We start from the raw sequence: 288,358 nt of genomic DNA on the forward strand, positions 1-288,358 counted from the left end.
TGCCACATATACTGACTGAAACATGATTATGGACACTGAGAACTATGAGGACAACCATCCAAGCATGGCATGTGTCCTATAGCATGCATGTATCATGTCATCTGGCCACAACTCCAACACATGTGGGTGGGCGATGCATGTCTGTTAGTTACACCACACCATTTATATTACAACAACATAATGCATGTGTAAGATTGTGAGGGCAAGGCAGGAGTGACCTTGTTCAAAAACCTTGATGTAGGGGGAATTAATTGACAAATATTCCATTGACAGTTCAAATCACATACCTTCAGCACACAGTAAATTAACATGAGATGACCTGTGTCAGGATGTGTATCAGTGTGCTACATACCTTGTAGAAATTTGTCTCCAATAGTTGACATCACACTATTGGCAACCTGGCAGGAAGCTCAGCTCAGGTGATCCACATTGTCACATATGTCACAAAGTACTGCTGTTCAGGTCACTGGATTGTGTAAACGATTTCCTGTGTAAACATGCTAATACCCACACAATAGACATGATGGAGAGGGAGCTGTAGAATATGACAAGATTTATTGAAACACATACTAAAGCCTAAGTACCCACTAACTATAATACTTAACTATCTACCTACCTACCCTAACCTACCTACCTACCCTAACCTATCCTACCTTATAACTACAACTATCTTAGCTTAGCCTAACCTATTGTAAATATCAGACACCATGACTGAACATCAACCCCCATCCCTCTTAAATTACATCCATTGAGAACGACAACAGTGACTAAAGCTATCCAATGACTAACTATACATTTAAGCTTGATATATATGTATATATATATATATATATATATATATATATATATATATGTATATATATATTTATTTATTTTTAAATATTTTTTTCTTCTTATTTTACACATGGAACATTGACCTGAAACATAACCCCCCAACACCCACTATTACTCTGATGCACACCAACTCCACCCCTCTAATAATATACAACTATGGCCTGAAAATACCCACACTAAACTAACTAACCTATTCTAACTATCTAATGAAACCCCAAATACTAAAAAAAACTATTCGAACAAGGGGAAGAAAAAACTGTCACAATCACTGATCTTCAAGATCATTTTCTCCTCTTCTTGTCCTGTATGTACTTCACAATAGCCAACCTTATGTTCAAGCCGAGCAATGCTGTCTTTTTGATCAGCCAGTTCTGTACTTGTGTCCTGTATTTATGGTGGCTCCATATGGTGCTTCCCTGGCTGTGGTCCTTCACATGGTGGCTATACAGCAGGTGGCACAGGAACCAAGAAGGGTCCTGCTCCTTATGGTCCTCCTACATCTGTCGTTGCTCACCTGCCTGCTGGTGGGGTGGAAGAACTGACATTTTTGCTTCCTTGTCCCTCTAGTGAGAATGTCTTCCGCGTCCCTGGACACTTTTCGCGGTCACAGAGGGCCTTCTTTTTTAAGTACCCCTTGTGGACTTGCCTCATGTGGCGATAACGTTCAGCCCTTCTTGCAAAATGCCTTTTTTCAACAGGGATCATGTTGTCAGCTGCCTGAAAAATAGAGAGTTAGGTACGCTACTGACTGGTAGGCAAAAGACAAACAGACCTGCAGTGAAAACAGCAACTGCAAAGCTCTGACATTGATGTCCACATTGAAACGATAGGTTCTTATGGGCAGGGTATTGACAATTTGTCCCATCTTCAATCTTCCTAGAAATGGAACTTGTACAGGGTTTCTCACCTAATAACTGTGGACCAATAGAAAATCTCTGTCCTTTATCATCTCCTAAGAACCATGACACCATTGACAATTATTATCATACACAGCATCCATGTGACCATGCATTGTCATTCTCATCATGTACAATAGCTCTTCTTTGAGCCTCATTCATGCAACATAGACCCATGCTCTTATTGCATATACAAATTCCATCTGAGCAAAGAGCACTACCAACAGGTAGGCTCACAGCAGTTAGTGCCTGCTATGGCAGGGTTTGTGTCTGACCACTTGCTACTTGGAAAAAGTCTGTGACACTTATATTAGATTGATGGGAAAACCAGTCACACATGTCACCCAGGGGAGGGTGACACATTACAAATACAAACACATCTCTGTACAAGGTTGCTTGTGCCATAACTGAAGGAAGAATAAAAAATGTTGACTCTATTGGCCTAACGTGTGCCATGATGCATGGTGCACTGTATTGTAAATACTGCACACCCATGATGTCGTTAGGTGGGGCAGGGGTGACGCAAGAAAACGGGCACATCAGTGTTGATGCACCAGTTTCCTGTAAATCTGCCCCTTACTACATTGGTCTAAAACATAATAATTGCATGTAGCACAACAGCACTCTGCGCCACCATCTCATATGTGGGTGTACACATGTCAAAGATCTATTCTGCACTTGAAATATGGGTCAGCACTCACTAATTCTGAACACCGTGTGAAGCTGTTTGGCTCACATCGTGAACACTTACATGTCCATCACCTGCAGAGAATGTATGACAAGATGGAATCTGGCCTGACAGGGTTGCATTGACAACCCTCCATCCACACACAGGGTAAGATATCTGAGGATCAAATGTGTTGCTAATGGAGTGAGTAACGACACTGAGAATAGGGTATGACCATCATTCTGGGAGAGATGTGAGTAGTACTGATTTGTTAGATCCTGCCCACTAAGCACCATCATCTGGGTAGTAATCAAAGAATAAAAATATCTCACCATGTACAGAGTTGACATGTGCCACGTGGGGCACACAGTGCAGTCACATATTTAGCAAACAACTTATGAACATTGTCCAAATATATGTCTTATCCTCACAAACATGCACATTTACCAACATTCTACACTGCTCTTGGGACTCTTATACCATGACAAAAATGTGCAAGTCTCTACTGGTCCATGTTGACAACAGTGCATTGTGTACTAGGGATTCACATCTCAAACACATGTGCAACAAATCAGTCCACAGCCATGTTTTGCATATAAGGACTGTTATGGCATACATGCAATTGTTCAAGACCATCACAGATGACCATGCCACATCTAACACTATACTCTCACCACAGGAGATGTTAATTATTTCGACACATACTAGCAAAATCGGGGTCAGCAAAAGAGGAGACTTCTCTGATGCTATAGTGAGGGGGACCACCTGCAAGGGTAAGCATGAGATATTGCATTGTGGATATTGATCACTTAACAGCATAGATGCACATTTCACATCACACAGATTTACATGAAGTACTTTGGATAAAGATAACCCCAAAAAAGGCTAAATGAGATGTCTTTGTGACATGAATTTCAGAGGCCAACTTGACATTTTAGTATGTGTGTAGGGACGATCGTACATGTCTCAGCCACATTGTACACAGTTTTGCAAAGGTGTCATCAATGCATCGTTTAGCAAACATTGAGAATGGTCATGTCACCTAGCTCATACGTGACTCAAGAGACACACTCAGGCATGTTTACTCAACTCCTGCATCACTTACATCATCACATGTACATGGCTATGCAACATATGAAATCTATCAATCCCTTAGTGGTCATAGACATATCTTCCAGTAAACATTTTCTATACTTCCATGACAAAGTTGTGCCAATATTTCTACACATCACCTCAGTGTCAAAGAGATCCAATATACTATAATGGGGATAAGGTAAGTGATGAGCTTTTTTCCAACAGCATCTTGCTTCACTGGCCTTTCCATGGTTGCATATGTACAAATTTGACCCTATCCACTAGGCAACCCTGTTGCATAAGCCAAACAGACATGCAGTAGAATTCACACAGCTGGGATAACCCACAAAGTCCTCCTACTCACCCATTGTTACGCCAACCTCACCTCCGAGGCAGTCCAACAGGCCACCCTCACGTGTTTTCAGGTCTGCCCATCAAAGTTTCAACTTCCGGGCAGTCCTCTCCACCTGACATATCCAGTTCATATAGGCCAGAACCTTACCCCAACACAGCTTTCTGGCCTTGGTGCGGTAGCCCTGGATCACCCTTTCAACCCTGGGCCACCATGTGGGGGAGCTAGTGCAGAAGCAACCATATGAATCCCCCTAGCTCCAAAATGATGGGACCACTCCTTCCCTGACATTCTACCCTCTCACAGGACTTTAGACACCCAAAAACTATGCAAACACCTCCCTAACCCCAACGGACCCATCTACTAAACTTCCCCTAATATATCACCCCACAATACAATGACCACACAGTAAACAAAAAAACTTACTACACACCAAATGGACACAGAGAACATACACTCCAAATGCACTTCAAACTGCACTTCAAACATTTCCACAAAAATGCACTTCAAACATCTTCATAAAACAATCACAACTTCCCTCCTCACTCCACATGCACTTCAAACTGCAGTTCAAACATCTCTAAAAAACAATCACAACCTCCCTCCCAGACAGACAAAAAGACTGTGAGTAGAAAAAGACGCTAAGTTGACAGGTGCTGTTTGGCATCATGCCAGATCTATTACATCATTTTCTGTGCACATGTTTTTTGGACGCAACGCTCAAATGTGTCATTTTCACATGATGTAACAACATCAAAACACTAGGTACTACATATGCATTGCATGGTATGTGTCAAACTTTTCACGTGCAACATGTGTACAAAAACACCCATATGACCAATGTGTTGCTTTTTAGATAGAAATGTGTGTAATGTGTGTTTGCAGATGTTCTGTGTTATGTAGTACACAGGTTCACATTTTCCATGCCTCGTGCATTGATGACCTTCGTATGTACATGCGTATGGCACATACTGCTCTGTACATCTGTAGTGAATCCTAGTTTTTTTTAATGGGATAACAGGAGTTAGCTTATCCTTTGGCTTGCAGACTTGTGCCCCCCGTCACCTTGTGACCTTTAACCTACCTAGCTTGCTCTGTCTTAGAGCATTTATTGAATTAATTATTTTAAGATGGCTGCCTTGTTTACAGTTAGGCCATTTTTTTAGGTTTATGTTATCAGTGCCACCGTGCTAAGGCGTCAAATCAAGCGACAAAGACAAACAATCTGTAGGTGTTCACATTAGGTGCTTTCCCTCTAAACGCTTTTGAGGGAATTATTTATATTAATTACCGTTCCAACCATACTGTGTTGTCTATTGTTTGGGAACACCCTACGTCAGGGGTCCAAGTAGATCTGTATAAATACACCTCATTTAAACAGATAATCAGAGGGATTCCGACCAGATACCATTGCTGCTATCGATGTTGTACGTCGCCTTGACGCTGACCCAGACTTCGTGTTCCTAAGGAGTCTGAGCTAGAGACCTCATTCCAAGGTAACAAGGTTAGGGGTCTCTTCTCAGGAACATGGCTTTGGCAGATTAGGTTTAACATACCCAGCTCTCCTTTAGGTAGGAGGTTAGGCCCATCAGAATAGGGTAATAGGACATATTCTACACTCTGGGCCTGATTCTAACTTTGGAGGACGGTGTTAAACCGTCCCAAAAGTGGCGGATATACCACCTACCGTATTACGAGTCCATTATATCCTATGGAACTCGTAATACGGTAGGTGGTATATCCGCCACTTTTGGGACGGTTTAACACCGTCCTCCAAAGTTAGAATCAGGCCCTCTGTGTCTTTCTATGTTACTCCAAGATGGTGGGGGTCTTTATAGTCATGCCTCTTGTTTTTAAAATTCTGTCTCTTGCACTGTTGATTATCCGAATCATTGCAGCCCATGCTATTTACTGCAGATTGCAGATTGTGTTGAATAAAAACTATTGAAACCTTACTGCATCGTTGTTATTGCCTGTGTTTGGTTGAGGCATGATGTATCTGTGAGAAAGGGGTAATTTCCGTTTAACCACGACACTCCCTGAGATGTCATACTCTTGAGTCCAGGCGTAAAGGCTGCTACAAATCACCTTTAACTGTTTGAGTTTTTGGTGAGGTACTGGTAGTGAGGGGGAAGGGTTGGGACTACAGTTAGTCATAGTCACCTACAAACATCAGTACTGTCATGCTTAAACCAGCAGTCTTGCCTAGAGCAAGAGTCCAACTACGACATTGCACCACCAACGATGGTGCTTAGGCAATAATTTACGGGCACCCCAACTATCACTGTCTCACAGACAACAGGTACCCTAAGTACCATTATACGGAGACATCCATGGTCTTTGGGAAGATCCTCCTGAGCTTAGCAGGGAACACCTAACTAGGCTGTAGGTTGTTCGAGCTTGAATTCATTAAAAGGACTATACTCTCCATTTGGTGTTCTATCTCTTTTTCCTATCCTTTTCAAATATGGCAAATGCCATAGAAATTCCTGAGAATGTTAGACAAGCATTAACATTGCATTTAGTAGCACATGGGGTTACAAAAGAGGGTGGGGATGTCACTGTCATAGTAGAAGCTAATGAAGCTTACCAAACAGAAATATTTTACTCTTGGGTGACCTTTCCGGAGGAAGACCGCAGAATAGTCACATTTCACACATATAAAATTTCTAATGTACCTCAACAGTACCAAGCATACCAGTATCATGAAGTACCGCTCACTTCTCAAGAGCAGTAGAACTGGTTTGAAGGCACCCTACCACATGTAATACAATGCGTCCTTTAGGTAATGATGGACCAACATTGCCCATGTTTGCCACTTACACACATCACCCAGGAATACAAACTATGCAAGCAGCAGATCTGCAAAATTTATACAATGAGATAGTAACACTCTACAGGCGGCTTGTTCAGTTCGTAATGAGGACTTTGAACACTAGACCAGCGCGTCCAGCACCACCAGCACCTGCTGGATACCAATTGGCTACTGGGATTAATCCACAAACAGTGCATACTAATATAGGTAAAGTACCCACAGAACGGGAGAAAATACCATACTGGATAGCCCAGAAAACAAATCAGCTGGAAGCTGTGTTTCCCCATACAGTACCACAGGAGAAACATAGAATTCTCACAAGGTGCTTGCCCTTTCGGATGGTTCCCTCGGTGGATGACTGCGCCACATAGGGTACAGTCTTCGCTGCAATATATACTATCACACATGGTATCCCGACACTTGCCAATTTACCGAAAATGTTGAAACAAATACAGAATGAGCATGGGGCAGCACCTGCCCTAGATTTGGGGATGAAATTAATGCGTAACATCGAGGCAGTTCCCTCAATAATACTCAGTAACATTAAAGGGGAAGCGGTAGTACTGGCTATACACCAACATCTTAGAGAAACTCCACATTTGGAAAAGGAGAGACAGCTACCGAAAATTATTTCCGATACCTATACTAGTATAGGACGGGATAGTCTGGGAGTCAAGCCAAAGAAACTATAAGTACAGGGTACCACCCCTAAGGAAGGTACAAAACAGACGCAGGAGGGTTCTAAAAAGCGATGGGATAAGCCAAGAGAATTTAAAGATAGACAAAAGCAGAAGCAGACTCTCCACATCCGTTATACCGCAATCATGTAGGCTGGGACAAGGACTCTCCATCTCATGCAATACCTATCAGGTCTACACCCCATCATCAGACAAAATATCCTGTTAAACATGAAGCAAAAGCTCCGGTGAGGGAGATCCTCACTAAGTTAGAGTATCAGGGAGTAATTGAGGCCTGTGCCTCTGCAATGAATAACCTGTTGTTTCTGGTTGCGAAGCCAGACCATTCCTATAGAATAGTCTTAGATTACAGACATTTAAACAGCCACACACGTACATATGCTATACAAAATTCACATAGCACAGCACTAATAAACAATATAGTGCACAAAAAATATAAAACAACGTTGGATATATTGAACAGGTTTTTCTGCCATCATTTAGCGGAAGAAAGACGGACTTAAATGCTTTCTCATGTGGCTCACAAAAACACTTTTGCCGTTTACCCAGGGCTATAAGAACAGCCCAGAGCTGTTCTCAGACTGAGTAACATCAATATTATATGAAATTGATCCCAAGGCATTATCCTATGTGGAATTTTTTTTTATCTCACAGACGATGATCTCAACATTCAGCTTGTTAGGGTTGATCGAATAATATTGGGGTTTGCAGAGGTCGGTTATAAATTAAACTTTAAGAAAAGTAGGATTGCCTTTCTCAGTGTATTGTTGCTGGGATATGAGTTATCGAATGAGGGGAAGAGCCTGGCCCCACTCTTTCTTGAGAAGTGTGCACAACTGCACCCACCCAACACTCTAAATAAACTGCAGTCTCTACCCACAAAGTCCTCCTAGTCACCCACTGTTACGCCAACCTCACCTCCGAGGCAGTCCAACAGGCCATCCTCACGTCTTTTCAGGTCTGCCCATCAAAGTTTCAACTTCCGGGCAGTCCTCTCCACCTGACATATCCAGTTCATATAGGCCAGAACCTTACCCCAACACAGCTTTCTGGCCTTGGTGCGGTAGCCCTGGATCACCCTTTCAACCCTGGGCCACCATGTGGGGGAGCTAGTGCAGGATCAACCATATGAATCCCCCTAGCTCCAATATGATGGGACCACTCCTTCCCTGACATTCTACCCTCCCACAGGACTTTAGACACCCAAAAACTATGCAAACACCTCCCTAACCCCAACGGACCCATCTACTAAACTTCCCCTAATATATCACCCCACAATACAATGACCACACAGTAAACAAAAAAACTTACTACACACCAAATGGACACAGAGAACATACCCTCCAAATGCACTTCAAACTGCACTTCAAACATTTCCACAAAACTGCACTTCAAACATCTTCATAAAACAATCACAACTTCCCTCCTCACTCCAAATGCACTCCAAACATCTCTAAAAAATAATCACAACCTCCCTCCCAGACAGACAAAAAGACTGTGAGTAGAAAAAGACGCTAAGTTGACAGTTGCTGTTTGGCATCATGCCAGATCTATTACATCATTTTCTGTGCACATGTTTTGTGGACGCAACGCTCAAATGTGTCATTTTCACATGATGTAACAACATCAAAACACTAGGTACTACATATGCATTGCATGGTATGTGTCAAATTTTTCACTGCAACATGTGTACAAAAACACCCATATGACCAATGTGTTGCTTTTTAGATAGAAATGTGTGTAATGTGTGTTTGCAGATGTTCTGTGTTATGTAGTACACAGGTTCACATTTTCCATGCCTCGTGCATTGATGACCTTCGTATGTACATGCGTATGGCACATACTGCTCTGTACATGTGTAGTGAATCCTAGTTTGTTTTAATGGGATAACAGGAGTTAGCTTATCCTTTGGCTTGCAGACTTGTGTCCCCCGTCACCTTGTGGCTTTTAACCTACCTAGCTTGCTCTGTCTTAGAGCATTTATTGAATTAATTATTTTAAGATGGCTGCCTTGTTTATAGTTAGGCCATTTTTTTAGGTTTATGTTATCAGTGCCACCGTGCTAAGGCGTCAAATCAAGCGACAAAGACAAACAATCTGTAGGTGTTCACATTAGGTGCTTTCCCTCTTCACGCTTTTGAGGGAATTATTTATATTAATTACCATTCCAACCATGCTGTGTTGTCTATTGTTTGGGAACACCCTACGTCAGGGGTCCAAGTAGATCTATATAAATACACCTAATTTAAACAGATAATCAGAGGGATTCCGACCAGATACCATTGCTGCTATCAATGTTGTATGTCCCCTTGACGCTGACCCGGACTTCGTGTTCCTAAGGAGTCTGAGCTAGAGACCTCATTCCAAGGTAACAAGATTAGGGGTCTCTTCTCAGGAACATGGCTTTGGCAGATTAGGTTTAACATACCCAGCTCTCCTTTAGGTAGGAGGTTAGGCACATCAGAATAGGGTAATAGGACATATTCTACACTCTGTGTCTTTCTATGTTACTCCAAGATGGTGGGGGTCTTTATAGTCATGCCTCTTGTTTTTAAAATTCTGTCTCTTGCACTGTTGATTATCCGAATCATTGCAGCCCATGTTATTTACTGCAGATTGCAGATTGTGTTGAATAAAAACTATTGAAACCTTACTGCATCGTTGGTATTGCCTGTGTTTGGTTGAGACATGATGCATCTGTGAGAAAGGGGTAATTTCCGTTTAACCACGACACTCCCTGAGATGTCATACTCTTGAGTCGATGCGTAAAGGCAGCTACAAATCACCTTTAACTGTTTGAGTTTTTGGTGAGGTACTGGTAGTGAGCCGGAAGGGTTGGGACTACAGTTAGTCATAGTCACCTACAAACATCAGTACTGTCATGCTTAAACCAGCAGTCTTGCCTAGAGCAAGAGTCCAACTACGACATGGCACCACCAACGATGGTGCTTAGGCAATAATTTACGGGCACCCCAACTATCACTGTCTCACAGACAACAGGTACCCTAAGTACCATTATACGGAGACATCCATGGTCTTTGGGAAGATCCTCCTGAGCTTAGCAGGGAACACCTAACTAGGCAGTAGGTTGTTCGAGCTTGAATTCATAAAAAGGACTATACTCTCCATTTGGTGTTACATCTCCTTTTCCTATCCTTTTCAAATATGGCAAATGCCATAGAAATTCCTGAGAATGTTAGACAAGCATTAACATTGCATTTAGTAGCACATGGGGTTACAAAAGAGGGTGGGGATGTCACTGTCATAGTAGAAGCTAATGAAGCTTACCAAACAGAAATATTTTACTCTTGGGTGACCTTTCCGGAGGAAGACCGCAGACTAGTCACATTTCACACATATAAAATTGCTAATGTACCTCAACAGTACCAAGCATACCAGTATCATGAAGTACCGCTCACTTCTCAAGAGCAGTAGAACTGGTTTGAAGGCACCCTACCACATGTAATACAATGCGTCCTTTAGGTAATGATGGACCAACATTGCCCATGTTTGCCACTTACACACATCACCCAGGAATACAAACTATGCAAGCAGCAGATCTGCAAAATTGATGCAATGAGATAGTAACACTCTACATGCGGCTTGTTCAGTTCGTAATGAGGACTTTGAACACTAGACCAGCGCGTCCAGCACCACCAGCACCTGCTGGATACCAATTGGCTACTGGGATTAATCCACAAACATTGCATACTAATATACGTAAAGTACCCACAGAACGGAAAAAAATACCATACTGGATAGCCCAGAAAACAAATCAGCTGGAAGCTGTGTTTCCCCATACAGTACCACAGGAGAAAGATAGAATTATCACAAGGTGCTTGCCCTTTCGGATGGTTCCCTCAGTGGATGACTGCGCCACATGGGGTACAGTCTTCGCTGCAATCTATACTATCACACATGGTATCCAGACACTTGCCAATTTATCGAAAGTGTTGAAACAAATACAGAATGAGCATGGGGCAGCACCTGCCCTAGATTTGGGGATGAAATTAATGCGTAACATCGAGGCAGTTCCCTCAATAATACTCAGTAACATTAAAGGGGAAGCGGTAGTACTGGCTATACACCAACGTCTTAGAGAAACTCCACATTTGGAAAAGGAGAGACAGCTACCGAAAATTATTTCCAATACCTATACTAGTATAGGACGGGATAGTCTGGGAGCCAAGCCAAAGAAGCTATAAGTAGAGGGTACCACCCCTAAGGAAGGTACAAAACAGACGCAGGAGGGTTCTAAAAAGCGATGGGATAAGCCAAGAGAATTTAAAGATAGACAAAAGCAGAAGCAGACGCTCCACATTCGTTATACCGCAATCATGTAGGCTGGGACAAGGACTCTCCATCTCATGTAATACCTATCAGGTCTACACCCCATCATCAGACAAAATATCCTGTTAAACATGAAGCAAAAGCTCCGGGGAGGGAGATCCTCACTAAGCTAGAGTATCAGGGAGTAATTGAGGCCTGTGCCTCTGCAATGAACAACCTGTTGTTTCTGGTTGCGAAGCCAGACCACTCCTATAGAATAGTCTTAGATTACAGACATTTAAACAGCCACACACGTACATATGCTATACAACATTCACATAGCACAGCACTAATGAACAATATAGTGCACAAAAAATATAAAACAACGTTGGATATATCGAACAGGTTTTTCTGCCATCATTTAGCGGAAGAAAGACGGACTTAAATGCTTTCTCATGTGGCTCACAAAAACACTTTTGCCATTTACCCAGGGCTATAAGAACAGCCCAGAGCTGTTCTCAGCCTGAGTAACATCAATATTATATGAAATTGATCCCAAGGCATTATCCTATGTGGAAAACATTTATCTCACAGACGATGACCTCAACATTCAGCTTGTTAGGGTTGATCGAATAATATTGGGGTTTGCAGAGGTCGGTTATAAATTAAACTTTAAGAAAAGTAGGATTGCCTTTCTCAGTGTATTGTTGCTGGGATATGAGTTATCGAATGAGGGGAAGAGCCTGGCCCCACTCTTTCTTGAGAAGTGTGCACAACTGCACCCACCCAACACTCTAAATAAACTGCAGTCTCTACCCACAAAGTCCTCCTAGTCACCCACTGTTACGCCAACCTCACCTCCGAGGCAGTCCAACAGGCCATCCTCACGTCTTTTCAGGTCTGCCCATCAAAGTTTCAACTTCCGGGCAGTCCTCTCCACCTGACATATCCAGTTCATATAGGCCAGAACCTTACCCCAACACAGCTTTCTGGCCTTGGTGCGGTAGCCCTGGATCACCCTTTCAACCCTGGGCCACCATGTGGGGGAGCTAGTGCAGGATCAACCATATGAATCCCCCTAGCTCCAATATGATGGGTCCCCTCCTTCCCTGACATTCTACCCTCCCACAGGACTTTAGACACCCAAAAACTATGCAAACACCTCCCTAACCCCAACGGACCCATCTACTAAACTTCCCCTAATATATCACCGCACAATACAATGACCACACAGTAAACAAAAAAACTTACTACACACCAAATGGACACAGAGAACATACACTCCAAATGCACTTCAAACTGCACTTCAAACATTTCCACAAAACTGCACTTCAAACATCTTCATAAAACAATCACAACTTCCCTCCTCACTCCAAATGCACTCCAAACATCTCTAAAAAACAATCACAACCTCCCTCCCAGACAGACAAAAAGACTGTGAGTAGAAAAAGACGCTAAGTTGACAGTTGCTGTTTGGCATCATGCCAGATCTATTACATCATTTTCTGTGCACATGTTTTTTGGACGCAACGCTCAAATGTGTCATTTTCACATGATGTAACAACATCAAAACACTAGGTACTACATATGCATTGCATGGTATGTGTCAAATTTTTCACTGCAACATGTGTTCAAAAACACCCATATGACCAATGTGTTGCTTTTTAGATAGAAATGTGTGTAATGTGTGTTTGCAGATGTTCTGTGTTATGTAGTACACAGGTTCACATTTTCCATGCCTCGTGCATTGATGACCTTCGTATGTACATGCGTATGGCACATACTGCTCTGTACATGTGTAGTGAATCCTAGTTTGTTTTAATGGGATAACAGGAGTTAGCTTATCCTTTGGCTTGCAGACTTGTGCCCCCCGTCATCTTGTGGCTTTTAACCTACCTAGCTTGCTCTGTCTTAGAGCATTTATTGAATTAATTATTTTAAGATGGCTGCCTTGTTTATAGTTAGGCCATTTTTTTAGGTTTATGTTATCAGTGCCACCGTGCTAAGGCGTCAAATCAAGCGACAAAGACAAACAATCTGTAGGTGTTCACATTAGGTGCTTTCCCTCTTCACGCTTTTGAGGGAATTATTTATATTAATTACCGTTCCAACCATGCTGTGTTGTCTATTGTTTGGGAACACCCTACGTCAGGGGTCCAAGTAGATCTGTATAAATACACCTAATTTAAACAGATAATCAGAGGGATTCCGACCAGATACCATTGCTGCTATCAATGTTGTATGTCCCCTTGACGCTGACCCGGACTTCGTGTTCCTAAGGAGTCTGAGCTAGAGACCTCATTCCAAGGTAACAAGATTAGGGGTCTCTTCTCAGGAACATGGCTTTGGCAGATTAGGATTAACATACGCAGCTCTCCTTTAGGTAGGAGGTTAGGCCCATCAGAATAGGGTAATAGGACATATTCTACACTCTGTGTCTTTCTATGTTACTCCAAGATGGTGGGGGCTTTATAGTCATGCCTCTTGTTTTTAAAATTCTGTCTCTTGCACTGTTGATTATCCGAATCATTGCAGCCCATGCTATTTACTGCAGATTGCAGATTGTGTTGAATAAAAACTATTGAAACCTTACTGCATCGTTGGTATTGCCTGTGTTTGGTTGAGACATGATGCATCTGTGAGAAAGGGGTCATTTCCGTTTAACCACGACACTCCCTGAGATGTCATACTCTTGAGTCGATGCGTAAAGGCAGCTACAAATCACCTTTAACTGTTTGAGTTTTTGGTGAGGTACTGGTAGGGAGCCGGAAGGGTTGGGACTACAGTTAGTCATAGTCACCTACAAACATCAGTACTGTCATGCTTAAACCAGCAGTCTTGCCTAGAGCAAGAGTCCAACTACGACATGGCACCACCAACGATGGTGCTTAGGCAATAATTTACGGGCACCCCAACTATCACTGTCTCACAGACAACAGGTACCCTAAGTACCATTATACGGAGACATCCATAGTCTTTGGGAAGATCCTCCTGAGCTTAGCAGGGAACACCTAACTAGGCTGTAGGTTGTTCGAGCTTGAATTCATAAAAAGGACTATACTCTCCATTTGGTGTTACATCTCTTTTTCCTATCCTTTTCAAATATGGCAAATGCCATAGAAATTCCTGAGAATGTTAGACAAGCATTAACATTGCATTTAGTAGCACATGGGGTTACAAAAGAGGGTGGGGATGTCACTGTCATAGTAGAAGCTAATGAAGCTTACCAAACAGAAATATTTTACTCTTGGGTGACCTTTCCGGAGGAAGACCGCAGAATAGTCACATTTCACACATATAAAATTGCTAATGTACCTCAACAGTACCAAGCATACCAGTATCATGAAGTACTGCTCACTTCTCAAGAGCAGTAGAACTGGTTTGAAGGCACCCTACCACATGTAATACAATGCGTCCTTTAGGTAATGATGGACCAACATTGCCCATGTTTGCCACTTACACACATCATCCAGGAATACAAACTATGCAAGCAGCAGATCTGCAAAATTTATACAATGAGATAGTAATACTCTACAGGCGGCTTGTTCAGTTCGTAATGAGGACTTTGAACACTAGACCAGCGCGTTCAGCACCACCAGCACCTGCTGGATACCAATTGGCTACTGGGATTAATCCACAAACAGTGCATACTAATATAGGTAAAGTACCCACAGAACGGGAGAAAATACCATACTGGATAGCCCAGAAAACAAATCAGCTGGAAGCTGTGTTTCCCCATACAGTACCAGAGGAGAAACATAGAATTCTCACAAGGTGCTTGCCCTTTCGGATGGTTCCCTTCGTGGATGACTGCGCCAAATGGGGTACAGTCTTCGCTGCAATCTATACTATCACACATGGTATCCCGACACTTGCCAATTTACCGAAAGTGTTGAAACAAATACAGAATGAGCATAGGCAGCACCTGCCCTAGATTTGGGGATGAAATTAATGCATAACATCGAGGCAGTTCCCTCAATAATACTCAGTAACATTAAAGGGGAAGCGGTAGTACTTGCTATACACCAACGTCTTAGAGAAACTCCACATTTGGAAAAGGAGAGACAGCTACCGAAAATTATTTCCGATACCTATACTAGTATAGGACGGGATAGTCTGGGAGCCAAGCCAAAGAAGCTATAAGTACAGGGTACCACCCCTAAGGAAGGTACAAAACAGACGCAGGAGGGTTCTAAAAAGCGATGGGATAAGCCAAGAGAATTTAAAGATAGACAAAAGCAGAAGCAGACTCTCCACATCCGTTATACCGCAATCATGTAGGCTGGGACAAGGACTCTCCATCTCATGTAATACCTATCAGGTCTACACCCCATCATCAGACAAAATATCCTGTTAAACATGAAGCAAAAGCTCCGGGGAGGGAGATCCTCACTAAGCTAGAGTATCAGGGAGCAATTGAGGCCTGTGCCTCTGCAATGAATAATCTGTTATTTCCGGTTGCGAAGCCAGACCATTCCTATAGAATAGTCTTAGATTACAGACATTTAAACAGCCACACACGTACATATGCTATACAAAATTCACATAGCACAGCACTAATGAACAATATAGTGCACAAAAAATATAAAACAACGTTGGATATATCGAACAGGTTTTTCTGCCATCATTTAGCGGAAGAAAGACTGACTTAAATGCTTTCTCATGTGGCTCACAAAAACACTTTTGCCGTTTACCCAGGGCTATAAGAACAGCCCAGAGCTGTTCTCAGCCTGAGTAACATCAATATTATATGATATTGATCCCAAGGCATTATCCTATGTGGAAAACATTTATCTCACAGACGATGACCTCAACATTCAGCTTGTTAGGGTTGATCGAATAATATTGGGGTTTGCAGTTTTCGGTTATAAATTAAACTTTAAGAAAAGTAGGATTGCCTTTCTCAGTGTATTGTTGCTGGGATATGAGTTATCCAATGAGGGGAAGAGCCTGGCCCCACTCTTTCTTGAGAAGTGTGCACAACTGCACCCACCCAACACTCTAAATAAACTGCAGTCTCTACTTGGTTTATATAATTTTGGCAGAACATACTTTCCTGACTATGCGCAACTTATCAAGATACTTTGGCCCTCATTACAGCACCCACAAACCCTTCCTACCAGAAATTTGAAACCACGCCAGAGACACTACCTAAAACAGCACCAGCATCCACAGACACACAACACCATCACTTACACAACATCCATGCACCTCAAACAACACACACCAACTCACCCCCTCACACATCACAACAGACACCACCTCACGCATCACCCACACCACATCATGGCACTTCAATGACACCCCAGGTTCTCTGAGGAGGAGCTCAGGGTCATGGTGGAGGAAATTGTCCGGAAAGAGCCTCAGCTATTCGGATCACAGGTGCAGCAGACCTCCATTGCAAGGAAGATGGAGCTATGGCACAGAATTGTCGACAGGGTCAACACAGTGGGACAGCATCCAAGAACTAGGGATGAGATCAGAAAGAGGTGGGGAAAGGTGCGTTCCGTGGTCTCCAGATACCAGATTGCTGTACAGAGGATTGGCGGTGGACCCCCACCTCCTCCCCCACAACTAACAACATGGGAGGAGCAAGTCTTTGCAATACTGCATCCTGAGGGCCTCGCAGGAGTAGCAGGAGGACTAGATTCTGGTAAGGCAAATCTTTACTACTATATCCCCCCCACCCTCCCTGCATGCAACACATACTCCCACCCTTATTCTCACACCCATCACCCCAACAACCCACAGATACCCCACCAACACAACCCACACATCCCAAAACCAAGCCCTGCATGTGACACCAATGCATGGGCTCCCATCACCCAAGCATGTCCACTACAGAGACTCACTAATGCCCCAAAATCACCAATCACACAAGGACCAAGCCAATAATGCAAGAATTGGAGTACAGGGTCAACCACCCATTGCACATGATGGCACACATACATACAATAATTATGCATTTACACCCCAACAGGACCCCTACCCAACGTCACAGGACAGGAGGTGCCAGACATATCCATTCGCCCCACAGAAGAGGCCCACAGTGATGACAGCAGCTCTGCACAACTGGATCAAGATGACCAGCCTGGCCCATCTGGGACCTCAGGACAGTCGGTTCCCCTGACACTGTCACAAGCCACCACAGAACCTCCCCCCTCAGGAAACACCACCACAGCACCCACCCAGCGGGCCCATCCCTCTGTCCCCAGGACACGTCAATCAGCAGTGTGTCCACCACTACAGGGAACCCAGGCAAACCCACCAACCCAAGAAAATCAGGGACCTGGGGGCAGTGGCAGGGGGGACACGGTTCAGGGGACAGAGGCACAGGATAACAAGGAAGCTGGGAGGACTGCTGTGCGACAGGGGGAGGACAGGCCCAGGGAACCCACTCTCCACGAGGCACTCTCCAACATCAGGGGAGTTTACCATCATTCCCAGGAGACAATGGCAACGGTACTTACCAAGTTTCAGGAGACCCAGCAGCTGCATGAGCAACACTACCTTGGGATCAGGGAGGACTTGAAGTCCATTAACACCACCCTGGTCACCATTGCAAGGGTGCTGGCAGACCTCGCCAACACCAGGAGGGACACAGTGGCACAACAAGGGGCCCCTGACACTAGCCTGGACAATGAACAGCCCTCCACCTCCGCCGGCGCTAGTGGACAGGAGGCACCGCCACAGGAACAACAGGACACCAGCACCCCACCCCCTGCAGATGGAGAACCACCCTGCAAACGGTCCCTGAGATACAGGAACAAGACAGAGAACATTGCCAAGCCCCCCACCAGGAAATGAGACCCCCCTGAATGTCACCCTTCTGTCCCACTATGTCACCCTGTTCATCCTTAAACTGCCATTGCTCCACTTCAAATGCCCCTTTGGACAATGCACCTGTGAATCAAATATACTGGACTCTGCCATGGACATTCCTCCACCATCCCCCCAGCCCATTTTACACCCCCCTCCACTTATTAGCACAGGAATAAACACAATTCAATCACAAAATAATCTGGAGTCAGTCTGTGCTTTCATAAATGTGTAATTACAATAACTATTGAATATAGCAATGTCAATTTACTTGTTCACATACCAATGTAACACAGCTGTAGGCCTGCAGTAAACATAGCAGAGGGCATAAAGTTGGACCCAAATCTGTGAAATGGAAAGTCAAAGTGACAAGTCAGGGTCCATACACTAAATGAAAATGACACACTTATGTTAGGTCCAACGATAGAATGAGATGTGGAAAGCAGTGGCATCTTCTTACCTGTGTCTCACTGGAAGTATTGCCTGATGATGTTGTTTCGGTTGTCAATATCCTTTTCTTCTCCCTCCTCTTCTTCACTGTCCACAGGCTCCACAGCTGCCACAAGACCACCCTCTGGCCCATCCTCCTGCAGAAAAGGCACCTGGCGTCGCAAAGCCAGGTTGTGCAGCATACAGCAGGCCACGATTATCTGGCACAGCTTCTTCGGTGAGTAGTAGAGAGATCCACCTGTCAGATGGAGGTACCGGAATCTGGCCTTCAGGAGGCCGAAGGTGTGTGCGATCACCCTCCTAGTTCGCTCATGTGCCTCATTGTAGCATTCCTCTGCCCTTGACCTGGGATTCCTCATTGGGGTCAGTAGCCATGACAGGTTGGGGTAACCAGAGTCACCTGCAAATGTCGAGGGACAGCTGTTAGACACACACTAACCCTTAGGGACAACCCCAGACCCAGATACCTATGTCAACTGTATTGGGACCTTGACGTCACCTATTAGCCACACACAGTACCTCTGGAGTTGGCCCATCACATAAGGGATGCTGCTATTCCTCAAAATGTAAGTGTCATGCACAGAGCCAGGATACTTGGCATTGACATGGGAGATATACTGGTCTGCCAAACACACCATCTGCACATTCATCGAATTATAGCTCTTACGGTTTCTGTACATCGGTTCATTTCTGCGGGGGGTACAAATGCCACATGTGTCCCATCAATGGCACCAATGATCTTGGGGATATGTCCCAGGGCACAGAAGTCACCTTTCACAGTGGGCAAATCCTCCACCTGAGGGAAAATGATGTAGCTGCGCATGTGTTTCAGCAGGGCAGATAACACTCTGGACAACACGTTAGAGAACATTGGCTGGGACATCCCTGATGCCATGGCCACTGTTGTTTGAAAAGACCCACTGGCCAGGAAATGGAGTACAGACAGGACCTGCACTAGAGGGGGTATTCCTGTGGGATGGCGGATAGCTGACATCAGGTCCGGCTCCAACTGGGCACACAGTTCCTGGATTGTTGCACGATCAAGTCTGTATGTGACCATGATGTGTCTCTCTTCCATTGTTGACAGGTCCACCAGGAGTCTGTACATCGGAGGATGCCCCCCTCTCATGACCTGCCCCAGCGGACGTGCCCTATGGAGGAGAACAGCGAGCAGAGAGTCATCCAACACTGAGGTATCACAATTTCTTATTTTCAGAAATGTAATTAATCTGCAATGTACCAGTATCTGTCTATATTCCCGGCCTACATAGGTGTGACACAGTTAACATCCATCCCATGTGGCCTCCTGAAATGGCGGCTCCCTGACCTGTAAGGTGGGACAAGGGGATATGAGGTAACTGCGCTGGCGTTCTACACCGTCGCAGTGGGGGGTCGAAGACCGCGGCGCAATTCTGCATTGGTTAACATTGGTCCCTATGGGTCCCAGCAGCCAACAACGATGTACGCCGGCTGTGTTCACTCACTTGATACCTGACCTTCAACAAGAGAGGACCTACACTGCAAGTGCTGCTGTGACCTCAGTCTGGAAGCGACAATGGCTCATGTGTCTGGGGAAAGGGCCCCTGCCTTCACTTCGGAGGAGTTGGAGAAACTAGTGGATGGCGTCCTCCCCCAGTACACGCAACTGTGCAGTCCTCCAGACAAACAGGTGAGTACACTGTGAGTATGCTGCATGGGCAATGCCTGTTTTGAGTGGTGTGGATGGAAGATACGGGGGCTGAGGCCTGCATTTGCGGATGGGGAGTGTATGTGCATCAGGGCAAGGGTTGGAACTGGGGGGCAATGAGTATGACGGTCGAGAAGGGTAGCTAATTTCCTTTTCCCCCTGTACCATTCCTCTAGGTCAGCGCCCACCAGAAGAAGGGTATTTGGCGTGCCATTGCTAAGGACGTCCAGACCCTGGGGGTTAATGAAGCAGAAAAAGAAAGGCTAACAAGCATTCATATGTCATGTAACAAAATCGTAGAAGGCAATGTGATTTTAGCAAAGAAAAATAAAGTGTGTAGAAAAATGTGCCCACGAAGTAGTTCGCCATTTAGTATAAACGAGCTGGATTAATCATGAATAATAAAAAATGTGGTAATCCGTCATAATTGCAGATGTTTTTTATGATTTTCTCGTTAAAACTGTTATATGCTTAGCTTAAATTTAGCAGAGGCTTTGGCCTAGTTGCCTGGTCTCAATTTTAACTGCGTAGTTTTCACTTGTATTAACAAAGACATTTCTTTTAACTTTAAAACTGTATTTTTCCAGTAGAATGACTAATACACTTATCTCAAGGTTTCGTGCTAGGCAAGTTTCATCCCCTTTGAAGCAAGGTCAATTTCTGCAGCTGCAGACAATAAAGACACTGATACAGAAATAATTGGCAAACTTTGTTGCTACTTGTGTTCCAAAACTCCAAGGACACCTTATGCATAAATGAGTACTAAGAGAAAGACACTATTCATTGGTCAAAGAGAAACCACCCCATGGACCCTCCAATGGAAGACCCTGAAGAATTTGGAACGTTTTCTTACTTAAACTCACCGGACAAAGAGAAGCCAGCCATTTTCTTTGATGCCATTTTGAAGCCAGATTCAAGATGCCATTTTAAATGACACTTTGATGCTTTTTCTCTATCCCAGAGAGAGAGACTTTAAAGAATTCTCAACCTAGAGACTTTAACTTTAACTTTACCCCGTCTTGTCCATACGATAACTTTTGCCCCATTTTCCTTGCTGCTGCAAGGAAAACTTGACTTAAACTTTGCCCCTTTGAAATCTGCCCCATGCTGATCGAACTGGTACCTGAAGGACGAAGACTTACCTTGAATGCAGATTGTATTTGGTAATTATGAAAGGATAAATGTATTATTGTATTGTATTTTCCTTCTTAGGTACCAACTGCTTATTTTGACAGAGCCTAAGCTAGAAGTTTTCTAAATGTATGTTGATTAAATTCTTTTGCATGAAGCCCCACATGCCAATGCTAATCAGAGGTTAGTTGATGTATTCACTTGATGCACCATGCTGAATTGAAATCTTGTTATGCTGACCAATGTATGCTATTAGTCAAATTCAGTTACTTTTATTAGTGATTTGCATTGCTATAACCAAGTGCTTTATAATCCAGATTTTGCGTAGATTGCATTTCTTCCGTCGTTATGGACAGCTAGTAATGTTCGTATACGTATATCATTTGATTTTGAGACTTACTTATATTGTATTAGCTTTGTTAATATAGAGAAATAAACTCATTAACCTTTAATAAACAGGTGTAGTTATTCATGACTGAAAGGTCATGGTGTGTCTAATTACTGATTTTCTGTTTAATTAAGTTGTTGTTTGACCACTAATTGAGTATTGGTTATTGATTATAAATGGTTATTGATTATTGAATTGAGGGATCCGACAATTCTTTGGATGAGGAGAGCTCAACCCGGTCAAAAGGTTCACCGACCGCCGGCGTGTCCAAGTATAAGTAATTTATAAGGACTGGATGCGCTATCAGGGTCTACCACAGATGGAGCACCCACTGCCGTAATGGGAGGACCTGTGCAGCTGGAGCAAGAAGACGGCAGAGGCCCAGCTGGGGATGGCCTCCCAACATGGGAGGGGTGCACATCGCACCATGACGCCCCTGATGTTCCGGATCCTGACAGTTGCCTATCCGGAGTTGGATGGGCACTTGAGGGCATCATAGCAGCCACAAAGGGGTGAGTACACTCTCATTCAGCTGACTCATCGCGCATTACAAGGTGGCTGGGTGGGGGAGGTGGGCAGTGGGTCGCCTCTGCCAGGGCTAAGTTGGTAGGCAAGGTCCCTTGTGAGGCAGGCTATGTGGCACCCCAACCCCACCAGTGGTAAGAGCCATCTACATCTAGTCAGGCTCCTGGGACTTCCAGGTGTGCAGCAATTGGTCTTAGGCCTCATACCCCATGGTCAGCTGAAATGTCTAAGAACTGTTAGCGCATGGCGTAGTGCAGAGGGCTGCTCCATGTGTGTTGTGTCCGCCAACAGTAGTGGTGTTGCATGCACTGAAAATGTCTTTCTTCTGTCTTTCCCCCACTTTTTGTGGTCTCCCTGTTCTTGTGTGCCATATCATCATCAGGCGGAAGAGCATTGGCACCGGAGCAGGAGGGACCTGCAACCCACTTGGCCCTAGAGGGCGAAACAACGGAGTCTGAAGCCACCAGTGGGACAGAGGGCGAGGAGAGCTCCACGGCGGGGACAGGAGGAGACAGCAATGACAGCGACTCCTCCTCTGATGGGAGCTCCCTTGCGGTAGCGGGCATCTCTGTGCCCACCGCGTCAACAGGTACAGCCGCCACCCCCCCTACCAGCACCGCCCTCCCAGCATCCCTCAGCGTGTGTCCCGTGCCTGCTCACTCAGGAGGGTGGGCATCTCCTACGCCCCAGGCACCTCAGGCCCTGCCCCAGTCAGCCCTGCTGCCCTCAGTGAGGAGGCTATTGACCTCCTGAGATCCCTCATTGTTGGGCAATCTACCATTGTGAATGCCATCCAGGGTGTAGGGAGGCATTTGCAACAAACAAATGCATACCTGGAGGGCATTCATTCTGGGTAGGCAGCCCAACATAGAGCATTTCAAGCTCTGGCCTCAGCACTGATGGCAGCCATTGTCCCTGTGTCCAGCCTCCCCCCTCCAACTTCCTCCACCCAGACCCAATCCCCTGTACCTTAGCCTATCCCAAGCTCACCATCAGACCAGCATGCACACTCATTAGCACGCAAGGGTGGCTCAGGCAAACATAAGCACCACACATCCCACAGGTCCCTCACACAAGCACCATCCCCATGCAGACACAGCAACATCCACTGCATCCACTGTGTCCCCGTCCTCCACGTCCTCCTCCTCCCTCTATGTCTTGTCTCCACTTACACCTGCATGCACTACGGGCCAGATGTATCAAAGCTTTTTGCATTCGCAAACGGTGCGAATGCCCATTTGTGAATGCAAAAAGCCATTTCAGAATGTACCAAAAGCATTCTGAAAGCAATTTTAAGGAATCGCTAAAATAGCGATTCCTTAAAATTGAGACCCTTTTTAGAGAGTCACAAGTTACGACTCTCTGAATAAGAAATCGCAAATAAGGATTCCTTATTTGCAATTTCTAAAGAACATGTACGAAGCAATTCCTTAATGTGAATTGGGCATTCAGGAATCGCTATTTACCACCAAGTTGAACTTGGTGGTAACCATGTGCAAATTTTAAAAATGCATTTAAAATGCATTTTTAAAATGTACATGTAACGCACACATGCCCTTTTGGCATGTGTGCACCTTACATGTCCGAAAACACCTTTTGGGGTGCAGCAGAGGGGGTCTTAGGCGCCCAGCACCCTGGGGTTTTGCATTTACAAAATTAAGAATTCCAGTTAAGAAATCGCAATTTTGGAAATGCAAAACATTCGCAAATATGGGCCAACAGGCCCGTATGTGTGAATGGGGCCTGTATCGCAATTTGCGATTCGGTTATTGCATTTGCGATTTTTAAGAACTCGCTATTACCGCATCACAAATGTGATACATTGCATTTTGCGAGTCAGAAATAGCGATTTCTTAAAAATCGCTATTTCCGACTTGCAAAAGGCATTCTTGATACATCTGGCCCTACATCCTCAGCCACTGCCTCCATCACCACACACCACTCACGTGCACTCACCACCCCCACTACAATGCACATATCCCCAGTGTCCTCTCCCAGTGTGTCTGTGAGCCCTCCTCCCAAAGTACACAAACGCAGGCACACACCCACCCAACAGCCATCCACCTCACAACAGCCTCCGGCCCATGCACCTTCACCCAAATTCAGCAGACGTACACCTCCTACAACCACTACCTCTACCTCCACACCCAAACCCCCTTCATCTTTCCGTCCCAGTTTTTCCAAGAAACTCTTCCTGGCTAACATTGAGCTCTTCCCTACACCTCCCCCCCTTCCTTCCCCTAGGACCAGGCTTTCAAGGTCCCAGCCCAGCACCTCAGCCACCAAATCCCCAGGCACAGTGGTGCCAGCAACAGCGGGGTCATGGAGTGCGGCACCCATCAGGGCTGACAGTGTGCCACGTACTGAGGGCAAGGACATTCTGCCACCTGCCAAGGTGAAAAAGGTGCCCACATCCCGGATGGAGAAGCCGAAAGTACCAGCCACCAAGGGCTCAGCAAAAACCAAAGGGAGAGTGGCAAGACAACTGCGGCACCATCAAAGCAGTGTAAGGGACAAAAGCTGAAGAGCAGGTCAGGAGCGGGCATGGTGGCACCAACTGAGGGACCAGTGACACACTTTCCGTCCACAACCACGCCCACCTGTACGGCGGCGAACACCACTAGCTGCCCCACCACCACAACCGCCACCACAACCGCCACCTTCACTGTCACCTGCACTGCACCCGGCACGTCTACAGCCTCAGCGACAGTCCCCAGCATCTTCCCCAGTGGGCAGCAGTCTGAGGCTGCAGAAAGCGTCCTGCTATGTCCCTCTGCAGGTGCTGACCCATGCACCGCCTCCAGCACTGCCACAAGCACCGCCGTCAGCACCACCGCAAGCACGCCGCGACAGACACCGTCGCAAGCACCATCATCTGCACCGCCCCCGGCACGTCTACAGCCTCAGCGACAGTCCCCAGCAACATCCCTAGTGGGCAGCCGTCCGAGGCTGCAGGAAACGTCCTGCTGTGTCCCTCTGCAGGTGCTGACCCATGCACCACCGCCAGCACCGCCACAAGCACCGCCGCGACAGACACTGCCGCAAGCACCGCCACCGGCCCCGCAGCGTCCTCCGATATAGGCACCATCCGCTGACATGGCTACCATACCCAATGCTCAGTCGCCTGAGGCTGGAGGAAAGTTCCTGGATCGTGGGCGGCTTCCATGAGGCATTTCTTCCATCACTGTTTACACCTGCAGGTGGAAGGCGCATACGCAGCAGTGTATCATGCTACCTGAACCTCGCAAATCTCGTGGCACACACACCCCGGTGAGGGAATTGTACCGGCCACACTGCATGTGGAGCACTCTGAGCACCATGCCCCCTCGAGAACCAGTGGAGAGATACAACCACTACCTCAGTCCTTGGCAGGATGAAGCACTCTGGGCACCAGGGCCCCTCCAGAACCAGTGGAAAAAGGCATCCACTGCCTCAGTCCTTGGCAGGATGAAGCACTCTGGGCACCATGCCCCTCCAGAACCAGTGGAGAGATACATCCACTACCTCAGTCCTTGGCAGAATGAAGCACTCTACGCACCAGGCCCCCTCCAGAACCAATGGAGAAAGGCATCCAATACCTCAGTCCTTGGCAGGATAAAGCACTCTGGGCACCAGGCCCCCTCCAGAACCAGTGGAGAATGGCATCCACTAACTCAGTCACTGGCAGGATGAAGCACTCTGGACACCATGCCCCCTCCAGAACCAGTGGAGAGATACATCCACTACCTCAGTCCTTGGCAGGATGAAGCACTCTGGGCACCAGGCCCCCTCCAGAACCAGTGGAGAATGACATACACTTGAGAGACTGTAGCTTTGCACTCCCCAGGATAAAGCAGTGGGCAACTCACCCACTGGAGAGACTTGAGGGACTGTGGCTTTGCGCTCCCCAGGATAAAGCAGTGGGCAAACCTCCCACTGGAGAGATTTGAGAGACTGTGGCTTTGCACTCCCCAGGATAAAGCAGTGGGCAAACCACCCACTGGAGAGACTTGAGAGACTTGAGAGACTGTGGCTTTGCACTCCCCAGGATAAAGCAGTGGGCAAACCACCCACTGGAGATACTTGAGAGACTGTGGCTTTGCACTCCCCAGGATAAAGCAGTGGGCAACCAAGGCACTGGAGAGACTTGAGAGACTGTGGCTTTGCACTCCCCAGGATACATCAGTGGGCATAGAGCTCCCTCGTGCAGCAGTGGCGTTGTGCATTCATCAGGCTGAGGGCCCCCCCTCCCCTGAGGTGCCTGTATATTTTTGACTGATGCCCCAGCAGTGTTCTCTCCGTTTCCAGTCAGGTATCATGTATGGGCCTCGCCCATGCATTTTGGGCCCAGTGGTCCACGGACAATGATTAGTTCACTCTCCGGACATGTGTAGTTGGTGTACATAGTTGTACATACTGAATTTTGGCTTTTGAATACTGGATTTTTCTTGATTGCAATGGTTACACTAATTTCCTTTTGTCCTTGCGTTCTTCCAGGGTGTGGGGGGTGAATATGTAATGTTGCTGCATGTATTTGTGTGTCTGTTGTTGTGTGTGAGGGTGAGGGTGGGGGGGTTGAGTGTTGCATGTGTGTGTGTCACTCTCTTTCCTCCCCCCTCCCTTGTGTTGTAGGTGCAGTACTCACCGTGGTCGCTGCCGCTCGTACTCCTGGTAGAAAAGGGGGTAAACCAACATGGGTAACACATGAAGATCGGGCTCCATGGCGTCCTGGTTCCTCGTTGGATGTCGAGAGGTGAGAGTTTTCCCTTCTGTGTACTGTTTCCGCTGTGCTTTTGATAGCATTCGTTCCACCCCAGAAAAGGTGGCGGATAGGCCTCTTGTAATAGGGTGGGCGGTACTTTGTCTCCCGCCTGTCTGTTGGCGGTGACCGCCGCGCTGTCTGTTTCTACCGCCGTGGTGGTCAGAGTGTTAAATTGGCTGTCTATGTTGCCGGTATTCCTGTGGATTTGTTTTGTTACTGTTTTCCTTTTGCTCATAAATGGTCATTACATTCCTGAATGCTTCTCTGCAGAGCTTGTGGATGAAGTCTTAACTCCATATCATTCCTCACACAAGGTCCGCAGAGACTTTTCCCCAGTGAACATTTCAGCTGTACCCATTTCTGATGGGATTCTATGGGACAAAGTTCCATTTGAGAAATACGGGCCTACTGAGGTTATCCAAATTCCGTATGTATTTAAAATATCTATGACAGATGTTATTACACCCAGTGTTACATCTGATGATTGGGATGTCCAGACAGTTGATTCTATGTTAACTGAGATGAAGGACTATTCAGTATTCGAAAGTGATGATGTGTATGTAAATACAGTGAATTATGGGGACATGTTCTGCTATAATAATTGGGGACATTACTACCTGCACTGTGCAACTAGACATGGACCTGTACTCAACTACACACAGTGGGAACATTGTTCGACACCACCAGTGGGAAGCCCGAAAAGTTGTTTAGATAAGTTTACTTATTTTTCTGGGCATGACACGAAAAATTCGGAGTCATTTATTTTCATATTACCTCCTTCAAGAATTAGGAACATTTTGCTAACAGACACAAAACTGATTTATTCACATTCCTTTGTTTCCCATCTTGCTGTTGAAGGTTACGATCACTGCAAGAACACTATTGATTTAAAGAGTGTATGGGGAACACACCAGGGTAGGGAACCTTTATTTAGAGCATGCCTGATTCCTGTGCAAATGATCTTTTTAAATTACACGATTCAACCGACTTCCTGCCTAGGGTTAGCAAAAATAAAAAATAGGAACACGCCCAGTATTCCCACACCAACCAAGTTTAATGATTGGCAATTCTTCCTGAATAGCACGGAGGAAGAACTAGATGCAAAGATTCAGGCTAGTACTTATAATTCTTCACTTTCCAGTCCCGGTGGGTGGTTAATTTGGCCAGTAGACACCAATGGCTGTCAGGCTCGTTTTTTTAATTCCTCGGGGGGTTTCAAGATTAGCCGGCCAGATCCTCGCTTTATCTCAGGTCAACAAACAGGGATAGTTATTACATACAGTGTGAGTAAACTGTGCCAACAAGGGGTACAGTCTAACACGTTAGCCGCCATTAAAGAGCGCCTTAACACACTTTCTGAAGATATAGACTTGCAGGACTTTTTGTTAGGTCCTAGGAAACAGCGCTCTAAAAGATTCATCTATGGTATGTATAACGAGATATGGAAACTTTCTCAGATACAAGCTGCTGTGCATTTAAGGCAAATAGGTAAGGAAAACATAGAAAAGGCTTTAGCAGTTGTCGATACTGCCATGAACGCTCTGTCCAACAGAATTTATTCACTAACAAACATAGGCCCTCATTAAAACCCTGGTGGTTGGTGTTAAAGCGGTGGTTATACCGCCAACAGACTGGTGGTAAAAAAAAATGGGATCACGATTATGGCAGAAACCGCCAACACATACAGCCACTTTAACACTCCGACCGCCACAGTGGCAGCAATAAACACCGCAGCGGTAACCGCCAACAGACAGGTGGAGGTCAATGTACCGCACACCCCATCACAACCCGCCCATCCGCCAGATTTTCCGGGGCTGTACCAACGCCATCAAAAGTTCAGCGGAAACAGTACTTGGAAGGGAAACCACTCACCTCTTGACACTCAACGAAGAACCAGGACGCCATGGAGCCTGAGCTGCTGGTCCTCCCCATGCTGATCTACCTCCTCATCTACCAGGAGTACGAATGACTGCGGCGACGACCACAGTGAGTACTGCACCTAGTACACAGGGGAGGGGGGGAAGAGAGTGACACACACACACAACACCCCCACCCCCACCCTCACCCACAACACCATTCACACAAACACATACATCAACATTACATTTACACCCCGTAACCCCCTGGAAGAACGCAAGGATAAAAGGAATAGAGTCAAATCAGTGATATTTTAGAAATAGTCAAATATACGTAAACATTTTAAAAACCGTATTTACAAAAATATACAATATGTACATAGGCGGTACATTGTCCACTCAAAATTTCCGTGGGCCACTGGGCCAAAACTCATAGGCCAAGCCCACACTTGACTCCTGCCTCAATACGGAGAGAACACTTCAGGGGCATCAGGTCGAAAACACACAGACACCTCAGGGGGGCGGGGAAGGGGGGCACCTCAGCTGGATGATGGTAAAACGCTGCTGCTCCTGGAGGGGGCTCCATGCCCACAGTGATGTCCTGGGGAGTGCAGGGCCACAGTCTCTCGAGTGGGTGGGTTACCAAGCCCCATTCTCTCTAGTGGGTGGTTTGCCCACTGCTTGGTCCTGGGGAGTCCAAAGCCACAGTCTCTCAGGTGGGTGGTTTGCCCACTGCTTGGTTCTGGGTAGTGCAAAGCCACAGTCTCTCAAGTGGGTGGTTTGTCCACTGCTTGGTCCTGGGGAGTGCAAAGCCACAGTCTCTCAAGTGGATGCATATCTCCACTGGTTCTGGAGAGGGCTTTGTGCCCAGTGTGCTTCATCCTGCCAAGGATAGGGTGAGAGGATGCCTTCTTCCACTTGCTCTGGAGGGGGCTTTGTGCCCAGTGTGCTTCATCCTGCCAAGTGGCAGGTAAATGGCTGTGAAATAACGTGGATGTTATTTCACTCAGGCTGCAGTGGCTGGCCTGTGTAAGAATTGTCAGAGCTCCCTATGGGTGGCAAAAGAAATGCTGCAGCCCATAGGGATCTCCTGGAACCCCAATACCCTGGGTATCTCAGTACCATATACAAGGGAATTATATGAGTGTACCAGTATGCCAATGTGAATTGGTAAATTTAGTCTCTAGCCTGTTAGTGACAAATTTGGAAAGCAGAGAGAGCATAACCACTGAGGTTCTGGTTAGCAGAGCCTCAGTGAGACAGTTAGGCATCACACAGGGAACACATACAGGGCACATACTTATGAGCACTGGGGCCCTGGCTGACAGGGTCCCAGTGACACATAGACTAAAGCAACATATATACAGTGAAATATGGGGGTAACATGCCAGGCAAGATGGTTCTTTACTACACGACCCCCCCTATCAGCACCGACCTCCCAGCAGCCCCTCAGCCTGTTTCCCGTGCCTGCTCACCCAGGAGGGTGGGCATCTCCTTCGCCCCAGGCACCTCAGGCCCTGCTGCCCTCAGTGAGGAGGCTATTGACCTCCTGAGATCCCTCACTGTTGGGCAGTCAACCATACTGAATGCCATTCAGGGTGTCGAGAGACATTGGCAACAAACAAATGTATACCTGGAGGGCATTCACTCGGGCGTGGTGGCCAACAGAGAGCATTTCAGGCTCTGGCCTCAGCGCTGATGGCAGCCCTTGTACCTGTCTCTAGCCTCTCCCCTCCAACTTCCTCTACCCAGACCCAATCCCCTCAATCCCAGCCTATCCCAAGCACACCTTCAGACTAGCATTCACCAAAAGCAACACACAAAAGTAGCTCAGGCAAACACAAGCACCCCACTTCATCTCACAGGCACTCACACAAGCACCATCCCCATGCAGACACACCAACATCCACTGCCTCCACAGTGTCCCCTTCCTCCTCATTGTCCACCTCCCTCCCAGTTGCATGCACTACAACCTCCATCACAAGCACGTCCATCACAACACACCCCTCATGGGCGGTCACTACCCCCACATCCATGCACATGTCCCCTGTGTCCTCTTCCAGTGTGTCTGTGACCCCTACTCCCAAAGTACACAAACGCAAGCACCCACCCAACAGCCATCTACCTCACAACAGCATCCCGCCCATGCACCTGCACCCAAACACAGCAGACAGACATCTACACCCACTCCCAAACCATCTCCCTCTTCCCACCCCAGTGTGTCTAAGAAGCTTTTCCTGGCAAACATTGATCTCTTCCCTACCCCTCTCCCCTCCGTCCTTCCCCTCTGGCCAGGGTTTCCAAAACCCAGGCCAGCACCTCGGCCACCAAGTCGATGTTCGCTGTGGTACCTGCAACTCACAGAGGCTCAAAGGGGGCACCCGTCATCCCAGCCAGTGTGCCACCAACCCTTGCAAAGGAAAAAAACATTTTGCCACCTGCCAAGGTGAAGAGTGGGACAGCATGCAGCAAGGGCAAGGAGCACGAACCACCCAGCAAGGCCTCCTCAAAAACTCCAGCTGCCAGAGCCAAGGTCATACCACCATTTGCCAAGGTGAGGAAGGGGCAGAAAACACCAGGCAAGGCACTTCAGCTGTCAGAGGCTGCAGGTGAAGGCCTGGTGGCTACCAGCACAATAACCAGCCCTGCCACCTGCACCACGGCCAGCACCTCCAGCAGCCCTGCCGCTAGCACCACCACCTGCACTGCCACCTGCACCGCCGCTAGCACCACTATTGTCAGCAGCAGCAGCCCCAGTGGGCAGCCGTCTGAGGCTGCAGGAGAAGGACTGAAGCCTCCCACCACCACTGACAGCACCCCCACCGTCACCGGCGCTACCACCAGTTTTCAGCCTTAGCCGCCACAGGATGGAGTCTAGCCCTGCCTCCATGGACTATCAAGCAACCTGTTCCCTGCAAATCTCATGCCTCAGACACCCAGGTGAGGGACTGTGAACTGCCACATCTCAAGTGTTGCATCACTGGGCAGGAGGCCCCCTCCAGAACCAGTGGAGATATGCATCCACTCACCCTATCCTTGGCAGGATGAAGCACACTGGGCACAAGGCCACCTCCAGAACCAGTGGAGAAAGGCATCCACTCACCCTATCCTTGGCAGGATGAAGCACACTGGGTACAAGGCCCCCTCCAGAACTAGTGGAGATATGCATCCACTCACCCTATCCTTGGCAGGATGAAGCACACGGACACAAGGCCCCCTCCAGAACTAGTGTTGAAAGGCATCCACTCACCCTATCCTTGGCAGGATGAAGCACACTGGGAACAAGGCCCCCTCCAGGACCAGTGGAAGAAGCCATCCACTTGGAAAACTGTGGCCTTGCACTCCCCAGGACCAAGTAGTGGGCAAACCACCTACTAGAGAGACTGTGGCTTTGCACTCCCCAGGACCAAGCAGTGGGCAAACCACCCACTTGAAAGACTTGTGAGACTATGGCCTTGCACTCCCCAGGACCAAGCAGTGGGCATGGAGCCCCCTCGAGGAGCAGTGGCGTTATTCCATCTTCCGGCTGAGATACCCTCCCTTCCCTATCCACCTGATGTGCCTGTGTGTTTTCGACCTGATGCCCCTGCAGCGTTCTCTCCATATCGAGGCAGGAGTCAAGTGTGGGCTTGGCCCATGATTTTTTGCCGAGTGGGCCACAGACATTTTGAATGGACAATGTACCGTCTTATGTACATATTGGATATTTTTGTATATACTGTTTTTCTATTTATTACGTACATCTGCCTATTTCTAAAATATCAATGTCCTTTTGTCCTTGCATTCTTCCAGGGAGTTACGGGGTACAAATGTAATGTTGATGCATGTGTTTGTGTGTATGGTGTTGTGGGTGTGGGTGGGGGTGGGGGTTTTCCTTGTTGCTTGTGTGTGTCACTCTCTTTTTCCTCCCCTGTGTACTACGTGCAGTACTCACCATGGTCGTCGCCACCGCCTTTCGTATTTCTGGTAGATGAGGAAGTAGACCAGCATGGGCAGGACCTGCAGCTCGGGCTCCATGGCGTCCTGGCTCTTCGTTGAGTGTCGAGAGGTGAGTGGTTTCCCATTCCAAGTCCTGTTTCCGCCGTGCTTTTGATGGTGTTTGTCCCGCCCCAGAAAAGCTGGCAGATTGGCAGGTTGTGATGGGGTGGGCGGTACATTGTCTTCCGCCTGTCTGTTGGCGGTTACCGCTGCGGTGTTTGTTGCTACTGCCGTGGCGGTCAGAGTGTTAAAGTGGCTGTCTGTGTTGGCTGTTTCCGCCGTGGTCATGATCCTATTTTTTTTACCGCCGGCCTGTTGGTGGTATTACCACCACTTTAACACCGACCGCCAGGATTGTAATGAGGGCCTCTATGTCTTTCTATGTTACTGCAAGATGGTGGGGGTCTTTATAAACATGACTCTTGTTTTTACAATTCTGTCTCTTGCACTGTTCATTATCCTAATAATTGCTGCCCATGCTATTTACCGTAGATTGCAGATTGTGCTGAATAAAAGCTGTGTTTGGTTGAGACATGATGTATCTGTGAGAAAGGGGTAATCTCCGTTTAACCATGGCACTCCCTGAGATGTCATACTCTTGAGTCCATGCGTAAAGGCTGCCGCAAATCACCTTTAACTGTTTGGGTTTTTGGTGAGGTACTGCTGGTGAGCCGGAAGGGTTGGGGCTACAGTTGCGACTTGTTGTAGGATAGGCATAGTCACCTACAAACATAAGTACTTTCATCCTTAAACCAGCAGTCTTGCCTAGAGCAAGAGTCCAACTACGACACATGTGTACAATGTCAGTGTCAGCTGATAAGGGGGTGATGATACATGTCTTACAAGGATATGTACATGTTAAGGCTACATTTTGTGTTGTCATTGTACATATGAACTACAGATATTTGATTCATGTTCTGGCATCTGGCATGTTGTCATCAGTTTACACTGTCCATTACACATCCATGGATGACATGTACATAGCATGGTATGTGATTGTTACATCAACATCTAAAATTGTGGAGTGTGGTCTGGCCACGAGTGCAATGGCCACTTGCTGAATGAGCTCCGCGTGCTGGAGAACTAGGAAGGGACGGTGGCTATACTGAGGGTGTGGGGAAGACTCCCATTTCTTCCCCCCAATGTGCCCTCAAGTTGGTGGATGTGTTCTGGCTGCTCGCACAAGCCAGAGAGGTGCCCGACAGGGCTAGAAGTTCCCAGTGAAGGCCACCTCTGCCCTTGGCCCAAGAATCCATGCATAGTCTCTGGCTACCTTTGTCACCCACAGAGGAGGCTTGCGGCAGCCTACATTGCCACCGGCCATTGTGAGACTGTCAATACCCACTGACTACTGACCCCTAATTGGGCAAAACATAAGAAAGGTCGAGGGGTGTGAGGGGAAGGTGTCCAGCTCCCCTCTGCTCCTCTCTGCAAACCTTGGCATGCCAGGAACATGGCCATCGACACGGGCTCCATCACAGTTGCAGTGGCATGACTGGGCTGGAGGAGAGACAGCCGCTCAACGCATACTGCCTATGCCCCAGATGGTGAGTGGAGCTGTGGTGGCCCAGTCAGACTGTCCCATCAAAAGTGCCTCCACGCACCTAGCATTATGGACCCATGCAACCGATCTGGAGGGGCTGGTGCCTGCAGCCCTCTGGGTGCCTTGCGTGCCTGCCATGTGTATACGGCTGGTAACCCCCACCACCAGGATTGTGCTTTCCCCTCTTTGACTGGCAATGGGCGCCCTGTACCCTACAGGCCCTGAGGGTGCCCCCCTAGGACACAACAGGGGTCTTGTGGAATGCTGTGGAGAACCAACCTCAGAAGGACCATCCTGTTGCCCACGGACCACTCTGCGGGTGGGCTAGAACTTGTCCTTCCCTACTGGCCATCACTGTGGCCCTCCTCTAAGGTCCCCATCATGCCCGCACTCCAGAGATGTTAGACAGCTTGGAGGAGGGGAGATGCGTTTGGCGGCACCTCTTCCGTACTCTGGTTCTGTAGCCTGCATGGACCAGAAGGTATTAGGCAGTCTGCTTTCTTCTACCTCAGCATCCCAGAGTGCCCCTGAATGACTGAGGGCACACCCCTCCTTTCCCACCTGCTGATCTTCAGCGACGACCTGGGTGCCACGACCAATGAGAAACCTCTGCCCATCCAGGCATTGGGAATGCAACCTACTGCTTCGGGTATTGGGAATGCAACCTACTGCTTCGGGTGTCCTCAAGCGAGGATATCACTTACTTCCTTACATCCAGTTAGGCCGGGGACCTCACCACAAGGACGACTGCTCCACTTGGCTGAGCCTCTGAAACAGACTGACCCATCACTGTCCCCAAGTGCCACGAGAGGTAATAGTCAGCTCAGTCTTTGGTCAAACACTGGCACACCTGGACGTTGGGGGCCCCTAAGCCCCTGCACGGATTGCACAGACATTAGCGCATATCCTCTACTGCACTCCAGTAGGTGGGCGACCCACTGACCAAACGCATCCCCTAATCAGCCCGCAGTCCCTTCTCCATCAGGAACGGGAACTTGACCTCATTATGTCTGAGGATAAACTCAATGGTAAAGCAGCTCGCAAATTATTCTTTTCCGAAGCACTAGCCCACAACAAACCATGGTCCTCATCTCAATCAATATCGGTTCCTTAAGTTCCAGCCACCCACGCTGCAGCCCAGCAGGATGCAACAATGGAGCGTATCATGCAGGAAATCACATCAGTGGGCAAATACCTGGAAGGCATGGATAGCAGGATCTCAGAGCTGGCAGGAGATTCTTGCTCCATCTGTGCTAACATTGCTAGCTTTCATGACAAACTAACTAGCCTGGACCACCACTTCTCCCTAGTAGAGGACAAGCTCAATGCGGCGTCACCCATCGACCAAGAACTGCAATACCTTGGGGATAAACTGATGAACCTTGAGGACAGAAGCCAAATGGATGATGTGCATTTCTTTGGGTTTCCTGAGTGGGCGGAGGGTAAAGATGTTAGGGCCTTTCTCAGAGATGTCCTCCCAACTCTTACTTGCCTCATGTTCTCTCCCCCACTGGAACTTCAACAGGTGTATAGGATGGGGCTCTCTCACTAAGATCCTCGAGGAAGACCACTTCTCATCATAGCCTGCTTCCTCAGACATGAGCAAGTGTGGCAATTGCTGACGGCAGCCCGCTCCGACGGTCCTGATGACTATGAGGGCCATACCCTGCAGATGGCTCCTGATTTTTCCCAGGACACAAATGAGAAACGGAAAGCCTTCCTGTCCCTACGCCCACAGCTCGGAAAGTTAGACATCAAATTTGGTCTCTTTGAGCCGGCCCAGATGTGGCTAATCAAGGATGGCCGATTCTGAGATTTTCTTGAACCTCTGGAGCTCCGCCACTATTTGCATGACCTTCTTACTCAGCCGATGTAGCCCCCAACTGCTACAGGGGGCACCCCCTGCAGCCCCTGCCCAGAATAGCCAATGGAACACTGGTGGACACCAGAAGAGAGGCAGGCTTCTGGATAAACTGTATAGACTCCAAGAAGGCAGGGAGATGGCTCTGCAAGCAGTTGTGATACTCTCAGGATCTGGGCAGAGACAGTACAGATCCCTGCAGAAACTTTCTCTTACAGAGGACAGAATTCGCTCCCTCGCCCGCATGGTCATGTCTGCCTCACCAGATCTGACTTTGGTGGTCTACTCTGATGAAGTGCCTGATAGCTGAGTATAGCACTTCTGCGGGCACTGTCGACTGTGTACTGTGTCTGTCCACCCACACCTATTGGGTTACCCGGGCGCCTCCTCCCAGGGGGACGCACATGGGACTACTGCATGTTGCTTTCCGTCCTCCTCACTTGAGGTCAGGGCTCGGATGCAGGCGCACCGGCACTTGTTGGGCTGTTTGTCCCCTAGGCCACCTCTCACTCCTGACCATCCAATGGCAACACTACCACCTGGAACTTGCATGTCGTTCTATGAGCTTGATTGTTCGGACTGTTATACTGTTTTGCTTAATTGCCTCTGTTTCCCCATTGATGTCCTGGCTATTCTTGTATTCTTGCAGTGAGGGGTACTGTGTTGTTCTGCCTCACTGCGTGTGGGCTCCACAGGGGTTTGCATGACTTATGTTTGCCCTAAATGCACCCGCTACACACCCACTATGGCATTGCCATGTATCCTGTAGCCCGTCCCTCTTGATACATACTTCAGCTGCCCACACCAGGCCTAGCGGGATCAGCCATCCCTGACCTCCCTGCAATGCCCCCTCCCCTCTTCTGGTTACACCTCACATCCGCTCTCCACTTGACCCTCCCTCCTCATCCTCTCCTACAGCCTGGGAACATGGCATGACCCACACCACTGCATCCCCTGAGCATGGTCTCCATTGTTTCCACCTCAACGTGTTCCCTGACACCCGTGGCCCAAGTCCCCACTGCAGTATCCTACCCCCTTTCCCCGCAACCACTATGGTTTCATGTTCATGTTTTCCTTTCGCTGCCCGTCTCCTCCCTCCCCATGTGTGCGGTCCTCCGGTGCACGAGCAGTGCAAGCTTAGAAACCCATTGCCTCTGAGTCAATCTTTCACTCTCCCTCCCCTGTTTGTGTCCTCTTTTTTTTCACCATTCTCCCTGCTACCTCTCCCTCTCCATCTGTCCTTGTCTTAACCTGTCTTAACCGACAGTAGGTGCATGCACCCCCCTTTCCTTTCTGACCGAGGGTCCCCTCTTCGTAGCCCTCACCTATCTCCCTTTCCCCTCCTTTAATTTCTTCTCTTCTACCTAGCCACTTGGTGACCTCCACCACGCCTATCTCATCAACCGTGCAATGTCTCAACCAGGTTCTACGACTCTGTCCACATTGTCCACAATCTCTTGGAATGTTAATGGCCTCACACAATACATTAAACAGAAAAAGATCCTGGCCTATCTTCAAACCCAGAGGGTGGATGTTGCTCTTTAATAGGAAACCTTTCACATGCTGAATCCAAGAAACTGTGACACGATTGGGTGTGTCGGGTGGTACATAGCAGTTGTCCGGTAACTCAGGTTCTGGACTCTGGTCAGTCCAGTAAGCTCAGGGTCGCAGTCCTAATACCTCGATCATTGCCCCTTACTATCCTCAAAACGTGGAAGGACCGAAACACCCGCCATGTCCTCACTAAAGTCAAGATCGGTGAACATGTTTTGTGTCTAGGCTCTGTTTATGGTGGAGAATAAGCTGTCCTTCTTTCTCCAGTTCCACCACCTCCTCACCGAAATTGGGACCACACATTTTCTCCTAGGGGGTGATTGGAACCTGGCCCAAGACCCGGTTCCTAACCTTACTGGCCTCTTGGATCACTGTAACACAGCTGATAGAGACCTGGTGGCTGACGTGCTGTCGGACCACGACGTTACGGACCACTGGCGCCTCACCCACCCTAAAGATCAGGAATACACTTTCACCCTACCTAGTCCGGGACTCTTGCATCTTAGTGGACGCACTTTCAGATCACTCCCTCGTCCTCCTCACCCTGTCCTTGGGGCTTCCACGCCTGTGACAGAAACTGTGGCCCTTACAGATCTTCTGCTACCGCACCCCTCAAGGTAAAGCACAATTGCGATCCCACGTTACTACTTACCTAGATAATAATAAAGGCTCGGTCTCCTTATGGCAGGGTCTAATGAGCTGCGGCCAAGGCCACAATCCGGGGCCAGCTAATGTGGGACACAGCAATTGCTAACGCCCAAAAGTGTACCCAACAGGTAGCCCCGGAGAGTGCAATATCAACCCTAGCAAGCCAATACTCTACCACCCCCACCCCCGTTCTACTCCGTTGCATTGATAGGGCTAAGATGGAGCTCAATGCCCTCTTTAAACCTCAGGCAGAGTACGCCCTTCAAAAAATAAAGGGTCCCCATTATGAACATGGGGAGAAGGTGGGCCGCGTTCTGGCCGCACATGTAAGACAGAAAAAGGCATTTCTAGCCATACCAGCCATTCAGTCTTCTACTGGGGACATCCTTACATTTCCCCAGGATATTGGCAATGAATTTGCAGCCTTTTATAGGTCCCTCTATACTCCAGAAACTATTGAAGACCCCCCACGCCTTTCAGCTTTCCTCTCAAACGTCCCTCTACCCTGACTTAATGCGGATGGCAGGAGTCTGCTGGAGGGTGAAATCATTAAGTATGAGATCTCCCAAGCTATCTCCAAATGCTCTTACCATAAGGCACCTGGTGAAAACGGATTCCCTGCTGAATTTTACAAGTGGGTGGGGAAGGAGGTCGTTATCTCCCAGCACAAGGCTTTCTGGGACGCAGAGACTACTGGCACCTTAGACTCCATCTATAATAAAGCAACCACTACCATCCTCCCCAGACTATGGAAGGACTCTATGCTCTGCAGCAGTAACTGGCCCATGTCTCTCCTGAACGGGAATCTTAAAATCCCGGCCACAGTACTAGCAACCCTCCTACGCAAGTTCATTCCATCCATCATACATCACATGCGGGTGGGATTTGTGCCTGGCCGATCGTCTTGAAACCATCTTCACACTTTAGCACATACTCTGTTGTTGACAAGGGATTTACAGGGCAAAGCCCTGGCTTTATCCCTGGATGCTGAGAAAGAGTTCAACAGAATCAAGTGTTGGTACCTCTTCGAGGTCCTGCGACGTTTTGATTTAGGAAACAATTTCATAGTGAATGTCCGCTGGCTCTATGATTCCGCCATGGCACAGGTTAACGGTGGCAGCTTTGTGACCATTTTCCCATCAAACGTTGAATGCGACATGGTAGCCTGTTATAGCCATTCCTGTTCCTATTAGCAATGGAACCGCTGACCGCAGCTATCTGCAATACCACAGCAATATAGGGGGCCCCCTTTCTGGGTGGCACGTCTACCTTCTACCCATATGTGTCAACACCAGGATAGTGCGCGCTCTGCGGGCAGATTAATGCAGAATGACAAACCTTATGCAATGAAATAATTCATGCATTGTGTGCTGATATTGCATACTAACGTTTTGCATTACAGGTATTTATCTTGAAATGTCTTTATCCTGAAATGTCTTTAATATTGTTTGCAATGTATTGTTCATGTTCAAGCCTTTCCTGCAACCTGGCTCGGTGTGGCAGGTGGGCGGGGCTTGGGTCTATTTAAGGAATCCAGCCCAGATCCACGTGCTCACTATTCAGAGGTTTCGGTGCAGAGCAGCAGCATTTTCCAGAGCTCCTGTTCCGGAGGCCTGCTTGGATATTTCCTGGCCCTGTCCTCATTATCTTGCTGATCTTCAAGCAGGGCGGTAAGGCGGAGTTCGGACAGACCTCGACTCCGTTTTTTAGAAACATTTGAGTTTTTGGCTTTGTGATTTTACTGTGTGTGCGGTTTAATCTTGGCACTCATCATTTTGAGGCATTTGGATCTTGATGGTTGAATCGGCCACAGTGAGCGCGATTCATTCTTGGCAATTAACCCTTGTGGTTCAGATCGGCAGAGTGCGTGATCATTCCAGGTACTTGAGTCTTGATGCGCAGTCTGGCAATAAGGTGCGCAATTACTTCTCGGCAATTGAATCTTGTAATGTAGATTAAACAGAGGGTGATTTTTCTAGACAGAACAAGTTGAGTCAGTTTGCCAATGCTACAGTATCATTCATGAATCATATAGCAGTTACTTCTTTGGGAACGAATGTACTTTTTTTCTCGTGTTGTGACGTAATTGCTATTTTACAATTACCTTGAGAAAGTTAAATGTTCAGAGTACATGATTATAAAAAGGTCATGGTATTGAAAAGTTCTTAATCTCTCATGTTATTAGAGCATAAAGAGTTAAAGCAAAGTTTATGAAGATTAATGTGAATGACCTTGCTATTGTGTTCTTAACTCTTGCTTCCACAGGTCTCCTTCCCCGCTGTTCCCAACCTAAACCCCATCCCCTGCTTGGCCATTCTTTAACTCTATTCTATAACGGCTAGTAGAGTTTGGAGCTGCCAAGAGGTGGACATATTGGGAACAGGCACAAACCCCGAGGATCCGGTCTCGCTGACAGAATAGTGAGCCCACAAATTTTTTATCCTCCTGGTTTGTGCTAAGTTTCCAATATGGCCACATTGGACGAGTTACTTAAGGTAATTATGCAGCTTCAAGTGGATGTAGTCGAATCTAATAACATAGCAACTAATCTAGCAGAAAGGGTGGATCAGTTAGAAGACAGAGTGGGAAAGAGGGAGCAAAGTCCTTTGGGTACGGGTAGGTTTAATCCTACTCCTCAAAGTTCAGGACGGAATCCTCCAACTAACATATCACTCACAGTTCCCAGACCCATTCCTTTGGCTCCTCCAGAAAGGTTTTCAGGAGATCCTCAGAAAGTACAATCTTTTTTGACTCAAGTAGAATTGCACTTCACCTGTAGACCAAACACCTTCCCTGATTCCGAATCCAGGGTGGCCTTCTTGATTTCTTATTTGACTGGAGACGCGCCCACCTGGGCAATCCCTATTGTGTGTCGAGATAACCCTTTGCTGTATAACTGGAGAGACTTTGTCCGAGGATTTGAAAGTGTCTTTGACCGAAGAACAGTTACTCTGTCCGCAGATAGAGAACTGTTAGAATTTCGACAAGGAAATAAAGATCTTGTCTCTTACTAGGCTAACTTTAATTGACTCATAGCAGAAACGGCCTTGCCGGAGGAAAAGAGATCGGCCCTGTTCTATCAAGGGCTCAAAGATGACTTAAAAGGCATTCTTGCACAAATTGACCCTCAACCCACGGAGTGTCAAGATCTGATAAATCTTGTTTTAAGGTTAGACCATCGTCTTGCAGAACGATGAGGAACACGTAAAAAGACTGAGAAAAGTTCCTGGCGTGTTCATGAGCATAGAGACTCACAGATTCATGGAGACCACAATCATGAACCAATGGAAATAGAAACTATCAGGCCGCCCTTAACAAAAGAAGAGAAAGATCTACGTAGAAAGTCTGTATTGCGGTCGAAAGGGCCATTTCGCTAAAGAATGTCCAGTAAAACCAACAAGTAAACAAACCCCTACAAAGAAAGTTGTAGCAAATACACAGGCCAATCAGGAAAACTACAACACCCAAGATGTAAGGAAGGGTTGCTCTTGGGTGTAACCGTGGACCCTTCACAAGATGCTATAAAGGTTTTACTTGAGTCAAGACATTTAAAATTAGACCAATAAGTACTGGTGAAACAAAAGACTTATCTAAAGAAAGCCTTAGTAGATTCCTGGGCTACTGGTAATTTTATTGATGCACAATTGATAAAAAAATGGGGGATCCCATGTAAGAAGAAGAAAACACCAGAAACAATAGAAGCTGTAGATGGAAAACTCCTAGCTGGAGGTCCGGTGACTCTACAGACCTTTCCTTTGTCCGTGATCTGCAAAGGGGGAAATCAAGACACCAAACATGTAGCGAAAATAATCTTTGATGTAATCCATGCTCCTCAGTATGGAATTATTCTAGGAATGCCGTGGCTAAGTTACCATAATCCTTTATTAAACTGGCAAGAAAGGAAAATCACGTTTTCTTCATTTTGGTGTAAAGAAAAATGTCTCCGAACATCAAGTGTTATAGATTCCCACAAATCCCACATAGCCACAGCCACTGAAAAAGATATAAAGCTGCCTTTGCAGTACTCATCGTTCCTTGATGTTTTTGATGAAAACGAAGCAGGAACCTTGCCACCGCATAGGCCTTATGACTGTCAAATTTATCTGACTCCTGGTGCTATACTCCCTAGTTGTCATGTGTATGCCCTGTCTGAACATGAAAATCAATATTTAAGGAACTATTTATACCAATTTCTATCTAATGGATTTATCCGTCCTTCCAAGTTTCCTACAGCATCTCCTCTTTCTTTTGTTTCCAAAGCTAATGGGGATCTTAGAACTTGTATAGATTATAGAGGCTTAAACAAAATCACAATAAATAGTAAATACCCATTACCATTGATCCCTGTTTTGTTGGATCAAGTTAAAAAAGCCTAAATTTACACCAAGTTAGTCCTAAGAGTAGCTTACCACCTAGTCAGGATGAGAGAAGGCGACGAGTGGAAAACCGCCTTTAAAACTAGATATGGTCCATTTGAATACACAGTCATGCCCTTTGGACTTTGTAATGCTCCAGCAGCATTCTTGTTCTTTCTGAATGATGTCCTTAGAGAATATCTAGATCTATTTGCAACAGTTTATATTGATGATATTCTAATCTATTCTGATAATGAAGTCGAACATGTACAACATGTCTAAAAGATTCTCACAGCCCTTCGGAAACATCATTAATTTAGCAAATTGAGCAAATGTGAATTTCATGTTACCACCGTATATGGCCAATCCCAAAAACCGTTCAAGATGTTCAGTGCTTCCTTGGTTTTGTTAATTTCTATCGTAGGTTCATAAACCACTTCTCACAGACAGTGGCACCAATCATCAAGTTACAACGAAAGAAAGAACCATTTGTATGATGTCCAGAAGCCAACAAAGCTTTTTCAATCTTAAAGGAAGCCTTCTCCACCGCCCCAGTCTTGACTCACCCAGATACTGAACGTCCATTCATAGTAGAAGCAGATGCTTCAGAAGTGGCAATTGGTGCAGTGTTCTCACAACGCAACAAAGATACTGGTCAGCTACACCCTGTAGCTTACATGTCCCAAAAACTAAACGAAGCGGAACAAAATTATGTCATTGCTGAGAAAGAACTTCTAGCGATCCGTGATGCCTTTAAAGAGTGGAGACACTATTTGCTAGGCACCAGATACACTATCACAGTATACACAGATCATCGTAATCTCCAGTTCATGAGTTCAGTTAGACTTTTGACTCCTCCACAATTACGATGGATGCTATTTTTTGCCGAGTTTGATTTTGTGGTAACCTTTTGCCCCGGCAAAGATAATCGCATAGCAGATGCCTTGTCCAGACAAGACTCTACCATGTTACCCACAATCCAGCCCCCACGAACTATCATTGCTCCAGACAAAATCCTTTGTATCCTCAAAACTGAAGATCTTTTTGAAAATATTCATAATTCTTTCACCATCGAAAAATGGCAGAAATGGGCACATGCAAACCCCAAAAGATCAATCAAACAAGGCCTACCTTTTCATGATGCATGTTTATTTGTTCCTACTGGCACGTTGCACAAATTAGTGTTTCATTGGTTGCATGTTATACCTATGGCAGGTCATCCAGGTATTCCTAAGACACTTCAACGAATCCAACGATATTTTTGGTGGCCTAATTTGACAAAGGACATCAAGCAAATGGTAACTAACTGTGAAGTTTGTGCCTGTACCAAGGCAAGTCATTCAAAACCGAGAGGACTGTTACATCCTCTCCCAACTCCGCTTCGACCTTGGGAACACATATCAATAGATTTTATTACAGGACTTCCAGTTGTTCAAAGTCACTCAGTAATTCTTGTAGTGGTAGATAGACTCACAAAATATGCACATTTCATTGCTTGCAGCAAATTGCCTACCTCCAGTGAATTGGCAACCAACAATACTTTTAAATCGAGTGGTCAGTTATCATGGATTACCAAAAATAATTATTTCCGATCGAGGTTCACAATTTGCCTCTAACTTCTAGAAAACATGGTGCAAAACACTACAAGTGACATCTACATTATCTAGCAGTCACCATCCTCAAACAGATGGCCAAACTGAGAGACTCAATGAAACATTGAAATTATATTTGCATGCTTACGCTGAAAAAGCACTTCATTCTTGGGTATCAATGTTTTAGTTAGCTGAACTGGCCTACAATAAATCGTATCATACTTCTACTGGAGCGATGCCCTTTTTTGGTCTATTTGGTTATCATCCAGATACTTTACCAATCACAATTCCACAAGAAAGTTCACTAACACCAACATTGTCAGAAACAATACAACAACTCCATAAAATCTAGAAACAAATCCAACAACATCTGAACAAAGCAAAACAAAAGTAAAAAAAATATTATGTCAAAAATCATTGTGAGGGACCACAATATAAACCAGGAGATAAAGGGGGTCATTACAACCCTGGCGGACAGTGTTAAAGCGGCGGTAATACTGCAAACAGGCCGGCGGAGAAAAAAAGGGAATTATGACCGTGGCGGAAACCGCCAACATAGACAGCCACTTTAACACTCCAACCGCCACGGCGGTACAGACAAACAGCGCGGCGGTCACCGCCAACAGACAGGCGGAAGACAAAGTACCGCCCACAGTATTACAACAGGCCAATCCGCCACCTTTTCCAGGGCGGATTCACTGTGGATAAAAACAAGGCGGAAACAGCCATTTCAATGGGAAAATGCTCACCTTCACACACTCCACGAGGAAGGAGGGCACCATGGAGCCGGAACTCCATATACTCCCTGCAATAGTGTTCCTGCTTCTCTACGAACATCAGCAATGGTGGCGCCGAAGACAACGGTGAGTACTGCACCTACGACATGGGGGAGGGGGAGGCAAAAGTCAGGGACACACACATGCAACACCCCCACCCCCACCCCGACCCTCGCACACTACAACAGACACACCAATGCATTTCCAAACATCACAGTAACAACCCCCTGCCCCCCGGAAGAATACAAAGACAAAAGGAAATGAGTACAACCATTGTAATGTAGCACAATACAGTAAGCTAATATATACAGAAATATATACAAATGCCAAAAATATACCTCACGATCAGTAGTGCAGGTATGCACCATCTAATGTCCGTGGACCACTGGGCCCAAAATGCATGGGCGAGGCCCACACACGATACCTGTCCTGAAACGGAGAGAACACTGCAGGGGCATCAGATAGAAATACAACAGGCACCTCAGGGGGAAGGGAAGGGGGGCACCTCAGCCAGATGACAGCACCACACCAGATCCACGACGGGGCTCAATGCCCATTGATGTATCCTGGGGAGTGCAAAGCCACAGTCTCTCAAGTCTCTACAGTGGATGGGTTCCCCACTGTACCATCGTGGGGAGTGCAAAGCCACAGTCTCACAAGTCTCTACAGTGGGTGGTTTGCCCACTGTACCATCCTGGGGAGTGCAAAGCCACAGTCTCACAAGTCTCTCCAGTGGGTGGTTTGCCCACTGTACCATCCTGGGGAGTGCAAAGCCACAGTCTCTCAAGTCTCTCCAGTGGGTGGTTTGCCCACTGTACCATCCTGGGGAGTGCAAAGGCACAGTCTCACAAGTCTCTCCAGTGGGTGGTTTGCCCACTGTACCATCCTGGGGAGTGCAAAGCCACAGTCTCACAAGTCTCTGCAGTGGGTTGTTTGCCCACTGTACCATCCTGGGGAGTGCAAAGCCACAGTCTCTCAAGTCTCTGCAGTGGGTGGTTTGCTCACTGTACCATCCTGGGGAGTGCAAAGCCACAGTCTCCCAAGTCTCTCCAGTGGGTGGTTTGCCCACTGTACCATCCTGGGCAGTGCAAAGTCACAGTCTCTCAAGTCTCTGCAGTGGGTGGTTTGCCCACTGTACCATCCTGGGGAGTGCAAAGCCACAGTCTCACAAGTCTCTCCAGTGGGTGGTTTGCCCACTGTACCATCCTGGGGAGTGCAAAGTCACAGTCTCTCAAGTCTCTGCAGTGGGTGGTTTGCCCACTGTACCATCCTGGGGAGTGCAAAGCCACAGTCTCACAAGTCTCTGCAGTGGGTGGTTTGCCCACTGTACCATCCTGGGGAGTGCAAAGCCACAGTCTCTCAAGTCTCTGCAGTGGGTGGTTTGCCCACTGTACCATCCTGGGGAGTGCAAAGCCACAGTCTCTCAAGTCTCTGCAGTGGGTGGTTTGCCCACTGTACCATCCTGGGGAGTGCAAAGCCACAGTCTCTCAAGTGGATGCCTTTCTCCACTGGTTCTGGAGGGGGACTGGTGCCCAGAGTGCTTCATCCTGTTAAGGACTCAGGTAGTGGATGCTGCTCTCCACTGGTTCTGGAGGGGGACTGGTGCCCAGAGTGCATCACTCTCCCCGTGACGGTCCCAGTTCTGTCACTGCCCCTGTCGCACATGGGCTAGCGATGCTTGAGTTGGCAGTGCTTGCCCTGTTCAGCGGTGCTTGCCATGGCGGTCTTTGCCCTGTTCAGCGGTGCTTGCCCTGTTCAGCAGTGCTTGACTTTGCAGTTTCTGACCTGTTCAGCGGTGCTTGCCCTGTTCAGCGGTGCTTGCCATGGCGGTCTTTGCCCTGTTCAGCGATCCTTGCCCTATTCAGCGGTGCTTGCCATGGCGGTCTTTGCCCTGTTCAGCGGTCCTTGCCCTGTTCAGCGGTGCTTGCCCTGTTCAGCGGTGCTTGACTTTGCAGTTTCTGACCTGTTCAGCGGTGCTTGCCCTGTTCAGCGGTGCTTGACTTTGCAGTTTCTGACCTGTTCAGCGGTGCTTGACTTTGCAGTTTCTAACCTGTTCAGCGGTGCTTGCCCTGTTCAGCGGTGCTTGCCATGGCGGTCTTTGCCCTGTTCAGCGGTCCTTGCCCTGTTCAGCTGTGCTTGCCCTGTTCAGCGGTGCTTGACTTTGCTGTCTCTGACCTGTGCAGCGGTGTGTGCCATGGCGGTCCCTCATTGCCCAGTGGGGCTGTGGCTGCCGGGGCCCTCCTGGGCACTGACTCTGGCGGTGGTCTCTTAACCAGTGACGATTGTGCTGCCCTCCTGGGCACTGACTCTGGTGGTGGTCTCCTGACCGGTGACGATTGTGCTGCCCTCCTGGGCACTGATTCTGGCGGTGGTCTCCTGACCGGTGACAATTGTGCTGCCCTCCTGGGCACTGACTCTGGCGGTGATCTCCTGACCAGTGACGATGAGGCTGGCGGTGGCGTCCTCGGCAGTGGGGATGATGGCGGTCTTCTCCACCGTGCTGCTCTTCCCAGACTTTGGCGCTTTCTTCTGCCCCTTCCCCACCTTGGGAGGAGTCACAGCTGACTCGACACTCCCCCCGGGACCCTTGTGAGCGGCTTTGCCAGCAGGAGTCTTCACCCTCTCCCGTCGGGCACTCTCCAACTTCTGGTGCTTCACAGGAAGGGGACTGGCTGTGCTTTGGCTCCGTGTCACACTGGCTGCCCTGGTGCCCGGTGCACTCCACATACCTCTAACAGGCACCACTGGTACCAGACTTTTTTTGGCTGAGGTGCTACTACGGGACCTTTGAATTGGAGGGGGGTGGTAGGAAAGAGGTCAACGTTGCTCAGGAAAAGTTTCTGACGAACACTGGGACGGGTGGCTGGAGTGGGTCTGGGAGTGGAGGAAGAAGAGGCAGTTGTAGGAGGTGTAACTTTTGATGATTTGGGTGCAGGTGTATGTTCTGGAGGCTGTCGTGAGGTGGATGAATGTTGGGTGTGTGTGTGCCCGCATTTGTGTACTTTGGGAGGAGACGTCACAGACACACTTGGAGAGGACACAGGGGACGTGTAAATGGTAGTGGGGGTGGTGAGTGCAGGTGAGCGGGGTGTGGTGCTGGGTGTTCTGATTCAAGTCCTAGTGGCTGTAGTGGTAGTGCATGCAGGTGAGAGTGTAGACGACATTGGGAAGGAGGAGGGAGACGATGAGGAGGGGGACACAGTGGACACAGTGGAGGCAGTGGATGTTGCTGTGTCTGTATGTGGGTGATGCTTGTGTGAGTGCCTGTGGATGTGTGGTGCCTATGTTTGCCTGAGCTGCCCTTGTGTGTTGAAGTGTGTGCAGGCTGGTCTGATGGTGTGCTTGGGATAGGCTGAGGTACAGGGGATTGGGTCTGGGTGGAGGAAGTTGGAGGGGGGAGGCTAGACACAGGGACAATGGCTGCCATCAGTGCTGAGGCCAGATATTGCAGTGTTCGATGATGGGCAACCTGACCAGAATGAATGCCCTCCAGGAATGCATTAGTGTGGTGCAACTCCCTCTCTACACCCTGGATGGCATTCACAATGGTAGACAGCCCAACAGTGAGTGACCTGAGGAGGTCAATGGCCTCCTCAGTGAGGGCAGCAGAGGTGACAGGGGCAGTAGCTGAGGTGCCTGGGGTGGAGGTGATGCCCACCCTCCTGGGTGAGCGGGCACGGGGCGAAGGCTGAAGGGCTGTTGGGAGGGCGGTGCTGGTAGGGGGGGGTGGCGGCTGTACCTGTTGAAGTGGGGGGCACAGATGGTGCCACCACCACAAGGGAGCTCCCATTGGAGGACGAGTCCGTGTCTCTGTTTGCTGATCCGGTGACCGGCGTGAAGCTCCCCTCACCCTCCGTCCCACTGGTGTACTCAGAGTCCGTGGTGTGGCCCTCCATGGCCATGTGGGATGCAGCCCCCTCGTGCTCCGGTGCCAATGTACCTCCGCCTGATGATGCTGATGCACAAAAGAACAGGGAGAGCACAAAAAGGGGGTGGGAAACAGAAGAAAGACAGGTTGAGTGCATGGCTTACCGCTACCGTTGGCGGACAATACAGACACAGCAGCCACCTGCACTACTCCGCTCTCTTGGCCTCTACAGATGCAGTTCCTGGGATATGGTCTACATGGCTATGCTGGACATACACATAGATGACACAGGGGCATGTATACCTGTACTTGGCACTCTACAGAGGTGGGGTGGAGTGGCACATGGCCTGCATTGCGGAGGTGCCTAGCCTACGGAACTCGCCCTGGCCTAGGGAAACCCACCGCCCTCCTCCCCCACCCAAACCCCTCCACTGCGCACAAAGTCAGCAGAATGAGAGTGTACTCACCCCCTTGTGTCTGCTGTGATGCCCTCATGTGCCCATCCAACTCAGGGTAGGCCACCGCCAGGATCCGGAACATCAGGGGGGTCATGGTGCGACGGGCACCCCTCCCACGTTGGGAGGCCATCCCCAGCTGAGCCTCCGCCATCTTCTTGCTCCAGCAGCGAATGTCCTCCCATCTTTTACAGCAGTGGGTGCTCCGTCTCTGGTGGACCCCCAGGGTTCGGACGTCCTTGGCGATGGCACGCCAAATATCCTTCTTCTGGTGGGCGCTGACCTACATGACATGTACAGGGGAAGAAGAGAAGTTATTACCAACTGCACCGTCGAAGTGAGTGGCCCACATCCCTGCCCTTGCCATGTGGCACATACATTCACACTCCTTCATGGTCGCAGAACTCCGCCCCCTTCCTTCTTACATCCAGCCATCTCCACCCAGGCATAGCCCATACAACTTGCAACCTATGTACTCACCTATTGGTCTGGAGGACCGTAGAGTAGCGTGCACTGGGGGAGGACCCCGTCCACGAGCTTCTCCAACTCCTGTGCAGTGAAGGCAGGGGCCCTTTCCCCAGACACACGTGCCATTGTCTCTTCCAGACCGAGGTCACGGCAGCACTTGCACTGTAGGTCCTCTCCTGTCGAAGATCAGGTATCGAGTGATTGAACAGATAGAAAATGGCAGTCACGTCCGCGGCGGTGACGTCCGCGGCGGTGCGTATCATGACCGCCGGCGCACTTCGTCATTGGCTCCTGGGACCCATAGGGTCCAATGTTAACCAATGCAGCATTGCGCCGCGGTCTACGACCGCCTACGGCGACAGTGTACAATGCCAGCGCAGTTACCTCACATCACATTGTCCCACTTTAGAGGTCAGGCATCCGCCATTTCAGGGGCCCACATGGCTTCAATTTCAACTGCGTCACGCATACCGAGGCCTGGACTCAACACACATACATACAACTTTTTGGAATTTGTTTCGTGTTTTGTGTAGCTGTGGGTACATACCTCTGAATTTCTTGACTCTGTGGTCGCTTTTGTCCTTCCTAGGCACCCTCAGCTGGGACATGTGAGGAGATGGTGGAATCCTCCGGTGTACCGAACGCTGGTGGACCTGTTGACAATGGAGGAGCGACATTTAATCATCACCTACAGGTTTGACCGTGCGACAATCCAGGAACGGTGTACCCAGTTGGAGCCAGACCTTATGTCACCAATCCGCCATCCCACAGGAATACCCCCTCAAGTGCAGGTGCTATCAGTGCTCCATTTCCTAGCAAGTGGGTCATTTCAAACAACAGTGGCCGTGGCATCAGGGATGTCCCAGCCTATGTTTTCCAGCGTGTTGTCCAGAGTGTTCGCTGCCCTGCTGAAACACATGAGGAGCTACATCGTTTTCCCTCAGGTGCAGGATGTGGCTACAGTTAAAGGTGACTTCTATGCCCTTGGACGTATCCCCAACATCATAGGTGCCATTGATGGGACCCATGTAGCTCTGGTCCCCCCCCACAGGAGTGAACAGATGTACAGGAACCGGAAGAGTTATCATTCATGAATGTACAGATGGTATGTTTGGCAGACCAGTACATCTTGCAGGTAAATGCTATGTTCCCTGGCTCTGTGCATGACGCCTACATCCTGTGGAATAGCAGCATCCCTTATGTGATGTGTCAACTCCAGAGGCACCGGGTGTGGCTATTAGGGGACTCTGGTTACCCCAACCTGTCATGGCTACTGACCCCAGTGAGGAATCCAAGGACCAGGGCAGGGGAACGCTACAATGAGGCCCATGGGCGGACTAGGAGGGTGATTGAACGCACCTTCGACCTCCTGAAGGCCAGGTTCAGGTGCCTCCATATGACAGGTGGTTCCCTATTCTACTCACCAAGGAAGGTGTGCCGGATCATCATCGCCTGCTCTATGCTTCACAATCTTGCTTTGCGACGCCAGGTGCCTTTTCTGCAGGAGGATGGGCCAGATGACGGTGTTGTGGCAGCTGTGGAGCCTGTCGACAGTGATGAGGAGGAAGCAGAGGAAGAAGACATTGACAACAGGGACTCAGTCATACAGCAATATTTTCAGTGACACACAGGTGAGAACACTTTCTTTACTAATACTTTTACTTTCACACTTCTACCTCTATCCTGTCTGTCAATTTCAAGCAGAGTTGTACATTTCCATTACGGTTTCACCAGGTGTGGTTACCAACATGTGTCATCTGCTTGCATCCTTCATGGACTTGTGATGTGTGACATAGGTATGTTGACATTACTATTGTGAACGGATTTTGTCATTGTTATAGCTAATACACATTTTCAAAATCACAGACTGACTCCAGATTGTTTTGTGGTTCAAGGGTGTTTATTGAAGTGCTAATTATTGGAGGGGGTGGTAAAATGGTGATGGGTGATGGTGGAGGAATGTCCATGGCAGAGTCCAGTCTATAAGTCTCACAGGTGCACTGCCCATATGGGCATAGGAAGTGGAGCTGGGACAGTTCCAATCTGGACAGGGTTACAAAGTGGGATGACAATCAGGGTGGTCTCATTTCTTGGCGGGGGTCTTGCAATCGTGCTCTGTCCTGTTCCTGGATCTCAGCGACCGCTTGCGGGGTGGTTCTCCTTCTGCAGGGAGTGGGGTGCTGGTGTGGTGGTCCTGTGGCGGGGCGTCCTGTCCACTAGCGCCGGCGGAGGTGGTGGGCAGTTCATCGTCCAGGCTAGTGTCAGGGGGCCCTTGGAGTGCCACGGTGTCCCTCATGGTGTTCTGTATGTCCTTCAGCATCCCTACTATGGAGCCCAGGGCGGAGCTGATGGTTCTGAGTTCCTCCCTGAAGCCCAAATACTGTTCCTCCTGCAGGCGCTGGGCCTCCTGAAACTTGGCCAGGACCGTAGCCATCGTCTCCTGGGAGAGGTGGTATGCTCCCATGATGGAGGAGAGGGCCTCGTGGAGAGTGGGTTCCCTTGGCCTGTCCGCCACCTGTCGCACAGCTGCCCTCCCAGTTCCCCTGTGTTCCTGTGCCTCCGTCCCCTGGACCATGTGCCCACTACCACTGCCCCAGGTCCCTGTTGTTGTTGGGGTGGTGGGTTATCCTGGGTTCCCTGTAGTGGTGGACACACAGCTAATTTACGTGTCCTGGGTATGGAGGTATGGGCCCGCTGGGTGGGTGCTGTGCTGGTGTTTCCAGAGGGTGGAAGGTCAGTGTTGGGCTGTGCCTGTGCAAGGGGAACCGACTGTCCCGAGGCCCACGATGGTCCAGGCTGGTCATCTGGATCCAGTTGGCCAGAGCTGCTGTCATCACTGTGGGCCTCTTCTGTGGGTGGGGTAGAGATGTCTGGACCCTCCTGTCTGGTGACGTTACGTAGTAGTCCTGCAGGGATATAAAAGCATGATTATTGCATCTGTGTGTGTCATGGTGTGCAATGGGTGGGTGAGCGTGTACCCCAGTGCTAGCATTCCTGTGTGGGGGCTTGTGTGATGATGGTTAGGGGTTAGGGGTTGTTATGGGTATGTGCAGTGGGCATGCTTTAGTGATGGGTGTCCATGCTTTGTTGTGTCATGCAGGGCTTGGTGTTGGGATGGGTGGTGTGTGTTATTAGAACATTAGTGAGGAGTTGGAGTGATAGGGGATGGTGGGGGTGTGTGATAGCATGCAGGTAGGGTGTGGGATATGATAGTTAAGATTTGACTTACCAGTGTCCATTCCTCCACCGACTCCTCTGAGGCCCTCAGGATGCATGATGGTCAAGACCTGCTCCTCCCATGTTGTTAGTTGTGGGGGAGGAGGTGGGGGTCCGCCGCCAGTCCGCTGAACCACAGTGTTGTGCCTGGATACCACGGAACGCACCTTCCCCCGTAGGTCGTTCCACCTCTTCCTGATGTCCTCCCGATTTCTTGGGCGCTGTCCCACTGTGTGACCCTGTCCACGATTCTTCGCCATAGCTCCATATTCCTAGCTATAGAGGTGTGCTGCACCTGTGATCCAAATAGCTGTGGCTATACCCGTCTGATTTCATCCACCATGACCCTGAGCTCCTCCTCCGAAAACCTGGGGTGTCTTTGGCGTGCCATTGGGTGGTGTAGGTGCTGTGTGGGGTGGTGTATGTGGTGATGAGTGTGGTGATGTGTAGTGGTGTGTGGTGTTTTGTGCGTGGATATTGTGCGGGTGATGGTGTCGTGTGCCTCTGTGTGGTGGGGTTGTCTATTGCTGTGCTCTCTCTCTGGCCTTCGTCTCTAATTTTTGGTGGTAGGGGTTTGTGGGTGATGTGGGTGTGTGTTTTATATTGTGTTGGGTGTGTGGGAGTGTTGTTTGTATGTGTATCAGGTGTGTGTATTTTGAATTGTCTAATATGGCGGTGTTTTTGGAGATGTGTGTGTATTTTGAGTACGGCGGTGTGTACCGCCAATGGAATACCGCAATTGAAAGACCGCTACGTGGATTCGTGGGTCGTAATAGCATGGGCGTGTTTCTGTTGACGTGACGGTGGAGGATTTGTTTTCGCCAGTTTATCACTGACCTTTGGTGTGGCGGACTTGTGTGGGTGTCTGAATTTCGGCGGATTCCGAGATGTGTGTCATAATAGCTGTGGCAGAATTCTGCGGCGGTATGTTGGCGGTCTTTTGCACGGTGGTAAGCAGCTTTTACCGCCAATGTTGTAATGACCCCCAAAGTGTGACTTTCCACACGCCACATTGATTTCAAGAAAAGACACACGTTTAATCCCAAATATATAGGTCCTTACACAGTTCTTCAACAGATCAATCTAGTAACCTACAAACTACAGTTCGCAAGATCACTACGTATTCATCCAGTGTTTCATACTTCTCTCCTGAAAAGAGCTGTTCAGAAAACTCGTTCTCGACCAACCCCAGTACTGGTACAAGGAGAACTGGAATACGAAGTAAAACAGGTTCTGGATTCAAAATTTAGAGGTCGTACTCTCTGGAATCTACTACCTTGGAAAGGGTACGGTCCAGAGAACGACTCAAGGGTCTCAGGATCTGACATTCATGTCCCACGACTAGTGCTGCGCTTTCACCACCTAAACCCAGAGAAGCCAGGCCCTAGACCCCGTTCGGGAGGGGGGAGTACTGTCAACACCAGGACAGTGCGCGCTCTACACGCAGCCGAATGCAGAATGACAAACCTTATGCAATGTAATAATTCATGCATATTGCATACTAACTTTTTGCATTACAGGTATTTATCTTGAAATGTCTTTATCCTGAAATGTTTTTAATATTGTTTGCAATGTATTGTTCATGTTCAAGCCTTTCCTGCAACCTGGCTGGGTGTGGTTGGGTGTGGCAGGTGGGCGAGGCTTGGGTCTATTTAAGGAAACTAGCCCAGCTCCACATGCTCACTATTCAGAGGTCCCGGTGCAGAGCAGCAGCATTTTTCAGAGCTCCTGTTCCTGAGGCCTACTTGGACATTCCCTGGCCCTGTCCTCATTATCTTGCTGATCTTCAAGCAGAGCGGTAAGGCGGAGTTCTGGATAGACCTCGACTCCGGTTTCTGGAAACATTTGAGTTTTTGGCTTTGTGATTTTACAGTGTATGCGGTTTACTTTTGGCACTTAACCCTTGCAGTTTGGATCGGCAGAGTGCGCGATCATTTTGAGGCATTTGGATCTTGATGGTTGAATCGGCAACAGTGAGCACAATTCAATAATGGCAATTAACCCTTGCAGTTCGGATCGGCACAGTGCGCGATCATTTTCAAGCATTTGCATCTTGATAGTTGAATCGGCAACAGTGTGCACAATTCATTGTTGGCTACTAACCCTTGCAGTTCACATCTGCAGAGTGCGCGATCATTTCCAGGCATTTGAATCTTGATGGTTGAATCAGCAGCAGTGTGCCCGATTCATTCTTGGCAATTAACCCTTGCAGTTCCGATCAGGCAGAGCCCGCAATCATTCCAGGTACTTGAGTCTTGATGCGCAGTCTGGCAATAAGGTGCGCAATTACTTCTGGGCAATTGAATCTTGTAATGTAGATTAAACAGAGTGTGTTCTTTCTGGACAGAACAAGTTGAGTCAGTTTGCCAATGCTACAGTATCATTCATGAATCATATAGCAGTTACTTCTTTGGGAACAAATGTACTTATTGACTCTTGTTGTGATGTAATTGCTATTTTAGAATTACCTTGAGAAAGTTAAATGTTCAGAGTATATGATTATAAAAAGGTCCTGGTATTGAAACGTTCTTGATCTCTCATGTTATTAGAGCATAAAGAGTTAAAGCAAAATTCATGAAGATTAATGTGAATGACCTTGCTATTCTGTTCTTAACTCTTGCTTCCACAGATCTCCTTTCCTGCTGCTCCCACCTAAACCCCATCCCCCGCCTGGCCATTCTTTAACTCTGTGCTATAACGGCTAGTAAAATTTCGAGCTGCCATGAGGTGGACATTTTGGGAACAGGCGCAAACCCTGAGGATCCGGCCTCGCTGACAATATGAGGACGACATCCAACCCACACTCATAAACTTCCCAAACTCCATTCTGAGCCTGCGAGGTGTCCTCAATGCCTTCGCTGCCCTCAATGGGTATAAGGTAAACTGGGATAAGAGTGAGGTGCTGCCTCTGTCTTGTATTACCACCAAGACAGTCATAGCGGACCTGCTGGTTCGCTTAAGTATCTGGGGAGTTACATCAACAGAGGACTGAACCACATGACTTCAGATAATCTCAACCCATGGCTCACGTACACCCAACTGCATTTCGCCAAATGGTCCCCTGGGGCCCAGACGGTCCCCTTGGTGCCATTGCCCGCTTCATGTATATCTTAGGGATGCTTCCCATGCTGGTTCACCTCTCTATTTTACGCTTCATTGACAGGGCTATACATTCCTTTGTTTGGGGATCTTCCCGAACCTGCTGACCATAGCCAAACTGCTTGCCAATCGTTCTTGTAGTGGCCTCGGTCTGCTTTTGGTAGAGATGTACACAATATCGCTACAGCTTTCACAACTCGCACTTATGCTCCTTGGGACGAGTGACCCATCGCATTGGGTCTGCATGGAACAAACCTTACTACACGTTCCTCAGGGATCAACCCCACTCCATGGGGACGGGAAAAGTGGTGCACAACCTGTCAATCCCATGATACAAGCAATGGTGAAATCCTTGAGGTGTGACCACACTATGCTTGGAGTGGATGCCCATTATTAGGACTACACTCCCCAATGTGGTAACACCAAGCAATAGATTGGGGACATGATGCTACAATGGAGGGTTTTGCAAGCATCAGGCATTACCGACCTAGGCCAGGCGATAGCCGACAGAGAAACCTTTTGCCACACTCTGTGACAAATATAATCTCTCCTCGCAACAAGTCTGGAGATACGCCCAGCTACGGCACTGCCTTATCCCTGTCTTTGGTCCCTACAGTACTCGCCAATAGACTGTCATCTTCAAACCTGGGGCCACTGTTGTGGGGTTAAGTCAGGACTAAACACCCTTATGATCCACCAACTCTATTCCTTGCCTCTTCTCCACAATCTCTGCCTCTTCTGGCGATTAAAGTTACAGGTGGAAATAGACCAGGAAGACTGTGCAGACCTTTTAGAAGCCCGGGACCAGGGGACATGGAAAGTGCAGATGAAATGTTGCTTTTTTAAGATGCTCCACAACTGGTATTGGATGCCTGTCAAGCTACAGACGGCAGGAATCTTACATCATGCACGCTTTTGGCACTGTCCACACCCCTGCTGTGACCTTCTGCATATCCTATGTGATCACCCCTCCATTGTGCCCTATTGGGGTTGCGGTTGGGTGTACATTGCAGAAAACCCTACCCTTTCCTGACTCCGCTCCTTCACCTGCTTATTTTTCTCCATGACTCTGCCAGCGCCCCCAGAACTCACTTTCACACACAGCACTCGCCATAGCCATACTCTGCATTCTCAGACACTAGCACTCCTTGATACCTCTCTCACATGATGAATGAGTCTCAGCCATGTACCAAACGGCGTCTTTCGAACGTGTAATTTACAACCTGCAGGACAAAACTGACATATTTCTTCAGATCTGGGCACTTTTTCTCCGAGATGGAGTGGATTGTCAATGAATCTCCTTCCCAGGCATTATCGCTTGCCCCCGCATCACCCACTGTCTATTTCCCCTCCCCTCAATCCCCTCGGTCACATACTCTTGCACGTACTGCTCGTCCCCGACAGCCTTTCAGCTCCTCCTAACGAATGTCACTCTTCCTCTCAATCCTCCACGACCCCTATTCACTTTAACCCTGCATATCGTATCTCAGCTTTTGCCTTTACTTTCCCTACCATACCCCGTATCATGTCCCTGATGTCGTGGATTTTCTCTTCCCATTTCCCCCGCTGCATTTGGCCTCTTCTCTGTTAGGACTGGACTTCCCCCTGATGCAGTTGGGCACCTTCCTCTATTGTAGAGCACCATGATAGCCAGTCCCATTCCTTGCTCATCGTACTTGGCATCCATGTTGCTATCTTGATTTGGCAGACCGGACGCCTCTGCTCTACGATGTCCATAATTCCCCATCCCTGTGAGATTACATAATGGTCCCACTTCTTACCCCCTCCCCACCCAAGTCACACCTTACCCGTCCTGTTAGCAACGTAATGCCTAACCACATGGGGTGACCAAGTGAACCCCCATTTTCTTTCTTCCCAGCCTCACTGTACCTCCAGGTCAGGACAACCATGGCCTGAATTTGCCACTCATCTGGGCTGAGCCGTCCACTGTCCACCCTCCCTCAATTGGCCCATCTCAGCATCACACCACATGGCAACTCCCCTCCCCTGCAGTAGGGCCCCCACCCTTTGGTATACTAGGCTTTAAGACTCATTTCTGTCTACTTTGTTCCCCTTTAAATGCAATGTTATGGGTGTTTCATAGCTCATTGTTATGCTTATATTCTCTTTGCCCATGTAGTATGCTGTATTCCCCTCTTCCCTTCTTCTTGTGATTTTCTCTAATAAAAGAATTGCAAAACAAAAAAAAAATGTAGAATTGTGAACATCCCACATATCTTGTCCAACATCCTAAAGTGCTGAGGGCATGCCATCATGCAAGGTTGTGGGTGGGTAGGTAGGTTCATTGAGTGCTGCAGACATGTTTTGTTATGTGATGGGCGTAAAATTTCAATGGTGTTTTGTATAATGACATGACATGCATGTGAATGACAATTGGTCTCTGTGTATCTTTATGTTCTGCAATCTACATTTGTATGTTCTGGGTGTAAAATGTTACAATCCATTAATTGAATGATGGGTCAATGCAGTTCTTCTGTGCAGTACCTTTGCTCTTAATCGTATAGTGCATGTTGTCCAATCTTGAGACATCTCTCCTGTACCTAGGTGTGCAGAGTGGTTTGACCATACACCAAGTTAGTTGCTGCATCTTTGCGTTTATGCATGTACAACTTAGTGATACACACAATGCAGGGAGCAACAAGGGAGTCCAATTAGGTAGTAATGTGTGTAAAGGTTCCTTACACCTCAACTTTGACAGTGGCCTTTTTCCTCATGTGTCATTTCACTGACTTAGTTTTGACACAAACTCTGTATGGCAGGGCTGTTGTCAGACAAGGAGTGCAGGGTAGACATCAGTGCACAATGCTGTGTAGTGACACAAATTCATTACCTACACTCCCCGGCCCTATTATGTACTAGGGACTTACAGGTCAATTGGTGTCAGCCATATCCATTATCTCCGGGGACTCAGTGGTCAATCGGTGCTAGCCATGCCCTATAATATACTAGGGACTTACAGGGCACTGTGATATGTTATTTGCATGCCTTCGATCTGTGCTGTAATACTTCATTAATAGACATTAGGACAGGTTAATGTGTTGCACGATGTAGTAAAAAGAGTGTCAGTGCCAACAGGCCTCACTCATACTTTTTAGTGATGGGCTATCACACTGGCAGACTTCGTTACAGTGGGAGTGCAATGTAAAGATGCATACACATTTTGTAAGCTTGTGTGTGGGCTCACATGGCTTGAGTGGTGATTTGTAGACTCAATATGACGTTCTGTGATACTTCCCAGATGTTGCAGGTACCTTGTGTAGTGTAGGTGTCCGTTGTCACTTGGCTGCCATTGTTTGCGCCTTTTAAATTAGCTCCTCATCTTCCTCATTCACACTATCAAGTCCTTCATGCATGTTACAATATTTGCTTGACACAGAACTTGCTCATAAAATTTGGTTTACATTCAGGTCTATCACTGTTGTGGCATTTTCATTGTATGCATAATTGGTGGCTGCCCCCCACACATTTACAGGCTCCAGCCACAACACCTGTGCAGTCTGTGAGTGGCATCCACAAAGTGGCTGGGCCATTTGAGTAGAGGAGTGTTTCATACATCTTTCGAAATGTGTGGGTTTCACAAGTGTACTCCGACACAGCTGCATCCAACATCATTTGTCAGATGCACAATGAGTGTGGATTGCATGTATGATCAGTTCTGACAGATATGAATGCAACATGCCTGTGCTAATATATCTGTGTCCTGTGTTATACCTGCATTTGAACTTGGATTGGAAACATGAAATCTCATACATTTACATACATGCAAGATGACAACTAACTTGGGTGTGAAAGGGCTAGACATGGAGGTGCTGTGTACTTTGTATTTCATTCACTATTTGTCACACATGTGGTTGCCACTGAGGGGTGTGTTGGTAGTTGTAACATGTGATAGTATCTGTCAGAATTTCATTTTTCACATAGCTCACATTGACCCACTGATGCTGGTACTGCCTACTGCTGCCCTACCTTTGCCTAACCTATGGAAGGCATTAATCACTTGGATCTTACTTTTTCTACTGCTGTCATGTTTTATACTGACAGATTGTGTGGTATGAATGTTGCTAGTTGATAACTATGTTCAAAAGGTAGTGCATACATTTCACTTGCTCATTCCTTCTTCAGTACAGTTGGTGTGTATGTTGGGACTTCTAGATGTGTGAGTCCTTGTCTACCAACCTTTGTGGTGTACTCATAGTTTAAGATTTGTGGATGCTTTACTGTTGCATACTCATGTCTAAAATTACTCCAAGACATTTGTGAAGAAAAGTGATTTAATTACAGCAATGGTGTAGTGTGGCAATATGTTGTCAGTATTCAAGAAAAAATGATTTTGCAGTAATACTGCCCTTCTGTGTGCCCCAGCAGCAGTATTAAGTAGTCCGCTTTCATGTGGTAGGGCATCATTGTCCTCATCCGCCTCCCTGGGGACCTCCACCTTTTCCTCCAAGGGTACATTGGTCCTCACACATATATTGTGCAATACGGCACACCCAACTATGAATTTGCACAACAGTGGTGGTCAGTGCAACAGTTTGCCTCCAAATAAATCAAGGCATCTGAAGCTACCCTTTAGTATGCCAAATGCCCGCTCCCCCATGTTCATGGTCTTTTCGTGTGCCTCACTATAGGCCTTCTCAGAGTCCGTTTGTGGGTTGGCAAATGGGGTCATTACCCATGGTTGGATGTCATGTACCTGGTCTACTGCCATGAAAGAGGAGAGACAGTGTTAGGGTTCCCTTTGTGTTTCATTTGTACTAGTGGTTTGGCACAGTTTTGGAGCATGATGTAGGGGTTCAGACTTACTTAACACGTTTGCATACATGATTATATTGGTGTGAAAATGGTACTCCTTCCAATTAAGTGTGCAGCTGCAGGAGCATGAGGATTGTGTTATTTGAAGGGCATTACAGTTCATCCATGAAGGATGTGTTTGATGTAAATGTATGTTGATGAATTTAGTTGCAACAAGTGACCTCCCAAAGAGCCATGTTGTGTGAGTTTGATCACTTTGTGTGTGTTCTGTGCCATGAGACAGGTGTTGTGCCCTGTGTGTAGCGTGTAGACCACACAACCCTTTGGGGATGGTACTCTTCTCCTGCCCAAATGGCTATTTTCCATATTTTCCGACTCACATGTGTGTGTGTCGGCATCATGCAAAGTGTGGCATAGTAGCTTGGGATGTATTGGCATGTTTGTGGATTTTTGGGCAGCCTCTTTGTCACAGGATGTGACAGAACCTGCCTTGCAGCCCCACCCTAGACCACTGGGACATATCAGCAGTGTGCCATGACTACTTGATATGGAGCATTGCAGTCCTCAGGCACTGTGTTGACACATGTTCAGCTGCTAATTTGTGACATGGGCACCCTGGAACCTTGATACTATGATGCAAGGGTTATTGCTTATGTGTATGATTGTTTCCTTTTCTGGACATGACATATCAATGTTGTATATTTACTATTTCTCTGTGTGCTGTAGACTGCTGTACACATTGGGAGATGATACACAATTGAAGTGTGGAGTGTCTCTCCCGTTTTCACCCCTATGGTGGGCTTAATTTGTGGTGCTGCCTCAGGTGTGCATATTGCTGTATATGTGTGCCAATGCCAATATGCTATAAATCATGTGGGGGCACACCCATATCATGACCCAATGTAAGGCCCTTCCACACTCAGGGGTGCATGTGATACAGCTTTGTTGACACAGCTGCTTAAAGAGCTAAATAAGTTTTCTGACCACCAACCTATGAATGCAGAACAGGCACGGCTATACAGGAGCATCATTGTAAATGCCACTCAAGTGGCACTAGGAGCTTGTACAATTGTCCTTATGTGTTGCTGATGTGTATTGGAAGTTTGCTGTCATGAATGTTACATGTGTTTTGCTGATTGTTTATAAATGTGTCCCTATCCATGTGTGGGGAATGTTGTGTGTTATAGGTGTTAAGTGATAGCTCTTTGCTTACCTACTAGCAGGCCATTTCCATATTGTCCATCCTGGAAGTGTTGGTTGATGGTGGAATGCTGGAAGATATAGGCATCATGCACCAGTGCTTAATTTGTAAATAAAAACGTGCCGGTGCTCAAAGCCCTCCTCTTAAACACACGGGTGCTGCAATTAAATGTGGGAACTCAGAATACTTAGGCAGCATAATCCTGAAGCCATCTTGGACCTCTTCAATCCATTTAAAGCCACTCTCTGCCCCTTCAGCTCACTCTTGTAGCTTTCTGCTAACTCCCATTGAGACGCTTTTTCGTTTTTCTCTTCCTCCGTCTTTCCCATACTTGTCTTTAGCTCACAGCTAATGCTTGGGGCAGAAGAATAAGCACCGGCCCTCAAAAAGAAGTGCTGATGCTCAGCACCAGAAACAACAATCACAAATTAAGCACTGTCATGCACACTTCCAGGATACTTTACCAGCACATTGGTGAATAGACCCATTTGGTCCACAATGGCCTACACGTTTATTGAATGCATGTGCCTCCTGTTCCTGTACAGGTATTGAGTTTCTGCAGGAGGTGCAAGTAGCACATGCATGCAGTCCATGGGACCCAGCACATGTGGGAAGCTGGCAACTGAATAAAATCCCTGTTTGACCTCCTGCTTCAGTTGCTGGGTGTTGGGGAACAGGATATGGTGGGGATTGAGGCAGATGATAGCATCCAACACACTTGGCAGTAGGGCTGAGAAGGAGGGCTGGGATAATCCACCCATTTCTGCCACAGTTGACTGGAGAGTGCCAGAGGCCAGCATGTGCAGCACTGCCAGGATCATGGTCATGGGTGGTATGTTGGTTGACCTATGCATCCTTGATGTGATTGCTGGTGCTATGTCATGAAGTAGGACCTCAATGGACTGTGGCTTCAGTCGTTAGTATCTGATGACAGTTTCCTCTCTTGGGCCAAGGATGGATATCCGTTGTAGATAAATTCACTCTCTCCTCCTGTGCTGCCTTTGTGGTTGGTGTAGTGGTGATGGAGGGTCCTGCTGTGAGGCTGGCAGTGCTTGGCACCATCGCTGTCTTCTTCTCCTCGTGCTTAGCTCGAGCAGTAACAGGTCCATTTTTCTCTGGTGGTTGCCAGGGTGCCGAATGTATGTTTTCCTTTAATACCTGTGACTTTGCACCATTTTAATGTCAGGTCTGAGCAGGCGTTATATTTTTGGTGCTAATAGGCATTAGTGGTGTCTTTCCGATCCATGCACAATTTTACGACATGCTTGTGAATATGGCGCTAGGTGGCTAGCGCCATTTTTTAGTAGGGAATGCCTACCCAGCATATGATTTTTGTTAAAAGGCAAAGGATTAGGCGGCACTACTGAAAAATGGCGCAAGGTCCAGGAAAGTGGTGCTAGACAGATCTACCTTCACTTTGTAAATATGACACAAATGTTTGGCTGCTGTTGTGACAGAAATTGTGGTGCTACAGTGGCGCTAAAACATTGTAAATCTGAGTTTTAGTACGAAAATGGCCAACAGTGCACAAATATTGGGAACATGTTCTGTTTATCCACTTCCAAATTACTGAATGGGAATTGATTTGGGACACTTTATACTGTTAGGCTACACGAGACAAGGCAGATATGAGGTACATGACTCTTGCTCTACTGTCAGCTAAATGTTGAAGTGCAGTGACATGGTTCAAGAGGTACCCATCCCAATAGCTTTTTGACATCCAAGCCCAGAAACATATTGGCCTTCATTACGACTTCGGCAGTCTTTTGAAAAGACCACCAAAGCCACGGGCGCCAACATACCACCAGTGCTGACGGTATGTTTGGTGCCTTATTATGACATTTCCACTGGGCCAGCGGACGGAAACAGCATTTCCACCCGCTGGCCCAGCGGAAAAGTCACTACAACATTGAAGTCAAGTTGTAATCAAGCTGGTGGCAATGCTGAGGTACGTCGGAATGCAGCAGCACCCATCGCACATTCCACTGCACGTAATTCGGGTAGTGGAATGCGCGATGAAGCTGTGCATGGGGGCCCCTGCAGTGCCCATGCCCAGTGCATGGGCCCTGCAGGGGCCCCCAGGGTCCTCCCCAAGCCTCACATACTGCCAGCCTTTTCATGTCAGTGTTTACCGCTGTAGCGGGTTCTTTATCCCGAGTCGAAAGGATATTGGAAGAAGGCGACAGACTCAGGTTTTTTTTAGGATTAGTGCTTTTATTTCTATCTGCTCGGATGGGACACTAGCTCGTGTCACAAACTTTGGTGTTGTCAGAGTCCAGAAACTAATATGAATCCCTTTTCTTTCAGGGCCGAGAGTTCCAGGAATGGCCTGGTCCGGTGTGGAGAGAGACCTTGTTCCCCTGACGCTCAGTGGGACCGGATTCCCCAAAATAAAGAAGAAAGAAAAATAAGGCATAGGTAAGTGGGGAATATACTTTATATCTTGTTTCTTTTACGGTTAGTAGGAAGTGAGGGACGAGATATTGTGGGGGGGGGGCTGAGGTAGGTGCAGCTATGTCTCTTAATTCCTTATAGTGCCCTCTTGGTGACCCCTTTACTCTTAGCTTTTCTTGTTGTTTCTGGGTTAGGTCGTGGTTGTAGTTATAGGCAGGGTCCAGGGTCCCATTTATACTACCTCCCCCTCTTTGCAGGACCTTAACTCCCTCTCCTTGCCGTCCTTCCGCCCAGTCAGCCACCCGTAGCCCCAATTCCACCCTTGGTACGCTCGTACCTGGTTGGGCCACGCCCCTCCAGGGACGAGGCCGGCTTATAGACAGTCTCCCGACTTGTCTTCTGCAGGGGCGGGAGGCGCCCTGGGTGCTCCGTTCTTCGCGCGTCCTTCTCCTCTCGCGGCGGGGTTTTCCTCCGGACTCAGTGGGTTGCTGCGTTCGGAGATGCTCCTCGTGGTGTCGGCGTCCCTCTCTTTCCTTCGTTCCCTTCCTTGTCCGTCTTCCTGCTTTCGTATTTCTTCCTGACGGATGACGTTAGACGTCATCACGTCAGGAGTTCCTGGGATGCCCCCGGGTTTTCCGTCTGCGGCCGTCTTCTCTGACCAAGCCGCGGCGTCCGGAGGCGCCCGGCTACACATCCCCTCACACGAAGGGGGCTGTTCGAGCCCCGCAAGACCCGGGAACCGGGATAAATAGTCAGCCTGACCCATAAGGTCACCAGGGAGTTGACAAACCTGGAAGGAGAAAGGTTGGAGTTCTATGAACCATCTTAATATTCGATTATTGGTATCCTTATACCTTGAGAGCCAGGTAAGTGGTGCATGATCTGTATATAACAGGAAAGGTCAGCCCAAGAGGTAATATTGGAGGCTTTCGATCGCCCATTTAATGGCAAGACACTCCCGCTCTATAATGGGATACCTTTGTTCCCTGGGAAGTAACTTACGACTAATGAAGACAACGGGGTGGCTTATTCCGTCTTCGTCTTTTTGAAAAAGAACGGCACCTACTCCGACGTCGGAGGCATCCGTTTGGAGATGAAAGGGACTATCAAAATCAGGGCATCTTAAAATCGGTTGAGTGGTGAGACACCTTTGTAAAGTACTGTAACTATGTAGTTGGATCGGGTTTAGGATCGTGATTTTGTTGGGTTGCCCTTTCCTTAATAGGTCTGTCAAGGGGGCCGCCAAACTGGAGTAGTGAGGAATAAACCTTCGATAGTACCCCACTAGTCCTAAAAAGGAACGAACCACCTTCTTCGTGGTGGGAGCCTTGGTGTGTAGGATGGCTTCGATTTTATTCATTTGTGGACGTAGTATGCCTTTACCAATGTGATATCCCAGGTAGGAGATCTCGTTAAAAACTAGTCGGCTCTTGGCGGGATTGGCCGTTAGTCCAGCCTTCCTTAAAGCCGAGAAGATTCTGTCGAGGTGGACCAAATGATCTTCCCAGGTCTCACTGAAGATAACGATGTCATCCAGATAGGCTGCCGCGTATCTGTTATGAGGTCGTAATATGGTATCAATGAGACGTTGGAAGGTTGCAGGGGCGCCGTGTAACCCAAAAGGAAGTACCTTAAAGTGATATAACCCTGAGGGAGTAGCGAAAGCCGTTTTTCCCCTATCACCGGGGGCCAGCGGAATCTGCCAATACCCTTTTGTCAAGTCGAGGGTGGACATGTATTTTGCTTTTCCTAACCTTTCCAATAATTCGTCTATCCTTGGGAGAGGATATGTGTCAAACTGGGATATGGAATTGACTTGTCTAAAGTCAATACAAAAGCGTACGGACCCATCAGGCTTGGGTACCAATACCACTGGTGAACACCAGGGGCTTTGGGAAGGCTCTATGATGTCTAGCTCTAACATTTTTTCTATTTCGTTTTCTACGAGGATTTTCCTAGCTTCAGGGATACGATAAGGCCTTAACCGTACTGTTTTCCCTGGGGGTGTGATGATTTGATGGTATACCAATCGGGTCCTACCGGGCATCGATGAGAACACCCGGAGATGGTTATAGAGGAGTTTGCCTAACTGTCTATTTTGTTGAAAAGAGAGGTCTGTATTTATGACAGGAATTTCCCTTTCGCCAGGTGGATCAGTGGGACACCATCCTATCTCCAATTCCTTAACGGTGTTAACTAGACATCCTGGCCTTGGTTCGGTCGGAGGTTCTTCCCATCGTTTTAACAAATTAACATGGAAGAACTGTGACCTATTAGGATTATCGTTGAGCTGAATTTTGTAGGTTACGGGTGTTACTATGCCTGTTATAAGGTATGGTACCTGCCATTTTGCTAACAATTTGTTATCTGAACTGGGGAGAAGTATTAATACTTTATCTCCTATGGCAAAAGACCTTAATTGGGTATTCCGATCATAATTCCTTTTCTGTTTGTCCTGGGCCCTCTCCATGTGTTCCCTAACGCTTTCCCATACTGTGTGTAGGTGAGTTTTTAAGTCTCGGGCATAGTTTAGAAGGGTCTTTTCTCCTTCTTCCTCTTCCCACATTTCCGCGGCCATGTCTAGTAGGGTCCTGGGTTGTCGCCCAAATAACAACTCAAAAGGACTATGGCCTGTAGATGCTTGTTCGTGGGTGCTGATTGCGTATAAGACTAAGGGAAGTTTTCTATCCCAGTCCTTACCTGTCTCTGAGATGGATTTTTTTAGTAGTGTCTTTAGGGTGCGGTTATATCTCTCCACCAAACCATCGGTTTGTGGATGATAGACCGACGTCCGCAATTGTTTAATCCCTAATAATTGACATATTTGTGTCATCAAGTTGGACATGAATTGGGTGCCTTGATCTGTTAAGATCTCCAGAGGAAACCCGATTCGGGAAAAGAACCCAATCATGGCGTGGGCGACACTCTTGGTGTTAATACTAGAGAGGGGAATAGCCTCAGGATATCTAGTGGCGTAGTCCACTAATACCAATATATAACGATAACCTCTGGACGAGGGCAAAAGGGGGCCAACCAGGTCCATCCCTATTCTGGAGAAGGGAACATCAATGATGGGAAGAGGTTGCAAAGGGGCCTTTCTCCGTGAGCCTGGATCAATCAATTGGCATTTTGGACATTGTTGACAGAACCTCCTAATCTGTGAAAAAACCCCGGCCAATAAAACTTCCTCAACAAATATTCTTCTGTTTTCTCCCTTCCATAATGGCCACCCCCTGGCTGGCTGTGCGCTAAGTGTAGGACTTGTTGTCTGTAAGGTTCGGGAACTATCAACTGCTTTTTTTCTTCTTGGTTCTGATTAGTGACTCGATATAATAGATCCTTAATTACAGTGAACGAGGGACCCTTGTCCTGTGGGGTCCGTGGTCGTGCGCTTCCCCAGGCATGAATTAGACTGGGGTCTTCTCTTTGGGAGGTCCGGAAGGGGGGAAGAGTAGTGAGGGCAAGAACCTCTGTAATTACCCTTGCGGGACTGGGGTTGTCTGAGTTGTAGGTTTTCTTGATCCTTCTTTTCTCCTTCCGGGAGAGTTTGGGTCGCACCGTCGGAGGTGACAGAGGAATGGTGGAAAAAGGAGCATCTTTCCACCAGGTATTCGGTTCTTCGACCGGGCGAACACTCTCCAAGAGTTTAGAAAACTCCGAAAAGTCAGTCCCTATAATGGCTTCTTCAACCAGCTGTTCTACTAACCCCACCCTTATGGGGTTTTCTTTTCCTTCCCAGATGAGGGTTGTCCAGATCAGTGGGTATTCTCTGGTTTCTCCGTGAATACAGCAGATTGATACCGTAAGTCCTGACGTGTGGAGAGTCTTATTGAATAAATCAGCCCTGACTACTGACTGGCTACACCCTGAGTCAAGAAGGGCCACCGTGGGTTTCCCATTGATAAGCAGTGTCTTTTTGTAAGGGGTTGCCCTTCTCCCAGTGTAAAAGACCCTTCCCCTCGTGACCCCTATTTCCATGGGTTCCGGTTTCTCTGTTTTCAGGGGGCAACCGCGAGCGATGTGACCCCATTCTCCGCAGCTAAAACACTGAGGTTGTTGTATGTATGGCCTTTCAAGACCCCGTGGTTTCCCTATTTCCTCATTGACTCTTCGGCCCCCTGATGAAGATATCCCAGAACCTTGACGCAGGGGACTAGGCGTGGATCGAGGGGTTGTGACTTTGAATTCGAGGGAGCGATGAAAAGCACAGGCTAGCTCGATGGTGGTATTGGTATCCGGGTTTGGATGTTGCTTGATCCAGTTAAGCGTAGAAGGCGGTAGAGCGTCTAGGTACTGTTCTAAGAGCACAATCTCAATAATGTCTTCCCGATTAGTCCCTATGGGGCCCAACCATTTGAGACCCAGATCTTTAATCCTAAAGTATAGAGCCCGGGGATTTTCGGAGGGTCCCCATTTAGATTTTCAAAATCGGACACGATAATGTTCAGAGTCAAATCCCACCCGTTCCAAGATGCTCTTTTTAATATCCATATATGGGGTTGTTCTCCCGGGGTTTACCGCCTGATAAGCGGCTTGGAGTGTTCCCGTTAATAAGGGGGCGATATATTGGCCCCAGCGCTCCGGTGGCCAGGTAGCGGAAGTGGCAACTCGTTCAAAATTGGTGAAAAAGGCATCGGGGTCTTCGCCTTCTTGATATCGTTGTAGGACTGAACTAGGCACATTTGGGTGCACACGAGTAGCGGCTATTGTATCAGTGAGATTTTTAATGGCGGTTTCATGAACCAACTGGTTGTTGGCCATTATAGTAGCCTGGCTTTTAAGTGCATTTTGTAGTGCCTCTCTTTCCAACTTAGCCTCTTTTTGTTGCTCTTCCCACACTAATTGTAGGTGTCTTTGTCCTGAGGCCAACTGTTGCATCATATCAGACATGCTACACTGTCCCTCCATTTTCTGGAAGCCCTTGTCGCCAATTCCAATATCCCACTTCTGACACCACTGTAGCGGGTTCTTTATCCCGAGTCGAAAGGATATTGGAAGAAGGCGACAGACTCAGGTTTTTTTTAGGATTAGTGCTTTTATTTCTATCTGCTCGGATGGGACACTAGCTCGTGTCACAAACTTTGGTGTTGTCAGAGTCCAGAAACTAATATGAATCCCTTTTCTTTCAGGGCCGAGAGTTCCGGGAATGGCCTGGTCCGGTGTGGAGAGAGACCTTGTTCCCCCGACGCTCAGTGGGACCGGATTCCCCAAAATAAAGAAGAAAGAAAAATAAGGCATAGGTAAGTGGGGAATATACTTTATATCTTGTTTCTTTTACGGTTAGTAGGAAGTGAGGGACGAGGTATTGTGGGGGGGGGGGCTGAGGTAGGTGCAGCTATGTCTCTTAATTCCTTATAGTGCCCTCTTGGTGACCCCTTTACTCTTAGCTTTTCTTGTTGTTTCTGGGTTAGGTCGTGGTTGTAGTTATAGGCAGGGTCCAGGGTCCCATTTATACTACCTCCCCCTCTTTGCAGGACCTTAACTCCCTCTCCTTGCCGTCCTTCCGCCCAGTCAGCCACCCGTAGCCCCAATTCCACCCTTGGTACGCTCGTACCTGGTTGGGCCACGCCCCTCCAGGGACGCGGCCGGCTTATAGACAGTCTCCCGACTTGTCTTCTGCAGGGGCGGGAGGCGCCCTGGGTGCTCCGTTCTTCGCGCGTCCTTCTCCTCTCGCGGCGGGGTTTTCCTCCGGACTCAGTGGGTTGCTGCGTTCGGAGGTGCTCCTCGTGGTGTCGGCGTCCCTCTCTTTCCTTCGTTCCCTTCCTTGTCCGTCTTCCTGCTTTCGTATTTCTTCCTGACGGATGACGTTAGACGTCATCACGTCAGGAGTTCCTGGGATGCCCCCGGGTTTTCCGTCGGCGGCCGTCTTCTCTGACCAAGCCGCGGCGTCCGGAGGCGCCCGGCTACAACCACCATGGACAGGCTGGCAGATGGGGACTCGTAATCCCCAGGGCAGCGCTGCTTGCAGCGGTGCCCTGGCGAATTCCAACCACTGGGACCGCTAGGATGCAGGCTGCAGGCAGCCTGGAGGTATCAGCGGTATTACTGTTGTGGGTCCGCCACAGTCATAATGTGGTGGTAAATACCGCCAGCCGATTGGCAGTACGACCGCCACATTATCGCCACCTGCTGAGGTCATAATGATCCGCATTGTGCCCACTGAGAACCCACTTGGCAGAAATGCTTTACAATGATCCCCGAGAAGAGATTGACCAGTCCACAAGGTGACCAACTCAGGATCTTAGACTATTTACTCACTTTTGCACAGATGGTTTCCAGAATTAGGTATTGGGAAAAAATGCTATGTAAAATACACTGAAAGACCACCATTCTTATCGCCACACTAGTAACTTGTCATGAAGTACTGCAAGCCCGTACATAGGCAGGTGAAGTGTTGATTACAGACTCAAGATGTAATAGGACATTTTCCAAAGGAGGAGATGTGTTTGTGTCACCATTTGTTGGGGGTTACTAAGTTGGTAATGTCAGATAGTTGGAAGCTGATACAACATCTTCATATGTTATTTATCTTCTGTATTGTTTATATGCAATATATAAATAATAAAAACATGACAACCCCTGATAAATATTCAGGGCTGGATACAGCAGAATTAGTTCTGCTTCACCAACCCATGATATCTGGTTTCCCCCACTCTTGCTAGGGCCATCCGTGGCTTAATGGGACAACATCCTGCATAATAACAGCAGTTATCATCACATTGGTGGAATGAAGAGTATCAACCCCAGGTGTAATTCCAACCTTGTACTAAAGGTATTGTGACATTCATAGTATGATGATACCCAAACATTAGACAATGCTAACACTGACAATAAAGTGTTAATCCATGCATATTGTGGACCTTCATTGCCCGTTCCTGGCCAAATGCATGGCCCTCATACAAATATGACAACTCTTAGCATATTGTGGTCGCCTATTGAACTATGGTGCCTCTACCGTCGCATAAGGTCAAGCCCTGGAAGTATTTTGGTAATTATTGATATATTGTGGTCACCTATGATTTCACTAAGTTCACAAATGAGGTAATGACCCTGCTTAACATGGTAATTCTTGCCATATCATTTTTATCAATGTCATTCTGAAATGTAATTCATCCCTGACATTATGCTACCAGACATTTTTGGCATATGATGTGTACTTCTGGAATTTGATGTTAATACATAAACATGGTAAGGGTGAATCTTCATCTGATTGAATGGTTTGAACTCTAAACAACTTCTTCTAAAACTGACACACCACCCTACTGACCACGTATCCCTATAAGTCCGAAACAGGCTAAGATCTTTGAAGAACGATTAAGAGGTCCTTTCTTGCTGATTTATTATAGCAGCCAACTGTTTGAAAATGAATAAAGTTACATCTCTCATAATACTGCCCTCCTGGGCCGGAGTTAGAAACAAAAAGAAAGGCAACCCCAATACATAAATAGAGGCTCTACCAAATTATTTGCCACTTTTCTTGCTGCTAACATAGGTAAATATTTTACTGAAAGATTATTTTTTAGATTGCATGTATTTAAGAATGCTTCCTTGCTCTATCTCTTGCAGAGAAAGTGTGGTAATTTAACTTTCTGCATTCTGTTCTGTGTATGGAAGATGTTTCAGTTATGCTTTTGGGCTTGGAGAGCAGCATTCAGTCTCTTACTGACCTGCAGGGAAAATGCTTTTTCTAAATAAACATGGAATATTAATAGAGTTGCAATTTATGGAAAATAATTTAAATAAGATAGATCGGGGTGCTGACGCAGATAAGGATAAATTATTTAATAGAAACCTATGTGATTTCTTTGCTTGCTCCTGCCTCCGGAAAATCATTATAGTGTTCTGAAAACATGTGACTTCTGACATTGAACCTTCAGTTGTCAAAGTTGTAATGGATACATTGACCCAGAATGTTAGTGATAGCAGGTTGCAGCCCCAACAGCCAAGCCTAGCATCTGCTGGGGTTGTTCCTGTCAATAGGGTGTAAAATTTGGCAAAATAAAATATGAAATTTCAATATAGGGTGTCCTCTGAGAAATTTTCGAACCCTGATGATTAATTTAATTGAGGTGGTTCAAATTACCGTTTGTTAATGACCAGGGTTCTTGGATTTCTTGGATTTCATCCTGTAATTCATAACTGGCAAATAAGTTGAGTAAACAATCATTTGAGCAATCATTGATCCTTCTGATCATGATCCTGATGATTTCTATTTTGGTAGGGACAGTACACATTATGATGATGATAATATGGATTGTGATGACTCTAAAAACATTAGACTTCAGCAGAAAACCCCAAATATTATGCTAGAGGTTCTCCATGTTTTCTATCTGGATCTTATTCAGCACTCAAACTCTTTTCAGTAGAACCCACTGGTGCTTAATGTGAACCATTGTTTGCCAGTAGTCTTCACTGGCACCTAATTCTCAGAACCAGCACTGTTTGCAGCCCACCACATGGTGCCACTGTTTCTATGTTTGAGGTGAGCACAATTGTAGAGTGCTTAATAATTCAATATACCTTAAAAATGAATAAGACTAGCTGTCCAGGCCATTCTTATAGCTTTGGCTTGCCTGAAACATGATCCCTCACAGGGTTTTGACAAGGCCTGGGCTTCATGCTAAGACACACTTCTGGACATACTGAGGCCACTTACAAAACGTCTGTGCTTAGTGGAACAAAACAAGGTTGCATGGGAGCTGTTGGACCCTGAAAAGATTTCCATTTGGGTCCAGATATCTATATGTGTTAAGGAATGCTAATTTGGCACTATCCTTTGACAGAAGGAAATGCCTCTTAATAAGAATAGACCGGAGGCAAGGTGAATTAGGGTGAATTAGCAGGGTTAGACATGGGCCCAGATAACCAGGGTTTTGTGTTTGGGGTTGATTTATTAAAGAGATTGGTAAGTACATTTAAGCTCTGTCAAGTTTCAACCTGGTCAAAAAGTGTGGGCAATGGAGCCTGTACAGCACAGGACCCTACAATGCCACTGGTCTGGGCCTTGTGAGAAGAAAGAGATAAAGGGGTAGGTCACCTACCTGGTTGATCTCAAGACCCCCAGGAACCTCTAAATGATCCTGCATATTAACCACCTCAACCCCGCTATGAGAGGTCTTAAGTCACTATGCTCATGGAGACAGCTGATGGGATCGAAGAGGAGAGTGAACTTCTCCCTGACCTTTCTTTCAAAGATCAGGATGGGTCATTGAAAGGTGTCACCCTCTCCCCTACACCAGCCTCAGAATAGCAGAGGAACTGTCACCAGCTGCTGGGGCAGTTTGCTTCTTTGTTCTTGTTCTCCCTAACTCCTGGGCTGAAACATTTGTGTACCCATGATACTGATACTGGGTCCAGTATGCCTAGGAGAACACAATTTAAAGGATATCTGGTAAGGTGAGAGCTAGCATCAAGGAGGAAGTATCCAAGATGCTTGAGTTGGGGTGGCTTAGTACTACAATACTCCTTGGTCCAGGCCAGTGTTGCTGGTACCCAAAGTTGCTCCGCCAGGCGCCGCCCAGAGCTCAGGTTCTTAGTGGACTATAAGGGGCTCAGATCATTCACAAAGATTAATGCTCACTCCCATCCCCCAAGCTGATGTGCTTGTATATAGGTTGGGAGATGCCAAGTTCCTCAGTACTTTGGACTGGTTGAATGAGTAGCACAAGGAAAAAACCCTACTTTCTAAAAGGTACATTTTCTGAATTGTGACTTAAAATCCAATTTTCCCACTAAAGGAGATTTTAAATTACAATTCTTCTAAGGCTAAACATTACATTTCTACTTTTTCCCAGTCAAACGTTAGAACATAATAAATGTAATAAGATAACCCAACGTTATCCTGTAGGAGTGCTTACAGTACTGAAAAATGAACTTAGGACTTTCACTACCAGGACATGTTAAACTTACAACCAAATGTCCCTCTTTTCAAATACAATGCACCCTGCCCTATTGTCTATTTAGAGCCTCTCTTGGGGGTGACTCACATACAATAAGAAAGGAAGATTTATGCCTGGAAAAATATTTAATTTACCAGGGTGAACTGGCAGTTTACAACTGTGTTAAAGGCGGCTGCAATGGTAGGCCTAATGCATGTTTAAAGTGCTACTTTATTGGGAGTGACAATTCAGACCCTCTGGTAGCACATATTTTATGTAGTACCATACAATATCAACTTAAGAGTAAATTAAATGTTCCAATCACATGTAGGCCAATTTAACCATTTTTAAGGAGGAGAGCACAAGCACTTTAGCGCTGGTTAGCTGTGGTGAAGTGGACAGAGTCCTAATGCCAACAAAAACAAATTCTGAAAACAGGAGTGAAGGCAAACAGTTTGGAGGTGACCCTGAAGAGAGGGTTAAGTTTGCCCTCTGCTAAATTAGTCTTGTTAGTATGTTCACTTTCTTTTAAGAGAGTGTCTGAAATAAAGTGTTAGTATCAGTACAACACATGATTCTCCATCTGGCACTAATTCCACTGCCAGTCAAACTGTGCTTCTAATGTTGTGGAGTTTCCTTCCTTCGCCTTACTCTCTAGGTTATGCATGTTTTGTTGCACTTAAATATATATACATTTATGTTACAAGGGATCCGAAAAAAATCTTCAACTTAGTTGTTGATTTCTTTTCGTAAGCCTTATTTCCATTACCCTTAGTCCTTCGGTAAAGTGATGTTTTTAGCTGTGATAGATATGAACCAATTCTGTCAGGTGTTCTACAGCCTCCAAAGCTTTTTGGGCTGCTGCCAGGTAGGAAGACATCCTCAGGTCGACTGATTGGTCCAAGGTTTCCTAATTTAAACTATTTTTGTAGTAGATAGGCTATGAACATGCATAATACAGCCAAGATTTGCCTAAATTCTGAGTGGAGCAGAATGCTGATTGTTTAAAGTGACGGAGGCAAATATTTTCATGCTGCTTGACTGAGAGCTCTCCCAAACTAAGGCCCATACTTGCACTTTTTTAGTGCTGCATTAGCGCCTCGTTTTGTGCAAAAATGGCGCAAACTTACAAAATAATTGTAAAATGACGAAAATGCGGCGCTAAAAAAGTATAAATAAGGGCCTAAGAATGTTAAACTTTTAGTGTATTTTTTCTCAACCCTAGTGTCAACTGTCCCAGCAGCGCGCTGAGATATGGGACAACTCCCCAGGAAAAGTTAATCTTGTTGACTAATCTTCAATTTTTTCATTAGAGATTGTAAGAAGGATGAAATTCTTCTGCACATATTCGTATTTCTGTTGTTATTCCAACTTTTTTGTTATTTTACACAGACTATATTTTTATCATAAAGTAAAGAGACAATTCATTTGATAACGCCTCTATTTATGTACTTGGGTTGCCATTCTTTGAGTTTGGGGTTCCTGCCTAGAAGGTCATATTATGGGAGATGTAGATTGTTTTACTTTCAGGTAGTTGGCTACTCTACTAAACAAGCAGAGAAAGACAGCATCATATATGCTTCCATGTTTATAGTAAAATCAAGATTCTCCCTTACTAAGCAGTTAGGAGAAACAGCATTTTTTTAAACAATTACTGTAACCAGGCATTGTTTTGTCTTCTCTTTTGTTTCCTTTTTTTCTAACGTTTCGTGAAGTAAGTGAAACTAAAAAAATCTCTAGGGAGGGGTAGGTTTGCTTGGCACACCATAAAAGGACTGTCGTAGTACACGAGTACTTTGTCATATTGTTTAGACCATTGCTCTAAAAGGTTTGCTCTAAAATACATTGTCATCGGTTTAAAAAACATGTACTGATCTTAAGAGGAAGAACCCTCCCTCCCCAATATCCACTCCAGGAACCTTTGCTCACTCGCTTCACTTGCTAACTCAGTTGGTGAAATTAGGGGTGAGTGCCTATTTCCATCACACCTGTTTCAAATTCAAAACTGTCCATTAAAAAAGTCACTGCGTGGCCACACTACTGGAAAACTCCACGAAGTTTTGCAAAGGCATCTTTACCCTACAGGCCTGAATGAAGCCACTTATGATACTCTCCAGATGCATAACAGCCTGCACTTACTGGTTCAACATTTTGCACTTCGGATTGCACATCCAGCGCTTCTCGCACATGAAGCATACTAATCTAAGTTTAAGAGAATAAAGAAGACATGCCTTCTGCTTTATGCATATGTAGGCAATGTGTCAGCCCTGGTTTTCTCGTCCTCTTGTCTCTCACACAAAGACACAATTCAGTGCTGATCTTGGCCTCCTTTCATTGCTTGTCTTCCTTCCTTTCCTACAGACAAGATAGGCAAGCCAGGTCTAGGGCCCTTGTTCCCAGCGGATACAGAAGAAACTCTTGTAGGTTCACTCACTTTCAAGGCTTATTAATCATACCGGCATGCCTTAGCCAGAAGAACTGTCAACGTGAAAACACGCTTGCTTCCTGCTTAAAAACTGTTTATGCAAACTATCACAATCCGTAGCATTCCTTCCCAATGCAAAGCACTCTGAGACGGCAACAGGTTGCAAGAATACATACCACACATATATATACTAAGGGAATACTATGTATATGTAAAGGTGACAGCAGTGACCGGCTTACTTTGGTAGTCGAAACGCGTGGGTGGTTTGCATCGTGATTATAACTGCTGAATCGCTATGGTTTTGTGCAAGTAAATTCAGAACCTAATATAAGGTCCCTATGAGATTTGTTTTTTTCAGCGAAAAAAATAAAAACTAAAAATATGTATATATATATATATATATATATATATATATATATAATTCACCAAAAGTATTCACTGCACTCCATGAAGTTTCAATAGTGCCTATTTATTGATGCCAAAATAACAACCACCAACGCGTTTCAACTCCAACGGGAGTCTTGTTCACCTGTGACTGGCACCGGCAGTGGAGTGCACCACCCAGCAACCTTTAGACCATTTTTGTTTTGAATACATATATATATATATATGCCCCCACCCTACAATAGCCCATTGACAAATCGAGAAGTGGTTACGTTTGAGCGGATGGTTTCCTTGTGCTTAGAAATCTGGGAAATTGGGGTGCATAAGTCCTGCTGTTCTTAAGCAAGAGAGACAATATTGTCCTAAGTTACCTTTTCCCTTGCTTCAATGCGATTCCGTTTTTATTTTTGGGCTTTGCAGACACCGGTGCCTTATGTTCATAATGGTCGAACGGGCGCTGGGCATGAATGAAAGTGCAAGCAAATAGCTCTATAGATGGTGGACGTGAGTCATGTCTGTAAAGAGGTTATCCACCCAATAGTTACACATTCTGAACAAATCAAATTAAGTAGCCGCATGCTTCAATTTGCTTGTTAAATTGTTGAAGATGTCTTACGTCACCACAAAAAAAACATTTTCCATGCAAATCAGCTGCCCACACTAAGCAGGAAGTCATTCACATTTTTATAAGAGCTGATACTTGTAGACAGGTGATGAAAGGCATTCTATGTGTGATGTATGGGTCAGCTGTCCTTACGAATTCCCAACTGGCTTTATGCCTAGAATACCTTTGACACAAACACTTTTCTTAATTTCCGCTGCCTTCCTTCTGTTGTGATTCCCCAATTTCATCAGAGGTAGGATGGCTAGGATATGCAACGCCAGCCAATATCATACTCCTGCTAGAAGTGACAAGCTGACTCACAGTTTAACAAACAGAGATTGGCGTATTATTGCTGCATTCCTACAAACTGAAAAAAGATAAACTGGGATGCGATCCAAGTAATTACCAGCGATTAATTCAAGATATCTACTCATCACTTTTTTTGTATTCCTCATTCCTGCTTACAGACTAGAGCATCTCCAGGTAACACATGCCCCAAAGGAAGCATGACTGAAAATGATCACAACTATATTTTTTGTAATTACCAGGACATGCAGTAACTTAAAAGGACAAAAGTCTTCCTATAACTGGTCATCTACAGCTCCATGTCTTAACCATATTTACGAATGTAGGGTCAGATATACTATCATACTGGTGCCAAAAAAAGTGGTTGCAAATTGGGTACCAACTATTTGAGACCAGGATTGATTTTCCATAGCAGTTTATATATTAGGTCACCTCCCAAAATCACCAATCTCCGGAGATGACAGAATACGTGCCTACTGAATTTCAATTAGACAGGCTCCAATTTTCTACCCTCTGGGATCCCTTCTGGCTTTGCATATTAGTTACCAGTTCCTTTAATGTGTCCTTACCTGGCGAACGGTTAGCGAGAGGAATTACATTCACAAACCATTGATAGATTGCATACAAAATCAGCATTTGGAAGGAATGCTCATTTTATACCTTAGCCAAATTATTAAGATTCTGAATGGGTTTTAAAACCCATTTTACCAGCTGCAAAAACTATTTGGGATTATAAAATGCGTTTTGTAGTTACAAACTCTGATTTTGTGAGATGACTGAAGTGTTATAAGATGGCATAGTTGACATCTGCTTTTCTTCTGACAGTCTTTTATAAATTGCGCTTCACGTTTTAACTCCCAGTCAACATAATTTCTTCAGTCTTCTTGATCAAATCACTGGGGCACACTGGTTCCCGTTATCCTTAGGTGGCAGTCCTTTCCCAAGTGAAGAGCACAATCTGACAATATTTTAGAACTATGGCTTATTCACCCGTCCACTTTTCAGCAGGGGAATCCTACCTCATAGTCTGTGCTCTTTTAAAATACGCTCATTCTCTCTCAGCCATTTTGTAAGGTGTTGGCAAAATACAACCACATACACGCATGCAACGCTAATTAGGCGATAAGGCTTTAGCCCATCCCCTCATCTGCCGTAGCCCGGGCTGTGAAGTGGATAGGCAGTTCTTGAATTGTACTGGGCAGGGGCTCACGTCTCAAACTCGGCCTCCTCCAAAGTACTTCACATCTCTTCAACAGACCATTTATTCGTTCACAAGTCCTGTGTCACAAGTCCTGTGTCCTCCCACTTCTGCCCCCACTCATGTTAGGCATTGTTGTTGCCACAGTAGGAACACGGTTTTAACCCCTTTGCTGCCAGGCCTTTTCCCCCTCCTGTGCCAGGCCTTATTTTGGCTATTTGGGGCAGTTCGCGCTTAGGCCCTCATAACCTTTTTCCACATAAGCTAGCTAAGCCAAATTTGCGTGCATTTTTTCCAACATCCTAGGGATTCTAGAGGTACCCAGACTTTGTGGGTTCCCCTGAAGGAGGCCAAGAAATTAGTTATTACACAGACCAAGGCACTCGTAAATAGATTTATAACTATGGAGTCAATAATTAATAATTCTCAAATTCGTAACTCAATAATCCAATTCAAATGGGACATGCAAGTGAACAGAATTCCGATGGAGTCCTTTGACTGAAGAAATAATCTTTAATGAACCACAGAACAGCCAACACGTGTTTCGTCATGGGAGTGAGTGCTCCCCGTGACTTCCTCAAGGCTGCAAAGAATATAAAAAATAAAAGATATACACATAATATACAGACAATAATCAGTACATACATTAGACATGACATCCAGATTTTTTGTATCAACATTACAGAACAAGAAGGAGAACCTGTGATTATATAATTCTCATATTACAAAGGAGGCTAAAATTCTGAATGTACAACTAGATGTGTTGATATAATGTTAGAGTAAACCCAAAAAATATGCCCCATCTAGTTTGGAGATAAAAGGGAGGAACCAAGGCACAACCCGCGAGGAGAATAGAGAATAGAAATAATACTGGATAGAAAGAATACCAAAAGGACTAAAAAATCGGACCCACAACCGACCCTAAGTAAAACGAAGCACAATACTGCATAGTGCACTCCATAAATAAGAATTGTGTCACCACGCAAACACAATATGTGCAAAAAAATCACAAAGCAAAACCACAGTGACCCAAGGTAAAGCAAAACATACCTCAAATGGGTATAGCACGGGAACCCTTAGTATCCCGGAATTTATGACCAAATAAATAGATCCAAATCTGTTGGCACAATAAATTGTTTGTCAATAACAGAGCAACAAAGGGAAAAACGTGAAATAATAAATAAGATTATTAAACACCCTGTGGAGTCCACACAAAGTTAAACACAGAACACCTACCGATAGTTGACCACGTGTGTGTAGGTCCATACAGAGCGAAGGTGTGTAACTAACACCTAGGACAATGAAGTTGACAAAAGTTTAAACGTTGATAATGTGTGCCCTGTAGTAACATCCAAAACATCTCCCTGCGCTGTCAGCGTGTAAAGCGATCTGAAGCCCCCACTCACCTCTAGTACCCGGAATAACTATCAGTATAGAACGGAGCCTGAGTACATAGCTCCGAACAGCGAGTGGCGAACCATACGTTGGTCCGCCATCTTTTTTAAAAAAACAGGGTGACTCCAATCTATTCCGGCGAGAAGAGAATATTCCTGACGTGCGTTCAAACATCTCGAACGCAAATGAAATGTTTAAAGAAAAAAACGGGCGCCATCTTTGAAAAGGAAACAAGACTCTGTTCGCATCCAAATTATTTAGTACTTTCCAGAATAACACAACCAAATTATAAATATAAAAAAGTAGCAATATGACTTACTTAGGAGCGCTTTCCTTCCCTTAATGTTTCTTCCCATTAAGTATATTGTACAGGCCAAGAAAGTAGCCAAAATACAGTGAAAATTTAGTTTTTTTTTTCAAAAAAATTGTAAAAAGGGGCTGCAGAAGAAGGCTTGTGTTTTTTCCCTGAAAATGGCATCAACAAAGGGTTTACGGTGCTAAAATCCTAAAATCACCAGCTTCCCAGCTTTCAGGAACAGGCAGACTTAAATCAGAAAACCAATTTTTTCAACACAATTTTGGCATTTTACTGGGACATATCCCATTTTTACGATTTTTTGTGCTTTCAGCCTCCTTCTAGTCAGTGACAGAAATCGGTGTGAAACCAATGCTGGATCCCAGAAACCTAAACATTTCTGAAAAGTAGACAAACGTCTGAATTCAGCAAGGGGTAATTTGTGTAGATTCTACAAGGGTTTCCTACAGAAAATAACAACTGAAAAAAAAATATATTGAAATTGAGGATAAAAAAACAGCACTTTTTCTCTACGTTTTACTCTGTAGTTTTTTCATGTCAGATTTTTGACAATATACAGTTACATCTGCTGGACTCTTCTGGTTGCGGGGATATATAGGGCTTGTAGGTTCGTCAAAAACCCTAGGTACCCAGAGCCAATAAATGAGCTGCACCCTGCAGTGGGTTTTCATTCTATACTAGGTATACAGCAATTCATTTGCTGAAATATAAAGAGTGAAAAATAGCTATCAAGAAAACCTTTGTATTTCCAAATGGGCACAAGATAAGGTGTCGAGGAGCAGTGGTTATTTGCAAATCTCTGAATTCCGGGGGGCCCATACTAGCATGTGAATTACAGGGCATTTCTCAAATAGATGTCTTTTTTACACAATCTCTTATATTTGGAAGGAAACAATGTAGAGAAAGACAAGGGGCAATAACACTTCTTTTGCTATTCTATGTTCCCCCAAGTCTCCTGATAAAAATGATACCTCACTTGTGTGGGTAGGCCTAGAGCCCGCGACAAGAAATGCCCCAAAACACAACGTGGGCACATCCCATTTTTTGGCAGAAAACAGAGGTGTTTTTAGCAAAGTGCCTACCTGTAGATTTTGGCCTCTAGCTCAGCCGGCACCTAGGGAAACCTACCAAACATGTGCATTTTTTAAAACTAGAGACCTAGGGAATTCAAGATGGGGTGACATGTGGGGCTCTGACCAGGTTCTGTTACCCAGAATCCTTTGCAAACCCCAAAATTTGGCTAAAAAAACAAATTTTCCTCACATTTCGGTGACAGAAAGTTCTAGAATCTGAGAGGAGCCACAAATTTCCTCCCACCCAGCATTCCCCCAAGTCTCCAGATAAAAATGATACCTCAGTTGTGTGGGTAGGCCAAGCGCCCGTGACAGGAAACGCCCCAAAACACAACGTGGACACATCCCATTTTTTGACAGAAAACAGAGGTGTTTTTAGCAAAGTGCCTCCCTGTAGATTTTGGCCTCTAGCTCAGCCGGCACCTAGGGAAACCTACCAAACCTGTGCATTTTTGAAAACTAGAGACCTAGGGAAATCCAAGATAGGGGTGACTTGTGGGGCTCTGACCAGGTTCTGTTACCCAGAATCCTTTGCAAACCTCACAATTTGGCTAAAAAAACACATTTTCCTCACATTTCGGTGACAAAAAGTTCTGTAATCTGAGAGGAGCCACAAATTTCCTCCCACCCAGCATTCCCCCAAGTCCCCCGATAAAAATGATACCTCACTTGTGTGGGTGGGCCAGGTGTCTGCAACAGAATAAGGCCAAAAACTTAGATGGGATAGCACAGTGAGTTGATAAGGACATATTCGTCTTTTATACATCTTTAGGCTGACTCTGCTTTGGGGACCCACACAAGTGAGGTGTCATTTTACTTGGGAGACTGAGGGGAATGCTGGGGAGTAGGAATTTTGTGCTGGAGCGTTGATCATACAAATGAAAGTCAGGAAAATGTGCTTTTTTAAGCACATTTTGAGGTTTGAAGAGGAGTCTGGGTAAGAAAATGTTGGGGGATCCACGCAAGCCACACCTCCCTGGACTCCTTGGGGTGTCTAGTTTAAAAAAATGTCTGGGTTTGGTATGTTTCCCTAGATGAAGGCCACACCCAGGACCAAAAACGTAGGTGCCCCCTAACCCCCAAACACAGGTAGTTTTGTAATATATCATTTTGATGTGTCCACATACGTCTGCGATGTGCCAAACACTAAAATTGTGAAAAGAAACACACTTAGGTTATGTGAAAAAGACCCCTCACCCACCAACCAAGTTGGTGGCATGCTTCATCATCGGGGTCCCACCTGAGACACCTAGCGTGTCTCAAGTGTGCTGCAATGCCTGATTACAGCGGAGCAGGTTTTGTCATTTGTACCACACATACTGGTTGGATTTGGCACGAGGGTGAGTGATTGTTCAGTAGGTCAAATTTTATTAACAAAAGATTTCACAAAAGTGGAATGCACCGGTAATAACTGAAAGGCCAAAAAACTGAACCAATGACTCACAGCTCGTGAGCTGTTAAGCCATGGCAAGGCACCAACCGTTTTACAGTCCATTCACACACCTTTCATACATGACATGCACAAGACCATTCACGCCACCAGCCACGGGCCCAGCACATTACAACACTCGCATCGACAGACTGCACCAGTCAAGGGCCCATCACTTTCATACGCCCACATGCCTGATACAGCAATCACACCAGCTGATGAGTGTGTGGACTGGTGTTTGGCTGGCACCGCTAGCCAAGCGCCACCCCACCCATACCGCCAGCCAAGCCCCACCCCAAGCACACCGCCAGGCAAGCGCCACCCCAAGCACACCGCCAGCCAAGCGCCACCCCACCCATACCGCCAGCCAAGCGCCACCCCAAGCACACCGCCAGCCAAGCACCACCCCAAGCACACCGCCAGCCAAGCGCCACCCCACCCATACCGCCACCCAAGCGCCACCCCAAGCACTCCACCAGCCAAGCGCCACCCCAAGCACACCGCCAGCCAAGCGCCACCCCACCCATACTGCCAGCCAAGCGCCACCCCACGCACACCACCATCACTGTTGTTTTGTTTATAAACATCAAAGAAACCAATAACTACTTATAAAATAAGTACAAAACTACAAACACAAAAGCTCTAACTAAATACATGACAGTAATGCCAACCGTGAAACCGAACATATGAAAATATAAAATAGGCAGTTTACGCTCACGGTATTTCCCAAAAGTTTTTCCTTGTGTGGTAACTTCTAAAACAACTGGGCACACACAGCCCAGGCTTTGAAGGGCATTCAGGGCAGTACATCCGGCTCTCTCTCCGGATTGATCTCCAGGCACATACTCTACATTTCTTTGTGGGCAAGTCTTTTTTGGCAGTGGGAGAAATGTGATCTGGAAAGTGTCGATCTTTCAATCTAGCCACATCCTCCACCACTTCTACTCTAGGAACTGTTGCCCGTTCCACCACAATAAGGCTCTCTATCACTGACTCCTGAAATTTAACAAATGTCATCCTTGACTCAGGTGAACAATCCTTGAACACAATAAAAGCATTAAAAGTTGCCAAATGAAATAAATGTAGGGCCAACTTTTTATACCACACGTAAGACTTACAAAGAGCAGTGTAAGGTTCCAACCTCTGATCTACTCTATCAACCACCCAGGTGCCTATTGTAGTCCAAAATGCACGCAGGTTTGCGCTCTTCCGCAACCTGACCCCAAACAGTCACAGGGGAAGTACTCCCATCATGGATGGTAGATAGCATGTACACATCCCTCCTGTCTGAAAATTTCAGAGCTAGCAGCTCATTATTCCGCAAAGCACTGTACTGTCCCCTCTCAAGTTTTTTACAGACATGCTCCCTTGGATAGCCTTTCTGCTTAGAACGGATTGTGCCACAAGCAACAGTGTCCACTCTAAACAACTCCTTGAACAACTGCACTGCAGTGTAGAAATTATCTACGTACAAATGGTGACCTTTGTTAAACAGTCGTCTACCAAGTACCCACACAATTTTTTCGCAAACTCCAAAAGTGGCCGGACAACCAGGAGGGTCAATACTGGAATCCCTACCAGTGTAGACCCGGAAATTATACACATATCCTATACTGCTTTCTGACAGCATATACAATTTAATCCCATACCGTGCCCTTTTACTAGGAATGTACTGCTTAAAAACTAAACACCCCTTGAAAAGGACCAAAGACTCGTCCACACTTATCTCTTTGCCTGGAACATAGACCTCTGAAAACTGATCTACAAAATGATCAAGGACAAGTCAAATCTTAAAAAAACGGTCACAGTCAGGGTGATCTTGTGGCAAGGGTAAAGCATTGTCTACAAAATGCAGCATACGAAGAAGAAGCAAATACCGATTACGTGTCATAGTTGCAGGAAATATAGCCGTTGCCATCAAGGGACTAGTAGACCAATAAGAAGCCAGTGACGGCTTCCTGATCAATCCCATCAAAAATGTCAAACCTAAAAACTTTTTCAGCTCTTCCAGATATGTGGGAACCCACTGAGTAGCTCTAGACTGAGGCTTAAGTCTGGCAGAGTTGCCCCGCAAATATTGCTCTGCATACAAATAGGTCTGCTCCACAATCTCTTCCAAAAATACATCGTCCATAAACAAGTGAAAGAAATGGACAGGCAAAAAGTTTTCCTTATTGACTCTACACCCTGGGAGACCAGTAAATGCAGGTAACTGTGGCTGCTCTTTGTTTGGAGCAATCCAGGTGTCAGGTCTTCCAATGGGAAACCCTTCAGCCCCAGGCTGCTGCACTGTTGGCACATCAATGTCCTCCTCTACAACAGGCCCTTCATCTGCACTGAGAGTAGCCTCCGGACAGAAAACTCACTGCCAGAATCTCTCACTTCCTCCTCTGCCTCAGATGCAGAGTCAGTCTTGTAATCATGGTCTGAAGACGACTCAAAGAGCATGCCAACAACCTGCTGAGCGGTCACTCTGGGGCTAGCTATGATCCTCACTAACAACAAATGGATTGCCAACAACAACTAGCACTAAAATAAGTAATAAACAAAGTGCAGCTTTATCACAAAGAGTTATGTACTAAAAAACTATACCACTCATTTGCCTGAAAAAGCTACTCACCAGCAACTACTCTGCACAGACACAGCAGTCACCAATGATATCACACTAAAAAAAAAAAAAAAAAGCAAATTAGACATATGACAACACAAATAACATTGTGCTCAAATCTAAGGACAATTTCACACACAATACTGCATTTAGTACACCACCTACAAACATTCCATTCAGGCATGTCAACAATACTCCTTTGGAGTAAATTGCTTTCACTTACCTAAAACATGCAACTATGGAAACCGCAGGACAACTACTGCCAAAACCACAAGGATCCACAGCAAAGGAAGCAAAAGCTTTGAACTAGAACAAAAAGAGGAAATAAACTGTTATAATCACAAATACAAATACTTCACCAGTTGACAAACACTCCACCACCAAGAACTTAGAAATTGTCCCTGGTGCCTAAGTGGCTTCTGCCCCACTAGGAGGCAGATGGGCCTAAAAAAAAATAGGCTGATCTGCCTCCAAGGTGGGCAGAAATGCCCATCACTAACGTGCCCCCTTTGGGGCGACCCTTGCCAAAGGTGCCGCCGCCCCCCCCACACAAAACACACACAGGATCCCTGGTGCCTAAGTGGATTCTTTCCCCCTTGGGGCAGATGGACGTAAACAAATTGGCCGATCTGCCCCCAAGGAGGGCAAAAATGGGCAACAGCTCTGTGCCCACTCTAGGGGGTGACCCTTGCCAAAGGGGGCAAACGGGAGGCACCCCCAGCACTAAACAAAAAAAGGGGAACCAAAAGAAAAAATGCCTGCTGTATTGGTGATTTCTGCCCTCCTTGGGGGCAGTTGGGCCTACAAAAATAGGCCCCTCTGCCCCCAAGGGGGGCAGAGATAGCCAATGCAAAATTTCCCCCCTTTTGGGGGGCGACCCTTGCCCAAGGGGTGCCCCCAAACACACAAAACACACACACACCTAACAATCCCTGGCGCCTAGTGGGTTTCGACCCCCCCAGGGGCCAGATCGGCCAAAAACATGGCCTATCTAGCCCCGGGGGGGGCGGCGAAACATATAAAAAAATTATAAGGGGTCGCTGCCCTACAACAAAGAAAATAATTTCCCTGGTGTCTAGTGGTTTTTGCCTCCGCCCCCACCGGGGACAGATCTGCCAAAATTTCGGCCGATCTGCCCCCAGGGGGTGCCGGAAAAGGAAATAAATGCCCCCCAATGGGAGTGACCCTTGCTCTCAAAAATTCGGCCGATCTGCCCCCAGGGGGTGCCGGAAAAGGAAATAAATGCCCCCCAATGGGAGTGACCCTTGCTCCCAAACAATATGCAGAAAAAAAAAACATCCCTGGTGTCTAGTGGTTTTTTGACACCCCCCCCCCCCCCCAGGGACAGATCAGCCGAAAATTCGGCCGATCTGCCCCCGGGGGGGGGGCCAAAAAAGGAAAGAAATGCCCCCGAATGGGAGCGACCCTTGCCCAAGGGGTCACCCCCCAAAACTACCTACAAAAGGTAATCCCTTGTGCCTAGTGGGGATTCCTGCTCCAGGATCGCCGGCCCCGCCCGCGATCCTGAAGCAGGAATCCACTGAAAATAGGCACCGGGGGAAAGGAAAAACCCTTTCCTTTTCCCAGTGTCTGTTTTCCCCCACCCCCCAAAGAGGGAAGGACCCACCTGCAGTCCTGCTCCCTCAACGCGCTGGAAGCAAATGGCTTCCAGCGCGTCCCTCGTGATGTCATCGGATTGCCGAGGGAGGGGTCGGGGGTGGAAGGGGAAGGGCTTCCCCTTCCATCCACGACCGGGGGGTGTGGGTGGGGGGCTCATGGGGCTAGCGATACCCCAGTTCCCGGGTGCAGGACGAGGTGATCTCGTCCAAGGCACCCGGGAACCCGTGCCTTGGATGAGATCACCTCGTCCAAGGCACCGTAGGGGTTAATGAACAATACAGAAGTGGGCAAGCAGCACATTTAAAGGGAGTGGTTTCACTCTAAGCTCCAAAACAGGAACTGAGTCCATAATTAAAAAATGTGCTACAGACTCACATTTCAAAAGGTATATTTCTTTAACTTGGAAGCGTTTCACTTCAGTGGACTAAAATTCATATCTTCATTGACTGACATTTGCCACAGTTCCATAGTTTGTAAAGGTAAACTTTGAAGCATTCTTTCTGCAATGACAATGCTACTCAATCAATCAATCAATCAATCAGTGCTTCTATAGAGTGGCTAAAGAACTTTAGGGTCTGAAGGCGCTGTTGGGGGAGTGCTGCCTAATCGAACAGCCAGGTCTTGAGGTCCTTCCTGAACTGCTTCAGTGATTTGGTCTGTATGAGTTTGAGCGGTAGCGTGTTCCAAGTCCAGGCTGCGAGGTAGGAGAAGGATCTTGCTCCTGCTGTGCTTTTTCGGATCTTGGGAATGGCTGAGAGGGCGAGCTGAGAAGAACGGAGTTCTCTGTTGGGTATGTAGAAAGTGAGCCGGTGGTTGAGGAAGGCCGCTTCTATGTTGTATAGTGCCTTTTAGGTGTGTATCAGAAGTTTGTGGGTGATGCCCTTGTTGACTGGGATCCAGTGTCGGTCTCTGAGGCAGGAGAAGATGTGGCTGTGTTGGGGGATGTCCAGGATGAGCATGGCTGCTGCATTCTGGATTCTTTGTAGTCTTGATTGCAGTTTCTTGGTGATGCCAGCATAGTGTGTTGCTGTAGTCCAGTTTGCTACCTACAACTGCGTGGGTGACTGTCTTCCTCATCTCGGTGGGGATACATTTGAAGAACTTTCAAAGGAGTCAAAGGGTGTGAAAGCATGGTTGCTAGACGGAGTTGACTTGGCTGGCCATGGACAGAGAGGAGTTCAGGATGATGCCCAGATTGTGTGCGTGGTCTGTGGGAGCGGGGGCATTTCCGAGTGCAGTAGACCATCAGGAGTCATTCCAGGCAGAGTGGGTAGAGCCAATTATGAAGATCTCTGTCTTGTCTGAGTTGAGCTTGAGGCAGCTGACATCCATCCAGGTGGTGACTGCTCTCATCCCGTTGTGGAAGTTTCTCTTGGTCTTTACTAGGTTTTCAGTCAGGGAGAGGATCAATTGAGTGCCGTCGGTGTAGGGACAATGTTTAGACCATATTGTCTGTTGATCTTGGCGAGCTGGGCCATATGGATGTTAAAGCGTGTCGGGCTGAGTGATGGTCCTTGGAGAATGCCGCAGCATGTTTCCTTGGGTTCCAGTGTGGACGGTGGTAGTGTGATACTCTGTGCTCTTCCGGTGAGGAAGGATTTGATTTCAGTGCTTGGTTGCAGATGCAGGTGTCATGGAGTCTAGCGCAGAGGGTGGAGTGGGAGATGGTGTTGAATATGGTGGAGAGGTCAAGGAGGTTGGGTGTGGCTGTGTCTCCATGGTCTAGTATGTCAAGCATGTCGTCAGTGGCTGCTAGAAGTTCTGTTTCGGTGCTGTGGTTGCTTCTGAATCTTGATTGGGATAAGTCTAGGATCTGATGAGTCTCGAGGAATTCGGTGAGTTGCTAGTTGATGGCCTTTTCTGTTACTTTGGCTAGGAAAGGGAGCAGAGAGATGGGTTTGTAATTCTTCCACTTCCTTGGGTCAGCTGTAGGTTTCTTTAGTAGCGGGTTGATCTCGGCATGCTTCCAGTCAGATGGGAAGGTGGCGGTCTCAAAGGATCGGTTAATTGACCAACAGAGCTCCAGTGCAATGGTGGCACTAGACAGCTGAAGATGTGATGTGGGCATAGATCCAAGGGTGCACCTGAGTGGATAGAGTTCATGAGTTTTGGGGTTTTCTCTGCGGTGATTGGGCCCAAGAGTTCAAGATGTGTTGTGGCACAGGCTCTGTGGTGGTGTTTTTTTGGTTCTTAAAGTCTTCGTAAATGTCCTGGAATTTCCAGAGGAAGAAGGTGGCGAGGTTGTCTTAGAGATAGGGGGATGGATGAGGTATCTGTCACAGGGTTTGTGAACGCTTTGATGATGGTGAAGCGCTCCTAAGTGTTGTGAGTGCTGGTGCTGAGGCATTCTTGGATGCAGCTTTCTTGGTGGCTCTGATGTTCTAGTGGTACATGGTGACTGTGATCATGAAGGCTATGCAGTCTTCGTTGATTTGCTGCTGCTTCATTTCTGTTCCATTTGCCTGCATGAGCATTTGGATTTTTGTAGGTCTGTGGTAAACTATCTAGGTGTTTTGCTTTATTGGATTTCTGTGGGTTTCCTGAGGGGAGCTACGCTGGTAGCACATTCCGATATTGAGCGGTGTAGATTACATGCACATTCATTCGCATATGCTGCATCCGGTAGGGGGGAGTGGATCTGCCGGGGGCCATAGTCACGTACAGTGTTTTTCGGGGATGCACTTGTGATCGGTCCAATGGTGCTTGGAGGTGTGGGAGTTGTTGATGCTGTTCTCTGCTGAGAAGATGGGGTCAAGGGTGGGTCTGGCTTTGTGGATGGGGTCTTGACAAGTTGTTTGAGGCCGAGTGTTGTGAGTCTAAGAGGCTAGTGGTGTTGGGGTCATCGTGGATATCAAAGTGGAAGTTGAAGTCGCAGAGAAGGATGTAGTCAGTGGAGGTGAGTGCTTGGAGGCGATGAGGTCGGTGATGGTTTCGCTGAATTGAGATCGGGGTACGGGTGGTCTGTAGACAAGTGTGCCATGGAGGGAGGAGTTGGGGTTGGTCTGGATCTGGATGTATAGATGTTCACGGGTTGGCTGATTCTGTGACTTGGTGATTGTCAGGCAGAGGGTGCTCTTGTAGACTATGGTGATGCCTCCTCCTGGACGATTGGCTTTGTCCTTGTTAATGATTTTGTAGTTGTATGGGGTAGCCGTGATAATGTCCGGGGCCGAGGGGGAGGTGATCCAGGTCTCCATTAGGAAGTCGACATCCGGAGCGGTCGAGTTGAGGAGGTCCCAGACTTCTACTGTGTGCTTGACGAGGGAGCATGTGTTGAGGAGTCTTGGAGCTGGACCGGGTGGTGGTCGGTGGAGGGGGCAGGAGCATGTGAGGCATGAGAAGGGTCCATGGGTGTTCCTCAAGTCGGCTTGGTGGCAGGCTGAGGATCTTCTTGGGCTGCGGGTTTGTAGGAGCTTGGAGTTAAATCAGTGGATGGATCGAGACCTAGAGTCCAAGGCACTGGATGCAGTCCAGGCATGGTCGGGTGCAGAATGGCTTTCCTTTTGCACACCCTTGGTGTGCCAGAGGAGCGCCTGCTGCAGGAGTCTACTGCGCGGCCACCCTCAAGAGGGGAAAGGAAGTGAAGAGTCTAGATCGTTGGGAGGCGGCCGGTCGGTAAAAGCGTTTCACGCATGGGGTGGGGCCGCAGAGGAAGCAGCGGCAGGGAGGGAAGCATGGGAAGGGGAAGGCGCAAAATGCACAAAATGCAAAAAAGCGGCAAATAAAAGTGAAAAAAGAAAATAGTGAAAACAAAGAAAGCAGAAAGACAAAAAGACTGGAAACAGACAGAAGCAGATGGCCACTAGGGCACCAGGGATGAGGCGCAGTCAGTAGCCTGCGGGTGGAGGTGGGCCTCAATCTCCGAGCAGGCAGGCTCTTGAGAGGATCAGTCGCAGTAGGTGGAGGTAGGTAGGAGGAATGACAAACGCTGACCAGAAATGTCAATGGAGTCCCCCTCACTATGCAGATGCCACTATTAAGAAGGGGTGGGAGGGTCTGGACAGCTGAGAGGCAGGAGGTCAGGAAAAGTGCTTCATGGGCGTGGGTGGGGTCGCAGGGGCAGCAGCGGCAGGGAGGGAAGCACGGGAAGGGTAAGGCGCACAACGTGCAAAATGCAAAAAATCTGCAAAGAAAAGAGTGAAAACAGAGAAAGCATAAAGACAGGAAGCAGACAGAAGTAGATGGGCACTAGGCAACCAGGGGTAAGGCGCAGGCGGGCCTCAATCTCAGAGCCTGCAAGCTCTTGAGTGGATCGGTCACAGCAAGTGGAGCAATGTAGGAGGGAGTGACAAACACTGACCAGAAAGGTCAGTGGAGTCACCTCTCACTACGCAGCAATCTCCCTTACGAAGGGAAGGGGGGTAGGAGGGTTCTTTACAGCTGGGGGCCAAGAGGGTGGGAAAAACGATTCACGGGTGGGGTTGGGGCAGGGCCGCAGGTCACCAGTGGCAGAGAGGGACGCGTGGGAAGGGGAAAGTGCAAAACACCCAAAATGCAAAAAAGTGGCAAAGAAAAGAGGGAAAGCTGAGAAAGCAGAAAGACAGGAAGCAGACAGAAGCAGATGGCCACTAGCCCATCAGGGCTGAGGCACAGGCGGAAGCCTGCCGCTGGGGGCGGGCCTCAATCTCAGAGCCGACAGGCTCTTGAGAGGATCGTTCACAGCAGGTGGAGCTATGTAGAAGCAAGCGACAAATGCTAACCAGGAAGCTCAGTGGAGTAGCAGGGCCACTGGAATTACGAGATTCAGCTTTTTAAAAAAAAATATTATTGGATTTGCCAAATTTGCCATATAACTCTTTGTCTGCTGCATAATTAATAGATTTTAACAAAAGAAAATTGTTTCTAGCTCAAATAGATAAAAAGTGGACTGAAAACATGGCAAGATGTGTTCCTGTTCTGTGAAAGGCCCTTTGCAATTGTCAGAATTGAGTAGCTTATTACTGTATCTACATGTTAAAACTGTACTAATAAGGTGAAACCTTTCGGAGACAGTATTATTATGTGTAAAAATAACAACATAATGAGGTGATACTATCAGAAAATGTGGTACATTCTTGCTGCATAATTTGGTCCTTCTCTGCCAAATAATTCCTGTGGCCCTGCCTAGTATTGGCTACATTCACCACAGGCACAGCTCTTGATTTAGGGAGTGAGGTCAACTGTGATTGTTCCTATGGCAAGGTCGGCTGCCTGTCTGTGATCCTGTTTGGTGCCACACTTCAGGAGAGACTGCACCCAACCTCTTCAGACTGGCGGATCACTCTCTGCAGTCTTCTTTCTCCTGGTAGGCCTTCCACACAAAAGTCTGGCAGTTTCTGGACAGTCATACCTCATGCGGCTTGACAGGCTCTTTCACTGTCTCAGCAGGCAAGCTGGCTTCCAGGCACCTCAGTAAGGGGTACAGCTCTTCCAGCAAGTGAAGCTCCCAGGTGATGTACACTCTCTTCTGGGAAACTGACTGGCACACAGACATCACTTCTGTTTGTTGTACTGCAGACCTCAAAGTAGGCTGCAGAATAATCCCTTCTTTGGTGAAAGGACTTAGAACTGATAAGGAATGTGGACTCTCTCCATGCAATCTCAAAACAGGTTTCCAGTGATTTTTCTGTAAAGTGTCCTCTCTAGGCTGTTCTCCAGACAGAGGGTCTGATTTAAATCTTAGTGGAGGGGTTACTCTGTCGTATCAGGGACTGATATCCCATCTGCTGAAATCCAAATACCATGGAAAACAATGGTATTTAGATTTTGGCAGATGGGATATCCTTCACCGTTGCGATGGAGTAACCCCCTGCAGAGATCCAAATCAGGCCCAGAGTCTTTGCGTGGAGTGATGCTCCTCGCAGATGGGTAGTCTCCAACCTGGAGTATTCACAACAGGGGCCCAAAAAGGTGTAAAGTTTCTGCAACTGGCTTTTACCAGGCCCACTGAACAGTGATCTCGATGAAAGATCTCTCTCACCCTGAACAACCGAGACAAGAGTTCTACTCAGACCACCTACGAAATGGCAGTACCACAGGAAAACTAATCAGCCGCTCCACCAGCAGAAAAATTAAAAAATTAGACCCACAGGCCTGCATTACTTTGGCTTAGTCATAAACGTATTGCATGTACTACATAAACCACACACACAAAATGTTAGTACTAGGATCTAAGTTACACATTTATGCAAAACTTTACACATGTGGGGCAAGCAACAAAGATGGAAGTTCTGGTCCGACTGTGGATTCACAAAACACTGTATGCAGCCACTACCACTGCACTTGCTAAACCCATGAGAGAAGCAGAAGTCCACTGTCAGCATAATAAAGGCAAACTTGATGCACCAATCAAGGTCACAGGACAATTCCAGGACTACATTTGTTTCAGGTACAAGTGTAGGACTCTGCCCATATTATAGTATCATGAGCCTACAGCCAAAATCAAGAACTGGGAAATAAGATATTAACAGGCAAGTACTCAGAACATGGCAACATGACTGCACACCTTGCAGGGAACATTCCCAGTCCAACAGCATGTTCAGGCAATATTACATGTTTCCTAAATTACAAAAGCTTATTTTATTGTCCTATGACTACATACATGTCTAGTTGTCTCCTGTAAATATGCTATTTTGCGGATACTAAACAAGTGCATATTTGCGACCCATTGTATAATCATTGTTGTAAATAGATATTATTTCCAATATTTGCCCATCCCTACACAGTGCACACATGCAGGAATACCCACTCCTCACCCTCTAAATGTGGAGTAACTTAGTTACTTTCTTCACAAGACCTATGATGAGGCAGCAAGGAAAGCTAACTAAATTTAACAATATATATTACCTGGTGGCTGTCTTGCCCTGTGCCCAGGAGAGCTTACCATCAGCTTGAAGAGCTGAGAGAAGCCACAAGCCCTTAATATGGGGCAGAAGATTTGAATAGAGCGAGCTGTTGAGGGGCCTTCAGACCTGATAAGAGACCTCAACGAGACAAACAACAGCCCATCAGAAGATTTCAGGGGAAAAGGGTTCCCCTGCCTTACTGCCGAAAGAGGTAGTACATTAGGACATCCTGATTCCTTGACAGTACAGCTGAAGACCTCCTCATGACTGGCCCATGCTGCCTGTTGGGCACACCAGCATTCCGTCCCACCTGCCAGTTTGACTCTTTTTGCATCCCTTCCCACTGCTCAACCACAATTTCTGAAGCTCAGTACAGCTCACCAGATGACAAAAAATAAAACCATCTAGAGTCACTCACTCTTAATCTCATCAAGGCTTCATGGTTCCTTCATCAATGTTGCAAATTCCTTTGGGCCAGCAGAATTTCCTGCAGACTCATGTCCTTGTGACTTTCTCTGCAGCCAGTCATTCAGAACAGTCAACAACTCATTGAATGTATGTATTTCTCTAACTCTAATTGCCTTACATAAAAGCGTCCCTAAACCAAAAGGCTTTGAGCCAAGAGATCCTTTGCTGGCTAATTCTGTTTGTATTCAGAAAGATAGAGCAATTGAAAGACCTGCGTCAAAATACATGCCTACATTCAAAGAAATAAACCTACTTTAAGATTCTCAAAACAGATTATAGTATTGCTGAGGGACAGAAGAAGCAGTGTTTTTCACTTAGGATGATTTTAAAACTACAGTAGATTAAAAATGTAGTACCGGCACCCTATTACTTGAACTCTCCCTTGCCTTTGATACTGCTCACCATTCCAAGCTTCTACAGAGACTTGACAACATCAGATTGCAGGACAAACAACTGAAACAGATTGTATCTTTTCTATAAGACAGATCATCATCTGCAGTTCTCCCTTCATGTCAGCTCCATTCAATTCACAACTAATGTACCAAACATCTTTACCCCCTCTTTAACTTTTGCTTTAGCTCTTTATTGCACCCCATCTATTCCTTCAATCTCAAGTAAATAAATAAAAAAATCATAATTTTGAAAACTCATCTGTCTTTGACTCACACTCAATCAGACAATGTCTCAAATCGTCAAATAATGGAAGATATCTAAGCACGGTAAAATAAACACGTCACAAATTGAAATATCCATATGCAGTAAATGGATCTAACACCACCCAACAACAATATAGCCTCAGCAGCAAGTAGACTGGCCACAAAACAACTGAGCCCAAGTGAGGAATCTAGTGATAAATATGTACTCCAGTTAGTCAATAATAATATGATTGTCTTTGTCCAATATGTTTAAACTGCAGTTTGACACCCCTTTCCCTCATATTGTCTACAAAGAAATCTCTGCCTGCATTGCTTGAAATTATTGTCCTGCCACACTAACTTGGAGAGTTAGCTCCCTCTGAAAGTCAGGTTTTGTTGCTCCCCTGCCTATGTAACTATAATATCTGCTTTTTCATCCTTGCAAATCCCAGTACAGCAGGAAATACATCCTTACCACCAGCCATGGCATAAGCTCCCATAGCTAGACATTCTTCTAATTATATTTTGGCTTCCGTCCATTCTCCTCAACTACTGCACATCATAGGAGGATCCAATAAGGTACCTTGAATGGCAACGTTAGATACCTCATCCTGTTGCTATGACAGGGTAAGCACTTAAAAAACACATACATTTGGGGTACATACAAATGCGTACATGATCCCTCATTCTCACAACCCTACCAGAACACAGAGACTAGGGTAGATACATCTTTGTCTTTTTCCACCACCCTTAGCAGTGTAATGTGTTTCAGACTGTCCTTGGGTGTAGATCAACAATAGGTATGGTAATAGTAAGTGCAGATAATTGGTGATTGGCATGAACTTGAATTTCATAATTGGTTCAGCATTCAGCAATAAAGCTTAACTCCCCTGTTAATTTTAATACATTTGCAATTGATATTGTGCTACATTGAACCATCTACATTATGTAGATTATGTCCCTAAGGAAGAGAAATGTCTTGAGCTCAGGTAATCAGTGACCAAAGGTAACACAGTTGAGAACCAAATTTGACCTGTTGCTTGAATGAGAATTTACCTTAAAAAACAAAAGACAAGAGGCCTCTGGCAACACAGGAAAGGTTCATTTATCTAAACATTACACCCGGGAAAGCAGTTACAGAACCGGGGTCTGAAGACTGTCTCTCGATGTACATCACTTTGGTTTGGGTTTTTATACATTTCTCCAAGTTCCATAAAGCAATAAAAAACATTCCTTTCTTGATAAAAAAATGTGAACAGTTGTCATGGAGTCATAAATACAGTTCCGGATAATTAATGCTGGTGGGCTATGCCCTTGTATGGACACAATGTGGGCCAGTGAGTTTGTGTCCAGATGTGGGCCTGAGGGATGCGTGGCTGCTGCGTGTGCTGTGTGTGCTGTGTTCTGATTGGCTGTTTTCCTAAGTACATGTGGCATCTAACTTTATGCTGTCCATGTTTTTATGGAGCCAATCTCTAGAAACCACTGTGTGTAGCTGCACCTATCTGTGGGATCTGATCTAAGACTTCCTGTTTCCCCATTTGTCTGCTGCCTAAGTGTTACCCCTCCTGTGACCTGTCAGTCAGTAATCTCAGGTCCAGGTCTCAGAGCCTGCCTGGCCACGTACCTACGTGCTGGAGTTGACAGAGAGTTCATGATGGCGGAATCTAATAAGAGTGATGCAACTTCGTGAATATGACTGTTTCATTGTGTGCCTCAAAATCGGTTATTCCAATGTTAGCATTCCCCCCTCTAACTGAATTTTCAACTACCCCATCAAACGCATACGTCATGACAGTCTCATTGACTGGAGCTTGTTGCCCCTCTTGTCTGGCTACTTGTATCCTATCCAATTTGAGGACTGTGTTTTTACAGCAGGAAACCCCCACTTGCAGGAAAAAACACAAAAATAGTAACACAATGAAAGTAGGCAACAATGACATGCACAGACTGGTCAATCACCAGGGAAGCCAGGAGAACCACTTTGTAAACCACTCCTGCTCAGGGGCACCTCACTCTTCATGCATGTCTTTCTGTAGTCAGTGCAATGCCTGAATAGCAAGACTCAGAGTTTCATTGTCCATGCCATTGTCAGGTGTGAATGTACAGCAAGATGCACCAATCTTCTCACAGACCCCACCCTCTATTGCGATCATCAAGTCCAACATGTACGTATGTTGCATCACCATGAGACGGATGACTCTCAGTTCTTTCTTGATTGCATTAAGGTCATTCTCAGTACTGTTTATCATTTTGAGCATTTCCCAGCTGGTTATTTGCAACCACCGAACATTTGCTTTTGTTTGCAAGGTGAAGAAGGGTATACAACCTCCCGCTGATACTTGGGCATCGGGTAAGTTCCTCTGACATACCCTTTGTTAGAAATGGGGTCTCTGGTTGGCAGTCAGTTTGCACTCTGTCCAAGCAGAGACCCTCACTCTAGACAGGGCAATGGAGATACACACCTAGGATAACCCCTGCTCACCCCCTTGGTAGCTTGGCACAAGCAGTCAAGTTTATCTTAGAGGCAATGTGTAAAGTATTTGTACCAACACACACAGTAATACAGTAAAAACACTACAAAATGGACACACCACCAGGTTAGAAAGATAGGCAATATTTATCTAACAAGACCAACACTACAAAAATCCAACATACACAAGGCAAGATATGAATTTTCAAAAGAATAAGAGTCTTACTCCATAGAAAACAATGGAAGCGCTGATTTTACACAAAGTACCTAGTTTGCACCAAAAACAAAGCTGCACGGGCAAGCATGCATCGGAAAAGTCAGCAATGCATCGATTCCTTACTCGCAACTGAGGCGTGCATAGTTTTTTCTCCGGTCGGATAGGTGATGCATCATTTTTCTCCTTCACAAGAAAGCGATGTGTCAATTTCCGGAAAGGGCACATATGATCCGCACAGGTTCAAGATGACGTTGATGCCCAGTGATGATGCATGAGAAAACCGGTCGCACAGTGTTAGAAAAATGTGCTGCCTGGGGGTTTGTCTCGTTATCAGCAGCCACAAGTGGGTGTTGCATTGTTTCTCCAGCTGCCATGCATCAATCTCCCAGCCGTAATGCAGGTGGAGATTTGATTCTTGCCATGAATCGGGTGGTGTGTTGTTTTTCAGCCGCGTTGCAGGTGGTGCAACAAAAATGTCCCTGCTCGGTGCTCTGTGCGTGGATTTCAGTCCTTGTTCTGCTAACTTCACCTTTCAAGGGCCCAGGGACTGGATGGGGCACCACTTGGCAGGGCAGGAGTCTCCGGAGAGACTCCAGGTGCTGGCAGAAGATGTCTTTGATGGCCCTAAGACTTTAAAACAGGAGGCAAGTTCAGTCCAAGTCCTTGGAAATTCTTCTTAAGCAAGAATGCACAACAAAGTCCAGTCTTTGTCCCCTTTCCCAGGCAGAAGCAACAACTGCAGGATATCCCAACAATGCACAGTCACAGGAAAGGGCAGCACTTCTTCTACGCTCTTGAGCTCTTCTCTTTGGCAGAGGTTCCTCTTGAATCCAGAAGTGATCTTGGAGAAATCTGAAGTCTGGGGTTTTGGGTCCACTACTTATGCCCTTTTCTGCCTTTGAAGTAGCCCAACTTCAAAGAAAGGTCGCTGTTGTCTACAGGATCCTGCCTTGCCACGGCCAGGCCCCCAGACACACACCAGGGGGTTGGAGACTGCATTGTGTGAGGGCAGACACAGCCCATTCAGGTGTAAGTGACCACTCCCCCCTCCACTCTAGCTCAGATGGCCCATCAGGATATGCAGGCTGTATCCCAGCTCCCTTTGTGTCACTGTCTAGAAGGGATTCACAAACAGACCAACTGTCAGTCTTACCCAGGCAGGGAATACACAAGCAGGGAGAGTCACACAATGGCTTAAGCAAGAAAATGCCCACTTTCGAAAAGTGGCATTTTCAAACTGGCAATTTAAATACCAACTTTACCAAAAGATATATTATTAAATTGTGAGTTCAAAGACCCCAAACTCCACATTTGCATCTGCTCTCAAACGGAAACTGCACTTAAAAGATATTTAGAGGCAGCCCCCTTGTTAGCCTATGAGAGAGATAGGCCTTGCAACAGTAAAAAACAAATTTGGCAGTAGTTCAGTGTTAGGACATAAAAAACCACATAAGTACATGTACTACCTTTAACACACACTGCACCCTGCCATTGGGCTACCTCGGATCTAGCTTGGGAGTTCCTTACATGTATAAAAAGGGAAGGTTTGGGCCTGGATAGTGGGTACACTTGCCAAGTCGAACTGGCAGTTTAAAAGCTGTACACACAGACACTGCAGTGGCAGGTCTGAGCGATGTGTACCAAACTACTTCTGTGGGTGGCACAATCAGCGCTGCAGGCTCACCAGTGGTATTTGATTTACAGGCCCTGGGCACCTCTAGTGCATTTAACTGGGACTTACTAGTAAATCAAATATGCCAATCTTGGATAAACCAATCGACAATACAATTTACACAGAGCATATACACTTTAGCACTGGTTAGCAGTGTTAAAGTGCCCAGAGTCCTAAAGCCAACAAATGGGAGGAAGGATTTTAACTGTTTAGGGATGACCTTGCAAAAATGGCCAGGTCCAACACCCTTGTACTGAGCAAAGCCAAATTAATCAGCAGTTCTTTTCTCTCGACCATGATGCAACAGAGCTGTCTTCTTCCTTAGCGGCCGTTGGTATAGTTCTGACAGATCTTCCCTGTGAATGACCAACGTCGGGTTATGTATGGTGACAAGGGGGCAGATGTCACACCATCCGGAGTTGAGCTGGGTGTAAACAGCAAATTTGCCACAATGCCAGTAAGTGTCCATGAGCGTGGAGGTACCCCATTGCATGTCCGGAATGTGAAGGATTGTGCCATAGTTTTAATTTGTGCCTAGTGGAAATGTTCGTTTGCCTCTGAAACAATAGGAATACAGTGTGGTTTCCATACAATAAGGGGTTGCCCATTCTCTTCTATACACGTGTACCTATCTATCTCGGAGTCCCAAATTTCCTGGCATGTGGTAACTATTCTTTTATTTAACCCTCCCCTATGAAACCCATTTCTCTTCACATCATTGATGTGGATGGCCCTGCACTGAAATTCCATGTCTGGGGTCCACTTGTTGTTAACAAAGATAGCCCCAGACTTGCAAAGGGCCACCATGGGACCACAGATGGAAGTGGGAGCAGACGTGTTTGTGCACTGGTTAGGTGATTTAGGTACCTATCCTGTCTATCTCAGTTTGGATATACCTAGGCATGGTGTGAAGGTACAGTACTGAGGGGTTGGTATTGTAGCAGGCCAGATTTACTACTACCCTATTGGGTTGTACTCTGTTACGTTGAATTTTTCCACTAATCCTACATAGGTACAGATGGAGAAGTCATTTTGCTTTTTCAGGGGCTATCTTTTGGATTAAGTAAAGCCTATCTGTGCCATATGTTTTATCAGCCAACAGACTCAACATGACCCGGCAGATGACTTGGAGCCCACAGCCATCATGTGCTCATACCACATGATGTGTAGAAAGGCTCTGTGTAGTGTGTGTGGAATGCTAGTGTTGGGTGCGGTGTAACTAAAGGCAACATGGTAGAGGTCCCTACGTGAGTGTTGTGGTGATTTCTGAATACGCTCCCTTAGACAAGGCATATTTTTGGAAATGCATGGATCCGCTAGCACCCCTAGTAAATAGAGGATGCATAAAATCATAAAAGCACATAACTTATAAAACATTGTAGTCCTTGAAATGATTCCGGCAGAGATGTCTATGGTCTTCTGGTGACTACAGTTCATTGCAGAGCAAATAGTTCGGAAAAGGTATTTGGAGCAATGTGTAACTCGGGATCCCATATGGGGTATTGATGTGGAAAGGTCTTGGAGCGATTTGTGGCTCTTGATCCTGCTGGATGTGAAAGTTCAGTTTGTGGCTCTTGATCCTGTTGGGATAGGAGTGAACTTGCTGAGAAGGTGATGACCCATTGTAGAGATGGCACACTTAGTAGCTCGACTGCAGGCCTGTTGAATGAGAGCTAGGTTTGGTTGTCATAAAAGAAAAATGTATTACACCCTTGCATGTCACTAGTTATTCCTTAGGAATTCATTTGTTTTCCGTGATTTTACTAAGGCACCGGAAGGTGTCCCCACTTGGGATACCTATTTTCAAAAAAATGGGTTACTGTTTAGGCACTTATACATTTTTATGTGTGATTGGTTCTCCCCTTTCTCTGTGCCTGACTAAGTTAACATCTGAAGGTATGCTTTACAGGGTGATTCTCATGCATGTTAGTATTTAAATTTTTAACTAGTGCTCTGTTGGCATCGCCAGTCCTCCTATACCCTTGTGTGCGCATGTGGGTGCCATCGGTTTGGGAGGTGATTTTGACCTAAATGTGTTCGGGTGATGTGTAAAAGAGGAGGTATGCTGTGCTGAAAGTTGGTCAGCGATTGCAATGTACTCAGAAGTTATGTGTGTACCCCTCTATTCCCAGCATTTGGCGTGCAAAGTGACCATCTTAAATGGTGCCAGGTGTCATGGCAATGCCCTTTCCCAAAGGATTCCTTTTGGGCTAGCTTTGGTCTTCTTTTGTTTGGTGTTTTGGGCGCTTCCTTAGACATTCACGTGGTCTGCTATTTTAACTGTTGTGAACCAGAGGGCTTCGGAGAGTTGTTCTACAGCCCCCATGTGCCTCTGATTTGTAGTGTTCAAAATTGGGATTGTTGCTCCCTTCAGTCAGTGTGTGTGAGGCCTTGTGTTTTAGCTGATTGCTAGGCCTGATGTGTGGGTGTGCATATCTCTTTGTTCCATTCTGCCCGGAGCTATGATGGATCTGTCAGTCTCCCTTTCCCTTGAACCCTATCTTTTTTGGACCTGTGGTTCCCAGCTAGTACTTGAAAAAACTTTGAGGGAAAGGGGAGACAAAAATATTGCCACATTGACGGTCTGGAGCAAGGACAAGAACTTGTTGAAGTTTGAGCAAACTATGGGAAAGAACTGGGATGCCTGGATTTTCTGGTGGACCCCCTCTACTGACTCAGGGCCATTCAGTGGTTTGCAATCTGCCAGAACTTGTGCATACACAGTGGAGGTTATTGGGTCTTTGCTATCCCAGGCATGCCGAAAGCCTGGCTCCTGACACTGGAGGACCCCTTTGTTTTGAAACTAAAAGGGGGCCCCTAGTTTTTGAGGCGACTATTGCTGCTGGGACTATGTGACAAAAAGTCTTTCAAGTCTCAGCTGGGTGCCCGAGAACGGGGACCTTTTGACTTGATTATTGGAACTCTTCCCATTCGAATTGTGGGTGCAGGGACCTGGGTGCCTGCTTTTTCAGCACTGGTTGGGAAGCCGCCCTGCCCTCCTTCGTCAAACTGCTTCCCCTTGGAGTGTGGCCAACTGACCCCGCCCTGGGGGGATCAGCAGCAGAGTGAGAGCTAGGCTCCCGCCTGCACCCTGAATGGTGAACTCTAGTGTGGATACCCGATCGACTGCTGCACAGCAACCCTGAATGGTAGATTCTGGTGAGGATACTCAACGACAGCCGCACAGCAACCTTGGGCTTCCGGAATGCAAGTAAAGGTTCATATCTCTAATGTTGTCTTATTTGCCTTTATTTTGAGTTTTACTGCAGTGAATTTTTAGTTGTGTGAAATGGATGCTTTACATTGGGGGTACTAAGTTTACTGCACATTTGGGTTCTGCATCTGTGTGAATGCATTACTTCCCTAAACAGTTACCCTTCCCTGTAGCTGCTGTGGCCCTTGTCCTTGATGGGCTGGGTTCCCTGTCTGTGGTTGCTATTGCCATGTGTTAGTCCAACTACCTAACCTCTGTTGCGGTGGTGCAGCAGTGGAGTGACTTCCCTGTGACTGAATATGAGGTGCACTCATGTTTCCCTGGGCTTGGATTTGCAGATGGAACTTTTGTGAGGCTTGGTCCGGTTCATCAACTTTTGCTCGCGGTGTGCCTTTAGTCAGCATCTCTCAGCCATGTGGCCCATTCTGTGGCAAAAGTAGCATTGTATGGGATTTGGCTCCTGCTAACCTCCCTGGCTTTTATCGATGTAGCTTCATTGAAACGCCTTTGTTTTTTTGTTTTTTTTGCAGTGGAACATGTCCCTCAGAGCCGCCCATATTTGGTGCCTGTATGAATTGAATACAGCCCCATCCTGCTCTGTGCTTACAGCATGATTGCTGGGATGCTGGCTTGGGTGAACGCTGTGTTTCTCTGCTCTTCAATAATACTACTTAACAGACTTTTACCATCACCTATCGCCAGGGTTCTTCCCACTGTGTTCTTTTCAAAGCATGGGATCCACTTCCCTGCTCCATCAAACAATGACGGCAGCTTGACTCTTTGCGATGCCTACAGTGATATGAGTTAGTGCAATAGGTTGTTCCCAGAAGGAACTACCTACTGCACTTACACATCAATTGTAGACAGAGAAACACAGCAGGACTTGACCTGAACCCATGGCACATAAACATAAGTTTTGAGTCGTTGTAAGGTGAACAATAGCCTCAACAAGTTGGTCTTCTATATTTCTACAAGGGGATTAGAACCAGTAGGTGATTACAAATAATACCACAATAGTGTATAATACACAATAAGCCCCCTTGCAAGTGTACTTAGCAGATTTCATTTGGCAGAGCACTCTGAACCTATGGATAGGAAGCTGCAGGAATCTGACTGGGAGCAGCCTCATCTTGTGAATATCTTCATAGCAGGATGTAGACTGAAGCAGAAGCTAAAATGAAAAGGATAAGCAGGAGAAACAGTCCAGGGACTCCCTGGAAATTAACGCATGGGAACTAAAAAAGAAGAGGGAAGAACGAGGCCCGTGAGCAAACTACGGTCCCATGTTGTAAAACACTATGCAAATTGAGACACAACTAGTTGCTCAAGCAAATTAATTACAAAATTACATGAAGTAAGGTACAAGGTGCTCATGGTCACAATGTGATCATTGATCAAACTACAGCGAATATGAAAAATGAACCAACTTTGGGACAACAGGAATTTGGTAGTTAGAGCTACTGCAAATACAATATTATCAGTCTAGCACAGTGGTTCCCAAAGTTTTGACTCCTGAGGACCCCACTGAATCATTGCAGGAAGCAAGGGACCCCCAAGCAATTTGTACAACTTAAGTTTCAAACATTAAAACAGTAATACTTAAAAAATACACATATAAATATACACCAAACAAATACTCAAATTACATAAGATATAATGATTCTATATTGACATAATACGCAAAAATTGAAAAAATTTAATGGGAAGGTTGACGCTTCATCTCGGTGACTAACTTTTCAATGTTTGACTTTATTTTGGAAAGTTGAATCTTCAGGTCAGATTCTACATTTCCCAAGTGATTTCTGTTTTGATGTATTAAGGCCCTCATTACAACCCTGGCGGTCGGTGTTAAAGCAGCGGTAACACCGCCAACAGGTCGGCCGTAAAGAAAAAGGGATTACAACCACGGCGGAAACCGCCAACATAGACAGCCACCTTAACACTCTGACCGCCAGGGCGGTAGCAACAAACACCTCAGCGGTCACCGCCAAGAGACAGGCAGAAGACAATGTTCCGCCCACCCTATCATGAGAGGCCAATCCGCCAGCTTTTCTGGGTCAGTACCACTGACATCAAAAACATAGTGGGGAACCACTCACTTTCCGACACTCCACGAAGAACTAGGACGCCATGGAGCCCGAATTGCAGATCCTCCCCATGTTGGTGTATCTTCTCATACACCAGGAAGTAGAAAGAAGGCGGCGGCGAGGGCGACGACGGTGAGTACCACACCTAGCACACAGAGGAGGGGGGGAGGGAAAAAACAATGACACACATATGAGGCACGCAACACCCCCACCCCCCACCCTCACCCACAACACCATACACACTAACACATCCAACAACATTACAGATACACCCAGACACCCCCTGGAAGAACGCAAGGACAAAAGGAAATGAGTTTAACCAGTGTTATATTGGAACAGTCAGATATAGCAATAGAATTTTAAATAATCAGTATATACAAAATTTAACATTATGTAAACAAGGCTGTACACTGTCCCTTGTAAATGTCCGTGGGCCAGTGGTCCCAAAAAGCATGGGCGAAGCCCACACATGACACCTGCCTCAAAACGGAGAGAACACTGCAGGGGCAGCAGGTAAAAAGAAAAAACAGGCACCTCAGGGGAAGGGGAGGGGGGGCACCTCAGCTGGAAGATGGTACGACGCCACTGCTCCTCGAGGGGGCTCCAGGCCCACTGCCTGGTCCTGGGGAATGCAAAGCCACAGTCTATCAAGTCTCTCAAGTGGGTGGGTTGCCCACTGCTTGGTCCTGGGGAGTGCAAAGCCACAGTCTCTGAAGTCCCTCAAATGGGTGGGTTGCCCACAGCCTGGTCCTGGGGAATGCAAGGCCACAGTCTCTCAAGTTGGTGGCGTCTTCCACTGGTTCTGGAGGGGGCATTGTGCCCAGAGTGCTTCATCTTGCCAAGGACAGGGGGAGTGGATGCATTTCTCCACTAGTTCTGAAGGGGGCATTGTGCCCAGAGTGCTTCATCCTGCCAAGGACAGGGGGAGTGGATGCATTTCTCCACTGGTTCTGGAGGGGGCATTGTGCCCAGTGATGCAGCACCTGGGGTGTGGCAGTTCCCATTCTCTCACCTGGGTGTCTGAGCCATGAGATGTACATGGAACAGGTAGCATGATACTCCATGGAGTAAGAGCCACACGCCTTCCTGCGGTAACTCAGGCTGCAAACTGCTGGTAGTGCCAGTGCTGATGGTGGTGCCTCATGTGGTGTGTCCAGGGTCCAGGATGTCACCTGCAGCCTAGGACGGCTAGCCACTGGGGATGCTGCTGACGTCCGATATAGTGGCACCAGCTGGGCACATGGCAGTGCAGATGGTGGTGCAGGTGGCGGTGGCTGCGGCGGAGATGCTGCTGGTGCTGCCCGTGGTGCAGGTGTCTGTAGTGGTGGAGGGAGACACAAGACCGTCTCCAGCAGCCTCGGATGGCTGATCCTTGGGGAGTATGGTGCAGACTGACATTGTGGCAGCGGCAGTGCAGGTGGCGGGCGTTGCAGCGGTGGTGACCGTGGTACAGCTCGCTGACATCTCTGGGGAAATGGTGGTCACCAGCCCCTCACCAGGAGGCATCGTGCCCTGAGGTGACTTGGTCTTTGTCTTGTGTCCCTTCACCACCTTGGTAGTTGCTGCTGGGACCCTGGCACTGTCCTCTTTGTGATTCGGTGGGGCCTTGCTGGGTGGGTGGTGAGGCTTTCCCCTGCTGCATGCCGGCCCCTTCTTGACCTTGGCAGGTAGCAGAATCGGGTGGTCCTTCTCAACTGTAGGTGGCACACTGGCAGCTCTGACGGGTACCCACTTCGATCCATCCGAACTTGCAGGGACCACAGCGAATGCAGATTTGGTGGCTGAGGTGCTGGCCTGGGATCGAGACAGCCTGGCCCTAGAGGAAGGATGGGGGGGTGAGGTGTAGGGAAGAGGTTAATGTTAGATAGGAAAAGTTTTTTTGAAACACTGGGATGGGAAGATGGAGGGGGTGCGGGAGTGGAGGAAGAGGTAGTGGTTGTAGGAGGTGTACGTCTGCTGAGTTTGGGTGAAGGTGCATGGGCTGGAGGCTGTTGTGAGGTGGATGGCTTGAGTGGGTGTGTGCCTGCGTTTGTGTACTTTGGGTGGAGGGCTCACAGACACACTGGGAGAGGACACAGGGGACGTGTGAATGGTTGTGGGGTGGTGATTGCTTGTGAGCGGTGTGTTGTGATGGGCATGCTGGTGATGGAGGCAGTGGCTGATGATGTAGTGCATGCCGGTGAGAAGAAGTGGATGTTGGTATGTTTTCATAGGTATGGTGCTTGTGTGAGTGCCTGTGTGATGATGTGTGGTGCTTATGTTTGCCTGAGCCACTTTTGTATGTTGATGTGTGTGCCTGGTGGTCTGAAAGTGTGCTTGGTATAGGCTGAGATAGAGGGGATTGGGTCTGGGTAGTGGAAGGTGGAGGGGGAAGGCTAGACAGAGGGACAATGGCTGCCATCAGAGCTGAGGCCAGAGCCTGAAATGCTCTCTGTTGGGCCGCCACGCCAGAGTAAATGCCCTCCAGGTATTCATTTGTTTGTTGCAAATGCCTCTCGACACCCTGGATGGCATTCAGAATGGTTGGCTGCCCAACATTGAGGAGCCTCCTCACGGAGGGCAGCAGGGCTGACTGGGGCAGGGCCTGAGGCGCCTAGGGTGAAGGAGTTGCCCACCCACCTGGGTGAGCGGGCACGGGAAACACGCTGAGGGGCTGCTGGGAGGGTGGTGCTGGTAGGGGGGTGGCAGCTGTACCTGTTGTTAGGGTGGGCACAGAGGTGTCCGCCACCGCCAGGGAGCTTCTATCAGAGGAGGAGTCACTGTCACTGTTATCCCCTCCTGTCCCCGTCGTGGAGTTCCTCTTGCCCTCCGTCCCACTGGTGCCTTCACCCTCCTGGGCCATGTGGGATGCAGCTCCCTCCATTGCCGGTGCCTCAGCTCCTCCAACAGATGATGCTAATACACACAAGGACAGGGTGACAAAACAAGAAGGGGGGAAAGACAGAGGACACACATGTTCAATGCCAGCAACACCACTACCATTGGCGGACACAACACACACTGAGCTGTCCTATGCACTAGGACTTGCCCAACCACTCACTATGGTAGTCACCACCCCATGAGGCACAATGCCTAATGCCAGCACCTGCACACCTGACACCCACAGGACACTGCACACTAGTAGTTGCCCAATTGTACCTTTGGGGTAGGGGTGCTTCAGAGTCTGCAAACAAGGAACCTACCCTGGCATGATCGCCCTGGCCTAGGGGCACCCACGTCCCCCACCCAGCTAGTTCCTAATCTGCGCAAAGTCAGCTTTCTGAAAGTGTACTCACCCTCTTGTGGCTGCTGTGATGCCATCAAGCGCCCATCCAACTCCGGATAGGCCACTGCCAGGATGCGGAACATCAGCGGGGTCATGGTGCGACGGGCATCCCTTCCACATTGGGAGGCCAGCTGTCTTCTTGTTCCAGCAGTGCAGGTCCTCCCATCTCTTGCGGCAGTGGGTGCGCCGCCAGTGTTAGACCCCCAGGGTCCGCACCTCCTTGGCGATGGCATGCCAAATACCCTTCTTCTGGTGGGCGCTGACCTAGAGGGTAAATAGAGTGGAAAAATGTAATTACTCACCCGTCTGGACCGTCATACTCATTGCCCACCAGTTCCCACCCATGCCCTGACTCACATACACTGACCACCTCACATGCAGCACTCTGGTGGACCTGTCGACAATGGAAGACAGACATAACATTATCACATACAGACTTGATCATGCCACAATCCAAAAACTGTGTGCCCAATTGGATCCAGACCTGATGTCAGCTATCTGCCAGCCCACAGGTATGCCCCTTCTTGTGCAGGTCCTGTCAGTGCTCCATTTCCTGGCAAGTGGCTCCTTCCAAACTACAGAGGCCATGGCATCTGGGATGTCTCAGCCAATGTTCTCCAACGTGTTCAGCAGGTTGTTATCTGCCCTGCTGAACCATATGCGCAGCTACATTGTGTTCCCCCAGGAGGAGGATTAGGCCACAGTTAAAGCTGACTTCTATGCCCTGGGGCATATCCCCAACATCATTGGTACCATTGATAGTACCCATGTAGCATTTGTCCCCCCCCCGGAGAAATGAACAGGTGTACAGAAATAGAAAAAGCTACCATTCGATGAATGTTCAAATGGTGTGTTTGGCGGACCAGTACATCTCCCATGTGAATGCCAAGTATCCTGGCTCTGTGCATGATGCCTATATCTTGCTGAATAGCAGTATCCCTTATGTGATGGGCCAACTCCAGAGGCACCGGGTGTGGCTAATAGGTGAGCCCAAGGTCCCCACACAGTATGAGTAGATGTCTGGGTATGGGGTAGTCCATAAGGGTCAGTGTGTGTCTCACAATTGTCCCTCGATATTTGCAGGTGACTCTGGTTACCCCAACCTCTCATGGCTACTGACCCCAGTGAGGAATGTCAGGACAAGTGCAGAGGAACGCTACAATGAGGCACATGGGCAAACTAGGTGTTTTATTGAGAGGACATTCAGCCTCGTGAAAGCCAGATTCTGGTGCCTCCATCTGACAGGAGGATCCCTGTACTACTCACCGAAGAAGGTGTGCCAGATCATCGTGGCGTGCTGTATGTTGCACAAGCTGGCATTGAGATGCCAGGTGCCTTTTCTGCAGGAAGATGAGCCTGGAGATGGTCTCGTGGCAGCGGTGGAGCCTGTGGACAGTGAGGAAGAGGAGGCAGAGGAAGAAGATGTTGACAACAGGACAAACATCATCCTGCAGTACTTCCAGTGACACACAGGTAAGAGACTGTAACTCCTCTTCAAATATCAGTTTACTTTAGGACATTGTACATGGCAGCCTCTTAACCTCTGTCTATAGACACTGACTGTTCCCTTTGGATTTCCTTTTTTCAGACCTGTGTACCCCATTCTGCCTTCTGCTATGTGTACTGCTGCCTAACAACTGTCATACATTGGTATGAGTAAATGAACATATACCTTGCAATGCTTTGCTAATGTTCTAGTAATACATTTGTGAATCATCAGAATGACTCCAGATTGGTATTTGATTAAAGGGTGTTTATTTAGGTGCTAATGGGTATAAGGGTATGTGCAAGGGGCTGGGGCAATAGTGGAGGAAAGTCCATGGTAGAGTCCAGTCTCTTGGTATCACAGGTGCATTGTTCAAGGGGTCATAGGAAGGGGAGCAATGGCAGTTCAAGGTGGACAGGGAAAGAGAGTGGGACACAAGGGTGACAATCAGGAGGGTCCTATTTCCTGGTGGGGGTCTTGGCAATGTTCTCTGTCTTCTGCCTGGATCACAGGGACCGTTTGCAGGGTGGTTCTCCTTCTGCACGGGGTGGGGTGCTGGTGGCCTATTGGTCCTGTGGTGATGCCTCCTGTCCACTAGCGCCGGCGAAGGTGGAAGGCTGTTCCTCGGTTTGGCTAGTGTCAGGGGCCCTTTGTTGAGCCACTGCCTCCCTCATGTTGTTGGCCATGTCAGCCAGCACCCCTGCTATGGTGACCAGGATGGTGTAGATTTTTGTGAAGTCATCCCTGATCCCCATGTACTGTCCATCCTGCAGCCGCTGGGTTTCCTGAAACTTGGCCAGTACCGAGCCCATGGCCTCCTGGGAATGGTGGTATGCTCCCTTGATGTTGGAGAGTGCCTCGTGGAGAGTGGGTTCCCTGGGCCTATCCTCCCCCTGTCGCACAGCAGTCCTCCCAGCTTCCCTGTTGTCCTGTGCCTCTGTCCCCTGAACTGTGTGCCCACTGCCACTGACCCCAGGTCCCTGATCATCCTGGTTTAGTAGGGTTGCCTGGGGTCCCTGTAGTGGTGGACACACTACTGATTGACATGTCCTAGGGACAGTGGCATGGGCCCGCTGGGTGGATGCTGTGCTGGTGTTTCCTGAGGGGGAGGCTCAGTGGTGGGTTGGGACTGTGGCAGGGGAACTGACTGTCCAGACGTCCCAGATGGGCCAGGCTGGTCATCGTGATCCAGGCGTGCAGAGCTGCTGTCGCCACTGTGGGCCTCTTCTGTGGGCGGACTGGATGTAGCTGGCACCTCCTGTCCGGTGATGTTGGGTAGGGGTCCTGTTGGGATGCATAAGCATTGTTATTGCATCTGTGTGTGCCATCTTGTGCAATGGGTGTGTTTCCCTTATAGATTTGTGCTTTCCCTGTCTCCTTGACCTTGTGTGATTGCTGATTGTGTGGGTTGGGTGAGTCTCTCTAGTGTGCATGCTGTGATGATGGGTGTCCATGCAGGTCTGTGATGGGGGTCCATGGATTGGTGTTACATGCAGGGCTTGGTTTTGGGATGTGTGGGTTGTGATAGTGGGGTATATGTGAGGTGTTGGAGTGATGGGGGTGAGGGTAGGGGTAGGAGTGAGTGACGGCATGCACGTAGGGTGGGGGACATAGTAGTAAAATTTGCCTTACAAGAGTCCAGTCCTCCTGCTACTCCTGCGAGGCCCTCAGGATGCATGATCGCCAAGACTTGCTCCTCTCATGTTGTTAGTTGTGGGAAAGGAGGTGGGGGTCCACCGCCAGTCCTCTGTACAGCAATCTGGTGTCTTGATACTAAGGAACGCACCTTCCCCCGTAGGTTGTTCCACCTCTTCCTGATGTCATCCCTGGTTCTTGGATGCTGTCCAATGGCATTGACTCTGTCCACGACTCTCCGCCATAGCGCCATCTTCCTTGCAATAGAGGTCTGCTGCACCTGTGATCCAAATAGCTGTGGCTCTACCCGGGTGATTTCCTCCACCATTACCCTTAGCTCCTCCTCAGAAAACCTGGGGTGTCTTTGAGGTGCCATGATGTGGTGTGAGTGATAGGTGTGAGGTGATGTGTGGGCTGATGTGTTGTGATGTATGATGTGATGTGCGTGGATGGTGTATGAGTGATGTGTTCTGTGCTTCTAAGTGAAGGTATGCTCTTTGCTTTTCTCTCTCTGCTTGTTCTAATTTTTTTGTTGAAAGGGCTGTGGGTAATGTGGGTATGTGTTTTTTAGTGGTATGAGTGTGAGGGTGTGGTGTGTGTATGTGTGTCAGGTGTATTTTGAATTGTCCAATGTGATTGTGTTTTGTAAGTGTGTGTGTATTTTGAGCGCGGCGGTGTGTACCGCCAATGGTTTACCACGGTTGAAAGACAGCCACGGTGATTCGTGGGTCGTGATACAGTGGGCATGTTCCTGTTGGCGTAATGGTGTGGGTTTTGCTATCACCAGTTTATCACTGACCTTTGGTGTGGCAGACTTGTGTGGGTTTCTGTATTGTGGCGGTATTCTCTGTGTGGGTCATAATACCGGTGGTGGTTTACCGCCGTGGTCAAGGTATGTTGGCGCCAGTCAGCACAGCAGTAGGTACCATTTACCACCAGGGTTGTAATGGGGGCTTAAGTACATAAGATCTGAAAAAGCCTTTTCACATAAAGATATGGTAGGGAAAGGAAGCAAAACCATAAGGGCCTTTCACCTCTCCATAGCCTCACTGTCACACATTTACAGGGGACTACAAGATGTAGAATTCACATGTCATCCACAAGGATAGGCATTTTCTAAGAGTGCTTGTATGGAGAAGCACAAGCTCAGGATTCAGAACATAACACAGTGGTTAGCTTTGACTTTAATAATAAGAATGCATTTCTATGCAAGCTAACCTTTTTGAGCAGCATAAGGAAAATTTAAGACTGAGAAAAAAACAACTTTCTAATTTATGCCATGCAATTTGCATGCAGCTCTTTAATGGCAGTTCATGAGTCATTGTGCTAGATGACGATTGTAACTTATGAACTGCACAGTAACAAAAGAATCTCTGTGTCAAAAGCAGTAACCCTCTGTGCTATGCACACAAAATACTGTTCTTTGCATGATGCACGTTTATTGCAGCAGACATATTAACCATTTTCCCTACCTTTGAGTCAAAATTGCCACTAGACAAAACTCTCATCTCTCTCCAGCAGATACATTGATCACCAGAGTTATCTTGACACTTTCATTTTTGCCCAAAAGCTGCTGGATGTACAAGGAACTTTGTAGTGCTTTTGAAACTGCCACACAAAGGAAGTAATACATACAAAAACACACACACGTTTGTCAGAGGCCCCAGCTGGAGAAGTGCCTTGCTCCCAGCCAAGGCCTGCGGATCCCCTGAGAATATGTCACAGACCACTGGGAGTCTGTGGACCACAGTTTGGGAACCACTGTCTAGCAGATGGATGTATTCACATAGGTTCCATTTATCATATACGTCAATTGCACTTGGACCCTAGTTACTTAGGGCCTGATTTATACTTTTTTTAGCACCGTATTTGCTTCATTTTGTGACGCAAAATCGGCACTAACTTACAAAATATAATTGAATTTTTTAAGTTTGCTCTGCTTTTGCTTAAAAAAATGACACAAATGCGGTGCTAAAAAAGCATAAATTAGGCCCTTAATGGGCCATCATCTAGACTGTCAATATTTGGTAGAAGCAGCGAGCCATAGATGGTGATACTCCAGAATCAAACCGGAAAACATTTTAGATGGCTTGAGGGTACATAATAGTTTAACTTGGAAATAATGTGTATTTAGAGAGGTGGCCTATTGTGGAAACAGTTCAGTCAGAGGAGCAGGTAAATAGAAATGCGCCTCAGGGCAGTAAACCAGAATCAGGCAAGGATACAGCGATAAGAGTCTGCAGCAGAAGTTGGCATCCTGTGAGGAACTAGACTGTTTACCGCCTCAAGCTGGTCTGCCAAGGATGCTGCCTTGAGATGTCTCAGCTCAATCATAATGGAGGGGGTCTCCTGTGCAGTGGTCCTGAGGAAGGGTCACACAGCAAAGCAAGAAACCAGCCTTCTTGCTAGGGTGCCAGCTCTCAAAGAAATGTAAATGTGTGCAGCTAGTTAGTCTCCACATTCAAAGGCTGCTGGAATGCCAGTAAAGATGTTAATTGATAGAGTTCACTTTAAGCTGCTTGAAGTGAAAGATATCTTCTTTTTGAGAGGTATTGCTAGAGTGTTCCAAGCTGAGCTGTGAAGTATGTGCTTTTAATGGACAGTTGTAAAACTGTTTTCACTAGGTGCAATCTGCATATACCCTGCTAACCAAACCGGATTCAACTCCCTGGGACTCTGGTTACCCAAACATGCATCAGCAGTGATCACAATAATCAACAGAGGTTTCATAATATAAATTAGTGTATTTCCCACTGATTAGTTTAACATGCATTTTTATAAATTGGTGATGTTAATTATTTCATATGCAGTTAACTGACGGTGAAAGATCAACATAATAGTCACAGAATATTTTGTTCTTTTTAGCCACACCTATGATTCCACCTCCATGCTCACTGACTCCGCCTCAATTGCACTCAGGACCACTTTTTAATGCACTTTGGCCCAGATAGTCAAAAGGATAGCGACTTCAAATCGGTCACAAACTGGTTTTCAAATGCAAAAACGGCCGTATGCCACGTATGAAAGTCATTAGCAAACCAGAAATAGAGAAGTGACCAAATTGAGAGTCGCTACATTTAGTGAACTGAAATAGCTAGTTGGTAATAAGAAATCTGCAATATCGACTCGCAAATGGGTGTTGCGAATAGTGGCAATTTGGCCTGTCTGCACATGAAATTTACCACCCACTCAAACCAGGTGGTAACTGTGTGCAAACTATGAAAACAGGCCCAGAATGCATCAGGGGTTTCAACAATTTCTGCCCTGTACGTGACAGCAAGGAAAATGAGCATACTGGCTTCTCAGCAGAGGAGGAGGCACAGACAAGAGTGGATTTTCAGAGTCAGGCTGACCAATTTTGACCAAACTGAGGAAGAGATATATTACAAATACGGGCTAAGTAGAACTGTAATTTTTTAATTAATTGCCATTTTAAAGCAACACCTAGAAAGTAGTACTCTGCACAGCAATTCCATCACCACCCATGTCACAGTGCTGTGCTTGTTATACCTATTAACCAATGGTAGTTACCAGAATGTGAAAGCTGAGGCAGATGAGGTGTCGCAAAATGCAGTTTAGTGTTTCTTCCGCTCTCTCCTTGATGCCATGCTCCTCAATATCCACCAACACATATACATGCCAAGGAATGATGAGGAAATACGGATTATCAAACTACAATTTTACAGGATTGCTAGATTTCCCCAGGTCATACGGTGCTTAGTTGGGACACATGTGCCCATATGTCCGTCGTCCAGTCTTGAATATCTTTTTAGGAAACAGAAAAGCATACATTTGTCCCGCAGTATTCAAGTGGTGTACAAAGCACACAACATAATCACTGACATCGTAGGACAATATTGTGATGGAGAGGATATTCGGACTTCTGAAATCTAGGTTTGCCTGCCTCCCTAAGAGTTGGGGGGTGCTTGAAATACAGACCACAAACCTCTCTGATTGTTGCTACATGTGCCCTCCTACACGGCATTGCCTGCAGGAGAGCCCTACACATGGCGGTGTCTGATTTGGATTCAGGGGAGGAGGATCCTGGTCCACCTGTACAGCAGCCAACAGAAGAGAGCACAGCAGTGGAGGGGCAGAGGCGCACGGACCACAATGCTACACATTACTTCACAAAGTAAGACATTCTCAAATTCACAATAGTGGTCTTAATCACTCACATCACACCTAATTGATTGGTCAAAGTAAAACTACCTTTAATGGCATGCGCTAACAAACAATTGATAGACAAGCCTCATCCTCCTGGACCTATCAGCAGCCTTTGACACGGTCTGCCACCGCACCCTATCAGCACGCCTCCATGACGCCGGTATCCAGGAGAAGGCCCTGGCCTGGACCACATCCTTCCTCTCCGGCAGAACCCAGAGCGTCCGCCTCCCACCCTTCCGCTCCAAAAACCACTGAGATCATCTGCGGCGTCCCACAGGGATCCTCCCTCAGCCCAACACTGTTCAATATCTACATGGCCCCCCTCGCCCACGTCGCACGACAACACAACCTCAACATCATCTCCTACGCCGACGACACCCAGCTGATCATATCCCTCACCGAAGATCCCCACACCGCCAAAGCTAACCTCCACCGAGGAATGAAGGCCGTAGCCGACTGGATGAAGGACAGCAGACTGAAGCTGAACTCAGACAAGACGGAGGTCCTCATTCTCAGACCCACCCATCATCCTGGGACGACTCTTGGTGGCCCACGTCACTAGGCACAGCCCCGGAACCCACGGACCACGCACGCAACCTGGGGGTCATCCTCGACTCCACTCTCTCCATGACCAGGCAAGTCAACGCCGTCTCCGTGTCCTGCTTCAACACCCTCCGTATGCTCCGCAGGATCTTCAAATGGATCCCCCTTGACACGAGAAAAACCATTACCCAGGCCCTCATCACCATCAGACTTGACTACGGGAACGCCCTCTACTCAGGAACTACAAACAAGCTCCTGAGACGACTCCAACGCACCCAGAACGCCTCAGCCCGACTCATCCTCGATGTCCCCCACTGCAGCCACATAACACTCCACCTGAGAGGCCTGCACTGGCTCCCCGTCAACAAAAGGATCACCTTCAAGCTCCTGATCCACGCACACAAAGCACTGCACAACACCGGACCCACCTACCTCAACAACCGACTCAGCTTCCACACCCCTACCAGAAGCCTCCGCTTTGCCAACCTCGCTCTCGCCACAGTCCCCCGCATCCGAAAAACCACTGCCGGCAGCAGATCCTTCTCCTACCTCGCCGCCAAGACCTGGAACACTCTCCCCACCATCCTACGACAGACCCAGGACCTGCTGGCCTTCAGAAGACTCCTCAAGACCTGGCTCTTCGACCAGTAGCACCCCCCTCCCCAGCGCCTTGAGACCCTTGCGGGTATGTAGCACGCTTTACAAACGCAGTGATTGATTGATTGGTCATGCTAAATAATTCTGATACCATGTACTCAACATATGGGGTGGTTAAAGCACCAAGAACAAAAGGTAAACAAACGTACCTCCCCCCAATTGACACCTCTCCCTTATTTCTTGAGAGTGCATCCAGTATGTAAAGTATCACCATGTTGAGGTGCAGGAGTGTGACTGCTACTGTGTGGCAGTGCATGTGCAGTTGTGCAGAGGTGCTGCTGGTGCTGGACAAATCACTGTCAGGAGCCTCTGCACCCACAGCACTAGCAGTATGTGCTGTTTGAACCACCTACACTGCAGCCGTTATCTGGTCAAGGCCCTTCAAAACATCACAAATGAAGTGGCCAATCTCTACCGGTATCATCACAGTGCGCTTGGATAGTGTACTGGTGCCTGTGCAAGTCTCCCAATGGCCATGGTCATCACATCCATGCGCACAGCACTGCTCCTCTTCCTGGCCCTTTGAATGCTCCTGTCCTCCATCATCTCAAAGCACAGTTTTTCTAGGGCACCTGTAAGTTGGTCCATTTTTATGACTATGCGTGACTGATTATCTCCCAACTGAGTGGCCACTGTGCTGAACTCCACTGTTATGGATTGTTGTGCTGCCTGCAGTTGGCAATTGACCATCTTCTTCTGTTCATGCTTCAAGCGATGAACCTGCAGCACTGATGCCTCAAACCCAGCATACACTGACTTATGTTCAGCTGACACCTGAGACCCAGAAGTCTGTGTTATGAATGGCACCTACAGGCATGCAGAGTGGAGTGCTGCTGTGTGGACGTGACAACTGGCTGAAGGGTATGAGTGTGTGACTGCATGATATCCTCACCCGCTACTGATGGTGGCTGTGGTGAGAAGGATAAACTGCTGGAGTGGGCATGAAATGTAGTGGACAGACTCTCAAGAAGGACCTTCTCAGACTCTCAAGAGGACCTTCTATGTCTTACCCCGTGGCATCTAAATAGATAATGAAGAGACCATTAGCAACCTTAAAACTCGAATGCATTATTATTGTTTGTACATAATTATTCCATAAATTACTGACACTGACTACATAGTTTCTGTCTATGATTTCTGTCTACAATTCCCATAATGCAACATGTGGGATATTTGGCACATGAAATCAACCCATCCTGATATGTGGGTTTCAGTTTTTGTAACATCCATGTGTACAGCTGTTTCATACTCAGATATGTACCCATAATTAAAGTGCTGCACTTACTTTGCAATGGTACAGGCGCAGACATATTCAGGTTGCCAAATCCAACAACAGCCTCTGGCTCAAGGGTTCTCTCACCATTGCCTCCAGTGTGTCAAAATCAGGCTCTACGTCGCTCTAAGGGGTGATGTAAATGCAAAAACCCAGTCCTTATGCAAAGGCATATTTCAGGCATTATGTTTCTGTGCAGTATGTTAACCTTTTGCATTGCAGAGCTTTTACCTTCAAAAGTCATTAATGCTGTTTGTAATTCATTGTTCATTTGCAAGGCTTGTTTGCAGGACTACAGGGTGTGGTCCTTTATTCTAAGACTTTCTAGAAGCCTTTCTTGCAGCATGGTTGGGTGTGGCTTGTGGGTGGGGCTTGGCTCCATATAAGGGAGCCAGCCCAGCTCCACGTGCTCACTATTCAGAGGTCCCGTTGTAGAGCAGCAACATTTTCCAGAGCTCCTGTCCCGGAGGCCTATCCAGTCATTTCCAGGCCTGCCCTCGTTTATTTGGTGATCTTCAAGCAGGGCGGTTAGGCGGAGGTCGGGTTAGGCCCCCGATTCCGTTTCCAGTGACACTCGAGTTTTGGGCCTAAACTTGAAATCGCGTGTGCAGATTTTTTCATGGCATTTGTATTGTGAATTCCGAATCTGCAACAGTGTGCGCGATTCATTCTAGGCATTTACTTCTTGGCATTCAGATCGGCAGTGTGCGCGATCATTTAATGGCATTTGTATTGTGAATTCCGAATCGGCAACAGTGTGCGCAATTCATTCCAGGCATTTACTTCTTGGCATTCAGATCGGCAGTGTGCAAGATCATTTCATGGCATTTTGTATTGTGAATTCCGAATCGGCAACAGTGTGCAAGATTCATTCCAGGCATTTACTTCTTGGTATTCAGATTGGTAGTGTGCCAATCATTTCATGGCATTTGTATCGTGAATTCCGAATCGGCAACAGTGTGCGCGATTATTTCCCGGCATTTAACTCTTGAATCATAGATTGGCAGTGTGCGCAATCGTTTCATTGCATGTGAATCTCGATGTTTGAATCGGCAACAGAGTGCGCGATTCATTCCTGGTGTTTAACTTTTGAAATACAGATTGTCGGAGTGCACAATCATTTCTAGACATTGAAACCTAGATGTGCAGTTTGATTAAGGTGCATAATATTCCCTGAGCTTTTGAGTCTTGAAACTCTTAATCAGAGAGTGACGTAGCAGTGTTATTCATGGTACTTGTACAGTTCATTCATGTAGAGAAAAAAAACACGTGCTCTTTGATTCTTGCTACAATGCAGAGATTATTCTAAGAAGTATTTTGGAGAGAGTTTAATGTTCAAAATATAATATGTTAATTCTGGAATGTTCATGAGAAAACCTCACATAACCTTTCTTGATTTCCAGGTACCTAGATTCTTGAGGCCTAGTTATAGTGAAGCCTTAGGCCATTCATGTTTTCAGCATAAGTGTTAATTTGAAACAAAACTTATTGAACGTCATTGTGATTAATCTTGCAATTGTGTTGTTTAACTCTTGCTTCCACAGGTCTCCTTCCCTGCTGTTCCCAACCCAAAACCCATTCCCCCACTTGGCCATTCTTTAACTCTGTTATATATAACTAGTGGAGTTTGGAGCTGCCAAGAGGTGGACATGTTGGTAACATGCGCAAGCCCAGAGGATCTGGTATCCTTGACACGGTGTAGTGCGTGGGGGTACAGTAGAGGGTCCACCTCTTGTGGCATGGGACTCCCTCAGGTGTGTTGCAACCTTGTCCTTCGCTCAGGAACGGAGGACGCATCACCTCTTGCAAATTTCTTCAACAAAGTGCTCACCCACAACATTTATCTTCTGCTACATCCCCTTCCATATCTTGTGCTTCTGTGTCCCTGGTACATTCATGGATGCCTGGCCAAAAAGGAGGTTGTGGTTGTTACAACACTTCCTGTGAGAACTTCCAGTTCCTGCTCTGAAAACGCATGTTTTATTTTCCTCCCCCCTGCCTCCCTTTCCTGCGCCTGGCTGGCTGGCCAATCCTGGCATTGGGGGACTGGTGTTTGTGCTCTTCAGTTCACTGACTGTACTGTCCAGCTTTCAAGACCTCTCTCTTTCTCTCCTTTTGGCTGCTAGGATCACAAACCTCCTGCTTCAGGGGTCACCTCCCTGAAAATGGAAGCAGAATCACAATTTATTGATGCAGTGTCTATTTGCAACCAAATAGTTAATCGCAAAATGTAATTTCCTATTCTGTGAAGCAACTCATTTCCGAGAAGCTAATTGCACCCGGCAAGCTATCGTACATGCCATGTAGCAACGTTGTAATCATAAATTTCAAAAATGTGCAATTAGGAAATTGCTAAATGGTTATTTTGTATATCTAATAAAGTCTGAGACAGCCAGTGATGTTAGCATATGGTTTCCTGTGGTCCCTCACCTACATTATATATGTTTTCTGGATATTGTGTCACATTAACCTGTGATCTGTATTTACTTAACACAGTCTACTATTCATCTGACTGAATTGTTCAAAGCCACTGTCATCTGGTGCTTAAGGGCACTGAGAAAAAGTAATCTAGCCAGTTGCAAAAACACACAGTGTATGACCATGAAACCTGGGATTACATCTAGATCACCCACATAACTAAAGTGTGTGACTTAAGCCAAATCAACTTATTTCATGTGTCTAGTTTCCTTGATAGTAAGATTTAAGAGCACTTTTAAGTAATTAGGTTCAAGATGGATCCTATACGAAAATATCACACATAAATGATTTAAAGGACTGGAATGTTTCAGCAGCCATACAACAATCACTGGCCATGATATAAGGGACACCAGACAATTGGTTCATTTTGTTCACTCATGGTTTTGTTAGGAGGGAGGGTTAACAAATCTTTCAAAGTTTATGTTTAGAAACTTTCACTTCAAATAATTATCAATGGAAAGTTGTGATCTAATGTACTGATTCAAAACACTTCTATTTGTTAAAGAAACACTTTCTATATTTTAAAGTTGTTATCATGTTCTTATATTTTGTTTGTTGTGTAACTTGCATCCCAAATATTCTGAAGAATATACATGCTCTTTGTTACTTTGGATGAGCCAGATCTTCGGTTTGGACTTGGCTCGACTGAGGAGCCATTTCAAGACATCGACAGAGCAGACAATTGCTCAGGGCCCAACTTTCTGAGAGGCCTGGCCCCTGCCTTCCACAAGCACTACCAAAAGACCATCACACAGGCAGAGATTGCCAGGGTGTGTGGGTGCTTCTTATTCAAGCACTTGACAGTGCTTATTCTGTTTCTGGCCACTCTGCTGAGAACATTCTCCATGTACTCAATGATTTCCAATACTCGTGGAGGAATTGCCCTGCTTTGTTCTTCTCTCCCTTATTTGTCCAGTTCTTAGCATTGACCCTTTGAATCAGTTGCTATGGATCGCCCATTTGATCTTAATTTCATCCTGCTCTTCATTTCTCTGTCTGGTGATTGGGGTCTGAGTTCTGAGGTGAATGTAGAGTCCCTGACGCACACTCTAATATATCAGTCAGGTCTTCTTGATGCAGGGAGACTATAGACAAGTTGTGGGAACATTACAACCTGATATTAGGAGTGAAACTGTCATCCACATCTGTTCTGCCTCATTCATTTATTTAGGTTTAATGTCTAGTGCCGGGTGAGGTGGGGGGAGCAGAAGGTGAAAAAGTCACTAACCTTAATGTTTCTTAAACTGTTTCTCATGGGTATTGAAATATTCAGAAATATAATTAAAAGTTTGTAGTTGCTTTCTCTTGAAGAAAGACAGGGTAGATTTGGGTAGGAGTAATGCTCTTGATACCATGCTCAATGGCATCAATTTACTGATGAACAAGGACATAATGCACTATACGAATGTAGCCTAGCAAGAGGCAATCTCATGTAGCACAGTTCATGAAAAGGTAAATAAGTGCAATATAAAAAATAGTAAATAATGCATTGATACAGTAGTGGGATATGGCTGCACCTCAGATGTGTCCATAAAATTGACCTTTTCTTCTGAATTTCTGCCCTGAAATTAACCTTTTGTTGATCTGAATTTCTTTCAGTCCTGTCCTGAATTTGCCTCCTTGCCAGATGGCCACTCTACCTCAACTGCCCAGTCGACTGAGGAAACAAGTGCTGCCTGTCTTTGTAATTCTGTCATATGCTCATCGAACCAATGTTTTGAAGTAAACCCTCATATGCATCCTAGTTTTTCTATTCCCTTTTAGAAGCATTAAAATGAATGTTAATTCTATAAAACTCTTCTACAGACATTTTTCAATGGCTCACCAGTAAACCTGTACATCACACACACAAACCGTTCTAATTCAGCCGCTCCTCAACAACCATATTAATTTGATCCTCTGTTAATGGCACACTGCCATCTCTACGAAAGTGCCCCGCTACTGAATTTGAACACTGAAGAAAAGGCACACCTTCCAGGAATTGAGATATCCAGGCAAGACATAGATAATGATATTCCTCATGTACATAGCTGCACTGTTTCTCTATGTTTTATGCCTAACAATTGCTCTTAGTTTGATTATTTATGTATGTTGGGGGCGGCACGCTTTGGTTGGTTGAGGCGAGGCCCCAGCCAGGCAAAACCTACCACTCTCATCTGGGGGTGGGTGATTAGCCTTGCAGTATAACCCCTGCTTACCCTTGGATAGCGTGGAATGAGAAGTCAGGCTTATCACATGGGCAATGTGTAAAGCACTGGCACAGCACACTGGCACAAAAAATACACTGAGCATCACAAAAAGACTTTACACATTGTGTATGTAAAGAAGCTTTGTATTTAACACATGCATAATTAACACAACATGTACATCAGGTACATCTGTGCATAAATCACATTTGAAAATAACACTAGAGGTACTAGGCCCACCCATGTTAAATCAACATCAGCAATATGTACGCTTGGGAAAAATCCTACTTTCCCTCTCAGCACCCTTATGTGGTACAAAACGTTGTCAGCATGAGACCCACACTAGCAATGTTTCCCATTCAATATCATACAGCTATTGGGTGCACCCCAGTTCACATCAATAGCAGCAATGTGTACACAGAGATAATCACAACACTTGTCATTAGTGTTGTGGGCCTAAGCCACATGAGTAAAAACCAATGTCAACCGTGACAATCTTTTGGCAAGGAAACAACGTGTATGGTAACACCTCAGTGCAGTGCAGCTAATCACAGGCAGTCACTCCCACACCCTTCTCCACATCGCTATGTGGCATCCCGGATATCAGGCAAGCACATAAAGCACGAACTCACACACACTCTCTCCCAGCACCCTAATGCAGTACACTGATATCTGGCAGATCAGTTTTTGCTGTTCTCACAGATCCTGTGTGCCCAAACCCTCCTCCACCCTTCAACCAACCCCTACAACCCTGCCTCCATGGCCTGGAGATGAGAGACACCTTTTCCCTGGTACTAGGCTAATCACGGACAGTCACACTTATTCAGGTTCCAGGAGGAAAGGTGGAGAAAAATAGATAACAGGCTCATCAAGAAGCAATCAACAAATGGAGATTTGCCCCCCGACTCAGGAAGTTCACTCATAGGTCTCTTCACAGTGCCTTCTGGCATGAGCATTGTTCTGCAAAGCAAGGGGAGAGGGTCACTGTAGGACACTCATGTCATTCACAATAGAGCCCAACCAGGCCGAGCATTCCAGTACACAAATCCGCTTGTCTGCTTGCACCTGGAAATGGGGCACGTCTGGAGGGTGATGACGTCAGCCGCACCACACAATTCCGATTGCACATGAAGAGTTACCAATTCTATACCTCCCTGAAATGAGGCACAATGTCGAGTGTGTGATGGCTTGAGTCACACCAGACAATTCCGATCACACACACAGGCGCAAGTTCAGCAGTGCCCCACAAGGAAGAATGTGGCACTGCTACAGGTACGCCCCCACTTCCGAGGGTTGCAGCCTGTAAATTGGACCCCGCACACAATGAGGATGCAGTCGGCATGTCACACTGGACAAATGTGTCATGATTGACGAAGCAGGCCACCTGGGGTACCGCAACTGGTGAATCCACTCACCACCAGCAAGACCCATATGTGTGTTGTGGTTCCATGATGAAGAGCCATACTCCTTGACTGAGGGCAGTACTTTGAGGACTCTGCACCAGGCAATCTGGTCTCCAGTCACAATACTTGCTTCACACTCACACTGCTGCTACCAGATGGGATTCAGTAGATGATTTAGGCACTTAAGAAGGCATCACTCTCCAGATATCAGGGGTAGAATGTGCAGGTCCATTGGGGGGGTCTTTGATGTTCCTGAGACCACCACCAAAGAGCAGATGGCAAGCCCTTGGAGAGCACACTTCAGAGTGCCACACAGCATCAGGCAGTTGGCCCAGCCAGCCACTATTCAAGAAGGATGTGCTGTACTTTCCAAAGGCAGTAATTACTGCTTGTGCACAACAGATTCCTCTGGCAGTGTGCACCACCAAGTCTAGTATCTCCATTCCTATGTCCCCACAGCGTATCTGTAGCTTGCTGCCGTGTAGTAGTTATACTGTAGTGTTCTTTTGAATTTGGGAGAAGTTCAGAGGGTTCCCCTTTGAACCACAGATGTCTCCCTTAAATTTCAGTCCTGTCTTCCATGGAGCTCTGGAATGAAGATCTTAATCTTTAGTGGGGCCATGATCAGGCCCCAGGAGGTTGAGTATCAAAACCTTTTCTGCCAATCTTTCCAGTCAGGCCCTCAAATGGCAGAGGTCTATTGTCCCAGTTGTGTGCCCAAGATTTATAGCTGTCACTGGGGAATGCACAGATGTGCTCCTCCAGCCTCCATTGTGGACTAAAAGTGAATTTAAAAGGCACACAAATTGTTTAGAGCATAGGAATGCCCACTCTCTAAAATTGGCAGTATTAAGTTATTATTGACAAAACCCTCTATACCATCGAAAGGTGTTTGTCTGGACGAAAACATTATGAAGCTGCTCTACTGCAACCCACTATTGCTCTAGGAATAATTGTAAACTTCCCTCATGGTAACCTATAGACAGAGCCGCTCTCATATCTCACATGGGTATTCTTCACTCCCTGGCATGGGTGCTCTTGCACACCTACAAGCCTGCATTGGCAGGCAGGACACATGTATAAGAACACTGTAGATGTAATTGCGTACATACAGGCCTGCTAGGGCAGGCTGGATACATGTTTAAAAAACAGTGGGCATGAGTGCACACACTTGCCAGTGCCACTTAGTAACATATGTAGGAAGGCACGTGTTCACTTTCACACTGTACTTACAGGGGCAAAGTGCCCAGGGCCCTAAGGCCACAAGGGAGAATCAGCAAAACCTACTAGAAAAAGCAAAAACTTTTAGGGAAACACCGCCTCTGGGAGTCAGGTCTAACAATGCATCATGCTGGTTATTGACAAGCATGCATTGTGCCAGATGTCTCCCAAGGGACATCTGCTCAGCTATAGGTCCTACTGCTCTTCAGGCCCGCCTTCTCATTGTCTGTTAGATAAACTCACTTCAAGCATTCCAAAGTATGGCAGTGAACGCTCAATAAGACTTCTTGGACTCAAAGACACTATAATTTATTTTCCTCTTTACACATTCAATCTGGACAACAGTTCCCTTTCCTAGGTTCCTGTATTTCATTAGTTGAAAGGTGGGGCGAAGCTTCTATTACTCTTTTCCACTGAGATGTGGAGGTGATCTTACTTGATGAGAAATGTGTGCTGCCAGGGCTGAACTGGCCTATATGGCAAGGTGGCATGGGCCAGCGTGACAGTCAGTGTTTGGGCTGATTCTGTGGCTATGTGTGGGCCATTTTGTGGGACGTAGAGCTGGTTTGTAGCTGCATCTGGGCTAATGCTATGAACATTTCATATAATGAAATCGAGGCTGCTGCAGGTAGCGCTGTGCCTGAGACGGTAGGTAGAAGTGGACACACAAAGCGCTCAGGTGGATGTCTCACTTGGTTTGCAAGAAGTCGCATTATCTCATATCAGGTGTATAATAGCAGGTGCTGCAGTTCTAATTTGATAATTTGAAAAATGCTGCATGCATATTTTTCCCAAATTCTCCACTCTCCAACTCTATCCTGCCCCTAGATGCGTGTCACTAAATGCTCATTTCTAATTCCCACCTGAAGCTCTAGCAGAACCTAATTGGCTGGATATGGGTGAATGGGGCTTGCTGGGCAAATTGATTGTGGAGACTTGTTTGTGTAGCAAGATTTCTGCAGTCGCAGGCGAAGAGAGATACTGACGACCTTGCTGGTTCTTTCATGAATTGCTCTATGGAGATGCCCGACATAGCGAAGGAGGAGTTGGTGAGCCAGAGAAACAAGGTAATTTTGATATGCATTTTTTTTTCAAACTATTATGTTTAAATGTTTTGAACAACTTCCTAGTATGTAGTGGGAGAGAAGCAATCTGCAGCTCTATGTGAACCGTTTTCTCATATTCACTACTGCAACTGTATCTAAACTGGGATCTCTAATAAACCAGCGTCCAAACTTCAGAGTAAGGAACCATCCTGTTCGTCTCTCGTTTAGCCTGAAACAACATGACAGCATTATGTTTGTACTTGAACGCCATCCATGAGCTTCCCGTAGAGGAAAATTTCAGCTTAATCTGCCTCGTCCATCTAGTCTTACATGTTCCAGCTCCGAATCCCCTTTTAAAGTTGATTGTCCTATATCTTCGAACCTGATATCTCATATCTTCCTATTTCAAGTTATGTCTACCTGTCTGACTTGTTGCAAGACATTCATAGGAGTCATCATTCATGTGCAAGGCTGAGTAGCTCTCTACCTTGGTGTGTGCACATGAAATCAACAACCCTCAAATGAATGTGATCACTAAAAATCAGCTGTAATGCCACATTTCACTAGTAGTAAAATAAAGAGGGGCGCAGCAAGCAACCCCTATCTTTTAGATCTCAGTTCCCTCTGTTCCATGTTATCGCCCCACATTCCTGTTTCTTCCTCTGCCAAGCTTCCCCCTTGCTTCCAATCTCTCTTTTCCTCTCTCCTCTACTTACATTTAAGAAGGTAAATGTACTTGTCAATAGATGAGTGTGGGACAAGGAAAGAGATTAATGGTACCCCGCCCTCTTTCTAAAAAGACATGGGTATGGTGCTCATGCCTTTGGTGTAGAAGTCATACTAAAGGAAGGCCTGATGAAGAAGTTACTGTAGGGTTTTTTACAAATGCCTCTATTAGCTAGCTGTGGTTAAGTAAGGGAAAACATACGATAATCATATCACAGTCTGCAGTGCTGTACTGTATATGCAGTGCTGTCGCCTATTGCCAGAAAGCCCCAGGTCATGTGCTCACCCACTGTTACTGTCAATCATTTTCTTAATACCAGTAGTTCCTGAGGATCAAATCACTGCAAGACTATGGCAGCCATTCTCCGGGTTAGGCTTTTTTATTCCCTCTTCCACCCAGACAACATAATTTTCCTACCATTTTTCAAGGCCATCGCATTGAGAACGTCATAACTTATTCTGTTGTTTCATTATTTCAGTGGGTCATATGCAACCAATGCAAATAAATATTTAACCAAAACACACCACGTATGCATGCTGCTGTTAATCCCCATCTGCTTTGCAAAAGTATATGTTTTTAGATTAATTTAAATGTGATACGTTTGACAGCCTAATTTTAAGAGACATGGAAGAAAGAAGCCATTGCCAGGGCCATCCACTCTGGCGCTCTGCCTCTGCTTGCTATTTCCACTTCTACTGCTGATTGGACTCTTGATATCCAGACTAGGATCATTGACCACCCAGATATCTTGTCAGCAATATCTGCTGGCAACTGTAACTAAGGGGAGGCTAGTTTAGGGGATTAACGCACCCGCTGAGTGGGTTGGGACACCTGAAGATCTGTGGGCAGTCAGCACCACTTCTAATGATGCTTCCAATCAGTGTTTTTTCTTTAGAGAAAAGAAATGTACATTTATTAGACACACACTACTAAATACTACACATTAGTTCAAGCATACATACATAAGGTTGACATTTCCCTAGATGGCATTGAAACCACATCTGACCCCCTAAAGGGTCAAACAAACAAATAAGGTAAGTTTATTGGCTAGGCTTCCTCCATTGATCAGTGGGCCAATATGACAGGTAATTAGCAGATGCAGGTGTTTTTTATCACCACCCTTCCCTTCTCGGAAGCTGAAGGAAGCACTGTTAATTACTCGTTTTGTGTGGGGGCAACCTTTGTTCCTGCTGCTGGACCGAAATGTAATGAATTTGGCACAGAAGGGTGACAAAAAGCCTGGACCCTGATCCTGAGCTGAGAAAGAGAAATATGACAATTCTGTATGACCCATAAATCATCCAGATATTGTCCTGGAGCTTGCAGATTTTATTTTGCTGCACATACACCACCCCATGTTGTTGTGTCACTATGCTCTGAAGGCCAAAGGGAAGTGAAGCTGCACTCTAATGCAGTTTTGCCCCATGTGTTTAATAAAAAGACAAAACAATGAATCACACTGACTTTCCCTGTGAGTGACACTAAGATGACAAGGCCTATCCCAGGTCAATATCTAATCATGCAGAGTCCCCTTTGCCCCAGGGTACCTGTGCAAGTTACCGTGCTGTGCAAGATAGGAGTCTCACAAGCGCAGTCCTCACAGGTGTGCATATGCATGTGTACATATACTCACATGTGATTAGCCAAGTGTCCGTTACTCTTGCTGAGTCACATCGGCATTCTCTTAAAAGGCAGACACTGGCGGTACACAAGTGAGGTCCATTTGCCATGTGATTACTGTGGGTGAGACACATGTAGTGAGACTTACACACAGCAAAAGGTCCAAAACCTGGTGACCCAAAAAGCAAACAATTTGGGTGTACTGAATGGGTGGAACCCATTTGCAACTCCCACCCTTTAAAGATGATCCAGACCGCAGACCTTAACAAACATTAGTGATGCCAAGAGGTCTGCCTTATGAAGGAAAGGGCCTTTTATGTAATCCTTGTATTCAATCTATGATATAACCACAGTGAAGTACACACAAACCCAACAATATATGTAAGGTAAATTAAAAGAATAGAAGGATAAAAAAGACAACATGTTGCTGTCTAAACAAGATGACCATATGCTCACAATAAAAAAACTAAATATAGCAGCGGGTATCTGTCTTGAAAGGTATTGTAAATGGTTTATTGTTGTTTTGAAGATCAAGCATGGCTTCAACATTTAGAACCAAAGAATTGGCTATCATAGGATAGTAAAGCAGTGATACATTATGGACAGAAGTATTCCATAATGGTCTTCTGGTTTAGAGGATGTGGTGTAGTGGGATACTGCACACTGCAGATGAAATGAGTGGCAAGCATGTGACCTATTAGAATTGCCCAGAGAGCTGTCATCTTCTTTTAGTGAACATTCAAATAAAAAGAGGAGAATTAAAGAAATTAAAGGGGAACTATAAAAGGAGAAATTTCAAAACTAAAGGACTGGCCTACCAGCCCTATTACTGAACCACACTCAGGTGGATATACAGATGTAATTGGAAAATGCAGTCTGTCACAGAGCAAGAGAGCCTTTGACTGGTGAGGGCTGAACCATTACACCATGCAGTTCATTGTCTTGGCTGGAAACAAAGTGTACACTCAGACAGAGCAGTGCCACAGCAGAACTGTCTCAACGGCAGTCTATGTATGTATATGGATCTATCTTTATACATATGGGTTTATGCATTATTGAATGTTTTTTTAGATATCAGAAGATGAATGAAAAGAGATTTTAGCAAGAATTGTTACAGTGCAAACATTCTTCCACAAGGGTTTGTTAAAGGCAGTAACCAACACCAAATTATTTCTTTTAAAGATAAGCCATGGAATTTCATCTAACAAAATCTGTCTGTCAGCTCTAATACAGAAAAATAACAACTTTCTTTTAATTGCCTAATGATGTTAACATGTGCTATTCTCAAACAATATATCAGGCATTTTGGCACTCACTATGACATTGGTGGTAAATCCTGCTTACCGCCACGGTGACGGCCGCCAACATACCATCAGGGTGGCTAATATCCGTGTCCCACACACCAATCCAACAGAATGCAGCCACAAACACAAATCCGCCAGGCCAAGGGTCAGTGCTAAAGTGACCGTACCAACACTTATACTGATACGCCAACAAAACTACACCACCACATCATGACCCACGAATCACCATGGCGGACATTCAATGGCGTTAAACCATTCGTGATACATGTTGCTGTGCTCAGAATGGACACCCACATACAAAACAACACTACATTGGCCAATACTAAAAACACACACCTGACACTCATACACACACCACACACATTCATCCCCAGCACTATAAAACACACACCCACATTACCCACAACCCTTTATGAACAACAATTACTGCCATGAGATTGACACAAACAGCACAGAGACAACTAGACACACATACCACTTACACCCATACATCCCTCACGCACCCCTCATCACACACCCCACCGCATTACTCAACACACTCTCACCAACACACACCACACAACACCCAGGTCCCCACTAAGGCACCCCTGTTTCACTGATGAGGAGTTAAGGGTCGTGGTGGAGGAAATAGTCAGGGTATAGCCACTGCTGTTTGGAGCACAGGTACAGCAAATATCCATTGGCAGGAAGATGGAGCTATGGCGGAGAATCGTGGACAGGGTGAGCGCCGTGGGACGTCATCCAAGAACAGGGGAAGACATCAGCAAGAAGTGGAACGACCAACGAGGAAAGGTACGTTTCGTGGCAGCAAGGCACCAGCTTGCCATACAGAGGACTGGCGGTGGACCTCCACCTCCTCCCCCACCGCTCACAGCATGGGAGGAGAAAGTCTTGGCATTACTGCATCCTGAGGGACTCGCTGGATTATCCGGAGGCCTGGACACTGGTAAGTCAATATTTACTACTTATCACCCCCCCATACCTGCATGCCATCACACCCCCTTACCTTTACTCCCATCACGCCACTACATCCCACACACTGCACCTACACATATGACTAACCCCAATGCCAAATCCTGCATGCCATACCAATGCATGGACAGCCCTCCTTGCCCTGCATGGACACCAATCACTAAAGCATGCACAGGATAGGGAAACAAACAATCCCACAATACATCACCATACACAAACAAAGGTGTCAGGGCAACAGCATTGATAGAGTGGAAACCGGGTGTTAGACTTTTCATCCTTGGCGTGGTCTCCCTTAACTTTTTGCCTCTGTTCCCCAGGTTGTTGATGTGTGCTAATTTTACAGTTTTTGTTACTCTGGGCACTTTACCACTGCTAACCAGTGCTAAAGTGCAAGTGCTCCTGTTTAAAATGTGTACGTAATTGGTTCTCCATGATTGGCATATTTGTTTTACTGATAAGTCCCTAGTAAAGTGCACTAGAGGTGCCCAGGGCCTGTAAATCAAATGTTACCAGTGGGCCTGCAGCACTGGTTGTGCCACCCACACAAGTAACCCTGTAATCATGTCTCAGACCTGCCACTGCAGTGTCTGTAAGTGTATTTTTACACTGTAAATTCGACTTGGCAAGTGTACCCACTTGCCAGGCCTAAACCTTCCCTTTTCTTACATGTAAGGCACCCCTAAGGTAGGCCCTAGGTAGCCCCAAGGGCAGGGTGCAGTATATGGATAAGGTAGGACATATAGTAATGTGGTTTACATGTCCTGACAGTGAAATACTGCCAATTTCGTTTTTCACTGTTACAAGGCCTGTGTCTCTCATAGGATAATATTGGGGCTACCTTTAAATATGATTAAAGTGTAGATTCCCCTAAAGAGTAGATGGACATGTGGAGTTTGGGGTCCCTGAACTCACAATTAAAAAATACATCTTTTAGTAAAGTTGATTTTAAGATTGTGCGTTTGAAAATGCCACTTTTAGAAAGTGAGCATTTTCTTGCTTAAACCATTCTGTGACTTTGCCTTGTTTGTGGATTCCCTGTCTGGGTCAGTTCAACAGTTGGGTTGTTTTTCACCTCGCACTAGACAGTGACACAAAGGGGGCTGGGGTGTAACCTGCATTTCCTGATTAGCCATCTCTGCTAGGAGGGAGGGGTGGAGTGGTCACTCTCATCTGAAAGGACTGTGCCTGCCTCTGACAATGCCGGCTCCAACCCCCTGGTGTGTGTCTGAGGCCTTGCCTGGGCAAGGCAGGATTTCACAAGTAGGTGTGAGTCCCCTTTGAAGAAAGGTGACTTCAAAGAGTAAAATGGATATAAGAAGGGCACCCAAATCTACAGACTTTAGAAACACTTCTGAAACCAAGAGGAACCTCTGTCTGGAGAAGAGCTGATAGCTGAGGAAGAAGTGCTGCCCTGCCTGTGACTGTGCTTTGTGGAGCTTTCCTGCAGTGCTGCTTCTGCCAGAGTAAGAGGGCAAAGACTGGACTTTGTGTGCCTTCCATCTTGTGAAGAAATCTCCAAGGGCTTGATTTAGAGCTTGCCTCCTGTTGTTTGAAGTCTCAGGGACAGCAAAGACTTCTCTCTGCCAGCACTTGGGTGGTCATTCTGACCTCGGCGGTAAAAGGCGCCTACCGCCGGTCAGAAATCCTCCATAATCCCACCGCGGTCGCGGAAACCCGCCACGGTCATTCTGACCCGCAGAAGGCAAACCTCCGAAAATCCGACCGCCACAACAGACCGCCAGACCAGCGGTCGGGGGAAAGGTGGAGGTGACCAAACCTCCACCGCCACGCCAACAGAAATACGCCCATCCCATTACGACCCACGAATCCACGCGGCGGTCATTCAAACGCGGTATTCCATTGGCGGGACACACCGGCGCGGTCAGAATACCCACCAACGAACAAAACTCACCCACATTGGACGATTTGAATCCCACACACCTGATACACATACACACACCACTCCCACACACACAATACAATATAAAACACCCACCCACATCACCCACAAACCCCTACGCTTACAAAATCGTAAAGAAGGCAAGAGCGAGACACCAGCATCCAAAACATAACAGCCACAGCCACTCAACACCATCACCCACACACTATCCACACACAAAACAACACACACCACCACACTCAACTCACTTAAATACACATACTCCACCCCACACATCATACACACCACCCCATGGCACCCCAAAGACAACCCCGCTTCACAGACGAAGAACTCAGGGTTATGGTGGAGGAAATCGTTCGTGTAGAGCCCCAGCTGTTCGGCACACAGGTCCAATACACCAGCATTGCCCGGAGGACGGAGCTATGGCAGAGGATTGTCGACAGGGTGAACGCAGTGGGACAGCACCCCAGAAATCGGGAAGACATCAGGAAGCGATGGAACGACCTACGGGGGAAGGTGCGTTCCATAGTATCCAGGCACAACATCGCCGTGCAGAAGACTGGCGGAGGACCCCCACCTCAACCCCCACAATTCACATCATGGGAGGAGGAAGTCTTGAACATCCTGCATCCTGACGGCCTCGCAGGAGTCGGCGGAGGAATGGATACTGGTAAGTTGAAGCTTCAATACTGCTTCCCCCCCACCTGCATGCCAAATCAGACCCCAACCCTCACCCCCATCCTCGAACCCCACCCTCACCCCCACCCCCATCCTCACCCCCACCCTCACCCCCACCACCATCCTCACCCCCACCCTCACCCCCACCACCATCCTCACCCCCACCACCATCCTCACCCCCACCCCCAGCACACCTATTCCCCGCCAATGTCTCACCATCACAACCCACACATCCCAAAACCTAGGCCTGCATGCGTCCACTAAGCATGGACACCCATCACCAAAGCATGCCCAATGCATATACACATCCCCCCCACAAGCCACCCTCACCAAAGCCCCCACACACGAATGCCAGCACTTGGGGACACGGGAACCCACAGATACACCCATATGCCACACATTGAAACTATAACCATACCTCTATACCCCTGCAGAACCCGACCGTCAACACACCGCGGCGGAGGGGCCAGAATTCTCCACACCCCCCACCCAAGAGGCCGTCAGCGATGACAGCAGCTCTGTCGATCTGGACACCGATGACCAGCCCGGACCATCGGGGACCTCTGGACAGTCGGTTCCCCTCACACAGGCACAGGCCACTATAGACCCTAACCCCTCTGGGAACACCAGCACAGCTCCCACCCAGCGGGCCCATGCCTCTGTCTCCAGGGCGCGTCAATCTGCGGTGTGTCTACCACTACAGGGCACCCAGGATAACCCACCACCCCAACAACAACAGGGACCTGGGGGCAGTGGTAGTGGGCACACCGGCCAGGGGGCAGAGGCCCAGGGAAACAGGGCAACTCGGCGGGCAGCTGTGCGACAGGGGGGGGAGGAGAGGCCCAGGGAACCCACTCTCCACGAGGTCCTCACCACCATCATGGGAGCATACAACCGCTCCCAGGAGACGATGGCGACGGTACTGGCCCGGTTCCAGGAGATCCAGGCACTGCAGGAGGAACACTATAGGGGGTACAGGGAGGACATCAGAGCCATCAACACCACCCTGGTTACCATGGTAGGGCTGCTGCAGGACCTCGTAAACAGCAGGGCGGACACTGAACAACACCCAAGGGCCCCTGCCACTAGCCGGGACCAAGAACAGCCATCCACCTCCGCCGGCGCTAGTGGACAGGAGGCCCCCGCACAGCAGCAGCCCACCAGACCCCCACCTCCTGCAGGAGAAGAACCACCCCGCAAGAGGGCCCTGAGATCTCGCAAGACAGAGTAGGATGTCAAGACCCCCGCCAGCAATGGATACCACCTGATGTCATCCCACTGTCCCACATTGTCACCCTGTCCATCCTCGAACTGCCCATGCTCCATCTCTCCACAGGCCTCTGGACAATGCACCTGTGTGACTGTTACTCTGGACTCTGCCATGGACATTCCTTCACCATAGCCCCCACCCACTTGAAACCACCCATCCCATTTTGAGCACTTCAATAAACACCTATTTTGCACCAAAATATCAGGAGTCTGGCTGTGATTTCAATAGATTGTAATTGACATGACAGTGCAAATATGTCCTTGTACATGGTGAAGTCAAGAAACAGCTGCCACAAAGCTGTAGTCCATGGGGAAATGAAGCACAGGACTCGTAGTGGGGACCCCAGATCTGAAATAGGGAGGGAAAAGCCACAACTCAGTCATCATACACTGGGGCAAATAGACAGGCAGCAGAGATGCTGCAGAGTAGTTAACTTTTACTAAATTATCTTTGAAATGTTACCTGTGTCCTATTGGAAGTACTGTTCAATGATTCTGTCCCTGTTGTCTGTTTCAGCCCCGTCGTCTTCCTCCTCGTCACTCTCCTCAGGTTCCACCGCTGCCACAACACCACCGTCTCGACCATCCTCCTGCAGGAAAGGCACCTGGCGGCGCAAAGCCAGGTTGTGAAGCATGCAGCAGGCCACGATGATGTGACACACCTTCTTAGGTGAGTACATTAGGGATCCACCGGTCATATGCAGGCAGCGAAACCTGGCCTTTAGGAGGCCAAAGGTGCGTTCGATCACCCTCCTAGTACGCCCATGGGCCTCATTGTACCGTTCCTCTGCCCTGGTCCGGGGATTCCTTACTGGGGTCAGTAGCCACGACAGGTTGGGGTACCCAGCGTCCCCCACTAGCCATACACGGTGTCTCTGTAGCTGTTCCATCACGTAAGGGATGCTGCTATTCCTGAGGATGTAGGCGTCATGCACTGACCCTGGGAATTTGGCATTTACATGCGAGATGTACTGGTCAGCCAAACACACCACCTGGATGTTCATTGAATGGTAACTTTTTCTGTTCCTGTACACCTGCTCCCTGTCTCTTGGGGGAACCAAAGCCACATAGGTCCCATCAATGGCACCAATTACGTTGGGAATATGTCCAAGGGCGTAGAAATCACCCTTCACTGTAGCCAGTTCGCCCACCTCAGGGAAAATGATGTAGTTCCTCACGGATTTCATCAGGGCAGACAACACTCTGGATAACACCTTTGAAAACATGGGCTGAGACATCCCCGAAGCAATTCCCACGGTTGTCTGAAATGACCCACTTGCCAAGAAATGGAGTACTGACATGACCTGCACCAGAGGGGGAATCCCTGTGGGTTGGCGGATGGGGGACATCAGGTCGGGCTCCAGCCGGGCACACAGTTCATGGATAGTGGCACGGTTAAGACGGTAGGTCAGGATAATGTGGCGTTCTTCCATTGTCGACAGGTCCACCAGCGGTCGGTACACGGGAGGATTCATCCGTCTCCTCGCCAAACCCAGCGGACGGTGCCTAGGAAGGACAACATGGAGCACACAGTCAGGCAACCCACAGGTACGTACTCACAGCTAGCACAGTATACGATTCTCTATGCAGTGAATGGCGTGTATGAGTGGCTATGCAAGGCCTAGGCCTGTGTGACGCAGTTGAAATTGAGCAATGTGGGCCCTGGAAATGGCGGCTGCCTGACCTGTGAAGTGTGACAATGGGATGTGAGGTCAATGCGCTGGCGTGGCACACCGCGGCGGGCGGCGGGCGAAGACCGCGGCGCGAAGCCGCATTGGTTAACATTGAAGCCTATGGGTTTCAGGAGCCAATGGCGAAGGGCGCCGGCGGTGGCGGGACGCACCGCCGCGGTACGCACCGCCGCGGACGTGACCGCCATTTTCTATCTACTTATCCACTTGCGACTTGAACTTTCACAGGAGAGGACCTATACTGCAAGTGTTGCTGTGACCTCGGTCTGGAAGGGACAATGGCTGCTGCGACTGGGGAAAGGGCCCCTGCCTTCACTGGAGAGGAGTTGGAGAAACTTGTGGATGGGGTCCTCCCCCAGTATGCGCTACTCTACGGTCCTCCAGACCAACAAGTGAGTTTAATTCTATCTGGATTTGGGGCCACTGGCTGGCTGGGGGGCCTGGCGGGGATGGGGGGCATGTTGGGGCTGGCGGGGGGCCTGGCGGGGGGCCTTGCGGGGATGGGGGGCATGTTGGGGCTGGCGGGGGGCCTGGCGGGGGGCCTGGCGGGGATGGGGGGCATGTTGGGGCTGGCGGGGGGCCTGGCGGGGATGGGGTGCATGTTGGGCATGGCGGGGGGCCTGGCGGGGATGGGGTGCATGTTGGGCATGGCGGGGGGCCTGGCGGGGGGCCTTGCGGGGATGGGGGGCATGTTGGGGCTGGCGGGGGGCCTGGCGGGGGGCCTTGCGGGGATGGGGGGCATGTTGGGGCTGGCGGGGGGCCTGGCGGGGGGCCTGGCGGGGATGGGGGGCATGTTGGGGCTGGCGGGGGGCCTGGCGGGGATGGGGTGCATGTTGGGCATGGCGGGGGGCCTGGCGGGGATGGGGTGCATGTTGGGGCTGGCGGGGGGCCTGGCGGGGGGGCCTGGCGGGGATGGGGGGCATGTTGGGGCTGGCGGGGGGCCTGGCGGGGATGGGGTGCATGTTGGGCATGGCGGGGGGCCTGGCGGGGGGCCTTGCGGGGATGGGGGGCATGTTGGGCATGGCGGGGGGCCTGGCGGGGGGCCTTGCGGGGATGGGGGGCATGTTGGGGCTGGCGGGGGGCCTGGCGGGGGGCCTGGCGGGGATGGGGGGCATGTTGGGGCTGGCGGGGGGCCTGGCGGGGATGGGGTGCATGTTGGGCATGGCGGGGGGCCTGGCGGTGGGCCTTGCGGGGATGGGGGGCATGTTGGGCATGGCGGGGGGCCTGGCGGGGGGCCTGGCGGGGATGGGGGGCATGTTGGGGCTGGCGGGGGGCCTGGCGGGGGGCCTGGCGGGGATGGGGGGCATGTTGGGGCTGGCGGGGGGCCTTGCGGGGATGGGGGGCATGTTGGGCATGGCGGGGGGCCTGGCGGGGGGCCTGGCGGGGATGGGGGGCGTTGGGCCACTGGAAAGGAAAATGCTGACAAACTTGAACGTGGTATTTCTCCCTCCCTGTACGTGTCACATAGGTCCGCGCCCATGAGAAGATCGGGATTTGGCGTGCCATCGCCAAGGAAGTCCGGGGCCTGGGGGTCAACCATCGACGGGGCACCCACTGCCGCAAGAGGTGGGAGGACATCCGCCGCGGGACCAAGAAGACCGCCGAGTCTCTGCTGGGGATGGCCTCCCAACGTAGGCGGGGTGCCTGCCGTCAACTGAGCCCCCTGATGTTCCGGATCCTGTCGGTGGCCTACCCTGATTTGGATGGGCGCGTGAGGGCAGCACAGCAGACACAAGGGGGTGAGTACAAGCATTATCTACTCTGTTGTCGCGCAGTGGAGGTGTCTGGGTGGGGGAGGAGGGCTGGGGGTCCCCCTAGGCCAGGGCGATATCTGTAGGCTGGGCACCCCCGTAAGCCCCTGTGTCCCCAGCCACCACCCTCAGTAGTTTGTCAGTACAGCCATCCCTGGGCCGTGTCATCCATGGGTGCAGTTGTGAACTCTAGGCATGTAGGGCATGTTCCACGGAATGCGTAGCGTACCCCAAGTGCGCAACTTAGTGCAGGGGGCATCTGTGTCTGTCATGTCCGCTAACTGTACCGGAGATCCATGTACTCAATATCCCTTTATTTCTCTCTCCCCCCCCCTTTTTGTTTGTCTTTCTGTGCTTGTGTGCATCAGCATCATCAGGCGGAGGAGAAGTGGCATCGGGGCAGGAGGGAGCTGCATCTCACATGGCCCAGGAGGGCCATGCCACAGAGTCAGACTGGACCAGTGAGACGGAGGGCGAGGGGAGCTCCACGACGGGGACGACTGGAGCCTGCAGCGACACGGACACGTCCTCGGAAGGGGGCTCCCTTGCGGGGGTGGCACCATCCGTGCCCCCCGCCATTACAGGTACAGCCGCCACCCAGCGCACCATCTCCGCCCTCCCAGCAGCCCCTCCGCGTTCGCCCCGTGCCCGCTCTGCCAGGAAGCCGGGCATCTCCTTCGCCCCAGGCACCTCAGGCCCTGCCCCTGTTACCCCCGCTGCCCTCAGTGAGGAGGTCATTGACCTCCTCCGAACGCTCATTGTTGGGCAGACTACCCTTTTGAATGCCATCCAGGGGGTGGAGAGGGAGGTTCATCGCAGCAATGCGTACCTGGAGGGCATTCATTCGGGTCAGGCTGCCCATCAGCGATCGTTCCAGGCTCTGGCCTCAGCACTGACGGCAGCCATTGTCCCTGTCTCCTGCCTGCCTCTACTAACTCCCTCCTCCCAGTCTCCTGTTCCTCTGCCTGTCCCACCCACACCATCAGACCAGCCTGCACACACCTCAACACCCAAGAGAAGCTCATCCAAACATAAGCACCACAGATCACGCAGACATTCACACACGCAACATTCCGATGCAGACATGCCAACAGTCACTACCACCTCTGTGACCCCCACCTCCTCGTCTCCCTCCTCCCTCCCTGTGACGTCTACACTCACACCTCCATTCACCTCACCATCAGCCAGTGTTTCCATCACCAGCACACCCTCCACTCCAGTCCGCACACGTGCAGTCACCACCCCCACTGCCATTTACACGTCCCCTGTGTCCTCTCCCACTGTGTCTGTCACCCCCTCTTCCACACCACACAAACGCAGCCACCCACCCACCCAACAGCCATCCACCTCACGACAGCCTATCCCTCCTGCACCTGCACCCAAAGACAGCAAACGTGACTCACCTACAACCACATCCTCTCCCTCCACTCCCATTCCCACTGTACCTACCACTCTCCATTGTCCCAAGAAGCTCTTCCTCGCCACTACTAACTTCTTTCCTGACCCTGAGCCCCCCCCTCCTTCTCGTCGGGGTAAGAAGAGCACCTCAGCCACCACCAGCCCTGCAGCCCCCTTGACAAGGGTGCAGGGGTATTGGAGCCCGCCAGCCCGCATGTCTGGATCTTCGCCCAGCAGCAAGGGGACAGCCAGCCCACCCCCTGGGAAGAGGAGCAGAAGGCGGAAGGGGCGCCGCAGGAGCCCGCCTTCTACATCCCCCCCGGACACCACCCAGAGACAGTCACCAGCCACAGCTCCAAAGGGAGGCAAGGGCCACAGGCCGACGACTAAGGAGGGCAAGGGCAGCAAGTTGGAGAGGTCAGGCAGCAGGCCTGCTGCCCAGGAGGAGCCCACAACCCCCATAGCCGCTGCCCAGGGAGGACCCAGCCCAGCTGGCCAGGAGGGCCCCACCACCCACAGCCCAGGTGGGCAGTGAAGGAGCACCATCCCCGCTGCCCAGGAGGGCACCACCAGGCAATTAGCAGTTGGCCATAGACCGTCCGCCGTCTCAAGAACCGCTGAACTGGGCCCTTCAAGGCAAGAACCGCTGAACTGGGCCCTTCAGGGCAAGAACCGCTGGCCCTTTGGCAGACGTGGCAGGGCAGGATCTATCTCGGGCAGGGCTGCAGGATGTCCTCTGGCCAACTTGCCCCCTCCAGTGGCAGTGGGGTCTGTTATGGACTGTATGGACTGTGGCTTTGCTCTCCCCAGGATGGCCCAGTGGGCAGGCCACCCACTGTATGGACTGTATGGACTGTGGCTTTGCTCTCCCCAGGATGGCCCAGTGGGCAGGCCACCCACTGTATGGACTGTATGGACTGTGGCTTTGCTCTCCCCAGGATGGCCCAGTGGGCAGGCCACCCACTGTATGGACTGTATGGACTGTGGCTTTGCTCTCCCCAGGATGGCCCAGTGGGCAGGCCACCCACTGTATGGACTGTATGGACTGTGGCTTTGCTCTCCCCAGGATGGCCCAGTGGGCAGGCCACCCACTGTATGGACTGTATGGACTGTGGCTTTGCACTCCCCAGGATGGCCCAGTGGTCATGGAGTCCCCTCGTGGATCTGGCGTCGTGTACTCAAGTGGCTGAGGTGCCCCCCCTTCCCTTCCCCCTGAGGTGCCTGTCCTATTTTCTTTCTGATGCCCCTGCAGTGTTCTCTCCGTGGAGTTCTTGTCGTGGGACTGGGCCTTGCCCCTTTGCACAGGACCCCTGTGATCCACGGACAGTGGTTGGACTACATTTAGTAGATGTATATATTTTGTACATAGTTTATTAATTTATTTGGATTACTGGTGTCCATATTTCAATATATCTGCCCGTTTATGATCTCTTCTTTTGGTCTTTGCATTATTTCGGAGGGGGGTGGTTTGTGGGTTGTGACAGTGATCTGTGGGAATGCATTGATGTGTGTGTTGTAGTGGGTGTGGGTGGGTGGGTGTGTGCCGGTAATCTTTTCCCTCCCATGTGTCGTAGGTGCAGTACTCACCGATGTCTTCCGCGCCGCCGGGCGTGCTCCTGGTATATGAGCAGGAATAGGAGTGCGGGGATGACCTGCAACTCTGGCTCCATACTGCCGGAATCTCGCGTGGAGTGCGTAGAGGTGAGCGTTTTCCCGTTCGTAGTCTGTTTCCGCCGTGTTCTTATCGGCGGTGCTCCCGCCCCGGAAAAGGTGGCAGATTGGTGGGTCGTAATAGGGTGGGCGGTACTTTGTCTGCCGCCGGGCTGTTGGCGGGAACCGCCGCGCTGTTTGTTTGTACCGCTGTGGCGGTCGGAGTGTTAAGTTGGCGGGCTGTGTTGGCGGTTCCCGCCAGGGTCAGAATGCCATTTTTAATACCGCCGGTCTGTTCGCGGTCCGACCGCCGCCTCTCCGCCGACCGCCAAGGTCAGAATGAGGGCCTTGGAGTCTCTGGAGAGACTCCTGCTCTGACAAGTGGTGCCCTATCCAGTCCCTGGGCCCTTGAAAGGAAAGCTGGTGGAAATCAAAGAAAATCGACTTCGGATGACTCCGGACCGACACCGCTGCTGAATCCGGTGACGCCGCCTGCACCCGACGGCGTGACCTTCACTGGAACGCGACGCTCTTCACAGGCCTGACGCCGCAGCAGCCCCGCTGAAGTCCGCGACTCCGTGGAAGTCGCCGCACCACATCGTGGCCGACGCCGCTCGAAGTGCACGGATTCAATGTTTCGCACAGACGCCGCCATCCCCGACTTCGCGCATCGGCTTGTTTTCACTCTTCACCAAAGGTACTGTACTTGGGGGTCTACACGACTCCGTGTCCGGCGCCGCTGGTGTCGGCTTGTTGGGAACGACTCCGTCACAACGTCGTGTTAACATCTCATCGAAGCATTTTTGTTTCTAAGCGTTATTTTTGAGTTTAATCTCTAAAAAATTCATAACTTGACTTGTGTATGTCGGATGTTTGTCGTTTTGGTCTTGTTTTGTTTAGATAAATATTTCCTATTTTACTAAACCAGTGTTGTGTCATTTTGTAGTGTTTTCATTAATTTACTGTGTGTGTTGGTACAAATACTTTACACATAGCGCTCTGAAGTTAAGCCTACTGCTCTGCCAAGCTACCAAGGGGGTAAGCAGGGGTTAGCTGAGGGTGATTCTTTTTTACCCTCACTAGAGTGAGGGTCCTTGCTTGAACAGGGGGTAACCTGACTGTCAACCAAAGACCCCATTTCTAACACCGGTGATGTACAATATGTCACAGACATGAAGCATAATACAACACTTACATCCCCACAGGTGCTCCAGCCAATCCCAGTGGAGAGGAGGTGCCACGACTATCCAGTCCCCCAACAAAAGATACCCCCAGTAATGACAGTAACTCTGGCCTTCAGGATCTGTATCACCAACCTGGCCTATCAGGGACCACTGCCCACTCACAGTCTACCACAGAGCCTCCCCCATCAGAATCCAACACCACATCACCGACCCAGCATACTCACACCTCTGTCCCCAGGACATGTCAATCAGCAGTGTGCCCACCTGTACAGGAACCTCAGTCCACACCCTACACCCAAGACAATCAGGGACCTGGGGTCAGTGGCAGTGGGCACACCATTTAGGGGACAGAGACACAGGGCAACAGGGACACCAGGAGGACCGCTGTGCACCAGGGGGAGGACAGGCTCAGGGAACCAACTCTCTAGGAGGCACTCACCGAGATCCTGGAAGCCTACCAACATTCCCAGGACATGATGGGCCAGATCCTTGACAACGTGCAGGAGAAAAGGAGGCTGCAGGAGGGACAGCATCAGGGCATCCGGGAGGACTTACAGCCCATCAACACCTTGATCTCCATAGCAGGGGTGCTGGCAGACTTGGCCTACATCATGAGGGAAGCAACAGCACACCAGCGGGCCCCTACCACTAACCAGTCCATTGATCGGCCCTCCTTGTCCGCTGAAGCTAGTGGGCAGGAGGCCCTGCCACTGGACCCACAGGTCATCCAGCACTCCCCCTGCAGATGGTGAACCACCCAGCAAACGTTCCCTGTGACCCAGACAGAAGCCAGAGACAATTGCCAAGACCACCGCCAGGAAATGAGACTCTTTTGATTGTCCCCCTTGTGTCCCAACTGTCACCTTATCCACTTTGAACTGCCTTTGCTCCCCTTCCTATGGCCCCTTAGACACTGGACCTGTGCTACAAACAGACTGGACCAATACCCTTGACTTTTCTCCATCATCACCACATTCCATTGCACTTTTCCCTCAATTTCATAGCACTACAATAAACACCCTTGAACATAACTTGACTACTAGTATTTTATGTATTAAAAACGTGCATTTATGGAAACAGTCACATCTTGTGCAAATGATCTGAACACTGTGAGAGGATAGAAATAATGACCCGTAGCTGTCTGTAGTCATCACATCAGTACACAGTTATATCACCAACATCTGTCAAATGACAAGCCATAGGTGACAGTACGTTGAGATGCAATGGAAGTTAATGCCATCATGCTACAGCCACACAGAAAACATCAATAGTCAGAGGACTGGTCAGTTGCACTGTCTCACCTGTGTGTCATTGGAAGTATTGACGTATAACTGATATTCGGTTGTCCTCATCCTCATCCTCTGCCTCCTCATCCACACTGTCCTCAGGGTCTACTGCTGCCACAGGGGCATCTCCAATCTCCTCCTCCGGCACAAAAGGTACATGCCATATGAAGACCAGATTGTGCAACATGCAAAATGCCACTACTATCTGGTAGACCTTCCCGGGTGAGTATTACAGAGATCCACCTGTCAGATGGAGGCACCTGAACCTGGCCTTCAGGAGCCCGAAGGTCCTCTTGATGATCCTTCTGGTTCGCCCATGTGCCTCATTAAAACCTTCCTCAGTGCCTGTCCTTGCATTCCTCACAGGGGTCAGCAGCCACAATAGGTTTGGGTAGCAAGAGTCACCTGCAAGTATTGAGGGACAACATTTAGCCTCACACACTGCTATGGAGATGACACCTGAAGGCATACACTAACATACAGTGGGTGGGGACCATGGTCCACCTAATCGCCAGACCCTGTGCCTCTGTAGTTGGGCCATCACATTTGGGATGCTGCTATTCCTCAGGACAAAGGTGTCATGCATCGACCCAGGATACTTAGCAGTGACGTGGGAGGTGTACTGGTCCGCCAGGCACACCATTTGCACATTCAGTGAGTGGAAACTCTTACAAATCCTGAACTACTGCTCATTCTGGCAGGGGGGACTAAGGCAATATGTGTCCCGTCAATCATGTCAACAATATTGGGGATGTGTCCCATTGCATAGAATCCAAGCTTCAGGGTGGCCAGATCTTTCACCTGGGGGAAAGCTATGTAGCTGCACATGTGTATCACCAGGTCAGACAATACTCTTGCCAGCACGATTGAGAACATTGGCTGCGACATTCCTGCTGCCAAGCCCACTCCCACTTGGAAGAACCAGTTGCCAGGAAATGGAGCACCGATAGCACTTGCACAAGAGGGGGGATCCCAGTTGAATGATGGATAGTAGATATCAGGGCAGGCTCCAACTGTGCACACAGCTCAGTGATTGTGGCCTTGTCCAGTCTATAGGTCAGTACAATGTGCCTGTCCTCCAGTGTAGCCAAGTCCACAAGGGCTGTGTACACAGGGGTTTATCTCCTCCTCCTATTCATCTGCAGCGGTAGCTGTCTAAGGGACAGAAGAGTGAGTAGGCTGTCACAATTTGGACAATGGATCACAACATCAGTGTACGTAGTGCATTTATGTGCTGGGACAGTGGGAATGGCGAGGTATGTGCAAATCTAGGCAGTGATGCAGTTAAGGTTGATATGATCGTTGTCCACCACCATCAAATGGTGACTGCCTGTCCTCTGTGTAGGGACAAGTGGAAGTGAGGTAACTCAGCCAACGTTGGTGTCGTGGCGGAAGGTGGTCTGCACCACAGTTCAATTCCTCATTGAATAATATGGGGCTCTATGGAGTACAGTGGCCAATGGGGATCAGCACCAGCGGTGACGGTGTACACCACTGCAGATGTGACCACCATTTTCTATCAGATTCCTCACTTTTTTTCCTGATCTTCAACAGGAGAACACCTACACTGCGTGTGCTGCTGTGACCTGTGTCTGGAACCTTCCATGACCCGTGTGACTGGGGAAAGAGCCCCTGCCTTCACTGCGGAGGAGTTGGAGACATTGGTGGATGAGGTCCTACCCCAGTACGGAGAGATGTATGAGCCTCCAGACCAACAGGTGAGTACACCTTGGACACAATGCATGTGGAGAGGATACATGGGGATGTGTGTGCAAGCACAGTGTCATCGGGGAGGGATGTCATGTGGTGGTGTACATGGTGTCCGCCGGGCGATGTGTGTGCTAATGGAGTTGGAAACAGGACTGGTGAGCCATATGTGTGACAGGCTGGATTGTATGTGTAATGGTGTCCTCCTGTCTGTATTACCTCTGCAAGTCAGCGCCCATCAAAAGAAGGGATTATGGCATGCCATTGTCAAGGACCTCATCCACCAATGGAGGTCTATTGCAAGCGGGGCACCCACTGTCGGAAACGGTGGGAGGATCTGAGGCGCTGGGCATGGAAGACTGCGGAGGCCCAGCTGGGGATGGCCTCCCAACGAGGAAGAGGTGCCCGTCGGAACCTGACCCTCCTGATGGCCCGCATACTGGCGGTGGCCTACCCAAAGCTGGATGTTTGCTTGAGGGCATCACAGCAGCCACAAGGAGGTGAGTACAGTGAGCATTACTACAATAATTGGTAGGTGGCATGGGCTCCGGGTGGTGGGTGTGAGTTCGTGGGTACCCGTTAATACCAGATCAGACATTGCAGCGTGATCCAGCTCATGGGTAATGGGTGTATGGCAAATGCAGGTGTTAGACCTGACAGCCTTAGGGTGGTCACCCCTACCTTTTTGCCTGTCTCCCTCCACTTTTCGGATACTGTTTTTGCTGGTTTTTAGACTCTGCGCACTTTACCACTGCTAACCTGTGCTAAAGTGCATATGCTCTCTCCCTTTAAACATGGTAACATTGGATCTTACCCATTTGGACTATTTAATTTACTTATAAGTCCCTAGCAGAGTGCACTATGCGTGACCAGGGCCTGTAGATTAAATGCTATTAGTGGGCCTGCAGCACTGATTGTGCCACCCACTTAAGTAGCACCTTAACCTTGTCTCAGGCCTTCCATTGCAAGGCCTGCATGCACAATTTCACTGCCAATTTGGCTTGGAATTTAAAAGTACTTGCCAAGCATAAAACTCCCCTTTTTCTACATATAAGACACCCCTAAGGTCTGCCCTAGGTAACCTATAGGGCAGGGTGTTGTGCAGGCAATAGGCAGGACATGTACCTATGTAGTTTACATGTCCTGGTAGTGTAAAACTCCTAAATTCATTTTTACACTGCTGTGAGGCCTACTCCCTTCATAGGCTAACATTGGGGCTGCCCTCATACATTGTTTGAGTGGTAGCTGCTGATCTGAAAGGAGTAGGAAGGTCATACTTAGTATGGCCAGAAAGGTGATATAAAATCCTGCTGACTGGTGACAGTGGATTTAATATTACTATTTTAGAAATGCCACTTTTAGAAAGTGAGCATTTCTCTGCAATTAAATCTTTCTGTGCCTTACAATCCACGTCTGGCTGGGTTTATTGACAGCTCCTTGTGCATTCACTCAGACACACCCCAAACACAGGATACTCAGCCTCACTTGCATACATTTGCATTTTGAATGAGTCTTCCTGGGCTGGGAGGGTGGAGGGCCTGCCCTCACACAAAGGACTACCACACGCCCTACTGGGTCCCTGGCAGACAGGATTGAACTGAAAGGGGACCTGGTGCACTTCTAAGCCACTCTTTGAAGTCTCACCCACTTCAAAGGCACATTTAGGTATATAAACAGGGTCTCTGCCCCTACCAACTCAGACACTTCCTGGAGAAGAAACTTGTAACCAGAACCTGCATTCTGCCAAGAAGAACTGCCTGGCTACCCTAAGGACTCACCTGACTGCTTTCTGTGAAGGACTGCTGTCTTGCTGTTGCCCTGCTGCCTTGCTGCTCTCTTGCTGAGGTGAAGAAGTGATCTCCAAGGGCTTGGATAGCGCTTGCCTCCTGTTCCCTGAAGTCTCAGGACCAAAAAGACTTAGGCGGTCATTCTGACCTTGGCGGACGGCGGAGGCCGTCCGCCAAGGTACCGCCGTCAGAACACCACACCGCGGTCAAAAGACCGCGGCGGTGATTCTGAGATTTGCCCGGGGCTGGCGGGCGGCCGCCAAAAGACCGCCCGCCAGCCCCGGGCAAATCAACCTTCCCACTGGGATGCCGGCTCAGAATTGAGCCGGCGGAGTGGGAAGGTGCGACGGGTGCAGTTGCACCCGTCGCGTATTTCAGTGTCTGCTAAGCAGACACTGAAATACTTTGTGGGGCCCTCTTACGGGGGCCCCTGCCGTGCCCATGCCAGTGGCATGGGCATGGCAGGGGCCCCCAGGGGCCCCGTGGCACCCCCTACCGCCATCCTGTTCCTGGCGGGAGAACCGCCAGGAACAGGATGGCGGTAGGGGGTGTCAGAATCCCCATGGCGGCGGAGCGCGCTCCGCCGCCATGGAGGATTCTGACGGGCAGCGGAAAGTCGGCGGTACACCGCCGGCTTTCCGCTTCTGGCCGCGGCTGTACCGCCGCGGTCAGAATGCCCGGCGGAGCACCGCCGGCCTGTTGGCGGTGCTACCGCCAACCTCCGCCATGGCGGTAATTACCGCCGGGGTCAGAATGACCCCCTTAATCTCTTCAAGAAGGACTCCTTGCGCAGTGAAATTCGACGCACAGCATGCCAGAAATGATGCACAGACTGCACCGCAGTGAACATTTCACTGCACGCCGAACTGGTATGACGCAGCCCGACTTCGCAATGACTGGAATTTCAACGTGTGGCCCACTGGATCGATGCCTAGCTGAGCCGGAACGAAGCAGCCCGACTTCCAGAGAGAAATCAACGCAGCGCCTGCCGTGCGGTAGAAAATTTTACGCAACACCCACCGGATCTACGCAGATCCTGTGACTTCATCCTGCAAGTGCAGGAAATCCACGCACCGTCACCGGGGCGTCTGAAAACCTCGCAACCCGAAGATTATCCACGACCGAGCACCGGAAATCGACGCACAGCCATGCCTGCATGGAAACTAAATGACGCTTCCTGGTGGTGACTGACCCCTCTGTGGCCATCCCAGCTGCAGGTACAGCCACCACCCCCGTACCAGTACCGCCCTCCCAATTAGCCCCTCAGCAAGTGTCCCATGTACGCTCACCCAAGAGGGTGGGCATCTCATTCGCCCCAGGCACCTCCGGCCCTGCCCCAGTGAGCCCTGCTACCCTGAGTGAGGAGGCTATTGACCTCCTGAGATCCATCTCTGTAGGGCAGTGAACCATTGTGAATGCCATCCAGGGGCTGGCATCCCAGATGCAGCAATGCAATGCATTCCTTGAGGGCATCCAGGGCGGGTTGGCGGCCCAAAAGAGATAAATTCAGGCTCTGGCCTCCTCTCTGATGGCAGGATTGTTCCTGTTCCTACCGTCCCCCCTCCAACTACCACTTCCCAGTCCCAGTCTCCTCAACACCAACCCATCCCATGCACACATACAGATGAGCATGCACACAAGACAATACACAAGAGTGGCACAGTCAAACATAAGCACCACACTACATCCCACAAGCACTCATGCAAACACCAGACAGTTGCAGGCACAACCACATCCACTGCCTCCACTGTCTCCCCTTTCTCCTCCTCCTCCACCTCCCGCACAGTCACATCCACACTCACACCTGTATGTACTGCATCAACAGCCACCACTAGGATCACCACACCAAGCAGCACACACACCTATCTAGCAGACACCTCCACAACATCCATGCACGCGTCTCCTGTGTCCTCTCCCACCCTGTCAGTCCCCCCTCCTAAAGGACACAAACGCAAGCACTCACACCCAACAGCCATCCACCTCACATCAGCACATTGCCCGTGCATCTGCACCCAAGTCCGGCAGACATACTCCTCCAACAACCATTCCCTCAACCTCCACTCTCATCCCTCCTCCCTCATCCTGCCCCATCATCCCTAAGAAGCTTTTCCTTGCCAATGTGACCTCTTCCCTCCCCCTCCCCCCTGTCCTGCCCGTAAGAACAGGGTCCCAGTGACCAAGCCCAGCACCTCAGCCAAACAGTTCACGCGGACAGTGGTGGCACCACCTAGTCATGGTGGCAAGTCAGTGAAGGATCCCACTGCACCATGCAGGAAAGTTAAGGATACCGCACCTCCTGCCATGAAGTGGAAGGAGCACGCACATCCTGCCATGAAGGAGAAGAAGCCCTCAACCCCTGCCAGGAAGGGTAAGGATCCAACCCCTCCTACCATGAAGGGGAAGTAGTCCTCGACTCCAGCGGAGGCTGTCAGGCTGACACCACCATCACCACCACTATTGGTCATGGGGTCCTAACCGCCAGCTGAGGAAGTGCAGCCTACTCCTCCTGCAGAGGCGCCCAGGAGACACCTTCACCTGCTGACACAGTTCAGCCCTCACCTCCAGATGACACAGTGCAGCCCTCACCACCAGCAGAAGCCATGTAGGCCGCCGTCAAGGGGTTGCTGTACAAGGGCCCCCCTCCAGAAGCAGTGGGCATGTTCCCAACCTGAGAGACTGTGACCTTGCACTCCCCAGCACAGAAAAATGGGCATGGAGCCTCCTCCAGGAGCAGTGGGAAATCCACCCACTCCAGAGACTGTGACCTTGCACTCCCCAGCAGAGACAAATGGCCATGGAGCCCCTCCAGAACCGTAGGAAAGTCACCTGCTCCAGAGACTGTGGCCTTGCACTCCCCAGCACAGAGAAACGGGCATGGAACCCCCTCCAGAACCAGTGGGCTTGCTCCCGTATTCGGCTGAGGTGCCCCTCATCCCCTCTACCCCTGAGGTGCCTGCCCACTCGCAAACTGATGCCCTGAAGAGTTCTATCTGGATGAAGTCGGGATTTGAGTCACAACATACAATACAATACAATACAAAATCCATACTAATAGACCTAATAATGACTACTATAGTGAAACTGTCAATGTTAGTCAGGTCATGTTAGTCAGGTCAACTTAATTCGGCTAACTTAGTCATTTAAGGTACACATCAACATCATATTTTATAAAGATAAATTTAGTTACACATCAACATCATATGTTATAAAGATAACTTAAAAAAAAATCCTATTTATCCATAAAAGTCTCATAACATAACGTTCGTAAAAATGTAGGGCCTAATTTAGATCTTGGCAGAGGGGCATACTCTGTCACATATGTGACAGCTTTCCTGTCCACTGGATTATGATCTCATTATATCCTATGGAGATCGTAATACAGCAGATGGGATATCCGTCACGTTTGTGACAGATTATTCCATCCACCGAGATCCAAATCAGGCCCTACAAATCCACATAAAAATGATGTAAAATGTTCTTTATTGTATCCTAAAATTCCATTTCACAAGAAAAATCCAGTCTAAAATACCATGCAACTTTTTCTAATATTCTTAACTTGCACAAAACAATTCACAACTGAAGAGCAAGTAAAATAGGAATTAACTTGCTGGAGTTATTGCAGGGCTGGTCTGCATTGTATAACATTTTTAGATGGTATCAATGGTAAAATAAATATTTTCCTCTGTGCAACATAAAGATCAAGAAAAAGGAAGATGGAGAGCAGTTTGATCCAGAAAGTTATTGCATGGGCACGGTGGTAATTGTCTGCTACTGTTGTTACGCTCCTTAAAAGCATATAAATAATGTATGGTATCTAGCCTAAACCTACACATTCTGAATCATATTGTGATAAGGTGGCAGACCAGACACTGTTATCAAAGGACTATGGTGGTCATTCTGACCTCGGCGGTAAAAGGCGCCTACCGCCGGTCAGAAATCCTCCATAATCCCGCCGCGGTCGCGGAAACCCGCCACGGTCATTCTGACCCGCAGAAGGCAAACCTCCGAAAATCCGACCGCCACAACAGACCGCCAGACCAGCGGTCGGCAGAAAGGTGGAGGTGACAAAACCTCCACCGTCACGCCAACAGAAATACGCCCATGCCATTACGACCCACGAATCCACGCGGCGGTCATTCTAACGCGGTATTCCATTGGCGGGACACACCGCCGCGGTCAGAATACACACAAACGAACAAAACCCAGCCACATTGGACGATTTGAATCCCACACACCTGATACACATACACACACCACTCCCACACACACAATACAATATAAAACACCCACCCACATCACCCACAAACCCCTACGCTAAAAAATTCGTAAAGAAGGCAAGAGCGAGACACCAGCATCCAAAAAATAACAGCCACAGCCACTCAACACCATCACCCACACACTATCCACACACAAAACAACACACACCACCACACTCAACTCACTTAAATACACATACTCCACCCCACACATCATACACACCACCCCATGGCACCCCAAAGACAACCCCGCTTCACAGACGAAGAACTCAGGGTCATGGTGGAGGAAATCGTTCGGGTAGAGCCCCAGCTGTTCGGCACACAGATACAATACACTAGCATTGCCCGGAGGACGGAGCTATGGCAGAGGATTGTCGACAGGGTGAACGCAGTGGGACAGCACCCCAGAAATCGGGAAGACATCAGGAAGCGATGGAACGACCTACGGGGGAAGGTGCGTTCCATGGTATCCAGGCACAACATCGCCGTGCAGAAGACTGGCGGAGGACCCCCACCTCAAACCCCACAATTCACATCATGGGAGGAGGAAGTCTTGAACATCCTGCATCCTGACGGCCTCGCAGGAGTCGGCAGAGGAATGGATACTGGTAAGTTGAAGCTTCAATACTGCTTCCCCCCCACCTGCATGCCAAATCAGACCCCAACCCTCACCCCCATCCTCGAACCCCACCCTCACCCCCACCCCCATCCTCACCCCCACCCTCACCCCCACCACCATCCTCACCCCCACCACCATCCTCACCCCCACCCCCAGCACACCTATTCCCCGCCAATGTCTCACCATCACAACCCACACATCCAAAAACCTAGGCCTGCATGCGTCCACTAAGCATGGACACCCATCACCAAAGCATGCCCAATGCATATACACATCCCCCCCACAAGCCACCCTCACCAAAGCCCCCACACACGAATGCCAGCACTTGGGGACACGAGAACCCACAGATACACCCATATGCCACACATTGAAACTATAACCATACCTCTATACCCCTGCAGGACCCGACCGTCAACACACCGCGGCGGAGGGGCCAGAATTATCCCCACCCCCCACCCAAGAGGCCGTCAGCGATGACAGCAGCTCTGTCGACCTGGACACCGATGACCAGCCCGGACCATCGGGGACCTCTGGACAGTCGGTTCCCCTCACACAGGCCCAGGCCACTACAGACCCTAACCCCTCTGGGAACACCAGCACAGCTCCCACCCAGCGGGCCCATGCCTCTGTCTCCAGGGCGCGTCAATCTGCGGTGTGTCTACCACTACAGGGCACCCAGGATAACCCACCACCCCAACAACAACAGGGACCTGGGGGCAGTGGTAGTGGGCACACCGGCCAGGGGGCAGAGGCCCAGGGAAACAGGGGAACTCGGAGGGCAGCTGTGCGACAGGGGGGGGAGGAGAGGCCCAGGGAACCCACTCTCCACAAGGTCCTCACCACCATCATGGGAGCATACAACCGCTCCCAGGAGACGATGGCGACGGTACTGGCCCGGTTCCAGGAGATCCAGGCACTGCAGGAGGAACACTATCGGGGGTACAGGGAGGACATCAGAGCCATCAACACCACCCTGGTTACCATGGTAGGGCTGCTGCAGGACCTCGTAAACACCAGGGCGGACACTGAACAACACCCAAGGGCCCCTGCCACTAGTCTGGACCAAGAACAGCCAACCACCTCCGCCGGCGCTAGTGGACAGGAGGCCCCCGCACAGCAGCAGCCCACCAGACCCCCACCTCCTGCAGGAGAAGAACCACCCCGCAAGAAGGCCCTGAGATCTCGCAAGAAGACAGAGTAGGATGTCAAGACCCCCGCCAGCAATGGATACCACCTGATGTCATCCCACTGTCCCACATTGTCACCCTGTCCATCCTTGAACTGCCCATGCTCCATCTCTCCACAGGCCTCTGGACAATGCACCTGTGTGACTGTTACTCTGGACTCTGCCATGGACATTCCTTCACCATAGCCCCCACCCACTTGAAACCACCCATCCCATTTTGAGCACTTCAATAAACACCTATTTTGCACCAAAATATCTGGAGTCTGGCTGTGATTTCAATAGATTGTAATTGACATGACAGTGCAAATATGTCCTTGTACATGGTGAAGTCAACAAACAGCTGCCACAAAGCTGTAGTCCATGGGGAAACGAAGCACAGGACTCGTAGTGGGGACCCCAGATCTGAAATAGGGAGGGAAAAGCCAAAACTCAGTCATCATACACTGGGGCAAATAGACAGGCAGCAGAGATGCAGGAGAGTAGTTAACATTTACTAAATTATCTTTGAAATGTTACCTGTGTCCTATTGGAAGTACTGTTCAATGATTCTGTCCCTGTTGTCTGTTTCAGCCCCGTCGTCTTCCTCCTCGTCACTCTCCTCAGGTTCCACCGCTGCCACAACACCACCGTCTCGACCATCCTCCTGCAGGAAAGGCACCTGGCGGCGCAAAGCCAGGTTGTGAAGCATGCAGCAGGCCACGATGATGTGACACACCTTCTTAGGTGAGTACATTAGGGATCCACCTGTCATATGCAGGCACCTAAACCTGGCCTTTAGGAGGCCAAAGGTGCGTTCGATCACCCTCCTAGTACGCCCATGGGCCTCATTGTACCGTTCCTCTGCCCTGGTCCGGGGATTCCTTACTGGGGTCAGTAGCCACGACAGGTTGGGGTACCCAGAGTCCCCCACTAGCCATACACGGTGTCTCTGTAGCTGTTCCATCACGTAAGGGATGCTGCTATTCCTTAGGATGTAGGCGTCATGCACTGACCCTGGGAATTTGGCATTTACATGCGAGATGTACTGGTCAGCCAAACACACCACCTGGATGTTCATTGAATGGTAACTTTTTCTGTTCCTGTACACCTGCTCCCTGTCTCTTGGGGGAACCAAAGCCACATGGGTCCCATCAATGGCACCAATTACGTTGGGAATATGTCCAAGGGCGTAGAAATCACCCTTCACTGTAGCCAATTCGCCCACCTCATGGAAAATGATGTAGCTCCTCACGGATTTCATCAGGGCAGACAACACTCTGGATAACACCTTCGAAAACATGGGCTGAGACATCCCAGAAGCAATTCCCACGGTTGTCTGAAATGACCCACTTGCCAAGAAATGGAGTACTGACATGACCTGCACCAGAGGGGGAATCCCTGTGGGTTGGCGGATGGGGGACATCAGGTCGGGCTCCAGCTGGGCACACAGTTCATGGATAGTGGCACGGTTAAGACGGTAGGTCAGGATAATGTGGCGTTCTTCCATTGTCGACAGGTCCACCAGCGGTCGGTACACGGGAGGATTCATCCGTCTCCTCGCCCAACCCAGCGGACGGTGCCTAGGAAGGACAACATGGAGCACACAGTCAAGCAACCCACAGGTACGTACTCACAGCTAGCACAGTATACGATTCTCTATGCAGTGAATGGCGTGTCTGAGTGGCTATGCAAGGCCTAGGCCTGTGTGACGCAGTTGAAATTGAGCCATGTGGGCCCTGGAAATGGCGGCTGCCTGACCTGTGAAGTGTGACAATGGGATGTGAGGTCAATGCGCTGGCGTGGCACACCGCGGCGGGCGGCGGGCGAAGACCGCGGCGCAAAGCCGCATTGGTTAACATTGAAGCCTATGGGTTTCAGGAGCCAATGGCGAAGGGCGCCGGCGGTGGCGGGACGCACCGCCGCGGTACGCACCGCCGCGGACGTGACCGCCATTTTCTATCTACTTATCCACTTGCGACTTGAACTTTCACAGGAGAGGACCTATACTGCAAGTGTTGCTGTGACCTCGGTCTGGAAGGGACAATGGCTGCTGCACCTGGGGAAAGGGCCCCTGCCTTCACTGGAGAGGAGTTGGAGAAACTCGTGGATGGGGTCCTGCCCCAGTATGCGCTACTCTACGGTCCTCCAGACCAACAAGTGAGTTTAATTCAATCTGGATTTGGGGACACTGGCTGGCTTGGGGGCCTGGCGGGGGGCCTGGCGGGGATGGGGGGCATGTTGGGCCTGGCGGGGGGCATGGCGGGGATGGGGGGCATGTTGGGCCTGGCGGGGGGCCTGGCGGGGGGCCTGGCGGGGATGGGGGGCATGTTGGGCCTGGCGGGGGGCATGGCGGGGATGGGGGGCATGTTGGGCCTTGCGGGGGGCATGGCGGGGATGGGGGGCATGTTGGGCCTGGCGGGGGGCCTGGCGGGGGGCCTGGCGGGGATGGGGGGCATGTTGGGCCTGGCGGGGGGCCTGGCGGGGGGCCTGGCGGGGATGGGGGGCGTTGGGCCACTGGCAAGGAAAATGCTGACAAACTTGAACGTGGTATTTCTCCCTCCCTGTACGTGTCACATAGGTCCGCGCCCATGAGAAGATCGGGATTTGGCGTGCCATCGCCAAGGAAGTCCGGACCCTGGGGGTCCACCATCGACGGGGCACCCACTGCCGCAAGAGGTGGGAGGACATCCGCCGCGGGAATAGAAGACCGCCGAGTCTCTGCTGGGGATGGCCTCCCAACGTAGGCGGGGTGCCTGCCGTCAACTGAGCCCCCTGATGTTCCGGATCCTGGCGGTGGCCTACCCTGAATTGGATGGGCGCGTGAGGGCAGCACAGCAGACACAAGGGGGTGAGTACAAGCATTATCTACTCTGTTGTCGCGCAGTGGAGGTGTCTGGTTGGGGGAGGATGGCTGGGGGTCCCCCTAGGCCAGGGCGATATCTGTAGGCTGGGCACCCCCGTAAGCCCCTGTGTCCCCAGCCACCACCCTCAGTAGTTTGTCAGTACAGCCATCCCTGGGCCGTGTCATCCATGGGTGCAGTTGTCAACTCTAGGCGTGTAGGGCATGTTCCACGGAATGCGTAGCGGACCCCAAGTGCGCAACTTAGTGCAGGGGGCATCTGTGTCTGTCATGTCCGCTAACTGTACCGGAGATCCATGTACTCAATATCCCTTTATTTCTCTCTCCCCCCCCCTTTTTGTTTGTCTTTCTGTGCTTGTGTGCATCAGCATCATCAGGCGGAGGAGAAGTGGCATCGGGGCAGGAGGGAGCTGCATCTCACATGGCCCAGGAGGGCCATGCCACAGAGTCAGACTGGACCAGTGAGACGGAGGGCGAGGGGAGCTCCACGACGGGGACGACTGGACCCTGCAGCGACACGGACACGTCCTCGGAAGGGGGCTCCCTTGCGGGGGTGGCACCATCCGTGCCCCCCGCCATTACAGGTACAGCCGCCACCCAGCGCACCATCACCGCCCTCCCAGCAGCCCCTCAGCGTTCGCCCCGTGCCCGCTCTGCCAGGAAGCCGGGCATCTCCTTCGCCCCAGGCACCTCAGGCCCTGCCCCTGTTACCCCCGCTGCCCTCAGTGAGGAGGTCATTGACCTCCTCCGAACGCTCATTGTTGGGCAGACTACCCTTTTGAATGCCATCCAGGGGGTGGAGAGGGAGGTTCATCGCAGCAATGCGTACCTGGAGGGCATTCATTCGGGTCAGGCTGCCCATCAGCGATCGTTCCAGGCTCTGGCCTCAGCACTGACGGCAGCCATTGTCCATGTCTCCTGCCTGCCTCTACTAACTCCCTCCTCCCAGTCTCCTGTTCCTCTGCCTGTCCCACCCACACCATCAGACCAGCCTGCACACACCTCAACACCCAAGAGAAGCTCATCCAAACATAAGCACCACAGATCACGCAGACATTCACACACGCAACATTCCGATGCAGACATGCCAACAGTCACTACCACCTCTGTGACCCCCACCTCCTCGTCTCCCTCCTCCCTCCCTGTGACGTCTACACTCACACCTCCATTCACCTCACCATCAGCCAGTGTTTCCATCACCAGCACACCCTCCACTCCAGTCCGCACACGTGCAGTCACCACCCCCACTGCCATTTACACGTCCCCTGTGTCCTCTCCCACTGTGTCTGTCACCCCCTCTTCCACACCACACAAACGCAGCCACCCACCCACCCAACAGCCATCCACCTCACGACAGCCTATCCCTCCTGCACCTGCACCCAAAGACAGCAAACGTGACTCACCTACAACCACATCCTCTCCCTCCACTCCCATTCCCACTGTACCTACCACTCTCCATTGTCCCAAGAAGCTCTTCCTCGCCACTACTAACTTCTTTCCTGACCCTGAGCCCCCCCCTCCTTCTCGTCGGGGTAAGAAGAGCACCTCAGCCACCACCAGCCCTGCAGCCCCCTTGACAAGGGTGCAGGGGTATTGGAGCCCGCCAGCCCGCATGTCTGGATCTTCGCCCAGCAGCAAGGGGACAGGCAGCCCACCCCCTGGGAAGAGGAGCAGAAGGCGGAAGGGGCGCCGCAGGAGCCCGCCTTCTACATCCCCCCCGGACACCACCCAGAGACAGTCACCAGCCACAGCTCCAAAGGGAGGAAAGGGCCACAGGCCCACGACTAAGGAGGGCAAGGGCAGCAAGTCGGAGAGGTCAGGCAGCAGGCCTGCTGCCCAGGAGGAGCCCACAACCCCCATAGCCGCTGCCCCGGGAGGAACCGGCACAGCTGCCCCGGGAGAGCCCACCACCCCCATAGCCGCTGCCCAGGGAGGACCCAGCCCAGCTGGCCAGGAGGGCCCCACCACCCACAGCCCAGGTGGGCATTGAAGGAGCACCATCCCCGCTGCCCAGGAGGGCACCACCAGGCAATTAGCAGTTGGCCATAGACCGGCCGCCGTCTCAAGAACCGCTGAACTGGGCCCCGCCGTCTCAAGAACCGCTGAACTGGGCCCTTCAAGGCAAGCAGCGCTGACCTGGGCCCCACCGTCTCAAGAACCGCTGAACTGGGCCCCGCCGTCTCAAGAACCGCTGAACTGGGCCCTTCAAGGCAAGGAGCGCTGACCTGGGCCCCGCCGTCTCAAGAACCGCTGAACTGGGCCCCGCCGTCTCAAGAACCGCTGAACTGGGCCCCGCCGTCTCAAGCACCGCTCCGCTGGGCCCCGCCGTCTCATGAACCGCTGAACTGGGCCCTTCAGGGCAAGGACCGCTGAACTGGGCCCCGCCGTCTCAAGCACCGCTCCGCTGGGCCCCGCCGTCTCAAGAACCGCTGAACTGGGCCCTTCAAGGCAAGAACCGCTGGCCCTTTGGCAGACGTGGCAGGGCAGGATCTATCTCGGGCAGGGCTGCAGGATGTCCTCTGGCCAACTTGCCTCCTCCAGTGGCAGTGGGGTCTGTTATGGACTGTATGGACTGTGGCTTTGCTCTCCCCAGGATGGCCCAGTGGGCAGGCCACCCACTGTATGGACTGTTTGGACTGTGGCTTTGCTCTCCCCAGGATGGCCCAGTGGGCAGGCCACCCACTGTATGGACTGTTTGGACTGTGGCTTTGCTCTCCCCAGGATGGCCAGTGGGCAGGCCACCCACTGTATGGACTGTTTGGACTGTGGCTTTGCTCTCCCCAGGATGGCCCAGTGGGCAGGCCACCCACTGTATGGACTGTATGGACTGTGGCTTTGCTCTCCTCAGGATGGCCCAGTGGGCAGGCCACCCACTGTATGGACTGTTTGGACTGTGGCTTTGCTCTCCCCAGGATGGCCCAGTGGGCAGGCCACCCACTGTATGGACTGTATGGACTGTGGCTTTGCTCTCCCCAGGATGGCCCAGTGGGCAGGCCACCCACTGTATGGACTGTTTGGACTGTGGCTTTGCTCTCCCCAGGATGGCCCAGTGGGCAGGCCACCCACTGTATGGACTGTTTGGACTGTGGCTTTGCTCTCCCCAGGATGGCCCAGTGGGCAGGCCACCCACTGTATGGACTGTTTGGACTGTGGCTTTGCTCTCCCCAGGATGGCCCAGTGGGCAGGCCACCCACTGTATGGACTGTTTGGACTGTGGCTTTGCTCTCCCCAGGATGGCCCAGTGGTCATGGAGTCCCCTCGTGGATCTGGCGTCGTGTACTCAAGTGGCTGAGGTGCCCCCCCTTTCCTTCCCCCTGAGGTGCCTGTCCGATTTTCTTTCTGATGCCCCTGCAGTGTTCTCTCCGTGGAGTTCTTGTCGTGGGACTGGGCCTTGCCCCTTTGCACAGGAACCCTGTGATCCACGGACAGTGGTTGGACTACATTTAGTAGATGTATATATTTTGTATATAGTTTATTTATTTATTGGGATTACTGGTGTCCATATTTCTATATATCTGCCCGTTTATGATCTCTTATTTTGGTCTTTGCATTATTTCGGAGCGGGGTGGTTTGTGGGTTGTGACAGTGATCTGTGGGAATGCATTGATGTGTGTGTTGTAGTGGGTGTGGGTGGGTGGGTGTGTGCCGGTAATCTTTTCCCTCCCCTGTGTCGTAGGTGCAGTACTCACCGATGTCTTCCGCGCCGCCGGGCGTGCTCCTGGTATATGAGCAGGAATAGGAGTGCGGGGATGACCTGCAACTCTGGTTCCATGCTGCCGGAATCTCGCGTGGAGTGCGTAGAGGTGAGCGTTTTCCCGTTCGTAGTCTGTTTCCGCCGTGTTCTTATCGGCGGTGCTCCCGCCCCGGAAAAGGTGGCAGATTGGTGGGTCGTAATAGGGTGGGCGGTACATTGTCTGCCGCCTGGCTGTTGGCGGGAACCGCTGCGCTGTTTGTTTGTACTGCTGTGGCGGGCGGAGTGTTAAGTTGGCGGGCTGTGTTGGCGGTTCCCGCCAGGGTCAGAATTGCATATTTTAGACCGCCGGCCTGTTGGCGGCTTGGCCGCCGCTTTATCACCGACCGCCAGGGTCAGAATGAGGGCCTATGTGCTATCAGAATTGCTTCGCTATGTTCCCTAACTTTCCTCTCTTCAATTTTCAGCTTAGTAATCCTTTTAGGAGATACCTTTTAGTTATTTCCCTTTATGATTCTAGATTCTCAAAGAAGGTAGACTGACCAATACTTGCATATAAAGTTTCAATATGACTCAACCAGGGAATATGATAAGCCTGTGTAATCATTCCCTTCAAAGGCTTAGTGCCTATTCTTGTAGCAAATCTAAACAGCCAGGAAACAGCTTTATCAAAGTACATGTGTCTATTTTCCAGCAAGGGTTTCTAAGTGTTTTCATCACTAAATAGCGGGCCTAAGTAAGAGAATGTGTTTGTTGATGCCATTTTGTTATCCTCCAGGAATTAAGAACTTGCCTTCTTCCTTTCTGGACCAATATGCATTGCAAAAGACTTCCCACAATTCACTGACATTGCCCCAATGTATCTATAAAATGAGAAAAAGTTTAAATTAGCCATTGAAGTGCATTGCCTGTCCATGCCATCACGACAGCATCATCAGCATACAACTGTATCGGTAGTGGACAAGAGCCAACTGGTGGCATATCCTGAGATCTTTTTGGAAAAATACTTCCAAGTTGTTAATATACAGTGTAAACAAAAATGGCACTAAAGTACATCCTTGCTTTACTCCTCTATTAACATCAAACAGGTTCATACACTCTCCTGATCTACCAAGTTGTACTCTGGTCTTTGTATCACCATACAATTTACGTAAAAAGTCTATGAGTGGCATACCAATACCCACGCCTGACATAAGTCCCCACAAGATTCAATGATTTACACTATCAAATGTGGAGGACGAGTCCATAAAGGCCAAATACAATTACCCCTTTTTTGCTAAGGTGTATTTTTTCACAAGAAGATATAAATTCAGACATTGTTCCACAATGCCAAGTTTCCTATGAGAGCCATACTGTATGTTGCTAATATTGTCATATTTTTCAGCCCACACTTCCAGTCTGGGCAATACAATCCTGCCAACTACCTTAAGGATTGAATCCAGCAATGAAATAAGCTTATAAAACCTGGATCAGGTTTATTCCTGTTTTTAAAAATAGGCACTAAAATAGACTGCGACCAGGTTGGAAAAGGACCACACATAGGGACTGATTACGAGTGTGGCGGTCTCTAGACCGCCACACTCGTGGTGGCAGTCTGGACCACCACCAATGCTGCGGTCCGACTGCCACATTCCAATCCTGGGAGTCGGGCTTCTAGGGAACCGCCAGCTCTGCCAGGATCACAGATCCCTGCAGTCTGGAGGTTGGTGGTGGTCCTAATCTGCCAGGACAGTGCTGCCCTGAGGATTATGACCCCCTTCTCCACCAGCGGTTTTATGGCGGTAGCACAGCCCTGAAAAGGCTGGTGAGAACGGGTTCAGAGGGCCTCAAGGGAGCCCCTGTACTGCCCATGCATGTGGCATGGGCGGTGCAAGGGTCCTCCTGGCCAGCGTCATCAGCATACAACTGTATTAGTAATGGACATGAGCCAACTTGTGGCATATCCTGAGATCTTTTGGGAAAAGTACTTTGCAAGTTGTTAATATACAGTGTTAACAAAAATGGCACTAAAATACATCCTTGCCTTACTCCTCTACTAACATCAAATATGTTCATACACTCTCCTGATCTACCAAATCCGACTCTGGCCTTAGTATCACCATACAATTGATGTAAAAAGTCTATGAGTGGCCTACCAATACCCATGTCTGACATAAGTCCCCACATGATTTAATGAGTTACACTATTAAATGCGGAGAACAAGTCTATAAAGACCAAGTACAATTACCCCTTTTTTGCTAAGGCGTATTTTTTCAAAAAAAGATATAAATTCAGGCATTGTTCCACCATGCCAAGATCTTTACGAAAGTCATACTGTATGTCGCTAATAATGTCATATTTCTCATGCCACACATCCAGTCTGGCCAATAGAATCCTGTCAACTATCTTAAGTGTTGAGTCCAGCAATGAAATAGGCTTATAACAACCTTGATCAGATTTATTCCCATTTTTGAAAATGAGCACTAAAATGGATTGTGACCAGGTTGGAAGAGGACCACACATAGAGCCCAATTGGGAGTGTTGTGGTGGCAGTCTGCACTGCCGCCAATGCGGCGGTCCGACCACCACATTACAAACCTCACGGTCAGGCTGCTAGGAAACCACCAGCTGTGCCAGGATCTCAGATCCCAGTGGTCTGGAGGGTTGTGGTGATCCTAATCCTTGCCTTACTCCTCTACTAACATCAAACAGGTTCATATACTCTCCTGATCTACCAAATCGTACTCTGGCCTTGGTATCACCATACAATTGACGTACAATGTCTATGAGTGGCCTGCCAATACCCATGTCTGACATAAGTCCCCACACGATTCAATGATTTAAGCTATCAAATGCAAAGGGCAAGTTCATAAAGGCCAAGTACAATGACCCCTTTTTTGCTAAGGTGTATTTGTTCACAAGAGGATATAAATTCAGATATTGCTCCACCACACCAAGTTCCTTACGAAAGCCGTACTGCATGTCGCTAATAATGTTATGTTTATCAGCCCACACTTCCAGTCTGGCCAATACAATACTGCCAACTACCTAAGGATTGAATCCAGCAATGAAATAAGCTTATAAAACCTGGATCAGGTTTATTCCTGTTTTTAAAAATAGGCACTAAAATAGACTGCGACCAGGTTGGAAAAGGACCACACATAGGGCTCGATTACGAGTGTGGCGGTCTCTAGACCGTCACACTTGTGGTGGCAGACTGACCGCCACATTATAACCGTGGTGGTCAGGCTGCTAGGGAACTGCCAACTCCGCTAGGATATCAGATCCTGGTGGTCTGGGGGTTGGTGGCAGTTCCTAATCCGTAAGGGAAGCCCAACCCTAGGGATTATGACCCCCTTCTCTGCCAGCGGTTAGTTAACACCGACACGTTCCAGTGTGCATAAACTAGCAAACATCGTACATACAGTTATAAAATAGCAAATATTTAGAAACATACGACAGGAAAAACAATCTGCAACTCCTCTCACCAGGGACTAATAATTTTAGTAAAAACCCCCAGGGATTATTAGAGTGAGTGGAAAATGCCAAAACCCTTGCCTACTACTGTAATGTGTGAGATTCAATGTAACAAAACACTTGTCTATAGCCTGGAAGAGAATATTGTAATAAGCAACTTTTAAAAATGTATTTGCTTTAACATATGGTTTTCAGTTAATAACTTACTGCCTTTGTCATAATAAGCAGACAAAACCTAAGCACTAGTTTCTCACTATAACCAACTCAGGCCCACTGTTTAGATAGTAAACTGTCCTTTTCTAAAAGGCAACCATCAGACATACAGTCATGAAATGAGAAAAGTATAAAAATTACAGTTGTCTAAGCAAAATGCTATCTCTCCTGAAATGGCCTAGTGAACTATGAAGTAAATGTTCTGTAGCCACAGTTTGACACACCAAAATCATTGCCTATTATGGTAATCTGTGAAATTCCATGTAGTAAAATACTTATCTGTAAACTTTAATCTAGTGTAACAATAATCCACACTAAAATGCCTATTGATTTTAAATACATGTTTCACAATAAATATGTCAGACCTGGTGCCTTCATCAGACCATATATTAATAAACAAATCAGCCATATAGCAATTATCATTGGCTTTCACCATAACTACCTCAGTTCTACTGTATTGAGTATAAATATTAACACACGTCAAAAAGTGCAATACAAGCAGTTTTTTATTGGACCACAAGTTTGACCCAATTGTTAGAAATGGGATTTTTGGTTGGCAGTCAGGTTCCCCTCTGTCCAAGCAAGAACCCTCACTCTAGTCAGGGTAAGTCACACACAATCCAAAATCAGCCTGTGCTCACCCTCCGGTAGCTTGGCACGAGCAGTCAGGCTTAACTTAGAAGGCAATGTGTAAAGCATTTGTGCAATAAATCATACAACACCATAGCATGACACCACAAAAATACACCACACAGTGTTTAGAAAAATATATAATATTTATCTGGGTATCTTCAGGTCAAAACGATCAAAGTTGCAATACGAATTTGTAAAGATATCACTGAAAAGTGATATAAAGTGTCTTAAGTCTTTAGAAAAGGAAACAAAGTCTCTTTCAAACACAAAGTACCTGGTTTCTGGTGGTAAATCTCCTCAGAGGGCCACAGGAGAAGAGGTGCGTGGAAAACTGGTGTGTGCGTCGATTTCTCCTCAGCACATACGGACTTGCGTCATTATTTTCCACGCGGGGAGTCGGGCATCGTTTTCCGGCGCGCGGACAGTCTCTTACTGTGGTTTGCGGGGAGTACCAGATGTCCTGGGTCTGGGCGTGGATTTTCCTGCTTGTTTTCTGGCTGCGCGTCGTTCTGTGGGGCTGCGCGTCGAAGTTTCGATCTCACGGCAGGCGTTGCGTCGATTTCTCCTGCGGAGTCAGGCGACGTTGTCCTTGCGAGGCCGTGCGTCAAAGTTTTGATCTCACGGCAGGCGTTGCGTCGATTTCTCCTGTGAAGTCGGGCGGCGTTGTTCTTGCGAGGCCGTGCGTCAAAGTTTCGATCTCACGGCAGGCGTTGCGTCGATTTCTCCTGCGGAGTCGGGCGGCGTTGTCCTTACTAGCCCGTGCGTCAAAGTTTTGATCTCACGGCAGGCGTCGCGTCGATTTCTCCCGGGAAGTCATGCGGCGTTGTCCTTGCGTCAAAGTTTTGGTCGTCCCAAAGCCGTCGCGTCGATCAGCGTCGGTGTGCGGCGTTTTTCTTGCCGCAGAACAAGCTGTGCGTCGAAAAGTTTGGCGCACGGAGCGTCCAAGAGGAAGAGAGAAGTCTTTTTGGTCCTGAGACTTCAGGGAACAGGAGGCAAGCTCTATCCAAGCCCTTGGAGAGCACTTTTACAGCCAGACAAGAGTTCAGCAAGGCAGCAGGCCAACCGCAAGGCAGCAGTCCTTTGTGAAAAGCAGACAGGTGAGTCCTTTGAGCAGCCAGGCAGTTCTTCTTGGCAGGATGTAGTTTCTGGTTCAGGTTTCTTCTCCAGCAAGTATCTGATGAGGTAGGGCAGAGGCCCTGTTTTATACTAAGTTGTGCCTTTGAAGTGGGGGTGACTTCAAAGAGTCTCTAAGAAATGCACCAAGCCCCCTTTCAGCTCAATCCTGTCTGCCAGAGTCCCAGTAGGGGGTGTGGCAGTCCTTTGTGTGAGGGCAGGCCCTCCACCCTCCCAGCCCAGGAAGACCCATTCAAAATGCAGATGTATGCAAGTGAGGCTGAGTACCCTGTGTTTGGGGTGTGTCTGAGTGAATGCACAAGGAGCTGTCAACTAAACCTAGCCAGACGTGGATTGAAGGGCACAACAAGATTTTAGTGCAAAGAAATGCTCACTTTCTAAAAGTGGCATTTCTAGAATAGTAATATTAAATCCGACTTCACCAGTCAGCAGGATTTTATATTACCATTCTGGCCATACTAAATATGACCTTCCTGCTCCTTTCAGATCAGCAGCTGCCACTTCAACAATGTATGAGAGCAGCCCCAATGTTAGCCTATGAAGGGAGCAGGCCTCACAGCAGTGTGAAAACGAATTTAGGAGTTTTACACTACCAGGACATATAACCTCACAAGTACATGTCCTGCCTTTTACCCACACAGCACCCTGCTCTAGGGGTTACCTAGGGCACACATTAGGGGTGACTTATGTATAGAAAAAGGTGAGTTCTAGGCTTGGCAAATACCTTTAAATGCCAAGTCGAAGTGGCAGTGAAACTGCACACACAGGCCTTGCAATGGCAGGCCTGAGACAAGGTTAAGGGGCTACTGAGGTGGGTGGCACAACCAGTGCTGCAGGCCCACTAGTAGCATTTAATCTACCTGCCCTAGGCACATGTAGTGCACTCTACCAGGGACTTACAAGTAAAAATAGTCAATCATGGATAAACCAATCAGTAGTACAATTTACACAGAGAGCATATGCACTTCAGCACTGGTTAGCAGTGGTAAAGTGCCCAGAGGTCAAAAGCCAACAACAACAGGTCAGAAAAAATAGGAGGAAGGAGGCAAAAAGTTTGGGGATGTCCCTGTCAAAAAGCCAGGTCCAACATGACCCCCTGCCAGCCTAAAGCCAGGGGAGAACAATCACTATCCTGATGTACTTCCCTGTTTGAAGCGACAGAACAAGGACCCAGGCCCACAACAGAAGGGGCATGCTCCAGTTCTTCGCCTTCCTGACTCCAATTGTATCCCTCTGTCCATACTCTCAGGGCGCACTAAGCCAACCCATGGGGAACCTTTCTCCTTACCTGCGGATCCCATCTGTGCAGCACCTAACCTTACTTTGCTCACAGATGTATCCCAGGAGCAGGATAGTACCACCAGGACCAACACAGTGGTGTTGCCCACTCTACCCCCGGGGTGTGACACTTGTCCCCTCCCCAGGGATAACTCTGTCCACCCGGACAGCAAGCCACAGTGATTACTGACAGCTGCCAGGGATGAGAGCCAGGCCCCAGGCCTCTCAAAGCTCTCCAACCACTGTGGCTGTGGAGAGTGGGGGGCGGTAGCCCCAGGTGCTGGGCACCCTTTAACCACTCTCCCTTCTACCAGGTCAGGGATGACAGCCTGAACCTGGTCCTCCCCTCTGGGGCTCTGTACCCTCCCTCCTGGAGCGGTACCCCCAGAGTCCAACATGGTCAGGGTGCTTACAGACGTCGCCCTGTACCATTCCTCCACCAGTGCAGGGCTGTTAACCTGCAACTGGCCCTCCAACCTGGGGTCTGTACCTTAGGGTTGGATTAGGGCCCGGGGTGAGGCTTCCCTCCCCCTGCCCTCCCTTCTGGGGTCCAGCACCCTCCAACTAGGAGTGGCCTCCTCAGAAGACAACATGGTAGGGGCACTGTTATCAGTAGCCCCTCCCTCCAGGTCCGGGGGGACACCCTGAACCTGGTCTTCCAGCCCAGGGTCTGTACCCTCAGACTGGATCACTGCCTGGCAAATCAGGACTTCCTGGGAGGCACACCTACCCCCCACCAGGTCAGAGTTTAACCTCTGCACCTGACCATTCGACTCAGAGTCACCACCCTGAAGTTGAACAATTGCCTGGCACGCCAGGACTTCCTGGAGGGCACACTGACCCTCCACCAGGTCAGAGTTTAACCTCTGAACTTGGCCATCCAACAAAGAGTCACCACCCTGAAGTTGAACAATTGCCTGGCACGCCAGGACTTCCTGGAGGGCACCCTGACCCTCCACCAGGTCAGAGTTTAACCTCTGAACCTGGTTCTCCAACCTAGGGTCACCACCCTGAGGTTGGGCGACTGCCTGGCACACCAGGACTTTCTGGGAGGCACACCTACCTCCCACCAGGTCAGTGGTTAACCTCTGAACCTGGTTGTCCAACCCAGGGTCACCACCCTGAGGTTGGACAACTGCCTGGTACACCAGGACTTTCTGGGGGGCACTAGTACCCCCCACCAGGTCAGAGTTTAACCTCTGAACCCGGTTATCCAACCCAGAGTCAACACCCTGAGGTTGAACCATTGCCTGGCAGGCCAGGATTTCCAGGGAGGCACACCTACCTCCCACCAGGTCAGAGTTTAACCTCTGAGCCTGGTTCCCCAACCCAGGGTCACCACCCTGAGGTTGGGCAATTGCCTGGCAGGCCAGGACTTCCTGGGGGGCACACCTACCCCCCACCAGGTTAGAGTTTAACCTCTGAACCTGGTCATCCAACCCAGAGTCAACACCCTGAGGTTGGATAATTGTCTGGCACAGCAGGACTTCTTGGGAGGCACACCTACCTCCCACCAGGTCAGAGTTTAACCTCTGAACCTGGGTACCCAACCCAGAGTCACCACCCTGAGGTTGAACAATTGCCTAGCACGCCAGGACTTCTTGGGAGGCACATCTACCTCCCACCAGGTCACAGTTTAACCTCGGAACCTGGGTATCCAACCCAGAGTCACCACCCTGAGGTTGAACAATTGCCTGGCACGCCAGGACTTTCTGGGGGGCACACCTACCCCCCACCAGGTCAGAGTTTAACCTCTGAACCTGGTCATCCAACCCAGAGTCAACACCCTGAGGTTTGACAATTGCCTGGCACAGCAGGACTTCTTGGGAGGCACATCTACCTCCCACCAGGTCAGAGTTCATCCCCTGAACTTGGTCATCCAACCCAGAGTCAACACCCTGAGGTTGGACAATTGCCTGGCAGGCCAGGACTTCCAGGGAGGCACACCTACCTCCCACCAGGTCAGAGTTTAACCTCTGAGCCTGGTTCCCCAACCCAGGGTCACCACCCTGTGGTTGGGCAATTGCCTGCCACGCCAGGACTTTCTGGGGGGCACACCTACCCCCCACCAGGTCAGAGTTTAACCTCTGAACCTGGGTATCCAACCCAGAGTCACCACCCTGAGGTTGAATCTTTGCCTGGCATGCCAGGACTTCCTGGGGGGCACTCTCACCCCCCACAAGGGACACACCGTCCCCAAGGGCCACACAAGAGTCTGGTTGGCGCAGGTCTCCCGACCTCTGCCCATCCTGCAGAGTCTGGGTTTCCCCCAAACCAGAAACGGTTTCACCTGGGTCATTCCTGGGGGGCTCTGCTCTCAGAGCTGTCCCCTGACTCTCAAGGTCCTCCACTGGGGTCTGCAACCCCCTCTCAACCCTATGTCTGGACTTCTGCACCCCCTCACTAGGAGGGGTACTGCCAGACACCAGAACTGTTGGGATGCTGGCTACAGTCACCCCCCCCAAGTTCTTCTGACACTGCGGGGCTTCCCTCAAAAGGTGGCCCTACGGTACAGGCTAGGCTTCCCTCCTGGTGTTCCCTCATGGAACCCTCTAGGACCTGGGACCTACCTGGGACACTATAATCCTTTTCCACCACACTCGGTTGGGAACCACCTAGACCACTCCCTTCAGGAGCACCCCCAAATGCCTCTTCAGACTCTCTGGTACTCACCCAGAAGTCTGCCTCCATTGTAAGTTCCCTGGGGTCAGGGAACTCACACTCCACCTGGTGTTGGCGTAGCTCTGGAAAATAAGGACCAGACATATGCTCTCCAGCAATTACATCACTCTGCCCTTCACATGTATTAACCACAGTACCCTTCACCCAACCACCCAGTAACTCAACCTTGGAAAAGCACTCTACTTCACCCTCCTGAGACTGGTGAGACAGTATCTGTCTGTCCCTGACACTCAACCCATACTCTTCTGGGATGTCTCTACACTCTATATCCAGGACGTCCACCAGGGGGGAACCCATTTCTCTGTCACTCTCTGCTAGAGTCAGTAAAGTGTCCCTCCCCCCAGTAGGAATATGACTCCCTGTGCCAGTCCCCCAATCCTTCTCAGGGACCCTGTGCATAACGGGAACTACCTCATACCCTTGAACCGCCTGGGGTGTGTCAACTCCCTTCTTCAAGTTGGGCACCACATCTCTGGGCTTGTGCCCTCCTTCAGCAGTACTAGATGCAAGATTTTTGCTGACACCATCTGAACTGGACTCAGCCCTTCCGGCCTCCAGTTTCAGCTCTTTACAGCTCAGCTCTTGAGCTGCAATCTTTTCTTCTTCCAGGGCTAAGAGTCTTTTTGCCTCAACCTCTGCAAGATACTCCTCTAATTGTTGCTCCTGTCGCCTTTGACTTCGGAGCCATTCATCTATTTCTGGGTCACTGTCCTCACCTGAGCAGTCTTCCTCCTCATGTGAGCAGTCTTCCTCCTCATGTGCGTAGTCCTCCTCCTCATCTGAGGGGTACTTAGTCATTTGGTTTCTTGCTGCCTCTCTCTCTGCCCATCTTTCCTCCCCCCAGACTATGTAGTTATGTAGCATCTCCGCCTTAGTAGATCTCCTTGCTACAGGAAGGCCCCATTTTCTGCAAAGCTCCCTTAGGTCAGCCTTAGTGAGGTGGTCAGTACGAACAAAGAATGAGTAGGTAAGCAATCCCATTCTGATAAGATCTTACCAGCAAAAACCAAAATCCAAAGTCCAAAATATCAATAGTATATCCAGGAGGACATCAGAGAATCAAAAGCCAAAAAAGATGAAAAATCAAGTTGACCTTCAACTGTGGGTAGGTAGTGAAATACTTAGCTACTGTATGTCACTGCACAAACACAAGTCCTATCCTCACCGCTGATCACCAATGTTAGAAATGGGGTTTTTGGTTGGCAGTCAGGTTGCCCTCTGTCCAAGCAAGAACCCTCACTCTAGTCAGGGTAAGTCACACACAATCCAAAATCAGCCTGTGCTCACCCTCCGGTAGCTTGGCACGAGCAGTCAGGCTTAACTTAGAAGGCAATGTGTAAAGCATTTGTGCAATAAATCATACAACACCATAGCATGACACCACAAAAATACACCACACAGTGTTTAGAAAAATATATAATATTTATCTGGGTATCTTCAGGTCAAAACGATCAAAGTTGCAATACGAATTTGTAAAGATATCACTGAAAAGTGATATAAAGTGTCTTAAGTCTTTAGAAAAGGAAACAAAGTCTCTTTCAAACACAAAGTACCTGGTTTCTGGTGGTAAATCTCCTCAGAGTGCAACAGGAGAAGAGGTGCGCGGAAAACTGGTGTGTGCGTCGATTTCTCCTCAGCACACACGGACTTGCGTCGTTATTTTCCACGCGGGGAGTCGGGCGTCGTTTTCCGGCGTGCGGACAGTCTGTTACTGTGGTTTGCGGGGAGTACCAGATGTCCCGGGTCTGGGCGTGGATTTTCCTGCTTGTTTTTCGGGCTGCGTGTCGTTCTGTGGGGCTGCGAGTCGAAGTTTCGATCTCACGGCAGGCGTTGCGTCGATTTCTCCTGCGGAGTCGGGCGACGTTGTCCTTGCGAGGCCGTGCGTCAAAGTTTTGATCTCACGGCAGGCGTCGCGTCGATTTCTCCTGTGAAGTCGGGCGGCGTTGTCCTTGCGAGGCCGTGCGTCAAAGTTTCGATCTCACGGCAGGCGTTTTACAGCCAGACAAGAGTTCAGCAAGGCAGCAGGCCAACCGCAAGGCAGCAGTCCTTTGTAGAAAAGCAGACAGGTGAGTCCTTTGAGCAGCCAGGCAGTTCTTCTTGGCAGGATGTAGTTTCTGGTTCAGGTTTCTTCTCCAGCAAGTATCTGATGAGGTAGGGCAGAGGCCCTGTTTTATACTAAGTTGTGCCTTTGAAGTGGGGGTGACTTCAAAGAGTCTCTAAGAAATGCACCAAGCCCCCTTTCAGCTCAATCCTGTCTGCCAGAGTCCCAGTAGGGGGTGTGGCAGTCCTTTGTGTGAGGGCAGGCCCTCCACCCTCCCAGCCCAGGAAGACCCATTCAAAATGCAGATGTATGCAAGTGAGACTGAGTACCCTGTGTTTGGGGTGTGTCTGAGTGAATGCACAAGGAGCTGTCAACTAAACCTAGCCAGACGTGGATTGAAGGGCACAACAAGTTTTTAGTGCAAAGAAATGCTCACTTTCTAAAAGTGGCATTTCTAGAATTGTAATATTAAATCCGACTTCACCAGTCAGCAGGATTTAATATTACCATTCTGGCCATACTAAATATGACCTTCCTGCTCCTTTCAGATCAGCAGCTGCCACTTCAACAATGTATGAGAGCAGCCCCAATGTTAGCCTATGAAGGGAGCAGGCCTCACAGTAGTGTGAAAACGAATTTAGGGGTTTTACACTACCAGGACATATAACCACACAAGTACATGTCCTGCCTTTTACCCACACAGCACCCTGCTCTAGGGGTTACCTAGGGCACACATTAGGGGTGACTTATGTATAGAAAAAGGTGAGTTCTAGGCTTGGCAAATACCTTTAAATGCCAAGTCGAAGTGGCAGTGAAACTGCACACACAGGCCTTGCAATGGCAGGCCTGAGACAAGGTTAAGGGGCTACTGAGGTGGGTGGCACAACCAGTGCTGCAGGCCCACTAGTAGCATTTAATCTACCTGCCCTAGGAACATGTAGTGCACTCTACCAGGGACTTACAAGTAAAAATAGTCAATCATGGATAAACCAATCAGTAGTACAATTTACACAGAGAGCATATGCACTTCAGCACTGGTTAGCAGTGGTAAAGTGCCCAGAGGTCAAAAGCCAACAACAACGGGTCAGAAAAAATAGGAGGAAGGAGGCAAAAAGTTTGGGGATGTCCCTGTCAAAAAGCCAGGTCCAACACCAATCAAATCTTGTACTCAGTGTTAGCAAAATGTGGGAGTGTCCCTCTATCAGTAGGACTTAAAAAGCTCTTTTCCTGTTGATCGCATAAGGTAGAGCAATAGTTGTTCTGTCAAGCTAGACCTATAAATCCATTTGGATTATGTGACCCTTGGCTCTCAAACACAAAACTATACCCTGAAGTCTAAAGTTAATGACGGCCTTTCTCCCATCTGTGCTGCTGCTAGAGAAAAATAAACACTGTAAATGTTCTAGTTATCTAAGGCACTTTAATAGCTTCATAATACCATGTGTGTGTCCCTGAAGGTTCAGACAGGGGGACAAATAAAATGATCACAGAGGCATAGAGGACAACCACATTTATCAGGTAAGCTAAGAACTTCTGTGTCATCAAATATTGACTCTTGGCTATCAACATATGGTTGGGGCCAAAGACCTCTTCTGGTAGTGCTTCTTAAAGTCTTTTTTTAGGTTAATCACATAATGGCTGGTGCCAGCTGTGCTGTCATGGCAGACTTAAAAAGTTCAGAGTATCTCAAGATACAAATGGGTTTTCTGTTTTTGGTTTCTGGGCCTATCGTGTGCCCCACTGGGAAACTGTGTGCTGCATGACCATACCTGCCAACATTTTAGAAAAGTGGGACATTGTAATAAAATAATCGGGAGTATGTATTTCTCCGTTGACTTCTACTGCAGCCGAAGCAATTTCAGTCAGGAGACAGCAAAAATAAAGCACTTTTTTGCTTCAAAAATCGGGATTCTTCTGACTGTGTGGGGTCTGTTAGCGTGTATTCAGCAGCGTGAAAGAACTTTTCCGGGTGTCTTGTTAGTATATAAACCTAACTAACGCTAATATGTTGAAGCGACGTATTTTGCTCAGCCAAAACATTAGGATTCCCCCAGATGTGACGCTATGATTGCCTAACCTAGAGTAATGGTACTTTCAGAATTTCAAATGAGTTCATAATTTGATGCAATTAAATGTTCCACGCAGGGATCCTGTTACAACGTGCTGTATTCCGATAAATGAGCTTTTACTGCGCCTTTTGGCAAATACTGTCCTTTTGTAGAACTAGGCTGGCTCCACACCCAAAACTAGGGAAAAACTGCCACTCCCGTTTAGCATTCAATTACATCATTATGAGCACTTCAGTACCAATCCCAGAGGAAGAGAAAGGGGAATCTCCATAAACAACCTCGCCTGGACTAGCTGTACATTTAACTGTGGGGAGGAAATTCGTAACCAGAGGTTCCGTCCGAGGATGTGCTGAAATGAATAGCAAAAAAATAAATAGGCTAAGTGGTTCACAAGACTTTATAAATGACTGAGTGGAGGTTTTAGGTAGCAGTGTCATTTTACCAAATCACTCGTACTGCCAAAATTCTCTGGCTCACTGTACAAGTAGAAACAGTGAGCAAGCGCCTCTATAATAGGACTTCCACCAGGCAACTATTTACTTTTATTGTTTTAAATTTTTTTTGATTTGTGAATTTTAAATTTTTTGGTAAAGTCTCTGGGGCGTGTGTTCCTCAAGTGCAGCTGAGCAATCTTTGTCACAAATTTAGAAGTCGTCTTACGAGTATGGGTGGGTAATCATTCTTCAATAGTATGAGTAGTCCATGATTTTCTGATCTGAAATTAGTGGGTCACAAAAACTTTATTCCGTTTTACCAGATCTACTCCGGATAAAACTGCGACTGGAGATGGGCGTAAGCTGTGGCAGAGAATCAGCCTGGCCCACACCAGCGTCATCGAACAGACAATGATCTTTTCAGGCAGGCCAGCGTCTCCCTTCGGACAAGATGCCCTCCCATCCCGACAACTTGAACCGCACCTTGACATTTACCGGATGCTAACAGCATTTTTTCGTTTTTCTCACCTTATTGAGCACAACAATTAAGGAGGGTCTTCCTTTTCACAAGCACCGAGACTGCAAAGTGTGACTCTGAGGTCAAGAGGACACCCAAAGTGCACCCCTCTTTGTCAGACTCGCTATTGTCCCAAGCTTTTTAAGACATTTGGTAGTGGAAGCACTGATTCTCGTCAAGTGACAGGCATTCTTACTTGTTTCTTGTAGGTGTAGAAATCTAGTGGCCTCCTCTTTTCAACAGATTCTGACAGTGCAGGTAGCCAGGTTCTTTCACTTCCATCAGCCTGAAGCATACGTGCAATATATGTGTCTTCAAAGGTCAGTGTGGAATGTGTGCATATTGCTGGGTGCACAAGAAATCCATTTTTGACGACCTTTGGTAGGATTCCCCATGTTTCTGTTTGGCTTGGAAGCCTGCACTGACATTCATCTCCCTTCCCCCATAGTTTCACTGTTATGTGCTGGCATATGGGTGGGTGGAAAAATATCAGTTTCACGTGTGTGGAGTTGTCTCTTGTCCCCTTCCAGGATACTCCTACCTGCATTTTCTTGGCAAAAAAATTGGCTCAGACCACCATGGAAGATTCCAAGTGATTAGGCCTTTGCAGAAGGAGCAGACCCGGGATAAGAAGACTGACCCACTACAAGTGGTCACTTGAATGACAAAACATGAAGTTGTTTGAAAACCAAAGAGGGTTACTCCCCTCACAGCATGTGCCTTGGAGATGACGCATGTGCTCCATATCTTCAACTAATCAACAATATTTCATCAGGAAACATGCTTAAGTAATCTTGCTTAACGAGACAGTCTGTGATAAAGTCTACAATATATGGCTGGTGACCGAGGTAGCCACATTTTATGGAGCGCCCAGTCACACATGAACACCCCAGAGTGTAAGACAGTGAGTAAAACAGATTTTGTTGTGAGATTTAATAAGATAGGCCCTAGATTTGGGACTGCCCTGGGGAGGGGAGTGGTATAGTCATTTTTTTAGTCAGTTGCTGAGTTGTTCCTCTTAGTCATGAGCGATATGATGATGTGTTTAGGAACGCAATATACTGCAGATGATGAAGGACGAGCCCATGCAAATAGACGCTTTTATTCCCGTACCTCTGAAGGACCTTCTAGTACTTTCCCACTACCAATTTAGGTGTAATATTGGGAACGAAGATACTGATAAAATACAGCTTCATGATATGGAATATGTGAAACACCACAGAGTACATGCATACCAAAAGAAGACATGTGCACTTAACATGCTTACAGGAAACACGCCTCTCAAGGTAGAAAGCATGAAAGTCCACAAGAAACAGAGGGAGTAGTTGTTCGACACATCTCACTCTGCTTATGCCAACCAGGGGGGCATTCATCTGGTAAGCACTAAGCAGTCACTAAGTTAATTCAACAAGGCACACTGATGCAGAGAGGAGCTATTTTACAATCGTAGATAATGTGTTTTACTGGAAAATATATATATACAGTAGCCAGTAATAAAACACTCTTCTTTGAAATATTAGCCTCAAGCATACTGAAAAGACTAGCCATACCTAAACTGTGGAGTGGTGATTATAATCGTGCATAAGACGTGGACCTGGACAGGTTCATCCCACCACGTTATGGTTTTCAAAACCATGAAAGTTCAGAATGGATAAAGAATGATTACAAGACATTTGGCACAATATGTAGTTAAATTTGCATTCAACAGCGGTTCCCTCCATATCCGGTTGGAAACATTAGATGAACCCTTCTCACCTACTCTGTTCAAGATCGTGATTGACCACCTGGTGAGGGAAACGATGCCTCCCTCTGTCAGTTTCCTGGTGGTATTCTGCGTCATGTGCCACGTCCAGCTGATCCCATGTTGAAACATGCCAGAAAAAGGTTCATTTGAAATAGTCCATCAGGGAAGAAATTAAAGGGGTGCTACTAAAACCTGGCCATCACCCCCTACATGTTAAATCCTATTGCATCCTTTATCCTTGCTTAACATAGACTACAAAATACTGGGGAAAGTATTGGCAAATAGAATGTTACCACTTTTACCCACAATAATACATAATGGAAACATGGTTTTGTATCTGTAGCAGTACTTCATCTTTCTGCAGTTGTTTCACATCATGGACATGCCCCCCAAGGAAGGGCTGGTGCTGACTGTGGCATCTTTAGTGAAGGCCTTAGACTCCCTCTAATGCACATGCGCATTTCAAGGTTCTCAAGTAAATGGGACTAGACAAATGTATTTTAACCTGAATTAATTTATTATACTCAAACTCATCAGCTAGAATTGCCACTGTGCATGTGAAAGCAAACCTATGGTCAGTAGGCAAGGGCATTAGGCAGGAATACCCGATGTCATCTATGCAGTTTTCCATGGCTATAGAGCCATAAGCAAGTCTCTTCAGAACCCAAAAGACCACGATGGGGAATACCATTGGCACCACATGATTGACACCATCTCTAACCTTAGAGAATCGTAACGTAAGAGAAACAATTGGCATCACGGTGGGTAAATACGTGACATACACTGATGTTGTCAGGGCTGCTCACCTGTCATGGGAGATGAAACAAACGAACCCTGAAATCTTTAACATACTTCACCTCATGCTGACACAAGGGGTAGGGAGAACGGAGATATCTCTAATTTATGATGCATTATTCGAGCTATACCACACATTAAAAAACTAAGACAATTATGGGACTCGGCATTGGAATGTCCGATGTTGACTAGATGTAAGTTTTACAGTACACCAAGATGTGTCTAGAAATCCCAGGTTCAATTTCAATTAACCTATTTACTTAAACTAAACTTACATTTCCCTCATTCACTAAATCAATCAATACAATTATATGCAAGATGTATGACAGAACAGCAGATCTTGCCCTAAATGCCAAACACCAGTGTGGAAATGTCCCTTGTTCATGCAAATATTGGAGTGAAAGACTATTCCTGGTGTGTCATGTAACAGACAGATGTCTGTCATGTAATTTGGAGTCCCGCCTACGGGGAAAACTACCCATATCTAAAAAATACATTACAACATGCAGATTTATAGATCTGGCTTAAGTTTTAGTTAAAACAAAAATATCTATGGCTTGGAAAACATCTCCAGCAGCCCTTATACCGCTATGGCTAGAGGATTTGCAAAGATGGGGGAAGCCAAACACATCACAATTACTATGCTGCAAAGAAAAAAAAGGTTGGGTGGAGTGCAACACGCAGAGAGCCATCAAGGTGGCCCTGACAGTCAAGCATGATGAAATGCCTCTCTGAGTGGAAGATAGCAATACCCTAGATGATGCAGGTCATGGCTGCACATTTAACAGGTCTGCTAACGCAGGCACACATATAGACCTTTTTAATAGGTTGACATTCTGACAGAGGTTATTGAGGCTTGAACATTTCAAAGGTCTGGTAGGAATAATCATTGTGCGGTAGTACATCGAGGCTATTCTGAATAGTACTAAATGTTTGGGCTCAGCCAGGTATGTTTTCCTGCACGGAACAGATGTTCCTTTTTTTCTCATCTGCTATTTAAAAACACGCAGGAGCTGAGCTTTTTAACTGTGGTCATTTTTTAATGTTTCTTAATTACTTTATGATGATGTGCACACTAAGAGATGATCCAGCATGGAATCAAGATGCAGTGTATGTTGAGCAGGTGTACATTTTCCTAATGCACAAACCTTAAAACTAATAAATAGTGATTTAAAATACAAACATACATAAGTGTGCAACCGATATGGTATTTGATTAGTTGCCACAGCCACATAAACTTTAAACAGCAGCGGAGATAAAGTGGTCCCTCTGGCTATCATTAACTAAACTCTGCTTGTGATTGGTTGTTCACTAAACAGGTGAACTAGTTGACTACAGACCCATAAATTCCAAAGTGCCTTGGTCTTTGGATGTGGACAATGTAACCCACCATCGCAAAAGAGGCAGACAAGCCCAGAAAGAGCACAACCCTAGTCACCATCATTAATGATTTTAAGGAGCTTCTCAACCACCAATGAAAAGGGGATTCAGTTTCCCGCCTTTGCCAATATCTTCATATGCTGATGTGTCAGTGCAGCTGATCTCGTGAGACAAGAATAGCAGACCGTGCTATTTCATTTTAAATAGAACTATATTATTCAAATTAGTACGCATGCATCTACTTTCTGAAAATCGAATCTGCCTCACGATAACTAGATTAGCAACTGGAGGCAGCAGAAGAAGTGTACGATTGCTATAGATTTATAACATATATCATGTTAGGGTAGGTTCTCCTTTGCATGCCTTCTTATTTGTCTGCACTTTGGTTATAATTTATAGTGTGTGCACTACACTAGGGTTTTGATTTAAATATAAATCGTTAAAATTGATCCTTTATGTTCTAGTGCTATGCTAGAATACACTCAAGTGTTCTTGATTGTGCTATTCCTCAATAAAAAAAATGTCTCATGGGATTTATTGTTACCTAATAAATATCTCGCTCAATAAGGCCTCAGTGCGCTGTATAATAAACCAAATGCAACTGTGTTTCTGATTTGGGTTGGCACACTGACTGAGTCTGTAGTGCCAGAGGGTGTAGAAATCCTACCTCTGTGTCTCTTGAAAATCCACAGAAAATATCCATCTTTTCCTATATGCAGAGTTTCCAAGGTAACAAATCCTCACAATGTTGTCCCTCTAAGGACAACAATTATTTTAAATGTTTTTCAAGGTACAATTGAAACATTTAACTAAACTATCTATCTGTGATATACTGAGGTATATATGCATATACCTTTAATGCATAATGCGTTGTGAAGTACTTCAAACTTTTTGAAATGAAAGTGGTACCATGATCCATCAATGTCTTCTTCAGAAATCCAATGCGGGCAAAAATTGGAAGGAAGGTAGATAGTATGGTGGTTGTAGTGGTGGAACAGCGAGCCACTACTTCAGGGTATCTCTGGCACAATCTAAAACCCCGAGGATATATTTGAATACTTGAGGGACAAATCTAGAGGGCTTTGCAGATTCATTCCAAGACACTTTTAACGAGTTTCAATAACAGTAAGAAAAGTAAGTAGAGTGTTGGGAACTTGAATAGAAAAAATAGCTAAAAGATCTCACATCTTTGTCAATGTCTCTGTATGTCAGCGTATAGTCCAGGGTGAAATATTCTTTTGCAAAAATACAGTTAATGCCTGGGTGTGTAAGTGCCTGCTAGTAACGTGGTCTTGTGCAAGTTCTTAGACATGTTGCAAAAGCCTTTTGGCATTTGTTTCTGATTCTCTGTGGATCTTGGCCCAAAAAACACAAGAAAGATTGGTGTTCCATAAAATACGAGGATGACATCTTTTCTCCTTCTTCTTAGGCAGTTGTAGCGAAAACGCTTTTACTGAGCCAACTGAAATTAAATCATCCTTACTTCCAAAATTGTTTGAACGTAAAAAACTCAGCATTGCCTTTTCTCTCTTCCCTTTTGGAATTCAATGTTCAGTTCTTTCTCCTTAGTATGTTTGATAAGTTCTTTAGAAAAAAAGGCACTGGCTGGCGAAATCAGGAAAATGTTTTATCTGGGAGGCCAAAATGTGGCAAAATAGGGAATCTGTAACCCATCCATTGTAGTAGTATCCCTTTCACTTCAGTGTAAGGGGTGTTTCCTAGGATTGGCAGAACCGGAAGCAGCTCAAAGAGGTTCTGCCAGGATGGCCAATGATCACAGGGCCATTCAAATTTCTCCATTACTTTCTTGAAACTGGAGAAAAATCCCAATGATACTTGGGTAACTGATGTATTGGCTTACTGTGAGCATAGATTGACGGCATCGGCTATTTTCATAAGTGATGCACCTGTTCACATTTGTGCAGCTTGATAGATCTTTAAAAGAAGAAAACTATCTACAGTTGCTTTGTTTTTGCAGTACCTCCTGAGAGAAGGTTAAAGTAACCCCATGTTGAATTTGATCATGAAAACTCCCTCAGATCCTACTTCACACACCATGTGTAGCTGAGGCAGGATGGCAACAAAAAGGGCCAGCAAATTTTCAGTAAGGTTTTTTAAATTACATTTTCTAATAGTCTTGAAACCAAGTCCCTGTTGTTTTTAAAGAAACCCTTGTTAAATCAATCCAAAATGAATGTCTTGGGTGCAAATATATTTTTGAATCAGGGTTGAGGGCAGGTGGCTCTTCTCAAGTCTGCATTTAATCAGCTTGCCCTTTTGGCGTCCTCCCACTGGCGTATCGATTTGTAATGACCTGCAGGGATTTACCAGGCAGTTATAGATTAATATATCCTGCAATAAGTGGCTCAGAGTAACATCATTTGAGTTGGCTACTTGTGAAACTTCGGAGAGAATTTAATGAATGACAAAGCATACCAGACTCACGAATATTCCTTGTCTTGTAGTGTTAGCCAAGCTACTTGGAGGTGATTTAGCCCAGAAATCCTGGCATTTGTTGGACCACCTTTGGTGGATTTTGTATCCATGGAACAGGTTGGAACCACTGCATTGCTCAATCTGGAAAGTTACAAGGAACTTTATAAATGTTTGTCATTTATGTATGAAATGTCGGATGTAATATGTTATGTGTTTTATGTGGTAATCACAATAAATCACACCCACAGTCGAGGGTATCAAAGCACAAATTTGGAACTCTTACAAAGACTCATGGAAAATTATTTTGGAAGAAATATGTGTTTCCAATGATAATTTTGGTATAATTTTGGAAGAAGACATATTTAATTTATCCCCCTTGTTTACCCATTTTGTGTGGTTTAACACTTCTCAAGTCACTGATCAGGCAAGAATGAATAAAAAAAGCACCCCTTGGCTCCCCTACATACTTCAGAGTATATAGATCTTACATACTCTGAAGTATGTAAGGGAGCCGAGGGATATGCACAACAGTACAGTAAGTGGTTCTTAAACAGGGCTGAAAGGGGGAGCTGTACCTTTATTTGTACAAATCTCTGTAGGTTAAAGTTTAATCTGCAGTGGTTTTTAAATAGAGGGACTGTTCCCTCTTCCAGCCCTGTTTAAAAACCAAACACTCTAATATAGTAGCAACATAATTTATTAGTAATTCTGCATTGCAAGATTAACATGGAATCACCAAATTCCTCCAATTTTGCCAGTGGAATTAATTAAAATTCTTCCCACCCCTACTGAAAAGCCAGGGCAAGATGCACATTTTGTATGATTCCTAGATCAAAGAAGCTGGATACCTTAGTTCTTAGCTAGGCATAGCAAATGGCAGGCGGCAAACGTAAACGGAGCAAGAGGCACCACTCAGAACAGTGGGTGCAAAGAACAGTGCTGCACCAGTGCGGCCACTTTGAGTGTCTGAGTTTCTGGAGAGCTGATGGGGCCAGCTACTACTGTCTAGTCTTTTCTCCCCCCACCTCCCTTCTACCCACTGTGGCTAAACACCCAGGCTGCATTAAGCTCCCCCACTCCCTGCCTTTGCTCTTGGCTGCTTTACAGCAAGATACAAGTCAAAAAACAAACAAGAAGTGAGGTGTGAGTTAGCAGAGCAGGACAATCAGGTCTTGAAGCCAGTGGTTTTGCAGAGGCAGAGAGTGTGAGAGAGGGAATCAACTGCAAGACAAGCCCACTACGCAAAGTGCTGAAGCAGTGAAGTTTTAGGGGCAGCACACAGGGTGTGGGCAGGCACTAGGTGGTGGGCCCCCTTTGTGTGGCAAAGAGGACATTAGGCCGTTGTGACTTGCTCACTGCAGAAGGGCTGGTGGGCCCACACCTCCTGAAAATCTTGCCCGACTCAGGCCCAATTTAGATATAGCAGCAGCATCCATCATGCACTTCTCTAGGCCGATTTATATTTAGATCAACAACGCGCAATATCTAATGACTCCTCGACCTCCCTGGCCATGGGTGCAGCCCTCTCCGGCCTCCTCATGCACACCATCATCCCACCAGGAACTGGAAACTAGACACAACTAAATATATAAGGTCGGTGACAATCACCTGTGAGAATTACCACAGTAACTCTGCTCCAACTGGAAAACATAACTTCATAATTGTGCTTATTTTGAGCCATCAAAACAGCCTCAATCAGTCTAAAGTGGTCAAAAAGCACAATAATGTGCAATGTTCATACCATGGTACACCACACTCGCACAAGGCTTGCTTCAGGTTTGGTTTCCCAGGGCAGGAAGTGCCTTGCAGCCACAAGGAGCACTATTTTGGCAAGGAGCATCATGCTCTCTGGTAGGACCAGGGGCCCAGTGGTGCTTCAGAACTGGTGGAAAAACTAGCCCTGACAGAGCATGGGATCACAGGCCAGACCTTACCATTAATCTCTGTCACACACCAGCAGTCCTTAACGGCAGTTCTACCAATGCTAGTGCAGCCAATTGTGGAACCAAAAAATAACAACTACATTTAAGTACCTGTAGGATGCAAGACCCACCATTTTTTCAAACAACTGTAACATTGCCAGACTACCCCTCCACTCAGTCCTGTAGTGATTGTACAACACCAACCAAAAACTCCAGATATGCAATTACCCACTGTTAGAAATGGAGTCTTTGGTTGACAGTCTGGTTACCCCCTGTTCAAGCAAGGACCCTCACTCTAGTTAGGATAAAAGAGAATCACCCTCAGCTAACCCCTGCTTACCCCCTTGGTAGCTTGGCAGAGCAGTAGGCTTAACCTCAGAGTGCTAGGTGTAAAGGATTTGTACCAACACACACAGTAACTTAATGAAAACACTACAAAATGACACAACACCAGTTTAGAAAAATAGGAAATATTTATCTAGACAAAACAAGACCAAAACGACAAAAATCCAACATACACAAGTCAAGTTATGATTTTTTAAAGGATTAAAATAAAAAGAGTCTTTAGGTAGTTGTAACACCACACTAGCGCTGCTAGCGTGAAAATGTACCTGGTTTGCGTCAAAAATAACCCCGCACGGGCGGTGTGCGTCGAAAGTAACCCTGCACGGCTGTGTGCGTCGAAAACAACTCGGCACGGCGGTGCGTGTTGAAAAAGCCAGCCACACGACGATCCGAAAGTCCCGCGGCGCAGGGTGCGATCTCTCAGCCTCCGTCAGCGATGCTGCGCGTCGTTTCTCCTGCTCCGGGCGTCGGTTTTTCGGTCGCGTTTCCTGCGGCGTCGTTTCTCAGCTGCGGAACCGGCGTCGCGTCGTTTTCTCAGCCGCGATCGGATTCGCGTCGATCTTTTCTCCGCACGGCGCTCGGTGCGTGTATTTTTGTCCTTAGGCTGCCAGCCTCTCCTTTCAGGGTCCCAGGAACTGGAAGGGCACCACAGAGCAGAGTAGGGGTCTCTCCAGAGACTCCAGGTGCTGGCAGGAAGAAGTCTTTGCTATCCCTGAGACTTCAACAACAGGAGGCAAGCTCTACATCAAGCCCTTGGAGATTTCTTCTTCAAGATGGAAGGCACACAAAGTCCAGTCTTTGCCCTCTTACTCTGGCAGAAGCAGCACTGCAGGAAAGCTCCACAAAGCACAGTCACAGGCAGGGCAGCACTTTTTCCTCAGCTATCAGCTCTTCTCCAGGCAGAGGTTCCTCTTGGTTCCAGAAGTGTTTCTAAAGTATGTAAGTTTGGGTGCCCTTCTTATACCCATTTTAGTCTTTGAAGTCACCTTTCTTCAAAGGGGACTCACACCTTCTTGTGAAATCCTGCCTTGCCCAGGCAAGGCCTCAGACACACACCAGGGGGCTGGAGACAGCATTGTCAGAGGCAGGCACAGTCCTTACAGATGAGAGTGACCACTCCACCCCTCCCTCCTAGCAGAGATAGCTAATCAGGAAATGCAGATCACACCCCAGCTCCCTTTGTGTCACTGTCTGGTGTGAGGTGAAAAACAACCCAACTGTCAAACTGACCCAGACAGGGAATCCACAAACAAGGCAGAGTCACAGAATGGTTTAAGCAAGGAAATGCTCACTTTCTAAAAGTGGCATTTCCAAACGCACAATCTTAAAATCAACTTTACTAAAAGATGTATTTTTAAATTGTGAGTTCAGGGATCCCAAACTCCACATGTCCATCTACTCTCTAGGGGAATCTACACTTTAATCATATTTAAAGGTAGCCCCCATATTATCCTATGAGAGAGAGACAGACCTTGCAACAGTGAAAACGAAATTGGCAGTATTTCACTGTCAGGACATATAAACCACATTACTATATGTCCTACCTTATCCATACACTGCACCCTGCCCTTGGGGCTACCTAGGGCCTACCTTAGGGGTGCCTTACATGTAAGGAAAGGGAAGGTTTAGGCCTGGCAAGTGGGTACACTTGCCAAGTCGAATTTACAGTGTAAAAATACACATACAGACACTGCAGGGGCAGGTCTGAGACAGGATTACAGAGCTACTTATGTGGGTGGCACAACCAGTGCTGCAGGCCCACTAGTAGCATTTGATTTACAGGCCCTGGCACCTCTAGTGCACATTACTAGGGACTTACTAGTAATTCAAATATGCCAATCATGGCTGAACCACTTACATACAATTTAAACAGGAGCACTTGCACTTTAGCACTGGTTAGCAGTGGTAAAGTGCCCAGAGTAACAAAAACAGCAAAATCAGAGTCCAGCACACATCAACAACCTGGGGAACAGAGGCAAAAAGTTAAGGGAGACCACGCCAAGGATGAAAAGTCTAACACGTGTCCCCCCCAGCTAAAAGTGGGGAGCAACTACCCAACCTCATGGGAGTTCTCATCACTAAGGCGGAAGAACCTGGACAGACCATCAGCATTGGCGTGCTCTGTACCGGGTCGATGTTCCACCGTAAAGTCCATCCCCTGTAGGGAAATGGACCACCTCAACAGTTTTGGGTTCTCACCCCTCATCTGCATTAACCATCTGAGGGGTCTGTGGTCGGTCTGAACTCGGAAGTGAGTCCCAAACAAGTAGGGTCTTAGCTTCTTCAGTGCCCAGACCACAGCAAACGCTTCACGTTCTATGGCACTCCACCTACGTTCCCTGGGTAGTAACCTCCTGCTAATGAAGGCTACGGGTTGATCTAGGCCCTCTTCATTCAGCTGTGAGAGTACTGCTCCAATACCATGCTCTGAGGCGTCTGTCTGTACAACAAACTCCGTGGAGTAGTCAGGTGCCTTCAGCACAGGTGCTGTGCACATGGCAGCCTTCAGGGCATCAAAAGCGTTCTGGCAAGCCTCTGTCCAGATCACTTTCTTGGGTTGCTTCTTAGAAGTCAACTCAGTTAAGGGGGTAACAATGGTACCATATCCCTTAACGAACCTCCGATAGTATCCTGTGAGACCTAAAAAGGCTCTCACTTCAGTCTGGGTCTTGGGAGGCTCCCAAGCCAGAATCGTGTCAATCTTAGGCTGTAGGGGTGCCACCTGGCCACTCCCCACCTGGTGTCCTAAGTACACAACAGAACCCTGCCCTATTTGGCACTTGCTCGCCTTAATAGTGAGGCCTGCCTTCTGCAGGGCCTCTAACACTCTCCAGAGGTGTTGCAGGTGTTCCTCCCATGTGGAACTAAACACAGCAATGTCATCCAGGTAGGCGGCACTGAACTCATCCAGTCCTGCCAACACCTGGTTGACCAACCTCTGAAAGGTGGCAGGGGCATTCTTCATCCCAAAGGGCATCACATTGAAGTGGAAGTGCCCATCGGGGGTAGAGAATGCTGACCTCTCCTTTGCCCCTTCAGTTAAGGCAATCTGCCAGTACCCAGATGTTAAATCAAACGTACTGAGGTACTTGGCAGCTCCTAACCGATCAATGAGCTCATCAGCTCGGAGGATGGGGTGTGCGTCAGTCTTGCTGACCGCATTGAGACCCCGGTAGTCCACACAGAACCTAAGTTCTGGAGTGGCACCAGGAGCAGCAGCCTTTGGGACCAAGACCACTGGGCTGGCCCAAGGACTGCTGGAGTGCTCAATAACCCTTAGGGCTAACATTTTGGAGACTTCCTCCTTAATGCAAGCCCTCACCCTGTCAGTCACCCTGTAAACCTTATGTTTAACAGGTGTACTGTCCCCAGTGTCCACATCATGTGTGCACAGGTGTGTGACTCCTGGGATCAGGGAAAACAGTGAGGCGAACTGTCCCAGCACGTGGCGACAGTCCCTCTGCTGTTCCTCAGTCAGGGAGGGGGAGAGGATCACTCCCTCCACAGACCCATCTTTCTCTCCTGCAGACAGGAGGTCAGGAAGAGGCTCACTCTCTTCCTCCACCCCGTCATCTGTCGCTAGGAGCATGGATAGCTCAGTTCGCTCAAAGTGTGGTTTGAGGCGGTTGACATGTAGGACCCTCAAGGGGTTCCTGGGGGATTGCAAGTCTACCAGATAGGTGACCTCGCTCTTTCTTTCCACCACCTCAAAAGGCCCAGTCCACTTATCTTGGAGAGCCCTAGGCTCCACTGGTGCCATGACCCACACTTTTTGCCCAGGCTGAAACTCAACCAGAGTGGCATTCTGGTCGTACCACCGTTTCATATCCTCCTGGCTTGCTTCCAGGTTCTCCTGAGCGAGACTCCTGAAGCGGGCAGTCTGGTTTCTTAGTGCCAGCATGTAGCTAAATACATCCTGGGGTGGTTTACTAGGAGCTTCCTCCAAAGCCTCCTTCACCAGACTGAGCGGTCCCCTCACAGGGTGGCCATAGATGAGCTCAAAGGGGCTAAAGCCAAGTCCCTTTTGAGGCACCTCCCTGTAAGCGAACAGAAGGCATGGCAAGAGGACGTCCCACTTACGCCTCAAGGGCTCTGACAGGCCCTGAATCATGCCTTTCAAGGTGCGGTTGAATCTCTCAACCAGACCATTACTTTGGGGGTGGTAAGGGGTGGTGAACTTGTAGGTTACCCCACACACCTTCCACAGAGACTTCATATAAGTGGATATGAAGTTTGTACCTCTATCAGATACCACCTCCTTGGGGAACCCCATGCGGGTAAAAACCCCCATCAAGGCACGTCCCACCACGGGGGCAGTGACCGTCCTTAGAGGAATAGCTTCTGGGTACCGTGTGGCGTGGTCCACCAAGACCAGGATGAACCTGTTGCCCATGGCTGTCTTGGGATCCAGAGGCCCCACAATGTCAATTCCTACCCTTTCAAAGGGAGTACTGACTACCGGTAAAGGTTGGAGGGGAGCTTTGCATTTCCCCCCACTCTTGCCACTTGCCTGACAAGTCTGACAAGATCTACAATAAGCAGCTGACTGCTTGTTCATCAAGGGCCAGTAAAAGTGGGAGACAAGCCTCTTATAGGTCTTGTCCTGCCCTAGATGTCCTGCCAAAGGCACATCATGAGCCAAACCCAGTAGGAAGGTCCTGAAGTCCTGGGGTACCACCAGCATACGAGCTGACCCCGGCTCAGGAACCTTAGGCTCACTATACAGGAGGCCATCCTCCCAATAAATCAGGTGAGTACCTGGCGCCTTGCCAGCCGCCTGGGCTGCAGCCTGCTGCCGCAGTCCCTCAAGAGTAGGGCACTCCTTCTGCGCTGTGCAGAATACTTCCCTGGTGGGTCCCCCTTCCTGCTGCCACTGCGACAGCTCAGGGACCTCCCCCAGTTCAGCCACCTGTTCCCCTGTAGGTTCCGGGGCATCACCCTCAGGCTCTGCCTCCTCCCGGACCGTGGGAACTTCTGGGGCGGGTTTCCCGCGCCTCCTGCCTTTCCTCTTCTTGGCGGTCCCCTGGGCCACTGTTTCAGGCTCCAGGGGCTCTTGACTACCCTGATTGGCTGCCATAGACCGGGTGGATACGCATACCCACCCGGGCAGACCCAACATCTCCAAGTGAGACCTGTGTTCCACCTCCTTCCAAGGGGAATCTTCCAGGTCGTTGCCTAGCAAACTATCAACAGGCATGGTTGGACTCACAGCTACTTTCCAGGAACCTGAGACCCCCCCCCATTCAAAGGGAACCTGCGCCACTCTGCAGAGGCGCTCAGAATTGTCTACTGCAACTGCTTGGTGAAGTACCCGGGGATCAATCTGCTCTTCAGACACCAGGTGACTCCTCACTGTAGTCACACTGGCTCCTGTGTCTCTTAGAGCCTCCACCCTCTGTCCATTGATGGTCACCCATTGCCTGTACTTCTTAGTGTTATCAGGCACTAGGTTTCTCTGGACCATCTCACTGTCCCCTAGTGAGACAAGGGTCATTTCTGCTGGTTCCCACCCACCTGAAACCAACTCCTCCCCAAGCGCTACACTGGCCAAACCCTGGGACGGTGCACCAGTGGGTGCCGGTGTACTTTTGGGGCATTTGGGGTCCCCCCTCACATGACCCACCTGGTCACATGAATAGCACTTACGTAGGGGACCACCTGTCACTGGCTTCCCTTTGGAAAACCATGACTTCTTTTCACTGGGGGGTTGGGAATCCTTACCCTGGGAATCAGTTTGGGGCCCTTTAGAGAACTCATCCTGTTTGCCCTTACCCCCCCCTTTCTTCTGAGAGGGACCCTGCCCACCCTTGGCGTGGTCTCCCCCATACCTCTTCTGGACCCTGGTGCTCTCCCAGCGGTCCGCTTCCTGTGCAAGCTTCCTGGGGTCAGTCAGCTTGCTGTCAATGAGGTGCTGGCGCAGCTCTGGAAAACATAAACTGTACAAGTGCTCCCAAGCAATTAAATTGTAAAGCCCCTCATATGTGTTTACCTTACTGCCCTTCACCCAACCATCCAGTGACCTGCAACAAGAATCAACACATTCCAACCATGTTTGGGATTCCTTTCTCTTGTAGGACCTAAACTTCTCCTTGTACTGCTCAGGGGTGAGACCATACCTGGTAAGTAAGGCCTCCTTCATGGCAGGGTAGGTGAGACTCTGAGCATCCCCTAAGGCCGTCAGTGTGTCCCTCCCCTCTGCCTCAAAATGCTTCCACAGGGCTGCCCCCCAATGAGCTTCAGGGACCAGGTTCATGTGGAGAGCTGACTCATAACCCTTGAACCACAAGTAGATATCATCCTCCCTCTTATAATCCCTTACAAGGTCTTTTGGGATGTGTACCCTTCTTTCAGGCTGCACTGTAGAATTGCTGCCACCATCCTTACTGGACTGACTCCTCTGATCAATCTCTTTTAAACTGAGCTCATGAGCCATGTTTATCTTCCTTTCCTCAAGGGCCAGCTTTCTCTGTTCCACCTCTAGACTGAGCTTTTTCAGCTCCAATTGGTACTCCCTCTCTGCCTGTCTGTCCTGTAACTCTCCAGGTGTCAGACTCTTGGAGGACACACTGCTACCTGCCCTGGAGATTCTCCCCTGAGACATAGCAGGCCCACCCACTACATCAGTGTGAGTGACTTGCAACTCCTCTTCCCCCTCTGGCTCCTCATCTGTGTGCCCCTCAGCTGCTTTGGCTGTCACCCAGGCCCTCAGCGCCTTTTGCAGCTCATCCTTCTTGGATGAGCTCTTAATGGGACAGCCAACATTACTACAAAACTGCTTCAACTGAGCCACTTTGTAGCTCTCCAATTTCTCCAAGTCAAAAGCAGCTTCAGCTAGGGCATCTCCAGACTGAGACATGATGAGAGGTTAAAAAAAATATGCACAGTTCCAAAAACAGAAAAGCAAGTTCTCAAATGAAGTTCCAGAAAAGTCAATCACGGGATCAGCGAAAAAAAAAAGAAACTGAATGCAGACAAAAAACAGTCCAAGTAAAAAAACAAAAAAAATCACAAGACTAGTAGTATGTGGTCACGTAGTGGTCTGAGATCAAAACCGTAGTGTACACTTAATTACTGTATGTCAAGTACAAATACAAGTCCAAATCCCGACCGCTGGTCACCAATGTTAGAAATGGGGTCTTTGGTTGACAGTCTGGTTACCCCCTGTTCAAGCAAGGACCCTCACTCTAGTTAGGATAAAAGAGAATCACCCTCAGCTAACCCCTGCTTACCCCCTTGGTAGCTTGGCAGAGCAGTAGGCTTAACCTCAGAGTGCTAGGTGTAAAGTATTTGTACCAACACACACAGTAACTTAATGAAAACACTACAAAATGACACAACACCAGTTTAGAAAAATAGGAAATATTTATCTAGACAAAACAAGACCAAAACGACAAAAATCCAACATACACAAGTCAAGTTATGATTTTTTAAAGGTTTAAAATAAAAAGAGTCTTTAGGTAGTTGTAACACCACACTAGCGCTGCTAGCGTGAAAATGTACCTGGTTTGCGTCAAAAATAACCCCGCACGGGCGGTGTGCGTCGAAAGTAACCCTGCACGGCTGTGTGCGTCGAAAACAACTCGGCACGGCGGTGCGTGTTGAAAAAGCCAGCCACACGACGATCCGAAAGTCCCGCGGCGCAGGGTGCGATCTCTCAGCCTACGTCAGCGATGCTGCGCGTCGTTTCTCCTGCTCCGGGCGTCGGTTTTTCGGTCGCGTTTCCTGCGGCGTCGTTTCTCAGCTGCGGAACCGGCGTCGCGTCGTTTTCTCAGCCGCGATCGGATTTGCGTCGATCTTTTCCCCGCACGGCGCTCGGTGCGTGTATTTTTGTCCTTAGGCTGCCAGCCTCTCCTTTCAGGGTCCCAGGAACTGGAAGGGCACCACAGAGCAGAGTAGGGGTCTCTCCAGAGACTCCAGGTGCTGGCAGGAAGAAGTCTTTGCTATCCCTGAGACTTCAACAACAGGAGGCAAGCTCTACATCAAGCCCTTGGAGATTTCTTCTTCAAGATGGAAGGCACACAAAGTCCAGTCTTTGCCCTCTTACTCTGGCAGAAGCAGCACTGCAGGAAAGCTCCACAAAGCACAGTCACAGGCAGGGCAGCACTTTTTCCTCAGCTATCAGCTCTTCTCCAGGCAGAGGTTCCTCTTGGTTCCAGAAGTGTTTCTAAAGTTTGTAAGTTTGGGTGCCCTTCTTATACCCATTTTAGTCTTTGAAGTCACCTTTCTTCAAAGGGGACTCACACCTTCTTGTGAAATCCTGCCTTGCCCAGGCAAGGCCTCAGACACACACCAGGGGGCTGGAGACAGCATTGTCAGAGGCAGGCACAGTCCTTTCAGATGAGAGTGACCACTCCACCCCTCCCTCCTAGCAGAGATAGCTAATCAGGAAATGCAGATCACACCCCAGCTCCCTTTGTGTCACTGTCTGGTGTGAGGTGAAAAACAACCCAACTGTCAAACTGACCCAGACAGGGAATCCACAAACAAGGCAGAGTCACAGAATGGTTTAAGCAAGGAAATGCTCACTTTCTAAAAGTGGCATTTCCAAACGCACAATCTTAAAATCAACTTTACTAAAAGATGTATTTTTAAATTGTGAGTTCAGGGATCCCAAACTCCACATGTCCATTTACTCTCTAGGGGAATCTACACTTTAATCATATTTAAAGGTAGCCCCCATATTATCCTATGAAAGAGAGACAGACCTTGCAACAGTGAAAACGAAATTGGCAGTATTTCACTGTCAGGACATATAAACCACATTACTATATGTCCTACCTTATCCATACACTGCACCCTGCCCTTGGGGCTACCTAGGGCCTACCTTAGGGGTGCCTTACATGTAAGGAAAGGGAAGGTTTAGGCCTGGCAAGTGGGTACACTTGCCAAGTCGAATTTACAGTGTAAAAATACACATACAGACACTGCAGGGGCAGGTCTGAGACAGGATTACAGAGCTACTTATGTGGGTGGCACAACCAGTGCTGCAGGCCCACTAGTAGCATTTGATTTACAGGCCCTGGCACCTCTAGTGCACATTACTAGGGACTTACTAGTAATTCAAATATGCCAATCATGGCTGAACCACTTACATACAATTTAAACAGGAGCACTTGCACTTTAGCACTGGTTAGCAGTGGTAAAGTGCCCAGAGTAACAAAAACAGCAAAATCAGAGTCCAGCACACATCAACAACCTGGGGAACAGAGGCAAAAAGTTAAGGGAGACCACGCCAAGGATGAAAAGTCTAACACCCACTGAAGCACCCTAAGGAAGAAGCACCATGACAACTTATGAAGACACCTCCTGGGATCTTGACAAGTCGGCCTCCGCAGGTCGAGCTTATACAGTCAATAAGGCTGTTCCTCCTAATCCTATTAAGTCTGGTTCTCTACCTCAAGACCTTTAGCTTGGATTATCTCCCTAGATCTATCATACTCCTAAAGGATCAAGGAGGATAGAGAAGGACAATTTCACGCTCTCACTCAGCACTTCATTTGGGGGGACGATCAGTTTCATCTAATAAATCGACTGGAGGAGAAGGAAACTGGACAACATTTGATCACCAAGTCAGGGGCACGAATGGAAGATGAGGAAGACATGGCGCGTGGCCACCCTATAATTGGGGGAGACAGCCGAAGGGGAGCAAAGGCAAGCAGGACTGGGCTGAACGAGCAGAGCAAGAGCAAAGCTACTGTCCAGCAAATCTACAAGAAAAGAAAATGCACAGAACCCTTCCCCCCACGCAAGTTCAGGCAAAGAACTTCTCATACCTAAGTACAAAGGAATGGGAAAACATGCTAGCCTTATATGCTAATGATGCTTCACTAAACTCCAGTCCCATTTCAGCATGCAATAGGGAAATACGAGGTGGTCATTGGCCACTTCTTCTCAGAACACTACAGAGTACGGTGGAGACAATGAATTACCAAGCAAAGAAAATGGACATACAGATTAGTCTCTTAGATACCCTGGTCATATACATTTCAGGGATTGATGAAACTATTTCAGCCCTGAATGACTTGCTAAGAAGAGTACAATCAGGTATGTTTGGCACTGGGCAAGGCTGCAATTGCTTACCCATTCTGGATACACTGGCAACTCTCCCTGAGACTATGCCCCAACTACTCAAAGACCTAACAGAAGCTGCCAAACAAAGGACACCTCCCAGAACCCATCCTGTGAACATGTTACAGCCCTACTTGGCTCCAAATGTCACTCCCAGAACCCATTCCCTTGAACATATTATAGCCCTACATGGCTCCTGAGGGACCTGGGGTGAAAGAGGGGGAGATGGAGCCAGTTAGTCCCATCGCAGCTCAGCCCCAGGGTGAGGATCCCCGGTCATCAACATAACAGAAAAACGCAGTTCTTGGGGACCCACACCCGGGTTCAACAGACACAAAAGCACAAACTCACAGCACAGAACGAGAAGATCACATGACAGGCTCAATCCCCAATGGCCACAGAGTTAAGAAAAGGAAGGGACACAATAAAACACTTCTATGCACAAAGAAGGGAACTGCCCATTAATCACACCGGCATCATTCAACAGACTGGGAGGAGGCTGCAGAAGAAGCAGATGTAGGAAGAGAAAACACTTATGGGACTATAGAGACTACTGAAGCAGGAGAGATAGACTTAAGGTGGCCCTATCGAAGCAGTTAGATACTGTGGACTGCACAGCCTATCTAAACCACCCCATAAAACCACCTGGAAGTTTGCAAAGGCGATGTCAACTTAAAATCTCTACCACACAGCCATCCAAAAAAGTGCTTCACAAAGAACAAGCCACAGAAGAAAAAGACCCATCACCTAGCTACAGGCAAAAGTGTTCATCCTCCAAATCATCAAATGATCGCTCCCTGCCAATGAGAATCAAGGACATCTCAAGTCTGGTGCCTACAATTCAGCACAGATAACTGGGTCCCGAAAGGGCTAAAAACCACCATGGACAATTGGGTCTTGAAAGGGCCATAGTAATCACCATCAACATGTTGGAACCCATCAACAACCAAGATGAGGCACATATTACCCAGCCAGGAAACTCAGCACCCTTTATGGGCAGAAAAGACATGGGGAGGATCCCACAAACATCTGCTAAGTTGTAAGCATGCTACTATACCAGGCTTATATATCCGAAGGTCCCTTAGATAGCCTTCGATAGCCTCAACAGAAGCAATGTCTTGAAACGGACATGCTCCAATGTCTTGCACAAGAATGTTACATCAAAAGACATTGTTTTGATTATGTTTCTTGAGCCCTGCCATTGACAACATAGAGAAACCACCACAATCACTTGGGGTTTGCTGACATAGCACAGAAGGAAACCTTTAATAGGTGGGGAATGACAATTTCAGCACGAAGTAGTATAGGTTACCCATAACCATATTTACTTTAAGTGCTCAAGTCTTGAGAAACACTCAGAGTAAATTTCCAGGGCTTAATAGAAATGAGCATAAAGACCAAGCCTGGAGGTGAAGCCCAAAGGTCAGTGCAGAACCAGACTGGGGCAGGTTATTGGGCACTTTGAACATGACCAGGAAACTATAATGACAATGAGTAATAAAAAAAAAACATTGAGAGTCTGCTCCTGGAATATCAACAGCCTGGCCAGCCAGCCCTCTGAGAAGTCCAGAGGACCTCGATTATTTGCACTCCTTCCAAGTGGTGCTACTACAAAAAACATGGCTGTGGAGCTCAGTGCCATTGGAAGGCTTTACCAACTTCTTTACTCCTGCACCTAAAGACCACAAACATGGGCACTGGAAGGGTGAGCTTGCAATCTACACAACAGCAGAAAAGGACATAGAAGGTAGAGACATGGGAGAATTTGCAGATTGCCAGTAACCAGTGGAAATGGTTCCAAACTCCCCTGAAGGCATTTCTAAAACCATAATTATTGTGAATGTACACAACCACCCAAACATAAAGGTGAGGACAGAGTCTGTGGCCAAGCTGATCATGAAGCTAAGATAAGAGATAGCTGACACTGAATGTATAATTTCAGGTGAATTCAATATGTGGCTCATGGTCTCGCCCCCTCAAATGAAATAACAGAGCACAGGAATCTCCCTGGGCCATACTTCACCAAGCAAAAAGGGAGAGGCACAAAACATATAAAAAGAGGCCAACTGCTGCTTGGTGACTTAGAACACCTTGGCCTATGAGTTGTGAATGAGTGCTTTGCCCTGGACATACTGCCAGGGCATTCATATCACTCGAAAACAGGTACATCTTTGATTCACTACACCCTGATAAACCTTCCCCTAATGCAATTTGCATTCTCTCTTGGATATGGCGAGAGATCAGAAAGCGATCATCTCCCACAGGAGATAGCTCTATCAATTTCCTTTGGTGAACATACAACATACTAACGGTCAACACCTCCCTCCCCAGAGTGGCTAATTCAAATATCACTGAGTCTCTCTGGGTGCACTTTTTATCGGGACATTTAAACTCAGAGACCCCTTTTCATCTCAGGAAGGACTATCTCATGATGACAGCGCTGCAACCCAGACACATGCTTGATGCACAGCAAACTTCTTTGGATGCAGACAAAGAGTCAGCAATGGTTAGCTGGGAGATTTCCCCACATACACCACCAACAGCCACAAAGGGGCCACCTCTGCCAATCAACCCCGGCTCGACAAAATAGTGCCGAACCTACATCAACCATCAGCTCTAATGATTTTAGTAACCACATCTTTTTAATCAGCATACAGGCCATTCAGAGACAAATTTCTATGGGGTGCCAAGACGGGTCACCAGGCACAAATCAGATTCCTCTGGTGATATATAAACAAGAACCTTCTTACTGGGAAGAAAAAATATCCCCTTTATTTAACTACGTCATAAAGTGGAACCATACTCCCACCTCATAGAATGGCTCAATCATCTCTCCAACCTTCAAAGGGTGAGACAAAGGGAACCTAGAGAACTATCGCCTGGTAGGGTTAATAGACAACAAGGCCAAATATTATGAAGTGACCGTTCTTGAAAAGTGACAGGACTGGGGAACGACAAACACTATAACAAACAGTATAATACCACCAAATCCAACTGGCTTCACATAGCACATAGAAACAACAGTGAACATCATGGCTCTCTCCCTGCTGAACGTCCTTGCAATCATGAACAACCACCCAGGTCACCTATGTTTCATAGAATACAAATCCACCTTTGACTGGGATGCATGCTGGCCTTGACTCTCTTTAACCTTTTTCTATCAGATCTCCTGAATAGTCAACTGCCATGCACCAGAATTGGGGGCCTCCAGCTTTCAAATTGACTCTACATTGATGATTTAGTGCTAGTCAACAGGACCAAGGTGGGGCTACAATGACTCCTAGATGCCACGTTAGCCTACTCTACGACCAATAACTTAAGAACATGAAAAAGGCAAAAACACGAATAATCCAAAGAAAAGGATTGAAAAAACATTTCTGGTTTCTGGGTAGAGACAAGATAGAGCTTGTGAATGTTTACAAGTTCCTTATTCAGTGGCAATGAAAGATTCGCTAAACAACTGGAGGAATTTAGAAAAGGAGGAAATGCATTGGCAGTTGGCCTAGGGACCTTGTGCAGGAAGTTGAACGGGCATACACTAACCCCTGTTATATATGTGGCTCAAGTCAAAATCTGTCCTACATTATCTTACGACAGGAAGGCCCTAAGGAGCCAGGACTGGGCTTCCTGGGAAAACCCAATAATTAAATTTATAGGTCCATTTTGTGCCTCTCAATTTATGTCACCCGCACAAATCTGCCTGGAGTTTGGCTCAGTGAAGCAATTCTTCAGTCAGATAGCAACTCTCAGCACTCTGGCGCCTCACCTTTGCTTTGAAATTCAAGACAGGGAACATTCTCTGGCAAAAGCCTAATTACAACTGGTCCTCACTACACTTGCCCTTTTTTCTGCATGAGTCTCACCATTAATCCATTTTGAATTTAAATAACTGACAAAATCTGCTTCCCAAGCATCATCGTTATTGGAGGATAAAGCAAGTCTGGCAAAGTGCAGTAATGCCTGAATGACTCTTGGTAATTACTCCAAGACCAAACCTCAAAGCTACCTAAGAGAACCTTCCAACATCCAGATTAAAGAACAGTTCCTAAAATACAGGCCAGGTGTACTGCCTCGTCTGAAGCATTATTCTTCATGGACCAGACTGAAAAACCAAGGAACCTGCAGGCAATGCAGCCAAGGAGCAGAGGATATTCTTCATGCATTAAGCTTGTGAAAAGCCACTCTGGAAGACCTTTGTGCACTTGTGCGAAGGGAACTGATTGCAAGAGGCATAAAGACATGCACAGAGGTGGTGGTAGCCTTCTTCATCTCAGCAGATCCTCGACTGAACTGCATGATGGTGAAATTTCTCAAGAGGGTAGAAAAAAAGAGTGTTAGCCAAAGAGCTCATGGATTAACAAAACAGCTACAAACCTGATGCATATAATCAAGGTAGGCGGGGGAGCAATAGAAAAATCACCCCCTATTAACTATGGCACAAATAACGTAATGTAACCACTTTGGATAGTCAAGGGTATCCAAAGCCAAATGGAAGGGGAATGAAATAGGCCCTTTAAGTTTTAAGCCCCTTGTGGGGTGGAGTTGTGCACCTGTAGGAGCACTTAGATTTTACCAATGAAGGCGTAGACACTTGACTAGTCAGTCGATTTGGGGACCGTCGGTCATCCTAAAGATTAATGCCAAGAAACAGTAGGAGGTTACCCCCTGGGAGGACAAACTGCCCAATTCATAAGCGCACAAGCACTTTATCAACCATGACACAAGCACCTTGTAGGGTAGCTTTAAGAATAACACCCAGGTACAGAAATCTGTTAAACACCCTGGCACCATCACACACTACCCCTCCCAAATGCTTTAGCATGTATCTCACCTAAGGCACTTTAACAGCTAGCTGCAAAAGGGCAACATGGGGCAGTGTAAAGATTAACTATAAAAACCACAATGCAAGAGCGGCAGCAGATTCATAGGTACACTGCCACTTTAATCCTCAGATTGGCAATCATGGCAAGAAGTAAAGTCACTAGCACTTCACTAGCTCGTGGGTAGCCTCTTAATCTAATGCATATTGGACAGTAGAGGTTAAAAGCACTTTACCCCAAAGACACCTCTGATAGCATAACTCTAACATCTCTGAATTGTTAGCAGAAACTCTCCACTCAGCCAATGGAATCATCATGTATGGGGGGCTAACTATTGTTCTGCTTTCCTTCTTATCTCGTAATCAGAGCTTACAGAACCTGTCAAGAATGCACTTCTGATTTCAAAGAAGACTTTTATTGTTGTTAATTCTTCTAAAACCACAAGTTCGTGAGAGACAAATTAATTGATTTCAAGCACACGTTATTGAAAACGAAATATATCACAGTTTGCAATATACACAGCAGGTTATATTTATAAGATATTGAATGCAAAGCAAAACAAATACTTCACCGTGTGAGAAACTGTTTACAGCTTCATCTTTCTGGGGTCTGCAAGTTGATGACTCCTGTCAACTGCGAGAAAGAGATTTATCTACCCACACGGGAGACTGGCAACTGGCGCCAAGTTCCAGTCCGAAGTCAGGCAGATTCGAATCTAATTCTCTGAAGCCCTGAGACATCCGTTACAAAGGTGTGCCCCCTCCTCTCAGACTCGGGAAAACTACGCAAGCCTTTGGAGACTTGCCAGATCTCCTAGACTGCTCCTCTTCCCAAGCTCGAGCAGAGAGAAAAACACCCAATGCACCCTCTCTTATCAGGTCTAGTCTACTGTGAGAAGAAAACAGCTTGGTTCATCTTGTGCAAAAACACAGCTTGGAAAAATACAGCTTGGATTCTCAACTGCAATGTCTAACTCCACGTTAAAGGCAATAGGCAGCTAACCTGAATATCAAATACAATGTCTAATGTCATGTCAAAGCCAATAGGCAGCTAAGCTGAATACAAAATGTAAGGTCTAATATCATGTCAAAGCCAATAGGCAGCTGAGCTGAATACAAAATGCAATGTCTAATATCATGTCAAAGCCAATAGGCAACTGAGCTGAATACAAAATGTAATATATAATATCATGTCAATAGGCAGAATACAGAATGTAATGGCTAATGCAATGTCAAAGCCCATAGGCGGCTAAACTAAATACAGAAAGTAATGGCTAATGCCATGTCAAAGCCAATAGGCGGCTAAACTGAACAAAACATACAATGTGCTACTGATGAACATTGAGCAACTAATATGCGCAGTGGTGAAACACAAAGTCATTGGTCAAACAAAAATAATCGCACCACATTCCACCCTTTGACCAATTAATTTTTGTTTCACATATCTCTTGTTTCAAACAAAAACAAAAAACAAAAAAACATCAGCACAACAAAAAAACATTATCAGCAAGTCAGATTTGAATGATCAAAGCAATCCCTGTAAAGCAATAGAAGTGGATTAACATATAGATCTCATAACCTTTCACATCAGATTCATCTACACAGAAAAGACTGAAACATTTATACTCTGCAATTTGATGTAGCATGAGTACTACTCATGTAAAGGTGCACGGTCCACCTGAAAGGTATGCTGGAAGATAAGCGAAAGTCAGAGTTCCACACGAAAAAACACAACTTAGTTCCAGTGGAAGAATGCAATCAAACAAGTTGAACTTGAACTGAAGGCGCCATTTGCGCAAAATGGATCCATGGTGCTGGCACTTTACTCAGCCAGGTTCAGGTTGGGGGTTCGGTCCCTTCCCCGACCCCACACGCACACACCCGAAGGGGGACCACACAGCACACTCAGGGACAGTGGCGAAACTTGGTAGGATCTGCAAAAGAAACAAGTATGACTTTTCTTGCAAATAACATTTGTCATTTAAAATGTACCCTTCCTCTTTCTTTCCCTGTTTTATAATCAGCAGGACGTTTTTGGGGCCCTTTATTATAATTTCTGAAGGTTCTGGAGGGTCATCTGGGGCTTTAACCCACACGTCAGCACTGAGGTTTTTCTCTGCTGCACCACAGCTTCCCTTTTCTTGCACTGTCAGAAGGGCTGGGGCAGACTCCTTCTTTACCAAACCTCCATTCACTGCACTTTTGACAAGTTGGGCCATTCTGTCTCCAATTTGTATGAATAAATCAGGTTCTTTTCTAGTTATCAGCATAATTTCGATTTTTCCTTGGTAATCTGCAGCAATCACTTCCCCTAAAGCCTGATCAATTTGCCACATTTGTCCTGGTAACTTTCCTCTCCCCAACTGCTCCATGACTGCTTGCATGACAGATTACTTTTGTGCGTGCTGCACAGTTTTTATCAAATCTAGTGGAATGTGCATCTCTCTCATCTCTGCCCACCTGTAAGTGGCTTTTTCTCCCAGCTGTTCACATTTCTGGGGCACCCATTTAGCCATCCCCACTAAGGCAGAATTCTGGGTGTACACTTCTCTCTCTGAATTTTTCTCTTTAACATCTGAAAGGGAATTGAACCAGTTAGGTGCAAGCCATGTGGAAAACCAAACGGCTAAACCATTGGCAATGAACCAAGAATCAGTGTAAAAATGACACATCTCATGTAGCTCTTGCTTTAAAATCTGACAAACATTGTACAACGCTGTTCCTTCTCCTGTGCCATAAAACAACATTTCAGTCAATGAATCATTAGTAAAACAAACATGCTTTTTATCTTCAGTGGACACGAATTCAAATGGTGCACTCAATTTCACTAGTGACTCGTTTACCTGTGGTACTCTAGCCCTGTCTTGCAAGTACCATATCCAGTGTATGATTCTAGCTAGGGGCACTATTTTCTTTCCTTGTTCTTGAGTTACATGTACATCAGTTTTTACTTCTTGCACTGCACAGAAACCTAAAGTCTGAATTATTTAATTTACCAAATCACAAGCGCGCAGCTGCATATTATTTTTCACAGTGACCATATACCAAAGTGTTAGGATTTCACTCAAATGAGGGCTATTCAGTTTCCAAAAATCAAACAAGTTAATGAAACTCGGTGTCTCTTGCTTAGGGCAAACAGTAAGAAGCTCTAAAATCTTTCGTTTTACTTCATTTTGCAAGGGTAACTCGTAAATCACATTCTGAGCTCTCTCGTTCTCGTCCGTGTTATCAGTTAAGGAATGCACTTTGACTGCCAAAAAACCTGGCTCACACGGAGGCTCAGAGCAGCCCGAAGCTGTCTTAACCCCCTCATTACTGGAATGGGAAAAGAAAGATTCTTCTAAAACAGCATTTTTATAACTTTCAGCATTATCTTGAATTAATGTATTCTGGCTAATATGCTCACGGAAATTCTCATTTTCATGTTCCAACTGCCTACATTTCTCCTGCATTTCTCTGTAAGCAGATAAAGGTATCCAAACCCTTCTGTCAAAAGGAACATCACTTCTCTCAAAAGGCACATTTTCTAAATATACTTCATCACAACAAAACATGTTTCTCAAAGCACCATCAGGCAGTTTAGCTACACATGCATTTTCAAACATGGTGTGCCGTGCTTCTGTAATTCTCCAAACAACAAAAAACAATTACACTTTTAAATTGTGCACGTAGAAATCTATAATTCGCCTCTGACACCCCACTTCCTTGTACCAAAATGTTCTGCTTTCCTTCTTATCTCGTAATCAGAGCTTACAGAACCTGTCAAGAATGCACTTCTGAGTTCAAAGAAGACTTCTTCTAAAACCACAAGTTCGTGAGAGACGAATAAATTGATTTCAAGCACACGTTAATGAAAACAAAATATATCACAGTTTGCAATATACACAGCAGGTTATATTTATAAGATATTGAATGCAAAGCAAAACAAATACTTCACCGTGTGAGAAACTGTTTACAGCTTCATCTTTCTGGGGTCTGCAAGTTGATGACTCCTGTCAACTGCGAGAAAGAGATTTATCTACCCACACAGGAGACTGGCAACTGGCGCCAAGTTCCAGTCCGAAGTCAGGCAGATTCGAATCTAATGCTCCGAAGCCCTGAGACATCCGTTACAAAGGTGTGCCCCCTCCTCTCAGACTCGGGAAAACTACGCAAGCCTTTGGAGACTGGCCAGATCTCCTAGACTGCTCCTCTTCCCAAGTTCGAGCAGAGATAAAAACACCCAATGTGCCCTCTCTTATCAGGTCTAGTCTACTGTGAGAAGAAAACAGCTTGGTTCATCTTGTGCAAAAACACAGCTTGGAAAAATACAGCTTGGATTCTCAACTGCAATGTCTAACTCCACGTGAAAGGCAATAGGCAGCTAACCTGAATATCAAATACAATGTCTAATGTCATGTCAAAGCCAATAGGCAGCTAAGCTGAATACAAAATGTAAGGTCTAATATCATGTCAAAGCCAATAGGCAGCTGAGCTGAATACAAAATGCAATGTCTAATATCATGTCAAAGCCAATAGGCAGCTGAGCTGAATACAAAATGTAATATATAATATCATGTCAAAGCCAATAGGCAGAATACAGAATGTAATGGCTAATGCAATGTCAAAGCCCATAGGCGGCTAAACTAAATACAGAAAGTAATGGCTAATGCCATGTCAAAGCCAATAGGCGGCTAAACTGAACAAAACATACAATGTGCTACTGATGAACATTGAGCAACTAATATGCGCAGTGGTGAAACACATAGTCATTGGTCAAACAAAACTAATCGCACCACAACTATCTCTCTGTTATTGTGAGGCTGAGCTGTCTACCTTTTTATTGTTGCCTAAACTAGCACTTGGGTTTTTGTATTGTTTCCTTATTCTCTCTATATCTTAAGTGAAACTTGTTTTACTATTAGCTGCAAGGCTTTGCTCCAATGTTAGTCACAAGACCTGTAAGAACATAAGAAATAATTTGGCTTTAATGCTGGATTTGAATTGTGGGCTAATTTGAAGAGTTGTAACGTCTTATGCATTCTAATGGTTTTAATTCATCAAACAATAAACTGAATTACTTACTTACTTACTAGTCTATCCGCCCCAAATGTTCAAAATCTACCCCTTCAGTCAGAAACACTAACATACTATTAAACCAAACCGTGAGCTTGGAATCCATTATGATACCCAGAGCTATTGCTGCAATACTAAAGGGCATGGTTACAAGCACCTAGCGCCTTCCTGCCTCACACTAGTGTTATTTTTTTATGCTAATGTGGAGTTAGGAAGGCTTTTTTGCTGAACCATATTGCACCCCCTTGAGCCACATTATGCCTGTGCCAGGCATAATGTATGCAGGGGGTTGTTCCGGCTCAAGGAGGCGTGCAAAAATGGTGCAGTGAAATCTACAAGAATCTACAAGATGCTCAGAGCAAGCATTAAATGACACACCCACAGAAACTCTAGATGCCTCCTTGTACTTTGCTAGTGCATCAAAGCGCCACAATAGCATCAAAAAGTTTGACGCTATTGGCCTAACAACTGCAATGGTGCACTGTATTGTAAATACAGTGCACCTATGGTGTTGTTATGTGGGGCATGGGTGACACAAGAAAACTGGTGCATCAGCACTGATGTGCCAGTTTCTTGTAAATATGCCCATAAATACTTAATATCTACAGATTTCATTTTCACAACTCCTTCTACATGACTATGACAAGAAGGCATACTAGTTGCCATTCTTTATTAGCCATTCCAGCCACTAGACAATGTTTATAATTTTACCCACAATCATCATCATATTGGCATGTTATTAGCAAAAGATGATTTGCATATATCTGGGTCCAAACTGAGGTGGATTTGGGGCAAAGGAATGATGGGTTGAAGTGCTATCCTGAGCGACTGTTAGTGGCTAGATGCATTCCCTCATCACCTTTTGTGTTTTCTCCATACAAACTGCTCTTTATAGTATTTGTAGCCATAAATAATCACCCCTTCAAAAATGTTGAACCGATAGTCACCCTTCTGCAACCTTCACCAATCTAACTATATGTTCTTTGTCTTTCATAAACATCGCTGTCTTACCTCATGATTCCAGCCATTTGATCATTACCTATCAAACCTGTCCTAAAGTCCCATCTCCTGAATTTGGGGAGTGGTGTCAACTAATTCTGGATCACTCTTATGTGTGTTCCTGCCATTAGATAGTATTTTCTACTGTAACTATGTCAATATGTGTTTATTTACTATTTTGTCTAGGTTCTTTTAATAGTACAAGTGTGTCTAATCTGTTTATTGTCCAAATCTAATACTTACCAAACATCTTACCTAAAAACTTTCATTTGTCTAGCTCAAAATTGCTTACATCCTTAAACCCAACAATTCCATTGCTACAACACAATTTCTAATGTAAATGTTAATTTCTTAATAAATTAATAAATATATAAAAATAATAGTGTATGCTGCCTTACAGTCTTACATTTAGAATAAACAAAAAAAGGTTCGGAGACTATGAGTTATTCGTGCAAGTCATTGTTAAATGATAGGTCTTTAATTTTTTTTTTAGAATATGTAAATGGTTAATTAATGTGGATAATGAGATGGATCACTGATAGCAAAGAGAGTCAGGTTGTAAAAGAAAGCCGGCTGTTCGTCCCTCAGTAATAATTTGTGTTCCGACCTACATGCTGGTAATTGTAGTAATAGTTCAATCACCATGTCAAAGTTATTTCACAGGTGAAAGAAGAGTGAATAGGACATTTTGAAAAGGTTAACATAATATGGGGCGGTGTTTAGCTTGGATGGATCCGGACAACTTCTGGTCATTGTGATGGAGTACATACATTTGTAACATTGTGGATCAGAATAGTTCTACATTGGCGCCTGTTATGAATTAAATAGCACAGATAAGAAAATGGGAAATGATTAGCATGCCTCCTACACAGTAAGTGACTGTTTTTATGGGCAATGTTATATTTTGGAAATGGTTTAAAAAAATTCCTTTTGGGTGGATAGGTGATGTTTGGTGAACAAGAATGGTGTTACTTCATTTCATTGAAGATTGTTTGGAGATGGAAAGGCTTCTACTGAACAGTGAAACTGAGTCACAATCAGACATGTGGTAAGGACCTCCTTTATCTTTGTTGTAATTACAAGTTGAAATATTAATTCTTTATATGAGATCAATTACTAGATCTATGGACATCCATTGCATATGAGATCCCCACCCAGTCCCTCATGCACTTAAGTGCCCGACTTCCACATAGGTATTTGGAAGTCAAGCATACACCTTATATATCATTTTCTTTACATTACAGGCTGCAAATTGAATAGGTTCACACAAAAATATCTTTAAAGGTGAACAACTATTGGCATGGCAAGTATACCTGTATGACTATTGGTCGGAGCGCTAAACATTTTTTTTTACTGTTTCTCACATACAAGTAGTGCTGCTAAACAAGTAAATAAAAGAACATATCTGGTGCAATTTTGCCTTTTAAGAACGTTAATATTTCAGTAAATGTCAATGATCTTTATTGAACCTTTTTTGAATTTGCATGTAAGGGTGGGAATGTCTTTATGTTTTTTGCTTTCATTGATATTACAAGTAAGCTATTTAGATTTATTTAGAGGGGGCTGAGAATCATATTATTAGTTCAATTATATTACTTTTTTTGAGGTGTTGCTAAATAGTTCATATCACTATCTGTGGGTCACCTTGTGTTATTGATAGATTGAAACACATCTTCATGTATCTTAGCTTTATGTCTTAATTAAGGAAAGTTTTACAAATCTTATAAAAGCTCATGGTAACATCATAACAATAAGCTTGGATAATTCCAGGAGTAAAACTAACTTTCTTTAAATACTCCCAAACAAGATTAGACTCTTGCTTATCTGGAAACCAGACAAGCTATATCTCTTCATCTTAGCCCAACTACCTAGATATGCAAGACAACTAGATTCTATTAATGAAGAACAATTAGAAGGAAGGGGAGTTTCTTAGAGGGAAAATGGCGCTCACTACAATGTATATAACAGTAGGCTTAGAACGGTGCTACCAGAGGTCACTCTCCCAAATACCTCAGTTAGGAAAATCACAGAATCACAGAAAATCCTAAAAGCTAAACAACAGGAAGCACTCAAGTCCATATCCAAGTACATCAGCTAATCAATTATTAATGCGTTCCATAGGATATGTCTGTGTTCTTCTTTAATGTTTCATTGTTTCATATAAGACAGCTACAGCCAAGCCAAGGGGCTGCTTTCTAACATCCATGTTTTATAGTTGAATGTAAGGTCTCTATTACTTTATAAAATCAAATAACAGGAAGGTGCTTTTGGGTGTTAGGTGCATTGATTCTTTCAAGAGGATCCCTTCTAAAGAGAATATTTTAGATTGTGCTGGTTAGAATATGAACATAATATGGCAGAATCAAATATTTACTTATTCTGGGGCTTAGGAGATACCCTCACCAATCGTTGGGGCTCATTTCGTACTGTGATCTATTGTAGATCCCAGAGTTCAGTAACTGTCCAAACAGCCGAGACATGCATTCATCTATGAAATGTTAGATGTCTACATAGTAATATGGGTAATGGAGGTTATATCACTGCTACCTAAATGGGAAGATGGGCCATGGGCTCTTCCTTTTGAAAATCTGGACAAATAACTAAGGGCCGCATGTACGAAATGTTTAAGTTGAGGCAAACGGGCAATTGGGCCATTTGCGACTGCTTAAATGCCTTTTCACATGTAGCAACTCTATTTTGCGAGTGTGTAATCTATTACCAACACGCAAAATAGAGTTTGCAATTCGGTGTTAGCAAGGGGCACCCTGAACACTCCCCTTCCTAATACCGAATTCACAGGGGCATGTACGAATAATTTGTGACCAGAATGTGGTTGCAAAACATTCATAATTTACCGACTCCGTGTAGGAGGTGATAGCTCATTCCCAAATGATAAGGGATCTCCAAGGCACCTCTTCCCTTTTGTGAATGTGGCTGCCAACACTTTTTAAGTGCAGGCAGTGGTCCCACAGACCACTGCCTACTCTTAATAAATGAAAATAAACCTTTTAGTTTTGAGATGCATCCCGTTTTTAATTTAAAAAGCAATCACAGACCCAGCAGGCCACCATACGTATAAGTGCAGGCCATTCCTAACGAGTCACATATTGGAGCCTGCCTCATGAATATTGATGAGGCAGGCCCTCTGTGACCCACTTGACAATTGCAAACCGTGTCTGAGACACTGTTGTACATCGCGTTCTGCAAGCAGGCCCTTAGCCAGAAGTATATTTTTGGGGGGTGCCCTCAGCTGTGACCAAACATTAAAGCTATCCACTAAAGGTGCAATGGTTCACCAGTACTGGTTATACGAATAATACTGGTTAAACTAATACATATTGACTCCTAGAATATTGTGGCACAAGAATATTGAGGACAGAATACTGAAAAATAAGTGGCTATAGGGAAGTATAGATGTACTAGTCCAAATTCCACATACACATACCTTGAAGATACATATGTCACATTTGTACATATATATGGAGTAAGGGTATGAGGCCTGTAAGCAGTCCATATCACAATATCATATCCAGCTGGGGGAATGGAGAGAAAGGGGTGTGCTTAGTATGGATGCATTTCAATTTCTCTATCTTCAAATACCTGTGGCATTCTTTTTATATGCTTCCTGACATACATAAAAACAAACACAATCCCCCCGGCAGACCTATCATTTCTGCTAATGGCAGCCTTCTATAACCCACCTCTACTTATCTGGGTTTTTATCTATTGCCACATTTTTCATTTACCCTCTTATTGTAGGGACAGTGCAGATGTCATTACCAAAATTTATGAAATACCCTGGCAGCCCTCATATCTTTTAGTCACCATTGACGTAGTCTCGTCATATACTTGCATTGATCACAAGCTAAGTATTGGAGCTTGTAAACATTTTTTTTAAGGCAATGCTATCTATCTATATGACCACACCACGATGCTACTTGATATGTTTAAGTTCTGTCTTGAAAACAACTACTTTCAATTCAATGATACATTGTACAGGCAAATTACTGGTACAGCAATGGGAAGTTTCTTTGCCCCAAGTTTTGTGCCCCAAGTTTTGTGGATATTATATGGGCTTACAATACATTTGGACAGAGGACAAGGAGAGGTGGACCAGACATATAGCACTCTAGACGAGATACATTGATGATCTCTTACAGGATTTTCATCATAAAAAGACAGCAGGTAATAGCCTGTTACATGCTTATAGTCATCATCTGGCTAAGCTAAAGTAGAGTATTCCCTATAGGGAGCTCCTCAGGGCTAGACAGAATGGCAGCAGCATGGAGGCTTATGAAAAGGAAGAGACAACTATGTTATGTAGATTTTGAGCTATAGATTATCCTCGGAAGGTGTTCTTGTCAGCACCCTTGCAAGAAAGGATCGTTTTGTCCAAAAAGTTTGTGATGATCGGAATGTAAGGTTGATTACCACTTTCAATGCAGAGTCAGCTAAAATCAAAATAATGATCTCAAAACACTGGCATTTGATCAAATCTGATCCTGTCATTGAACATACAGTTTCACCATATCCATTGGTTACCTACCATAAATCGAGGTCAGTGAAAGACATGTTGGTTCATAGTAACATCAGTACCTGCTCAAAGCATGAGGGATGGTTACTGGACCAAAGTGACTTCTATAAGTGTGGTAGCTGTAAAGCATGCATAGGGAGCAAGAACATTAAGAAATATTTATTACCCAAGGGCAAGTGGGGGAAAATCAATAAGTTCACAACATGTAGTAGTGACCTTTGTGTCTATGTTTTGACTTGCCCGTTTGGCCTACGTTATGTAGGGACCACCATATTTCCAGTTAAAAAGTGGATTCTTGAACATTTGAGGGCAGTCAAAAACTGTGATCAAAGTTACCCAATAGGGAGGCATTAAAAGGATGTGTATTCCCAAATTTCTTACACACTCTCTTTCTTTGGCATTGACAGGGTTATGTAGACTGCAAGAGGAGGTGACAGAGGAAAGGAAACTTCGGATCATGGAGGCAGAGTACATTGTTCATCTCAAATGTAAGGCCATGATGGGTCTCAAATTCGATGAAGAACTTTCTGACTGTCTAGTTTGAGGCTCTCCTTCTAGCCAAGAGCAGTAGGCAATATTAATACTTGCTGTTTTGCCTTATAGATGTTTGTATCAAGGGCTTTTTACTTTTACATTCACTGTTATGCGGCACAATATACCTTTGCTCATTTGTATATTGCTTTCTGTTTTGTTACATATGATTGTGGACCGTTTTCTAACACTGTGGGCTATTGGGTGCCTTTTTCTGGGCAATTTTTCAACCACAACATGGAACTTAAGGCCATTGGGTCAGGACACTGTGAAGAAGTCATGTATCACAAACTATGGGAATGATGTATCATGTGAATGTGACTGAGATGGATTATCACAAATAATGATGAATGCTCTATTTAAGCTATTTTTTTCATTTAAATTTGATTATTAATTTTGATTATCTGCATTTAATTTATTATTAGGTAATTGATCTTACTGTAACATTATTTTTCTCTAGTGCTTCATTTTGTGTGGGCTTAGATTTGCTTACTACATTGAATCTTTCTTTCAAGAAATTGTTGCTGTGTTATGGTCTTTTCTCTTCTGCGTATGACGTGTCACTTGTTTTTAACTGTGGTGGTGCACTTTGTTTTGGCATAGGCTATGAGGAAGATCTTTGTAAGAGTGAAACGCATTGCCATCAAATCTTTTTTTGTATCTGTTTGAGTTTTGGAGTGCACGTTTTATGGTGCTTGCGATTTGCGGTACCTTTCTGTGTTTATATGTGGAGTAAGGTATAGAAAATCCACACTTAGATGTCAATATTTTGGATTAGATATTCTCGACTTAATATTCTGTGCTATAAATATTCTGGTGTTGATATTCGGGGTGCACACAGTATGATTCTATGTAAAGGAGTACATGTTTTTTTAAGGTACATATTAAAGCTCACTCAATCAGCTTTCCACAACCTAACTTTATATCGTATCATTTAGATGGGATTTAAGGCAGAGGGGTGTAAATTTAGAAAGTAGTCTGGCTGGCAGCTTTGCGTATTTTCTAAACTGATCAAGCATTGTTAAATGCAAAGCTTATAAAGTGGCATCATCTCTTAGCCCTCGCTTCAACACCTCGTACCTCAAGTGATGGATTTCTAGCCTCCACACTCAACATTCTTTTACTGATGGATCTCCTAACCAGGACATTTTACACCAGGAAATTATCACACTAGAAAGGCCCAAAAGGATAAACATTACCTCACGTAAAGTTAGGAAACGTCATCTGCTTCATTCAGTGTGGAGCTTTTTCCCTCCTACTTTGTAGGTGAAGTTTTGATTTAATTTGCTACTAATTTAAATAGCTTACTAATTTAAAATAACTTTCCCGAGCACTTGGAGCATATCCATCAAGAACATTATGAGAAATCAGTGGCAACCAGAGTGTTTTATGTCTGCAAAAACTATAGGGGAAGTTGAGTAGGTCCCACAATGAATTTCACTATAAAGTTGTGACAAAAGATCAAAGGTTTAATTACACCATTCAAAACTGCATGGACTTGAAGCAGGCTTCGACATTGAAATACACCTCTCATAGTTACAGGCAGGTTGTGTGAGACGTGTTGTATAAAAGGAGACCCTCATTAGACATCCAACAGCAAGACAGGTAGGCATGGTAAAGGATAGGTGATTGTGTAAGCTCAGGTGGGTATATCTGTGGTTTGTGGCCTGGCTGAGGACACTAGTTCCATCTCCAGTTAGAGGAGCTGTAGATAGGCAGGCACAAACACTGCCTCTAAGGCTCAGAGTGGTGGTCTCATAATTTGCATCTAGGTTCCTGCTCAGTAGTAACATCTCTCTTTAATGATGCTTGCAGGATACCTCCCATTTGTATGCTATAGAGTTAGGGACATTCTCCACTTTTCCACACTCAATAGACCTCTTGCATACAATCCTCAAGGTGCCCCTGTCTATGTGTCTGGACGAACATGTACTTTTCTGAGTGGTGAATATAGAAAGCATGGAAGCCTGCTGTGTGTACTGACTGGTATGCAATATAAGAGAAGGCGTCAACACTTAGCACCAAGAGCACACAGTAGCAAACAACAAGGGGTGCCATTGTTAAGTAATTTACAATATGCAATGAGGATCAAATAACAATGGTTAGATATTACTGAGACTTTAAAGACCACTATGCAAGGTGATTCTTGGCTCAAACACTAAGATCCCTTTAGTGCAAAATTGTTCATTGAAATCACATTGGTCCAGGTCTACTGGACAAAACACAATAAGTTCTAAATTCCACTTAAAATTGCAAATAGCTTTTTCTCCATGTGCATCTAGCTCTTATTTTGTTCCTTTGGGCTCTCTCTAACTTTCTCTATACTCTCCCCTTCTCCTAATCTCTTTTATTACTGCCTCCATCAACCTTTTGCTCACTGCACCTTTCTGTTGCTGCTGCAATTATCTTCCCTTTCCTGTCTCTCCTGCTCTATTTCACTCTTTCTTGCTTTTTCTATTTACTCTCCTTTCTTTCCCTCAACCCTCTTTCCTTTTTTAGAACCTCTTCCATATTTATTATTTTCTCTCTCTTCCTCTTGTCATAGATCATGTATGGCAACTGAAACGTTCTCTTGGCTATGCAGCACTTGCCACCCTTCATTGACCACTATCCTTTTTGCTGTTCCCCAGGCCTAGAAGCCTATCATCCTGGAGACCTCCCAGGACTCAGGAACTCCCCAGTGATCCTGGAGCAAAGAAGGTAGTGCAACATGACCATCATATCCCTGCAGCTTGTTGTCAATTTTTGTTGGATGGATTTGGTGGATTTTACTGTGTAAGGGCAGATGAGAACTCGTTGACGTCCACCACACAACCTTCAATGGGAGGTCCACAGTAGGGGAATAGAAAATGTTTATGGTAAAAACGCCAGAAACATTTTCTTTTCCAGAATCCAAGTTAGGAGGCAAGGGAAATATTTCCGACCAGTTCCAAGTTTGATTTTTCATTTTTCCATATTGCGTCTCACATTGTGAGCACAGACAGAAGATAGTGATACAAAAGTGAAAGCAGACCAGGCTATTGAAATCTGTAAGGGATCCACAACTGTCAACAACACAAGTTCTAACACTTCTCCAGATAGAAATACTATTCCATTTGTGTGAGTTGGCTATTAACAGAGAAAAGAAAGGCTCTCTAAGCACCCAAAGACACAAAGAAGCATCACACTTGTGCCTTGTGAATAGACCAATTCAGGATATATGAGTAGCTGTGGTGTTTAGGTCAGGGCTCTGCCAGAACCCAAGAAAATACTTCCAAGCCCAGACAGTTCTGTAAACAAAGCACCTAGGTTAGTCAGCGGTGGTGTGGTTTGCGTGGATCCCAATATCTTTATTTAACCAGAAAGCCCTGCAAACACCAAACTGTGGCTAAATCACAGATTTTTCTTGTGCCAGAATCTGTGAGGTTCCATAAAATTCCTACTACCTAATGTCCCCACACTTCTCCCAATAAAAACGCTATCTGCAATGTTTACAAAATATTATGCACTAAGGGCCAAGTGTACAAAGCTTTTTTCTGTGCACAAATGGTCCTATTTGCAGAAAAAAGGATTTTGGTACGTACAAATGCTATTTTTTGATTCAGTAATTTATTTACACAATAGCAAAATAGGTTGCGAGTCACTATTGTGAAGGGGCCTGCCAACTGAGACACTGTTGTACATCAGGGTTTGTTGCAAAATTTGACAATTGTACATGTGGCCCTTAGTATATTATTACATAGGCCCTCATAGGAGAAATGTATTTGTTATGACCATAAACTAGATAAAGATAAATCAGAATTTCAATGGTGTCAATAATTTTCAAGAAAGAGAATCATACTACACAGATAAGAAATTACAATATATAAACATCTGAAAATATTAGTCCATGTTCTGTGGAGATGTGTACAGAGGTTAATTATAATATAAATGCTTTCTGCCTCAGATACCCTGATTATAGTTTCCACAGTATTTAGTTCAAGGAGATAAATCCTCCTTGGGGGTCCACGACTGCTCAGAAAATTAAAAAATATTAACAAATATTGACAAATTAGGTCCCCAGCTTCCAGTAATGACTCAGGCGGGGGTCCCCGGATTCCAATGATGATTCAGTTGGGGTCCCTGGGTTCCATTAATGTTAAAATGGGGGTCCACATAAATCAAAAGGTTGGGAACCACTGATCTAGATATTAAATCATTAAAATAAAAAGTCTGCTATAGAAGCCCTTTGTGACATGGCAGACTATTCTGGGTAAATGCAGGCTCACACTAGCTAATGGGATATTTGCAGCCTTCGGCGATAGGTGGATTAGCCTACAAAAACTATCTGGATCCTGCAAACAAAATAAAGATCTATAGAGCAGATTAATTATCTCACCAGGATATACTTTGCAGACTGGAGCAATGACAGTCAAATCTAAGTCAAGTCTGACTCTGTCCCAGCACAACAGGCTAATCAAAGCACTATGCATATTGAAATTTGGAATTTGCTGATTGGACATTGCGTCTGAAAGGCTAGTAGGTTTAGGTAATGATAGCCAATTAAGTATCATGAATAGGGAACAAAATTAAAGTTGCTGCCTTAAGAACAACATAAGAACATCAATGTCCCATGAAGCTGTGCAATCTTTTCACAAAACAAATTACTGTTCAACATACCATATGTAAAAGGTGAGAAGGGAGTGCAGCTAATGCCCATTGAAGTCTTGGCCTCTCAGCTGTGACTGTGAACATTCACATCAGCTCCTCACACACAATATTGTGGCATTTCTCCAGTGTCCATTTTATCCCCTCTATTATTCAACATCTACCTAACCCGCTAACCAAAACTGATTAATTCATTCAACTACACCTGTAACAACTATACAGTTGAATCCCAAATAATTTAAAAAAATGCATGGTCTGGAAGTCCCCTACAAATTACAACCTTATGACTGCCTCTAAGCCATAAATACATGGATGATGAATATCCATCTGCACATATATACAACAAAGACTGAAAATGCGACCCACAGACAATGGTACAAATTCCAGTCTACTGTCATATGGCTTAAGAAACATGAGTCCTCTCCAACAATATCAAGAGGAGTCAAAAACCTAGGGTGACCATGGATTCAGACCAATATTTGATACCACATGTTAATAACACCAAGCAGAGTGCCTTCTAATGTGTTGCATCCTCCCATACCATGGATTCCAAAAGAAGCTGCCAGCTATCCACACACTTGTAATATCCAAGCTTGAGTACGCCGATAATCTATACCTTGGTTCACTCACATTCATCATACCCAAAATACAGCTCATCGAAAATGCTGCTGCAAGACTTTTCTTTACCTTCAAACAAGAGAACACAAGACTCCAGTTTTGCAATCACTCAACTGGCTATGTATAGCAAGAAAGGCAATGTGCAAGACACTTTTCATTGTCCACAAAGCCTCTAAGGAAAAAAACTGCTATATCTATAAGATAATTTCAAGCACTCCTGGCTTTTCATCACTTATCGAAATTCACAAAACAGGAGAAAAAGACATATTCAGGTCACCACTGGAAGATTCCCCAATTGTGTGAGGGAGAATACGAATATAGGCAGCCCACTTGTTCCTCTTAGTCCCCTGGCCCCTATCAAGATTGGGCGTCATTGTTTAGTTTCACCACCTATCAACATAACACCTCACCATAAGAAATCTGCAGGAAGGCACCTCTTTTCCAGTACAAACCGCCAAAATCTGACATTCACAACCAGCCAAGATTTAAATTATCCAGGAGCATATGCACGTCAGAAGACAGTTGAAATCATGGCTATTTCCCAGACAGCTACACCCACACATTCCAGCAACGAAATCCAGAAAGACAGGTACACCCTCAGACTCAATCTTCAGCTTACTATCCATGGATTGGAAGCAACCCAACCAGCAAACTACATTTGATATGCAGGTAAGTTAAGGACGGCTGACCTATGTTTGGCATGGGGACAATATATTTATCTAGATTACATACATAACACTTCTAGCCCACACTAATTCTAATACCATAACTCTCAGAAGTCGGCATCCAGCTGTAACTTACATTTCTTACATTTACATAAGACATATCTGCTACAACGACTGTCCATCACCATTAATGTGCAAACAATAAACCAGCCATCAATAAATAAACAGGCATGGAGTAACTGAAGAGATCTGTCACACACTGCGGGTCAATGAGAAGACTTTAATCTTGTCCAACACTGCAGGTCCCAAATATAAATACACTATGGCTGCTTTTTTACATCTCACAATGATACAAAGATATGGGATGACGGTAACAATGCACATCCTAGTAGATCTCTCCATTTCTCTCTCCCTTCAGCCAAACCAGTCAGGCCCACAACTACGCACAACATTTCTGATTGGGCAACCCAGTGCAGTAACCAGCTAGCAGACTAAAAAGACTATGATCTTAAGAAATACCATTAAAGGAATTAGAGAGATGTTAAAAAACCATAAACTGTGCATGTGTTTCTCACACATCATACATCACACTGCTACACATTACATTACATGACACGATACCCGCACCTTGTGGTCATCACGCATGACATGGAAGCACTTTCCACGTCGAATCATAAAACAAGGACAACATCCTTGCAACCACACACTACCCTATATGGCGTAGTTTGCTACCCATGTAAGTAAGCACTTCAGTATCACACATAGGGGTAGCAAGTGATATACAAATGCTACAATACAATACAATACTATATTTATCACATGTTCATCACCAAGAATTGGTTTGATCCTGTTAAAATCTTTGGTTCGTTACACTTCAGAATTACAAAACAAACTTTGATTTCTTTCCTCTTTCATAACTGTGTTGAAATATTTCTACAGTTCATTTACTGCCATTGTTTGTGCATTAGAAACAAATTGACATGTTGCAGTCTTTCTTTTCACTCTACCTGTATGCAAGGACACTGGAATAATGTGATTCTGCAGCTGTGAAGTTTTTCAGATGATTATGAATTCATAATCCATCATCTGTTGCATAATCTACAGATTTTAACAAAATAAATAGTTTCTAGCATAAACTGATCAAAAGTCACTAAAACGCTGCTTCATGTGCTGACATGCAATTAAAGCGCTTCACAATGGTTGACCGGTCACCTTTCAGGTACTATTTGGATGTGGAACTGGTTCTAATAATATGAAACATTTGCCAAGAAAGCTCTAATGTGTACACATGGCACAATAATAAATTAACTCTATCATAAAATGTGTCCCAGTAAGCTGCATAATGTGTGTTTTTGCTTGCCACATAACTTATTCAAACTTGCTATATAATTATAATTTGGGCTTGCTTTTATATAATTCAAGTAGCCATTTAGTCCGCTTTACAAAATCCTCTCACCTTCCAGTCAGAGAAAGAAAAGAAAACAACTTCTACACATTAAAAGAGTAAGCAGCAATTTGTCACAAGACCGCCAGGGCCGGGGACCACGGAAGCACCGCCAACAGGCTGGCGGTGCTTCCAGGGCCATTCTGACCGCGGCGGTAAAGCCGCGGTCAGAAAAGGGGAACCGGCGGTTTCCCGCCGGTTTTCCCCTGGCCCAGGGAATCCTCCATGCCGGCGCTGCTTGCAGCGCCGCCATGGGGATTCCGACCCCCTTCCAGCCACCCTGTTTCTGGCGGTTCTTACCGCCAGGAACAGGATGGCGGGAACGGGTGTCGTGGGGCCCCTGGGGGCCCCTGCACTCAGGGGCCCCCTAACAGGGCCCCTTGAAGATTTTCACTGTCTGCTTTGCAGACAGTGAAAATCGCGACGGGTGCTACTGCACCCGTTGCACCCCTGCAACACCGCCGGCTCCATTCGGAGCCGGCTTCTATGTTGCAGGGGCTTTCCCACTGGGCCGGCGGGCGCCCTTTTGGCGGTCGCCCGCCGGCCCAGCGGAAAAGCCAGAATGGCATCCGCGGTCTCCTGACCGCGGAGTGGCCATTTGGTGGTGACCGCATGGCGGGCGGCGACCGCCGCCCGCCGCGGTCAGAATGACCGCCATAGTCTGACATTTAATCTCTGGCTTTGAACTTGTAGTGAAAGTAATAATTAAAAACATGCCTTTAATTGCTAATTTACCTTCAGAACTTCAGCATATTATTTTCAATTAGACTGTATTCAAAAGTGAATGCAGTTTCTTAAGAATGATTGGAAACAGAGATTTCCATAAATACTTATACCAGCTGCCACTTTCATTTGGAGGGGGTTGGGAAAGATTAATATAGTCTGGCCCGGCCCTTTAAGACACCCCTCATCAAAAGTGGCTACAGTCCTGACTGCAAGTCTCAAAAAAGTTGCAATTAGGAACTCACAAAATGTTGTGATCGCACATGTAGGCAGAAAATGATTTGTATGGGTTTCACAAATTTTCAATACCGACGAGATTGCTGCTCCCTAACTTTTTTAGTGCCCTTTCCATCGAATATGGGTGATGTAGCATACTTCATACTGACCTTCTAGATGCCTTTAATGAGGAAAAATATTTTCTTACACTCAATCAATTTTAAATTAACATTTAATACCCACAACTGGTTTACCATTAGTAAAAAAGAGTCCTGATTAAATCACTTCTTTTGGTACCAAAATGCAAGTGGCAGTCAATCTGACGCCAAAGTCAACTAATCTGTACTGGCATACATTGGTCCGACATACACTTTGAATAATACTCATTGTGTACGCACATTTTGGATGGTGTTTGCTTGTTATAAACTTAAAATGAAACTAATTTAGTTAATCACTTTGAGGACCAAAGTAAAATAGGTATGATAATTAAATAATTATAAAAAGTAAAAAATGTCATTTTGAACAGTCAAATAAGCTTCCTGTTAAGAAGCCGTGCAAAAATAGGATGATAAAACTCTCTGCAAGTCAAAGATATTAAAAAATAGAAAGAGCAGTATTCATTTCAAGGCTGGTACTTGCAGGCCTGTATAAGTAAAACAGTGCTTTAAGTATTAGTATTTGATTTTCAAAGCTAAGGCAGGTTTAAGGTTAACAAAACAATATCAAATAGTATTGCATTCCAGTATTTCAATGCAAATCAGAAATTACATTCAGAATGCAGTCAGTTAAATGCATTGAGAAAGAATGTACACCTTTTTACAAGAGTCTATGGGGGTCATTACAACCCTGGCGGGCGGTGTTAAAGGTGCGGTAATACCGCAAACAGGCCAGCGGACAAAAAAAGGGAATCATGACCTTGGCGGAAACCGCCAACAAAGACAGCCACTTTAACACACCGCCCGCCACGGCGGCACAGACGAGCAGCGCAGCGGTCACCGGCAACAGACAGGCTGAAGACAATGTACCGCCCATAGTATCACAACCCGCCAATCCGCCACCTTTTCCGGGGTGGATTCACCGTGGATAAAAACACGGCAGAAACAGTTTCTGCAATGGGAAAGCGCTCACCTAAACACATCCCACGAGGAAGGAGGACACCATGGAGCCGGAATTACAAATCCTACCGGCCCTTGTATTCCTACTCATCTATGAAGACCAACGCCGGCGCCAGCGAAGACAACAGTGAGTACTTCACCTACGACATAGGGGAGGGGTGAGGCAAAACACAGTAACAACCCACAACCCCCCCGGAAGAATGCTAAGACAAAACAAAATCAGTTCAAACATTGTAATGTATCAATATACATGTCTCAAATATATACAGATATATTATAAAATCATCCTAAAGTATATACATTACGAGAAGTAGTGCAGATATGCACATATCAATGTCCGTGCACCACTAGTCCAAAAATGCATGGGCGAGGCCCACACAAGATACCTGTCCACAAACGGAGAGAACTTTGCTGGGGCATCAGAGAGAAATACAACAGGCACCTCAGGGGGAAGGGAAGGGGGGGCACCTCAGCCGGATGAGTGCAAAGCCAGATCCGCGACGGGGCTCTATGCTCATTGATGTATCCTGGGGAGTGCAAAGCCACAGTCTCTCAAGTCTCTACAGTGGGTGGGTTGCCCACTGGACCATCCTGGGGAGTGCAAAGCCACAGTCTCTCAAGTCTCTACAGTGGGTGGGTTGCCCACTGTTCCATCCTGGGGAGTGCAAAGCCACAGTCTCTCAAGTCTCTACAGTGGGTGGGTTGCCCACTGCTGCATCCTGGGGAGTGCAAAGCCACAGTCTCTCAAGTGGATAACAGTCTCCACTGGTTCTGGAGGGGGACTGGTGCCCAGAGTGCTTCTTCCTGTGAAGGACAGAGGTAGTGGATGGATATCTCCACTGGTTCTGGAGGGGGACTGGTGGCCAAAGTGCTTCATCCTGTGAAGGACAGAGATAGTGGATGGATGTCTCCACTGGTTCTGGAAGGGGACTGGTGCACTGAGTGCTTCATCCTGTGTAGGACAGAGGTAGTGGATGGATGTCTCCACTGGTTCTGGTGGGGGACTGGTGCCCAGAATGCATCACTCACCCCGTGACGGACCCAGTTGCGTTAGTGCCCCTGCCGCTCATGGGCTAGCGGTGCTTGAGTTAGCGGTGCCCTGTTCCGCGGTGCTTGAGTTGGCGGTGCCCTGTTCAGCTGTGCTTGAGTTGGCGGTGCCCTGTGCAGCAGTGCTTGAGTTGGCGGTGTCCTGTTCAGCGGTGCTTGAGTTGGGGGTGCCCTGTTCAGCGGTGCTTGAGTTGGAGGTGCCCTGTTCAGAGGTGTTTGAGTTGGCGGTGCCCTGTTCAGCGGTGCTTGAGATGGCTGTGCCCTGTTCAGCGGTGCTTGAGATGGCGGTGCCCTGTTCAGCGGTGTTTGTGCTGGTGGTCCTTCATGGCCCAGCGGTGCTTGTGCTGGCGGTCCTTCATGGCCCAGCGGGGCTTGTGCTGGTGGTCCTTCATGGCCCAGCGGTGCTTGTGCTGGCGGTCCTTCATGGCCCAGTGGGGCTTGTGCTGGCCGTCCTTCATGGCCCAGCGGGGCTGGTGCTGGCGGTCCTTCATGGCCCAGAGGGCTGGTGCTGGCGGTGCTTCATGGCCAAGCGGGGCTAGTGCTGGCGGTCCTTCATGGCCCAGCGGGGCTGGTGCTGGTGGTCCTTCATGGCCCAGCGGGGCTTGTGCTGGCGGTCCTTCATGGCCCAGCGGAGCTGGTGCTGGTGGTCCTTCATGGCCCAGCAGAGCTGGTGCTGGCGGTCCTTCATGGCCCAGCAGGGCTGGTGCTGGCGGTCCTTCATGGCCCAGCGGGGCTGGTGCTGGCGGTCCTTCATGGATCAACAGGGCTGGGGCTGGCGGTGCCCTTCTGGGCAGCTGGGCTGGGGCTGGTGATGGCCTCCTGGGCATCGGGGATGATGGCGGTCTTCTCCGCCGTGCAGCTCTTCCCAGACTTGCCGGGTTTCTTGTGGCCCTTCCCCACCGTGGAAGGTGTCACAGCTGACTCCACACTCCCAATGGGACACCTGGGAGCGGCTTTGGTGGCTGGAGTCTTCCCCCTCTCCTGCCGGGCACTGGCCAACTTCTGATGCTTCACAGGTGGGGGACTGTCTGTGCTGTGGCTCCGTGCCACACTGGCTGTCCTGGTGGCCGGTGCACTCCACATACCGGTGACTACAGGCACCACTGGTCCTGGAGATGTTGTGGCTGAGGTGCTAGTTCGGGACCTATGAGATGGACGGGTTGGGGGAGGTGTGGGAAAAAGGTCAAGGCTGTACAGGAAAAGTTTTTTTGATGGGTAGCTGAAGGGGGTTTGGGAGTGGAGGAAGAGGTGGTGGTAGTAGGAGTTGTACGTTTGGTGAATTTGGGTGCAGGTGCATGCGCTAGAGGCTGTCATGAGGTGGATGGCTGTTGGGTGGGTGTGTGCCTGCGTTCGTGTATCTTGGGAGGGGGCGTCACAGACACACTAGGAGAGGACACACGGGACATGTGAATGTTAGTGGGGGTGGTGACTGCACGTGAGCGCGGTGTGCTGGTGGGTGTGCTGGTGAGGGACGTAGTGGCTGTAGAGGTAGTGCATGCAGGTGTGAGTGTAGACGAGACTGGGAGGGAGGAGGGAGACGAGGAGGAGGGGGACACAGTGGAGGCAGTGGATGTTGGTGTGTCTGCATGTGTGTATTGCTTGCGTGAGTGCCTGTGGGATATGTGGTGCTTATGTTTGCCTGAGCTTCCCTTGTGTGTTGACGTGTGTGCATGCTGGTCTGATGGTGTGCTTGGGATAGACAGAGGTACAGGGGATTGGGTCTGGGTGGAGGAAGTTGGAGGGGGGAGGCTAGAGACGGGGACAATGGCTGCCATCGGTGCTGAGGCCAGAGTTTGAAAAGCTCGGTGAAGGGCCGTCTGACCAGAATGAATGCCCTCCAGGAATGCATTAGTTTCAAAATGGTAGAGTGCTCAACAGTGAGGGACCTGAGGAGGTCAATGGCCTCCTCACTGAGGGCAGCAGGGGTGACTGGGGCAGGGCCTGAGGTGCCTGAGGCGAAGGTGATGCCCACCCTCCTGGGTGAGCGGGCACGGGGCGAAGGCTGAGGGGCTGCTGGGAGGGCGGTGCTGGTAGGGGGGGGAGCTCCCATCAGAGTACGTGTCCGTGTCGCTGGTCTCCGCTCCTGTCCCTGCCGTGAAGCTCCCCTCGCCCTCCGTCCCACTGGAGAATTCCGAGTCCGTAGTCTCGCCCTCCAGTGCCATGTGGGATGCAGCTCCCTCGTGCTCCGGTGCCACTGCTCCTCTGCCTGATGATGCTAATGCACACAAGAACAGGGAGGCCACAAAAAGGGGGACGACGACAGAAGAAAGACGTGTTGAGTGCATGGATTACCGCTACCGTTGGTGGACAAGACCGACACAGAAGCCCCCTGCACTACGCCACACTCTTGGGCTCCACTGTTCAATTCCTGGGAAATGGCCTACAAGGATATGGACGACATCTGCACACATAGATGACACAAGGGCATGAATAGCTGTACTTAGCAGTCTACAGAGGTGGGCTGGGGTGCCACATGGCCTGCCTTAGGAGGCGCCTTGCCTACGGAACTCGCCCTGGCCCAGGGAAAACCACAGCCCTCCTCCCCCACCCAGACGACTCCACTGCGCAAAGTCAGCAGAATGAGAGTGTACTCACCCCCTTGTGTCTGCTGTGATGCCCTCAAGTGCCCATCCAACTCCGGGTAGGCCACCGCCAGGATCCTGAACATCAGGGGGGTCATGGTGTGATGGGCACCCCTCCCACGTTGGGAGGCCATCCCCAGCTGAACCTCCGCCGTCTTCTTGCTCCAGCGGCGAATGTCCTCCCATCTTTGACGGCAGTGGGTGCTCTGTCTGTGGTAGACCCCCAGGGTCCGGACGTCCTTGGCGATGGCACGCCAAATATCTTTCTTCTGGTGGGCGCTGACCTACATGAAATGTACAGGTGAAGAAGAGAAGTCATTACCAACTGCACCGTCAAAGTGATTGGCCCCCATCTCTACCCTTGCCATGTGGCACATGCACTCACCGTCTTTCATGCACGCAGCACTCTGCCCCCTTCCTTCTTACATCCAGCCCTCTCCACACAGGCATAGCCCATACAACATGCTCCCTGTGTACTTACCTGTTTGTCTGGAGGACCATAGAGTAGCGTGTACTGGGGATGACCCCATCCACGAATTTCTCCAACTCCTCCGCCCTTTCCCCAGACGCACAAGCCAATGTCTCTTCCAGACCGAGGTCACAGCAGCACTTGCAGTGTAGATCCTCTCCTGTCGAAGATCAGGTATTGAGTGATTAAACAGATAGAAAATGGCGGTCACGTCCACGGCGGTGCGTACCGTCACCGCCGGCGTACATCGTCATTGACTCCTGGAACCCATAGGGTCCAATGTTAACCAATGCAGCATTGTGCCGCGGTCTTCGACCGCTTACCGCGACGGTGTACAACGCCAGAGCAGTTACCTCACATCCCATTGTCCGACTTTAGAGGTCAGGCCGCCGCCATTTTAGGGTCCCACATGGCTTCATTTTCAACTGCGTCACACATACGTAGGCCTATTCTCAACACACATACAGGCCACCTTTTGTGTATGATAAATGTGTTCTGTGTAAGCTGTGGGTACATACCTCTGAGTTGGTTGACTCTGTGCTTGCTGTTGTCCTTCATAGGTACCGTCCGCTGGGACATGTGAGGAGATTGCGGCATAGCGACCGTTGGTGGACCTGTCGCCAATGGAGGAGCGACATTTGATCATCACCTACAGGCTTGAATGTGCCACAATCCAGGAACTGTGTACCCAGTTGGAGCCAGACCTGATGTCAGCAATCTGCCATCCCACAGGAATCCCCCCTCAAGTGCAGGTGCTGTCAGTGCTCCATTTCCTTGCAAGTGGCTCTTTTCAAACAATTGAGGCCATGGCATCAGGGATGTCCCAGCCTATGTTTTCCAACGTATTGTCCAGAGTGTTGTCTGCCCTTCTGAAACACATAAGGTGCTTCATCGTGTTCCCTCAGGTAGAGGATTTGCCTACAGTGAAAGGTGATTTCTATGCCCAGGGACATATCCCCAACATCATAGGTGCCATTGATGGTACCCATGTGGCTTTGGTCCCCCCCCACAGGAGTGAACAGGTGTACAGAAACCGGAAGAGTTATCATTCTATGAATGTACAGATGGTATGTTTGGTAGACCAGTACATCTCCTATGTGAATGCAATGTTCCCTGGATCAGTGCATGACGCCTACATCCTGCGGAATAGCAGCATCCCTTATGTGATGGGTCAACTCTAGAGGCACCGTGTGTGGCTATTAGGTGAGCACCTGGAAGCAAGTCAGTGGGAAGGGTTGTCTCGGTCTGGGGTTAACCCTCCAGGTTAGTGTGTGTCTAACAGTTGCCCCTCACCATTTGCAGGTGACTCTGGTTACCCCAACCTGTCATGGCTACTGACCCCAGTGAGGAATCCCAGGACAAGGGCAGAGGAACGCTACATTGAGGCCCCTGGGCGAACTAGGAGGGTGATCGAGCGGACCTTCGGCCTCCTGAAGGCCAGGTTCAGGTGCCTCCATATGACAGGTGGATCCCTGTTCTACTCACCAAAGAAGGTGTGCCAGATCATCGTGGCCTGCTGTATGCTTCACAACTTGGTTTTGCAACAACAGGTGCCTTTCCTGCAGGAGGATGGTCCAGATGGCGGTGTTGTTGCAGCTGTGGAGCCTGTGGACAGTGATGAGGAGGAAGCAGAGGATGAAGACATGCACAACAGGGACTCAGTGATCCAGCAATATTTCCAGTGAGACACAGGTAAGAATTCAATCCTGCCTACTACATGTACTTTAACACTACTACCTCTCTTCTGTCTGTCGTTTTCACCCAGTGTATGGTCACTGAGTTGTCACTTTCCCTTACGGTTTCACAGATGTGGGTCCCACTGTGTGACATTTGCTTAGATTCCTCATGGACTAGAGCTGTGTGACATAGGTATGTTGACATTACTATTTAAAAAACATTTTGCCACTGTAATTGCTAATACACTATTTCGAAATCACACACAGATTCCAGATCATTTTCTGCTTTAGGTGTGTTTATTTAAATGCTCAAAATTGGAGGGGGTAGTGAAATGGTGAGGGGTGATGGCGGAGGAGTGTCCATGGCAGAGTCCAGTCTATTAGTCTCACAGGTGCATTGCCCAAATGGGCATAGGAAGTGGAGCTGGGGCAGTTGATGGATGGACAGGGTGACAAAGTGGCACAGTAGGATGACAATCAGGGTGGTCTCATTTCTTGGCGGGGGTCTTGACATCGTTCTCTGTCTTGTTCCTGGATCTCAGGGACCATTTGCGGGGTGGTTCTCCCTCTGCAGGGAGTGGGGTGCTGGTGTGGTGGTCCTGTGGCGGGGCGTCCTCTCCACTAGCGCTAGCGGAGGTGGTGGGCAGTTCATTGTCCACGCTAGTGTCAGGGACCCCTTGTAGTGCCACCGTGTCCCTCCTGGTGTTGAGTACTTCTTTCAGAACCCCTACGATGGTGCCCAGGGTGGAGCTGATGGTTCTGAGTTCCTCCCTGAAGCCCATATACTGTTCCTCCTGCATGCGCTGGGTCTCCTGAAACGTGGCAAGTACCGCTGCCATCGTCTCCTGGGAGTGGTGGTAGGCTCCCATGATGGAGGAGAGGGCCTCGTGGAGAGTGGGTTCCCTGGGCCGGTCCGTCCCCTGTCGCACAGCAGCCCTCCCAGTTCCCCTGTGTTCCTGGGCCTCCGTCCCCTGGACCGTGTGCCCACTAACACTGCCCCCAGGTCCCTGTTGTTGTTGGGGTGGTGAGTTATCCTGGGTTCCCTGTAGTGGTGGACACACAGCTGATTGACGTGTCCTGGGGATGGAGGTATGGGCCCGCTGGGTGGGTGCTGTTCTGGTGTTTCCATAGGGGGAAAGGTCTGTGGTGGCCTGTGCTTGTGTGAGGGGAACCGACTGTCCCGAGGTCCCCGATGGTCCTGGCTGGTCATCTACATCCAGTTGGACAGAGGTGCTGTCATCACTGTGGGCCTCTTCTTTTGGTGGTGTGGACATGTCAGGACCCTCCTGTCCGGTGACGTTGGGTAGGGGTCCTGCAGGGGTATTAAAGGATGTTTATTACATCTGTGTGTGCCATGATGTGTAATGGGTGGGTGACCGTGTACCCCAGTGCTAGCATTCCTGTGTGGAAGCTTGTGTGATGATGGTTTAGGGGGGTGTATGGGTATGTGCAGTGGGCATGCTTTAGTGATGGGTGTCCATGCTTTGTTGTTGCATGCAGGGCTTGGTGTTGGGATGTGTGGTTTGTGATGTTGGGACATATGTGATGAGTTGGGGTGCTGGGGGTGAGGGTGAGGGTGGGGGTATGTGATAGCATGCAGGTAGGGTGGGGGATGTAATAGTAAAGACTTGACTTACCAGAGTCCATTCCTCCACCTACTCCTGCGAGGCCCTCTGGATGCAGAATCGCCAAGACCTGCTCCTCCCATGTTGTTAGTTGTGGGTTAGGCGGTGGGGGTCCGCCGCCAGTCCGCTGAACCGCCAGGTGGTGTCTTGAGATCACGGAACGCACCTTCCCCCGTAGGTCGTTCCACCTCTTCCTGATGTCCTCCCGATTTCTTGGGTGCTGTCCCACTGCGTTGACCCTGTCCACTATTCTTCGCCATTGCTCCATCTTCCTAGCTATGGAGGTGTGCTGCACCTGTGATCAGAATAGCTGTGGCTCTACCCGGACGATTTCCTCCACCATGACCCTGAGCTCCTCCTCCGAAAACCTGGGGTGTCTTTGTCGTGCCATGGGGTGGTGTACGTGATGTGTCGGGTGGAGTGTGTGGTGATAAGTGTGGTGATATGTAGTGGTGTGTTGTGTGAGGTGCGTGGAAGTTGTGTGGGTGATGGTGTTGTGTGCCTGTGGATGCTGTTATTCTTGCTGGGGGTGTCTCTCTCTGGCCTTCTTACAAAAAATTTTGTCGTAGGGGTTTGTGGGTGATGTGGGGGTGTGTTTTATATTGTATTGGGTGTGTGTATGTGTCTCAGGTGTGTGTATTTCGAATTGTCCAATGTGGCTGTGTTTTGTACATGTGTGTGTATTTTGAGCACAGCGGTGTGTACCGCCAATGGAATACCGCGGTTGAAAGAGCGCCGCATGGATTCATGTGTCGTGATAGTGTGGCCGTATTTCTGTTGCCGTGACGGTGGAGGTTTTGTTTTCGCCAGTTTATCACTGACCTTTGGTGTGGCAGACTTGTGTGGGTGTCTGAATTTTGGCAGATTCCGAGATGTGGGTCATCATAGCTGTGGCGGAATTCCACAGCTGCGGCGGTGTGTTGGCGGTCTTCTGCATGGCGGTAAGCAGCTTTTACTGCCAATGGTGTAATGACCGCCTTCCTAATCAAATACCCACACACAGACACACACAAATATATATGAAAGGGCATTCACTTAGTACAAATTTCAGACCTATTGATGAGAATAGGTGTTTAAATGTGCACCCTTTCTTTTAAGATAGTACAATTTTAAAAATGTTTTGCCTCAGTTGCTTCTTTCTCCATACCTTTTTAGATCTAGCTTGACAGCACACCTGTCACAAGCCCTGACGTGATCAAAAGAGTGTTCAGGGTAAAATATCCAATATTTGCTCTATAAATATACAATATGATAACATATATATTTTCCTAGAAAGTTCATTATATATACGGTATTGTCAAACGATGGTTGAAAATCTTGTTGACCTACTCATAACCATTGTGGTACAGATTATCACGTCTAACTGGAAGAAGTCTACTAAAATCTTGGTTACTAGATGGTGGAATATGATATGCTATAATCACAAACTGGATAGAGCAAATTCTACTTCCACACATCTGATGATCAAAGGGGATTGTCTACGGTAGCCACTTACGTCCTTCTTATCTAGAAAATCTGTTACTTCTTCAGCTCCAATCATTAATTATGAACCTTAATGAAGCATGAAGCATAAATGGTTTTACTAACTATATTTTATCTTTTATATCAGATAGTATGATTATCTTGTCTACACTTACATATATGTACCTTAATGAGGATCCTTTTCCCTATTTTTCTCTTTTCTCCATTTCCTCTTTCTCCTTTCTCATCTTCTCGTCCATGCCCGCCCCAAAACGAAATCCTTCATAAAATGCTGAATGGTGTTTTTTAGAGTTTTCATAGTGCATGATGTTTAGACTACTTCTTTGTATCTTAAAGGTATTCCGTTAAGCCTCAATCAATTGGTAATACTCATGTTATTTTTTTTTTTTACCTTTATTCAACAAAGCATTTTCCAACTTACAAAAGGAGCCTAAGAAGTACCAAGGAGAGGGACTGTGACTCAGGCATGATGTTGGTTCACTAGAGAACATGCTTAGATTTGTCCAATGCTGTCTGCTGCCACAGAAAGAATTCTTGACTGATTAGCAGCTGTGATCATTTGTTTGTGAAGCTGCCTGAGCCAGGGCTCGTTATCAAATCAAGTGATTGAGTCACAAAGGGGCTTAACGTTTGAGGTCATATACATGCCACTTCTATATGTCTCTTGCTTGTTGTCCTCTGGCAACAGCACAGATGCAAGTGGGCAGTCAGGAAGAATATGTTGTTGCAATGTAGTTCCAGTCCCTCCATCATTTACTTTTCATCATCAACTAGGCCAGGCTTTAAAGTGATAAACACTTGTGTAAAACATGCAGACAAACAACATTTGTGAATGCCTGTGATTATATTAATTGGCAATTTGAAGTAAGACTTATTAACTTTCTGTGGAGGGGGAACATGGCGGGCAGTTAGGAGCGCCAGCCGTGAACCTCCATCCTTTGAAATGCTCGCTCACATCCGTGGGGGGCCTCCCGGCCTTGCAGGACACCGTGTCTTTGTCGGATGGGATTACCGACGTGGAGGGAAACCTCCGTGGGGCCTAGATTTTTGCTGCGCTCTCTATCCTTGCTGCGGCAGTGGTTCCAGGCAGCCTGGTTGGTCTGCCGGGTCAGAGGTGCAGTGGCTATGCTGAGATTCTGGGGTGGCATAGACAGAGTCAGCACAGGTTTCTTGCTGCCTCGGCTGGAAGAAAGGTTGTCTGAAAGCCACTTCCTGTCAGTGGAAGACAGGCTCATTCCAACGCACATCGGGATATTCAGGCTGTCCCCGAGTATTCCTGCATAACCCCCAGAAGACCATCGGGGACTGAGGCCAGGACACAGCAACAGGGACAGAAATTTCACCTATCTAAGCCCATTTCTGGACCATGCGGGCCCAGCATCTGTCTTAAATCAATCACCGTTGGGCACTGGGGCAGAAAGTAAGTGAGCTGCTAAATTTAGGCCCGCTAATTTACTATTATCTCCACTACACCACTAGAGAGGGGCTCCTTCTCAAAGTAAGCAATCACCTTCAACAAAGGCTAATAAGGAAATAGGGGTTACAGCAAGACCTACTACTGGGAGAGTGAAAATAACCCCCTCGCTCAGATCTTTCTTCATGATGCAAAATACTCAAGAGAATATGAGGCCCCCTAACTAACAGGACATGTCAACCTTCACACCAAATATGGAGTCTACTTCGGAAGGTGAATTTTCAACACTGCTGGATCTATTACAAAGCTCTGTTACCCAGGAGGTAGGACTCTGCGTAACTGGGGGAGGGGTTCCCTGTATTGCCACATGAGGCAGGTAATGTGCAGAGTAGTAGAACCCACACCAATATTATACTACAGTCTTTATAAGAAGAGATGAGAGATAAGTTTGCAACATCGTAATGTAACCAAGCTAAACTCCAGGGGGTCTGTTATAGTCTTGATGCAAAAAATACTAATCTGACGGAGAGACTAGGGGCTATGGAATCCTCCCTCGGAGAATTACAGGCAGAGGTGGAATGTAATAGGCATGAAGTTCAAGCTTTAAAGTGAAGCGAGAAAGACTTGAGAAATAAACTAGAATCCCTGGAAAATAACTGTAGGTAGAATAACCTTAAATTTTTGAATATCCCAGAAGGAGTAGAAGGTGATAAAGTCAAAGACTTTCTCATAACATTAATTAAAGAACACACCCTTACGGTAGCCCCCACCAATCTTGACCTGGAAATACAGACAGTCCATCTGGATCCCCTTAGGAGGAATCCATCCTTATATGGATAAACCCATATCAAGAAAAGGAGCAGATCCTCACGGAAACTCTTAAAGTTCGGGACATCAAGCATGAGGGCTGGACCTTTTTAATAAGATCAGACATTTTCAGGGCAACCCAAGATCGACAATGGGAGTTGGGGGAGTACATGCAGGAGATTAAGGCCCTCATTATGACATTGGTGGTAAAAGCCGCTTACCGCCGTGCAGAAGACCGCCACCAAACCGCCGCGGCCGTGGAATTCCGCCACAGCTATTATGACCCACAGTTCGGAATCCTCCAAAATTCAGACACCCACACAAGTCCACCACCCCAAAGGTCAGTGATAAACTGGCGAAAACAAAACCTCCACCGTCACGCCAACAGAAATATGCCCACACTATCACGACCCACGATTCCAGGCGGCGGTCTTCCAACCGCGGTATTCCATTGGCGGTACACACCACCACACTCAAAATACACACACATATACAAAACACAGCCACATTGGACAATTCGAAATACACACACCTGAGACACATACACACACCACTCCCACACACTCAATACAATATAAAACACACACCCACGTCACCCACAAACCCTTATGACCACAAATCACGAACGAAAGCCAGAGAGAGACACCACCATCAACAACACTAGCATCCACAGGCACACAACATCACCCACATAACTTCCACGCACCTCACACTACACCCCACTACATATCAGCACACTTATTGCCCCACACGTCACCTACACCACCCCATGGCACGGTAAAGACACCCTAGGTTCTCGGAGGAGGAGCTCAGGGTCATGGTGGAGGAAATCATCCGGGTAGAGCCACAGCTATTCGGATCACAGGTGCAGCACACATCCATTGCAAGGAAGATGGAGCTATGGCGAAGAATAGTGGACAGGGTCAATGCAGTGGGACAACACCCAAGAAATCGGGAGGACATCAGGAAGAGGTGGAACGACCTACGGGGGAAGGTGCGTTACGTGGTCTCCAGACACCACCTGCCGGTTCAGCGGACTGGCATCAGACCCCCACCTCCTCCCCCACAACTAACAACATGGGAGGAGCAGGTCTTGGCAATTCTGCATTCTGAGAGCCTCGCAGGAGTAGGTAGAGAAATGGACTCTGGTAAGTCAAAGCTTTACTATTACATCCCCCACCCTACCTGCATGCCAGCACATACCCCCACCCTCACCCTCACCCCATCACTCCTACTCCTCACAAATGTCCCACTATCACAGACCACACATCCCAACTCCAAGCCCTGCATGCAACACCAAAGCATGGACACCCATCACTAATGCATGCCCACTGCACATACCCATACATCCCCCTAAACCATTATCACACAAGGTCCCACACAGGAATGCCAGCACTGGGGTACACGGTCACCCACCCATAACACACTTTGACACACACAGATGCAATAATCATGCTTTTATACCCCTGCAGGACCCCTACCCAACGTCACCAGACAGGAGGGTCCACACATGTCCACACCACCAACAGAAGAGGCCCACAGTGATGACAGCACCTCTGTCCCACTGGATCTAGATGACCAGCCCCACCCATCGGGGACCTCAAGACAGTCGGTTCACTACACCCAGCCACAGGCCACCATAGAGCTGCCCCCCTCTGGAAACACCAGCACAGCTCCCATCCAGCGGGCCCATACCTCCATCCCCAGGACACGTCAATCAGCAGTGTGTCCACCACTACAGGGAACCCAGGATAACCCACCACCCCAACAACAACAGGGACCTGGGGGCAGTGGTAGTGGGCACACAGTCCAGGGGACGGAGGCCCAGGAACACAGGGAAACTTGGAGGGCTGCTGTGCGACAGGGGGCGGACAGGCCCAGGGAACCCACTCTCCACGAGGCCCTCTCCTCCATCATGGGAGCCTACCACCACTCCCAGGAGTCGATGGCAACGGTACTGGCCCAAGTTTTAGGAGATCCAGCGCCTGCAGGAGAAACAATATATGGGCTTCAGGGAGGAACTCAGAACCATCAATTCCACCCTGGGCACCATCGTAGGGGTGCTGAAGGAAGTAATCAACACCAGGAGGGACACTGTGGCACTACAAGGGGCCCCTGACACTAGCCTGTACGATGAACTGCCCGCCACCTCAATCGGCAATAGTGGACAGGAGGCACCGCCACAGGACCACCACACCAGCACCACACCCCCTGCAGAGGGAGAACCACCTCGCAAACGGTCCCTGAGATCCAGAACAAAGACAGAGAACGATGCCAAGACCCCGCCAAGAAATGAGACCACCCTGATAGTCATTCTACAGTCCCACGTTGCCACCCTGTCCATGCTCAAACTGCCCCAGCTCTACTTCCTATGCCCATATGGGCAATGCACATGTGAGACTAATAGACTGGACTCTGCCATGGACATTCCTCCGCCATCACTCCTCACCATTTTACAACCCCCTCCATTATTGAGCACTTAAATAAACACCCTTAAAGCACAAAAAAATCTGGAGTCTGTCTGTGATTTCGGAATACTGTATTAGCAATAACTGTGGCAAAAAGCTTTTTCATTGGTAATGGCAACATACCTATGTCACACAGCTCTAGTTCATGAGGAATCAAAGCAGATGTCAAAAAGTGGGACCCACATCTGTGAAATTGTGAGGGAAAGTGACAACTCAGTGACCATACACTGCGTGAAAACAACAGACAGTAGAGAGGTAGTAATGTTTAAGTACATGTAGTAGGCAGGTTTGTATTCTTACCTGTGTGTCACTGGAAATATTGCTGGATCACTGAGTCCCTGTTGTCCATGTCTTCTTCCTCTGCTTCCTCGTCTTCACTGTCCAAAGGCTCCACAGCTGCAACAACACTGCCATCTGGACCCTCCTCCTGCAGAAAGGGCACCTGTCGTCGCAAAGCCAAGTTGTGAAGGATACAGCAGGCCACGATGATCTGGCACACCTTCTTTGGTGAGTAGAATAGGGATCCATCTGTCATATGGAGGCACCTAATCCTGGCCTTCAGGAGGCCGAAGGTGCGCTCGATCACCCTCCTATTTTGCCCATGGGCCTCATTGTAGAGTTCCTCTGCCCTTGTCCTGGGATTCCTCACTGGGGTCAGTAGCCATGACAGGTTGGGGTAACCAGAGTCACCTGCAAATGGCGAGGGACAACAGTTAGACACACACTGACCTGGAGGGGTATCCCCACACCCAGACAACCATTTCCACTGACTAGCTTCCAGGTGCTCACCTAATAGCCACACACGGTGCCTCTGGAGTTAACCCAACCCATAAGGGATGCTGCTATTCTGCAGGATGTAAGCGTCATGCACTGAGCCAGGGAACATGGCATTCACAAGGGAGATGTACTGGTTTGTCAAACATACCATCTGTACATTCATCGAATGATAACTCTTCCGGTTTCTGTACACCTGTTCAATTCTGTGGGGGGGGACCAAAGCCACATGGCACCCATGATGTTGGGGATATGTCCCTGGGCATAGAAATCACCTTTCACTGTAGGCAAATCCTCTACCTGAGGGAAAACGATGTACCTCCGCATGTGTTTCAGCAGGGCAGACAACACTCTGGACAACACGTTGGAAAACATAGGCAGGGACATCCCTGATGCTATGGCCACTGTTGTTTGAAATGACCCACTTGCAAGGAAATGGAGCACTGACAGCACCTGCACTTCAGGGGGAATTCCTGTGGGATGGCCGATAGCTGACATCAGGTCTGGCTCCAACTGGGTACATAGTTCCTGGATTGTGGCACGGTCAAGCCTGTATGTGATTATCACGTCTTTCCTCCATTGTCGACAGGTCCACCAACGGTCGGTAAACCGGACGATGCCGCCATCTCCTCACATGCCCCAGCGGACGGTGCCTAGGAAGGACAACAGCGAGCACAGAGTCAAACAACTTAGAGGTACGTACCCACAGCTTACACAGAACACCATTCATACTCAAAAAGTGGCCTGTGTGTGTGTTGAGTCTAGGACTAGGTATGTGTGAAGGAGTTGAAAATGAAGCCATGTGGGCCCTTGAAATAGCGGCTGCCTGACCTCTAAAGTGGGACAATGGGATGTGAGGTAACTGCGCTAGCTTTGTACACCGTCGCGGTAGGCGGTCAAAGACCGCGGCGCAATGCTGCATTGGTTAACATTGGACACTATGGGTCCCAGGAGCCAATGACGATGTATGCTGGCGGTGACGGTACACACCGCCGCGGATGTGACGACCATTTTCTATCTGTCAATCACTCGATACCTGATCTTCGACAGGAGAGGACCTACACTGCAAGTGCTGCTGTGACCTCGGTCTGGAAGAGACAATGGCTCGAGTGTTTGGGGAAAGGGCCCCTGCCTTCACATCGGAGGAGTTGGAGAAACTCGTGGACGGGGTCCTCCCCCAGTACACGCTACTCTACGGTCCTCCAGACAAACAGGTAAGTACACTGGGAGCATGCTGTATGGGCTATGTCTGTGTGGAGAGGGGTGGATATAAGAAGGAAGGGGGGAAGAGTGCGGCGTGCATGAAACGACGGTGAGTGCATGTGCCACATGGCAAGGGTAGGGATGGGGGCCAATCACTTTGACGGTGCAAATGGTAATAACTTTCTCTTCCCCCTGTACAAATCATGTAGGTCAGCACCCACCAGAAAAAACATATTTGGCGTGCCATCGCCAAGGACGTCCGGACCATGGGGTTCTACCACAGACGGAGCACCCACTGCCGGAAAAGATGGGAGGACATTCGCTGCTGGAGCAAGAAGACGGCGGAGGCTCAGCTGGGGATGGCCTCCCAACGTGGGAGGGGTGCCCGTCGCACCATGACACCCCTGATGTTCAGGATCCTGACGGTGGCACACCCGGAGTTGGATGTGCGCTTGAGGGCATCACAGCAGCCATAAGGGGGTGAGTACACTCGCATTCTGCTGACTTTGCGAGCAGTGGAGGGGTCTGGGTGGGGGAGGTGGGCTGTGAGTTTCCCTAGGCCAGGGCGGGTTCCGTAGGCAAGGTTCCTCCGTAAGGCAGGCCATGTGGAACCACACCCCACCTCTGTAGAGTGACAACTACACCTAGTCATGCCCCTGTGTCATCTATGTGTGCAGATGTCGTCCGTAGCCTTGTAGGCCATTTCCCAGGAATTGAACAGTGGAGCTCAAGAGGGCAGCATAGTAGAGGGGGCTTCTGTGTCTGTCGTGTCCGCTAACGGTAGCAGTAATGCATGCACTCAACATGTCTTTCTTCTGTCGCCCCCCCCTTTTTGTGGTGTCCCTGTTCTTGTGTGCATTAGCATCATCAGGCGGAGGAGCAGTGGCACCGGAGCACCAGGGGGCTGCATCCCACATGGCCATGGAGGGCCACACTGCGGAATCGGACTTCACCAGTGGGATGGAGGGCGAGGGGCGCTCCACAGCGGGGGACCGGAGCTGAGACCAGTGACACGGACTCGTCCTCTGATGGGAGCTCCCTTGTGGTTGCGGCAACATCTGTGCCCCCCCATCTACAGGTACAGCTGCCACCCCCCCTTCCAGCACTGCCCCCCCAGCAGCCCCACAGCCTTCGCCCCATGCCCGCTCACCCGGGAGCGTGGGCATCACCTTCGCCCCAGGCACCTAGGGCCCTGCCCCAGTCACCCCTGCTGCCCTCAGTGAGGAGGCCATTGACCTCCTCAGGTCCCTCCCTCTTGGGCAGTCTACCATTTTGAATCCCATCCAGGGTGTAGAAAGGCAGTTGCAACAAACCAATGCATTCCTGGAGGGTATTCATTCTGGTCAGGTGGCCCATCAGTGAGCTTTTCAGACTCTGGCCTCAGCACTGATGGTAGTCATTGTCCCTGTGTCTAGCCTCCCCCCTCCAACTTCCTCCACCCCGACCCAAGACCCTGTACCTCAGCCTATCCCAAGCACACCTACAGACCAGCACCGGAACAATGGGCAACCCACCCACTGTAGAGACTTGAGAGACTGTGGCTTTGCACTCCCCAGGATGGAACAGTGGGCAACCCACCCACTGTATAGACTTGAGAGACTGTGGCTTTGCACTCCCCAGGATGGAACAGTGGGCAAGCCACCCACTGTAGAGACTTGAGAGACTGTGGCTTTGCACTCCCCAGGATGGAACAGTGGGCAACCCACCCACTGTAGAGACTTGAGAGTCTGTGGCTTTGCACTCCCCAGGATGGAACAGTGGGCAACCCACCCACTGTAGAGACTTGAGAGACTGTGGCTTTGCACTCCCCAGGATTGAACAGTGGGCATGTGGCCCCCTCGTGGATTTGGCGTCGTGCACTCAAGCGGCTGAGGTGCCCCCCCTTTCCCTCCCCCTGTTTGCCTGTTTAGTTGCTCTCTGATGCCCCTGCAGTGTTCTCTCCGTCATGGTTGGGGATCTTGTGTGGGCCTTGCCCATACTATGTGGGCCCAGTGTTCCACAGACTTAATTGGAGCACTCCTGGACTACTATGCTTGGTATATATTTTGTAAATGGTGTATATATATTTTTTTGCCTACTTAATTTAAATATATTACAATGGTTACACTTATTTTCTATTGTCTTTGCATTCTTCCAGGGGGTTTGGAGGTTGTAACTGTGATGTATTAATATGCATTAGTGTGTGTGTTGTGGGTGAGGGTGCGGGTGGGGGTGTTGCGTGTGTGTGTCCCTGTTTGTTCCCTCCACCCTCCCCTGTGTCGTAGGTGCAGTACTCACTGTGGTCTTCGCCACCGGCGTTCGTGCTCCTGGTAGAGGAGCAGGAAGACTATCGCAGGTAGAATTTGGAGTTCCGGGTCCATGGTGTCCTCGTTCCTCGTGGGGTGTGTAGAGGTGAGCGTTTTCCCTTCGGAATTCCTGTTTCCGCTGTGTTTTTATCCGCGGTGAATCCGCCCCGGAAAAGGTGGTGGATTGGTGGGTTGTAATAGTGTGGGTGGTACATTGTCTCTCGCCTGTCTGTTGGCGGTGACCGCCAAGCTGTTTGTTTGTACCGCCGTGGCGGTCGGAGTGTTAAAGTGGCTGTATTTGTTGGCGGTTTCCGCCACGGTCGTAATTGCACATTTTTACCGCCGGCCTGTTGGCGGTCTTCAGCCGCTTTATCACCGTCCGCCAGGGTTGTAATGACCACCTAAGTCTTTAGGTGCTAACCCGGAACTGAAATTCCACGCTACCCTGAGAGTAATTTGGAGAAACAATATGCATAATATTAGGTATCCCAAAGAAATTGTGACATTGATTGTACAGATAAAAGGGGAGAGCTAGCTGGCTTTGGAAAGGTGAGGCTCAAGGGTAGGATGGATTACCCAGTTTGGTTAAAAGGAGGGTTCATAGGGAGGGTTGGGGAAAGGGTAACTCTGGAGTAGAGGAACACGAAGAAGAATGAATTGGTTCTCTTGGTTAAGTTTTCACAGGGTGGGAAGCATGTGGGGAAAAATACAACAGAAACTAGAGTCCTCATGTTTAAACACACTTTTTTGTTGGACAGGAAGCAAACACTCTAAAGAGGAATAGAATGAAGGGGTCTAGGGTCGGTCTTAAACTCAAAATTCTTACCTGGAATGGAAATGGACTTAGGGTAAGTAGCAGGAGAAGGAGAATTTTAGATTTTTTAAGACTTTCAGACAATCAGATTATTTTCCTGCAAGAGACACATTTAAGACACGATGAGTGGGCGAACATCCTCAAGGGGCAAAGATGGGTTACCTAGTTTGCCTGTACAAATCAAACCTGAAAAGTGAAAGGGGTGGCAGTTATTGTAAAAAACATGGTCCAAGGTCTGGCTTTGAATTTGTAGTGAAAATAATAGTTGAAAACATGCCTTTAATTGCTAATTTACCTTCAGAACTTCAGCATATTATTTTCATTTAGCCTGCATTCAGAAGTGAATGCAGTTTCTTAAGAATGATTGGAAACAGAGCTTTCCATAAATACTTATGCCAGCTGCCACGTTCATTTGCAAAGGGGGGTGCACAGATTAATATAGGCTGGCCCAGCCCTTTAAGACACCCCCCAAAAGTGGCTACAGTCCTGACTGCCAGTAGCAAAAAGCCGCAATTAGGAACTCGCAAAATGTTGTGATCGCACATGTGGCCCGAAAAGGATTTGTATGGGTTTCACACATTTTCGATACCTACGAGATTGCTTCTCCCTAACTTTTTTAGTGCCCTCTCCATCGAATATGGGTTTCGTAGCATACTCCATACTGACCTTCTAGATGCCTTTAATGAGGAAAATATTTTCTTACACTCATTCAAATTTAAATTACCATTAGTAAAAAAAAAGAGTCCTGATGAAATCGCTTCTTTTGTACCAAAATGCTAATGGCAGACAATCTGACGCCAAAGTCAAATAATCTGTACTGGCATACATTGGTCCGACATACAATTTGAATAATATTAATTGTGTACGCACATTTTGGATCGTGTTTGCTTGTTATAAACTTAAAATGAAACTCATTTTGTTAATCACCTTCTTGCGGGCCAAAGTAAAAGAGCCATGATAATTAAATAATTGTAAAAAGTAAAAATGTTCATTTTGAACAGTCAAATAAGCTTCCTGTTAAGAAACCGTGCATAAAACTCTCTGCAAATCAAAGATATTAAAAAATAGAAGGAGCAGTATTAATTTCAATGCTAATACTTGCAGGCCTGTATGAGTAGAACAGTGGTTTAAGTATTAGTATCTGATTTTCAAAGCTAAGGCAGGTTTAAGATTAACAAAAGAATATCAAATAGTATTACATTCCAGTGTTTCAATGGAAATCAGAAATTACATTCAGAACGCAGTCAGTTAAATGCATTGAGGAAGAATGTGCACCTTTTTTTCACAAGAGTCAATGTGATGAAATCATGGTAATTTATAACTGTGAATCAGAGTCAGTCATTCCTGTTCTTCAAGTGAAAGAGTTTTCTTGTAGTAATGGAAAGGGAAAATATTATTTCATCATAATTAAGATTCAGACTTTGGCTTGGTAAATATTTGTTTTAATTTCAGTGATGCACAGGTTTCACTGACTCCTAGGACTTGTTGCATGCATGGGAAATTTCGGCATCCATTTCAGATATCCATTAAAGTGTACAACGTCTTATGGCTGGAACTAATCTCAAACCATGCCTAAATGTATCAAAGTGTAAGAGATGGATAGGTGCTAGCTACAATTATTTCAGCTATGCCTAAAAATAAATTTGCATAATTTACAAATTGAATACAAAAAGGTGAGATTTTTGACAACCAAACCGTTTTGCAAAGGAAGGTGGGTGGGGATAGGGTTTTTGAATTGTTACAGGGAAGGACAATTGGTGGACCACAGGTACGTCTGACATCATTGGTGTGGTATTCCCACAAATACGTTGCTGCCAATGCTCCTGTTTGCTGAATTTGTGATTGTTGGCTTTAGGACTCTGAACACTTTACCACTGCTAATCAGTGCTAAGGTGATTGTGTTATCCCGTTCAAACATGGTAAAATTGCCTTATACCTCACTGGCAAATGGGAATAAGATGTCCCTAGTGCCTGTAAATTAAATACTACTAGTGAGCCTTGTCCCCAGATGACCACCCAGCTGCTACAAGAGGCTTTGTCTTAATGGTATAATTCTAATTATTAACATTTTCTCTATTGTTCTAAATTGGTCTCGGTTTCTTCTGGTGTTTTGTTTTTAGTTTATTATTTTTTGTCTACTGCATAAATACTTTACACTTTGCCTCTAAGTTAAGCCTCACTGATTTGTGCCTGGCTGCCAGGGGGTTAGATAGAGGTTAATTTTGTGACTTTTGTGGTTCACCCTGACAAATATCGTGGTTGTTGCCTGAGTGAGGCTTCCATCCCCTCAACCAATAACCCACCTGCTGACAACCACATTGTCCTGAGTAGCTACTATAAAGACACTGATCAATGAATTAGATTATTTGGATTATTTAAAGGTCCAGTGGAAGCTCAGTCAGGGCTCTTTGGAAGGAGATGTTTCTGTCAGATCTGCCTTCATGCACATACAGGAAACGTAGGCATAGAATATGTGACCTGAAACACTGTGTGACGCCTTCATACTCAGGACATAATAACAGCAACTAAGCCAGCATATGCCATAGTGCTCTGGGTCTGGAGAGTTTGCTGTAAAACGATCAGTGTGAGAAGAGGAAGGCATTCATCTATTCAGGCAATCGTATCATTCATTCAATAAAGATGCACCCATTCAACAATTAAACTACTTATGCATCTAGCCATCCATTGATCTATTCATAGAGAAAGACTCAGCCACTAATCCATTTGTGCACTTAATAGATGATGCACCCATGCACTCACTTGTATTTTCTCCTCTCTGTGCCCTTGATCACTGGCCCATTCATACATGCATGCACCCAATCATTCTTTCCTTGCATTCATCAAACGATTGGTTCATTCTCACATATAGTCACTTACTAATCAAATAGCCACACTCAGACACACACAGATCTATATGAAAGGGCATTCACTTAATACAAATGTCAGACCTACTGATGAGAATAGGTGTTTAAATGTGCACCCTTTCTTTTTAGATAGTACAGTTTAAAAAATGTTTTGGCTTTGCCTCAGTTGCCTCTTTCTCCATACCTTTTCAGATCTAGCTTGACAGCACATCTGTCACCAGCCCTGATGTGATCAAAAGAGCGTTCAGGGTAAGATATCTAATATTTTCTCTATAAATATACAATTTGATAACATATAATTTCCTAGAAAGTTCATTATATATCAGGTATTCTCAAACAATGGTTGGAAAACTTGTTGACCTACTCATAACGAATGTGTTGCAGATTATCATGACTAACTGGAAGAGCACTACTAAAATCTTGCATACCAGATGGTGGAATATGATATGCTATAATTACAGACTCGATATAGCAAATGCTACTTCCACACATCTGATGATCAAAGGGGATTGTCTACGCCAGCCACTTACGTCCTTCTTATCTAGACAATCTGTTACTTTTTCAGCTCAAATCATTAATTATGAACCTTCATGAAGCATAGATGGTTTTACTAACTATTTTTTATTTTTTATACCAGATAGTATGATTATGTTGTCTAGACTTACATATATGTACCTTAATGAGGATCCTTTTCCCTCTTTTTCTCTTTTCTTCTTTTCCTCGTTCTCCTTTCTCATCTTCTCATCCATGCCCTCCCCAAAACAAAATCCTTCATAAAATGTGCTAAATTGTGTTTTTTAGATTTTTCATAGTGCACCATGTTTAGACTACTTCTTTGTATCTTAAGGGAATTCCTTTATGCCTCGATCAATTTGTGTTACTCATGTTATATTATTTCTTTCCCTCTTTTTCTCTTTTCTTCTTTTCCTCTTTCTCCTTTCTCATCTTCTCGTCCATGCCCTCCCCAAACAAAATCCTTCATAAAATGTGCTAGATTGTGTTTTTTAGAGTTTTTATAGTGCACCATGTTTAGACTACTTCTTTGTATCTTAAGGGAATTCCTTTATGCCTCGATCAATTTGTGTTATTCATGTTATATTATTTCTTTATTCAACAAAGCATTTTCAACGCTTAAAACAAGAAGCCTTGAGAAGTACTGAAGAGAGGGACTGTGTCTCAGGCATTATGTTAGTTCACCACAGTACATGCTTAGATTTGTCCAATGCTGTCTGCTGCTACAGAAAAAATGCTTAACTGATTAGCAGCTGTGCTCATTTGTTTGTCAAGCTGCCTGAGCCAGGGCTCGTTATCAAATCATGTTATTGAGTCACAAAGGGGCTTTCCGCTTGAGGTCATATACATGCCACTTCTATATGTCTCTTGTTTGTTGTCTTCTGGCAACAGCACAGATGCAAGTGGGAAGTCAGGAGGAATCTATTGTTGTACTGTAGTCCCAGTCCATCCATCGTTCTCTTTTCATCATCAACTAGGCCAGGATTTCAAGTGATAAACACTTGTGTAAAACATGCAAACAAACAGCATTTGTGAATGCCTGTGATTATATTTATTGGCAATTTGAAGCAAGACTTATTGACTTTCAGTGGAGGGGGAACATGGTGGCCTGCTAGGAATGTCGGCTGCGAACCTCCCCCCTCTGAAACACTCACTCACCTCAGTGGGGGGCCTCCTGACCTTGCAGGACGCTGCGCCTTTGTCGGATTACCGACGCAGAGAGAAACCTCCCTGGGGCCTGGATTTTTGCTGTGCTCTCTGCCTTTGCTGCCGTAGTGGTCCCAGGCAGCCTGGCTGGTCCGCTGTGGCAGAGGCATGGCAGCCAGGCTGAGATTCTGGGGCAGCCTGGGCAGAGTCAGCACAGGATTCATGATGACTCTGCCTCAGCTGGAAGAAAGGTTGCCTGAAGAGCCTCTTCCTGTCAGTGGAAGACAGGCTTATTCCAAATCACATCAGGATGTTCAGGTTGTCCCTGAGTATTCCTGCATGACGCCCAGACGACCATCGGGGCCCGGGGCCAGGACACGACAAAAGGGACAGACATTTTGCCTATCTAAGCCCATTCTGGACCAACCGGACCCAGCATCTGTCTGAAATCAATCACTGTTGGGAACTTGGTCAAGAATTAAGTCAGCTGCTAAAGGTAAGCCCCCTATTTTACTATTATCTCCACTACACCACGAGGGAGGGGCCCCTTCTCAAAGTAAGCAATCACCTTCAACAAAGGCTAATAAGGAAATAGGGGTTACCGCAAGACCTACTACTGGTAGAGTGAAAATAACCCCCTCACTCAGATCTTTCTTCAAGGTACAAAATACTAAAGAGCATATAAGGCCCCATAACCAACAGGACATTTCAACCTCCACACCAAATATGGAGTCTACTTCGGCAGGTGCATTTTCAACACCACTGGACCTATTACAGAACTCTGTTACCCAGGAGGTAGGACCCCACGTAATTAGGGGGGGTCCCTGTATTTCCACATGAGGCAGGTAATGTGCAGAGTAGCATAACGCACACCGACATTATACTACGATCATTATTAGAAGAGATAAGTTTGCATCATCGGAAAGTAACTAAGCTAAAATTCATGGTGTCTGTGATAGCCTTGACGCAAAAATTACTAATCTGACAGAGAGACTAGGGGCTATGGAATTCTTCCTCGGAGCACTACAGGCAAAGGTGGAATATAATAGTAACAAAGTTCAAGCTTTAATGCGAAGCGAGAAAGACTTGAGAGATAAACTAGAATCCCTGGAAAATAACTGTGGGCGGAATACCCTTACATTTTTGAAAATCCCAGAAGGAGTGGAAGTTGATAAAATCAAAGAGTTTGTCATAACTTTAAATAAAGAAAACATCCTTACGGTAGCCCCCACCAATCTTGACCTGGAAATACAGAGAGTCCACCGGGATCCCTTTAGGAGGAATCCTAATAGGGATATACACAGGAAGGTTTTGGTCAATTTTGCCTCATATCGAGTAAAGGAGCAGATCCTCACAGAAGCTCTTAAAGTTTGTGGCTTCAAGCATGAGGGCTGGACCTTTTTATTAAGATCAGACACTTCAAGGGCAACCCAAGATTGACACTGGGAGCTGGGAAAGTACATGCAGGAGCTTAAGTCTTTAGGTGCTACCGCGCAAATGAAATTCCCCGCTACCCTGAGAGTAATGTGGAGAAACACAATGCTTTTTATTAGGGATCTCCAAGAAGTTGTGGCATTAATTGTACAGATAAAAGGGGAGAGCTACTTGGCTTCAGAAAGGTGGGGTTCAAGAGTAGGACGGATTTCCCAGTCTGGTTAAAAGGAGGGTTCCCCAGGGAAGGTTAGGGGAAGAGTAACTCGGAGGTAGAGGTGCACAAAGTAGAATTAATTGGTTAAGTTTTCACAGGGTGGGTAGCATGTGCAGAAAAATAAAAAAAAAGAAGAGTCCTCAGGTTTAAACACAATTATTTTGTGGTACAGGAAGCAAACATTCAAAACAGGAATAGGATGAAGGGGTCTGGGGTCGGTCTTAAACTCAAAACTCCTACATGGAATGTAAATGGACTTAGGGTGGGTAGCAGGAGAAGGCAGGAGAAGGAGAATTGATAGGTGCAAGGATTCAAAATAAGCTAGCAGGGTCCACCCACCAGGCAAGCCACCTTTCGGATCACTCAGCTATGAAAGTTGAGCTTTCATTAACTGGATGTCATGAGCTTATCAGATGGTCACTTGAAAGGTCACTCCTGGGCGAGGAAGACATTCTTTGACTATTTAAAAGGGTCACAAAGGACTTCTTTGAGATCAATGAAGGTTCAGCTCCGAAAAGCACAGTTTGGGAAGCATATAAGGCCTTTATTCGTGGGACGTTGATTAGTTATGCAGCTTTTAGAGCAAAAAGAACGAAAGCCACGGTGGAGACTCTGGAGGGTAAACTTTGTAAGCTGTAGGCTCATATGGATATCTTTAAGGATGCAATAGTACAAGTTGGCCTACAGAACCAAATTCGGGAAGTTAATAACTCAATTGAAGTATTTCTGGAGTCAATAGTAAGAAGTAAACGGGAAGCTAATGAAACTGGCACATTTTGAGTATGGCGAAGGCTGTGAGAGTATACTAGCTTGGAAAGCCAGGTCTGACAATACCAGAAATACTATCAAAGAAATAATGATCGACGGGTCTGGTAGTACGTCTCTAGAAGACCAAGATATTGAAGGGGCCTTTGTTAAGTTTTTCTCTGAACTTTACAGAGAAGATATATCTGCCTCAGAGGAGAAAATTGAAAATTGATTGAGGGTAGATATTCTCCCTAGGCTAGAGCAAGATAAGAATCAGATCCTCACACAACGGATCGAAATAGGAGAAGACAACATTATTGCTGGATTAAAATATGGGAAGGCACTAGATCCAGATGGAATACAAGCCGAATTATATAAAGTCGTGAAAGAAGAACTAACCCCAGTTTTAAATCATCTGATGAACTCGGTGTTTATAGAGACCTCCCCGGTCCCAGCTTCATGGAACGAAGCTACTATAACTCTAATATTAAAACCACAGAAAGATGCTAGGAGATGTGAGTCATATAGACCTATCTCATTGCTTAACAATGACTACAAAATCTTTGCTCAAGTGCTTGCCAGGAGGTTGGATAAAATGATTGGTGGCCTAGTACATAACAATCAGAAAGGCTTCATGAGAGACAGGTACTTAGGGGATGTGACTCATGATCTGGTTTCCGCTATTGACATTGCAACTACTACTAACTCCTCTCGCCATAATGGCAATTGATGCCATCAAGGCATTCAATAGAGTGATCTGGCCTTTTTTGCAGGCAGTAATGAAGCAAAATAATTTAGAAGACAATTTCCTTAAGGCTATTTAAGCAATAGCTATATATGGTCAGGATTCTTGTTAATGGTAATCTTTCGCCCCAATTGAACGAGGAACACGACAGGGATGTCCACTTTCTCCACTCCTCTTTAACTTATATATCGAACCATTGGCTAGGAGCATTAGACTAGATCAGAGAAAAGTAGCCTTTCAGTATCAAAGCTGGGTTAAGAAGGAAGCCTTATATGCAGACGATCCTTTGATTTTTACACAGGATTTTCAAAGGTCCATTCCAGCACTTTTAGAAATCATAACAGGTTTTGGGAAAATCTCCAGCTATTTAGTCAATACTGAGAAGTCAGAGCTAATGACCTGGAATGGCCCACTGGACAATACCTCAGAGAAAGATTAAATTCGATATCTATGGGTAAAGGTGGTTAAGAACTTGGCAGAGATTCCTCTGGCAAACTTTTCAAATCTCCTGAGGGAAACAGAGAGACTTCTCCAGCAAGTTTAAAACTCAACATCTTAGGTAAAACAAACTTAATAACAATGGTGGTACTGCCTAAATGTACCTTTATTTTTAATGCTTTGCCCCTATTCCTTGAAGCTGACTGGCTACAGAAATATCAGGGGGAAATCATTTGTTTTATTTGGTCACATAAAAATCCAAGAATTGCTTGGAAGAAACTACATGAGGAATTGCAACCCCGGACTTTCAGTTATATTATTGGGCTTTTCAACTGAAAACATCAGACTGCTATTGTCCAAGGAATATGCATCCTCCTGATTGCAGGCTTTAACAGAAGGTTTCCGGGAGCAAGGTTCATACATTCTCTATAAAGTTGGTCCTTCGAGGGACTGCAAAAAGGTAAGATTAAACGTTCCTAACATGGCCTATAGGATATGGTTTTTAGTGAGAAGAAAAAAAGGAATCCCGTATTATAGTGATTTGGCTCCAATCTGGGATTTGCACAGCACACCAATATGTTTACAGGATGCACTAGCAATCCCATTAACAGAGGCAGGAATCTCACGATGGGGACAAGTAGTCATGGGGGGTTCTGCGATTTCGTGGGATTCCCTATCAGACGTGACAAATGCCAGGCTACCTAGGTTTAAATATCTACACATCAAAAGTATGCTACAAGGTGAATCCGAGGTAGGGCTCGTCACGGACTGGGAAAATGCAATAATATACACTCAAAAATTAAAGAAAGAAGTTTCAAAATGGCACTGGTCACTAATACAAGAAGAAGATGCTTCTCTCCCACTACCTGATGATGTTTGGAAATCCAACCTACCAGCCCTTGACCTCTCTTATCATTGGTAGTTATAAATTAGTACACTTTGGTCTATTGTGAAACATCCACCCCTAAGGAGGAATCACCTGTTTACTGTATATTGGGCCTAATGGACTCCCAGAAAGTAAGCCAAAATTGGACTCCATAGGAAGAGTAACTGCCCGAAGTGCGACCTGGAAGATGCGGATGACATACGTTTTTGGTGGCATTGCCCAGAAATTCAAACTTTCTGGAAAAAAGTGGGTAAGACGGTTTCAACCATTATGAACAGACGAATAGAGGTAAGCCTACCAATGATCGTATTTGGACTACAAGAGGGGTTTGGAAGGAGATCACATGACAAACTGGAGAAGCTTCAGGCTCATCCTATTTTTTACCTGGAAATATGTATTAATTGTATATCTAGATCTTCCCCTACTCATACAGACCGGCTGTTGTCAATGAAGAGAATCTCTGACCTAGATTGCACTAATGGTTCAGACAAATGCCGGGGAATGTGGGAACCCATTCTAGTCTTCTATATAAATTATTCTCCTATCCTTATTCTCGGGGATGCATAACACGATTATGCCTCTTATATTTCAATAGCTAAGAGTCCAATGATTAAATAACAAGACACAACAGAGAGGAGGTGAGGGTATGGGCCTGTTTTTCCTCTTTCCCCCCTCACGCCTCCTTTCCTCAGGTTGGTGGAGGTTACCTCTCTGGTGTCAACTTTCTGGTTAGGGGTCTGACCAGAGTTGGGACACAATTCAGGGTCCTTCTGATTTTTGTTATAAAATTAGGACTTAAAAAGAGATTTATTGACTTTCCTGAAGTATTTTTCTTTGTTAACTACATAAAATAAGAAACACTAGGACACAAAACAAAAATGTGTTTTTTGACGTTTTCTATCCGTAAGGTTAGAGTTTATAGATATGTTCCAAAAAGACATGTGTTTTTTGGAACAAAGATTTGTTTGGTTCTGTAACAACTGTTTTTGATGTGCTTTCAGCTTGTGCAAGCAACTTTGTTGATCTAAAGTGAGTTGTTTGTTTCTTTTTATCTCAACGTTACAGTTTTAGTTTTGTTCTGGTTTGGTGTACAGATCTTGTTTGGCGATCTGAAATTCGGTTCTCCATTTATAATGGTCTACTAGAATGATCAAGACTATTATTGTGACAGTTTATTGTTTGGCGTGGTCGTGGTATGGGTCAATTTATGGCTTTCTTTAAGGTATCTGTTGTAGGGATATGGAAACTGGCAAACTCTTTTTTGAATGATTGCAAACACCATTGGAGAGCTTCACTACTTTGAAACAACAAATATTTTCACTTTGCATATTCATTTGGAAATTGTGACCTTTGCAATAATTTGTTTTTCAGATATCCTTACTCAACATTAGGAAAATGGTTTCACGTTATTTATAATCAACAGAAAATCAGTTGTGCAAAATCACTATGCAAAGAAAAGATATTTCAAAAGATATATATATATATATGTACATTTAAAATTTCCATCTAAAGTCAATCCCTCCATTATTTTGCATTTGTGCAGTATCAGTGTCCATGTGGGGTGGTGAACTTATAACTGCTCCTTTTTGGCTGTAGTAACTTTACACTTGTAAGTAAGGGTGCACCCCCTGTTGCAGGGTTTGGAGATATGTAAGTCTACAATTTTGAATAACTTTACACTCGGAAATGGTATATAGCCCAAAGTAGTAAAGTTACTGAAAAGTGTAAAAGAAAACTTACATGTGTAGATTTACCAAAATGTAAGCTGGCCTTTGTGAATATGCCCTGCACTTTTTAATCTAATGCTGCAACTGTGCACATTTTTATTGTATTTTTTTAGAATATTGATGCTATATTGCAATTGTGTTATTAACACAAGTTGCAATGAAATGTTTAATGTGGATAACAGGAGCAAAGACATGCAGGTGAAGCAGAGACATTCCTGATTACCTTAACAGTGCAGTGAGATTGTTGTAAATTACATACAGCTTCAATGGAGTAACCAGTTGGATAATCATTTAACGGAAGTGATTCTTATGAAAACAATGGAAGAGGATCCAGTCGTGACAGAGAGCTCTTCAAAGCATTGCCAATATTGGGGATCTATTCACAAAGTTATTTTGCAAAGCAACTAAAATGGGATTAAAATGGAAATATTTAAAGAACGTCCATATACATGCAGCACAAATAGATAGTACTGTTTACTATCAGGGAGTTAGATGTTTATGGGCCAATTCATAAAGGCATGCAATAATACATTAAAGAGTACTCCTGTAGTATTACTTCCTGTGCTCATAAATGCCTTTGTAAATTGGTCTCTATTTAATTATATTGCACACCCCCATTGTAAAACATATCTTCCTTCTATATTAATTAGGTTGATAAACTTTCATGAATGCTAACTGATTTTGCAATTGGTGACTGAGAGACTACTGTGTTATTCCTTTTGCACCTTCCTTTTCATGTTACCGTAAATGTAATCAACAAAGCAAGCTGATTCACCCACAGTGCCCGATATGACATGCTCCTTAGCCAATAAACCTGAGCCCACAGCACTTATTTAGTGTGTGTTTTTTCTCTTTACAATGCCAGCATTCCAATTAATGTTTTCCGACAATCTTCCCCAGAGAAATGATTGCCCAACTGCTAGCTCTCTTCAACGATACAGTGGGTATAAATCCTATAAGTGTACAAGGGAAGATGAAATAATGAAATAATGTAATACCACAACATTCACCTGTATAATTCATTGACTTCCTTTAGAACACACTATACTTTCTAATATGTATGTATACATTTTTGTATATAAATTTGATGGGATACCTGTTCATCAGTGGTAGAAATTATATGATTAAGAAAACCTACATCTATTAAGAAATAGAAGAAGTGACCATTGCTAAGAGCCTTGACAGAAAGGAGGCAACAATTCAAAGCAAGGTCAGTCCAGATAAATAGCAGCTATAGAGCAACTCTGTGGTTTTCAGAAAACCGCTAATTAAAGGAATACATGAGGTGAATTCATAAAGAATCCCTTAATTTGAGCTTTGTATTTTCTGGTTGCTGTGGTGTTAGTATAGTGCTGTTCTTCAAGACGTCATTCACCTAATTTCTTGTATGTTGTCTGCTGGACAGCATGGCAAGATAACAAGACATAAGACTATGAAAAGTTTGTGGATAAGCACCGGATTTTTAATTGTAATCATTGTTTTATGAGTAGCAGGTAGAAGGACATTAAAGTATAGCAAAATGCAGCTTTCATGTTTCAAGACAAGATGTAGTTGAGCAGCATTGTTTCCTTTTTAGATTTGAGTTTGCTTCCAGAGAATTTAGCTTAGACATAATCACAGTTTTCCAAGCTGACCTTCATCACATCAAAGGCAAGTGACATTGTTTGAGTTGGAAGAGAGCCAGGACTTTCAGAGTAGGTATATGTAGTACAAAGCTGATGTGATATCACACACTATATGTAGTAGAGGAGTACTAAGTTATTTAGGCCACTGACGGAGTAGAAGCATTTACAGGTCCAGTGAGTAGGATTATTTCAGTTTCCTTCCCATTTTACTCAAATGTACAGGAGATAGTGCTGATGCTTGCGATATCTAATATTTTATGTTGGCCTTTCTGGAAAGACTGCAACCCAGTCAGAGTTGATGGGTTTGATTCTGATAGAAGGAAGTGAACCATGTCAGCAGTGTTCCACCGGTGCCCCCAGACATCAACACAAGGTAGTCTTGAGATGGGTCTTCAGTTACAAAGAATAGCAGAATATTTTGTGAAATTCTTTATGAGTAAATTGATAATTTTGTGTTTAAGGGCTTGGGAGATGTCCTCAGAGGCGAGATGGGCAATTAACTGAGGGCCCGATTAAAAGTTTGGTGGTCTTGGTACTACCATGGTGGCAGTGACAGATACTCTGCCACAGTGTTGGTCTGACTGCCGTATTACAGTGCATGCAGTTGCATAGACAAAAGACCACCTCGGTCCCACCCACACTGCCAGCAAATCTAGACCATGGCAGTGGTGATGTAGGTCAATGCATCTGTTGGAGGGTGGGCCACCAGTGTTACTGCTGGACCAATTATGAAGTGGCTTCCCGCCAACTTGACTGTGGCAGTCCAGCTACCTCATCTGAGCTGGCAGAAAAGGAGGGATATATGGAAGACACTCACCTGTACTCAGCATCATACATCCTGTGCCATGATGGAGTCTATTGTGCTGCTCGATGACATTTAAAACCAACACTGTTGTGGACGCAACCAACTGTAAGAACATTCCCTAATCAGGGATAGTGATATGTGTATTAAATTGTGTCACACAACAGCAACTCCTGATCAATATCACACTTATTAATCTAAGTGACAGCCTCACATTGCTCAAATGCTATGGTCTGTTATGATATAAAAGATACATCTGTATGGATTTGTCATTGAACTGAAACACACCTTCTCTGCTAAATCTCTGTAATGGACTTCCATATATCAACCACATTTCAGGGTAATGTTAGGTAAGTCGGATGCAAAATAATCAGTGTGAGAAACATTCAAAGGTCACAATGTAAACAGTCCATACAGAATAGGAGTGCCTCTACCAAGGGACCCTTGAAAGGCTGGGGCCCTGGGTTAAATTCCACTTTGCACATGGCGTAAAACCACTATTTGCACAGGACCCGTGGCTTGAAGTATATCAGGGACAGGCAATAGTATAACCAAGTGCCATGCAAATGTTGAAAATGTGTAAGTGCAAGTCATGAAAGCAACGACAGCAGTAACAGCATGGGTCACACATTTAGATAAAGTAGTTGTAAGGTACACACATGAAAATGGACAGATGTCCATTGAAATATATTAAAAATTAAAAGATATGATGAACATCCTCCATGTGGGGAGAAACAAACCTCTAGCTTGCACACATTAAACAAAAGTCCAACCTACATTATAGGGACAAACATAACCTAATAGATGTTAACATTGGCAAAGTCAAGATGAAATACTTACCATATAAAATACCACTCAATGCAATTTAATCCCCAAGTGGAGAACATCCCACAAATCCATCCATTGAACATTTCCCCTTGCCCCGGGTGACTCCAGCACTGGTTCCAAGGTCATATCATACTAACCATTTCAAATGGATCAACAATCAGGGTGCAACAAACACAACTATAGTCATACATCCCAAAGTATCCATGAACAGCAAAATGATAGAAAGGTAATGACAGGACTAATGTGTATGAAAACTATCAACTTCATTTTTAATTGAAAAAAAACAAACACATGTAGAATAGCCCAATGGCCAGTCAAATATTCCAATATGTGGTCCAGCACACTGATGCACCACTAAGCGTGCCTCTCAGTACACTGTCATGGGAACCTCCTCAGGAGGGGGCATCCAGTGGGAAGATCAGGCACCTCAATGATATCATTTGGGAGGGGTGAGGTCAGTTTTGGGATGGGTGGGTTGGCTTTTTGGAGGAGTGGGTCTGACTTTGGAAGGGGTGTCCTTTCGTTTTTGGTTTCTTAGGGGCATCACTGTGTTTGAGGAGAGTTAAGTTACAAGGGGTATGACTTGGATGTGGAAGGGATGGGTTGGTGTAAGGGCGAGGTCCATTTGGCTTTGGGAGGGAGTAGTTTTGACAGGGATAAGGGTAAAGGCAAATATTAAACTCTCCTTGGGAAATGGGGTAGGGTGTCCAGGAGGGATTAGGGGTTGGGAGGTTGAGGGAGTATAAGTGTCAAGTGTTGGTATGGGTGTTTTTGGTGCTGCTGTCTGTGTGTCTGAAGTATGATGTTTGTGTTTTATAGGTGTCTGTTGTGTGGGTGAGTGTGGGCATTTGCATGTTTTGGTGGTGTGTGATGTGAATATGCTGGATGGGTCTGTTGGTGTGAGTGTAGTGTCTGAAGGTATGTGTTGGTGGTGGATGGGTCAGTGGGTGTGGTGTCTGGGGGTATGGTGGGGTGGTTTTGGTTGTGATTGGGGTGAGTGTTTGGTGAGTGGTTCATGCTTGTGTGTTTTGTGGTGTTTCTGTTTTAGTGTGCTGCTTGGGGCTGTTGAGGTGTGCATGCTTATGCGTGAGTGTCCTAGGGACAGGTATGGTAAACTGGAAATTGGATGGGGAACGTCAGGAGGTGGGGTGAAAGTTTGGTATGGGTGCAAGGCTGCCATGAAGGAGGAGGTCAGAGCCTCAAAAGCTCTCTGTAGGGCAGACATAGAACTGTGGATGCCTTCCAGGTAGGCCACCATCTGTTGCAGATGGCTGACCTGCACCTGGATGGCATTTAGTAGTACTGTCTGACCCACAGAGATGTTCCTCAGGAGGTCAACAGCCTCCTCACTCAGCTCACCGCCACCACTATGGAGCCACCATTAGGGAGTGTCCGCTGGAGCTTTATGAAGATGTTGAGTCCGTGCCCTCCGTGGAACTCACCTCACCCTTTGGGCTACTGGGTCCCTCCATGTCTGTAGTGTCACAACCGGAGACACCATGGCCAGTTGCTTACACACAGATGTCGGCCCTGTCTCCTCTGCTTGCCTGGGATTATGCTGAAATGACAAATAGGTTCATTTCTTGTGCGAGAACACACTTGACCAACAGCTTTGATCACAGAATATTAGCAAATATTCATATACCTAATGCCACATCAAGATGAAATGATGGTCAACTAATACAGCTATATTGCAGCAAGATGTACAGAAGACGGAATAAGGTGATATGGAAAAATTAATGTCAAAACGGAGAAACTCCCCAATGATAACTTCCTAATATGTCCATTGTCAGAAAAGTCTCGTGAAAGTTGTACTAATGCAGCTTTACCATGTAACACGTGTCGCACAGAAAAGTAGACTGGAGACAATCTGGGCAAAATGTCAGGGAGATTTGTCTACAAATATCCACAGCATAATGAATTAGCTAGGCCCAGGGAAATCACCAGTCTCAATTGGTACTGATGAGAACACCATTCTAACACTGCATAACTAAAAGCCAATAGTCCATTGAATGTTGTTGAGGCTCAGGGAATCTCGATTATCCGAAGAGGTAGTTTAATCTGTTTCTCAATGGAAGGCTCATCACTGTAACTTCTTTTGATGCAAACATAAATTCCATTGTATTATTGAGTGTACACACTCACACGATTCCCACGTTCTGCGTGTCACTCCCTTTTGCATGTCAACAGTCATCTAATAAATCTTCACCAATAAACATGTGCAAAACACTTAGCAGAATAATTCCACATCAGTGGCATGGAAATTCACATGGTAAGAAATTACTGTAGGCCTACCTGTCATGTCATTCATTGCTTCAGCAATTGGACATGGCAATGACATTGAGTAATGGATTAGAGTATGTTTGGCCCACCAACCAATGTTTACATACTCATGTCTGTGGTAACACATGAACTGCATACCCATCACACATAACCATTTTCCAATGCAGTTTGGACTACACACATATGTGATGGAGTCAGACATCACCCTATGAAGACAGGTTGATCATGTGGGAAACAGTAGTGTAATGATACTACAAAAGGGAAAGTTACGCAGGCCAACATGTAGGCACAAATACTAATGGCAACTGTGATGTTTGCTAACTCATGTAACTGTATGTTCCCCATTTACTAAGGGGAAGTATTGCTCAGTGACTGTACCCAAAGTGCACTGTATGCTATGTCACATGTAAGAGGGCCACAATCACATAAAACAGAGTAGTGAGGTAGCATTACTCTTGACACACTGAAGACAAGTGGGGTGTTGGGTCCAAATGTCACCCACAACATCAAACAACATGAGCTAATTGATCACTGTACTCTACCATGTGCCTGCTCAAGAGTATATTGACAGTAGACTGGACTCTGCTGTGTTTCTTGTCATTAGGTCAATAGGCACAGCATGCACCGACTACCAGCTCTAGACAAACAATTACTCTTTTTATGTATCTCACATCGGCTACCTCCTACCTAATGGAATCTCATGCTAAGTCTGATTGAGTTTGTGGATATGTACTGGTATTATTGGACATAACTTTTACCATATGTGGCACTCTTACAGAGATGACATTCAACATATCTAGTTATGTTTTGTTTGATTGGTTGAATGTATCAAAACTGGTGATTCACTTTTAATGATCCCTTCAGCATTAACCAACTCTCTGCACTGTACATTTGTCACTTGTGCAATAGGTCTGTACAGTGCAAACATGGTTTATGGAAAAGTGACAACAGACCTGTGGGGACAAGAGGCCTGTCATTGGTAAATGTCACACATTGAAAATGTGGGTCAATGGAAAGATGTACCAGGTCAGGGGGTTACCTCAGTCACCATTTCAAATGTAGTCTGTGTAAAAGCATTCAGGGCCACCATTGGTTCAGATGACTCAGGCCCTCATTATGACCTTGGCGGTAAATCACACTTACCGCCATGCTGACTGCTGCCAACATACCGCTGCCGCAGCGGGTTACCGTCACCCACATTATGACCCACACATAGCAATCCGTCACTATACAGCACACACACAAGTCCGCCAGACCAAAGGTCACCCTTCACTAAAGCATGCACATTAGAGAGAATCACCTAGCTCACAAAATCACTACTCACACAAGGCAAAGCTGCCAGGGCAATAACAACCATACAGGGCAACACACCCATGCACAAGATGACACACACAAAAATAATAACACTGCATTTACATCCCCACTGATCGCCCACCCCATGTCACCGGAGAGGAGGTGCCAGCAACTTCCAGTCCACCCCCAGAAGAGGCCCACAGTGATGACAGCAGCTCTAGATGCCTGGATCTGAATGACCAACCTGGCCCATCATTGTTCTCCAGACAGTCGGTTATCCAGGCACAGTCCCATACCACCACAGAGCCTCGCCCTCAAGAAACACCACCACAGTATCCACTCAGTGGGCCCATACCTCTGTCCCCAGGACACGTCAATCAGCAGTGTGCCCATAACTATAGAGACCCCAGGCCACCCCACAAACACAGGACGATCAGGGACCTGGGGTCAGTGGCGTTGGGCACAAGGTTCAGGGGACAGAGGCACAGGAGAAGAGGGAAGCTGGGAGGACTGGTGTGCGACAGGGGGAGGACAGGCCCAGGGAGCCGACTCTCCAGCACGCACTTATCAACATCCTGGGAGCATACAACCATTCCCAGGAGACGATGGGCTGCAGGAGGGACAGTACCTTGGGGATCAGGGAGGGCTTGAAGGACATAAACACCACCCTGGTCACCATTGCAGTGGTGCGGGCTGACATGGCCAACACCATGAGGGAGGCAGTGACACACCACCGGGCCCCTGACACTAGCCAAACGGATGAACAGCCTTCCACCTCCGCTGCCGCTAGTGGACAGGACGCCCCACCACAGGACCAACAGGCCACCAGCACCCCACCCCCTGCAGAAGGAGAACCACCCCGCAAACGGTTCCTGCGATCCAGGCAGAAGCCAGAGAACATTGCCAAGAACCCCGCCAGGAAATAGGACTCTCCTGAAGGTCACCCTTGTGTCCCACTCTGTCACCCTGTCCACCATGAACTGCCATTGCTCCCCTTCCCATGCCCCCTTGGACAATGTACCTGTGATACAAATAGACTGGACTCTATCCTGGGCTTTTCTCCATCATCAACCCAGCAAATTGTACATCCCCCCTAATCATTGGCACTTATATAAACACCATTTGAAAAATGTCTGAAGTCTGTCAAATCATTTAACCATGTATTCATTTAACAAGCTTTAAACACTGCAATATAACTGTACAGTATTGCATACATAGGAATGACCTGTAGTTGGCTGCAGTCAACAAACCAGGCTCGATAGTGGGACACAAATATCTGAGAATAGAGATGACAAAGGGTACAGTAAGTGGGCGTAGAATTTTGAAAATTACCCTGCCAGTGTCAATGTCAAATACAAAATTGTTAATGTAAAGTGTAATTACAGTGTCTTACCTGTGTGTCATTGTAAGTACTGTCTTATAATAGCACTTCTGTTGTCCTCATCCTTTTCCTCTGCCTCCTCATCTTCACTGTCCACAGGGTCAACTGCTGCCACATGCCCATCTCCAGCATCATCCTTCTGCAGAAAAGGCGCCTGATTGATTAGGCAAGGTTGTGGAACATACAGCTTGCCACGATGATCTGGCACACCTTCTTGGGTGAGCAGTACAGGGATCCACCTGTTAGATGGAGGCATCGAAGGCTGAATGTCCTTTAAATTATTCTTCTTGTTTGCCCATGTGCCTCATTGTAACGTTCCTCTGCCCTTGTCCTGGGATTCCTCACAGGGGTCAGTAGCCGTGAGAGGTTGGGGTAACCAGATTCACCTGAAAATATCGAGGGACAACTATTAGACACACACTAACCCTTAGGGCCCACAACATACCCATACACCAACATGCACTGTGTGGGAACCAGAGCTCACCTATTAGTCACACCCTGTGCCTCTGGAGTTGGGCCATCACATATGGGATGCTGCTATTCCTTAGGATAAAGGCATCATGTACAGACCCAGGATACTTTGCACTGACATTGGAGATGTACTGGTCCGCCAGGCACACCATCTGCACATTCATGGAGTGAAAGCTCTTTCGATTTCTGAACACCTGTTAATTTCTTCTGGGGGGGCAAATGCAATATGTGTACCATCAATAGCCCCAATAATGTTGGGGGTATGTGCCATTGCATAGAAATTAGCTTTCACTGTGGCCAAATCCTCCACCTGGGGAAAAACGTAGCTGCGCATGTGTTTAATCAGGGCAGACAACACTCTGGTCAGCACTATTGAGAACATTAGCTGAGACATTCCTGCTGCCAAGCCCACTGCCACTTGGAAGGAGCCACTTGCCAGAAAATGGAGCACAGATAGGACTTCCACAAGAGGGGGGATCCCGGTGGACTGACGGATAGCAGATATCAGGTCAGGTTCCAATTGGGCACACAGCTCTGTGATTGTGGCCCTGTCCAGTCTATAGATGAGGATAATGTGCCTGTCCTCCATTGTTGCCAAGTCTACCAGGCAACTGTACATGGGGGGATGTCTCCATCTCCGATTCATCGGCAGTGGTTGAAATCTAGGGGGCAATCAGTGAATAGCTGGTCAATATTCCATATTTCAAACCACTACACTGCATTGCATGTTGTGACTGTAAAACAAGATTGCTGTATAGGCCCAAATGTTGCATATGTGTACTGTGAAGCAGTTAGTGGCCATTGCCTGCTCTCCCCCCTGAAATGGGGTCCGCCTGTCCTGTATGGAGTGACCTGTGGAAATAAGGTAATTCTGCTGACATTGCGTGCTTTTGCGGGAGTCGGTCGAAAACCGCCTTGCAACTCCTCATTGGATCCCATTGGGCCCTTTGGGTTACAGTGGCCAATGGTGATGTACGCCGGCGGTGATGGTAGGCACCGATGCGGACGTGACCGCCATTTTCCATCTGTTCACCCACTTGCTACCTGACCTTCAACAGGAGAGGACCTACACTGCAAGCGCTGCTGTGACCTGTGTCTGGAACCAACCATGGCTCTTGTGACTGGGGAAAGGGTCCCTGCCTTCACCCCTGTGGAGTTGGAGAGACTGGTGGATGGGGTCCTACCGCAGTAACGAATGCTGTAAGGGCCTCCACACTAAGAGGTGACTACACTGTGAGCACGATGCATGTGGCATGAATGCATTGAGTGCTGTGTGTGAGGGCCTCATGTAAGGGGGGGTTGGTGGAAGGGTCCTGGGCAGCGTGCTGCATGTATGGTGGGCAATGTCTGTGCGTAAGGGGATGGGAGAGCTATGGTGGGACATGAGTGTAACAGTCAGGACGTTCTGACTGATACCTTTTTTCTATGTGTATTTTTCTGCAGGTCAGCTCCCATCAGAAAAAGGGTATATGGCGTGGCATTTCCAAGGACGTGCAGACCCTGGGGGTGCATGGCAGGTGGAGCACCCACTGTCAGAAACGGTGGGAGGACCTGAGACGCTGGGCAAGGAAGATGGCAGAGGCCCAGCTGGGTATGGCCTCCCAACGAGGAAGGGGTGCCCGTCGAACCCTGACCTCCCTGATGGGTTGCATACTGGCGGTGGCCTATCCAGGGCTGGATGGGGCCTTGAGGGCATCACAGCAGCCACAAGGGGGTGAGGACAGTTTCCAAATATACTACTTCCGTGTGGTGGGGTGGTCTCCGAGTGGGAGATGTGGGCCTGTGGGTGCCCCTAGGCCAGGCCGGACATTGCAGGATAGGTCCCATGTTGGGCAGGGTATGATGTGAACCACCTCCAACCAAGCTAGTAGGCATCCACTACTGGGCAGAGGTCTGTGGATCTCTGGTATGCTGTTAGTGGCGTTAGGTATTACTGTCCATGGGCTGGTGACTAGCATTGTGACTGGTAGTGCATTGCCTAATGCGTAGGGCTGTTCCCTGTGTGTGTGTGTCGTGTACGCAAACGGTGGTGTTGGAGCAGCCACTGACCCAGTGTATCGTTTGTCTCTCCCCCCCCTCTTTCTTTTGTCACCCTGTCCTTCTGGCGATGGAGGGAGCTGCATCCCACAGGACTCAGGCAGCTGAATCCACCGACGGTGAGGCACCAGTGGGACGGAGAGCGAGGGGAGCACCACGGCGGAGGCAGGAGGGGGCAGTTCGGACAGTGATGCCTCCTCCGATAGATGCTCCCTGGTGGTGGTGGACACCGCTGTGGCCACCCCAACTACAGGTACAACCGCCACCCCCATACCAGCACCGCCCTCCCAGCAGCCCCTCAGTGAGTTTCCTCTGCCCGCTCACCCAGGATGATGGGCATCTCCTTCGCCCCAGGCACATCAGGCCGTGCCCCAGTTAGCCCTACTGCCCTGAGTAAGGAGGCTATTGACCTCCTGTGATCCATCTCCTTTGGGCAGTCAACCATTGTGAATGACATCAAGGGGCTGGCAGGCCATTTACAACAAACAAATGCATTCCTGGAGGGCATTCACTCTGGCATGGTGGCCCAACAGAGATCAATCCAGGCTCTGGCCTCCTCTCTGATGGTGACATTGTCCCTGTTTCTAGCCTCCCCCCTCCAACTTCCTCTACCCAATCCCATTCCCCTCAACCCCAACCTATCCCGAGCACACAAGCAGACCAGCATGCACCCAGGACAACACACAGGAGTGGTCCAGGCAAACACAAGCACAACACACCATCCCACAGGCACTCACACAAATACCATCCAGATGCAGACATCCACTGCCTCCACTGTGTCCCCCTCCTCCTCGTCGTCCACCTCCCTCCAAGTAGCGTCTCGACACACACCTGCATGCACTACATCCTCATCCACTACCTCCATCACGAGCACGTCTATCACTACACACCCCTCACTGGCAGTCACTGCCCCCACATCCATGCACACGTCCCCTGTGTCCTCTCCCACTGTGTCTGTGCCCCCTTCTCTGAAAGTACACAAATGTAAGCACTCAGACACCCAACAGCCATCCACCTCACAACAGCATCCAGCCAATGCACCTGCACCCAAACAGAGCAGCAAGGCACCTCCTACAACCACTTGCTCCCAAACCTTCACCCTCTTCCCACCCCAATGTCCCTAAGAAGCTTTTCCTCTCCATCGTTGACCTGTTCCTTACCCCTCCACCCCCATCCTCCATGTCGGGCCAGGGTGGTTAGAACCCAGGTGAGCACCTCATAAAAAGGGAGGGGCAAGGGGCAAGCACCTGCAGGCAGGAAGGAAAGGAGGCCTGGTGCTGGGACTAATTCGGAGCCCCCACCACCAACAATGGCAGTTCAGCCATCCAAGGCTGCAGGGGAAGGGCTGGAGCCTCCCCCCCACTGCCAGCCCTGCCATCAGCACCATTGCCAGCACCACCAGCAGCACCGCCACCGCCACCAGCACCACTGCCAGCGGCAGCAGCCCCAGTGGCAGCCGTCCGAGGCTGCAGGGGATGGGCTGGAGCCTCCCCCCACCTCTGCCAGCCCTGACACCAGACCCGCCACTGTCAGCAGCAGCAGCCCCACTGGGCAGCCGTCTGAGGCTGCAGGGAACGGGCTGGAGCCTCCCCCCACCACTGCCAGGCCCGACTCCAGACCCGTCACTGCCACCACTGAGCAGCTGTCACCACCGGCAGGCAGTGTGTAGTACTGCCTCCATGGGCTGTAGTGCGTTCTGGACCCTGCAAATCCTGTAGGTGTGACACCCAGGTGAGAGACTGTGACCTTGCACGCCCCAAGATCTGCATCACAGGGCACAATGCCCCCTCCAGAACCAGTGGAGGAAGCCATCCACTCACCCCATCCTTCCGAGGATGAAGCACACTGGGCACAAGCCCCACTCCAGGACCAGTGGAAGAAGCCATCCACTCACCCCATTCTTTCCAGGATAAAGTACAGTGGGCACAAGGCCCCCTCCAGAACCAATGGAAGAAGCCATCCACTTCCCCCATCCTTCCCAGGATGAAGCACACTGGGCACAAGGCCCCCTCCAGCACCATTGGAGAAGTCGTCCACTAAAGAGACTGTGGCCTTGCACTCCCCAGGACCAAGCAGTGGGCAGAGCACCCACTAGACAGACTGTGGCCTTGCACCCCCCAGCACCAAGCAGTGAGCAAACCCCCCACTGGAGAGACTGTGGCCTTGCACTCCCCAGGACCAAGCAGTGGGCAAACCACCCACTTGAGAGACTGTGGCTTTGCACTCCCCAGGACAAAGCAGTGGGCAAGCCACCCACTTGAGAGACTGTGGCCTTGCACTCCCCAGGACCAAGCAGTGGGCAAATCACCCACTTGAGATTCATGTTATTTTATCGTATTACACTCACTTTCTTACGATCTTTTTGTCCTTGCATTATTCCTGAGGGTAGGGGGGAATCTGTAATGTTACTGCATCTGGTTTTGTGTATGGTGTTGGGGGCTGGGGTGTTGCATGTGTGTGTCGCTCTCTTTTTCCTCCCCCCTCCTTTGTGTGCTAGGTGGCAGTACTCACCGTGGTCGTCTTCGCATGGGGCAAATGTGCAACTCAGGCTCCATGGCGTTGTGGTTGTTCCCTGAGTGTCCAGAGGTGAGTCCTTTGACTTCTGTGTTCTGTTCCCTCCGTGCTTTTGATGTTATTGGTAACACCCCGAAAAATGTGGCGGATAGGCCTGTCTTAATACAGTGGGCAGTACATTGTCTTCCGCCTGGCTGCTGGCGGTTACCGCCGTGGTGCTTGCTGCTGCCGCAGTGGCGGTCGGAGTGTTAAAGTGTCTGTCTGTCTGAGCGGTTTCCGCTGTGGTCATAATTCCATTTTTTTTTCTGCCGGCCTTATCAGTTGGCTTTATCACCGACCGCCAGGGTTGTAATGAGGGCCTCAGTTTGGTAACATCCAAAGATCTGCAGGTCTGCAGGGAGATTACCCAGTGCATCAGTTTTATTGCCGCAGTAACTATCCCGAGTCTGGGCTATGGCCCATAATGGGCTAAACTCTTATTCAGGCCTTGCTCCTGCACGCTGAGCATACCGAACCCAAATGACCGACACATTTTCATCACTTCGATACATAACAGTACATCTTGTGGCCATTCTATATGTGAGCTCAAGGTTGTGTGGCACTGTAAAGGGGGTCAGTGAGGTTTAGCTAGCTTTCAGACAGCTAGCTCTCAGACAGGGGTTTGCCAATGCCTAATCTGGGCTGAGTGATATGTGGGACTATAGACATTGCTAACATCCTCCTGAACTACTTCTCACAATATACACACAGCACATGCTGTAATGAAAATACATTCATTTTCACATTCACCATCATCTGATCATCAAATATATAATTGGTATTCTGAAGAGTTTACTCGCATAGATATGCAAATGCAACAGACGGATGATCCAGAGCTTATCACACAAAACAATGGTGATTTGACAAATTCAGGGCTCCACAATCCATAACATTTTCATCCTATGTATGGACCACTAAATGTAACTACAGGCATCTAAAAAACTTTCTGGGACTCAGAGGCACATTGTAGCTGGTGAGAAAGGAAAGGATGGTGTTGAACAGAGTCAAATATGTATATGAGGTGGTTACCTGTTCAATGGGTGAGCCGCAGAGCTGGCCATACAGGGGAAGGACCTCTTCAACAAGTTTCTCCAGCTCCTCAGGAGAGAAGTCAGGGCACTCTCACCTGGTTGACCTGGCAAGATTGCTCCCAGAGGTGGCAGAGAGCAACTAAAGTGGGGGAGGTGTTCATGGCAGCAGTGTCAGGAGGCAAGTGAGTTATTTTTCAAACCAAAGTGTACATCTACGGCAGGTACACGGTCATCAGCATAGATCGGCACAGCCATTTGGCCACCAACATTAGCCTATGACTGTGTCTACAGTGGATGAAACCGCCCACTGCACAGTCATCTTCTGCAGGTGGCAGCAGCTTCTAAAAGTCCAACATATGAGGTCATGCATCCAACATTTTAGTGGTTAAAACTGTAGTATTGGTGACTGGTAAATGTGACGACAACCTCCAGTGTACCGCCCATTTCCAGACCTTAAGACCATGGATGAAAGGAAAGTCATAAAGAAGCTTCATCTGAATAGACAAACAATCCAAGAGTTATGTCGTCAGTTGGCGTCTAGTCTCAAAACACTAATCCAATATGTGTACCACCTATTGTGAGACTCTTGGCAGTATTACACTTTCTTGCCACAAGATCCCTTCAATATGCAATAGCTATATCTGGTGGTATAGCACAACCTATGTTTAGAGATGTATTAAAAGACATCCTATCAGCAATGATGAAACACATTGACAGCTATATCAGGTTCCCCAGATGTGAGGATTTAGACAATGTGAAGGTTGACTCGGATTTGGTCATCTCCCACATGTGGTGGGAGTCATTGATGTCACCAGTATTGCATTAGTACTACAGCAAGCCAGTAAACAATTCTTCTGAAACAGGAAACAATCACATTCTATCAACGTGCTAGTTGATTGTCAGATCTGTATATTTCAAATTTCTGTTCAGCCCCTGATTCCTTTGTAGTGTGGAACAGTACCATGCCCCAGCTGATGTCACTACTACAATGGGAGGGCGTCTGGCTCTTGTAGGAAACATCTGTCCTAACTTTGTGTGTGCAATGCCAGATGCTTTAATCAGGAAGTGTGTGACTCATTGCAGCACTTATGTATTATTACAAAATAGGAGACTCGGCATATCTCTACTGTCCTTGGTTGTTAACACCACTGAGTAATCCAACTATGCCAGGGGAAGTCCACTTCAATTAAGCCCATGGAAGAACACATCTTCGAATGGAGCAGGCTTTTGAGCTCCTTAGGGCCATATTCTGCTGTCTGGACAAGGCTGGGGGAGCCCTCCTGTACTTACCCAGGAAGGTGTATCAAATCACCTTGACCTGCTGCATGCTCCATAATAGTGCCATGCGACTGAACATCTCTTACATCACAGAGGAAAGCGAGCCTGAGGTGTCATTGGGTGAGAATCCTGAATTGCCAAATGATGATAATAGTGATGAAGAGGAAGGAGCTGATTTGCGACAAGATTTAATCAACAGCTTTTTGTCATGAGTGTAAGTACGTCATGAGGTGTCATGACTTTGACTGTACAATGAATATTGATGTGATAATGTGAGGAATGTGTTTGTTGAAAATGTTAGGAAGCTGAAGCTCAATCTGGTAAAGGTTGTTTGGTGAGGAAGGTTTTGTGACTTTCTCATTTTGTTAATGTTACGTTGTTTAGGTCAGATGTTTGTCATAGACTGCATTCTCCAGACGTTTGCTATGTGAATTGTTTCATGTGCATTCACCAAGGCATCTTCAATTGGACATTTCAGAGTTGCGACATTAGCAAGCATATGATGCCGTTGGGACATACGAAGTGGACATGGATTCTTCCTAGGAATGTTTGTCACAGATTTTTGGTGTTCAAAACCTGTGCCAAGACAGCTTGCACAGTGATAGAATGGAAGTGAAGGAGAATCAATTGGACTTTTTCCTTGTTGTGTGGTGACCATTATATGTGTCATCATGTGCTCAAACAATATTTAGTTGTAGGCGGAATCAATTTTAGATCATCTAAATACTGTGTTTGTATGAACTGTGTGTAGTTATTGATGTGTATCATCATTGTAGCCCAAAGTGCCTGTGGCACATCACTGACATTTGTTTGTGTCAAAATACCAGATGCTGAAGCTCTGGATTGTAATGACCCTATGATCAGAAACTATTGTACAGCCATCTGTCTGACCCTTGCTTTAAATGATGTTGGATTCCTTTTGTGAAGTAGGAGATATGGCTCCAACTGATGGCATCAACCTATTTCCTGTTTGTCTATTCTACAGGACAGTATCTGATATATCCCTTCCTTCCATGTTCTGGATGTCTGCACCTGTAAATGTGATCACTTACACAGCATAATTCAATCATGTATGATTTGCTACGTTTCTGACATCTTGCCAGCCTATGATTGGAACAATGTAATAAACATTTTATTAGATAAGACACTTGTATGTGTGTGTTGGTGTGACATGGTTGTGATCCTGAACTAAACATTATGTACATGTAACATATCAATGCTTACACAAGTAGCTTGTTTTGCCATTGCATAGTTCACATTGTATCACATATCTACATTGCTAAATGTGAAATTTACTACAGCAGACAATGAGTTTGTGACTTGTGAATTTATTAAACTGATAAAGGTGAAAACAAACATAAAAAGAAAAGTGAAATAGTCAGTCATGTTGAATAAAACCATAGATGTGGATGCCAAAGCATCTGAAATCGAAAGTCCAGATTACTCTTCTCTTCGGAAATGAACTAGTGTCCAGAATTAGTCCACAGAATGAATGTGTGAAACACAATGGAGGAAATTAAGACTGAGGTTTCTTGCTGGCAGTGGTCGGTGTCTTGCCAGCCACACCTCCTGGATGTTTACATGGACGTCCTCGCTTGTGAGGACTGGAGGTGGGGTTCAGCTGAGGCAGGGGTGTCTGAAGGTGTTTCTTCCTCTGGCAGGGCCTCCCTTCCTGTGACTGCCGCACATGTAGATGGGCTTGATGTAGTTGCATCACAGGAAGGGGTAGATGGCGGTGGAAAAGCACTGATCAGGGTTGTATGGATGTCCATCAGCACCTCTGTCAGGGAGCCCATGTTGGAGTTATGGGCCTCCACCTGTTCGTACATGTTCCTCTGCAGCTACTTAATTTCCTTGAGTTCGGTAACTACCTGGCCAAACATGCCTTGGGACTCCTGAAAGACCCCTAATACTTGGCTGATAATGTCCTGGTTGTGAATGGCCCCAGTGGCCTTACTTTGCTGGTCCACGGCATCCCTCCCACTGACCCTACCACGAGGAGACTATGCCTTTGGCCCAGGTTGCCCTGTCCTCTGTGTCAGGGCTGGTGATTTGCACTTCAGGATCCAAGACTAGGGGGCTCAAGATTGTACTAAGTGTGCTAGGTACACAGGTTGGGGGGAATGTTGTTGGCTGTGATGTTGTTGCAGCTATGGTGGGAGGTGTTGGTGTGGGCACAGCGAGACTCACTGTTATCGTGTGCCCAGGCTGATCAGATGTGCCAGGTCCGTCATCCATAGCCACATGTCCAGGAGTGTGGTCGTCCCTGACAGCTTCATTAGGGGGTGGGTTGGTAGTCTGTTCCATGGAAAATCTCTCCCCAGGTGCTGTGGCAGATCGATCTGTTGTGAAATACAGAACATTGTTATTGGTGGAAGTGTGGAATATACATCCATAATTTGTGTTACAGCAAGTAGAGACCTAGAAAAATGTTAATAGGTGGAGTTTCCTATTGTGATATATTCTCGTGATATTTAACTTGTTGACAAAACATTTGTAGAGGTTGCAAAAACTGTATTAAAATTCAGCAGCTCGTTAGCTGTGCTGATAAGTTGCATTTTAGATGAAGAAATGAACATGACATCTAATAAACAGTTAAGCCAACACAGTGAAGAAGTAACGTGTATTTTACCATTTCAGCACCTAGTTGTGCTCGATACAGGCGAACACATCTTGGTTGTATATGTAGCATTAATCATCATGTCAGCAGTGCAGAGTCAATGGGTTACATGCCATTTCCAATCGGCAGAAACAGCTCAATGCCTTACAAATAATTGATGTATACACTTGGTAAGGTGTTTTTTATGCCATCAATAGATTCATTTGGGGATACCAGGACAACATCAAGCTAGGTAGGCCGACACGTCTCTGAGTTAAGCATGATATGCAGCTTGCTCAGTCCATGATGAGTGAACCTTAGTTGTGACATGGCAAACAAGTGAATATAGTCAAGACCACAATGGCCTTTGCCTTAAGTTACAGAGACAGGGCCTTATGGTAGTTGTGGCTATGTCATTTTCTAACTCCCAACACTAGACAAATGGTAAACTCCATGCTGAGTGAACATGAGTTGTGACATGGCAAACAAGTGAATATAGGCAAGAGTACACTGTTCTCTTGCTTTGAGTTACAGAAACAGGACCTCATGGTGGTTGAAGTCATGTCACTTTCTATCACCCAACACGAGACAAATGGTAAACTACATGAAGAATGAACATCAGTTGTGACATGGCAAACAAGTGAATATGGGAAAGAGCACAATAACCTTTTGTTTTCAGTTACAGAAACAGGGCTTTGTGATAGTTGTAGTCATGTCAGTCTCTCTACTTCCCAATACTTGACAAATGGTTAGTCTTAAATAGTTTTTGCCACACTGCAGTTAGGTCAGACCATACATTTACATATTGACAAATACCATTGTTCCTGGAATGATATTTTGATAGTAAAACACTTACAGACCCCATTCCAACATATGTCAGGTGTAGGAGATTGATACATGTGATGTTATGTACAATGCACACTGACAATCTAACGTCTCTGATACTGTGGGTATTGAATGTTAGGAAATTCGATGAACAACACAGTGGCAAAAGCTGAAATGTGAGCATACATGACACTGATGTTTTGTGACAGCTATTGTGGCGTAACGTGCCAGATGCCACTCTTCCAGCTATTACTGTCAAGCCCTCAGGATACAGGATGGTCAAGACCTTCTCTACCTAGGGAAAGAGTTGTAATGGGGCACTGGGAGGACCACTACCAGTCTTCTGGGACTCTATGGTTTGCTTGGAGGCCAGGAAATACAACTTACCCCTCATGTTGTTCAACCTATTCCTAATATCCTCCTTTGTGCTCAAGGCGGTGCCTACAGCATTCACTGTGTCGACTATCCTTTGTCGCATTTCCATTTTGCTACTGAGAGGGGTATGTTGGACGGGGGATCCAAACAATTATGGCTCTAAAGTGGGTGACAAGGACCTAAAAAACAACACAAGTGATATTGTGAATAGAATTGAGAAGAAGTGTGTGAAAAGTGTTAAAAGGGATGGGAAAAAAGGGCTGCCTTATCTCACAAATGTGAAACAATGAGGTGTGGCCTCTGTCTTGCTGTGCTGTAGTGGAGAGGCAAAGGATCATGGACTGACATGGGATGTGTTTTATAGTGTGATTTGAAGATGTGTCCACTTCAACAATGGATGTCAACTGTGTTGTTTTTGAATCCATCCAATAGGCACTGTCCTGGTGCTTTGCTTAGAGTGTATTGCGATGGCCTACTGCGTCATATAATGGCCGCAAGGGGACCGCAAGTACAACTGTGTTTTTGTAGTAGGCTCAGCTGTTAGCCATGGCCATGATGGCGACAGGGTAAGCAGCGCCAACTTTGCAGCCTGCCATGCCACTGGCGGGTGACACTCCGTCAACACGGTCGACGGTTCCACCTGCATGCATTGTAATATGGTGGCCAGGAGACCGCCAGTGCAGCAGTCTTTTTGGGACTGCCTCTGCAGTAGAATGGTGGTCCGACCTCCAAACTTGTAATCAGGCCCAAAGTTTCTAGCAAGAGTCTACAGACCTAGATTTGAATTTGGCTATTTAAAAGTTCCATGAAGGCAAGGATTTTTTTAAGGATGCCAGAGGTTAACCTTTCAATCTTGGGTAGTCTTGGAAATCTCATACTGTTTCAGTACTTAATTATAACTGAAATCACAACCTCCAAATGCACTATCGCCTCTCTTGACAGGACAATGGCTGCAGGTTCCTTCATGGTGAGAGCCTACGTCAAATCACTTGTGAATACACCAAACTTGCAACTTTCAGGGCCTTAACTTGGTGAACTCACCAAAAAAGAAACAAGTCTTTATCTGGATATGAAAATTAAGTAATTTTGTTACTGGCTACTCGTCGTTTATGACTCTGGCCAACTGGAACTGCAGAGTGGTCTTGATCCTTGTAGGTTTTGCCTTGACCAAGGTAAGGGCGGCCCTTTCTGATAGACATGGTGCTGCTGATGATGGAATGCCAAAAGGCAGTCTGTGCCCTCCAGAAGGAGTCCCAGAGGAAAAAAACCAAAGGGAAAAACCTCTATAGCAGGAACTCCCTGGAACAAAAATAAGCAAAAATGTATTTCTTCCAACAAGAAAACAATACTGGAAGAAACTGGAACAAGTGAGGGAAAAAACTGGAGAAAAACCAGCAGGAGCGAAGTTCACCACCAAAGGAAGTGTTGCAGCATAAGGAGAACAAGAATCACACTCCTTATGTACCCTAAAAGAGGAAATGACCAAAAGGAAGAAGAAAGACACCGCATTGGATTGGGAAAGAATCATAGGAGACTATAGAGAAAGGCGCCATTTTGGAAAAGGGTCCTAAGGCATGCAGGGAAAGAGAAAGGCATGCTGTGATAAATAAGAACATGGCTGCTAAGGGTAAAAATAAGGAAAGAAGAAAAGGAGAAAGAAGAGAAAAAGAAGAAAAGAAGAAAGGAACAGGCTGCACCAGGTAAGTGAAGGGTCGGGGTGCCTATGCCTAATATCCAAGGCACGCCTCACCCAGAACTCGCCGAGGCCACATGCCCATTTTGGGGCCTCGTGTGAGGAAATACAAAACAGAAGGGGCGCAACACACCCGGCTGCCAGAAACATGAACCTACACCGCACCCGAGCCGAACGTTCAGCTTACGCGTCAGCGGCCCGCAGCACAACACATTTTTATTTATCTCTCTCCTTTTTTATAAGCAGTTTCTCTGACAAGCAGATCATTTTTGACCTTTCCTCTTTCTCATCATTTTTTTTAATTAAGCATTCATGTCTCTGATTTTGCTTGCCATTCGGACCTACTTTGTTTACTATTCTCCTTTGAATTCACATTGGGGCATTCTTAGGTCTGTATCTCCTTTTACATCACTCATAGCCACACCAGTTCTTAGGGCCAGATGTAGCAAGGCATTAGCGCCTCGCAAACGGCGAAAAACGCCGCTTGCGAGGCGCTAATGCCCGCACGCGATGCAGAAACACATTTTGCGACTTGGAACCGACTAGCAAAATGTGTTTCCAACTCGCAAATAGGAAGGGGTGTTCCCTTCCTATTTGCGACTCGCACCGCGATGTAAGTTGATTTGCGACCGCAAAAGCAGTCGCAAATCAACTCGCAGTTACCATCCACTTGAAGTGGATGGTAACTCGTTCGCAAACGGGAAGGGGTCCCCATGGGACCCCTTCCCCTTTGTGAATGATCACAAAATTATTTTTTCAGAGTAGGCAGTGGTCCTATGGACCACTGCCTACTCTGAAAAAAACCGAAACAAAAGGTTTCGGTATTTTTTTCTATGTGCAGCTCGTTTTCCTTTAAGGAAAACAGGCTGCAGATAGAAAAAAAAAACTGCTTTATTTAAAAGCAGTCACGGACATGGTGGTCTGCTGTCTCCAGCAGGCCACCCTCCCCGTGAGTGCCTAGACTCACTATGGGGTCGCAAACTGCGACCCACCTCATTAATATTAATGAGGTGAGTCTTTGCGACCCCATAGCGAGTCGCAGAAGGTGTCTGAGACACCTTTCTGCATAGCAAATTGCGAGTTGCATACTGCGAGTGCGAAGGACTCGCAATTTGCAACTCGCAATTTGCTTTCTACCTACATCTGGCCCTTGATTCTTTCTTCCCGCTTTCTCCATATAATCTTCCCCATGTGTGAATGCAGGATATACTTGGGTGCTTTTTGCTGAAGGTTAGGGGGCTATAAGAAAAGGTAGGTAGGAGGAACACAAAAAAATGAGCTAGAAAGCTTGGCTGGTATATCTTCTGTGATGTGATAATTCTTGTTTAGGTGACAAGATAAGTCCTGGTATTTTATAAGTGTGCTGCTTTTATATCTTGAGACACAGGTACCTGACTGTTCTGGGGAGCAATTAAGAGTAGCCTTGTACAAAATATCTGTACTACTGAGTGAGGTATTACATTATCATCCAGTCCAGTCCAATTAGATGCCTGGGGCCGGGAATGCGAAAAATATGTGGATCCTGTAATTAACAAACAGTGTACCAAATGTTAATTTGTTAAATTCTACGCTCTTTACTTTCTACATTTCTGCCTGCTTTCAGAAGGTACAAACTATGAGCGGAAAAGCAGCAGGTGATATTACGGGGTTCAGTGCTGCTCTTGATAAAACTAGGTCATAAATCAACCAACAACCTGCAGAAGTACCACTCTGACAACATATAACTGGCCACTCAAGATGATTTTTGGTCAGATTGAATCTATGTGATCTTGATGGAAAGACTAAGGACTTTGAAAGAAGGAAAGTTTACATATAAGTTGCAATGGGCATAGAAAAGATGGCAAGAACATAAAATGAGAACATTAAGTGAACCAGAGTTAGAAATGTGGGTTGTCAGAAGTTTGTGCTTTTAAAGTTTAGTGGAAATGTTTTGACTGAAAATGTATCCTTTACATCATTTAGTTGTTTCGATTGAATTCCTTTGTTTGGAAATACTTAATTGAAATGCAGCCAATGTTAAAACAACAGTATTGTGAAATTAATTAAAATACTATTGCAATTCCAGGCCTAGAATATTGTAAGAGCATCTAAGGCATAATATTGACCATACAAAATATTGTAATACCAATGAAGAAAATATTGTGAGCCCTAATATCTACACTCTGTACAGTAAATGGAAACAACCAAAAGATCAACAATAAAAATATTGCTGTAAAAAATAGAGGAAAACCTATACTGTCAAATAAAGATAAGAAATATATACAGTATTCGATAACTAAATAAATAAATAAAAGTAAACAAGAAAAATGCAAGTAGCGTCCACCCCTAGAGGAAAAACATTACATTAACATTTAACTAAAGAAATTCAAACTTTGAAAGGAAAACAACAAATAGGAAACATTCTCTCAATTAAAAAGACCACAAATACAGAAAGAAACAGAGCAACAAACTGCTGCACACGATTCCACAGTAGCAGGAAAGAATCACACTTACTAACCAAGAGGCAATGTAGAATGACTGTAAGAAAATGAAAAAGTACACCTCAAGAACAGAAAGATAAGAAGATAAGAAATCAAATAGCTTACAATTTATCTAAACACACATGACCAAATTAAAACATACATTTATACACCAATAGCTAATTTATCTATCGGCCTCCTTACGAGTTTGGTGGTCCCACCGCGATACTGCCAAACTCTCAGGGTGGGTGCCACTGCCTTGGAGGTGGCGTCGAGTCCCCCATGCCCTATTAAATTGTTACCTCCAGTCTGACCCACGGGAACATTGCAATAGAGCATTCCTGATGGTCAGACCATCAGGAAGAGTGCTAGGAGATAGCACTCGCCCCTTAAAGTAGCTGAGTGCTATATATCAGCACTAAGGGAGACAACAAGCACCCTTAGAATACAGACTGTCTGCAAAGCATTCCAATGGTGCTAGGTAGGGGGCCCATGCACTGCCCAAGCCATGGATATGGGCATGGGCATGTGGACCCGAGCATACCCTCACCACCAGACATTCCATATTGGTGAAACCGCCATGGAAAGGTTGGAACTGAGTGGAGTTGTAATCAGCCAGGCAGCGTTGAGTTCAGTGCCGCCCATGCTGAATACAACTCTAACCACTGCTAAGCCATTGGGAACCATGTTTCTGGTGTGGACACGAGTCCCCTGGCAGGTCCGCCTGCCAGGGTTGTACTTGAATCATTGGACAGCCCGAAGTGTGGCAATCCGACCGTTAATGATAGTGTGGCAGTCCTTGGACTACCAAACTCGTAATAAGGCCCTAAGACTTGAAAATGCAGCTATGATGGCAGAAAAAAACAATGAAAACTACCACAAAAAGAAGAAAATCATACAAAGTTGAAGAAATAGTTAAAAGTTGCAAAAGTATGTAAACTTTAAAGTAAAATAAATTCACTAAAACACCAATAAATAAAATGAATGAAATCACAACCAATGCAGGATAAATAAACAAAATATACCAATAAATTTAAAAACCAAAAAGGTAATACATATTCATCTTCCAAGAGCTAATTTGAAAACAAAGAAAAAAAGAGAATGGAAGTAAGCCCTAAAGAAAAAGAGTAAGAAGTAAATGCAAAATGTGTTTAAAGTTGTAACAGCAAATATAATAATATTTAAGAATAATTTTCAAATATAACCTAGGGCCAGATGTAGCAAACTATTTGCGACTCGCAAACGGCGAAAATCGCCGTTTGCGACTCGCAAATGCATGTTTGCTATGCAGAAATGCATTTTGTGAGTCGGAACCGACTCGCAAAATGCATTTCAGAGTCGCAAATAGGAAGGGGTGTTCCCTTCCTATTTGCGACTCGCAGTGGTATGCAATTCCATTTGCGACCGATGGTAACCCACTCGCAAACGGGAAGGGATCCCCAAGGGGTCCTTTGTGACTGGACCCAAAATTATTTTTTCAGGGCAGGCAGTGGTCCAAGGGACCACTACCTGCCCTAAAAAAATCCGAAACTAAAGGTTCCTTTAAGGAAAACGGGCTACACTTGAAAAAAAAAAAACTGCTTTATTTAAAAGCAGTCACGGACATGGAGGTCTGCTGTTCCCAGCAGGCCTCCATCCCCGTGAGTGCCCAGAGTTGCTATGGGGGCGCAAATTGCGACCCACCTCATTAATATTAATGAGGTGGGTCTTTGCGACCCCATAGCGACTCGCAGAAGGTGTCTGAGACACCTTTCTGCATATGGTTTTGCGACTCGGAAATTGCGAGTCGCTCGGAGTCGCAATTTCTGAGTCGCAAAACCTAGTTTTGCTACATCTGGCCCCTACTGTCATATTTCTATAACCCAGAGATATCACAGTCAATGAAGGTACAACATACCTCATCACACAAAAAGGAAAAACATATTTATTCCAATGCACACTACGTTAGAACCACAACTAAAGATGACAGTGGAAAGCATTATACTCAAACCTAAAAAACGTATAACTAGAGCAAGGAAAGTGGCAAGGTAAAACACAAGAGCATCAAGGTCATTGAAAGAAATATAAATCCTAGAACACCTGAAAATAATACATTCTAACCAAGAATTCATAATGCATGAGAATCAAAATAATGAGAAAAGACTGAGGTCCTCATTACAACATTGGCGGTATTGACCGCCTACCGCCACGGTGACGGACGCCAACATACCGCAGCCATGGCTACCAGCTGGCAACGCGTATTATGACGGCCGACGGTATACTGCCAGAAATCTGGCGGAACACTGCTGACGGTCATGGTGGCGGACGGCAGTAAGGCGGCACTGCTGACAGCAGCACCGCCACACCAACAAAACACCAGTGATCATATCATGAGCAATGATATGGCCTGGATGTGTTTTGCTGACCTACGCTGCTGCTGCCACCAGCGCCGTGGACCGTCTCCAGCCGGATGACCCCCTGCGAGCAGGTAAGTCGGGTTCTTCGACCGGAGAGGGCGGTGGGGGGTGTTGTGTGTATGTGGGGGGGTGTATGTTTTGGGATGTGTGCATTCGGGAGTCGCGTTGGATGCATGCATGAATAAGTGATTGTGAGTGTTGTGCTTTGTCGATGCATGTGTGTGACAAGCTATGTTGGTGTATGTGTATGTATGTGTTCCTGCGTGGGTGGAGGTGGATATGCGTGTGTGCATGTGTGTATATGGGTGTGCGTGTGGGTGTGTATATGTGCGGGGGCAGGAGCGTGTAAAGGATGGTGGGGGAGGACGCTGGGAAGGGGTGGGGGTGGGAGAGACCCCTATCAGTGCCTACCGCTATGGTTTTCGTGGTGGTACAAAAACCACGGAAACCATGGCGGTAGGCCAGGGTGGGAATGTACTGGAATGTGACGGACGCCGGGCTGGAGACTGAAGTCTCCAGCCCAGTGGCCGTTACCACCCTGGCGGGTGGGTGTTAAAGTGGCGTGTGTTGGATGGCGGTAACTGCCAGTGTCCAAATTCCATTTTTTTTTACTGCCGACCTGTTGGTGGTATTACCGCCGCTTTAACTCCGACCGTCAGGGTTGTAATGAGGGCCCAATTGTCTTTGCAACCAACGCGATGCTACTAACTTGAAGACAATGCTAAACTAGGATGATGGGTGGGATATTTTACTACTGTCCCCCACCATTCACAAAAATATACAATACAGGGACAAGACAGTACCACAACACAAAAGTGACATTAATATATGCCCTAATTATAAATATAGTACAATATATAAAGAACTCTTTTCAACAGTAAAACAAATGTCAAATATTTAAACCTGCCACAAAATGATCATCAACATTGAGCAAGACTATACACAGATTGCAGTAGCATACACACACACACAACGGAACTAGTAACACTTCAGTCAATCATTATGGTGGTGCCTACAAAATCATCATTAAACAAACTATTCCTGAAAAGCAAATTTGATTATGAAATTAAATGTGCCTATCACAGAGGTTACAAAGCACAATGTCATCCTTACTGGATAACCCTCTACCAAAACACAAAGCAAAAACTATCACCACTACTGGATTACTTCAAAAATGCCTGAGTTTGATGCCTACACAGATTAGAAAGCCAACCCAAGTTTCAAATGTCATGGTGGAACATAAATAACAGTATAAAATCACAAAAAGAAGTAAACAAAACGCAGAGGAAGGGTGGTATAGTTCCTTTCAAGAAAATTTAGAAAGAGCCACTCAACACTGCACCAAGTTATGGAAATATTAACAAAAGAGCAATGCTAAAAAAAGCAGATAAAAACTCAGGGACTCATTATGAGTGTGGCGGTCTGAGGATCACCAACCTCATATTGATGGTCGGATAGCCACACTCTGGGCAGTCTGACAAGCCAATTACAACCTTGGCAGGCGGACCCACCATGGGACCGCCGTCTCCGCCAGGAACATTGTTCTTGATGGGCTAACAGTGGTCTTGGTTGTAGTCAGCCATGGCGTAGCTGAACTCAGCACTGCCTGGCTGATTGTAACCTTGTTTTCTGCCAGCCTTTTCATGGAGGTTTCCTTGCCATGAAAAGGCTGGCACAGAACAAGTGCAGGAGCCCCCCTACACAGAACCATCGGAAGGCGCACTGCCTGCTTTGCAGACAGTGCACATTCCAAGGGTGTGGTCAGGCCCCTCTGTGCTATGAGATAGCACTTGCCTCCTTAAAGGGAGCCGAGTACTATCTATCAGCACAGTTGGCAGGATCACTCTATTACAATGTTCCCGTTGGTCAGACCACGGGAACATTGTAATAGGGCACTTTGGCGGTCCCGTGTTGGGACTGCCAAATTCGTATTGAGGTAATAACTCAAAGACAACCAAAAGTATCCAAGCAAAACAAACAAATGTATGGAGCCCCAAAAGCAATTTATTTGTATTTCCAAACCCAATATTGAAACAATAGTCAGAACACTACTATAAAACATTACACTATAAAAATAAATCCTATACAAAAGTAAGATTTGACTCAAAAATTCATATCTCAAAAATGTTTTAATAATTATGAAATTGCAACTGTATTTATTCACCAAATAAAAAAGATGACATTTTCATCAACAACAAAAAAATCGGAATTTAAAAAATAAATCATATTTATAATTTTTATATTTTTATAAAGATTCAAAAACTACCATAAATCATACTGTATTAGAACACTAAACATATTAGTACACAACACAGTATAAATACAGTTCTTAAAATCAACACTACATTCATGTAAACACAATAATTTAAAATAATGTATGACTAAAGTATTCCTTTTACATAGTTAGTCATTTTTTTAGATTGATGCTGCTATTTTGATTTTGTGCCCTTGGCACTGCTGACCTGTTCCTAGTTTATGTGCTCTGACCCCTTAAACATAATGACATTGACTAATTCCAAAGTGGCATATTTAAACTTTACATCCACTGGCTGACAATGAAAACATAGTTTAAGGCCTACCTGTGCAGCCTAACTGCTGCAGATTTTACACCTGCAGACACACCTGTCAAAATACGTATTTTTGACTGGGAGGCTACAGTGACTATCCACCAAATTCACTGTACATGATTCCAGCTGCTTCCATGAGAAAAACTAAAGTACAATTAAAATGCTATTTTAGTAATTTTGGTTTAGAATAAGCTACATTGCTCTTTTAACCACCGTTTTTAATATTTACCAAAAATGTGGTTCAAGCCGTGAAGTTGGATTTTTGGTACATCCAGAGGAAAAGTAACTTTTACAAAGTTAGAATTTTTGTGCTTGAGGATTTAGGGCCTCATTACGACTTTGGCAGTCAGACTGTGCTAACCATCAAAGCCGCGGGGAGGAGGCCCCCAGTCGTATTACAGTGTTCCCACATCGTATTATGATATTCCCGCCTGTCAGCCCGGCGGGAACAGTGCTACATATTGCTCTCAGCTCCCTAATGGGGCTGAGGCCAATAATGTAGCACATCATTACCCTGGGAATGCGCACCATCTGCAAAGCAAAGCAGACCTTGCACATTCTGAGGGTGTTGTGCAGGGACCCTCCTGTGGTCCCCCACTCTCCTTTTAAGCCAGCCTTTTCATGGCATTTATAATGCCATGAAAAGCCTGGCAGAACAGGGACTCATGTTCATCACAGCGGTGCTGAACTCAGTGCCACCGTGGCTGACCACAACTCCGAGCACCACCATGCCACTGGGAACCATGTTCTTGGGGGGACAGCTGTCTTCTGGCGGTCCTACCACCAGGGTCGTAATGTCGCAATTGGACTGCCAGGAGTGTAGTGGTCCAACCGCAGGTCTGGCGGTCCTTGTACTGAGGACCTTAGTAAGGAAATTAGCTTTAGCCTGCCTGCATATGCCCTTCCTGTCAGTGCCTTACTCTTGATGATGTGTGAATTCTGTACCTAGAACAGAGACAATAGGTTAGGTCTTTTGGCAGGAAGACCTTGGTGTGAAGTATGAGGCTTAACCTCTCTCAGAAAAGGCAGCTGGGAAGGGTATAGGACTCACTTCAATTTAAAAAGGACCAAGGTGATGCCTCCTAATTCATGGCAAAAGGTAAATGGAGACCTGGGGTAAAGGGGTCTTTTGACACCAGCGTACACTGTAGCCATCCTGACATGAGCTGGTCCCAGAACCAGTCAGATATTATGGAGTATGAAACTAATCACAAACATCTGAACAGTTGCCAGTTGTCATACTTTATATTTCCTAAGTATTGACATTGATCATACTCTGCGTCTGATTTTGAATTTGGTGGGTGTGTTACTCTGTCACAAACAAAACGTATATCTGTCCACTGTATTACAATTCTGCTAGTATACAAGTAGTACACAGGTTGGATAAGCAGATGCTTAGTGCTGCTCCACTTGGTCAATCAGGTCTAGGATAGTGTTGCAATGCACAGGTTTGTCTCTGAATGGTACAGCAATGCTCTAAACAGACTCTCTTGAATTAAAAGGTCCAGCACAGAACTCAATCCCTGGCAAATAAAGAACAGATCATGCCACAATCTTTTCATTACTTCAGGTCACACTGTACCTTCAATTCAAGCACAGCAGCTCATATCATGGTGCAACTTCATTTTCTGGCACAATGGCTTGAGTTACCCTGCAGCTTCAATTGTGGTAGAATAGTTTGGGTCACGCTAAAACATCTATTGTGGCACAGTGGCTCAGCTTATGCAACAGCTGCACAGTTCATGCCAGGAACCAAAGTCTAGCATCTAATGGTCACAAATACTGGGGCACACAAAAGCTCTCCATAGTCTTCCTCTCCTGTTAGACCCACCACACTGAAGTCACTTCTGAACAATCATTCTTATACATTGACAGACTCCTTTCCTCTCTCAGCAAGCACCTGACTTCTAGGCACTTCCAGAAAGGTGGGTAACTCTTAAAGAGTAATGTTTCTCACTCTAAGAGGCTGGATGACATATACCACACAATGAGATGCAGTTGGACACATATAACAAACAAACAAGTTCTATAACTCATATCTCAGAGAGATCTTTCATATTTAGGAGAAAAACCCTTACGTACCCTGAGGTGGCATGCTTCAACATAGGGCCCCTGTTCACTCCATAAAAATAATTTCAGTAGTGTGGACTACTCTACTTGCCTAAACCAAAAGGAGGCAAAGGATGGAACTCTACAGAGTGTTTTGATGGTTCAGGTGATGTCCCTCTGAAAGATGGGTATGGGTGGGGTAATTGCACAGAGTGCAATGTGTTTGTGACATGGGAAAACAGAATAAAACTACCTTATGGTGGACCGATAACTTTGTTAAATGTCCCCAATAGGCAAATTAAAATTCAAAGTAAGATTAAGTTTGTCAACATTGAGTATCCCTAAGGGGTTCATAGGGGTCTGGAGATCCACCAAGTAGGTGGACTCCACCTTCTGCTCCTTTACTTCATATAGGTCGGTCCAGGGGTCCTGGAGAGCTCTGGACTCTACTGGTTCCATTGCCCATACCTTCTGGCAAGGCTGAAACTCTAACAGAGTAACCTTCTGGTCATGCCAGTTTCATGACTTCCTGGCTGGCCTCCAGGTTATATTTTGCCTTTTTCCAGAAGCGGTATATATGGTTGTGGAGGGCCAGCATGTAGCTCACCACATATTGGGAAGGTTTCCTAGGACCTTGCTTCTACCCCACCTTGATAAGGCTAAGATGTCTCCTAACAGGGTGGCCTTTGAAGAGTTCAAAGGAGCTGAACCCTGCTCATTTCTGTTGCATCTCACTGGAGGCAAACAGAAGGCATGACAAAAGAATGTCCGACGTATGCCTCTGGGGTTAGGTAGGCCCATAATCATGCCACTCAAGTCCTTGTTCAATCTCTGCACAAGAACATTTGTGTTGAGACAGGGCCACTCACCTGAAAAGCCGGATGTCTGCAGGGGTGATGGTATACACCCGACCTCCTGGAACACCTCTCATCACTACCTGGTGGACACAGAAACACCAGCAGGTGTCCCAAAAGGAAAGGGGGAGTGGAAGAGAAAGAGACAAAACACTACCACGTCTTGCCGGCCCAGCCAGGCACCCCTGTATCTTCGTGGGGCAGTTCGTTGTTGACAGAGTGATGGTAGAGTTAGTGCACTCAACTTCCTTGAAACTGAATCTCTCTTTCTGATATGGGCACGGGAGTGGTAGAAGAACACCGGGATGCTCCAGCACTTTTCTTGGATAATAATAACTGTTGGCACAATTACTAACATTGCATTACCAAAAACCCAAACTGAGTACCATAACAATAAGTACTGCAACACTAGGGCTGGCTTCACAGAGATTCACTGTTGCACACTACAATTAGAACTGTGGTTGCACTTATCATGCACAAGAAAGACAAACAAGGGCATTCATTATATCACTTATAACTTTCCTGCATGCATAGGGTTAAACTAAAAGGAACAAAAACAATCCAAGAAATACATATGTCCACTCTGGGTTTAAACAGTTAGGGTGGCACAGTTTGCTTTGGTTTCACTGTGTGTGTGTGAAAAACCCTTCAAAAGCAAATTCCTCAAAACTGAAACACAGGCATGAATGACACAATTTAAATTCAAGAGTTATGTTATTAGAGAAAGAAAAGTCACGTTAATGCTCTCTTTAAAATTGCACTATCACTTTTTGTAGTACTTGAGCTCAAGCAGATTTCTTGAAGCACATTTAGTCAAGTAACTACAATAATAATGTAGACTGTTCAGGAATGCATTTGTCTCTTCAAGATAAGTACTCTGCCAAAATACAAGGTCTGAAATACACCAGCTGTTCTACGAAAGCGCGGCACTCAAAGAACAAACTCCCTGGAGAATACTAGTCACTTAGCTGCAGTCTTTTCTGGAGTCCTGGAGGAATGCCTAGTGTCACCTGGTATAGGAACGAAGAAAAGAATTGCCTCAAAAGTCCTGAATACGATGATGACAGCAAGGGCTGGACTGCCAAATCAGATGCTGAGAACAGGAAGCAAAACAAAGCCAAGCAGGGAGGCATGCTTGACTCTGCTATTTATAGCCATTCAGGAAAGCGGTTGAGTTTCCACATGTGGATGAGTCACCGCACCCAATTAGAAGCACATGTCTACACAACACCCAATTAGAAACACATGTCTACACCTGCCCACATTAGCAAACAAGCATTGGTAAAACAAGCATTGATAAAATCAATTGTGTATCACAGCACATTATTTTTACTTAGAAACATGAAGGTTTAACCAAGAACAGAGATATGATTTAACCATAATCCCTGGGGATGTTGACAGATAATGCCAGATGCACCTTGGGGATTTCTGACAATTTGTTTGTGGGTTATAGGGTGTGGTGAACTTGTAAGATACACCATATTCATTCCAAATGGACTCCAAATATGCAGCCAGAAGTTAGTGCCTCCATCAGACACTACTTCCTTGGGGAACTCCAATCAAATAACACCTGGGACAGCATTTGTGGTCTATGTAATATTATGCAAATGTGAGTGCATGTATGTGGGGAGCATGATTCGTCCCTTGAAAGTTAGAATTAGAGAACATATGAGGGCTATTAAACAGGAGGATGAGAGGTACCCTATTGTGCAACATTTAAAATTGTGTGAAACACAAAATGCGAATCAAAACCTAAAAAGTTTTTGGTATTGAACACATACGTGTTGACCCTAGGGGAGGCAATAGAGAACTTCACTTAAGGAGGAGGGAATCTCTGTGGATTATGAAATTGTGGGCGGTAGAAAAGGGTCCCAACACTGACTTGGAACTTGAATATTTTTTAGGAACGTAATGATGATCTGTTGAACATGATATACTTGTATAATATGTATGTATGTAACCAACCATAAGAGTTGAGAACTATGAACGTAATAGAGTTGTCAAGTATTTGGGACATGTAGGTTGTACCAAGGAACAACTCAAAGGGGTTTATTATGGCATACAAATAGTAGTTGGATTTAGAGAATGGAGTAATATGGAATATATAATGCAAACTATTGTTCATGCATACACATGTGGAATTTTGTCGATATACCACCTCACTAACATTCATGAATGGAACTACATTATGGGTAAATAGTATGTAGGACAGGGACAATTAAATCACTGACACTGGAATCACAGCGTTTCTTTGAGTATAATATAGTCCCATTTTGATATCCATGAATGGCTGACTACTTGTAGAGGTGAAAGAGAAAACGGACTAGATGATATCACAAGGAGCGTACTCGCGATAGTGACAAGATGCTGGAATCAGGTGAGGAGACTCCATAACATTAAAGTTGGAACTTGGCGCAGCGTTATACACTACCAAAATACCTATTGGGCCCCAAAAGGTGGGGACTGGAGGCAATGTTCAACTAACAGAATAATGGACTAGATCTGAGAAACCACAGCACTCTAGCGTGTGACAACTGTTGGCGGGCTGGAGATTTGCCGACACGCCGTAATTTGGGGCACGCAGCGGTTTCTTGATTTATGCTTAACGCAGTATGCTTTACAAAAGGAGTGAGGGGCCGGGAGAGCCCACATGAATATAATGACACTTGAGTGAATATTTATTGGCAATTAGAATGTTACTATGGACAACGGATATTCGTTTGGATATCACAGGATTATTCAACACACTGATAGTGCGTTACGCGTTCACGCTGGAACGACTAGACTCATGATGAAGGGGGGATATTTTTGAATACACGCTGTTACTTAATGTATTGATAGTGCATCACACGTTTATGATGGAATAATGAGACCCTTGGCGAAAAGTTTCATGCTAAAGGGTATTCATACTGAATTCTAACAGGCGGAGTTTACTAATATGGTTTGTTTACAGACTACAAAGTTGCACAGCATAATATTACCTAACCAAACAACGGAGGCTCACATCGGTTCAAACTAGAGGAGTTAGCTTAACTAGATACTAAAGAGGATAAAGAAATATACATAATACATATAGGAATCTACGGGTATTTTATATTGGTGAAGGGATGATTTTTTGAGCTCTTAACTCACCAGGCATAGAATTATTGACAAGGTTGCACTTGTGTATGCTTGCACTTTGGGATATATATGGGCTAAGAATCTGATAAAACATAAGCACTAATAAGTCTATAATGAGAAAAATCAAGTCTGAGAAAATTAATGTCTTATGGGTGCACTAGAACACTACCTCTGCACGTAGTTCTCTATGTATTTACTTTTTGTGTTAGTTACGAACAAAAAAATATTTTTTTTCTTTTTAGTTCATTTTCACTGGGCTAGTTGGTATGAATCATTAACCATATCAGCATCCCACTCTTTGCACAAAAGGTGTAATCAATTGCATGTTAACAATGTCACTATGTTTTGAAAATGAATAGATAATTTGTCATATATCTGTGATTGCAGTCCTGACGAAGTCACGGGATACACCCCCGACGAAACACGTGTTGGCGGCAATTGACAAGTGATGATTGGGACTTACGGCTGAAACTCAAGATTCAAACAATAGAAGACGAGAAAACTGACTTCAATGGACTTTTGTTGGATGTGTGCCTTATATATATCAATGTTGTCATCAGTGATTTGAGATCACTGAGCAGAAGGAGTTAGGGGTGATCTTCCTTTAAGTGCACCATCGGGATTACTGGATGAAAGAAATATCAAAAGATTTTTAGTGGAAAACTGACAGGCAGCACCACACACTCCTCACAATCACCCATCAACACAATAGGCTTCCAAGCAGGAATCAGAGCTGCAGTGCAGCTCTCCCATATTTATTTCAAATTCTGGGTTGGCAAGAGGGGGGCAGCACCAATCAATAGATTCAAGTTGACACCCTCTATGATGACCACTTCCTACGAAGTGTGGCACGTTTCTGTTCCAGAATGCGCATCTTCACAAAAATCATAATGGAGTAAATCTCTCATGGGAGTTCAAGTCTAGCTTACCCAACTCACAACGTAGCTAACTTTTTCTTAGACTCCCCTTTCAACCCTTCTCCTAATCTAATTAGAGAGGCTCTCATCTGTCTGGGGGGCAGGACGTGGGGGTGGACCTGGTTCCTGTATGAATGAATGATTGAATGAATAAGCACATTTACAAGGTGCATGGCTACTTCAAGGTGTGTCCCAGCACTAAATGTGAGGAGTCCCTAAAGTACATGCCATGTGCAAATCACAAGCCTCACTGCCCTACAGAGAGAATACAGGTTCTACGTTTTCTGCAAATACAGTCTCAAGGAGAATTAGATGTAGTTTGGGTTGCAGCTCGTTAAATGCTGTAGGCACTCACAAGGAGAACGTTTTACTGTCCCTTCAGAAATGCTGAAAGCAGGGAATCAACAAAAGTGATGCTGAGGCAGAAGATAGTTTTCTGGTAGGGAGATACTGGACAAATCTCTTTGCCAGATATCCAGGACTGGACAGATACTCTGCCTTATGAACCAGAATCAGGGCTTTAAATAGGATCTGTTTCCATATGGCCAGCCAATAAACAGCTTTCAGGGCCGACATGATGGAAAAGCTCATAGGTAGCTGTGGGAGAAGCCTAACTGCCACATTTTGGACCACTTTTCAGCGATTCACCAGTGTCCCTGCAACTTCTAAACAGGGGTGTTGGCGTAATCGAGGCATGAAGTGAGATCAGCGCATGAATCGCCACTATCCTAACCTCCAAAGGAAAAAGGAGAAGAAATTTCTTCAGAATGTGGTGCATAGAAAAGCTTTTGCCTACCGCCACCGAGATCTGTGACCATTTGGAAATGGCTGTATCCAACTTCACTCTTATGTTTTTAACCACTGAAGCTAGAGTGGAAGGGAGTGGCGGCGCAGGGAGCCAGAGATCTTCCCACCAGTTAAACATATGTGATCCAAAATGGGAAAATTTCTGCATTCTCTGCACTGCATTTAAGTTGGATGCTCTGCATCCATCCAAAAACATTGCACGTGTAATAAGTGATAGATGTTACAATAGAAGCATAGGAAACATTGAAAGTGAAGGACAGCTGGATGTCATTGGTGTTAATATAGAAAAAGTGCATTGTGAAACGTTCACATATAAAAACAAAATCGCAACACTATTATCAAATGCACCCACCATTAACTCTCCATTAACACCAACTCAGAAATACATGGTCAGGCAGGCTCTGAGACCTAAGCCTGAGTTTACTGATTGACAGATCACAGGCGGGGCTGCACATAGACGGCAGACAAACGTGTGAACAGAAAACTCAGTTCACTCCCAAAGATAGGCACAGTGATACCAAAATTGTCCCATGAGTTAGCCCCAATGAAGTACACATGGCTGGAGGGGTGTGCACATTCCCAAAACACCATAAAGTCAGATGCCACATGAAGTTAGGAACATTCACCCAATCAGAACACTTCGCAATCACCCCCCGTCATGCTGTATATCTGGACATGTTACCCACTGTCCCTCATTGTGTCCACGCAAGGTTGAGGCCCACCTGCAATTGTTATTAAGGACATTATTTATGACTCCAAGACAACTGCTCACAATCTTTACCTAAAAAGTAATGCTGTAATTGTTTTATGGTGCCCAGTCAAATGTATAAAACACCGCTCCGATCGATTCTACTTTGAGACAGTCCTCAGTTCCCATTTCTGTAACTTTTCTCCAGGACGTATTGTTTAATTGAATTAACCGTTCCTGTTTTGCCAAACATCTCTTGTCTTTTGTTTTTTTCAAAGTAAATTCACATTCGAGCAACATCAGCACATGAAATGATGTTGCACCCAAAAGACTCTACCACTGAGGGTAGAGGGGACGTGATGACATTGAAAAGGGTAGGTGTAATAACTCGCAACCCGATGAAGTAGTTGACAAGTTTATTGAACAGACTCCTTGCATAACACCTCCTCTACATACAGCTTCTATCCTCTGTCCCACTCTCTTCATCAACATTCTAAGGTGCACTCCAGGTCGTACCATTAGCCAACATTCTAAAGGAGAGAATAGGAGCACACCACTTTACTAGTAAGAATAAAATATATTCTTAATTGTAAGGAATTAGTCATGTGACATTTGAGTTATGTAACTAAGTTAAACAGTGCTTATATAATAGGGCAACATACTATGGTACATAGGTTTATATCATCAATACGACAATATTACAACACTTCCCCTTCCCCGCCAATACATAAGGGAGAATGGATCACCATATTGTTTATTGCCGTAGAACGTAGTCCTTATGCCATGACGTAGTCCTTATGCCATGTCGGAGGGGTCTTTCTCCTGGGAAAATCAGTCTGGTCTCTCCTGGGAACGGTTTCGCCTCGATCTTCGCCTTTCTCCTGTTCCTTATCTGTTTGGTTGCCTTGGTTGGCAGATATGCGGTCCATACTCCATACCCGACCATCCAAAGTTACCACGTTTTTATGTACTTTCGTAATTCGTAACGGTGCTGAGAACTTACTTGCTCCCTTCCGAGCAGATTCTGGAAGTTTTACTCTGACCCATTGTCCAACCATCCATTGTTTACTCCTAGTACCATATCTGTTGTTATACCACTCCTGGTACTTTCTCTGATTCTTACCTACTCTCGCCAGTACGTCTTCGCGTTGAACCCAAACGGGCCCCCCCCCCTTTAACCAATTGGGGTTTAATTTGGTTCCTGGTTGCCTACCCTTAAGAGACACAAAGGGAGATACTCCTGTAACTAAGTTAGGTGTGGTATGACCACAACATTCGCTCAATCGCACCTTCTCCTGGCTCTCGAGATATGCTAGCTAACTGCAAACACTCCTTGACCATCCTGTTAACCCTCTCCACCAGACCATTAGCCCTTGGGTTGTACAGTGCTGAACGGAAATGTTGGATCCCACTGTTTCTTAAGAATTCCACCATGGCTCCTGAAGTGAACTGCATCCCATTGTCTGTCACAATGGTGCTAGGAACACCTTCTCTGGTAAAGGCTTCTTTCAGAAATGCTATTGCCTCTTGTGTAGTCACACTGTACGCGGCTTTTGTCATCACCCAGTGTGTGTGGTAATTCGCTAAAACAAAAATGAACCTTGCTCTCGATCCTAAGCATGTAAGAGGTCCCAGGATGTCCAACCCTAGCTTGTCCCAAGGTTTAGTGGGAACCTCGACGGGAGATAAAGAAGACTTGTGCGTAAATTAGTTTTATCACTCATTGCACAAAGGACACACTCACGCACAGTGCTTTCAACTAACCTGTCCATGGTGGGAAACCAGTAAGAAGCTTGAAGTTTATTTTTGGTTAAAGTCCTTCCTAGGTGTCCCTCATGTGCTAAAGCTACAAGTTTTTCCCATAACACTTTGGGAGGAACAATTTGCTCGCCTCTCATAACTAGATCCTTGGCTATATGTAACTCGGAACGCACCTCCCAATACCCCTTGAGTTCTTCTTTGATCGGTTGTCGTCTTTCAGGCCACCCATTCCTTATCTTGCTTTGCAAAGTCTGTATAACCCAATCCTCATTAGTGGCTGTAACCCATTCTTCCTTGGTGATGCCTGACAGCTCCACATGGAGCACAGGTTCAAGGGTCTCATCAGTTTCATTTTGCCTCTCTTTCCTGGGTAGTCTAGAAAGACAATCTTGTATTATATTCCTTTTTCCTGGAACATATTGCATATCAAAATTGAAACCTTCCAGCCCCATGATCCATTTTCCAATACGTGGCGTGATCTTTACCTCTAACTGTGAACAAGGAAATGAGGGATTTGTGGTCTGTTCTAACCAGGAAGGGCAAACCCCACAGAAAGAACTTGAAGTGATTGATGGCCCAAAAGCACGCTAAGGCTTCTCTCTCAATTGTGGAATAATTGAGTTCTGCCTCCCTTAATGACTTAGATGCAAACGCCACAATCCTTTTTCTGCCCGTCAACACACTGAGATAAGGTGACACCAAGACCTCTCCCACCAGCGTCCGTAGTAACCCATGTTTTCCTAGTGGGGTCAAAATTTCCTAAAGTGGGACAATGAATTATGGCGTCCTTGATTTGTGCAAATGCGATCTGACATTCATCACTCCACTCAAATGGTACATTCTTCTTTAGTAAAACTCTCAAGGGAGCAGTGACCACCGCGAAGTTGTGAACAAATTTCGACATGAACTCAGCTAAACCTAAAAACGATCTCAATTCCTCTTTATTATTTGGGGCTGGGGCTTCCTTCACTTCCACTACCAGATCGCATTTGGGTACCACCCCATCTTTATTTATCTTATGCCCCAAGTACTCTACTGACTCAACTCCCAGTTGGCACTTTTCCTTCCTAATTGTCATGCCAGCATCATCAAGGGCTTTGAACACCTCTCTTAGGATGGAATTGTGTTCA

Source organism: Pleurodeles waltl, chromosome 6 (assembly GCF_031143425.1).
Source record: "Pleurodeles waltl isolate 20211129_DDA chromosome 6, aPleWal1.hap1.20221129, whole genome shotgun sequence".
Classification (NCBI taxonomy): domain Eukaryota; kingdom Metazoa; phylum Chordata; class Amphibia; order Caudata; family Salamandridae; genus Pleurodeles; species Pleurodeles waltl.